Source organism: Cheilinus undulatus, linkage group 8, assembly GCF_018320785.1.
Source record: "Cheilinus undulatus linkage group 8, ASM1832078v1, whole genome shotgun sequence".
Lineage (NCBI taxonomy): Eukaryota > Metazoa > Chordata > Actinopteri > Labriformes > Labridae > Cheilinus > Cheilinus undulatus.
The window spans coordinates 31,760,129-32,045,968 of NC_054872.1; the positions used below are offsets into that span (position 1 = coordinate 31,760,129).

A 285,840-nucleotide genomic window follows, 5' to 3' on the forward strand; every position below is an offset into this window, starting at 1 on the left:
GAAATATTCTTGTTTGTGAAGTGAAGGTTCTTCGTCTTAAAGCAGGCAAAGCTGCTTTATTCCAGTGTTACGGTTCATGTTGGTGCATCATGCCAAGGGTTTCTAAAGCATCTGAACAGCTGCAACCATGATTCTTAGAAGATTGTCAGCTATTTTTACTGTTTTAAAACAGTAACAATGCCTCTGTATCATGTCCCACAACTACCTGTAGATGTGAGGCATTTAAAGCTTGTAAAGTGCCAACTTTACAAGCTTTAAATGGAGCACTGTAATCCCAGAAGACATCAGATTGACACACCAGAGAACTCTAGTCAGCAAGTGTTTGGCAAGTTTCTTGGAAAGCTACAATGACAAATCTTTCAGGAAATAGTGGTGATTCATTTTAGATGTTGGATATTGTGCACTGTAGGACCAAACAGTTGAAGGTTGTTAAAAAATGAGTTAAGTTAACTTAAAATCCAAAATAAATATTTCAGCTCTAGTTTTCTGAGTTGATAGAACACATTTGTAGTTTTTAGTAAACAGTACACAATCTTTCTAAGTTCATGCTCCAAACAGCATCAGAATCTGGAATTTATCCTTCACTGTAAAAAAAATACATATATGAAACTAGTCATCATAGTTGTATACAATCTAAAATGATAGTGTGCAGGCTGCCTTATAATTTCAAGTTGATTGAACTTGAAGTAATAAGTTGAGATAACTTTGTATATTCATTTAAAACATAAAAAAGCTTTCTGCTAATTTCCCTCCTGTCTAAACCTGTTATAGAACCAGAGCACTCCAAGTACATCAGCACCATATAGTCAGTTCATTTAGCTCTATCATAATTACACAGAATAGAACAGAATATCTTTATCATCACTGTGCTTCTCTAAAAACGAGCGAGAGAGAGAAAAGAACACACAGCACACTCAGCTGCATGGTCTCTTACAAAGTAAGACCTTAGATAAAATAAGCAGAGGTAGTAGAAAGTTTATCAAAAGTTCTTTTCATGAAGATAAAAATATTTCAGTTTTAGATGGGAGTCCTCTAAAAATCAGTGTTCATTGTTGTGGGGAGTTTGCGGTAGTATTTGTGGCCTTGTTCCTGTAGAGTTCAGCTCAGTGATGGCTCTGGGGTAAAATCTGTTACTAATCCTTTAGGGTCCTGAAAACTCCTCCAGGTGTTCAGTTTGTATCTATGTGTCCTTTTGACTAATATTCATATTTACATTTAAAACTTAAAGCGTTCATGCTCACAAAAGTAAGTCAACAGAAATTAAAAATGTAAGTCAAAAACAGGGATTTAAAATCAGTAATGGCCAGTATCAGCCCTGTGATACACACTGGAAATGGGCGATTAATGTGGGCATGTTCTGATGTTGGGAGATGTTTATCTGTTGAATTCATGATTCCTTACACTTTAAAGTCTGTTTAAAGGATTTAAATTTAATTTGTTTATCCTCAAACTTTAAATTGTGTGTTTTAAGGACTGAAGTTTTATGTCTGAACTACATTATATCGCTATCAATATTTGTATCAGCTAAAATTGTTTTATAAATATCAGCAATATCATGCATCCCTATCTACAACATCTGCATTGAATGCCTTTTTTAAAACTTAAACACTCTTAATACAATGAAAAAAAACAAAACTAGAATGGCCATCTGAGGCAGCAGACCCACGCCTAAGCAGTGCCACCGAGGAACTCACGCTCCCATTGATTACTATGGTGTTCAAAATTCGAAGTGCGAGAAAAAACGAACGGGTGCGCAGATCATCACCAAAATCTAACTGATTCTTCCCTGTCACTATCCCAATATTCCCTGAAAGTTTGGTGAAGATCTGACTTTCCGTTCTCGAGTTATCTTGTACACATACAAACAAACAAAGAAACGAACAAAGATACGGAACCCTTTACATAACCCCCCTGCCGATTTCATCAGCGTGGGTAAAAATGGATATAAATGAGAGTAATACAAGAACAATTCATGAAAAAAAATAACCTTTCATGGCCCAAATATCACAACAAACACTGAAACATTTACCAAATGGTAAAACCTGTGGACAGAATGAGTGTAACACTGCATGTAACACAGTAGTCATTTGATCAAGATTATCTTGTTTTCATGATCATGATCATGGGAAGACAACATTATTATTGAAATTGAAACTTGATAATTTGCCGTGCACTAGCATTCAGTAGACTAACAGCTGACTCAGAGATTTACTATTGGACAGAAGATGTGGTCAGTTAACCAAACTCAGTTTCAAATATCAGAGAAAATGTTGGCAGTTGAGTCTTAAAAACCAAAATAAGTGGTAACAAACACTGGTATCATTATCAGCCATCAGCTAAACTGTTATTCCAAACATCAGTATCTGCTTTCTTTTTTTTTTTTTTTTTTTTTTAACATTGGTAGTAAAAAGGATACGCCTTATAATACAGATGACACTAGCGTAAACATATGATTAGAATTCTTCAAAATGAAGTGACTTCAGACCTTGAGTTCTCTGGTTCACTACCAGGTTTGGAGAGAAAGTAGGTTAGCTAGGCTAGGAAAGCTATTTTCTGTTGTTGTTGTTTAACCTCCTAGAACCCTAGCTTTTATTTGGTGGGCATTTTTGATTTCCCCTAGTTATTTTGGATCAATAGGATCTGATAAGTATAAAAACCAACATTTTATTTTAGCATTTGGTTTAAAAAATGATGTCCTCATTTGAGGAGAGTGGGGTTTGGTCTACTGTAAAACACATTAAAGACTTCATTGTGTGACAAAGTTTGGGACATTCCACCAGTTAGGTACAAAAACATCTGTTTGGTAGAATGGTGCAAAACATTTCAGCTAATTTTACTTGAAAATTTTTGGTTTCATTCCAAAACCTTCTCAAGCCTTATTGATGGATGAAACAAAAACCAAGTCCCAGTGTCCTCATATGAGTACTTGCTGTTTGCGGTGTTGTAGCTTGTTACAATGTATGAAATTTGTCAAATTTGCACATCGTATCAAACTACAAACATTGCCAAGCATAAATAAACAAGTTTCAATTGGCCGTAGAATATCTAGCAGCCATCTTTAATATACAATGATAATTTTAGTGATTTTGTGACCACAAGATGGCAGACAAAATGTCTATGAATGAGGCTAACAGATCTAAGTTAGAAAAAAATAAGAGTAGTGGTGCAGGAAACCTAAAATGAAATGTCCTCCATGGGGATGCAGGTTTTTAGGGGGTTACAATGAATGAATTAAAACATAAAGTTTTCAACTTATCTTTTCTTGTTTAGTCAACTAAAGACAACCAGAGCAGGAACTTTTAAAGTTAAAATAACTTGATTTTTTTATAGTGTGCGACCACTCGGACAGGGGCTTTAACTTCTGTACATGGTGCACCTGGTCTACCAACTGAGCTAAATCAGAGCCCTAGTGGGCTGTTTTTATATTCTATTTTTTTATTTATTTTTTCAACTCTACATGTGTTGATTTTTTGTTTTACAATTATAGTACGGCTGACTCCAGCTCTGTCTCAAACATAAAAAGTGATTGATTCAGATAAAACACTGCAGGTTTAAGGTGGTCAGAGCAGCAATTCTTCCGATGACACACTGTAGCAGGCTGCACAACATAAACGATTGTTAAGCCTACTTTTCCATGCACTTTAATAAAAAAGAAGATGCCGTTTCAGATGCTTTTGAAACTAAATGCCCCATATAAAATGATTCCTACAAAAACCATGCAGTATCTCACAGCTGCAGAATGGAACCCTTAAGTCTGAGTTCTTTTTCAGACAGACATAATTCAAAGTTATCAGGCTTTGTTCTAGTTTGTTTCAAAAGCTTATCATACACAGGGTACATCTCTGGAGTGAAAATTAAACACAGTCATGATGTAACAGTTGTTTTCATAATCACTGCAATGCTGTACAGAGACAAACACTGATATGAAATGAAACTCACAAAGACGTACAGGGTGAATATAACGTGATGTCGTGCAGATATCATCATGTTTTCATGCAGAGTTTTGTTGAGCAAGCATGTGTTTTTTATAGCATCCTGTTTTTGTTTATGTGCTCATATTTGAGGTGAACCCCAGTGTAACTGCAGCCTTCAGTTCTGACTCTGTAGTTACAGTTAGGGGGTTAAGTGCCTTGCTCAACGGCACCTCGGCAGTAGCTGTTGAAGAAGAATTTACAAGCTGATGGACATTTAAACCTGCATACACCTCTGTGTAGTGACAGCTGAAATACTTCCTTTGGGTTCTTATAATAATTTGGTGCCTCTTAGGCTGCGTTCACACTGCAGGACTCAATGCTTAATCCTGATCTTTTCTCAGATCTGATTTTTTTGTTCACCTGTTCACACTGCAGTCAACTTCCAAAAGATCAGATATGTATCTGATTTAGAACCACATACGAAAGTGGCCTGAATCTGATTCGGAACACTCAGATTTAAAGTGACGCACTGTTCACACTGTCCGAAAAAAAAAAAAAAAAAACAGGGACGAGTCACGTGTGAACAAAAAAAATCAGATTCAGGTCACTTTTAACTGCAATATGAACTTAGCCTTTGACTCTTTTTCCATTTCTGTACGTTTTTTTTGTTCTCTAACCCTTAGCTTCTCTCTTTTGGTTCTACATAAATATATAAAAGGGTGTAGCTGCGCCTGTTCTGCATAAAGACTCCACTTCTTCCACATGGCCCTTCTACGGCTATCTTTGTAAAGAAAAAAAAAACAGAAAAATAAATGCTTTTTCAATGCTTCAATGGAACTGATGCTGTATAATCTTGAGTTATAAACTTCAGTAACAATTGTGATAAGATCACTGTTTTAAAAGTGTTGACATTTGTGTCACACTTTCCTCTGAACATGAATAAACCTTTAAACATTGGATTATTTTTACCTTGTTTGCCCTCTTTGGTTATCTGATCCTCTTATTCAATATATCTGCAGTTAAAATGATATTTTTAACAGTTACTTTTGTACAATAAGGACAGAACTGAAAAAATAGGCTTTTGTTTTGAATCATAAAGGTGTTTTTTTCTGGCCAGTCTGTGATGAAGGCATCATTGGAGGTGGGTGCACACTGCACTGCGGTGAACCACTGGGTGTTAACCAGCTCCCTCCTCAGTCACGGAGAGCCACCACAGCCTGAGGCCGACCATTGATCTGTCTGTATATGTGTATATGCATTTGTGCATGAATCTTTTTGTCATCATACACGTTTGCATAAACATTACATTACTTACATTAACAATCACATAGGCCTAGACTATAAGGATGCTGTTTAAAAGATTAATTTGCAAGCTGAAGAAACTTGACTTGAAGGGAAGATTTACACAAATTTGAACATATTTTAGCGATGCTGAAAAGAAGCCAGAGAAAAATGAGGTGAGTTTACATTTTAACACAAAAATTGTGGGGAAATATGGAAAAAGATAATACAATATAAGTATAAAACTATCATAAAGCCCATAAGAAACTGAATCCAAACAACTACAAGGAGCATAAGATAGATACCAAGACAATAGTGTTTGTGTATGTGAGTGCATGCAAGTGTGTGAGAGTCAGAAAGTCAGGTGTTAACGGTGTTGCGTGAGGAAATCAAACATCCACTGGTCAATAACAATAAAAAGCAAGAGCATGAGTCCACACTATCTTGTAGGATTGAGAGATTGTGTGCACGTGTGCATGCGTGATGCGTGATGCGTGTCTCTCCTGATGAATGAAGCCTCACTGCTTCAGTTGTAAACAAATGAGATTAAACTGAGACTTGCGGTTGTTCTGTGGACACTTTAATAATGCGCCTTTTACTTTGTTTGTGTACACAGGAGTGTATTTGTGTGTATTTACTTCTGCTGCTTTCTTTTGTTTGTGTGTGTAGTGTGCATTTGACTTTATATGTGTGTGTGTGTGTGTGTCAGTGTGGGTTGAGTGGATCTCTCTTTTCACCATCACCATTACTGCATGAAAGACCTGTCACTCTGTATTAGCTCTCTGCAGCTCTCCCTCACCCCGCTGTGTGTGTGTGAGACAGAGAGAGAGAGAGGTGAAGTGGGCAGTAAAGCCATTTTTGAAGCTATTGAAGGTCATTGTCCGCTCAGTTTTGTCCATCCTGCCTGCTTTGTGCCACTAGAAGCTCAGCTGCATGTTTATAGATACGTGATGACATCACCAGTCTATATGGTAAACATGCACCAGCAAAGTTGATTAAGTCTGACATGATTATCAAAATTATTACACAGCCTTTGCTACATATCTGTCTATAAAGAGGCATTAATATTGACCTGTGGATATCTGACTCTCTCTCTCTCTCTCTCTCTCTCTCTGCAGGGTTGCGCTCGTGCTGCATTTCCCAGAACTACCAGCGCGGCCATCATCATCATCATCATCACCACAGAGGAAACGTGTCCCATTGGCGCTCTATTGATGGGTCTCCAGCTAAAAAAAAAAACACATATACATCCGCATCAATATCACATACAGGCGTGCGCACACATACTGTATACATAACCTGGTCATGGCTAATAGGCTACTTACACACGCACAGCCTCTGCGCACGCGGCGCGGCACACGCTCCAATAAGCACATCCAGACCAATTCCCTCAATATGAGAGAGGAGAGAGAGAGGGGGGGTGAGGGGTTAAACCTTCCTCGTGATCGAGTAGCGCAACATACTGTCGTAGATTTCATGTCCATTCTGACATTATCTTCGTCATCATTCACATCAGCGTAGATTTTTTTTTTTTTTTTTTTGTGGGATGCGACAAGTTGCTTGCGTCGCGCGCTCCGTGTGGGAGAAATATAGATAGAGGAGCAGACAGGCGCGAGCGCTCGTCCAACCGGAGGGGAGGGGGGGAGGAGGAGAGTGGAGGGAGGGAGAGGGAGATGGAGATGGAGGTGGGGGGTGGGGGGGGGAGACGCATTCTCCCCGAGTACACACAAGCAGCAGCCACATCCTCTGTGGACAAATCCGTGTTCAGTGACGTGTTTTCTATTAGCCTGTTTTTTAATGCACGTTAAGCCTTCTTCCATAAGTGGCTGCTTTGGATTTTTTTAATCACTGAACATCCTGTCCCTCGCGTGCTTCTTATTGCCATCAACTCCCATCATCCCTTTTTCTATTTATTTATTTATTTATTTCTGCCTCGATCGACCCGTTATTCAGCCCATCCATCGTCCACCCCCCTATCTTCTCTTTTTTTCCCTCCATCTCCTCCTCTATGGGAGTGCGACGCGCTGCGAATCTGTGAGATAAAAAGCCTGCAGGTAAGACCTCCACGAGCTTTTCTTTTTGTGTCTAATGATCATAATTGCACTGTGTCATTGTTGTTTGTACTTTGCAGCTTAACGGATCAGCATTCATACTGTGTAATTTACACGCCACATTGATTTGTTTCACGTTGCCAGTAAGTTAGCCCACTATACTGACAGAGCAGACTGGAGAATTAACTGAACCAAAATAACACTTCTCAGTCCTGTGCCTCCTCTCTGTTTAAATGATTATTTTCCCACCTATTTCTGTGGGCCTATAATAAGCGTTTGCACCGTCTATTATGCAAATGAAAGCCTTTTAATGGCTCGTTTGAAGCTTCCGTTGCCCCCTTACTGCAGGTGTTTGGGACTAAAATGTGTCTTGTATGTGCTGAAATGGTCCCGCGATCAGGACTTATTAGTGTGCCTTCATGTGTGATGTGTGTCCCAGTCCACATAGTTTGTCTCTGTACCGGCCGCTTGATGCTATAGGCGTCCATTTTCCACCGTGTAGCCTCTGCAGGCAGCCTGATGTGTGTAGCTTCCTCTATTAATGAATACACCGCAGTCTGCATCACTATACTCGAGCTTTGCACGCGCTCAGTGCCCCTGATCTTTGAGCCTGTGCGTCTGCACAGCTTCTGCTCCCGCTGGACTCCTCAGTACCTCAAGCTCCATGTTGGACCTGAGCCACATCATCATCATGTCATCATGTGAGACTCATCTTCTATGCAGCCCACTGTCTCCTCTCACCTGTGATCTCACTGATCCAGAGGTAAAAGGGCACCAAACATCTGGCGCCTGAGCAATCATTCATTTTTCATCACTGTGGATCACAGCTTGCCTAAAGGTGTAATAAGATGTGCTGGAATGGAAATGCTGAAGGGGTGAGGACTGCAGTGTTCAGGAGTTAGCCTACCTGTGCACTGATAGTGAGTTGCAGTGGACTGCAGCCTAAAACAAGTACAACTCTAAATATTTCCTCTCTCATGTGATGCTTAATAACAAGATTCAATCACTTGTGGCAAGAGAGGCTTTTACCCTCAGAGTAGTACGAGTGTCCAGCAGCACCTGCTCCTTTATCGCTGGTGCAGAACTTAAGATCTCCCTTAATGTGTGCAGTGTCACAGAAACTTTTACAGCATAGCATTTATAGGTCAAGTCCTGATCTAAATATGTTGGTTCTGACTGAAAATAAAAAGTAGGTCCTGTTTTTTCATTATATTTAATGTAGATCATCACAGCTAACCTTAATTGCCCTATAAATTAACTCCTGTACCTATGCGTTTCTGACTTGTCATGCCTGTGTTAGTTTTAAGCTTACTCACTGTTGCACCTGAAAGGTTATGTAAGGTGATGTGCAGCAACACATCAAACATTTTTCCAAAAAAAAGTGACCAGAAAGCAGCATTTCTACCTTCATAGTGCAGCTCACTTCTCCATCAGTGATTAGTGAATCTTTCATGGAGGTGTGTCTGGCCCCTCCATCTGTTGACCACGCCCCCTTAGCCCCTCCGCCTCCCGCTTAGTAAACACCGTCTGTACTATGCATGTGATGTGTGCTCGGCCTTGATGATCGTCTCTGTAGATTTTGGAATACTTTCAAAAACCCCTCTAAGATCTGCTGTTTACGCTGTAAGGTGACTCACTGCAGTCAATACTGGTAGATGCGTAGCCCACACAGGCTGTAGTTGTTGTTTTAGTGCTGGCCAAATCATAATCATCTAATAAACACCAGCAGTCCACAAATATTGAAACTAAAGTCTCCACATTTTTGAGCATTTTGTCATGTTATGCTTTGATATTTCACTCTTATTTTGGCGGTCAGATCTGCTCTCCCTCTCCCTCTTGGTTTCTTGCAATTCTGCCAACATCACATCTGTCAAGTAGCTATTGTTCTGTGGATCAGTGGCTTTGCTTCTTTTCTTGATGGTTTTACGATGTAACTTTCTCCTTACAGACTCTGCACAGGAGAAAACAGCACTAACACAGATACATCTATTTAAATGTGATCTCGAGAGGTGTTATTATCAAAGTAATTTCATTTCTACATGAGCAACACCATCAGTAGGAAAAAAACATATGACAGTTGCTCTGTGGAGCAAATTTAACCTGTAATTGTACCTAAAAGAATGCAACAGCTCTAGCCTTTGCTGATTCAGTAACATTACTTATAATTCCAGCACACAGAGCTTTTATCCAGAGCTCTCTAATTGACTCCTGTCTCAGTGGCTGTGACCCACTCATCAATTAACCTCCAGCTTTGGTGTTTTAAGAGCTTCACTTGAGTTAGCGCAGCCTCTGAGAGCCCCCGTATGAGAGCCTGTGATTGAAGTGCATGGTGTCAGTGATACATTGGAGGTAATGTGTCTATGCAGAGGCGTAAACATACAGCACAGCACAGCGCTACAGCATCTGAGTGTGCAAACTGGACTGTGGGTACGTTACAGTTATGTGTGACCAGAGCCTCCTCAGTCATCACAACAGGCCGGAGGTGTGTGTGGGAGAAAGTCTCAGGAAAGTGTGCAGTATTCAAAACCAGTTTTTATCAGACACTCTCATCTGCAGCTTCAGAATTTAAAAAAATAGTGCTAAATAAGTGATGTGAATTAGAGTTGATAATGAAAGATCATGATAGGGATCAGAGGAAGTCATTTCATCTAACTAATTTTTCAACTAATAATAAAAGAGATGTATGGCAAACCTGCTGGCTCTTAAAAATAGATAAAAGAAATGATGACTTGCCTGATATGAGTTATTACAACTTTCACTTATAAGATACAAAGCCCTCAGTATTAGGTCTTCCTTGAAACATTTTCTGGAGTGATTTAGGTTGTTTTAACTAGTCATAAACTTTAGGATAGTTTCAGCCCGGCCAGCATCTGAGCACATTTGACCCCAAAGTCTGATTCATTTGATCCAAGGAACACAAATGTACCATAAACAAGAGAGATGTAACAGTATCAAAATCTTACAGTACGATAATACCGCAGTAGCAAGTCCACCACATGGTTTTGTTTCGGTGTCCAATAAAACCCCAGTCCAAACTAAAATAAAGGCTTGAAAAAAGTGACATCGGTTCAATTAAACAATTGCACTTTGATTATTACAATATGTGCAAAAAAGTCCAGCTGAAAATTGCTGTAGGTCTTTGGCAATATATTCGCTGATACACCTTGTGATCTGCTGAACACTCATGCTGTTGTGGGGCAGTGGGATTGTGACCACTTCCTTCAGAGTCTTTTGGCCTGGCCGGATTCTGCTCCTCGCATCTTCATGAATCGTTTCAGGGTGACGATTTGCCAAGTGGCTCTTTATGTCACATGTTTTCCCCATCAAGTGTTTCACCAGTGTCTGGCACTGCCTGTGTACTGTTTTTTTGTTTGTTGGTCACGTATTCTCCTTTTCTCATCTCTTGACACCAGGAGACCAAGATGCTTCCACACATCAGATTTTAAAGTCGCTCAAGCCTCCACAATCTCAAAAACTGTGTAACTCTTACCGCTTGTTGTATCCACCATTTTCACACTGATACACTATATTGCCAAAAGTATTCACTCACCCATCCAAATAACTGAAATCATGTGTTCCAATCACTTCCATGGCCACAGGTATAAAATCAAGCACCTAGGCATGCAGACTGTTTCTACAAACATTTGTGAAAGAATGGGTCGCTCTCAGGAGCTCAGTGAATCCCAGCGTGGTACTGTGATAGGATGCCACCTGTGCAACAAGTCCAGTTGTGAAATGTCTTCGCTCCTAAATATTCCAAAGTCAAATGTCAATGGTATTATAACTAGAGATGTTCCGGTTCCCATTTTCCTTCCCGAAACGATATCAATAACAATGTGTTGGGTATCGGCCGATACCGAGTACTGATCCGATACTAGCATGAACTTTCTGGTCTGACTGTGCAGACTAGCATATTATTTTTACTCTTAAATGTTAAAATAACAATAATACAGGGGGCTGCATCACAGGCTCTCTCTCTCTTTCTCTTATGCTCTACCCAGCAGCATGACGTGATTACAGAACAGCCTGCAACTGGCTGACAGACCCAAACAAATATGGCGGTTTAGCATTCGAGTTAGCATTGGGGCTAGCGGTAATAAATGATCGTAATTCGATTAAAGTGGATAAAAAGACGTTCAATGTCAGGTTTACTGATGTGGATTTAATCATTAAATTCCCCCAAAGTCACACAAGTTCCAGGCTTGCTGAAAATGCTGCCGCAAGGAATTCAAAGGCATCAATAGTGTCAATGGGACGACACATCGGATAGCTTCAGCAGGAATATCAAGTAAGAGGCAGCGATGTATGGTTCAAAAGTTTTTTAACTTTTGATACACTGTGTCACTTTTTGTACTGTATGACAGCGCCCGTCTGGAAGGCGTTTAACGATCACATTCAGAGAAAAACTGTCACACAGCCACTAATCTTTTTCTGCTGCAGTGTGTCCTCTGGTTCTTCTATGCTGCTCTGAAAACGGTAGCCCGTGCATGACGTGCTTTCCGGCAGCAAAGAAGAATGATTTCTGGTTTATAGCGCTGACATTTAGCGTGGCCGAATGAAACCAAAATAAAGCTAAACCAAACGGTATCGGATTGGTGCATAAACTCGCCAGTACCAATACCTGCATTTAAAGCAGTATCGGACGTATTTCCGAGCTTTGTTATGGGTTGTGCACACCTGCAATTTAGGCTTTAATTAATAAAGATAATAATTATAAGTACATTAATAATCAACCAATTACTCATCTAGATACTTGGGTGCCAACTAATGAAAATAAACTTTATTTCTCTAGGGTCACAGATGGCCTAGTAGTTTTAGGCATTGCCACATCAATGTAGCCAGCCCAGGGTTTAGTCTGGTCTATGCCTACTTTCTTGCATGTCTCTCATCCCTGTTTCTGATTCTATCCACTGTCCTCCTCTATAATAAAGGCATAAAAGCCAAAAAAGATATCTTTGAAAAAAGCTGAATTCTTTAGCCGAGTCAAACACATCCCTATCTAAGACACATTAGTTGCTTGTTAAGTTTGAGGGTTTTTTTAAGATGTATTTTTTTGGCCTGTTATGTCTTTATCATCGATAGGACAGTGAATAGGGTCAGATTTGGGAGTACAGCAGAGAGAAATAATAATAACATATAACATGCAGGAAAGGATCCATGGTCTAGATTTGAACCAAAGCTGCCACACTGAGGGCAACAGCCTCTGAACTCTAGGCACACTGGTATAACTGCTAGAGTACTGGTGCTGCAGTTTTACTGTATTTTGACCATTTTTCTTACATGGCAAGAATCTAACATAACTCATGCCATGTTACAGGTAATATTATTGAACAGTTATGGGGGGGATTGATATGAGATACATCACCCCTGTTAACAATACTACAACACAGAGGTTGTGAGATTATTTATTTAACACCCTAAGATCATATCATACTGCATAATGACACGTGATTACATGAGGGCCTTTCTTTCAGGGGTTTGCATGTTCTCCCCATGGGTTCTCTCCATGTACTCACATTTCCTCCCACAGACCAAAAACATGCTTAGTAGGCTCATTAGTGAGTGTAAATTAACCATGGGTGTGAGTATGCCTGGTTGTTTGTCTCTGCATCAGCCCTATGATTGACTGGCGACCAGCCCAGGGTGTGCCCTGCCTCTCACCCAAATGACAGCTGGGATCAGCTCCAGCCCATGTGACCCCAGACGGGATAAGCAGCATAGATAATGGATGGAGAATACTAAATGCCCCTTTAAAAGCCAAAGTGCAGGATTAGAATATTTATTTAAAGCATCGTACCTCTCACCACGCTTTATCCCATGTTTTCTTTTCAACGCTGAAGGGCATTTCCCACCATCTTCTTCCTCTACTTTTATCCTCCTGTCAACTTCCTCTTTGGCCCATTAACTTCTGTTCATGTTTCTGTCATTCATGTTATTAGTGGAGAATCCATGAAGAAGTGAAACAAATAGGCCAAGAACTCTGTTTAGAGCAGAGGTCCCCAAACTTTTCAGGCTGGGACCTCCTCCTAGTCTCTGGAGGTGCTCAAAATCTAATGTTGCTCACAGCGGCTCAAACTCCTTTCCTAAAACTGGCCTAAAACAAAACACAAGATCACAATAGCATAAAAACCATAGTATTATTTCATATATTTCATTTATTGTAAGGAAGTGCACTTTACCATGATCAACATTGCTGATCTGAGCAGCCTTTTTAACTTGTGCACCTGCTGGTTATAAGTCAACTTACTTTTAAAGGATTTTTTAAAATTTCTGTAATTTCAGCATAACTCTCATGATTATGCTTTTATTTAAACAGAAATCAGTGCATTTCCCTTTGACAGCCGTTGGTTTAGACTATGTTTTATTAAATTACAAGAGGAATCTGGACCTTTACGGTGGGGCATTTTGGGCTCATCTGTTGCAGACATCTACAATGGGGCGACCCCGACTGTGGTGCAGGAAGTGACGTACTAACCCTTGTCGAGTTTTTCCATAGTTTGTGGTGTTATTTTTTTACTTTATCCCCCCATAGAGGTCAGCAAACACTTCCTCATGTAAAAAACTAATTTGTGGTAACAGTGATTCCATAATTGTATCACGAGTCAGGATAACAATATCATGTTGTAGCAATATTTTGTCCCACGCATGATCATTAATGATGACAACAAATGGACAGCAAAATGACAATCTACATTAAGGGTTTCTACTCATGAAATCTGCAAATCTTAGAGATGTGTTTCAGGTTGTGCACACTTCTTTGTGCATGTGCTTTAAAGCATATGTTTAAGGGGCCATGAGCATCAGGTCATCCAGGCACTTTATTTTAGGAACCCTTTTAGACCAAGGTGTTTCTGTCACTTTCTCCTCCAGCTCTTCTGCTTAAACAGGCAGAGAAATGGTCACATGCAGTAAGAGGATCTTCATGGGCTCCTAACACGGTCTTAATGGGAAATCTGCTTCACATAGGCTTGCTTTTTAAAGATGACCTATTTTATGATTTTATCATCATTTTGACAGTTGTTGATGTTCGAGGCTGCGCTAACGTGCTCTAATGCCAAGGTTTTTTTAATGTGTTGATGTTTTTCTGTGCACCTGTGTGCGTGTCTGTGCTGGCATGCATGTCAGGGTGCAGAGACACACGTGTGTGTTTGTGCCAGCTGTGGGAACTCAGCTCTGAGCTCAGGTGTGCAGCCGCTCTTCATGATTAAGGAGAGCAATCATCTCAGCTACAAAGACTCTCTGCTCTGAATTTTCAGCCATGTTTTCTTAATGTTCACTGCTGCCATCGAGCACTCAGAATAGAATACGCTGCTTGTGTATTTTTAGAGCTGTCATCAGAAGTAGGCCCAGTGCACTTTTTTTTCTTCTGGTCAAGCATTAGCTCATTTCATTTTCACTTCATTTTTTCTCCAGGACATCCAACAGTTGCTGTTGACTTTTTTCTGTATCTTACTCTGAAAACATTCCCACATGCCCACACAGAAGCTCTGCTTTTCATATGTGTGGACAACTTATTAACAGACGTAATCATTTATTCAACAAGCGGTTTGGTCGTTGATTTATGCAATGAATAGCTAATGGAGCAGCTGCTACAAAATTATAATCTCCTGTGTGATTTATGGTTGCCGATTGGAGCCGCAACTCAATGGGTAAGCTTGTATTTTATACGAGGTGTTCTGTCATGCTGCGAATGAGTCACACAGGTAGATCTGATTACAGCTGAAGTTTTCTGACAAGTGAGGGCCTGGTCCCGTAATGGTCCCTCTAGCAGTTAGCTTCAGAAGCTAAGCACTGGCTTAGCTTTTGGGATGAAGTTTTTGTTTCTGTGGTACATTCTGCTGCAGTTCATCAGCCTCTGGCAGTCCCAAAGTCATATGTGTGTAGCAAGCATACAATAATGGTATCACAGAGAGGGTTAGTTAATCCAGGAAGCTTAAATAAATGAAAAATGTAAACATAAACCTACAGTATATTCCTTAATCCAATCATAACTTAATAACTAGAGCCACTAGTTATTGGGAATCACTAGCGGCCCCAGGATACGATATTATCACGATACTTGGGTCAGGATTCTATATCATTGCAATTTTAAACATTTTGCAATACAGTGAGTATTGCGATATAATATATTGCGATATTTTGCAATCTATACCATTTTTCAACTGTTTGCTGATTTAGCATTAGTCTTGCCCTCATGTTTGTCGTATTTCAGCAGTATTTTATTTTCCTGTAGCACTTCTTGCAAACCTCACGTCCATCTCATTCGTGCCCTGCTTGCATTCCTGATGTCCTTCCCCTGGTGCTGCCATGTTTGTTGTACTAACTTTCTCCTGCTGTATGACCATCACCTCTGCCAACTTCACTGGACAAACATATTTTTTCCATTAGCAATTAATTTGAAAAAATCAATACTTGGTGGACGAGATGATACAATATTTTGCCAAACAAAATATCGCAATACTATGCTGTATCTATTTTTTCTCCCACCCCTACTTCATGTAAAAGCAATGCCCTCAACAGTGTGGTTTAAGAGCTCTGCAAAGATGTAATTGCTCTCACTTAACACTGTCAGACTGACATTTTAAAAGATAATCAAAATCAATGCAGCAGAACAAAAGATATTGTTTTCTCTTTTCCACACATTATCTATCCTTGTCACACCAGGTGCTTACATTACCCACAAGGCAACTGGACTGCTGAATGTTTAGTCAGAGTTTCTAAAATATTATGTGGTCAGCAGCTAAGGCAGTTTCAAGCTGAAAGCCAAATGATGAGGGTTGTAAAAGTCTGGCTTCTAACTCTACTCCTACAGCTTTGTAAGTAAGAGACATCATATATCCTGATGTCTGCAATATATCAAGCTCCTGGAAAGGTTTCATCCTGTTCCTCTAACACGTGTGGCACACAAGGGGTCCCTTGTTCATATTAGGCGCTTTGATAGACACGGGGAAGCTTCTTTGATTCACATCATTAAAGGTGGCCAAAAGATAGCCATCCATTCTCGTATGTGATTTGTAACACAGGACTTTGTTTCCACTATAGTCGTTTTATTGACTATTGAAAAGTGATGGCTGTATTCTGCAGGCGCCCCCACAGTCAGGTTAGACAAAAGCTGGTGTGACAGCTGAAATTTTTGTCAAACCCCCACAGTCAATGCACAAATAGAAGCTTCAGACCTGTGGTTTTTAGCTTGTTAATGTCCTCCATTAAGAAGAGAAGTTTCCCCCAGTGGAAGGAGGGAGGGTATTATTTAAACCCATTTAGGGTATTGCTGGTAGAAATGAGTTTGTTTCTAAATGTAGAGGACAATGTCTCCTTACCTGACTTTAAGTCACTCTGTACACTCTCACAAAAACATTCATCAATCATCTTTTAAAACTTCAGTAATAGGGCTGGGCAATATGGATCAAAAATAATATTTCACTATCTATCCTGTGAGAAAATAAAAATCAGTCAGCTTTCAGTCAAATCCACATAAACCAGGTGCAGGTAAGCTGATACATAAGAAAATATCAGCAGGGAAAGAAAAAGTGTAGGCATTAAGGTAGGAATATGTGTAAGTACATTTATGCACCTGAAGATAAATATGAGCACACACTCTTGAATGTATATTTGGTACATGTAATCATGCATATAAAAGAATGTACGGTGGCCGTAAGGGCAAACGGTCTGCAAAAGTAGGGCCCTATGAAATCCATTTTATTTTTTTCCAAGTTCCGTTTTTTCTGTTTTAATTTTTTGGAATTACGTTCTTTAGCTTTTCCACTAATGTTAACATAAAAGACTGTCTTGTTAATGTAAATGAATCAAATTTTCACTAATTAATTAGAAATAACCTTAAATTTATTGAAAAAGGGCCACAATTGGCCCAGGAGCCGTTGTTTGGATAACCCTGATATAAAATAATTATAACCAGTGTAACAATCAGATATTTCCAACATTTCAAGATACATTCACATGTATAATCACATCCTAACTGATGTTTCTAATGTAAATGAAGAAATCCTTCTGTTCTCTCAAACACAGAGTGGTAGTAACTTAATAATAAGGTCACATTAAAGTGAGATGGTTAAAAGTAAACCTGTTACCTAAACTACTCTTTACTCTCTCAATATGTAACAGTCCATGCAGTTTGATTATGCATTGTGTTTTACTCCCGACTGTAACGGTTCTCTCCTCATCACTCCAACCTCGCTGTCAGTCCATCTGGCTCATATCAGAGCTCTACGTTCATGCAGACACGTACTGGCTCATTAAGCAACTAAAGGGAACTACAGTATCTACAGGATGAATTATTAAGCTAACTGTTACTCAAATTTAACCTCGTTTAGACTTCATAAAATCTTGAGTCCGTCCGACTTGATTTTGAGCCTATGAGGGTTGAGCGGTGCGCCTTGTGTGAGGTGAGACACACCGCTCAGGTGGTGTGGTGAGGTAAAATAACTCGAAGCACGGATGAGTTTTCTTGAAGGTGCCACATTATGTCCCACGGTACTGCCATGTATGGGGCTACGTGATGTTGCCAGTGTTTCGTGAAGCCGCTTTGACATGCTGTTATTGTTTAGGAGGGGACAGGGTGAGTGTTTGTGAGGGAGGGACAAGTTGCGCCCCGCTTTAGGGTGCACTCACACTAGGCCATCCGTACCGTGCCTGGGTCTGTTTCAGCCTAAAGTCCTAAAGTTTTGTTCAGCAGAAGTGCTTGATCAGGCTCCAGATTTTATGCTGTGAGCGACAATTTACCGCTATGAACTGCTTTCTCTCCCTCTCTCTCTCCCTCTCCCTCACTGGTCTCTGTATAGTTAAGGTAGCTACTGATCCCAGGTCAGGTAAAATAACCTGGTGTCAGATCAGATATCGTATAACTCTGTTGCTATTTTACAGTCTAAAACCAATATTTATATATACTGAGTCATCAACACGTCTAAGTTCATCAACGGTGGAGGCTTTGTGTTATGACATCGGCGCGTGACGGTGCTCTTTCTAAAAAAAAAACACAACATTTCAGTCAAATTCATCCAATTTCCGCGATTTCTGCATTAAATTGTAAATTCTGTTTTTATTGACCAATTCCGCGATTCCATTAATGCGGAAATCATAGGGCCCTACAAAAGCCAGATGCACTCTAAATGAAACAAAACGGCTTCAGTAACAGAAACGCTTCAACTTTAGAGATTCAATCAAAAGTCCAAACAAACTTTAAAAGGGAAAGGTGATGCAACTGACAAAATGTCTCCAAGAATGAAAAACAAATTCATGAACGACAAACGCGCTTCTAATACAGAAATGATTCCACACTCAAAACCAGAGGTGTCAAAAGTATTCACATTCATTACTCAGGTAGAAGTATAGATACTGGGGTTTAAAAAGACTTCTGTAGAAGTTGAAGTATCAACTCAAGCTTTTTACTCAAGTAAAAGTTTCAAAGTACTGGTTTCAGAACTTCTTAAAGTATAAAAGTAAAAGTAATGTAAAGGAGAAAAAATTCTATTAAGGACAAAAGCTTAGGCTGTGCCACAGGGGCCACTTCCATTCTACCATTCCACTGCATTCCATTCTACCATAGTGCACTACCCTACCTCCCCAAAAAAACATTTTTCTAAAGGCCATAATGACTATAATGCTATATTAAAATGCTAATGTTGAAAAATTTGGGATGCACCTGTTTCAGCCACATTTATGCCCATTGAAATGAATGCATTTTAGTACAATGCAAATACATTCAAGAACCATATATTTGTACTACCAACCTCACTGGTGCTTGGTTGGGACATTTCGCTCCAGTTCTCTTGAGTCTCTGCCACAGACATCTTACAAGGCTCCATACGTCTGCTATTTCCTTGCTGGAGTGTGACGTGATTTGTGTCATGTTCGAAGGTGCAATGGATCGCATACAAACCAATAGGGTGTCAGAACGGTATTATGTTTATACTTCTCATCCCAACACAATTAAATTCACTCTATCCAGATGGTGCTATTTATCTGGATAGTTTTGGGGGGGTTTATTTGGGTTTTTTGAACGATGCCAAGCGGGAATGAAAACAAGCTGAAATGAAACAGCAGTAACAAGGCTTTTTTTTTTAATGTAAGGAGTAGAAAGTACAGGTAATTGTGTGAAAATGTAAGGAGTAGAAGTAAAAAGTAGGCTGAAAAATAATTACTCCAGTAAAGAGAGAACGAGCCGAGGACGGACTTATGAATGTGTTTTTAAAGTTATTATGCGGTAATAATACTCATTACCAGTATGTAGTTACATCAGGGTGCGAACACCCCCCCCCCCCCCCATCACCACCACCGTAGTTATGATTCCCCTTCTGATGATTTTCATCTCCAGGGGGTATATGTTTTATCCCTGCCTCTGCTCAAACTGAATGCCTCCCACTCTGGTCCTCTGTTCTCAGCATTCACTATCTGATTGAATCTTTAATGAAACTTGATCAAAAGTAAAGATTAATGTTCTGATACTGTGGTCCAATTGTCACAAATGGCCTAAGTTCTCACACTGGCAAGTGAAACTTTGAGTCTAAGTAAATGGTAGTATTTTAAATGTTTATGTAATGTAATTTATAGATGATAATAATAATAATAATAATAATAATAATACATTTTCTGTAAAAAGTGCTTTTAAAGTGCTGTACATAAAGTTAGAATAATGAAAATAAACATTTGATAATAAGAATGTTTCAAAATCTAATTACTAAAACTAAAGAAATGCTGTGATTAATCATGATTAATCACAGCGTAGTGATGTGATTAACTTGATTTTTTTTTAATCAATTGGCAGCACTACTTTATTTATATAGCACTTTTAAAAACATGGGTTTACAAAGTGCTTTGACATGCAGAAAAACAGAGCAGCAGTAAAATAGCAAAAGTAGCAGTAATGGTAATAATAATAAAAGTGGAGATAAAAGGTAGAACGAAGAATAAAGGAATAAAAAGGAGTAAAAACGACATCACATCAAAGCAAGTTTATAAAAATGAGTTTTAAGAAGTGATTTAAAAGCAGTGACTGTTTCTGCAAGCCTTTTCTCCTCAGGTAGGTCGTTCCAAAGTTGAAGGGCTCTGATGAAAAAGCCCTGTCACCTTTAGTTACAAGTTTCGACTTTGCAATGACCAGGAGGCCCCCACCCAAGGATCTCAGGGTGTGGGCTGGCTCATAGGGGGTTAAGAGTTCTGTTAGATATATTGAAGCCAAGTCCTTCAGTGTAAAAGTAATGAGTAAAATCTTAAAATCACTTCTAAAACTAATAGAAAGCCAATGTAAAGATGCTAAAATTGGGGTGATGTGATGTCATCTGTTAAAACCAGTTAGAAGCCTAGCTGCTGCATTTTTGACAAGTTGGAGGCAGGACAGAGATTTTTTGGCAATACCGGGAAGAAGTGAGTTGCAGTAATCTAGGCTAGAGAAAATGAGGGCGTGGATGACTTTTTCCATGTCTGACTGGGAGAGGATAGGTTTTAATTGGGGGACACTGCACAAGTGAAAGAAGCATGACTGTGTGATTTAATTGATATGTGCTGCAAAGGTGAGGTTAGAATCAAACTGAACTCCTAGATTTCTGGCTGTTGATTTGATATTTGATGCAAAATAAACCAAGGCTATTATTGATTATGTTTGAATCATTTCAGATTTTCAGTCTTTCAATTGTAGAAAGTTCTTTGCTAATAGTTAATGTCAAACAGGCAGTCTTTTACAGCAGCTAGGCTTCTAGTAAGGGTGTCAGAAAATATCGATACACAAATATATCGCGATATTTCACGGCACAATACTGTATCAATATTTTAAAATTCAGTATTGATATTTTTTAAATTAATAATTAATTTGTTGGTGCAGTAGTTTGTGGTGTAATATCACCCCCTGACCCCTAGTCGGCGGCAGGCACTGCCAGCCAGCTATATGTGGACTTGTTTTGGCTTCCAAAAGATTAAAGACGGTGCACACTTATACAGGAGTCAAGTCATTTGTACGATATGCCACGCCAGAGTGAAATACTTGAATACACGATGAACCTGAGCGTGAGACATCATAGCGGTAACTTAGCCGCTAAAAGCTAACGTTAAAAATGTCTGCTGAAGCTCCCGCTGATTTTTACTCATGTAACCATAATTACCCTGTCAATACTTTGTTTTTTTTTGGTAAGGACCTGTGCCATCATAGTGTCGTTAAGAATGACAGCTTGCGTAGTACAATTAAAAAAACACTGGCTCATCACGTCATGCCCTCCTCACAACACAGTCCATCAGTCCCTAAAGCTGGACATGAGGAACAGTCTTCCTCTACAAGCACCTTGTCATTACAATAAGACATGCAAGCTGATGTACCATGGAATATAAAAAAATTTTAGTGCATTTACTCTACTGACTTATTTTTCCACTTTTCTTTAGAAAATTCTTAAAGTATTTTAATTCATGACAACAAATGGGAAAAATCCTCACCTTTAAATTGCACAAAAAGAGTTAAAACTTTAGATGATGCAGGACCATGTATTTTATAATAAATCAGAGGTGTGGACTCGAATCGCGCGACTTGGACTTGAGTCAGTCTCAAGTCACAATTTTGATGACTTTGGACCCGTCTTGACAATATCATCAAAGACTTGCAACTCGACTTGGCCTTTGACATCAGTGACTCGGGACTTGACTCTAATCCGATGACTTGAAAATACTTGAGATTTTCAGTGTGTTGAGTAAAATGTGCCCCCATTCAAAGTATTCAACTAACACAGTGATACTCAACCCACGGCTCTCAAGCCACATGTGGCTCTTTAGTGACCAGTTGCAGCTCTTTTAAGGCTTACTTAAAAAAATCCTCCCAAAATCCTCTATAAATATAAGTCTACCCAAAGAAGACAGACTTTAACTTCCAAATTCAAATAAAAACGTGTATATTTTTACAGATGTGTGCTGGACGGAGGAACGTACGTAAAAGAGCGCAGAGGAAGTCCGCTAGTGGCTGGTGATGATGACTTTTACGATGCTCATCATCATCAACGAGCCATCATCAACGATTTTAAAATACTGTGAAACTGAGTAAAACTTGTCCAAACGTGGGTGTTTAATTTGATCTTAAACATACTAATGATAAATACTGCCAAAAGGGCAGAAACAGAAAAATGAAAGCAACAAACTGGCAGGTCAGAACGATTTGTGAGGGGGAGCTGCAGGTGTGAGGCAGGGCCGGCTTTAGACATTTGGAGGCCCAGGGCAAAGACCAATATGGGGACCCTCCCCCTTTAGCTAAAAGCAATAATAATGAGAGGAGAAAAAATAGAAAGCATTACTTTAAGTGAACAGAGTCACATAACTACAGTAAATGTCCAAATGTTAAATACAAATACCCAAACAGACACCCATGATTCATCAGCTCTTTTTTTGTTTATTCACTAGGAGGCAGTCATTGTCTTTACATAATTTGAGGTCTTATAACTTACCACGTAACACATAACTTGAGGTTAAGAACTGGTTATAACACCTTAAACCTAATGCTGACCAGTCAAACATGTTCACTTACAAACACACACAAACTCTATATATTCACTCACTCACCTATACACAGACACACACTCACCACACAGACACACACACACACTCACATTAGATGAGTTCAAATGACTGTACATCTTCAGAAGTTCATTTGTTGTTGCACGGCTTATATAACTGATTATATCCTGAATGCTACGTCAGCACTCTTTTTCTGTGTGATTAAGTTCTGGCACACTGGTCTTATTTTATTTTAAAAAAATAAAACAATTCAAAATGCAATCATTGTATTTGTCAAATTTAATAGTTTGTTACATTGTTAAAATGGTATTTTATTTGGTAAACAGTGCTTATGACCTGTAAGGACTCGAAAATTTCAAGCCTATGACTTCGGACTTGACTTGACTTGTCTCATCTTTACTTGAGACTTGACTTGGACTTGCATGTCTTTACTTGAGACTTGACTCCAGTCTTGGGATTAAAGACTTGAGACTTGCAAAACAATGACTTTCTCCCACCTCTGTAATAAACCATATAATTTTTAATTTACATACTATACATATAATTTAAATATTTTTTTTATAATAGCTTAATTCTGTTAAAATCCATATTGACTTAACATTACATAGTTATTTATTTCTATAAATAAACATGTATACATACACCCACATATATACAAATTTACATATAAATTACAAAAATATTGCAATATATCACCTCCCTCATCGTATCGCAATATATCGATATTGGCACCCCTGTATCAGCCTCAATTTTTCTGCCCAAGCATGCCTTAAAGTTCCCCACTGTAGTGTATTTATACCACTTGTCTCATTTAAAAAAGGTTTACTAAACAGCAAACACATAAAAATTGGCCTTCTGTTTATGGTAATAAAAGGGAAATAAAAGATTTCTCTAGAAAAATAATGTGATTCAACTGAGTCTGACAAAAATCAAATATTTCCTCTGAATTAACATTAATAGACCAAAAGAAGTGTATGCACTCTGTAATATCTACTTTCTTCTTCTTTAGCTCATATATGGGTGTAAGTGTTTGTGCAGGGCTGTGAAGCTGATATCAGTCTGCAGGTCAGGATGTAGAGGGAAACTTTAAGAGACCAGTAAACATCACCGTCTCACGCCTTTGCTCTCTACTTGCAGGAAACACCAATGTTTACACATGTTTTTGTATGAGAGGCTAACAGGAGAGTTTTGGTCTGAATTAATTGCTTTTCACCGAACAGCTGTGAAGTGATTAGGAAATAACATCTCTTTCTGTGTCACTGCTCTGTTTTAACAACAGGACACTAGCACACACTCACTCTTGATCATATCGTCTCTTTTCATCTTTGCTCATGGCACTTTTGGGTTGAAATACTAATGTCTATTCTTTTCTTTTCAAACATTTCAACTTTTGGCGCTATCCAATGTAAAAATAACAGACATTGTATAGTTAAAGCTAGTGTTGAGAAAGTACTTAAAAGGTTGCCAACCTTATAATGAAACCAGTATCATGACTACGTATCATGTTCCTACACACTTGTAAATCCAGTCTAAGGCTTTTTAAGATCTGAGATGAGAAAAATAAATACCTCTCTTGCGTGGCAAACTTTTAAAAATGTAAGGCAGCAACAAAACACCTGACAAGGCCTGAATTTTCTGATTTAACATTCTGTTTATGAAATGTCAATGTATAGGACAACACATTTTTGGAGCTCATAAACGCCAAACTTTGATGATTTCTGGCACATTTAATGCTTCTATTATATCAATGTGTTATATGAGGATTTTTTTGTAAGACATTTTTGCACGTGTGCTAAACTGATTCTTAACAGTTTAAATATTAAGCACAATAATGGTCTTCAAAAAGGAAGACCTGTTGAAATAATCACAACAAGTATAAAAAACAAGAGGGTGTGTGTTCAGTTACAAATACAGTATTATTATAAATAAAAAAAGAACACTTTTTCCTTTATAAAGCTTATATTCCACTTAGCTTTAATTAGTGATTTTTAACGTCCTTTTTAAACTGAATAACTTTATATAAGACACAGATCACATAAAAGAGGTCTGTTTACTGTTTTAACACCTAAAAAAAGACTATCTAAAGCTAACCAAACATAAAGCCAAACATGAATAAATATTAACTACAGGTTTCACCAAAAGGGGATGAGCTTGTTAATGTTGGGCAGAAATACATTAAAAGTTTAAAAACCTTAGAAACTTTGTAGCTAACTCTTCCTCTCTCTCTTTTTCTACATCAGTAATTGGTTTTAGAACTTTTCAGATGATCTGTCTTGTTTTTGCCATTCAATTATTAATATGCTGTGTTTAATAATTGGTCAAGAATGCACGTGGTGATGCTTTTCATGATACATCAGAGTTTTTAAATAACACAATAAAATGCTGATTTGTCAATGTGAGATCACTATTTTGTCTAGAACGTAAGCCATGGCACTAAGTATGAATTTTTGAAGGATATCATGGCTCTTTATTCCACATAGAGAGGGGAAGAGATGCAGACATGAGAGAGCAAGTATGAACATAAAGATAAAGACGTGTCAATCCTTACTGTACAGCCGTCATGTTGCTCCAACCCTTTTTCCGCTGGCAGTCTTAAATAATGATGACTCCTTTCTGGGTGGTTAAACACTTTTGTTTTCTCTTCTTAAATTATTTCACTTACATCTCTCTAAGACTTAAATCTCCTCTATGAGCCTGCTCACACAGAGGGGCATGGCTGACACACAGGTTATGTACAGGCAGCAGTGCTAAATGCCATCATTTGTAACATTGACAAGCACTTTGCAAGGGCCAGATCTTACATCAGGATTATTTAGCCATGCATTTACTGCATAACACAACTTACAATTTGAAATGTGTCACTCAACATTAAGTGGTTAGGCTGCAGCAGCTGATTTGAGAGGAGCGTTATTGTGAATGTGTAATGATTCCAGATTTCTCGAGTGTAGATTAATACCCAAAACATCACCTGTGTTAAACCTGTTAAAAGTAACAGGCGAGGTTCATATTTAACATTAGACATCTTCCTTTCTCATACATTAACGAGAGGGATGCTCAACCTTCTTCCTCTTCCTTTTCTTCTCTGTCTGATCAGCTGCAGATATGCACAGGTGACTCGTGTGACCTCAATGCCTATCGGAACTTAGGGGAGATTGTTCACTTGTCCATTAGTCATGGATAGCTACAGATCTAAAAACTGTTAACATATACAGTATTTCCCCTGGCGTGCCACTGGATTACAGGATGAAGAGCTCTGCAGTTAGCGTGTTGGCGTAGAAGCAGTGCAGTATGCTTTTAAGGGACATCAGGAGGTGATTCACAAATTATCAGAGGTCCACAGGTAAGTCCTGTACAAATAGTGTTTCAGTAAATGTGCCTTCTAAAATTTAAGACCCCTCTCTGTTAAAAATAAGACTTGTTACGGCCTTACATTTCAACTGTCCAATCAAAGTTTTTTAAAGACTTCAGGGATGATGTTGCATGTCATATTGTGAGTTGGGTGTATCGTTGCATCCCTAAATGCCAGTAATTAGTTTGGAAACATAGAAATTACCCAATGAAACACAACTTCTAGTCTCAATGAAAATAAAGTACAGACAGAGATGGAGCATTCACAGGGCTAGTGTGGCTCAGTTGGTAGAGTTGATCATCTCGCAATCAGAATGTTGTGGGCACTCTATTTTCCACTGATGAGGACTGACACAACCCAGGTCGTGCTCTGGATGTCCTTGCATATTACCAGGGGCATAGGAAATTAATCTATTGAAAAAATAACAAAGTCCACATCTTCAGGGTGGAGTAAGGGGTTGATGTGGCAAGTAAGCATGGCCTAGGACAGTGGTTCCCAAAGTGGGGGTCACAAGACCATGACGGGGGGGGGGGGGGTGTCACGGGATGCTTTCCATAAAACAAAAAGAAATTTTATATGACCTAAAATCATTCATTTTATCTATTATTTTAAAAAAGATTGTTAAAATAAGTTCAAATTAAAATCAAAATGTAGTTCTTAAGTGATATGTTTGCTTAAATACAAGTGAAAGTTAGAAAGACTACCTAAAATGCAACTCTTGTACATGATGTTTTATGCATTATTGTGCGCTTTATCCACCTCAAAGGATGATGGGGGTCCTACATCTCTGACACTGTTTTTTGGGGGGGGTCACAGGCCAAATAGTTTGGGAACCCCTGGCCTAGGGTGTACTGTCCAGTCAGGTAGTAGGGTTGACCCAGACTTTGGTCACGTGGATCAGTGGGTAGAATCTGTCATACCACAGGCAGAAGGTCATGGGTCCAATCCCCTGCTTCACCTCTTACACCTAATCTCAGTTTGCTCCCACTGCTTTTTCAGTGGCATTTAAATGGGTATGGATGCGTTTGAATGGGATTAGCTAACAACGATGGTCAATTTGCTATACGGTGTGTGTGTGGGTAGGTGTGACCTGTGGTGTGAAAGTACTTTGCCCATACAAGCTGAAGTTCTTTAACCATTTCATGGATCTCATGCCTCTGTACACCTTTATAGAAAAGTCCTTTTTCCCCAATATTTTACATTGTGTAGCAGTGAGTGAATTCATATTCCACTTTAGGTGTGTTTCTGTATAGCAAAGTTTATTTTTAAGCTTGTTTTAGAGTTACTACATTAAAAAGGACAGCTTAAATAAAGTACTGTATGGATTTAGATAGTGAGAAAAACAAAAGACCCTCTCTAGCGAGTCAAATGACAATATTCCTCCTCTCTGACCTCTTAATACATTTTTTACAGAGCCTCGTTTAGTTAAACTGTCTTTTTTTCTTGCCCTCTTGTTCCTTCACGCTCTCTTGCGCTCATTCCTATCGTTCCCCTCTTTCTTAATTATTGGTGGAAAATAGAAATTACAGATAATTAAGTGACAATTATGATCTTCTACTCAGGGGACTTTTTACTGGGGGAATAACTTGGTAGGTTATTGTTAAGGTCATTCATTAAATAGTAAAGTCAAAGACCACACACATCCACACACACGCCCGCACTTTCTCACACACACAGGCCATGCACAGACGATGGATGCTGCATTTTCAGGCCTTAGAGATAGCATAATTCCTTCAGGACACACATTTTCCTCTGGGAAAGGCAGTATGTTGATAGGGTTGGAAGGTCACACTACACACAAACACAAACATGATCACACTGACTAGTTCTCCTGCACGTATGAACCCACAATGTGTAAATAAGCCCCGCTGCTGTGGTGTCGTTGACAGTTTACATAATAAGGAGCCTGAACGCAGAGATTCAAGGCTGACTGTCTAACTGAGAGGAGCAGAGGGAAACATTACTGGGATTCAATAAGATCGGACTCGACCCATCCTCAGATGCACTTGAGAGGAAATCACACGTATAAAACCACACACACAAACTCATCTCTCCTTCCATGCCTTGTTCGGTTTCTGAGGAGGCTCTGTTTTGGGTCTTACAATGCAAACAGGATGTAACCTATTTTGATCACGGTGCCATATTGCATCATCAAATATTAACAGCCTTGACTGCACTGCATTATGTCTGCTTAATAATGTTTGTTGAATAACGTGGGCTGCCTTATCGTGCCGTTGTATTTCTCCTTAGTTCATCAAGAAAATGCTCTGAGAAAGGCTCTACTTGTCCTTCTCTCTGCTATTTTATTGTGTGTGTCTGGGAGCATCTGTGTCGCTCGTCCACACACAAATCTATTGATAGACCATTACCGCACTGGTCTGTCTGTCTGTCTGTCTGTCTGTCTCTGTCTGTCTGTCTAGGTGTCACAGTCAACATTCATGCTAGTGATTTGAAATATTCCCCTCATTTCTTCCATCTTTGTTCTCTCTCTTCTCTGCTTTTCTCTCTCTGCCTCTTTCTCCCTCTATCTCTTCTCTGCCCCCCCCCCCCCACCCCCCACCCCCCTCGCTCTATGCTGATCCAGACTTTGGAATTCAATGTTGCTATGGTAACAATGTCGGGTTGGTCCTCTCTGCCTCCCCCTCTTGCTCCTCTTATTCAGGCTAGATGCAGCACAACTTGCTCTAGAGTCATTCTGTCTTTAGTCTGCAAATACTGTCACTTCTGTGATTACTCTAATCTGTGTTTACACTGTTGCAATATGCTTCTACAGTACTTAAATCAAGCATCTGTAGAATAAAAGGCACAGATTATTCATTCAGTCAACCAACAGAAATGTGTTTGGAACTATTTCCCTGTTCTTTCATCCATTTAACTCATTTTAAACTACAAGAATAAGAATCTACAGTCATGCTAGCAGATCTGCAAGGCTGCAGTTAGGTATGCTGTTGTTAGCTATATGCTAAAGTCAGCAAGCTCAGATGATTTTTATTTGTCCCAAGGCAAACATGAATATTTGTAGCAAAATTCATATATATCAGTCCAATAGATCAACATGCCAAGGTAACGTTGAAGCTATGGGAAAAAAGTCATGAAATCACTCCAACAATCACTGTGATTAAGCCCATCAAGACCAAGGATGTCCTCACAACAATACACATCAGTATCTCAAGTACAGAGATCACACACTTAAAAGGAACCCTGCACGATCAGACAAGTTCGTCTTGTTTGATTGATATTTGTATGTCTCAAGTGTATATTAAACTAAAAAACTCACTAAATATACCACATATCTGTATTTTGAGTACATTTCAGCTCATAAACTCAGTAGGAGACCGCCATGTTTTGATCCGAGCTGATAGTGTGACGTCACATTTCCGCAGCGCTCCTCTCCGTTGCTAAGCAGTAACTGTGTTTCAGATGGTTTTTCTGCTTACAGCTGTTGCTGCCATGTGTTTGCTGCATGTTGGCTTTGACTCTTTGGCCATAGAGGGGCTGTATGTATAGGAGAAAGAAGGAAGAAGCGTATAACCCAAGAAACGTTCCCACAGGGAAAGACGGCATTGGGAATATTGTGCTGTGAGGATTCTTCAGTACACCTGGAACTGGGAATCTCGTAAAGGCGGAAAGAATCATGACAGAAGAAATTTTCATAGGGGGCTAATTATTTTGTCCTCATCTGTATGTATTTCATACAGAAGTTCAGTTCAGTCAAAACAACAGTTGAGACCAGCACAGGCTCCAAGATAACTGTGACAAATTTAGGCAAGATTCCCCCTTTATGACTATAGTTGGTAAACGACTGATTAAAGTGGTCTTCTGAAGTAATCCTAACTGATTTTCTTGTGGTGTTTTGTATGTTTAAGTGATCTCTCTCTCCTGGACCTCCTCAGAAGACGATCAAAGCAGCTCCAATTGTAAATTGTAAATTGTAAATGTGAAAGGTAGTGATGGGTCTTTAGGTGAGCAATGTGATCTGGATCATGTTTGAAAGACGTATTATATCATTATTACTATTACAGTTAGCATTCTTATATACCTGTGTTATGTAGTTGATTAGTAGGGATGATCTTTTCTCCATGCTACTGTACCACAGGTACACCATGCATTGCTAACATTTGGCAAGTCAAATGAAGCCAAACTGGTACCCAAGTTAGGACCTGTTTGGGAGCCGGCTCTTTTTGCTGCGGGGAGCCAAATGTCCTGGATCACTGATAAGAGAAATTCTCATCACTGATGAGCAGGATTGTTGCAGGATTGTTGCAGGATTGTTGCAGGATTGTTGCATGAAATGGAAAAACAGCCAATCAAAAAGCAAGCTGAAAAAAGGACGATGCACAACAAACATCACCATGGCAACGATAGTAAACCCAAAGCACAAAGTTAGATGGCCATCCAACTTGAGTGTTTACTATATACAACCTGTACTGTAAAACATACCACAGTCTAACTGACAAAGGAGGAAGCTGGACCGACATTGCTGGTACCACACAAGATTTGTAGTTATGAGTGTGGGGACTGAAGGGTTAGTGTGTGGCGTGCTGTGTCGGTCATCTGATTGCACACCACACACTTCAAGAACAAAATGGTCAACTCTGTCATCATATGTCGCTATGTGAGGGGTTTTTGAAAGAGTTAAGAGTTTAAAAATATTTAAATGTGTGCCACGCTTAAGGCAACTTACATCCAACCTAGAGTTTAAGTGTATATGCCTGACACAGATGTGCTGTCTTGTAATTTGAGTTTGACAGAACACTGTCATAGATTTATGAAAATTCTGTCTCATCTGGTCAGTGACTGTGCTGAGCTGATCCTCATGAGAGCTACAGCTCATCATTCTTATATGTTTTGAACTGTTGCGCCAATACTGCTGCTCCTGATAATCTCCAAAAAGTAATCCATTGTATTTGTCTGTGGTTTGCATTAAAAATCTTAAAATGAATTCACAGTGTATGTTAACTTCTGTTTAAAAGGGTGTGGGAGTGGGGGAGGAGTCCTTAGTTGGGTTGCTTTTGGAGCCACAAGCAAGTGCTCGAGGAACTTTAGTTCTAAAACTTTTGCATGTGTGGTTTTTCAGGCTTTTTCTCTCAGCCTGTGTATGTCTACGTCTTAAAATAAAATTAAGCATTCTTTGTTTTTTTGCTATTTTACAGCAGGAGAGCAGTGAGCATGGTGCCAGTTTCCTGCTAGCAGCGGGCCAACAGAGAGCAGGACAATTGTCCAAACACCAACCTCTTCCACAAAAGCCTTCAAGCAATAAAGACTGAGAGAGAGCATAAAGAGGCAAAAGACAGAAAACGAGCGCAAGAAGGAGAGGGGAGCAGGTGAACCCAGTCGATGGATGCTGTCCGGATTGAGGGGACAGCTAGTTCTTCACTGACGAGGAAAAGAAAGATTTCAAAATTGAGTCGAAGGATAGAAACTCGCCATCAGGTAAGTGTTGACTCTTTCTGAATGTCGTGTGAGAGCAGATATGCATCTTTGTATGTAAATGCACATCCATTCCCCTACAGAAATTATCAGCCATTATTTCTGAGCTTCTGATACAAAGTGTTCAGAACTGCCTGACCCAGACTTTCTTCTCCATCAGCTGTACATTGTTTACAGTGGCGTGCAGTCTGAGATGCAAGAACTGAGTTGAAGTTGAGAGATTATTACTTTCTGAGGGCTGGTAACTATGCAGATTCCTGTTAGTCAAAATCAAAAAAGCAAAGCTACGTAACTGGTGATTCAAATACCTTTAGCATGTGACATCACAGCATCTGTCCTACCCCAGCCCGGACAGCAATTTTTACTTACTAGATACCAGTGGAAGCAAGGAATCCTGCCTGGGCTTTATCAGCAGCCATAGACCTGGAGACTTTAACAACAAATAGACAAGTAAGATTCTTCTCTCTTCAGCCATTATCAGATGTCCTGTCCCATCTTGATTCTGATTGGCCATGGTGGGAGTCAGGGGTGCTGAAAAGGGGAGAATAAGGAGAAGGATTCTAGGGGCCCGTGATTGACAGGGGCCCAGAGAGGCCCCTAATACAATTTTTAAAACTGACAAAACAATATGACACTCAGTAACATGGCTGATAGTGAAAAAAATCCTGACCCTGAACTTTTTCCCAGATGGGGGAACGTATACATAGGAATGCCAATAGCGACAAAAGTACTGGATCTGACTGCAATATAGTAAAAGTCAATGATCGCTAAATGACGTAACCGCCTAATTTGCATAATCAGCAGTATGCATTTAATTGTAATGGTCGCTGCAGGAGAGAGGAAAAACGTCATGAGAGAGAGAAAAAAGTGAGTTAAAAGAACTTTAATATGTGTAGAACTACAAATGAACGTGCTTCTGTTGATTCTTGTTTTTATAACTTCACAATTCCAACCCTCCTCCTTTATCTGGGCTTGGGACAGTTAAAAATGACTCTAGAGATACTCTGGCAGAGTTACTTTAATTTTTATTTTTAGTTTATTATTCTATTTACTGTTCTATTTTTCTTAGAAAGTTAGTTTTCTTATGTTTGGTTTAGTTTAAAGCCTTATGGTCCACTTAAAAGCCTACACCAAATCCCTGTGAAACATTAACATTTTTGACCATACCACTTATAATATGTTTATATATATATTTATATATAAAGTCTTCATTAACAATTTTAAATTGACCAAAAAGAGAAAACAGAAAAAACAGTCACGGGACCTTCACAGCGCGGTTAATTTGCAGTCTGGACATGGAGGCGTGAGCATCTCCTGCTACAACTGCAGCTGAGGGGGACGCTGCGTGAGGATTGGGCTGCCTGTGAGTGCTGTTGGACAGGGAGGAGCCGCACGCCAGCACCCGCAGAGCAAAAACGATGTGTGCTTTCACGTCAGAGTCTCCAAAAGTCTCCAGTAACACCAGAAAAAGTCGCTAGATTTGTCGCTAGTCACTTTTTTGAAAAAGAGTCGCTAGAGGGGTCTGAAAACTCGCTAAATATAGCGACAAAGTCGCCAAGTTGGCAACACCGGTAGGGATTCATCAGCAGTAGATACACTGAACAGCAGAGCAGGAAATCAACCTAAGCTTTGTCTTCCACAAGACCCGCCTCCGCTGTCCTTCTGATTGGCTAGTAAGCCTAGTGTGACCCCCGCTCTACTTCTGATTCACTAGTAGGCCTAGTGTGGTTGATGGACAGTGTCAGTTATCTTTATTGACTCGGGACTAGACGTCAGGCTGTCCCGCATAAACAAGCTCACAAAAGTTTATTTAGTTGATTTTTTTTTTCACAGCATGCAAACGCCACCATGCTGGAAATCCAGCACGGTGCCGGAATACTATAACCCCTGCAGCAATAAACGTACAATCACACATATATTTTATTTACAATGTTTCGGTAACACTAAGTTTATTTGTTTTGAAAATTTTCCGCTGGCCAATGGGCCGGCTGTGGGGGGGCCCAGTAAGATTTCTTTTCATAGGGCCCAAAATCCCTGGCGGTGCCCCTGGTGGGAGTAGTGACATTGAGGAGTGAAGCTCTATTCCAAAAGTAAAAATGTATCCATTAGAGGTCCTGTCGCACACGGTCTTTCACAACTCCTTCATTCCTGCTTCTTGCATCTCACACCCAGCTATTCTGTTGCAGCTTTCCATCTCTTTGCCAAGATGACCTAACATCATATGTTTGTAGTTTCTAAACACTCACAATCACTATTTTTAAAATAATTCCTTGTTGTGTTTTGCTGCTCTGGCTTTTGGTGGCATTACTCAACACAGCCCCCACAAGTAGTGTTGGTATTGCAACATTTAGTCCATACCCGTTTGCTCAAAGAAAACGTGCACAGAGCACAGACGTGAAGTTCCGTCATGCTTACAATTTAGAGCATAAAAGAGCCTTTAAGTACAGAAAAGCCTCATGACAACACTGGCACTTCCTCCATCCACTGAGTGACATGGTGGTAGCCACACGTCTGCAAGTGGTCAATAGATAAGCTCTGGGATTGCATTCTGTGTCTTTTGCCTTATACATTGTCAGTTTTCCTTCAAAATGACAATGCCTGCCAAAACAGAAACCTGGAAATTTTCAACACCCAAGACCATGTCCCTTTCTGACTGTACTGTAGTCATTTATACAGAATCTGTTTTCAGTGTTTACCATCCTGATAACTAGAGAACAGATTCTGATACTAAGTCTATTTACTGATTGATACAAATAATCAGTCTGGGTCAAAACATGTACAATTCAGTATCAAACAGCTGTCATCCAGTGTCAACAATCCTGCATCTTCCTGAAAACTAGGGCCCTATGATTTCCGCGTTAACAGAATCACGGAATTGGCCAACAAAAACGGAATCTACTATTTACCATAACGCCGAAATCGCGTAAATTGACTGAAATGCTGTGATTTTTAGAAAAAGCAACATATATCTGAGGAATATGTTCCGGGGAATCACTAAAGCAGGGCACAACTTGTGCCTTACTTCACAAGCACTCACCCCGCCCCCTCCTAAACAATACAAAGCGTGTCAAAGCAGCCGCACAAAACACCGGCAAACATCACATAGCTCGTCACGCGGCAGTACCATGCAACATGATGTTGCACCTTCAAGAAAACTCATCTGTGCTACAAGTTAATTTAACCTCACCACACCAGAGAGTCATGGAGAGAGACAGGTCTGTCTGTGCACAAGGCACACAGCTGACATTTACATATAAACATCTGTTAGAATGTGATTATACACATGGATGTGTCTTAAAATGTTGGATATATCTGACTGTTTCACTGGTTATAATTATTTTATAGCAGGGTATCCAAATAACGGCTCCATGGCCACCTGTGGCCCTTTTTCAATAAATTTAAGGTTATTTCTATTTAATTAGTGAACATTTTATTCATTTACGTAAACAGGACACTCTTTCTCATGGTAAAATTAGTGGAAAGGTTAAAAAAAGGAATTCCAAAAAATTAAAATGGGAACAACGGAATCAGAAAAAAAATTAAAACAGAACCTGGGAAAAAATAAAACGGAATTCATAGGCCCTATAAAACTGAGGCCTTACTAACTTCACATTGTTGTTTTATGCATACAAATTTCCTGATTAAAAAAATAGTTGGATTTTTTTTTTATTCAGGTTAACATGTCGCAAACAAGTTTTCTTTAAAACATTAAGAAATGTAGATATATGAGGTACAGATTGCCCGTTGGTTAGGGGGCATCCCATGTACACGTGCTGCCATGGTTTAAGTCCAGCCTGAAGCTCCTTTGCCACATAACTCTCCCCCACTCTCTCACCCTGTTCTCTATCCATTCTCCTCCTCTCTATATTGCTGGAATAAAAAGCCAAAATATATATTAAAAAGAAAAGATACAGATGTAGAAACTAGGGGTTGATCCAAATGCATATCAATACCAGATCCACGACACTGGAGTCAATATCAAAGCCACTATCTGCACCAGAAACACTCTAAACTAATAAGGACTGTAACAAGCACAAGGTGATCTCATGTTACAGCCTCTATATGTGTGCGTTTGTTTCTGTATTCCTCTCCAGCCCTCCAGATTCTGAGGGGGAAATGGTGTCAGGGTCATGAATATGGAGTATATTGAGATTGCGAGGGTGTGATCTATTGTGTTTCACATCAATTCAGGCTTGTTAAGCGGAGTCAGCAGAGTCATCCAACTCTTCTCCAAGGACACATCACACAGCTACTTATGCACCTCCCACATCCGCCTCGTCCTCCCTGTCTGCCTCACCTCCTCTTGCCCCTTATCATCTCACCTGACTGTTTGCTGTCTTTTTCAATGAACTGCACGATATGGATGATCGTGGCCACGTTTCTGCCTGTTAATTCTATTCTTTCTTGTTTCAAACTACAAAGTAAAGCCCTGTCTCCTTTCCTTCCTCTTCCTACCTTCCTCCTATTCTTTTTCTTCCTCTAAAGGCATGGTGTGTGAGAAGGGGATCCAGATCCTCCTCACCACCGTGGGGGCATTCGCTGCCTTCGGCCTGATGACGGTGGCAATAGGGACGGACTATTGGCTGTACTCCCGTGCCCTCATCTGCAACAGCACAGCCAACGTCACCCAGGATGATCCCCATAACAAAGACAAGAAGGATCCTGGGGCGCTCACACACTCTGGACTGTGGAGGATATGCTGCTTGGAAGGTAAGGTGGAGGTCGTTGGAGGAGCTGTGGGTCTTTGAGTGGTAGATGGACTGATGGAGGTGCTGTTATATTCAGTGAAAAGGGTGTTTGACTAGATTCACTGTTTCTGGAATAGAAGGGAGTTCAAAATAAGCAAGATGAAGGAGATGTGAAGATGGATCATTTTGGGAAGTGCATCAATGTCCTGTCCAGCTTATAGGATGACAAAGATTGTCACAAAGATATGAAGCCAAAGCAAGTTGCCAATTAGCATATCATGAAGAAATATATCTGAAGGCACATCTCTAAAGCTTTGGGTATTTTTTTAACAAAAAATATATCTCTGACTCATTTGCTCAACCCGCAATAAAGCTGATTTGTAAAAACAGCAACAGCTACAGTGACAAGCTAACCCTTAGCAATAGGCTGAGGATTCCTGAGCCATACTCTGTGTTAACAATCCAGATAAATACAGCGATCGTAGACGGTCATCTTTGTAACAAGGCATGAAACAAAAGAGGAATTCAAGACGTTGGTTGTGTATTGAGGACTGATATACTGCCTGTTTTTTACAGTTTTAGAGTGACTGTGATACTTTCAGGAGAATGTTGCTGGGATTTTTCTTAACCATAACCTTAGGAGCGTCTGTTTTATTAATTTCCAAAAATACTCAGATATGTCTTTAAAAAAGAAACCCAAACATAAAGACATTCCTTAGAAAACTTTAATCATCAATATCCTAGTAATTATTGATACGATTGTGAAAATCATGGCAGATGCTGATGTTCAAAATAACAATTTTGCTGATACAGATGCTGATACAGATGTTTTTGATTAACTGTTGTCACTTGCATGATTTTTGTGATCGTTAAACATCCTTTTCTAGGCCAGGGACCAATATAATGACGTTACACCTAAAGATTTTTCCGCCAGTTTCAAAGATGCAGACAAAATTCCAAAGTCGGAGTAAAATCATGGGAGCCTTGCTAAAGTTGAAGCTCTCTCCCGTCGTCTCAGTTGTTAGGTGTAAGGTGGTCATAAGACTCGATTTTAGCAGTTTTAAGGCAGTATTTCTTCAGTCTTGGTGTTACGATAATATCAAACACGTCTGATATTATTCTAAGTCTTAAGTCTGGTCGTATGCAAATTATGTTTCTCAGTGACACGACTGTGGTCCACGACCAATGGGAGGGTGTCCAGTGTTGTGCGTAAGCAAATTAGTTCACTTCATTCTTAAAATATAAACGTGAGCGTAGATCATTCCAGAGCTGCTGAATGTCTGCTCGTAACTCAAGAAATTGAAAAACTTTTCTGCTCAGAGCTGCAGTCAGATTTCTGCACCTGTGTGTTTGTGTGTCTTGTCTGTCAATTCATTCCAGGCTGACATGACAAGTATGGTAAACTGCCACTGGGATTTTTTTAAAAGTAAAAGCCCAATCAGTTTGTTTCTGTGGTGAGACGACTCACGTTTTTATATGGTACTTTTATTCTGAAGTGTTTCCGGGGTAGTTCCTCGGTTGTTACAGTAGCATGCAAAGTTGCTTCAGTGTTTAACTTTCTTTTCCTTTCTACTCGATGGAAATGATTTAAAAATGTTGGATTATGAGAGATATTAATTTGAATGTGATCTTCATCTCTTTCTACATCTTGTTCTCTGCTCAAAAAATTGTTGACGTGAATTTCCACCAGATGCATGATGGGAACGCTACACTTTGAAGAAAGTCACCAGTACCACTGCAGAAACTTAGCTGAACAATGATAAAAATGCTACTTCTGACAATTCCTTCACAATAAATGTTTGTAGCTGTTGATATTTATTAAGGGCTTTTATTGTAAAAGCCCACAATTTGAAATAAGCTGTTGTCTATTGCAGCTTGACTCACCTGAGCATTATAGAAGTGAAACCTAAAACTATAGGAGCAGTAACACAATATTGAACATACAGAAATTTAAAAACAGGAAAAAAAATCAGGTTATGCTCATACATGAATTCTGTTTGCCATCACAGGTTTCTGCAAATAACTGCAGCCTTTCAGTGTTGATGTAAACTGTCCTTGCAGTAAAAAAGGTGCATTTTTGAGACAAAATTACAGCTTGCTCTTACCCAAGAGGAAAACTCAGTTGGTATTTGTTACATTTAATTCATGAAATAAAAGAAAAACATGATTTTACTTTTTTGGTCATTTGTGTGTGTTTTTTAAACGAGGACAAGAAAAATCATTTAAAATCATAAATCAGGGATTAGATTTTTAGGCCATATCGCCCAGGCATACAAGAGGCTTTGCATCATGTTAAATCTACTATTCCACCGGGTCAAGACATCCTGCTGCAGTCTCTTTGGCTTCATTCTTAATTGCACCCGTAAAGCAAGCAGGTGCACATGGGCAATGGGAGAATGTTAAAATGTCCCATTGTTTTCCAGCTAACTGCAGCAACACCCAAGATGCTGTGCTGGCTGCAGCACCGTTGTGGACAGCTGGAGGATGGGCACCACACAGCCAAAACTTTCCAGACGTCTGTCATCCTGTTTTTATATTCTGGCATAATCTCTCAAAATGCACACACTTTAGATTTGTCTATTTTGCATATTTGACATACATCAGCTACTGGCATCACTGGATGTCACATTATCTGCTAAAGGGTTGATGACCATTAACACGGCGTCCACTGGCCGATGCTGATATTAGACCGATGCATTGGAGCATCACTACTTCTTACTGTGACATCTACAGATGCATTCAACTGTAGTCTTCACGTAACATAGCATCTTTGACAACAGTATTTGAAGCAATGTGTTTTTGTGTTTCCATTCTGACATCCAACAGCGTAATACCACTTTCCTCCTTGTACAATGGATGTGTGAATCTCAGTTTTTCTCTACAACTGTTTCCACTGACCCTCTGCCACCACTGTGTGTTAGTGGTGGGCAGTAAACCGTATCAATACTGTCGCCGGTAAAATTTCTGCCACGGAATGGATTTTTGCAACACCGTCATCAACGGTTTAAATGCCTACGTTGTGCTGTGATGCACTCGCAAGACATATCCACTCCCACAGCTAGCAGAGCGAGTGATTTGTGATGGACGGCTCAGGCTGAGTCCAGTCATCAGCACATTTGGCTCTATACGTGTAGCCAGGTAACGTACCAAACGTCACCCACTCTTGCTGTTGTAACTAAGCACAGTTAGCAGGCAAAACGTGTGTTCTTTCCTCTCCAAGTTTGATGGCTGTACCGCAACATAGTGCGCCATCTCTGTCAGCCTGCCTTGGGCTCTAACACAAGCTGCGTGCTGCTTTGGACGGTCTTGATGTGTCTTGCAGCTCTTCATCTTACAACAGCGTAAACAACTGTTTAAATGTGTGTTTTAACTAAGGACTTTATTTTCTAAGTCCACAATGAGTCAAAGATCCAGGCTGAGACATTAAACAAGGTCAGAGAAGCTGTTTTGAACTAGCTGCATAAACTCGCCGTTACGGCAGCCAAAACTAAGCTAAATCAATGCTAAACACACTACTTCCGTCAAGCTCTTTAACATAAAAGTCTGTGGCTGCTACTTTTCTGAAAAGCCTTTATTGTCAATGCCTTCATCAGGGAATGTGCTCAAGTTATTAGTAGCTTAACACATCTCAGCAGGACAGATGAAACGAAAAACATGGAGCGCAGTTAGAAAGAAGTAAACAGAGAGACATTTAAAAAAAAAACATTTTTTGCTGTGCACCTATGCTTGGACATAAATTGAGTATGCAATCAAGGCTTGTTTGAAGGGGAGAAGGGGGTTTATAACACCTGGAATTTGGATTTAAAAGTGTTATCTCTTTCTAATTCTGTAATACCAAAATATAATAACATTACAATCAAAGACAAGAAAAATACCATGATATCATTTTTGGCCATATCTCCCAGGCCTACTGTTTGTACACAAGTGCTGTGACATAATCGAGATGTTTCCTACAAATTGGTCAAAAAAATCTCTAAGGAATTTCTTAGCTCTTAGAATATATGCAACAAAAGTCTTTTAATGTTCCTAAGTGGATAGGGCTTGCTCCTTAATGTGATGGGCTAACAGCTGGAGATGAAGGGGGTCATGTGAAAAACTGTATAAAACATTGTTTGAGGCTATAAGTGAAACATTAAAAGCTGAATGAAGTACTATTCAATCAGCTGTGAACACAGAGCTGAGAACAACAAACCAAGACAGAATTTGACTTCTTTATTTTATATTTTTAAAAAAGTCATAATTCAGCAATATTTAGTCGGGATATCTCCTAGATAAATGATTTATATTTTTGCATGTTTAACCTTTAAGATGAAATACCTTTCACGTGTTTTCAATATGATAACATGTCCAACACAAACCTTGCTGGCCTTTAATTGAAAAGTAAGAACCTTTGTTTCGATAGTCAGCACTGCTGTAATAACTGTGTGCATGTGTAGCTCCAGAAACCATGGCTCACATTTGTGTTTCCTTGACCGTGTTATCGTGACAACAACACTTTTGCATAATTACAGTACAGTAGCTTAATACTTAAGCATAACAGTCAATATAATCCATTAATCAGGGTTTGATTCAGGCTGTGGTAATTTAATTCGGAGGCTGTAACAAAAGGCTCACGCTCACCCTGACTCATTTCATCCCCTCACTCCAATTGGCAGGAAACCACAGAAACTGGCAGTGGCCATCTTTCGACCCTCGGTTTGTCACTGCAACACAAGCTGCTAATTCATTATACATTACACTGCCTGGCTGACACTTGCAGTAAAGGCTGGAATGGAGTTAACAGTGAAGCAGCTCCAGCCAAAGGGGTGGTGCGAGATAGCGATCTGTGCCATTGCTCACATACAGACTTCAGTCTCCAAGAAAACCTCTTGGCTCTCCTCATAAAGCATTCAGGCCCATCCTGTGCTTGGTCATTGTACAAAGCTAATTTGTCCTCATCTCCAAGCTTCCTGATAGTAAAGCAGCCAATTAGAGATAAGCTCCAGCCCTTGCAGCACTGCTGCAGTGCACCCCCACCCACTCCCTCCATTGCCTCACTCTTTCAGTCTCCCACTTGCTGCCCCTCCGTCTCACTTCCCCCAAACATTTAATCTTTCTCTGGCTTCCCTCCTTCTTCCCCTCCTCGTAGCTTCCTCTCTTTCAGGCTTTTCTCTCCCTCTGTGCTGCAGTAAAGCTGATGTCAGTGCCTTGGCATGGCTTAGAAGTCAAGTATCCTTGATGTCTTTGGAGTATTGGGCTAAGAAAGATGCTCAGTAGCTGTGCAGTGATGCAGTGAGGTGTAGCTGGGGTGGAAATGCAGGACATGCTAGCTCTGAAAGATTTATGCCCGTGGGTGGGTGGCATATTATGCAGGATGCATCCTGTCCTCCTCTCTAGGTCCTCTGCAGGTTTACTGAAGGTGGCGCTGCTTAGAATAACCTAAAAATGATTTGTAGGATTTGCTTTCATTTAAATGGCACCTTTTAGTTAATCACTGACAGCTCCATCAGCTGTTCATCAGTGCAGATTTAAGTGAAAAAATAGTTGATATACTTATAAAGTTTATGAAGTCAAAATTCTAAGTTCGTGTTTTTAATTTCACATTTGTTCTACCACAACTAAAAGTAGCAGAAGCTCAGTCTTACACATGACTTACAGTACTTTTCTCATTCTTCCTCACTTTAAGACTAAACTCAGTTTATCTGGTTTAGTCGCTTATCTACTGTATTTCTTAAATCTATTTATTTCCAATATTTCTCGCCATTTCTTGTTGGTAACTCTGCGAGCTTGCCACCTTCTTTCCTCGGTTTCCATTGCAGCCAGCAGCCAGAGAGCCTAAATGTTAAAGCCAAATCAATAGTGGAGAATTCCTAAACTTTCTTTATAACTCTTACACTGCACACAAAGTGAGATGATAAAACCAGGCTATTGAATTGAAGGCCCTGAGGCCACGACAGGCCCCCAAGGAAACCTTTAGTGGCCCTTTAAGTAGACTGCTTATTCTTAAAGATGGCCCACGCTTGTTTATTAAATTAGAATAATTAGGGATGCACTATAATTATCGGCTGATACTGGATATATTTGGTATATTTTTATTATTCTGATAAAATATTAACCAATAAAATCTGCCGATAATAAAGGCATTTGTTTTCTTTCTCACAAGACCACACATTCTGAAACAGTGGGTGGCGCTGTGGTATGTGACCCATGAGTCACTTACTGCAAGTCCAAGTTGAAACTCTTGTTGTTAAATTAATAAAAATAAGAATAAGTAAATTTGATAAATTATTTTTAACTAAATTTGATTGAGTCCATGATGTACAGTGCCTAACAAATGTATCAGACCACTACCCAAAGTAAGGTTTATGCCACAGCTGCCTTAAGTTAACAGCATTGGTAATTACCAAAATCATTTTTTATGTTTCTGCAATGGTTAATACACCAATATCTAGAAGCTCTTTAACCCAAATGATATTTTTAATGCTAAAATATCATTATTATTGTTATCCATGATTTTTCAAATTTACTGATTTACAAAAAACCTGAAAAAATAGTAAAGCACATTAATATTTCTTGATTAATATGTCAAATTATAGTTATTTACTTGCATTCCTGAACAGAAAAATTAGTCTTAGTGGTTGAATGTTGGACAATGGACGAATTTGCCAAAATGTTGAAGTATCCCTTTAAAGTTAAAAAAAACTATCAGTTGTTAAGTCAGAGTTGTTCTTTGTTTTTTATGTTAACATAAAATATGTTATTTGAATTAGTTACAAATCTCTTTACTCACTACATATCCTTTCTTAGCCCCAGATGTGCATGAATAAATAAAATAAACTTCTTTTTTAAATTAACAATTGAAAAAAAATTATCTGTTCTTATCGAGTGTCAGCCATCAGGAGTAGGAAATGATCGGTTATCTGTATCGGTTAAAAAAATTACTTATCCTGCATCACTAAAAACAACGCGCGTATTATCATTGGTCACATTCATTTCCCATTTGTTTGTTCCACCTCACACTGTTGCAGTTCTCCTTGTTTAAACATCCCTTCTCATTCCTGCCTAACATATGCACTACTCTCCACTTTGGTGTCTCAGCACTGAATTTCAGTACTTGTGGATGTGTTCTTTCAAACTCATAACCCATTAAGCCAGACAAAATGTCTCTTCTACTCAGAAAAGAGTTTGTGTTTTTATCTGTTTGTGCAGACCTGTGTGCTTACTCTGCAATGATTGTATATTGGAGTACGAGGAATACAACTTGAGAAGGCACTTTAAGAGAACTCATTCTAACACTGGCACCACTTGTCTCTGATTTTTGCCCAAAAACTTTGAGGCTAATCCCAAGTTGAGAGCAAAGACATGGCACCCTTTTTTGGGATATGTATGCTTGAATCCACTGAGAGGCTCGTTGCAGGGAGAAAATCAAAGCAGATTAATTGATTGAAGCTATGAAATTGTTACACATACTGTTTGTCATGAATACTTCTTAGGCCCTTTATAAGGATCCTTTTTCAGGAAGTGCCCCCCATTCCAAAATAATTGAATAGTCCTGGCATGAAACATGCCATCAAATATGTCCTCTTATGGGAACTTTATGAACTAGTCCACTAGATGATAAAGACAGAGGACCGTTTCTTACAGCTGGCGCAACACTGTGCTCACTGCCTTTAACGGTGATGTCATTAAAGTATCATTGTCCACCTAAGGTTTCTGTGCATCATAAACTTTCTCTCCCCACACTTTTATTCCCCCTTGGAAACATCTCCACGACCCGCTTATGTGTCCCAATCCACCACTTGAGAACAACTGGTCTAGTGTGTGCGCTCAGAGGATTATAAGATGAAAAATGTTTTGAAATGGTCCTTATGTCTGTGGTCTTGCACATTTTTTTAAATTGTTTAAGATCTGAGGATTGTCTGGTGTGTGGCCAGCCTCTGCTATCAGTGTGTGAATGGATGAATGTTGGGTAAGGTGTGAAAGTGTTCTGTGTAATATAGAACACTAGAAAAGTGCTTTATAAGTCAAAGTCTATCCTAAGTAGACAGAAAGTCCATCAGAAGCGGTAAAGCCTTTGTGGCATTGACCATTAGGAATGGATCGATTCTTCTCCTGGTAATTCCAATACAGTTATTAAAAAGAGACGTGCCTGTAGAGCACACATCTATTCCTCAAGGTAAACATGAGTGTTTTTTTCTGATAAAGCCTGAAATTAACCATTCCAGGTCTTTGCATACATTGTCTAAATCTGCTATATAGTTAGCAGTGCATCAATTGCAGACAAACCTACATTTTATTATGAAAGAAACTATTGGTTTAATTCATGTTACACCCAAATACAGCTATGAATGATCAAGGAAATGAAACACCACAGACACTAAAATGTGGAATGTGCGCTGTTTAGCTCGTGAAGAACTAGGCATAAATGAAGATGTGCTATTCTCTTAAGACCATGCACTAGGCTATATATCAGATAGTACTACGTCATCATGGTGAGAATGATCATGTGCTTTAAAAACTAAAGAAAGTCTTCCAAAAATGCAACATAAACTGACGTTTAGGCGCCTTGAATGCTTGAACGCAGCCTGAAAAAGTCTGAGGTTTGTTGCGCCTCTCTCTGATGATGATTAAACTGATCCCTGTGGCTCAACTGACACCCCCCTCCTCTGCACCTCCATCTGTTTCTTTACAGACAAACCTGTGAAGTTATAAGAGCTGTGAGAAAGAGACCAGCTCACCCCACATCTGTCCGTCTCTCCCTCCGTCTGTGTCTCTTCATTCCATCACTTCCATCCATCTCTCACAGTCCATCCATCAGCAACAGTGGTGTGCTGTCATCATCGTGCGTGCATCCCTCCGTTCGTCTGTCTGTCTCCATGCAGGACCCCGGCGGGTACTTATTTGTCTGCCTGTGTGTCTATATTATGTTTGTATTTACATGTGCGTGTGTTTACTATTTGTTGTTACTAACATGAATGTGGAGGGACTATTGATATGTGTCTTCTTCTTGTGAGTACACTGAATTTGCTATGATGCTAGGACTCAAAGCAGAGATTTTTAAAGAAAGAAATAGCTGTGCTGAAGTGTCAGTCAGATTTTCCCCTCAGGAGGATGTTTGATGCTCTGTTTTGTAACATTTTACAGTTCTTGACTTGTGTTGTGTCTGGTCACCCCTGTTTCTCTTTTCATATCTCAGGAGTAAAGAGAGGTGTGTGCTCTCAGATCAACCACTTCCCAGAGGATGCAGACTTTGACCATGACGGGGCAGAGTACGTCCTACGTAAGTCAATAACAGCACTACTTGGCATGGATGATGAATGAGAAAAAAAAAAATTCTCTTAAAAAGAGAGAGGAGGCTTGGAATTGTCAAAACAAAAGCGTTAATTCACCTCCCATTAGTTTTTAAATTTGGTGTTTTCATTGCTACTGCCTCAGAAGACTCAGCAAGAAACAAACATGTGATAATGTGTTGCAGAAAATACGGGGAGCTGGGGTGCCCTAGTTTGTGCTCAGTGCCCTGCAGTGATATCTTTCTGCTCTATGATAGGCTTCATGTGTGCCCGTGCATACATAAAGAAAAGCCTGCTTTCTGTTTATTATGGTGCAGAGGCATTTTGTTGGCATTTAGGTGGCATTTTCTCTCCAGTGGCCTACTTGTTCTAGATGAGAGGAGTGTTAATGTGTGCATTTGTTTGCATGTGTGCCTGAATGCATGTGTGTGTGTTTGTGCATGGTTGGTGTCCTGCTGAAAACACTGAAGGCTGCATGTGAAGAAGGTGATTGCATGCTGTGTCTTGAAAATGATGATCTCCTCACCTTCAGTTGTGTTTAATTTTAAAGTTAGTAGCTTTAACCCTTTTAATTTCTTTGTGTTATCAATTTGCATCCATATTGCACTGGTCAGACTTACGTTTAGTTGTATAAGTTGCCAATAATGTGTTTATTGCTGTTAGACTGTATTTGAGACATAGTACTAGTTTTCTAAGAGGAAACATTCATAACTTCATGAATTGTTGGCAGCTTTTGCACTTTTTAAAGGACAAATTCTTATTACATAGGAAAACACAAACTCACCTGCCCCTGATTTGAAACTAAAATGAGCCTTACTAAACATCTGCCATCTGCACAGTTAATTTTACACAGTATCAGTGGACAAATGCAATCTAACACAACCACAAACAATCACGATCCAAGCCAAAGTCACTACAAAAAGCCTCTTTAACACATGTTACAGGATCTTTAGTTGCTGAATAGTTGCAGTATTAGCATTTAGTCATACAATTTCCAATAGCAACCTAGACTTGCCCAAATGCACACCATTGGGAACCACTACTTTAAGGGGCAGCCACATCACCTTACATCACTACGTCAACAGACTCTTGCTAGCTAACTGTAACCGTCCACCTGTAGAGGGGCCAAGATGGTGGCAGAGGAGTAGACGCTTTCCTCCAGACTTTTCAAGACAAAACATCAGCGAAACAAAGATGGTAATGCCACAAAGCTCAGCAGCTAAACGCAAAAGTATAGCCACTCCCCCTATAACCCCTACAAAATCACCATCAACTAAAAAAGGTAAAATGGAACAAGAAACGGCGGACATCGTTGTAGCTGCGCTTAAGCTAGCTATCAAGGAGCAGGGCTCATCAATCGGAAAGTCCATTGGGGAGCTCAAATCTTAGATTGATTTTTTCTCTGCCGATATTCAAGACATAAAAGGGACAATAAAAGTCACGGTTGAAAGAGTTAGCAAAGCTGAAGAAAAGATCCAAGCCCTGGAAAGCAAAGTGCTGGAATTGGCGAGCTACAAAAGCCGATGGAACCTGCGTCTCCGCAGTCTCCCTGAGGAGGAGGGGAGGATGTGAGAAAAAAAGGTAATCGACATATGCAAAATCATAGCGCCCGACTACGAGAACAAGTTTGGGGAAGTGATAGACTCAGTCCACCGACTTGTTAAGAAACTACCTGCCAAAGCTTATTCTCGTGAAGTCATTCTACAGTTCTCAATGAGACACTTTCGAGATCTAATCTGGAAACTATCCAAGCACTCAGATTACCTGAAGCAAAGAAAACTGCGCTCTAGGGAGGATCTGACTCTGGAGGACCGTGAGAAAAGAAACCGGCCATGGCCACTGATCCAGGAGAAGAAAATCGCCTACTTTGACAACAAGGAGATACACTAATTACATTTATGAAGAAAAAGATAACCACTGACTGTTCTGATGTTTGCACTCAGTTTTAGAATGAAGTTCTGCATTCTGCACTTGACCAGCTTTCAGGCTATATTTACAGTTGTTCTGTTTGAACTATTTCTACTATTAAGTTATTTTCTGTTAATGCTCGAGGTTTAAGAGGCATTAAAAAAAGAAAAGCTCTTTTTTATGCAAAAAAACTTTGATGCAGACTTCTGTCTAATCCAGGAAACTCACGCAACGGATGAAGACTACAACTTTTGGAAATCACAGTGGGGAGAAGACATATAGGCTAGATGTCGCATGGTAACCAACACTCAGCAGGAACACTGACTCTAAAACATAAATTCAGTGGGAAGATAATACAAACTCAAGCAGACTCACATGGACATAATTATCTGATGGTTGTTTCTTATGAAAATCAGATTTTTCTAACAGGTAATGTTTACGGATTCAACAATGCTAAAGATAATAAGGAGCTATTTGAAGCCTTAAATCTACACATTGAAGTGCTTATAGCCAGGTTTTCTGATTTAAAGATTATCTAGGGAGGGGATTTTAATATTACTGTAAATGATGAAGTTGATAGATGGCCAAACAGACAAAGACAAAACTCTCATCATTGATTTCATGAATGAAAGAGGCTTAAAAGGCATATGGAGACATAAACATCCTGACCCTAAGGAATTTACCTGGTCAAGTAAGAATGGGACTTCACAGTCAAGAATAGATTTCTGGCTCAAATCTGAATCCCTTTCTGACTTAAACAGTAGTGTTGAAATTAACCTCTCACCATTAACAGATCACAAAGCCATTCTGTTAAATATAAATATTTCATCTAACAGGATAAAAAACAGATGTCCTGCTTACTGGAAGTTAAATAATTCCCTCTTAATTAATGAATCTCTGAATCTTATAACTAAAAACAAAATATCAGAATATTCAAAGAGAGCTGAAATTGAAAATGCTTATGGAAAATGTTGGGCACTTTTAAAATATGAGTTAAGAAAACTTTTTATGGAAACAGGTGCTAAGGTTAGAAAGGAGAAGAGAGGAAAAGACTTTGGTGATGGAATTATTTCACCTCTCCTCCATACCCCCTGATAATTTTTCAGAGAACCAAAGAGCACATTTACAAACGCTACAAGCAAAATTAGATCAGTTACACATGAACAAAGCCAAAGGTGCATTTCTACGGTCAAGGGCTAAATGGATTGAGGAGGGAGAGCAGAACTCCAGTTATTTTTTAGATTAGAGAAACAAAAGCAAAATAAAAATGGCATAACAAGGCTTTCTCTTAATGGCACAGTAGCTGATGATCCAAAGATGTTGCTAAAATATGTGAGGATTACTATAAAATGTTTTATAAATCTAATGTTTTGACAGCTGAACTTGAAGAGTTTTTCCACTCTATAGGTGAAGTGAAAGAAAATGGAGACGCAAACGAAGCGATCTGTGATTCTCAAATCACTTTCTCTGACATTACTGATGCTATTAAGAAACTGAAATTAAACAAATCCCCTGGAGTGGATGCACTGACTGCTGAATGCTACAAGAAATTTTCAACAGAGCTCACTCCATTTTTGCTGAAAGTTTTTCTGGAGAGTATACAAAAGGAGTCACTTCATCCCTCACTATCCCAGGGATTAATTACTCTCATCCTAAAACCTCAAAAAGATGCTCTTACTCTAGATAACTGCTGCCCTATTTCATTGCTAAACAACAATTATAAAATTATTGCTTTATGTTTAGCAGTTAAATTGAAGCTAGTTTTAGATAGCATCATTGATGAATCTCAGAATGGCTTTATGACTGGCAGATACATAATCGACAATATAAGACTTGTCCTAGATATTTTAGACTACTCAGACTTAACTGTAGATGACAGTTTCATACTCTCTTTGGACTTCCATAAGGCTTTTGACTCTGTTGAACATCGATTTATATTTAAGGCTCTTAAGGCTTTGGTTTTGAAGAACAGTTTCAAAAATCTATGCATACATTATATGCTTTTGGAAACAGCTCAATCAAATCACCCCATGGAACAACTAAAAGATTTGAAATGGAAAGGGGCATCCTTCAGGGTTGCCCTGTCTCCCCATACTTATTTTTACTCCCTCTGCAAATTTTAGTAAACTTCATTCAAAAAAGTAACCTAAAAGGCATTTCTATTGAAGGAAGGAAAATCTCATTAAGCCAACTTGCAGATGATACCACTTTATTTTTACAGGATAGAACACAGGTTGACATCGCAATTAAACTCAATCCTTTCTTAAGTTCAAAAACCAACAACAAATGTATAAGGGAAATTATTCTGAGAAATACTTTGTCTGGAACAACTTGTATTTTGATATTGACTGGGAAAAGACTTGGTTACTGCCCAGGAAATGTTTACACAGATGCTATCCAGTTAATGTAATTTTTTGTAAAGCACAGGCTAGACATTACCCCTTTCTGTTCGTTTTATCACAACACAGATGAAACTATTCTCCACCTTTTCTGGGGCTGCATTTATAGTCAGACCTTCTGGAATGATCTGAATCTCTTCTTGAATCAGAAATTAGATTTGCAACTTAAGTTTAAAGATGAATTTGTACTGTTTGGTTTACTAAATGAAGTAACATCTTCACAGAAGAAATATGTCATTAACCTGTTTATTATACTGGCAAAGTTCCATATTCATACCAGCACATTTTCAAAACAGAAACCCAATTTTAATGTTTTCATCTCCTATGTAAAGTCCTACCTAAAAACACTAGATTGTTGCACAAATGCCAAAGCTCTTAAAACCAAAGCTAGTGATGAACTGGATTTATAATTTATTTTACTTTCTTCAAATTTTAACTGTTCTGTCTATATTTGTCTGTTCTAATTGCATTGCATTTCGTTATCTGTTTGTAACAAACCACGAGCCCTGTTTCAAAACTGTAATGTATTTGATAAATTGGAAATAAAGATGTTGTTTAAAAAAAAAAAAAAAACGTCCACCTGTAGCTAACGTCAGCCCGAAGCACACAGCATGTCAAACGTAGCTCACCATAAGCTTTAGGCTTTTACTTACAGGGTTGACGCAGGTCATTCCTACAGTCCCCAACATCTCCGTCCACTTCCTGGTCCTGGCCTCGTTATCCTCTAAAGTGGCGTCATGGTTTGTAAACAGTTATCGCCGTCATTGCTGCAGAACTAGCGATTTTACGTCGTGAACTCCCCAGCAAAGGTAACGCCGTCCTTAATTAGCTCACCTAGCTTGTTGACTAGAACTCCGAAGCTTTTTCACTCGATTTTAAACATTTATCGACAAACTTTTCTGGTATATTTCTTCTTTTTTTAACACCGGAATGTTTCGAATTACGTTATATTTTCCCACACATTCAAACTGACGCGGACAAATGATTCCCAATCAGTCTGATCAACCAACAAACAGCACATGGCAGACACTTACGTCACTTTAACGTCATTACGTATAGGATTTTAAAAAATGGTTTTCCCCCAGGTAACTGCAGAGTGCTGAATTAACAGCCTATATTTTTTTCCTTTTTCTTTTTGACGAGAAATTGTGTTTTGTTTAATAATTACAGTAATTATGATAAATTTTAAGTAGGCTGATGATATGTTATTCACCTTTTAATTTTTGATTTAGGGTTTTTATGATTTTATTTATCTTTTGTTATGATCATCTGCTCTTTTTATGTCTGATTTCATAGGCTTTGAATTATTTTTAGAATTTTAATCTTTTATCATTGTTGTATTATATTTTACTAATTATTATCTTATTAATTCTTTACTTGATTGCTTTGTCTCTTCTGCCTTTTTTATTTTAATCATCCATCTGTTTAAATGTTAATTTTGGTGTACATTATTCTCTAAATCCTTTTAACATTTTACTTTTTTGTCTATCACTTTTGCACTTTCCTGTAAAGCACTTTGAACTGCAATTGATTTTGTTTGAAATGTGCTATATAAATAAAGTTTGATTGATTGATGTTGTCACAGAATTTCCATATTATTTCACCTAAGATAAAGCCTATAATCTCTTTAAATTAATGGTTTTCCTTTATTTTTTGTCCCTGTAGGGGTAGTCAGGGCTTCCAACATCTTCCCTATCCTTAGTGCCATCCTGCTTCTGATGGGAGGGGTCTGCATTGCTGCTAGTCGTTTCTATAAGAGCAAAAGGAACATCATCCTGGGTGCAGGAATTCTCTTTGTGGCTGCAGGTAATGTGAAACACTGTATGAATAAATGTGTATGTAAATATGTGTGTCTTCATTTGTGTGAGGTGGTCTGGAGAATATTACTTACCTGACAGTTTTTATGTTTTGTTTGAGAGTGTCTGCTTGTGTTAAGACTGTTCTCTCAGTTTAATGGAGGATTTGTATTCAGACCTCATCCTGGCAGTTGCCTTTTCTGCGAATGTCACAAGTCATCATGTCAAGCAGATCTGTGTATTAGTACTGCACGTTGGTGTGTCTGACTTTATTTATCTCTTTGTAAATACAGAATTTTTCTGTGTTTTTCCAGGTCTGAGTAACATAATTGGTGTGATTGTGTACATCTCTGCGGCGCTGGGGGACATCTCTCCAAAGAAGGATGAGGATAAGAAGTGGCAGTACTCCTACGGTTGGTCCTTTTATTTTGGAGGCCTGTCCTTCATCATGGCCGAGATGGTGGGGGTTCTGGCTGTCAACATTTACATCGAGAAGAACAAGGAGCTGCGCTGTCGCTCCCGCACTGACATCTTCAAGAGCACCACACACGCCATGCTCCGTCTCCCCAGCTACCGCTTCCGCCGCCGCTCCCGCTCCTCATCCCGCTCTACAGATCCCTCCCGCTCCCGAGACCCCTCACCTGTGGGCGGCGGGGGCAAGAACTTTGGCCTGCCCCCTTCTGCACTGCTCTCCCAGGGCCCCATCTCAGTGTCCACTTTACCCAACCCCCATTCCCGCTCACACACAGCCCTGGCAGGAGGCGACATCTCCCTCTACACATTGTCCCGAGACCCCAAACTTGGGGGTTTGCCTCCCATGTATGGTACGGTGGACAGGGCCACACTCTACCAGCTCCACAATTGCTTCCCAAAGGACGGAGGAGGAGGTGGGGTGATGATGAGTGGTACACTTCCTTCGCTTAAGTCCCACAATCCTTCCAATTCTTCTAACTCCAATGCGCAGATGCCAAACTCGGTGGGCTCGGGCCCGCCGCCTTTCACTTCATCAACAGTGGACAGAGAGCGAGGAATGGGGACTCTGGACAGGCTGAAAGGAGACAGGGAGAGTAACTCTAACACCCTCAATAGGAAGACAACGCCTGTGTAGAGTGAAAGAAAGGAGAAAAGGTGATTAGGAATCAAATCTAGAGAGGAGCTCTGTGTCTGTGAGGCTCAACAAGAAGTAGCAATGAAACGCTAAATCTCTCCCTCCATGTTCACTGTTAATTAATCGACTCAACCTCACTGCGAGCAAAAAGAAGAGTAATAACAGAGTGATAATAACAACAACAATGAACTTTCCAATAAAACTATTTTGATATTTTAATGTGCTAGAAATGATTTATTTTGTTAACGATCAAACGCAATTAACCTTGGGCTATTCTGAAAATGTTTCACATACTTTCTTTTGTGTAAGATAACTGCTAATTTAGCCAGATCATCATTAGTGTTAAATTGTTGTTGTGATTATTCTTAGTGTTATTACAGGCTAAACATATTCGCAGACACCATAGTTTGGAATCAGAATAAAGTATAAATGTTTATGATTTTTTTTTTCACTAAATTTTGACGACTTTAACTGTGAATTTCTTCCATGCAGAGCCACTGGGACTGTCAGTGAGCTGTGCGGGTGTCATGGTGTCAAAGCATGAGTGTGCACAATACGCTGGAGAATGAGGGCCTGTAATATTACTATTTTTTAACCTCATATGGTATGATTTCCATTTGTAACATGAAGTTGACTACTGTAAATTGTCTTCCAATATTGATACTGAAAGAAATGCAACAATAATGTGCGTGAGTGAGAAAAAAAACTTCATTGTTATTATGAGTCTGAGTTTTCTATGGGCCTCTGTTAGTCTTCTTTCCATTCTAATCAATGTTAACAGTAGTACTTGTAGCTCTAGTCGTGTTGAAGATGTTTGTTCTTGGGCATTAACAGAAACCTCTGACAGGAGGATGCAGAAAAAAGATGACATAGAATAATACAATTGTACAGATTCAGGTTTAAGTTACTGCCTGAGCAAAAAAAGAAGAGGAACTACATCTTTTTCTATAAAAAGTCCCAAAGTGAGACATGAAACTCATCATTTTAAATGGCAAAAAACACAATATGTATATGTGGGTTCTGAGGGTTTAAAAAAACACTGCAAAGAGAAACTTTTGAAAACATACATGTACATTGTAATTTACGCATACATACTATTTGTAAAGTCTACAGAGATGTTTTTTCGGGACCACTGTTCATACGGGGCAGGTTTGGATGCCCCCCATGGACTATTGCTGGGTGGTTTCATCTGCTGTGCCACCATAACACCCCCCCCGTCCTCCCACATCCTGCCCATATTTGGTCCCGCGATTCTCTCCTTTGTCACTCGACCAATAAAAGAGACAACATCGTAACCTCCCCAAAGATTCTTTTCACTGTGCTTCCCCTCCTCTGTGACCGCTGAGTCTGAACTCTGATCTGTTTATGTTGAGGAGAATGTAAACATGTGTAAACTACCCCCACCCCAAACCCCCCCTCTTACCCAATCTTCTGAGCTGTCCCGAGTGACTGCAGATCTGTGTGGACACAGCGACATGAAACAAAAGAAAAACAACCAGACGCTTCCAGATTATTCTCTATGTTTTTTTTTTTTTATTTCTTTGATTTCATTTGAGAAAAAGAAAAATGTGATTAAACTGCACACAGATAGCATTTATGTGGGCAATATGAATAGTATGTAGTTGAGAATAGATATATCTAGACAAATGATTATGGTTTATCTAAATGTGTGATAAACTTAAACACTGTATTGCACGAAGTTTATAAAAAAAACAATAACAGACCTATTCACAGACTTCTGTCTTTTGTTGCGTTTTATGCAGAAAAAGAAGAATAAGTATGAACTTTTACAGAAGACTGTTGCTGGAAGTCTTGTTAAGAGCTGAAACAACCAATATTTTCATCATAAGAATATTTCTAATGGCAATGTTAGATCATTGTGTCGATGTGAAAGGTGTCCTTTGTAGAGTTGAGAGAATTATCAAACTTTACCTCAATGTGTAGCAAGTTTCTCTGTCCTCAGTGGCTGCAGCAGACAGCTGTAAATACCTTTACAAGCTCCAAAAACCTCACTGCACACTGTCTGCTCACAACCCAACAAGATACAGTCAGTGTCAAGCTGGTGAACAAAGTTGAGTTTCTAGCAGCTAAATAGGCACATTAATTCCACAGGTGTTGCACAGGTCAAATTTATCAGTCTGTGTTTGTACAGTGCTAAATCATGACTAAAGTTATCGCAAGACACCTTACAAGGAGGGCAGGTCTAGAGTATTCTCTGCTGTGGCCTATCATAATACAAACCAGCGTTAATAACCCTGAGCACAGCACTAGTAGTGTCTAGACCTTTTACAATGGTGACAAAAACCTTCCTGCACAAGTGTGCAGTGGTTTGCACTGTTAGTTCACAACAAGAAGGTTCCTGGTTTAAAACCAGGTTGGACACGGCCTTTCGATGTGGAGTTTCTAGAACATCTTATTGTCTCTTTGAGGATAGGCATCTGACTGCAGACTTCTATGTTGGGGCCTTTTAGGCTCGTTTGTTGCAGGACTCTAAAATGAGGCTGACTTCGACCATGGGGCGGGAAGTTTTGTACTAACCCTCATTCTGTTTTTCCTTAGTTTGTGGTTTGTTAATTCTAATTTCATCCCACTTACCCTTACCTTTGGGGTTTACCTTAGTTTGTAATGTGTTAAATTAAAATGTATCCCCCTCAGTAAATTTTTAAATTTTTAATCCTAAAATTCTGCTGTTGTGAGAAATAGCCACTTACTTTAATGGAGACATATTTTACCCTTTGAAGACAAGTTTATATTAGTCTCTTAGGTCCCCAAAACATGCCTGTGATGTTTGTTGCTGAATAAACACTCCTGATTGGATTTTGTGTGTCTAAAAACCCCTCTGTTTCAGCCCTGCTCAGAACAAGCTGTCCCTGTGTCTGTGGCTTTAAATGTTACTGAGGTGTTTGACTCCACCCCTCTCAGGAAATGGATGTGGCTCAGCTGGCAGCTGAGAGGAGGGTCAGGAGAGGAGGGTGGAACTTTTTACAAGTTGTGAGGGCCAACCAAACCTGGGGGTGGTGCTAACTCCCCGCATGACATCATGAGGGTAAAATTTGAGAAAAGCTTGTTTTAGTACACGTTTTCTGAAAGGTGGGGGGGTGTGGGGGGTCTGTTTCTTGAGGGGATTGTAGACAGACCAGGGGCACATATTTTGGTTAGAAAAGCCTGGAAAAGTGATTTTTGCATAATATGTCCCCCGTAACATCTATCAGTGAGTGTAAAATAAACATCTTTCAGTATGTCAGTCTGGTTCCAGCTTGGGTAATGTACATAACTTCCTGCCCCACGGTTGAGGTCCCCCATTGTAGAGGGGGAGCCCCTGCATTTGCTTCACAGCTAACAGTACCACACAAACCATTCACAAAAATTAGAATAGATGGAATAAAACACAGAATAAATCAGAAAGAATGTAGATGAATATCACATTGAGCTGTTCAAAGAGTTTTTTAGTCTGTTAGTCCGACTTGTTGGAAGGACATGTCTGCAGCCAGATGGGAGCAGCAAGAACTCGTTGCAGAGTGGATGGTTAGGTTCAACCAGGATTGATGGTTTTTTATAAAATTATGTTTTAAGCCTATTGCTTTTATTCCAACAGGACAGCTGAAGAGAGAGGAAAAGGCATGCACCAAACAGGGCTGACCCTGGGAATTTATTTATTGATTTATTTAGCATTTATATGACATGGACACACAGTAACATTGATGCTGTGACATTTAATCATACACAGGTCCCAGATGCACTGCTGTAAGTGTTTATAGCAACGTGCTAATATTCAACACCTGTCTATGAATCAATCCCATGCATCAAGGGTGCTTCTCCACATGGGCACCTGTTCAACCAACTGGCCAGTCAGCACCCTTGACTGGAACTTTATATGAGTTCTGTTTTTGCTTGTTAGGTCATGGGTGAGTCTAAATTGACAGTAGATGTGAGTCTGAGTATGGCTGTTTTTTTGTCTTTATGTATACCCTGTGATTGGCTGGTGACTTTTCCAAGGTGTACCTGCCTCGCACCCTGTGGCAATGACATAGCTGTAGCCCCCTCACAACCCCAAACAGAATAAGCAGTGCAAATAATGCATGAATAGTTGTTGGTATAGACCAAAAAGGAAGTTTGAAAAGAGCGAATGTTGGACTTTACTTGATCAGGTGAAAAGAAATACATCTATATGGAATGATTATGTGTCTGTTTCTACAGTATGTCAGGACACAGCCCCTGTCTGTTTAATATCTTATTTGCCATGGCCAGTAGGGCACACTGTTATTGACATATTGCTGATGTGTCACTAGAATTACGTCATTCACTGTTGTGGACAGTGGAAGTAGCAGTGTTGACATTAGGTATTATGCATTCTAGGTAACAGAAAGAAACATAATAGAATCAACCTACTTAATGCAAATGTAGGTGAATCTGTTAAATGAGCTGAGTCACCTCAAGGGCACTCACAAGCAGACATACAAAGACCAGACTAAGCTCACCATTATAATACAGCCCCTATAAACCACCATTGGATGTGTTACCTTTTTTACTTTATGAGTTAATCATGGTCAATATAATTTGGCTTTTTGACCAAAGATTATACACCTGTGTCCAGATGGTTCAGTCACTGGTCAATCAAATTTCTTGGTTACCATTACACCATGAAAACAAAAGAACACTCCAAGCAACTCAAAGTAAAGGTTATTGAAATGTGTAAGTCAAGGGATGGATATAACATTTTTCCAAGGCACTGAACATGCCCCTGGAGTCCAGTTAAATCCATCACTAAGAAATGGACGTAACATGGCATATGTGTAAATCTGCCTAGATCAGGCCGTCCTAACAAACAGAGTGACTGTGCAACAAGGACACAGTCCAATAGAGAATTTGTGGCTGGACTTTAAAAGAGCTGTTCACACCCCATCCTCAGGCAACCTGACAGAGATTGAGCAGTTTTGCAAAGAAGAAAAAGATGCATCAAGATGTGCACACCTGAGACTGATAGAGACCTATCCACACAGATTCAGTGCTGTGATTGTAGCCAGAGGTGTATCTACTCTTAAACACATGTCCCAACTGCAAATCAGTCTGGTTACAGAGATTCCTTTAATGGTATCCTGATAGCCTCTGAGTGACAGAGTGTAATGCAGCTCAGTGACACAAGGTTTCCCCTCTTTGCCCTATTCTTATTTTCCTCTCTGTTGCTTGCACTGAGATGGACAAGTAACACGGAGGTGTAAAGAGGTTGCAAAGAGGATGACAAGGCACCAGGAGTGTCCTACCAGAAGATATTCATATTTTTCTTCAACTTTCCTCTCTCACCAAACTTGTTGGCTTGTTTTACAAAGTGGAGAGTGTGATGCATGGATATTATCCATATCCATATATGAAACGTTATGGTCTGACTTGTGCTAACATGGAGACAAAACAATGTAGCTCACAGCCATCAGAGTCTAGTCTGTAAAAGGCAGCACAGCTATAATTCTGTACTTTCAAAGTAAATGCATGGGATGTCATATTTTTACACGGGGGGAGCCAGTCAATATACAGCGCAGAGAATTGCATATTAAGCATGCGATGCGGCATGATCCAATGTGGTGTCTGACCCTTGCATGCAGTTAGGCCATGGGTTGCAGAATCTTTAGCTGCTGGATACTTGTAGTAATAATGTACAGTTATACAAATTCCCAAGGCACACCTAGACTTCCCTCAAGGCACACTTGCACACCATTTGAGAACCACTGATCTACTGAATACTTACTTGAAAGGGGTAAATGTCTCTTCAGTCACTTATTTTACATTATGTGTAAGCGACATTACTTAGAATAAATCTGTCTTCAGTTCGCCATTAAGGAGTTTTGTTTGTTTGTTTGTTTGTTTGTTTCATTTTTTGAAGCCAAATTTCATTCACAGATATGCTTTTTGCTTCTAACAAGATGTAGAGATTTGGCCTTCACTGTGCAGAATGTTGTACGTGCTGTGCAGCGTGACGTGGAAGCCTGAGACCACCAGTGCTTATTTACAGTGTATGGTGGAGTAGCAGACAACTTTTGAAAGCACTCATACATTTTATAAACAATTTCAAGTTATGCTGATAACTTAATCCATAAAAATACAATGATAATGATGTGTTTGAATGTAAAATCTCCTACTTGTAAACAGCATGGTTTTTCAAGGCTTATAATGGTTACATTGTGCACAGTTAACCAGAGGGATGTTTAAAAGTTTTGAGGAAAATTTGAATGTGAGATTCAGTCACATCAAAATGCAACTGAAGCCCAGAACTTGAGGAACTGCATATAGTCAGTAAAGTTGGCAAACATTATAAGAAAGCGCAAACATTGGTCATTGTATTTTCTTAAATCTCAAGGTCTCACAGCTCATCTTTATCCTGCTGTGATCTTAAATAGACTTCGACCTTCACTGTCAGACCTCAGGCACATAATATTTGCAAATATATGTGTAGTAACAGATGGGAGGAATCTGCCAAACAGGATAATGAGAAAAGTAACTTTAAAATTAATTCAGTAAACTTTTCTGTGACAAACAGCCTACCTGAACACATCTTTTTTCTTATGTTCTGATGGGGCCATCTGCAATGTCCTGCATGTTTTTGCATCAGAATGATACAATTGTATAACACTGCTGAGGCCTCACCGTGCAGGCTTCCTCGACCTCAGTGTGATTAGGGAGGAAAGTTGGAATATTTCCACTGTGGATTGAGCAGGAGGAGTCCCTCCAGAGGAGAGAGATGATACTTGTGATGCATTATGGCATAGGGAAGCAGTGTCATATCCCTGACAAGGGGCCGGAGATTCCTCACAGAGCTCCTGGACCCTGAGGATTAGCACTCGGAAATCTTTTACCCTGCTATTATCATTCCTCCTCTTACCATCTAAGAAGGGATTCAGTCACAAGAGACTCGTGTCCACTATTGTCCCCATTCTTTATCATTGCAGTATATAAAGCATAAAACATAAGCAGTAGTAGTGTGATAATTTCTTAATGGTAACAGTTTTTCTTGTATTTTGGAGATTTTTTTCCTCCATATTCCCCTCACAAACATGCTCTAAGTGGTTGTACACCACTTTGAAAACAGTCTCAGTCAAACTATCAACAGCTAAATATACAACCAGGATAGTGTATCATGCTGTGGATTCAGTTTCTGCCCAGTGAGAGTTAAAAGCATGTGTGAGTTTCAGTGTGTGTGGTCATGTGAGTGTATGTGACTGTCTGGATGCCTATTGCAGGGTGTTAGGGTTGTTATTAGGCTGTCTGATCTGATCAGGTTTTTGTCTGTCTGCATGTGTGTGATGTACATGCAGGGTGGGGCAAGTTGGAGGTGGGGTTGGAGGAGGTTTTGACCTTTCAACCCTGGAGACAGCAGGGAGAACAGCACAGGACAGGGTGCAGAGGTATGAGGATGGGCTGCAGGGGTACATAGTTGAAATTCAAGGGTAAGGTTTCTGAACCTTTGCAGTGAGACACATTACGATGAGCTCTGGTTTAATTATAGAGAGGAGGGTTTGAGGGGGGGTTGGCAGCGAGGTTAGGAGTCACACAGTGGACGGGTGAAAATGGGTGAATGTCAAGCTTGAGCGCAGGCTGAGTGTCCTGTCAGTGAATAAAGAAGGAGAGTACTTTATGTCAAATCCCTTTAATGAAAAGCAAACCTGTCATCACAGTTTGTACATTTATGTGTTTTACTGCAGACATACTGTAAATAAAAGGAGTGGAGACAACAAAACAGATAAAAAGTAAACATTCATTAAACTCATTCATTCACTTTATGTACAAAGTTGAGCTTTATAAAGAAAGTCCATACAATTCTCTGGTATAAAAATGGTATTTTAATCACTTCTCACAGTTGATTTAATTAAACATACACTCATCTGATTTACTGAAGTCACACACTGGCTATAACACACACATACAATAATAAACACACAGTCATAAATAAAGACGAGAAGCCCCTTATTTATCAGCTAGACTCCATTCATAACCATCACGTCCCACATGAGAAAAGTAACACAACCAGGACCTCCTTCATACTGATTGTTAGCATTAAAGAAAACTGAAGTAGTGTGCATAAGTCTTAGGCATGGGCCAAAAACTGAGGTGACAGTAAGGCATAGATTTGTAGAGTAAGCTGCCTGAGGGTGTCAAGGAGGATTGGCAAAAACCCCTGTCCTACTCGTGATGTCTTTGCATATTACCAAGGCATTGTTGAAGAAAATAACAAAGGCCGCAGCTTTAGGGCTAGGTAAAGGGTGGATGTGGTGAGTAAGCACAGTCTGGGTGGCACAGTCAGGGCAGGAAGTAGGGTTGCCACGAGCCTGTGATCATCTGTCCAGAGGGCTGGAAAACGAATCACCAAGGGTGGACAAAAGAAATGCCATCGAGCTTGACCTTGGCTGCCAAGCGACACGCGTGTCAACATGTGTCAAGCGTCCATCCCCTACCGCTGGATGTGGCATATCGGGCCTGTGATGAATCCTTAGAAACCTACATTCATTAAACATATGCACATGACTGTAAGTTTAGTTGACTAACCTGATTAAATTAAGGTTAAACAAAATAGTGTTTGTACTATGGAAGTCCATTTCCACCTAAAAGAAGTTGACAGTAATTTACAGTGACATTGAGCAACCCTAGGCAACACATTAAAATTCATTGGAGAAAAAATATTTTGGGTGTATTTTAGAGGACCCTCCATATCAGCATCATGCACTGATTTGGTTAAAATGTTGCATGCAGTATGTAAAATCTGTTTATTTCTTAAAAGATGTTCAAGATTTTATTTTCAGGGACTTTTTCACCTTCAGGGTCAGATGTTAAATTCTGTTCAGGCAATGATTGTTGTTACTTCTACAACATTTTGAAGTTTTATGATATGGGCAATTCTAAAAAAAAATAGCTCTTGGTTTGCAAAAATCATGATTGACAGTGTGCTGAAAATATTTTCATCTGCCAAAGGGAGGGGGCAGCAGGTGAAGTTTAAGAACCACTGTATTCAGAATATGAACTTCAGTCTGTCTTTTCATGTTTTGGCAGAAATGGGCTCCTATATTTACCAAGTGTAAAAATCTCTTTTCTGGAGGTAGCAGAAAAACTAGATGTATGTGTGGCCATTCAGGAGGCTATCAAGCATGATACATATCTTAGTAAATACAACACAATCTAAAAAAAATCAACATTATCTTTGTTGCTCCTTTCATCTAGCAACCAAAAACCCCAAACCTATTTTTCAAGGAAAGATAACATTTCAGAGGCTTTACAAGTGTGTCCTTACCTTCTCTTCAAACATGTGATTAAGACCTTGTATGACATATCTGACAAACTCAAATCCAAGAGCAAGTCAAGGCTCAGCCCTCAGGAAAGGGGCTCTTCCACCTGCTCTCAAACAAGACACTGAAAACACCGTACTTCAGCATTTAATGCTAGGTAGCACTATTCTTGTGTGGCAAGCATTTCTGCCAGGGACTGAAAGGAAGGGCGAGGAGGATGAAAAGGAAACCGCCTAGGATAAGGATTCCTCCAGCTGAGCCCACACAGGCCACAGACCAGGAGAGCTCATGGTGTAAAGGAACAGAGTGATCACTGGAGAGCAGGGCCAGCACGGACTGATGGAACACCAGGACTGAGAAGAGGACCAGCACACCTGCATGGAGAGAGAAATGAGAAGTGATGACCAAAATAAATTAATCATTCAGCTATTCAGTGTATTGACGTCTCACCTGACAGGATGAAGCAGAAAGAGGCTGGTTTGAGAAAGAAGGGCACTCCTTTGCTGAGGGACATAGCAATACAGATGGAGCCCATCACCATCATGGTCAGACTCAGAAGAGCCAAAATAGCAGCTGCTAGGGTCAGATCTGTGAAGAAAGGCAGAAAGAAAACAAATGAGATAAAAGCTCAGATTTAAAGTCTGGAAAATGTTTTGTTCAAGTGGCACAAGGAGCCATTTATAGTGAGAAATCTACAGAAATAAAAGTGGTCACCTAGTAGAATCAGACATCACAAAGTTTTACTGAGTAAAAGTTCAAACCGACACTGAATGGTGTCATTTCCCACGCTGGCCCGCTTTAAAACAGACGGTTTTGGCATTATACACTTGAACAGGTGCAACCCAGAAATCTGCTCAGCGTTTCTCAGCAGCTAGCGCCGGTACTGATTAATTTTGTCTCCACATCACACAGAAATTGTAATCATTTCATTCATTGAAATACAACAGACACAAGCTCCTCATTGGGGTTTGTTAATGTGGAGAGCATCAACATAAAAAGACTATTAACAGTTTCATTTTGGTCCAGCTACACTTTTGAATGCTTCTTCTCATTCTGAGAGTGTTAGTGTGTCACAGTCAGATGAATGACTAAACCTGCTGAGTTCAAACTCGCTTGATATGATTGATCCTCACAGTAAACACAATGTGGGTTTTCATAGTAGTGTTTGGTTCATTTAGTTCTAACGATGCGGATTGTAGTAATTACTACTGATTCAACACAGACAAACAACACTGCTGAATGAAAGTCATGCTTGCAGCTTTAAGGTCTGCAAATTCAAATGCTAACATGCTAATAATGACACATGCTAACATGCTGATTTTAAATCTTATGTGAGGATATTACAGTTTATCATAAACACAAGGTGGGTGAAACAGACTGACGTTTCTCTATAACCTATAAAAGCCAAAGAGCAGCTCAGAGAGGCTGCCGATCACTTCCATATAAATGTTTTAGGTAGGCAGTGAAGGTCTTCAGTGTTGGAGTTATTTGACAGTATTGATCCGTTCAGTGTTAGTCTGACTCTGTAAAGACTCAATTAAGCTCTGCCCACTGGGGTGGAGTTTTCCCGTCATGCCCTTGGGCATGGTGTTTGGATGTGTTCAGATGTTGTCTGTTGTACATTGTTCACTGTTGGGATTCCTTTGCTCTTATTTCTGGTAGATTATTATTGTTTTTTTATGTTAAACACTTCTGCACCATGAGTGAAGTGATCCACTAAGTTGATAAAGACCTGCTTGTAACAGGGAATGGTCTTTAGTAAAGGGTGTTGTGCTGACTTTCAGCTCAGGGCGTACATTAGCTCTGCTTCTGTCTCTTTGCCCCATCTTGTCCCATAGATACCTATCTCAGCCGCAGGTGTTCAATGTGATCGGGCAATCAATTCAATTAGCTTTATTAGCACAGAGGAATGTACAAATTCATAATAAAATAAAAGCAGAAAAAGTATAATTGATATCAAACACTCGGTTTAATTTTAAATTATGATTAAATATGTTGAAATTAAAACTGTTGCACTCCACCCAGCAGATATGGACGTTTCTGTTCATTGTTCTTGCTGGGAATTAAACTTGTCTCTGATGTCACTGTACAAAGAATAGGTGGTTAGAGGGTGCAGGTCTGTTTCCAACTTCTGTTGGCTGCAGCGGGTGCACAGTCTTTCCTCTTCAGTAGGCTAGCTTTGTCTGTGGCGCCCCCTCTCGATGGCGAGGTTGAGCTCATTGAGTCTGAACATGGTCAAAGGTTTCCTCAACTCAATCTTTAATGAGCATGAACAGTGCATTGCATTGTATCAACAACTAAAATTATAAATACATCATATTTTCACTCAATGTGAAAGCAAATAACAAAATATTGCGATAAAAGTCAATTAAAACCCATTTTTGCCTTTTTTTTTTTGCTCATTACATCCTCTGTAACCCATTGTTTCCACATTCCCCTATTTTTTTTACACATTTAACCCATCTTTGTCATTTTTACACATTCCATTTTTGATCATTTTTTTTACTGTTTCTGCCTTCTTTTGACCCAATCTTTGCTTCTTTGAATGCATTTTTTGCCACTTTCAACACATTTTGCCACTCTGTTACCACTTCACAATTTTAGGCCAATTTAGCCTATTTTCACCTTTTTGCCTCTTATTGCACTTATTCGGTTATTTTTGCCTTAAAGTTTTTTAAGTTCCTTCTTCTGTCTTCTCTGGCATCCTGATGTTTGCGTACATCATGACTAAGTTTTGAAGTCTGACTTTTCAAGTGGTTTAGTCAATGTACCCATCTACATTTTGCACATGACCAAAAAAGTAACTGTGATGTAAGAAATAAGGTTTATTTTTTGAAAAAGGTCATATTTTACTACAACATAGATCAATATTTTTTTTAATAGAAATGATTATTATTCAAGTCAAATACGAAATATGCTTATACAGTGTGGGATAGTGTAGCCAGTGGGTTTATGGTAAAGTAGGAGGCAGACTCTTGAAGCGGTGTTGAAGGTCCCATCAGTTGACATTTATTCACAAGAGCACCAAGGAAACATGGAAAAAATAACAAACATGCTGACAAAACTATAAACATACTAAACTGAGGCTGAATAAACTAATAACAGCATGAATCCTGGTTTCTTATCCACACCTCCTCACCCTGCTGCTCAGTGTGAACTGCCTTTATGGAGGCATGCCTCTCATATTCCCAGCACTTAGCCTTCACCATCCTCCCTACAGGGTAAGGCACACAAATCCTCATTTAACAGGAAAATAACACATAAATAAAACCACTTTGATAAATCATCAAGTTCCCCACGGTACTTGAACACATCACAACATGCCCTATTCTCCCTAAACAAAACATATATATAAGAAATAAACATTAATTCTGTCCACAGCCTTCCCCCAGACACGGTAGTGACCAAGAGGGCATCAGTGACATCATAGAAAGGTTAAGAGGCAAGGAAAGACGAGACAACCCCACCTGATTCCTGCGACAGGTATGTTTGTTTGTAGACAAAGGAAATGAACCTGTTTATAATAAGTGTAAAACTACAAAAAAGAAGCTTTTAATAAAAGGTATTGATTTCTCAACCATGTTTGTCTGTCATTCCTATATCACCCTGCATTTAGCAGAGATGGAATTATCTACTAAATATAACACTAATCACAATCAGACCTGGGATGGTATGGTGGTTTGTGCTATCTTTGGGACCTAATGGTTAACATAGCAGTCAACTAAACATACTTAAAATATAGTTATTAAAAAAGATGGAAACTTTAATGCCATTAAGTGACAAATAGCCTGGGAAAGTCCACTTTGTCAAACACAGATTAACTTACAGTGGAGCATGATTTTCCACACTTCCCCCCATTTGGCTGGGTCCCAGAAAGCTCTCCCCTTTATCCCACCTTAATGCCCAGAGCAGACAGAGCCTAACATCCCCCCAGAAATCGCTAATGCCCCCCCAAAAGGGTCCCAGACCGCAGGTTGAGGACCATGGCTTTGAAGGATGCTCCTCCTAACACAACCAGTGCCTTTGACTGATGTTTCCTTTGTGCATTTTTATACACAATGCACCAAAGGCCTCTCTAACCAGGCTGTGCTAAAAAATTTCTGACCAACTCCAACCTGCATGAAAGCAGCAGCTACCTGAACACTTAAGTAAGCACATTAATCAGCCAGATTGCTTATGATTTGCTTTGGGAGAAGGGTGGTAGTGGAAGTTAATGGGCTGAAGCATGCAAAAAAGCAGCAGTGGCTTGGCCCTCTGAGCACCAAAGTGAAGATCTTTATTGATAGTTGCTGCAGTGTGACTGTAAGTGTGTGACTGTGAGGGGCGAGTGTAATATCTCACTTTTGTTTGTTGTCTTCTTGAATATGACTGCGTTCTCCCCAGAGGTGAAGAATTTGAAGTAGGTGCAGTTGGATTCTGTAGGAAAAGGAAAAGCAGACATTAGGCCCATACTGAGACCATACCACTCCTATGGATGGCTGCTGGCCTCCTGCTATGTGCCTCCTATGCATCCATGCACCCTGTCCTTCCAGGCATCATTCCTATTTATATCCAAGTGTTGAGCATTAGCTGGAAGACCCCCTCCCCACACACACTGCCCAGCACTGCACATATGGTGCCGCCAGAGAGGGCGAGAGATGGTGAAAGACTGAAGGTGGAAGTAAGGTAGGAGAAGGGGCAGATGGAGGATAGAAACAGGGAAGGAGAGAAAATAAGTGGGGTGAGAGGATGGTGAAGGGGGATCTTTGCAGGAAATCAGGGGCAGATGGAGGGGTGGTAAGTGAAGGGGAAGAGAGACACAGATGGAGAAGGAGGTGAGGGGAGCAGGAGATGTCAAAAGGGGGGAGGATACACAGAGGGCTTGGTTAATACTGCATTAGACCCACAATCTCCCTCAGTCCCTGTCTGTCCCCTTCCTCCCTCTATATTTAGACAAAAACTGTGAAGTAGTCAGATTCCACTTGGCTTCACAGGCGCATAGTGATGACTCTCACCCACTGAATATTCTGTGGTCCAAGACAGCAACATGCACACACAACACAATCTCACATACAAATATGTTAGTGTCGAACATTTTTGGAGCTGACAAATCATTTATCAGCCTACTAATCCCTTTAACACATTATGCTATCACAGTGTTTTGCTCTCGCTTCCCCTGCCGAGGTTATAATCATTGAGCCGTCATCCAGCAGGCAGAGAAGATGGATAGCTGGTCTCGAGATGACAGGCCCGGCCGGCATCAGCGGCGGGCAGCGTTTTATGCTGGGACGGGAGCCAGGGGCGAGTAAACAGGGATGTGAAAACAGAGACCCGGAGATGGCAAAAACAGTTGTTTTTCTCCAAACATGACAAGCCCACGGCCATCTGCGACAGGCGGCGTGGGCCAACAGTGTGAGGGACAAGCGAGGAGGATTGTCAGAAGCATACTGGCTGCTCTCACACACTAACAAAAGCATCTCAGAGGCACAGATTTATATCTGCTATGACAGGAAGATGAATTAGTCCTTGACGCCTGGATGGGAAAAACAATGTGGTTGAATGGCGTTTTTATAAATGTGGGATGCATGTGAATCTCTGCTGGATAATATCGGCAGTGATTCCTTCAGGGAACTCCCTCTAAAGCAGGGGTGTCCAAACTTTTTCCACTGAAAATATATAAGGATGGTGGGGCCACTTTCATATGCCTCATCCTGAAGATTGTAAAGTCAATAAAACCAATATGGGTTAAGATATGCTTAATTATTGGGTATGCTTAAATGGCTAGTTAATGGCTGAAAGGGCATATAGCCAGTCATCTTAAGGATTTTAGGGAGGGCAGTCAGAATTCAGGGGGCCATGGTCGGTCCTGGCTTCTACTGGTTCTGCCCATTAAATACCATCGGTACTGCTATAAGCCTTCGTAATCCATCAGGTCATTACAAAGAATTCAGAATTTTAAACATTGATAGGATACTTTGTTTAATCAAACAATATTGACCAGTGTTTTCATACCACAAGAGTCCAATGTAGCTAAATGAGCCTTAATTATCTAATGAAGCTAAAGCAAGCTACTGGTGGCATGACTACTTCCAAAACGGGTCTAGCTTTAGCAAATGTAGCATTTAAAGCAAGCACAAGATACTTGTGCTCTACAGAAGGGATAAGTGCTCAGCAAAGAAGCCCCTAAACTCAGTTACATCCTTACTATTTGCCTCCACAAGTCAACCGTGCGGGCAGTTGGGCAGCAAGAAGCCAACACTTCGACAGAGCTGTCAAGTGGGAATGGGCCTACACCGGAGTTTCATTCAGTCAGTCCCACACCACCTTCAGAGGGCTGGAAGAGGCTCTCTAGCGTCCCAGAGCCAGCTTACTCCATGCTCACACTGCCTGTCATGCCAACTGGGAGACATTCTCTTTCTTACCTACCTTTCTCATGGCTCTCACAGCCAAAACAGCATTGCCAACTTCAACAGACCCAGGCTTAGCAAGAGGGTGAGGGAAGCAGAGTTTGGGTGAGGTGCCCTGACCAGAGCTAGCACTAACCCCCGCCAGGCTAGGCTAATACATAATCTAATGTAGCTACCATAGCTTTGTTTTCTTTCGCTTTAACTACATTATGTAAGTATGTTACGTATATAGTATACGTGGCCAACAAAGATTTGTAATCTTTAGATTTAGCTATGTAACCTATGTAGCTTTTGTAGCTTATGAATCTAAGGTAGATTTGCTAGCTTTAGATTTAGCTACAGTACATTAGCTATGTAGCTATGTTGTCCATGTAGTTAATGTAACTTTGTTTGCTTTAGCTTTAACTACTTAAGTTATGTAAATAAGTTACCTGCATAGTTTAAGTAGCTAACCTAGCTTTGTTTTCTTAAGCTTTAACTACGTTAGTTATGTAAGTAAGTTACCTACATAGTTTAAGTAGCTAACATAGCTTTGTTTGCTTAAGCTTTAGCTATGTTAGTCATGTAAATAAGTTATCTACATAACTTATGTAGCTAACATAGCTTTGTTTTCTTAAGCTTTAAATACATTAATCATGTAAATAAGTTACATTACTAGTTTTCTTAGCTAACACAGATTTGCTTTACATTTAGCAACATTTCCTATGATGCTTTTGTAGCTTATGAAGCTAATGTAGATTTGTTAGCTTTAGATTTAGCTACAGTACATTAGCTACGTTATCCATGTGGCTAACATGGCTCCAAGCGTGTTTTCATCCAGGAAGAGATTTTTCCATGTAAGCAAACTGTTTACTCAGCTTTGTCAAACATTTTATATGACCTTTTTCAAGGTCAGGTTTTTGACTTTTAACTTTTGGTGTTCTTACCTTTACTGTAACCCTTGCAAGATGTTTAATCTGATTTTATTATGAAAGCTTTAGCATGCATTTCCTTTCTGACAGATGCAGTGTCCCGCCATAGTAGTCTGCATGGGGAGCGTCTGAGATCTATAACAATCAGCATTTAGCAATAGCAATTTAATTCATAAAGCACATTTCATTACAGGAAAGCTCAATGTGCTTTACTTTGAGGCTAAAAAACACAGAGATTATAAACAGATACAGAAATCCAAACAATAATACCATCCACACCATATGGCAATCAAAAAGCTATTATTGAAAAGCAAATATCAAAATGTTGCCAAAATATTAGTGGGGTTGATCTTCTGATGGATTCATAGCTTTCCTATGTGCGTGTCTTGTGAAATAGATGGGGGTGGAGTTTCTTCCTTTGTTCTTAAAATAATGTAGACTGTACTGTTTAAAAAAATGGTATTGGGAGGTAAAGGGCAAAGATGCATCATGAATTTTGACAGCCTTGCTCAAAAATACATATACGTTATCAGAATAAGCCTATGGTCTGCCCACTGTTGCCTTTCTGTGCTGTGTCTACAACAAAAGATGATGAACTTAGTGGCAAACCATAAAAATAAAGTTTCATTACGCTGATGATGTAACGCCTTACAAAGATAATAATGTGTGGTGCTACATGTGCAGAACCTGCATGCTGCTATGTTGTCACAATAGTGAAAGTACTGAGAACAGCTTTCCTTTGGCCTGCATGTGCTCTTCTCCACAGCATCGTATTCTTTAATGATTCTATTTGCACATTATCTGTAGGATGACCTAGATACATATGTACGCAGGCAGCTCCTCTTACACAGCTATCCTCTCCCTATCCCTCTCCAAGATTACACCGGATGTTCATAAAAGCAGGCAAAAATGGCTTTAAACGTAGATCATAAATCATAAATACATTGCTCAAATATTTGAAGATTGTGAGTGGGATGTTTTTTGTTGTCTTGTAACATGAAGTGTTTATATAGCTTTCCTCAGTCCATTATGAGCTTGGATTAAAGACCTACAGATGTTTGCATATTCCCAGAGGGGATTCATCACGTTAGTTCTGCCTGCTCCCTCTGGTTTCACATCAGCAGTAAAGGCAAAGAAAAAACATGGCGATTAATGCAATACACGGCTTCCATGATGCCAACAACTTGCAGCCTTTTGATGACTCTTTTTAACCCTTTTCTATTAGTCCCCTATAAGGGTTTATGTGTGACGTTGAGCGTAGATGTCCAAGTTCAAGTCTCTCAGAGCAAAGCAAAGCTTTTTTTGGCCGCATTCACCCAAACACCCCATAGTGTCTCCATTAGAAGCCGCCCAGAGTTGTTTGGGTTCTCCTTTTCCTGAAGATTTTTTTAAACCAGACAAAGTCATTTCTTTGGTTTTAAAAAGCTGATGCTTCTCCTTTGTTTCTGCTTTTCTCCCACCTGCCTTCAAAGTGTGTGGGCGTGTCTATCTTTGCCACATGGTAGCAGGGCTATGAGGGTTTCAAATGGAAAAAAAAAATGCTTAAAACATATCTGAGCCTTTGGAAAGTAAAAGAAAAAAGTGGGCAAGGCCACCCATAAGGGCGATAAAGGGGAGAGTTTTCTGGGGCCAAGCCAAATTTGGGGCCAGTGGAGATCAGCAAAATCACAGTGCATTGTTATGTTAAGCTGTGAAAACCATGTTTTATTATTTACCTGAATAAAAACCACTCTTATCAATGTAACAAATATTTTTTGTAATTTATGCTTTGGTATATAGCAAAATGTAGACCCCTTTTGTTAAAAAATAATGGATCAGACGTGGCAAAAAATGGATTTAAAGTGGGAAAAAATGTTTGAAGTGGCCAAAAAAAGATTTAAATCGAAAAAAAAATGCAAACCAAATAGTGAAATTTAATCAAAATGGAAAAATAGACAAAGAAAGTAAAGGGGTTATATTGGCAAAATTTGCAGACGTGGCAAAATTTGGCTAAAAGGCAAAAGAATGTTGAAAAAGATTTGGAGAGGGTTAACAAATACATATTTTTAGGCGTAAGTATGAACCCCTTCTTTAGATATGAACATTTTTTGTTTAAACAGAATGAAATGGGTTAATGGGCAACATTTTTGATTTAAAGTTAAATAAAAAAAGGTGGTGAACATGGTAACACTTGGTTTAAAGTAGAAAGACTAGGTACAAATGGAATAAAAATTGGTTCAAATTGGAAATAACTGTGTTTAAAGTAGAGAAAATTGTGTTAAAAATAGGCAAAAATTGATTTAAAGAGGCAAAATGGGTTTATAGTGGCAAAATGGACAGAAGTTGCAAAATTGAGCAAAAGACAAAAGCCTATATATATGCCTCAGTATAAACACCTTCAAATGTAAACCATTTTTATTTAAGCGGAACAAAAATAGGTTAAAGGTGGCATAAAATGGATTTAAGTTTAAGAAAATGGGTTTAAAGTGGATAATGTGTATTATGTAGCAAAAATGGGATTAAAGTAGAAATAATAGGTTCAAAGCGGGAAAAAATGGGTTTAAAGTGGAGAAAAAAGTGTCAAAAGTGGGTTAATAGTGTCAAAAATGGGCAAAAGTAGCAAACCTGTGTTGAAAGTGGAAAAATTGGTTTAAAGTGGCAAAAATGGATGCAACAAATAGTGAAAGATGATCAAAATGGGCAAAAAGGATGCTAGCACAATGCTACTTTTCCAACATACATGCATTGATATTATCAGTAAATCACTACTGAGGGCTCCTTCTCTTGCTTTGTCAGGGACCCAGCCAAATCTATGGGCAGGCCTGACTGCAGGAAGTGCTGTCCTGTCAGTGTGAACACAATGCTTGAAACAACAAACTCAGAATCAAAAGTTTGAATTCACTTTCTTTTAGAAGTCATAACTTAGTAATTTGTTGAAATGAAATGAAATATTTCATAATTATGTTAAAAAGTTGCATAATCCACACAAACTAGTATGGGGGGGTCTCCAGAAGGGTTACGGGTTCTCTAACCACTGGCACTTTTTAATACTACATTTGAAACTGAAAAAACAATAGCATTGAAAAACAAAAACTTAAGCAACTACATTTAATTCATGAGAAAGTTTCACAGCAGAAGGATGAATCTACGGTGGCGTATTGCATTCACTTGAAAATAAAAAAAAATCCTCCTGTTTTTACAACATAACTATCTCGTAAAAACAGGAATTTATCTATTTTTGAAATTCCTGTTTTTACATCATACTATCTCGTAAAAACAGGAATTTTATTTTTGATTTTCCTGTTTCTACGAGATACTATCTCATAAAAACAGCATTCCCCCCGACGCTCTCCTGTATGACTGGTTGTGGCATTTATCAGCCAGTAATCAGAGGTGCGGGGTTAAGAAGTAGTCAGAATCTTTCAAATCCTGAAAGATGTTGTTCCAGTGCATATTGTTTCCTCAAAAAGCCCCACCAGTTCTCTATGCATTGGTTATAATTGCTTGAGCCATACAAATAGCATCTGCGTGAAAACTCATCCACATGATCATGTCTCAGGAATATCTGCATCTGCTCCCGTAACAGTTCTCTGTCCCTAAGTCTGATCGAATTCTGTTTTCACAGGATAATATCTCGTAAAAACAGGAAATTCAAAAATAAATTAAAAATCCTGTTTTACGAGATAGTTATGTCGTAAAAACAGAAGGATTTTTTTTTATTATTTTCAAGTGAATGCAATACGCCAACATACAAAGCCATATAAAACTAGGGGCACAAAAAAACTTTGTTTTTTTGTGATGTAGACAGCATGCAGGAGGTCACCTGCAGTTTTTGATAATTGAAAACAAGTAATCACCTATTACTGATTTCCTGTTTTTTGTTGGCATGTCATAAAATGTTAGCCTGACACGCCAGATGGATTGTTTCACATATGTGTCTGGAAAACCTTCAATACTAAGTGTTTGAGAAAGGGCAGAGGCTTTGAAAAAAACCTGGAGTGTGATTGGATGAGTGTTCTGTCACATCTTTAAGGGCCAATCAGAGCAACAAAACACGTGATGTTGCTGTGACCAAGGGGCGCGTGTAGACATGTCAGTACACGACATGTCTACAACTCACTGCTGCTCTTTGTTCTTCTTTTAACAAAGAAATGTTGTCAAGTTCTGATAAAACTGGCGCTTTAGCAGCATCCACACTCAACTCTTCTGCCATAATTGCACTGGCCTCTTCTCACTGCTTGCTTACATCACGACTTTGCTGTGCCCGAAGTACTGCCCCTCGTCGCTGACTGGTCCTGTCACTTTCTAACCAGGCCCAAATAGTTCAGATGGGAGCTTTGTGAGATGGATCTGCCAGTGAGAAACAAGGAAACGTGCATATCCATCTGCTTTGCAAGGTTAATAAAATGTATCACTATTGTTTGATTTTTGCTAGTATTGTGTCAAAGTTCAGAATTCTGGTATCGTGACAGCCGTTGTCTGCAGTGTGGAGGAAGCCTGAAGGCTGACTTGCACGGCCGGGCAATTTATACAACAGAGAGGCACGCAGGAGAAACAAAGCAGATGCAGACCCCTCCAGAAAGCTCACCTGCTCACCTCCCAGACAACACAGAGAGCACAGACAGATGAACACAGACACAGCAGTCATGAGTCTCACCTCCAGGTAGCTCAGCTGGGCCGCAGCTTGTCCTCTCCGGGTCTATGTCAGCCACCCACAGGGTGCGGATGCAGCCCTTCCACAGGCCATAATGGGCCATCTGGCAGGTCTGGTTGCCACTGAAATTCTTTGGTTGGGCCAGCTCCACCCAAAACTCTGTCCCCATGCCCAACACTGTCAAGGTCACACCAATGATAGCCACAAAGAAAGCCAGTTTGATCTTGCCTTCCTGGCTGTCGCTCATCTTTGGGGCCCTCCTCTGTCCTCTGCCACCTTTTATTCCTCCCAAACTGCCGGCTTGTCCCGCTCCGGCCACCCCGATGCGACCCTCCTCATCTTGCTGGACAAAGAAGTTGGACCACATGCTGATATCAAATGATCAGGACAAGAGAGGACCAGGAGGAAGGATGAGGAAATTTAGAGGGGCAAATAATGGGGAATTGAGCTTCCAGAGGCTGAATTGGAAGTTAAGAAATAGCTAAAACTGGAGTGTTAGCTGTCAAAATCAAATTTCCTGAGATGGATTGGCAAATGCAGCCAAAGTAAACACAGGATTAAGTAAAAAATGTGGGTCAAAGAATGAAATTAGGCAGAGATTTGAATAGAGACAGAATGAAGTGGGAGGTGGATGAGTTTTTTGAAGTTGTAGAATTGGAGAGTATGGAGGCGAAGACAAGGAGAGTCGATCTTTGTTTTCTGATCAGTCCTGTGCAAGGAAAAGAAAAAAAGATGAAACAAAGATGAAAGAGCAGCCGGCATATGCTTCACACCAGCAAAACCCTTTCATCACCAGTGTAATATTTAATTTCCAAAAGCTTTATTGGCATCTACTGTCATCCCTCTCTAAAAGCCACATGACTGCTCCCAGCCAACAATAGATAAGCCATATGTTGTTTCCTTGAAAGGCAGATTTTGCTTCCCACGAAGAAACAATTGGGCTAAATGAGGAGGCGGAGTCAGTGGACACAGGGGTCAAGGTGAGAGATAACACTGCAGCGCCAGACTGGACCACCCACCCTCTATTTCCCCCAAAGGAGTTTGCAGCAGAGCCTTTCCCCGAGCAGGTACACTATCGCTGGCTTTAACTCAGATCCCCTTTGATCTGAGGGGATGATGTGATGCCACAAATACCTCCCAGCATGCATTACGTCGACCACTTTGAATCTGCAGCCATGCCTGAGTCTTCAAAGCATGCATGTGTGTGTGTTCTCCAAACTGAGAGTGAGGGGCCATTGGTGCCCTGTGCAAAGCGAATAAAAGGTGATAATTCATGTCTGGACCCTCTGACAGACAGGGTATGGGGGGTATGAGGGTAGGGGGGGAGCAGTAATTAACCCCTCTGTGCGATCCAACAGGTCACGTAGTGAGTGCAGGAGGCTGGCCAGTGAGGAGAGCAGCGGCAGCAGTTGGTGGATCGCTTAATTCAGAGCTTTGTGCTGACAGCATCACAGGTTTTATATATAGGCAACGCACCACATGAACCCACTAAGCCCTGGACCTTTGTTTGCAGTATTCTGTAGCATACTAAGATAAAGAAGAGAATGCAGCACTTATATCTGGAGTTTGGAACTGAATTTATAATCAAAACAAGATGACTTCTTGAAAGCATTAACTCCCTCACGACACAATGGCAAAGGAGGTTAAATAGGCTGACAATAAATCAAAAAGTACCCATATACTTAATATGCTTCCTTCAGGCAATTATAAGCTTTTACTTATGGACCTGTCCACACTCACAGGTCGTTTATCTCTGTGTATATCAGAACGGAAATACACGCTGAAACTTTCTAAAATAAAATCAGATTAAACTTCCATTTAGGGTGAGGATTATGGTAAGGGTTGGGATATTAAAAGTTAAAAACCTGACCTGCAAAACCAGATCACAAAATATCAAATACAACTAAGTAAATAGTCTATTTACGGTAAATGAAACGAAAACATTCCAATGTAGCCAGCTAGCTTATATAGCTGCCAACGGAGCTAAAGCTAAGGTCACAAAGTAACTATGTAAACTGCGTATTGATTTTATCTGAGTAGCACAGTTAGCTTGAGCTACATTTACTAAAGCTCACGCTGCTGAAGCTAACTTAGCTTTACATAACAGAGCTACATAGCTAATGTTGCTAAATCTAAGCTCATAGAGCAGCTACGTAAGCGATGTAGGTATGTTAACTTTAGTCAAGTTTGCAAAAGCTCATGTTGCTAAAGATAACTTAGCTATTGATAACAGAGCTACGTAGCTGAAGCTAAGATCCCAGAGCAGCTATGTAAGCTACATAGGTATGTTAGCGTTAGCCAAGTTTGCAAACGCTCATGCTGGTAAAGTTAACTTGGCTACAGTGGCTTGTGTAGTAAAATTAATAATATAGCCAGTGTAGCTATATTAGCTACAGGACATACAGTACCTGGAAATGTCAGAAATGGCATAAGGAAGAACTGATCAGATTTTGGGAGTGATCTGGACCACCGTCTGGATCCAGGACTTTTTTCACGGATTCTTTACTATTGGGAGATAGGGCTAATGGTGGAGGTCTGCGCTGCCCGAGTGCTTTTCTAGTTTATGAAATGTTTCTTAGTCTGTAACTTTCACAATATAGCCTATTTATTTAAAGAATGTAACAGTGTCTTAATCACTGAAGGTGATTTCAGATGTATACCTTATATTGGATGCACACCTATAATGATTATAACTTGAGGCCCCTTGGACCACAAGGCCCTAGGCAACTGACTATTTTTGCCTAATGGTAAAACCAAGTGAGGTTAAGTGAAGTAAGTAAGGTAAGTGAATAAAATAAATGGTACAGATGCAAAACTGCTATCTCTGACTCAGACTCTTCCATTCACTTTAATGGATACACATATGAAGGGTCAAAATCAGAATTGAAAAAATAAGATTTCCATATGACTTGTGCTGTTAAGACTGTCATGAAAACTAGATATGGGTCAAAAAAGTCGGATTCAAGTCACTGTGGCCTGCCATATGAATGCAGTTACATATGAGATAATAGCAACCATTTAGTCACAGTTAGTCATCGATTACAAGGTTGACTGGATGAAACAAGCTACACTGTATGGATTAAAGTACCCTACCTGTTGATTGTTGAATTTAGGTGTTTCAATCAGAATGTTGTCACAGGTGTATAAAATCAAGCACCTAGCCATACAGCCTCCATTTACAAACGTTTGTGATATACAATGGGTCGTTCAGAAGAGCTCAGTTACTTCAAGTGTGGTACTGTGATGGATGCCACTTTTGCAATAAGACAGTTTATGAAATGTTATCTCTGCTTGATATTCCACAGTCAAGTGAAGTAATATTATTAGAAAGTGGAAGTGTTGAGGAAAAACAGATACAGCCTCAAAGCGGAAGACCACGAAAGATCACAACTGCTAAGGTTCATGGTGCTTAGGTTGCCAAAACTCTGTTAGTTCCATCGCTGAACAGTTCTGAACTTCTACTGACATTAATGTAAGCACAAAAACTGTGCGGCAGGACCTTCATGGAATGGGCTTCCATGGCCAAGCAGCTGTATTCAAGCCTCGCATCACCAGGTCCAATGCCGAGCATGCCACACTGGACTGTGGAGCAGTGGAAACGTGTTCTGTGGAGTAACAAATCACACTTCTCTGTTTGGCAATTGGGTGAACCTATTTTGGCAGATGCCAGGAGAATTTTTCCTGCCTGACTGCATTGTGCCAACTGTAAAGTTGTGGGGAGGAAGGATAATGGTATGGGGCTATTTTTCAAGGTTTGAGTTAGGCCCCTTATCTCTGCTGAAGGGCAACCTTAATGCTTCAGCATACCAAGACATCTTGGACAATGCTACACTTCCAACTTTGTGGCAACAGTTTGGGAAGAGCCCAGTGCACAAAGCAAGGACTATAGAGACATGGATTGATGAGTTAAGTGTGGAAAAAGTTGACTGACCTGCACAGAGCCCTGATCTCAACCCCATCGAACAGCTTTGGTATGAACTAGAATGGAGACTGTGAACCAGACTTTTTCATCAAACATCAGCTTCTGACCTCATAAATCCTCTACAGAATGAATGGGCACAAATTCCCACAGAAGCATTACAAAATCTTGGGTGGGCAGATGGTCAAGTGGTAAGGTGCTACGAATGTGCATGGGTGGCCGGGGTTCGAATCTGGCCTGAGGCCCTTTACTGCATGTCTCTCCCCACTCTCTTCCCTGTTTCCAAGTCTATCCCCTGTCCTTTCTCTTTCAAATAAAGGCATGAAAAGACCCAAAAATAAATCTTTACAAAAAAAAAAAGAAGCACTCCAAAATCTTGTGGAAATCCTTCCAGGAAAATGTTCTTGAAGCCAGCTCCATATTAAAGTATATGTATTTGAATGCAATGCCATTACAGTCCCTGTTGGTGTAATGGTAAGGCAGTACAGGCTTTACTCCCCCCAACACATGAAAGCATTGAAGTCTGGGGCGAATGCATGGGAAAGAGTTGAGGAGCCTTGTGAGCACTGTAGCCAAAACACACTAGCTTTTGCTGCATCTGCATCTGGCTTGCTAACCTTAGCTCACGGCAGGCTTTGCACGTGTACAGTGTGTACACAGTGGCATCATGTACGCAGGCAGCAAGTGTGTGCATGTAGGATGTTTGATCTTTATTTTACAGTTTTTAAACACCACACACATTTTTTTCCCCCAACTTTGATGAATAAATAGGTATTCAACTCTAAAAAGAGAACCCAAAAAACAAGAAAGTGTGCAGTGAAACTAAACTGCTTACCTCACCTCTTACAAGTGAGAGGCATTTTCATAGTGTGGTTCAATGTAAAGATGGCAATACTGATCTAGTGGTTCAAATAAGATTGGAAGCTCCAGGACAAATATAAAGTTTGCCTAAATCAATCATTAAACTTTAATCAAATTCCTTAAGATATTACAAGACTCTTATGCTCCCTAACCCTAACAGTTATCCTCTTTAAAAATCAGGAAACAACCATGAAAGAAAAGGCATTAAGCTACAATGCATTAAGTAGTCCTGCAAATTTGAAGATACTTGAGGATATCAAGACTTCAGCTGCTGACGGACAAGTTGGTTATAGAATTACAAAGCTTCATCATGTTGCATCCTTACTAATAAATACACACTAGGCCAAATGCAGACTTTATACAGCTGTATTCATCCTGTGTAACCAACATGATTGTTTATTAGTTGCAGTAAAACGCTGGAAGTTATGAGCATAAATGATCCTAAAGTTCAACACACAGTGCATTTTTATGCTATAAAACTATGTCAACACAGACAGCAACATGTGACATGAAGGCAGATAAAAAAGAAACAAACACACTTATACACTTGAGTGTGAAAAAAGAATAAATCTGACCTGTGTGGTGTGTGTTGTTCAGTTCAGGAGTAAAAGAAGCTTGAAACTTAATAGAGGGGGAGAGCGCTGATGGGAGAGTTAGAGAGAGAAGGGGGAGGGAGGCGTGTGAGAGTTATGGAAAGTGAGCATAACAAGGGAGGGGGGGGCTGCAGACTGGTCAGTTTCCAGTGTTGATGATTTAATGTGTGCCCTCAAGACTTTACCTGCGGCTTGTGCACAAACTTAACCTTTTTGTACTCACGTTTGAATTTCAATCAGTGTTCAGGAGGGCTGCAGGGTGGTCTTATTACATGACCTCAGGGCCTGCCAGCATGATTGAAAACATTCATCGGTAGCTGCTTTGCTCTGTGTGTGTGTCTATTTTGGACAGCCACCTGTTAATGACATTAAGGAGGAGCCTGTGTTTATAAGTGAGGGAGCAGGATAGCGTTTTACAGCAACACAAGATACTTTGAGGAAAGTAAGAGTCTGACACAGAGAATTATATAGAGTAGAGAAGGGATGATAGAGAGAGGGAATTTAAATAGTGACTAATGTTTGAGGCAGATGGACTGCCTCAAACATGAGAAGAAAAGAAAATAAGAAAGTGCAGCCCCTTATTTCATTCCTCACTGAACAGGGTCCAGAGAGATTTCAGCCCGGTCTTGTGGAAAGCTTTCCTCGTGGCCCGGCCCTCTGCTCGGCTCCTGTGCAGTTTGGGTTACATACGTGGCACAGTGAGAGAGAGAGAGAGAGAGAGAGAGAGAGAGAGGGCAGGGAGAGAGGGGAGAGAGAGGGGCACTGATGGGAGGGAGGCAAAGCGAAAGTGAGTCAGGGACAGTTGAGGAGAGAACGAGAGAAAAGGGACAAACCAGGCTGCAGGCCGGCAGGAAGTTAAACACCTACAATGTCAAAAACAGTACGGCTCTGTTACTTTTTTTAGGAGATATTGCTGAAAAGTCACAGTGCCAGTGTGCAGATGGACTAACTCAAAGAGAGGAAACATACTGAGCATATGACAGCAAGGATAAATGAATAAATGCAGAGGGGAGTCATCTATTTTAATGCACATATGCGTGTCTGTTCTCTAAAATGACGTTGCTTCTAATTACACAGCAGCCTCTCTCTGCTCTCTGTCATATAATGTCATCAATAATCTACAGTATGCTGATGTGAACAATCTTGTCTCCACATCACTCAAGTGGCTCTGTCAGCAGGGCAGAGTTATGCTCCAACTCACTAAAGTGCACACATGTAGGCAGCCATGCATGCACTGACCATAACCATAGTGCACATTTACAGCTGCAAGTGTCTCCTACAGTGGGTATGCTGGGGGGGTCACTACAGTGGAGGAAGGGTTCCTGGGTGGACTATAGCTTTTAGTGTCAAAAGATGGGAATAAAACAGAGAAATAAGGGAACTATTCCAAATTTCACTGAGGTATATCTATTGAAAGTCATTTATAAATGCAAGTAGTATTTTGGGTTCAAGAATCTAATAAAAATATCATTAAGACTTTGAAAAAAATGGCCCAAAGAACTTTTCTTATGGTGGATAATAGTCTTACTCATTGCACTACATTTCATAATGTGCCTAAATGTTTTAGTCCAATTTAAAAGACAATAAAGTCAATAACTTTAACAAGTTAAAAAGCATAGTACATGAATTTTGAAATGTGAAAGGGCTGCAAATGCAGCATGACTATATGCATTATATTTGAAAGCACATGATTTTTAAAAAACGATTGTAAAAACGTGCTTAATGTTTGAAATGGAAGAGTTTGAGGCCAGAATCAATGTTTCATTTAATCAGCAATAGAGTTGAGATGTATTTCCCACTCGTTTAGGGTATTTTAGCAACTTTAAATAAAGCAAATTACCCTTAATAAAAGACCATATTTAGGTTACTTTTGCAAGGGAGTTAGGGACAAGTGTAGCAAGAAGCAGAGTGTTTATTTCCTTGCTAAGTGTGTGTCTGTGGCTTTAGCATCTCAAAGCTGGTTTTGGCCACCACAACCATCCTCCCCTTACTGGTTTCAGCATTCCAGTCTCTTGCTCAGTTGGATGATCCAGCTGTTGGCCCCAGGGCCAAATGGAGTCCTCAACCAGGTCTATAAAAGTGCACCAAATGTCCTGATTTCTGTGGCGATTACTAGAATGGGAGGAACAATCTATCCAAAGAGACTGGTGTAGAGCGGTGGAAATCCTGATTTCCAAAGAGAAGGAGTCCTCTGATCTAAACCAGTTAAGAACCAATTAGGGCAGTGGTTTCCCACCTTTTTTTCCTTTCCTTTTCCTTTTTTCCTAAAATGAGTTTTGGAAATATTAGCATATATACTGAATATATAGTGTATGGATATGTTCATCATTTATCATATATGTGTGTTGTCTTTGAGCTATTTTCAGTTAAAATGGGGTTTCATAGTTTTGCAAACCATCACATTCTATTTTTTATTTGCATTTGTATTGCATGCACAGTGGAGCAGTGGCTGGCATTGTTGCCTCACAACAAAAAGGCCTGACCTTTCTGTTGGCGTTTGCATGTTCTCCCTGTGCATGTATGGGTTCACTCCAGGTACTCCATCTGCTCCCACTGACCACAGTAATGCTTGTTAGTCTAACTGCAACGACAAGTCCCTGGAAACCCTTACCAGGACAAGCATTATAGATGATGGATTGACATCTCGAATTTTATTAAGATGTTAGAATATTCAAGTGTCCTTGTCGGTGCACTTGTGAGCTAAAATGAACAATAACAGGACCCTGAATATTTTGTTATTTCTATTTAATTTCTCTCACCTGTGCTTTTCCTCATGAACTCATTCAGCCTGACCTCTCTACGTACCCATGTGTGGAGAATTATAGTGCCAAACTGTTTCAAAGGATGTTTACTTTTTTGTCATCCAATTTAGTCAGTGCCAAAGGTACACAAAGTCCTGCATCCATCCGAGCACTGCTGCAGTATTCTATCTTTCTGAATGAGGATCAATGGGGAGGCACTGCCCAGAATGACAATGACCATCACTGGAGCTTTACATCCACCACTAGAGGGAGGTAATGTATCTACAATGTTCACTGCAGCATGAGGCCTTCAGAGGGCTGCTGTAATAACATCTAATAGGTCTCATGTTAGGCAGCATATAGCAGAGGTAGGGTCAGTTTGATATGTTTCCTCTGCTGGACTCAGCCTCTGCAGCCCAGGAGAGCTGCTGTTTTATCCACACCCTCAGGGAACGTCAGGATGGAGAGTGCTGCATCAGTGTGGCCCTGCTGTGGGGTGTGTGTGTGTGTGTGAGTGTGCAGTGGGGTGCAGCGATGCAGATGGAGACGGGCAGCAGAGAGCTGACACAGGACATTATTTCATGTCAGAGATTTGTTGCTTTTTCTGTGACTGTTTTACAGTCCCTCCCTGTTGGATAAATCCCAGGTGGACACACAGTTTGTAGCCGTTATTGCTGCTGACCAGGCTTATGTGCTCTTGTGGACTGGCTGGAATATAAAAGAAAAGTATATTTTTTTAAACCACTGAATTATCAGGTGGATTTTGTTCAAGTGACCAACAATGTTGCTCCAACTCAAAAAAGAGTAAAGTGCTTGAAGAGCACCATACTGTATTTGGTGTGAAAAAAATAGAAATATTTCTCTTAAATATAGATTTATAAACTCTGTTCAGTAAAAAGATCACTCTACAAAATCCCATTTTCACTGCCAAACGTATATATGCAGGCCTCTGACTCTGCTCTCACATCACTCCAACCCAAAACAGTTTTTCCTAACTTCCTAAATTCAAGAACCACATGGAGCTCCTTACCGAGAGAGACAAGATGTTCCCCCATCAAGAGTCTCTACCCCTCTGATTCCCTCATGTTGTAACATCAGGGGACACCAGTCACTCATTCAACCCTCCACCCAGGTCTCGACTCCTCCAACTTCCTGTAGCTGCCCCATCGCCAGCTCAAACAGGTTGATCATCCATCTAAGAACATAATCAATGTCAGATACTCAAGTCTCAAATCCTCAGCTTTCATCGAGTCGAACCAGCTCACAACAGCCAAACATCATCTCTGCATCCATCGGCTCAGTTCCTCTGAAATTCATCCCTTCTTCCCACCCCTCTTACCCTCATCACTTCATCCCTTGACCCATGCCCTAATCCCTCTACTCTTACCCTCATCCCCTATCCACATCACTTCATCTCACGACCCTTACTCTCATCTTTTCATCCCTTTTGCTAGACCTTAACCCTAATCCCTCAACCCTCACCCTCATCACTTCAACCCTGGACCCTTACCCCATCCCTTCTTTCCTTAACTCTATTGTCATCCCTTTATCCTTCTATCCTTACCCTCATGCCTTCATTCCTCCATTGCTACACCCTTTTAATAATCTCAATATCAAAGTTTTTAAACCCATTTTTCTTTTGCGTGGTCTTTGTTATTGAAATCTTTTATCTGACAATGGCCCGTGCATGAAAATGTTGGAGTAAATGCTGGAATGGCAAAGTGGTAGAGTACGGAAACCCTGAGTCGAAAAACAAGTGTAATCACATTTCTAATCTTTACCCCTACCCCTTGTTTTTAAAGGGGTGTGGAAGAACTTGACTGGCCCACACAAACCCCCGATTTCTGTCCCATTGTGCACCTTTGGGACGAACTGGAACAGAGACTGGGAGCCAGGCTCTCTCAACAAACATGAGCGCCTGACCTCATAAATGTTCTACCAAATGAATTGGCACACATTCTCACAGAAACACTCCAAAAACTTTTGAAAAGCTTTCCAAGAAGAGTGGAGGCTGTTATAGCTGCAACTTCATATTAATGTGTATCTGAATACAATGTCATTACAGTCCCTGATGGTGAAATGGTCAAGCGGTTTAATACTTTTGTCCATATTGTGTATTTAGTGAATAGGATTTGGGATTTGATGTCACTCCTACATTAAAACTTAAAAATTCAGTTATTCCATCCATATTTTAGTTACATTTGTCTCAATTACACTTTGCCTTGTGATTTATAAGGAGCACTGAGAGGATTAATGGCATTAAAATCTGCTTTCTGTGACTGTGAAATGGCTCCATCGTTCGGACATTCAAATTAACTACAGCTGAGTAAATCATGTCATCAGCTGAATGAAAGTGACTAGACGTGGCTCCAGTCTACTGTTTCCATAATTAACTGAGAATGACATCACCCAGTGGATGAAAAAAAACTATGCTGCAGCAAGGTGGGCGTGCACAAGAGAGGAGGCAAAAAATAGAAAGGCTTCATGTAAATTTGCTTTTTAATCAACATTTTAAAACAAATTGGACAAATGAAAGACCGTTTTTGCTCTTATAAACTAGATGTGTTTTTTTTAGGTTTAAATCATTTAAGAAATCACATTTGTTTCCAAGAGAGAGAAAAAAGAAAAGTAATGACACAGTGACACTAAGAAAGCAGGTTTCAGAAAGTAAGGAGTAACATCTCATAAGTGTTATCACTGACAGTCTGTCTTCAGTGCCGTTCTGAGTCAGCAAAGTATCAAATGAAAGCAGCCCGTAAAGTGTAAACGTGTGGTCCTCAGAGAATCAAGACAAGGGAGATGGGAGAAATCCAGGTTTGGTTTAAGCAGTCAACACCCCAACTAGCTCCTCCATTAGCTACAGTTAATAAAATAAGAAGAGATGAACACTGAAATGTTAAATGCTTTAACTTGTTCGAAAGAAATGTATCAATTTGTTGCCTGCAGGCTTTAAATTTACAGAAACATGCTGTTGCTGTTACGTGTTCAGTTGTAATTCTTTTATGTGGATAAGACATCACTTGTTTGAGATTTTTTTATTTTTATTTTTTTTAGAAATCAGGCCTGGAGAATTTGTGTGGTTTTGGTTTCACTTTGCAGTACAACATGAGCAGTGGGTATTAGTCATGTGTTTATTTGGTCTTGGTCAAAGAGGTGAGACGTTGCACAGAAAAACAACCGTGTCCAACACATCTTACAGCCCAAATCTGCCAAGAAACAAGGAAAGAATCAAAACTGGTGATGCAAGTTTCAGTACAAGACAGCGACATCTATGAACATACAGGTTTCATTGATGATGAGGGGGAAAGCCGAATTTCTTTTCAGTGTTTTGACATAACAATTAAGGCTTTTTGGTAAAGAGGAGATCAATCTCTTATTAAATTCCAATCTGTTTGCCTCTCCACGGGTTCTTGTTTATGAGCTCTTGGGCGAACTGCTGAGACACAAACAGTCTCACCTGTTAAAAAGCTGTGCACAAATGATGGATGTTTAAAAAAAAAAAACAGTAAAGAAAACAAAAAAGAAAATCGGTTCTTTCCTGCAGTTCATGTTATTCTGCGGCTGAATACAAGGTGATATTACAGCTCGAATCAGTGAAGCTACACACAGTATGAGTAACATTTACAGTTAACATTCAGACAGTCCAATTAAACAACAGATGTTCTAACAATCGTCCTGAGGGGGGCGGTGGACTGATGGAAATGAAGAAACAAGAAGAAATGAGTCCAAACATGGAAAAATAAATCTAAAATGAGGTGTTTCCTCTTACTTTCCAAATGACGACGGCAAAACTGAAGTGGATGTTACAGCTACTGTGTATCTACATTGGATGGTCAAACAAAAATGCCCCCATCTTCCTCTCCATCTCCCCCACTCCTCCCCTATAGCGAATAAACAATCCTGTTTTCTCCATCACAACAGTCCAGTTAGTTCCATACTGAAGCTCCTCCCTAATGAACTTAAAACAGGCTACGTTCATTTAAATACAAACCTTAAAGTATGGCACCCCCCTCCCACCCATAAATGACATCCCTGTCTCACAAAGTATAAAAAATGTTCATCCCACCCTGGACCTATTATTACACGTTTCTCAAAAATTAGCCCCCTCATCCGCCAAGTGAAGACCTCACCATCCAAACCCAGCCCCCTCCATTATAGCCCACATAGAAACCTTCCCCCTTTTCAGTTCCAAACTGTGACAGCTGGATATTTATGACGACTTTAAAATGTTACATTTGACATCCATAAGTGATTACTCATTCATCGACCTAATCAATGAGGGGGCTGAATTGGAATGGCAGGTACACAACAACCCCCCCACCCCCCACCCCCCCTCCTGTCTTTTCTTCGTGCCTTCTCTACCAGAAGTCCCGGCGGTGATAAGCATCCGGATCGCAGTATTTGGTCACCACCACCCTGTTGGCAAACTTCCTTCCAGTCAGTCCCTGCATGGCCTTCTGGGAGTCGAAGACTGACATGAACTCCACAAAGATCTAAAGGAGAAGGAAATAAAGACAATGACATGACAATCATTTCACTTTTGAAAATATTTAACACAACACAACTCACATCTAGACAAGACTATACTTGCTGTTCAAGCTTGCTTTGAAGTAGGCTACAGCTGCATCATGAGCATAACTGCAAATATACTTGATTATGAATGGGGCATGTAACTGGAGGATACCACTAGAGGGTACACCACAGAACTCACACCACATACAACTACCTGATAAGTGTGATGTAAACTAATAACACATCGACACTGAGATGACAGAATAGTTCTGAGATAGCAGCTCCCATAAAAATCACCAATAATTGGCAGTAGCATCAGATCAGCTCAAATGAAAGGTGACCAGTGAACACATCATCTGTGAAGTCTGCCTGGGTTGAGGCTCAATTGGCTGGTGTGAAGGTAAGTAGGGATGGGTACCAAATTCGGTACTTTTATAGGTATAGACTGAATTCAACGGTACTCCCAAGTTCTGAATTCACAAAAAATCTAACTGTACCAAAACACATAGGTTTCACAGGTTTCAATGGCAACTTCCAACAGAATTTTTCTGCAGTCAGCTAAGTTAATGGATGTGTTTGTCACTGTGGTTTGTTACCAACACCTCCAGCCACATTATGTTACATCACCTTTATCTCAGCACTACCCTCACTGATCTGTGTATACTGAATCTTACATCTGCTGTTAACTATGCAGACATTTACGCATGATGGCTGTCATGCCATCACTGGTGTGATGCAACCACGTTTCAACCCTTGGACTCGTGAATCAATTCTAAAAGACCCTACCTTGCCGGTGCCAGGAACCTCCAGGCCGTCCACAGGTCGAGGTATCTCAATGCTCTTCACTTGGCCGTACTTGCTGCACTCGTCCCTGACGTCTTCCACGATCTCCTCGTATTCCTCATCATCCAGCAGCTCCTCTGGGGCCACCATGTTCATCAGACACAGAACCTCTGTAGGCAGGCCACCCATCTGAGTCACTGAGCTGTTCAGCCCCGGCACCTGCAGTGTCACTGGGGTCTGGTTTATACTTGTCTGGAGGGACAGACACATTGGTATGGAAAAGGTTTATAAAAAATGTCCTAGGGCTTTCAGCAGTAATCACAATGTGATTAAGGCATTACATTATTTACATTATGTTTTCTTTAAACACATTAATCATGTTTTATTTTCCCTTCTAGCACACTGTGGTGAAGCCAATGCATCTCCCTCCCCTCCCAGCCACAGTGATGTAAAATAAGTCCATCATTGCACTATAATGTCTCATATTACTTTAAAAAGCAGACAGCTCAATGGATAAATCAAAAGTCATCTGCACTCTGTGTTATCAAACGTCTCATTTATTACTTGCCTTTATTTTCTTTTCAATCCATAAGTAATTTTTACACGGTTAATTCTATGTCATAACCTATGATCTTCCTGAAGTTCCTTCTTTTCTTTCAAAATAAAAGTAGGTCTGTATCCAAACAGGAGTTCAATTACTCTTAGTATAAGATATCGTAAAAATACAGTCTTGTGCACTGTTTTGGGAATAAAACCAGAAATCATTCACATAAATTAAAACATTGTTTTAATATCTTCAGGCTCCAATCACCTCTGGGTATCTCTTAAAGCTAGAAAAGGTATTTTCTATACTTCATCTGCCCAAATCAGTTGGAACATTTTAAAATTATTGTTGTACAAGCTGCTCCAAACCATTTGCCTCTGAAGTTACTCGAATTTTTTGCAAATATGGTCTGTTTTTTAATATGAGACTTTATTTATAATCTCATGCTACTTACTTGAAAGTAAGAATCATTTGTGCTCATATTCGTGCTTGTCAGATTTCAAATCACAGCCATTTTAGAGTATGTTAAGAATACATTTAAAATTTTATGGCAAATTTAAGTTCACCGAGATGTTTGCCTTAGAGTGGTTTAGATAAATTACATTAGTGGATTTAATCAATTATGTGTCTTCAACTGTATCAGCAAATCCTAAAAAGCACCCAGCCTCCCACCATGCTGCTGTCATCTGTCCAGCTGTTGGACACTCACCAGAGTAGCGTTCTTAGATCCCACGCTGGCCCTCTGCACCAGCAGTTTCTTGTCTCCCAGCTGCATGCCGTTCAGCCCAGCTATGGCCTGCAACAATGTCAAGGTTTATAAGTACTTTCAACCAAAACACATTCACACACACACACACGCAATGGTGGTGTTTGAAAGCAAATGTAGGCTTCATTTAGTGGCTCTGTAAAATTATATTATAATCAGCACAAAAATGTACTATATTTTTCCTTATTACCTGGTCATTAAGGTTAACATCAACATATTCACAGAAGGCGTATCCTTTAGATAAGCCTGTAGCACTGTCCTTCACCAGGTTGAAGGCCTTCAGGGGGCCAAATGACGTCAGTAACTCCTTCACCTGGGACACAAAAGACAAAGCGGTCACTCTAAAACACCTGAGTTTACAAGACTAATGACCCTTAAATCAAGACTACAAATAGGTGTCATTTAATTAGTACTGCATATGACCAAACTAAATGACTGCAAGACTTAAATTATATCCAGGGTTTCTACAGGGAGCTCTCTGGTGCAGAAACACTGACCTGATCATCATTCAGGTAGTTGGGCAAGCCGCCGATGAAGAGTTTGTGAGCCGAGTCAGGCACCACTGTGGAGACCACACCTACAGGAAGTAGTAGACGACACAAGCAAACATAAACTGAGAAGCACGGAGAGCTAGCAGCTGTAGAGAATGAATTAGTGACTTATGAATTATGCCACAAGTACATAAGAGTTAAAAACCATTAATTGTCTGTGTACCAGGCACATAGACACTGGGGTTCTCACTCATCCCTGGCAGCGGCTGGTAATCGTGGGGACGACGGATCTTGAGACTCTGGCCTTGAAATATAATGCCGTCAAAGGCCATGGCCTGAGTCGTTTCATCCACTGAACGGAACTACATACATGGACAGACACAGGTTTACAATTTAAACAGCCATCAACATGGTGAAATAGGTCAACTCAGGGAAAACAGATGACAGGTTCATTTTTTATTTTTATCTCACCTCAAGGAAGGCAAAATTCTTATCCTGGTTGATCTGTACTGCAAGGACAGGATTTCCAGGGGCCTGAGTAAGACCACCCAAACGCATCTGGGCATTGAAGAAGTCCATCATGGACTCCTACATACAAGAGAGAACAGCTCATTTCATTAATTCATTACAGTAATAATCAAAATAAACTATAAAAATACTCACGGAAAACTTTGGACAAAAACAGGATTCTAAAGCTGTGCTACAGCTCACCTCTGTGATACCAAATGGGATGTTGCCCACATAGAGCCGACGGGCCTGCCGGGTCATCTGGCTGCCCACTACAGGTACAGGGGTGGGGGTAACAGCCAGGCCATCTGGAGTCATGGTCGGCAGGAGGGCTGTGGCTGGGATCTGGCCTGCAGCTGGAGAGGGTAGCCATGAACAGGAAACCGATATTAAATCTTGGTTTACTTTTAACTCAATATAACAGCATATAGCACGTTACGGTAAGATTGCACTAACAACTGAAGGCTCTTAAAAATGAACCAATTGAAGAAATCTCACCTTGCATGGCTTTGTACTGCATGGGGGTAATGTGTTCAAAACCAGGTGGAGGGACATCCCAGTACTTCTTGACCTTCTTCTTCTTCTCACGGTGTGGAGAGCGGCTGTTTGAGGAAAAACAGACAGGTGAAATAAAAGTATAACAGTCAATGAGTAAAAGATGATTCTGAATAGTATAGCAGTAAACTAACTATGAGATCCGATGATCAGTTTGAAAAACTCTTACACGTAATGGTAAAAGGATTAGAGGAAAGAGAAAGCCCGATCCAGGCAAGTATTTACAAATGAATCAACAGTATATAGAATCAGAGGAGGTCATTAAATTGCAGTTGTTGCAAAAATGCCCAAACTGGCTTTGTGTTAAATTGCTGTATTACCTTCCAGCATTGTCTTGAGGGTAGCTGGATGGTGAGCTGAAATGACATTGGAAGGGTTTCACATTTTTCTCAAATCAACCATGACATTCACCAACATTTCTACTTCACAACACTAAAGCCTAAATTTCTATCACCCTTGCCAAATACAAAAAGCAAACAGGAGCCATTTCAAAATATGTTTCTAAAATCCTTTTCAATTCAGGTGACAAACCGGTGCATTTGGAGAGTCTCACAGCTGACATGCCATACCATTCCTGAACAATTACGGATGCAATGAAACCAGAAAGGAAATCCTCAAAAACACAGCAGCTGCACAGTGCAGGGGTTGAATTTTACATCTTCTAATGAAGTGCTTCCAGTAGCATGTTTCAAATAGCTCAGAAAGACAAGGAGCAAGACTCAGGCAAGAGGTCAAATTCACAGTCACAAAATGTACAGGGTTGTCAAGTTTTAAGCAGCATTACAAGCACTCATAAAAGGGATGAGTTACTCAAATCATAAAAATGCATAATGCAAACCCAATTCATGGATGTCACAGCTCATAACCATATTTATTATAAAGACACATTAGCAACACTTCAAATTAGAGATGCCCTGATCACTTTCTTTTTGTTTTCTGACTGTATTTTGTGTTTTGTAATAGTATCTGATTTAGTGCTCCGTCAGACTGCTCAGTTCTGTAGTGTTTTGAGAAATCACAGGTGTCCGTGTAATCTGATAGAAGGACTACAGACTACTCTTACACAGCTAAAACACGCCTTTACTTACTTTGGTTAGAGAAATACAAAACTGCCTAAGGAGCATTGTATCCTACAGTAAGGGCAACTGAATTCATCATTGCAATAATTAATTAAAAAACCACGTGTTAATTTATCTGAATTAATTAACGCTGCAGATGGCGATACAACTAGTCCAACCTACTTGCCAGCATCTGAAAATATCAGACATTTATATCCTCATCCACTTCTCTCTGTGGCTAAATGAGCACATAATAATTCCTTCTTCCTCAGCTAATTCAACAGCTATACTTTCCATGTCCATTGCAGTCTCCTCTCTTTTAGTCTTTAAAGTAACAGCAGTTTTAAACGTTTACTTAATATTATATCAACGCCAACATAATACACTTGGTTTCAGTGTCCATGCTTTCCTGTAAACGGTCATTTACCGACCCCATGCATCATAATGACATTATATCACCTCATTTTCTTAGCTAACTAGCTTATCTTGCTAGATTCTACATGGATTTTGACTCTGGATTAATAGTTTTAACAAGGGGGGCTATTTTGAAAACTTGGGTGATCTTGCAGGGGTCTAAAGTCAATGGTGCTGCATTTCAGCTTAATTTGATTCTCAATACTGGTGTGCAAATACTTCCTGGTTGGAAATTCAATTAGCCAATGTTAACCTACACAACAACTCCTACACAGTGCTTAATTCAGCCACAGGCACCAGAGTATTAATCACAGGAGAACAGAGGCAAAGTAGCAGATCTACTGAACACTTATTTGTATTAATGAAAATGATTGGTTGTCAATTAGTCAGGGCATCTCTATTTCAAATCACGTGCAAAGTTTGTCCAAGAGTGAACACTGTTTCCTCACATGGAAACAACTTGCACCTAGATGAAAATGATTCCTCAGCCTAAAGAGATTTGATCAAGAAGTTCAGTCTAAACTCATCAGCATGAAGCAGGCACAAACACCCCACATGGCTGCAAGTGTCAAAGACATCGTGAGTAAACTTGTTATGAAATAACAAAGCATTTCATTTTCTCAGTTCTATTAATATCCATCGGTCTGAATTTCAATTAAAGTGTGGGTGTGGGATTGTCTATATAATTATTCATATGGTAGCCTGGCTTTTCTGTATTACATTATCTAAAGTATTAAAGACGCTGCAGCAACTGATGCATTATGTATACAAAAGTTTGTCCTGTAAGCTTGAGGTAAAATTACTACAATGCCACACGCAAGTGTGAAAGCGGGCCAAGGGAAAGAGCTAAAAATAACATCATCCAAAATAGACAATATGAGAGGCTGCAGAAACAACATTGCTAGTCACATTATGCTAAAGTGAGAACCATTCTAACTTCCTTGAATAACTGACCTGAACGATCCCATCCATATTAATCATTGTCTCTGAGACTACACACAACAGTCACAGCCTCCTGAGACATACAGACACATCTGTGAATTTGCACTGCAGCTAATATTTGAGTCTTGTTTAAATGGCGTGAGATCAACCTATAATATCGATAGGATAATAGGGGGAAAGGTTAACAGGGTAGTTGGATTTTTGATCATCTAAGGGATCAGTGTCATTTCCTATGTGAATTTGTTCGCTAATATATCATATTTACTAAATTATTTTAGCTGATACCCATATTTTAAGCACCCAGCACCCATATTTTTTTCAGACCCTAAGCTTTAGTCTTCAAAACATACAAAAAAGTGTAATGATGAACAAATTATCAAATTTCAGTCCTTCAACACACTTTAAAGTGTAAGGAATGGTGATGAACAAAAAAGACTTCAGCTGACATAGGTCTTTTGGTCCAGCCTAAAACTCCCCAACCTTTTTTTTGTACAGCAATATTTACAGCTGCTAAAGGCAGATTTTTCCAGCCAAAATATCAGCAGGCCATATCCATTAAACCAATAATTCACTTTTAAGCTTATATCTGCCAATACTAATAACATACAGATAATTCTGTGCATCACCAGTGTCTGTGTGTGTTTGAAACATGCAAACTCATTCAACACAGTTGGCCATGGTTAGATGCAAAGAAGAGTCAAGGGGGAAGGAAACCTCTTCTTGCAGATTAGGCAAAACACACACAACTGGAGGAATGCTAAACTCTCCATAGTCAGTGCATGCTAGTGTTCATCAATGACTGCATCTCAACTGCTATGAAATGTCCCTAAGTGTAAAAGAGCACTAGGACCCCCCACCTTCCAAAAAAAAGCATCTTTATATCTTTCTTTCAAACAAAACAATTCATGGTGGTGACATATGCTTAAGTGATAAACCTCCCTACTTGCTTTTCACCCAGTGCAGACTGTAAGGCCAATATGGGGTGGTATGATGAAATGTCACTTTCTACATAAGTGGTTGTGCATAGATACGAACCTGCGTCTATGTCTGCGCTCCTTACTGTCCCCACGGCGGTCCCTGCTGCGTCTATCCCTGTCTCTGCTCCTCCTTTTCCTCTCTCTGCTGCGGCTGCGGGAGGAGGACCGGCGATGGTGGCGGTTCTCTTTGTCCCTTTCAGCTGGGAGAATAAAATGATTGTTGGCTTAAAGTAGAGGATATAAATGAAAAGCACAGATAGTCAATGATGAAAGTTGAGCAATTAATTGATAGTGACAAGGAAAAAAAATCCTTACAGCTCACATCTCAAATACTCTGGCAAAGTAGGCAACCTGGAATTTATTCAGAGCAATGACACAGACTATGAATCTTTGTTCAAATAGTAACAATAAAACTGACCATTCAATGAATTAAGTGTTCCAGCTCAGTTTGGACTAGAAAACCAGGCAGGATTGTGATATATGGCCAGCTTGTATGCTCACACTGATAAGGACCTTATTTTGAAACTGTATATTTTGAGTTTAAAGTGTCAGGGGAGCTTATTGGAAGATAGAGGAGTGAGTATAATCAGCTGGATTTCCTCTCAGAAAACCATAGTCATTAATAAAGTCACTGGATATGTTGACTACACACAGCAGCTGTACAGAATGAATGCTAGCTGGGCCAGTCAACTGGTAACGTCGGGAGGACTACCATGATATAGACATCCCCTGTATAACAGAGTGCAAGTAGATTTCAACATTACGTTTCACTGTTCGGCCATTTATCAACATATGTATAGTGTATAGCCTAGTTCTTTTATTGTCTTTTAGTGACGTTATAATGACTTTGATTCGTGTAATACTACACAACTACACAGTATCTGAAATGAATCAGGAGTAAGTGGTAATCATGCAGCTTGCAATATTCCAGTTATTAGACGTATCCGTGGCTGTCTCAGATGATGGCGGCAAATGTATTAAAATGCACATAACAAGGTTTCGTTGTATGTGTAGAGTTAATTAATTTACCTTGTTTGTTTTCGGATAGCTGTCTTTCGAATTCGTCAAAGTCCGACATCTCCGGGAGTTGAGGGCTACTACACTTTCGGCGACTGCGTTGTTCAGTAGATGATGGCTAGCTTAAGCTAGCAACAAAGTGAACAACACTTTGCAAAAATAACAAGTCCCACGCCGATGTAGCTGAAGCAATTCCGTTTCACTTAACGGCCTTCTTAACAAAAAAACTTCCAATACTCGTTAAACAGCACAGACATCAGCTGTGTGGTGATTATTCACAACCCAACAGACAAAATCATTGAGAAAAAACGTGTTCGCGTGCGTTACCCTGCTAATGCTAGCTAGCTTGTAGCAAAGTCCAGAAGAATAGGCCCGCTACTCCAGACACTGGTGGGAAGGATCGTTAGCTGGCTAGCTAGCCCGAGAGGCGAATGAATGAGACCCCTTTCAAAGCAAAATGTTAATCCCAAAGAGTCAATGTTCCACCGTGCGCAAGTATTTGACTCTATGCGTTTGATATATACGCTCCCCAGTGCGTAAAGACAAACAAAACCAATAAAGATTTCGGTATGCCCGCTTTTTTTGCTTCGTCTCCCAGGTACCCCGTGACACCGGAAGTTGATGCATGACAGGTTTCCGGGGAGTGAAAAAGACATACGAAACAGATGTGCATTATGGTTACACGGAAAAAAAGAAAATTTGTGAACGTATTTGCAAAGTACTGTCCGTCCGTATTTGCAAGACACTAATTTCAGGTTTTGATTTTTTTTTTCACACAGAAATTTGGATCATCTTCACGATAATATAAACAAGGAACTGAAAATACTGACACTTGGTTTAGATTTAATAAACTATCTTTAAATGTCATTAAACCTTTTATATTGTGGAAGCCGAAATAATGCTAAAAATGTTAATATCAGGATAGACTATTGCAAGGGTTAAATAAAAAAAAGTCTCTGGGGGTTCACATCGACAAGTCCCTTCAAGCTAAGATCATTTCTACCATTTGCAGCTTCTTTAACCTTGGCCAGGTCTCTATTTGAGCCGCACTTAATCCAATGTGTGTCAAAAACATTTTCATACATTTTTCGCAGCAGGAATATTTTGCTCTACACATTTTTTTTTTTTTAAATCTTGCTTTCTTCAGTACAACAATGCACATTGCATCCGCAACAGATGTAAAAATACTCGCAGTTATATATTTTTCAAAATTGTTCAGTTTTTTTTCACTAATGTGATCAAAGATACGTAAATCATATTGATTTACGCATCATGTTATGCCATCCTAACATCTATGCCTGGCTAAAGAACATTTTATGTTCAACTTATCTAAAATTGTTTTGGTTAAAATATAGAATGATTTATATCTTATTTCTTGAAAAATACCCAAGATTAGGACCTTTGAAAGTAATTGCATGTTAAACTGCAAACACAACACTGAGGGGGGAAAATGCAATTGGATTATGATCCCAAATCGTTCAGCCCTAGAAACTACTCAGTACTTAAAGTAAACTTTAAATTGAATACTTTTACATGAGTAAAATTAATAGATCAGTACTTTTACTTTTGAAGATTTTAACCAGAGTAACTATAATTTTACTTGAGTACAACAGCTGTGCACTTTTCCACCCCTGCCTGGTTATGTTGATAAATTAAAAATATTACAAAAGAAAATTATACAAACCATATCATGGTGTAAGTTAAATGCCTATTTACAAGCTCCACATAGCTTCTGGGGAGTCCCATTTCACAAAGGAGTTTTTTATGAACTATCATGATGTATATATTGTATTGCATTTTTATTGATTTTGTGAATAAACTGATTGATTGACTGATGGATTGATGTGGCAAAGACAGGAATGTTACAAACAAATTTGGATCCAAGTGAATTTTACTTGTATTAACACAGAGATATAATTAAATTCTAATGGTTTATTGTTATTCAAAAAAATTAACATTTTGGTTTATCCAGTTAACAAAACCACAAACTTATATATGACCTTATAACTGAAAAAGACTTTCAGTGGCACAAGTATCAATTAATAGATTATGTCATACTGTTCACCTCTCTCACCTTTGAAGTGTTAAATGACGTTACATGTTGCAAAAGCTGTAACTGTTAACATTTTCTTCAAATAAGATCCACAGTGAGTGGTGTGATGGAGAGTTAAAAGACATCAGGATGAGATGTTTAATCAAAAACATTTCTTACACATGTACAAGACAAAAGATTAGAGGCACCACTTTGTTAACAGAGGGCGCTAAAACACAATGCAAAAGTTTCTCACAGGGTCTTTAATGAATAAATTTAAATTAAAAAATACATGTTTCAAAATAAAAACATTTTTGCAGCAATATCATTTGCTGCACATTTTTCCCCAACTGATTTCTGATATTGAATGAAAGGCAAAATCTAATTTCCTTAAAAATCATTTATGTACAAGTCTCCAGAGAAGCTCAGATATACTAAACATATCCTACTTAAAGTAGTCTTTCATTGTAGATTACTCCTTTGATAGAGCACTGCAACCAGCTGTGATTTTGCAAATTCTGTAAGCAGTTGAACTGCCATTTCAACCGTTTGAAAAAGTATCCGTCTCATTGTGCGAGTGTCTGATTTCTTTTAGGAAAAGGCTATTGAAATATCTCAGTATTCCATATTTTTTCAGTTTTAAGAAAGTAGATTCTATCACCTAAACAAAAACAAATGAATATTTTTTTCCCTAGCTCTTTCCTAGATTTATGTTCTGAACTGATACTTTGTCTTGTAGATTAGTGACCAGCATCAGATTTTTTAATTTTTTTTAATTCAAATCAAGAGTTAGACATAATTTCTTGTTGCTAGTATAGTAAATGTGTTATAGTGCATCTAAGTCAAACACATATTAACTTATTGGCTTTAAAATTTGAATCAAAAACTGGGGTCTTTTGGCCAGACATATGCTACTGTCAGAAAAAAAGGCACCACATAATACTGAACTAGTCTTTACTAATGATTATAGCAGTGTCCTTTTTGAAGTTTTCCCATTCTTTAAAAGCAGCAGAAATGGTATGTAAATCAGTGTAGTTCAGGGAGTCATTAATCTGAGACTGAACGGACTAAAAACTACTCACACAAGAGAGACGTAAAGGTGAGTAAAAATGGCCAGAATAAAAAAAAAGGACTGCAAAATAATTTTAAAAAACACAGAAAGTGGGATTGAAAACTAATTATTTTATCATTTTTTGATTGTGTCACACTTGCACATAGACAGGTGATAATTTAATTAATAAAACATTTAGACTGTGAGATTAAAGAAAGATCTAGACAATACATCCATAAAATACTGATTACCAGTTGGTCCAAATGTTAAGGATAGAAAAAATCTTTGTTTTTCTGTAATCGTCATGGTCAAAACATGAACGAGCCAAAATGGTTCTCTTCATTTAATAATCCTTAACATATAATCCCAATAGCAAAGACAGATTGTGATTCGAAAAGACATGCAATTTACTAAATAAGAATACTGTTCCCCCCTTTTCAGGTGAAGCAGAAAGATTTTTGCTATTCCTACACTTATGCAGAAAACACTGATAATCTTGTACAACATGATGACAGTAAAACGACAAGTTAAAATGTTTATTCTTCTGAAGACCAAAGGATGGCAGACACACTTTACATGGCCAGATCCAGGACACTGAGACAGCATAGTGACTCCTCATGTCTGTGGGCTAAACTGTGCCTCGTATGGAGCCTTGCCTTGAAGTTTCCAAGACATAACTCTTTCTCTCCCTTTAATGTCTGAACCTGTAGGATATGGGCAGAAGCATGTTATTCTTTTTCAAGGCCTGCACCCTGTTAAGTGTCTCCTCATCCAAAGCAGTGTAGCAGCGTCGTGCATAGTCCAGCAGCTTCTCCTTGGATGGGTCAAATTCCCCAACCTCTGCCACCTTCTCAGGGGCCACCAGTAGCAGCTCAGCTATGGGTGTGGTAGAAGCTACTGTGTTGCGGTCCACACCATGGATTTGGAAGGCTTTCGACATATTTTTCAAACGCTGGTATGTGAGCAGGATCTTCTTGTATCGAAACAGAACCCCAGCAGCGTCTTTAACTGATGAGAAAAGATACACACGAGTTACCCTAACAGTCTTAGTCGTACTGCATTCTAAAGCAATCTTACTGAATTGAGAAGTTTGAACAAAACTTCTCCAGATTAAGCTGGCCCTGACCTTTAACTTTGATCCACATTTGAAAGTTTCTTCAACTGTTTGGCAAACCCCCAAAATAATGTATCAATAAAGCACTTTTTCTTTGGGAGGACAGGCTGTAAAAGGGCAACGTATTACTATGCAATCTGTATCACAATGGTGTGCTGAAATCTTTTCATGGCCTTGTACAACAAAATGATTCCTGGATTAAAAAAAGAGTACCCTCAGCTAAATGAAATACAATAAGGGAAAGGCCATGAGGCATTTTAGCACTATTACATGATGATCAAGGGACTGAATAATGGTACTGCAGCATGTCAGCTCCAAGAAAGGCACAGGATAGGATGTCTAGATTGTCATCAGGGTTCCTACAAACTTGTTAAAATCAAATTATGACTTTTTAAGACCTTTTAAAGACTTGAATTGAGTGAACTCAGTACCACATACATATTTTCATATTTTTAGTGGGCAGCTTGGTAGGCCTGAGAACTGTAACATGGACAAACATATAAAAACATACAAGAAAAACCATAAAAAAACAATGATTAAAAGCATATAAAGTTGGCCAGAAAACTATGATTTGATTAAGACAAGTCTTAGGCAAAGTGCCATTTAAACTTTAAGACCTCTCACAAGTCAAAATAAGACCTTTTAAAAGACTTTTATGGCCTTAACATTAAAAAGTCTGATTTAATACTTTTCAAGAATTTTCAAGGATCTACAGGAGCCGGGGTTCATACTGGGGCTGAAAGATTCACCAGCGGTATCTGATGATCTTTGTTAGATTACAGGCATCCTTCTTCCTTTCAGTCCAGACTATTTGTGTAATATGATGGGTCAGGCCTAATTGGGGAGGTTAAAACATTAAAAGTTAATCCAAAAAGGTGTCTTGATAAACACAGATTCTCCTTAGTGCCTGAAAGATGGATACGGTGCTCTCAATTCAAGACTAAGCTGCTAAAATATGTTAAGATGTTAATATAAGCGGGTGGAAAAATTCTATGTATACAGTAGAAAATGTGAAGAATGTTTAATCTTTTGGGAGGGCAGATGATGCAGAACTCATTTCCTGTGCCTTTAATCTTTTTCCTTTGTGTCCATTATTTAGGTTTATCATTGATCTTTACAACTAGGGGCAGAATAACATTTACTCACACCAACTCCCCCCTGTCAGGTACTAAAAGTAACTACTGGCCACTTAATACTATGAGTTATCAGTATTTGTACTTTTATGCGATTAGAATTCTCTTTAGCCCTTCCTACCCCTCTGTACAACCAAGACTAATTGTGTATGTGGTGACAAAAAGTGGTGGGTGTGTGGGTAAGATTTATGTTTGTACTTGTTTGAATTATAAAATCAATTGAAGATGTTGCTAACAAAACCATTGTCCTTTGCTTACCTCTCTGCCTCTCTCTGAAGACCCGCCTCCTCTTTATTTGATGTATTTTGCTGTTCATTGTATCTGAAATGACATCTTCCCCTGAGATCATCTCCTCCTCATCCAGGAAGCCTTCCTGCTCCAAGTACTCATCAGATTCTCCCAGGAGTGAAAGGGAATCTAACAAGTACATATTAAAAAGCACAAGTCAGAAAACACAAATGGCAATTTTTTGCCATGTTTTTCCTTCACTTGTATAACGTCAAGTAAAACTGGAGAAAGAATCATGTGGTTTACGTTACCTTGACCTACGCTGCCATGTCCACTCATGCCATTTATGGATGACCTTGAAGCGCTGTTACTGTTTCCACTGCTGCCCCCAACCGTGGTATTGGGAGTGCTATGGCTGTGGTTTTGCATGAGAGACTGGGATTGTGTGGAATTGAATAAAGCATTAATGGAGGCTAGCTGACTGGTAAGTGGATTGGAGACGTGGTTTTTGGATGTCATCATAGTAGGAGGACCAGGCCTTCGCTGGACAAATGTACGTGAGGGGAAATGTTGTGAGTCTGACTTCTGTTGCTCTGTAAAGAGAAGGACAAAATAACTGAAACCTGCAATCTTAAACATAGTATAGGGAGGAAAAAGACAGAAGTTGACAGGCTGTAAATACTACAGTAGCATCTACCTGCATCTGCTTGTTGGAATTTAAGCTCTACTAAGGGTTGAACATTTTCTGATTTTAACATTGCTTTCTGTGTAACTTTATTTTAGCCATGAATGTAAAGGACATTAGGAGGAATCTGTGAGTTCCTAAATGTCTCTAATAGTGATGAAAAACTAACTTTGAAGGGAAAAATTTTTTAATCAAGAAGAGTCCCTGTCAGAAGATTGACAGAGTGAACAGAGGATTAGATATTCCCAAGAAAAGGATAAAGACAACAATATGAAAAGAAGAAGACATTTTTGCCATCCCTGGGTTACCAGTGGTTGGTATTTAGTTTTTATCACTCAATGGTTCATGATGGTCCTGTGAATATTATCAGGTGAGAACTTCTTTTAATTATTACATACCTTCAACATTGGACGAAAGAAAGCACCAAGTTAATACATGTTTAAAGCAATAAATTTCTTTATTTTCTTTTATATCTAAATGTATCTGTTATTCATTCAGCTTATTGGTTAGTAGGTAATGTCTTACTACACAGAACTTCTTTACAAGTACATGGCAGGTGATTGAGTTTCATCCCTATTTCTTCATGTTATCACATTGTTGTTATAAACAATGTCTAATACTGTATGTGAGATCTGAAAAATGTAATCATTTGTATGATTAAGGTAGCTTCATCAGCAGCTGACTAATAGTTTTAATACAACTATATGTGCTGCAGATGCTAAGTGGCTACTACATTATGAGATATGAACTACAAAAAGCTGCACCGTTTTATCTTATCATGGCTGTTCTTTTGTCTGTTTTGTTTTGTTCTGTTTTAGAGCTTTAATAAGTTTTAATCTTTCTTCTTACCTGCTGGGCGCTCATCCTCTCGTCTGGCTCTCCAGTTGAATCTTCTTGGTTCATAACCTACAGATTGTAAAATACAAAGAGGCATTAATTAGTTTTTTATTGTTAGAACCTTTCCTTGCAAAAGTGTTTTTTTGTTTTGTTTTGTTTTGTTTTTTTCAATTTAGCCAATACTCCTTGGGCAGGCTGTCAGTGCACACCTGTCCCCTCTCCCTACCATTACTGTACTGGCTCTGATTCTGCTCCTGTCCCTGGCTCTTTGTGGAAAAGATGAAGCGGTCCAGCTGGCAACGGAGGAAGTCCCTCTCCTCTTCCAAGTCCTCAATTCTTTTTTGCAGCCATGAGTTTTTCTCCAGGGAGATCTGAAGCTGGGTCCGCAGGTTAGTAATCACCATGTAGGAGTTGTTGACTGGAGCCGGGGCAGACGTCTGGGGGGACTCTGAGAGGGACAGATAGAATCCTTTCTATCCAAAGAGAATCACATCAAGTAAGAACTTATTGATTTGGTAAAAGGAAGTTGATATTCACCTTCAAAATTTTGAGCATCCTGGTTGAAAAATCCTTGCTGCTCAAAATTGCCTTCTTCATAGGGGATAGCAATTTCGTAGGTATCCTCGTTTTTTGGAGCTAAACAGAAACAACAGACTCATTAGTAGTGATGATGTTTGACCTAAGGTCTAAAAAATCTCATTGATTTGTTGTATTTTAAAAGCCTCACTCTGCAGGTGGAGTGAGCCTGCGTGGCTCTTAGATGTGGAAGCAGCATCAGTCCTGTTTCCGTCCTCCATCTCGCAAAGCAAAGAAGGAGTTAGTTTTTGATTAATTTAAGTTTTCTTTTTTTATAAAAAGCTGTACTGTGTAAATGCAGGAGCTTTTCATTCGATTTCCATGCACACATGGCTTCATTTGGTCAAAACAATGTCTATGATCATTGATCACAGCTGTTTGTAGGAGGTTCAATTCACCGCTTAAGATTTCATAATATAAGCTGTCGTAATAGATGCAGGCTCTAAAGCCGGAAGATGAATACTAACGTTGTTATATAGCTACTTATCCAAACATAACGTCAAACAGTTAAACTGTATGTGGTACTCAAATATGAGTTAGCAGTGGCCTGGTGATGTGGAGGCTGAATTACGTCAACGTTAACTCTACTATATGTTAGCCTAGCAGAGCGTTAGCAAGAATTTAGCAATGAATAAATAAAATTATAGTTCCCGTCAGTACTCAACACTTTAGACTTTAATTCCGTCATTTAGATATTATAATACTTCTTGCAATCTTTTTATGATGCAAAAATGGGTACATACCACTTTCCGTTTGTAATAACTTAATCGTGCACATGTAATAAGACGTTATTACTCCGTCATATCTCCATTCACGAGGTCGGCTGCTAGCTAACAAGCTAACAATAACAATTTCATCTGTTATTCTTTTAGCACAATCTGACGTCACTTCCGGGTACAGTGAAATAGCCGATTATCAAGTAAACTACCCCGAATGAAAATTACAGCGTATTTTCTAACGTTTTTTTTTAAGCTAAGAAGGGGTTTAAAAGCTCGGTTTAAGAAAAAATAAAAGAAAGAAAAATGTTTATGTAAAAAATAACTTTGTATGTACCTAAGTTACACAACTATGAGAATTTTGGTGACGAATAAGATTGATATTTTATAATTAGTCTTGAAATTATTTCTATGAAAAATATATTCCGAATTTTTAAATGCTGGCATTGTTTCACTGACTTTGTTGGCGGTAGAAATATTGCAGGACAGGTCGAGCAGGTTACGTAGAGGTGTCAGATTTCAGCGTCAACGTTGGCTTCACAGACCCGAGACTGAACAAAGCATGGATTTTATTTGTGGCATATTTGGATTTTAAATCTTCAACAAGCTGTCAGGTTAAAGGTGAGCATTTCTCTTATTTTTAAATAAATATCCAAAATTAATTTATTGACTGTTTTCATAAGAAACCACTGTAAACTAAAGGGACAGGTGTGGCACCTGTTTTAACTTTACATGTATGGCAGTGAAAAGACGGAAGACAAGTGAAGCCTTCTTTTTATTTATTAGTTTATTTGACAGGGGCTATGCAAAACAAAACTGTCAAGCCAGAGTTAGCTAATTTTCATCTGTGGTCCCTGGGCAGGAAGATGTAAAAGAATATATTTTGTTTTTAGCAAATGCCCTTTCACTAGATTCTGTGCTGGTTCAAAATACCTTACCTTTTAAATATGTAACCTTACCTATGAAATAGTAGAGCAAAACACTGGCCTCTAGAACTGATTTGTTGACAGATATTAATTATGAATTACTTTATGCTATTTATTGTTGTCTCTTAGGAGCCATAATATTTGATTAAGAAAACTAAAATGTCCTTTTTTTCAGTGCAATCATGGCACCCAAATATGAGGGCTTGTCCCACTGTAAGCTGGCCCTGGTGTTTGCTGTGCTGATGGATCTCCTGGGTGTGACTTCCCTGCTGCTGGGGGTCTTTGCCCCATTAGAAATTAAAGGCAGAGACTTTGGGGATTTGCTGGTGTACACAGGGGCCCTGTTGGTGCTTATGTCCCTGGCAGGCTGGGTCATATGGTACAGTGGCAACATTGAAGGTCTGACCTCTAAGAAGGAGTTGGGGGGAACCGTTGGTGGAGCTGTGGACCGCCTCGCTCGCTCCCTGAGCCGCCGGATACGGATCCCAAGGACTCACAGCAGTCCAACATAGGAGTGGAGCATAAGGAATTCTAGACAGACTTGACTAGACTGTTGTTACACCAAGACCTGTTCTTAACCAGGCAGTAGGCCAAAATGTCTGAAGCTCAGGACTGTGATGGCTGTTTGTTGCTCTCCTCTTAAATAAATGTGGAGTCAACAAGCCACTCATTCATATGAAATGATCATTGTCACTTTTTATGATTTTGTATGAAAACCTAAGAAATGTATATCTTCTCTGTGTAAGGAGTTTCATGTGGTCTACTCAGAATTGTACTTTATGCACCACAAAATAATCAAGTAAGTGAGTATTAAACAGATTAATCTGGGGTATTATTTCTACTTGAGTGATTGTTGATTCATTTTTTCCTCCTACCCAGAAACAAAGTCACAATGTTTCCACAGAACACATTTTATTTATGTGTGCAACCATGTGTAATTGCACTTATATACTGCATTGAAAGGATTTGCTTTCCTTATTTAAAAAATGATACAGAAATCAAATTAAAAGAAAAACCAGGAAATTAAAAGGCAAAGACAAAAATGATTGAGAAAATAAATAATTTCAAAGGATGAGCACTCAAAGATGGCATTTAAAAGATGGGATATTCCACATCTTTACAAAGACAGATATACATGTGCAGTATAAGTTTTACACCACATTTAATGTGGAGAAAAATAACATGCAAAACACCCACATTCAATCAGAATTAGTAATGCCCGATCTTGATGCAGCATCAGGAGATACTAAATGTCTGATTGTCTTTGCACTGAGGGAAGATCAATACCAGTTTCCAGATCACAGTTAACACTACAGTATGTACACAGCAGCCTCAAGAGCAGCCACATTATTAAGTTAAACTTTCTGATCAAAAGAAGTATGACATAAAGATCTGATGTCTGAGTATCTGATCTGAGTATAAGTCAGAAACTGAGTATACAGTTTCAGTGCAAATGAAACTAGCTGTTGAAAACCGGGCAGCTGAATTACTGACCAATTTGACAGAAATGATGAGACGAGATAAGGCACACGGTAAGAGATCATCATCCACAGTGATCAAACAAAAAATAGATAAACCTGATGTATGAGGTAAACACAGATAAAACAGTTTGTGCCACACATTTTCTTAAGAGGACACTTTCACTGCTGCCACATTCACATGATGGCTCATTTATTTCTGTTGAAGCATCATTTCAAAGCTCTGCTGGTGTTCTGTACTTGTCTGTTTCCATCATTGTCCAAAAAAGTGCTGGTGTATGAGATGTGAGTGCTGTCAGAGGGCAGGGCTAGGAACAGAGGGAGAGGGATTCTGCCAGATGATCATGTGGCTGCGCTCAGACCGCTGAGGTGAAGACTGGGACAACTCAGCTGATCCATCAGAAGCATCGTCTCCTGAAAAAGCGATCAGCTCAGTTAGGATTCAAGATCCTGATAGCACGTTTTAGCTGGTTATACCACATACTGATAGTAATAGTGATGCCTCATTATGACCTACAAAAGCAAATGAGGTCATGATTTAATGGTGCCATACAGAGTGTTTAATAGCACAGAGGGAAACAACCTTTTATTTCTATTTCATGGCAAAGAGTCTCCATGACTGACACATTCACTCAGGGTAGCACCAAAACCAGCACTAACAGAATAGTCGTCCATGGGAGCTTTATCAAACTAAGAACTGACAATGAATACAAAAACATTAAATATCAAAAATAATCAAACTAAAAAAGTATTAAAATTTCAGATTGTAGTATGTTCAAACTCTTGTTAGATATTTTTTCCTAGAACTTACAAGTCTGTGTGCATTGATAGTATAGTTGCAAGATGTGCAAAGGGTGCAAGAACACGGACAAGACATGATCAGAAGTATAAAATATGTAAGGATGTGGGCAGATTTACATGAGGTAGATAAGTTAATAGAAGATAGTTTATATTACTTAATGCAATGGTGCATGAGGTGAGGCATTTTAACACAGTGAGCTCTCAAATAGAATAATTTGTGCAATTGTGCATATGAGGTGGGGCTTTTTACCACAGTGAGCTCTCTTACAGTATTTGAGCAACAGTAAATAGAGTTATTAGTGCAAACATGCATGGAAGGGGAGGCATTCTACCACAGTGAGCTTTCTTACTCCATCTGAACACAGTAAATAGATTAATTAATGCAAATGTGCATATGAGGTGAGGCATTTTACCACAGAGTGCTTTCTTACTCCATCTGAAAACAGTAAATTTGTTTGTGTCCATCTCCATGTCTATATGTTCCTGTAAAGCATCCTCAGGTTTCTTGAAAGGCGCTATATAAATTCAAGATATTATTATTATTATGATTATTATAAATTGTTTAATTAGTGCAACTGTGCATATGAAGTGAGGCATTTTACCACAGTTAGCTCTCTTACAGTATTTGAGCTATAGTAAATAGAGTAATTAGTGCAATTGTGCATATGAGGTGAGACATTTTACCATAGTTTGCTCTCTTACAGTATATGAGCTATAGTAAATAGAGTAAATAAGCTATAGTAAATAGAGTTGTTAGTGCAAATGTACATATAAGGTGAGGCATTTTACCACAGTGAGCTTTCTTACAGTTTTTGAGCAAAAGTAAATAGAGTTATTAGTGCAAACATGCATGGAAGGGGAGGCATTTTACCACAGTGAGCTCTCTAACAGAATCTGAGCAACAGTAAAAAGACTAATTAATGCAAATGTGCATATTGAGGTGAGGCATTTTACCACAGAGAGCTCTCTTACTTCATCTGAACACAGTAAATAGAGTACTTAATGCAAATGTGCATATGAGGTGAGGCATTTTACCCGAGGGAGCTTTCTTACTCCATCTGAACACAATAAATTGACTAATTAGTGCAAATGTGCATTTGAGGTGAGGCATTTTACCACAGTTAGCTCTCTTACAGTATTTGAGCTATAGTAAATAGAGTAATTAGTGCAATTGTGCATATGAGGTGAGACATTTTACCATAGTTTGCTCTCTTACAGTATATGAGCTATAGTAAATAGAGTAAATAAGCTATAGTAAATAGAGTTGTTAGTGCAAATGTACATATAAGGTGAGGCATTTTACCACAGTGAGCTCTTGCAGTATTTAAGCTACTATATATTGACTAATTAGTGCAGTCATGCATTTGAGGCCAGGGATTTTACCACAGAGAGCTTTGTTACAGTATTTTAGTACAGCAAATAGAGTAATTAGTGCAAATGTGCATATAAGGTGAGACATTTTACCACAGTGAGCTCTCTTATAGTATTTGAGCTACAGAAAATAGAGTAAATAGTGCAAATGTGCATGTAATAGAAAGGCATTTTACCACAGTGAGATTTCTTACAGTATTTGAGCAACAGTAAAAAGAGTAATTAGTGCAAACATGCATGGAAAGGAGGCCCAGTGAGCTTTCTTACGGACATATAAATACTGTAATGCAGTGATAATCCATCAAATCAGACATTATTATACACTTTGTTGATATTTTCCTTTAACTCACCCATTCGGAAGTTGATGTAGCCCTCTCCTCCACTGAGGATAAGCTGAGAGGTAGTTACAGTGCTACTTTCATGAGATGTGATCAAACAACCTGCAGAGCAGAGATGGCATCATAGTCACTAAAACACAGCATTAGAACACACTATGAATTAACCCCCTGAACAAACAACTTTTTTGAAATTGTACAGTAAAGACAAGTTCATACCTGAGGCCGCAAAGATGAACCTGACAGCTTGTCTGTGTCCATGGTAACATAGCTGTGCTGTCGCCATCGAGCAATATGGGATAGAAATGTCCTCTGATGCTGCAGAAAGTCATTAATGTAGATTAGAAATGATGCAATGAGTTTATGACCATAAAAGATCATTGAACCTAAACTCTCAGCCAAAATAAACTTACTTATAGATAATGGGATTGAGAAAATGGCTCCACCCCCTGTGCCCACCCACAGACGACCAGAGATGACTGAGAGAGATGAGATCTGGAGAGGTGAGAGTGACAGGAAGGCTGGGCCTGCAGAGGGAGACAGAAACAAATGTTAGGAGGACAGTGAGGGTAAAATCCCAGTGGTGAGAGGGTTGTTATATGCTGTGAGGAGAAGGGAGAGAAATTAAGACAAGGTGGTGGAACAAAATAAAGAGGAGTGTGGAAATAGAAAAAAACATTTTTGCCTTTTACTTCAATGGTAATAAACTGTAGCTGACTTACAAAGGGAGCTGTAGAAGATTAAAAGAGTACTTGATACAGCCAGAATGTTCCTGGACATTGTGGATATAACAGGGGAGGAATTTGATGTTAATCTGAATCAAGGAATGAACACCCCAATCTCAAGGGGATTTCCTTCTGAAATTAATATCAAATTTCAATTAACTGCAGAAATTATGAGATTAATTATGATTAGAAATTTTAATCATTTGACAACCCTACTCCTGACCTCAAGTCAGGTTTTTTTAGTTTAAATCCCTGATGGTCTAACAATGAGTGATCCTCTTTTACATCTTTAGTCATCTGACAGCAACAGAGACCCAGACACATATTAAAAAATAGAGCTTAACAGAAACCTGTAGAGCAAATATATTTGGGAATATAAGAATATTCACAAATACAGAAGGAGAATATTTGATCACTGAATGAGAAAAAGTAAATAATACATAGTGGGCATTATGTGCTTAAACTATCTTTACAATGTTGATAAATGACCACACTACACTGAAAAATACTGTAATACAGTAGATTTCAGAGCTAATACAAAATAAGCATTGTATATAGTTAATTGTGAATGTTTTAAAGGAAAAAAATAAAATTCCTATTCTCAATACCTAATGTTTTAGTGACCAAAGAAGTTAAATCAACTTCCTGCAGTGGCCGTCCTGTAGACCAATCAAACAGTCTGAGGACTGAGTCGAGTCGGCAGGACGTCCAAACACCGCTCCCACCAGCAGACAGGAATCGAACCTGCTGCTCACTGCGCTCTGACACTGAGAATATTTGCTGAAAGAGCAGACGAACAACAAAGACAGTGACTTCCAGGTCATTGTGAAAATGAGACACACATAATGGTTAGTGGGTACGACATCTGTTTCTTACCTCAGTCTTCTTGGTGTCAGTGTCGACTATATGGATTTTGTTCCAGTATCCCACCCACAGGCGGTTTCCTTTTGCAAGGCAGCAGCGAATGGGCTGCAGAGGGTTAAACCCCAGAGCCATTGTGGAGTGTGACAGTAGATTCCAACCACCTATCAATCACAAATTTTGTTACTGACAACACTAAATGCATGTTAAACATTATAAACTGTGTAACATATATAAAACAATAAAATAAAATAAATATTACCTGAACCATGAGAGAAAAATGCTAAAGTCCCATCACCTAAACCAGCTATGACTTGACCCTGGGAATACCTGTCAGATGGGTCAAAAAGAGACTTATTTACAAAGACTTCTGGATCAAAACATGGAGATGAAGTCAAAAAGATGTAATTGGATAAAAATGGCCCAAATATGAGCCTAAAGATTCATAAACAACTCACGTAAGAGAATGAACACTCTCTGAGAGGGAAACAGACTGTAGACAGTGCCTCCTGCCAGCAGAGGCAGAGTGGACCAATATACTGAAAGAGAGACAGGAGGCTGTTAGAAAGCTGGTCAAAGTGCTTAACCAAGTATTTCACTCAGAGCGTGTTATTCATTGAAGTGAGCTGCTTATTCAGCAGAGGGTACCTTCCTTCCTGAGTCCCGATCCATACAGTTCCCCTAGAGTCACCTGAAACAACATGACCACAGAGACTGTGTCAAAGAGAAAAGGCCAAGTAAGCCATGTAGATTTTTAAACAGTATCTAGTATGAGTTTGGTTTGAGGGGATAAAGAACACATAAGAGAAGTTGACTGTGCTGCAGCCCTCTCTGCTGGCACTGACCTATGGGAGGCACAGCACAGATGCAGAGGACAGGAGCTGTGGGAGGGAGGCTGAACTGATCCACAACCGTGTTGGAGCGTGCCGGATCAATAATTGTAATATCACTGCAGGAGGCGGGGCCAGATACAACCCACACAGAGCACTGGCAGAGAAGGATGAATATGGAGTGTGGAGAGATGAGTGGCATGAAACAACTTGTCCCTAGGTCTGTGTTAGTTATGGCTGAATAGAACTGTACATGGTGATTGTTGAGCATGACAAGTGGTGCTATTTAAGAAAGACAATCATAGACTTACTGAAGCCTCTCCTGAGATCTCAGGAGTAACAGCAACTGCGCAGTTCAGCTGAAAGATAAAAAAGGTATAACTTCACCAGTGACCTGTTGAACCGCATATTTAGAAATTCTGCCATAAATCATGGTGTAAAGTTTGCTAAAAACCCCAAAATGAAACAAGTTAGTTTGTAACTTAAGTTGTGTCATTGTGTGTTTGAATCACAGAGATTAGTAGAAACTGGCGTCCAAACAAAGTAAAACACTGTAGCAAAATAAGGTGTTTTTATTTTGATTTTTAAGGTGTTGCCCCTTGTTTTAACTGTTTCTGAACAGCTTACATCTGATAATTTCTGTTAACTGTAGTTAACAAACAAATGCTACCTAAAATATACTTTCCTTATGTAAAGTGTGAATTAGCATCATTTAAGGTGGTAACAAAGCCCAAAACCTTTATCCACTGTAGTAGTTCTTGAATGGTGTTTTGGGACTCAAAAATGGATTGTGGATCTCAACCTAGAAAACAATCACAGCATAAAGTGTATGACCTACAGAAGCCCCAAGCAGACATACAGTATATCCATCTATTTTATTTTACACCATTTTGCTGTGATAACAAGTCATCTTTGGTCATTTTCATAAAATTTTGATTTATTATTGTTGTGCAATGTTAGCACTACTTTTCAGTGATTAAGCTCTCTTACAGAGGGAAAACTTTATGTCTGCTCTTGGAAAAGGGAACTAGGGCACATATTAAAGTCATATTACATTTCTGAGGGACGTCTCTAAGAATGCACAGCTAAAATCCTCTGCTCTTTGACATCCTACAAGTTTCCCACCTTTCAAAACCCTTTACACCAATGATAATGTAAGTGTAGGATTTAAATATCTCAAATGCTGAGAAACCTTCGCATAGATGTTGCAACCCAGAGCATAAGTCTAATGTGCAGGCTGCAACGTTCTTGTGATAAATAGGCTCTTCTTTGTCCTAGAGAGACTATTACCTTTGCTGTTGAGTCTCTGTGATCCAACAGTCTGAGCCGCACTAGAACAGGGACATCTTTAGGTTCAGGCACTGGTTCATGGGATTCCTACAGTAACGAGAGTTTATATATATTTTAATGTCTTTATAAGGGTAAACCTCTTGGATTGTACCATCTCGTTTTCAGGGGTCACAATATAAATCCCATTAACAGCATTATAAATTTTTGAGGGTTAGGAAAACACATGCAAAAAAGTCAACACACAGACAAAAACATAAAAAGGGAAAAAATATACCATCTACACTTTCAAAGTAAAGCATAGGTGGGTCCAACAAACAGTATCAATTAAAGCAAAAGTATCTATTTCAAAGTAAGAAAACATGTCATGCTTAAACATACAAAATAAAGAAATAGATCTAGTATGAACAGTCGACAGGAGCTTTAAACCTGAAAGCTTTTTTTTTTGCCAGTTGTTGTCTTAACAGATTTTTTCACAGGGATGTTGTTCAATGCCTGGTATTTTAAACTCTCTGTAGCATGTTTTATTTAACCTTATATTTATAGAGCTAGAAAGTGTAAGTCACATACACCCTGCCTTTATATATACAAACATCAGACCTGTATTAGAGTCAGAATTATTTACTGTTCTACATTCTTTCTCAGTTGGCCGATTATCATCCTAAGTATCAAGTGAAGGTGTGAATTAGAGGAAAGGAAAAGATAGAGAGTCCTTTATTAATCCTGAGGGAAATTCAAGACAACCACTGCGATACAGAAATCCTAATGTATTTGCACAAGTCAGATTTTATTGATTTTTCATTTATTTGTTTTCTACTTAATTAATCCCCAAAGTAAATTACAGTTTTTACAATGCTGGTGCACATACTACCCACACAGACTTCCTATGAAGAAATACCACCAGAGCGGTTCAGGCATCAATGTCTCCTTGCTCAAGGGCACGTTGTCATTCCCCACTCTCTCATCCATCTTTCTGTTTCCATCCACTGTTATATATCACTCTAATAAAGGCAAAAAGCCCAGAAAAAACTACAAAAAAGTTTATATAAAAAATTTTGAGTCATTTTCTTCTGTCCTAACTATTTGTAACCAAAAAGGACTAAGTGAACGTGCCCAGTGAGTAGACTACAGACAAAACAGTTAAAAATTAAAGAACAAATACATGGAACTGGAACTCCTTACTTCCTTGCTGTCCTAACCAACAACCCATCAAAACCGGCCCACTGTAAGAAAACAGATGTCCCTGGATCAAAATATTCTTCAGTGTGTTTCTCCTACCTGTGTGTTTGCCAGCGGTGTGCTCCAGCCATGGATCTGCCTTTTCCCCAGAGATCCCCAAACATGGGAGCGAATTTCTCTGTAGAGTTCTCTTTTCCTGACACGAGGGGAGAGAGCAGCAGAGGAGGCAGATCTACAGAGAGTGCTTCTGATGTTAATCAGCTTAATTGAATTATAGAGTGATGATTACTTCATATTGAAAAGAGTGCAAATTCACGTAAGAAGAGCTGATTCAAGAGTGACACAGGATAAAGAAAGAGGAGCTTACTCGGCTTGAGTTTGACTGACAGCTGGTTGCTGGGGGTGCCGCGGAGGAGAGCGGGTGAGTGATGGAGAAATGGGACGTGAGAATGCAGAAGTGGGAGGCGGGAGTAAGGGTGACTTGGTCAGGCCTAACAAGCGGTTGAACCTTTAATAATAATAAAAACAAATGTTTTACACTTACGTAGTATATCTATATTACAGCCATTTTACAATTATGAAAATTTAGCAAACTGGTTTTGTTTTATGTCATCTGCACTGAAAAATACAGCATGATCACAAAAATAGCACAACAATTCCTCCCTCGGATATACTTTCTTTAAAAATCTATACTCTCAAATGCTCAGTTCCTTTTCTGTTGAAGTTTTTGTCCACTATGTAGTTAAAAGCTCCAGTATGAGCACATCGAAATTCTTCGAAATGGACCCCTCAAATTGTAGTTTATCTAAAACAAACATATTAACATATTGTGTCTCACATTCTCTACTTAAGTTAGATTCAAGAAATCAATAACAAGATTGTTACAGTGCTACTAGTCAGCTTTTTTTCTTGCATACTCTTCTATTGCTTATCATTCTGCCTGCAATTTTTAAACTGTTATTGCAAAATACTTACTTCCTCCAAACACTTGTCCTTTTTTCCTCTGTTAACCTTTCCTCTTTTGTTGCTCTATAGAAATATACAAAAAAAAGTTAATAAGAAACACATTTTCCAAAATCTGAACCCAAATCTCTATCAAACCAAATGAAACTGTCGCTTGTGCCCCAATACAGAAGAAAAAGTTTACCTAAGTGTCTGACTGCGTCTAACCGCCTCCTGCAGCTCAAACAGACGCTGTTTATATTGATTCTTCTCCATCACCACACGAGCCATTTCAGAGCGAGAAAACTGGCGCATAGTTGTGGGTGAAGTTCCCTAAGAGAAAAAACATATAGACTTGAACTCATGTAAACCAGATGCAACATTTGCATGTATAAACCTCAAAGAATCAATATGATGTCAGAGCATTTTGGATGATCTCATTGTTTTTAAGACACTTGAACAACAGACTGTAATGTGATTCACTAAAAAATATGCATAGAAGATGGTGGATAAAAATGCTTAAAGTTTACATTTTGATTTGATTGATTCATGATTTCAAGAAATTTAAACAAGCTTAAGGTCAGAGGCAGTTGTTTCCAGTTAAAGCCAATGGGTTTAAGCTTTCAAATGTTTGTTTTCATCTCTGATTGCTGCCAAAGCTGCGAAATAGTAAACTTTTAAATTCTGTGCCGCTTCAGAAAACCCTGAGATTTATGGAGATTATTTTTTAACAATTTTAGGGTTCCAGAAGATATGATTTTGGTGGCTGTAGGTCTTAACGGGGTGCATGTTTCAGTTCCATATAGTCATTAATAACGCACAGCAGCTGAATATGGGGACGCTTTACCAATGAAGTACTAAAGTTGCAATAAATCTTTGTAAGACTGTAGATAAAAGTTTAAATTGAAGTTTGAAAAATTTGATCGAGTCCCGGTCTCTGCGCTGATTGATGGCATGTCTTCCCCCCACCACTCTCCTAATGTTTCCTGTCACTCTTTGGCTACCATATCATAATAAAGGCAAAAAGCCCCAAAAATAATCTAAAAATGAAATAGAACAAAAAAACAGAAAAAGGTCTCCTTACATCTGGATCCTCAGACTGCCAAGCTTCCAGCTCTTTCCGAAGTCTAATAAAACAGTGGATTAAAAAAAAACATGAACTTACAAATATGGGGCTTGAAGTAACAAAAACAAAATCACTTTTTTCTTACAAAACATCAATTTGCAAACAATAAAACTGGAAAAATGTGCAGAACAATCTTCTCCACCTCTTAGTTTCCTCCTCCTTCTCCTTTATCCGTCCCTCTAGACGTGAGGCTGTTTCCTGCAGAGACGACAATTCCAGCTGAAGAGCTGAACGGTCATCAGTCAGCTCCACCACTCGAGATATCAGAGCCTTACGGGCAGCATCAACTAGCTCACTGAAGAAAAGAACAAAGTTGAGAAATTAAAGATTATCACAGATTTTTTTTGGATGATTTACTATTGATGTAGTAAGAAAGCAGACTATAAGTATGTTAAGATGGACAAAGCAACAGCAGCCAGGAGTGAAGCAAAAATATTTAGCTCTCTTCATGCTGATGAGCTGGATTATAGTTCATAAACCCCTCCTCTTCTATGTAACAGTTAGGACACAGGGCTAATTATAAAGCTGCAATAGAAGCCAAGTAATTGTCAAACTTGGATTGATGACTTTTTTCAAGTTGATTTATGTCCAAGTGTTCATTTTCTGAGTGTTTTCCTTTTTATCTAAATGAGGTATTTGATGCAGAAACAAAGCCAATGTCTGGATCAGCTCTCTTGACAAATTATTTTTTTGCAATTCAGTTCAGTTCAATTTTATTTATGTTGCACATTTAATACAAATTTAAGCTCAATGTGCTAAATGTGCTAAATGTGTCATCCTCAGGATATCTGTAATCAGTATGGTAAAATGTATTTGGAAACTCCCCTTGATGATCAATCCATCACACAAACGTAGTCAAAACAGGGTCAGAGAAATCAAAAATAGGACTCACTGGGTGACTTTCAGTTCCTCATACTGAGAAAGAATCTCCTCAAACTGGTCTGTGCTGCCTAAACAGAAAACAAATATCAGAAAGCACTTAGACACACAAACAGGTCAAACTCAAGAAGAAATAGGTCTAACTAGTGCAGTTAATTAGTCTTTAATCTAATCCATGAAATTACCACATGGGATGACAAATGATTGAAAAAAGAAGTGAAACTTTGTTAGCATACAGTAGGAGTCCTCTTCTAATGTACTTGCACTTCATGTTTGCAGGATATTTATAGTCTTACTAATGCCACATTGTTTTAGGGAAGCAACCTTTTGTACTTTCCAACATCTGAGTCACTTACTTTGTGTTTCGGTGCTGCATGAAACACAAGAAAGGCATGTTTTTGAGAGATTTGCTTGTTTCTGTTGGGAAGTGCACAACTACAGCATTTTTTAGGATTTTTTGGGGATAAATATTTAACAATCAACCATTAACTCATCCTCTGGTTACTAAGAAAAGGGAGCACAGCAGCCATAATTGTTTCAATTAATGTGTTTACCTCGAACACTGGCCCCTTGGTCTACGCTCTCCACGTAATCCCGACTCAGCTCCGACAGCTCGGAGAAAACAGAGTCTGTGTTGCGAAGCTCCCACTCCATACTATCATCTTCCTCCCCCTCTTCCTCCTGCTCCTCGTCTTTTCCCTGCCTTTTCACTCCCTGCTCTTTGTCTGCTTCTGGCTCCTTCTCCTCCATCTCCTCTATCTCATCTTCCAAACTTTTCTCCAGCTCTTCTTTCGGAGCCTCTTTGGTGTTGGGTCTTGTTACAGGAGTGCTGATGGTGAAGTAAATAAAAAAGAAGAAGAAAAATTGGATTTAAAAATAATGTTTTCTGTGTGCTACTGATCTCAGGGGGGCTTAGATTTAATGGTTGCACACTTGGCATAGAAATAAGTTCATGGTTCAGACAATGACCTTGCATCCATGTGAAACTGCCTGAGCTCAGGTGTGGAGCTGATGATGTCATTGATAAAATGATTGCCGGGTTTTCCAGCAATATCAATTGCATTTCCATCTTTGGTTTCAAGGCCTTCTAAAGAAGGGGGACCAGAATTTGAATGTGGTCTCTGTACCATCTGCAAAAAAAAGGCATAGAACAATAACTTCTCCAGAAAACTCATGTTTAAAACTAATCTGACATGCGGTAGATTAGTCAAGTAAGAATATATTTACCTTTTCATTAACATTGGATTCAAGGACTGGGTTGGAGGAAAATTCAACATTCTTGGGTCGCACGTGATTTCTAAATCAAACATAGTGATGAATAAAAGAAATCAGTATCAGTTTGCCCAGTTCAGTTTCGTTTCCTGCAGAAAATATAAACAGACTAGAAACGCACTCAGAGAGCGCAAACCTCCGCCATTAGCCCTACCTCCCAACAGTGAAGAATCCTTTGAAAACATTCCTGGATCCAGACAGTGATCCCGATCACTCCCAAAATCTAATTCGCCAAACACTTCCCCCCGGTGGGGTGGAGTCATGGTGAAGCAAAGCACTGGCTTCGCTACGTGTGGACTGTCATGGCGGAACCATTGCCTGCCTAGCCACTGACAGTCTCACCCATGGTCTCACCGGACGACTGAAAGTCATGGCAGAGGGTGAGCAGTCCTCTATTCCTCCCAGCATTGTGAGTATTCTCGCTACAATTCGCTGTCTTTCTCTCTGTTAAGCTCTGACTCGTCTCCTCAACCGGGCATGCGTCTTTCAAACTCTATAAACTCCAAAACCTTGAATAGAAAGACACCGAAAACATGCTGCTGGGATTGAAGTTACTCATGTCCGCCATCTCCTGGTGTGAAGTGGTAACAGCGCAGACCTCGGCCATTAGCCCTATCTCCTAATAGTAAAGAATCCTTTAAAAAATTCCTGGATCCAGACAGTGATCCGGATCAGTCCCAAAATCTAATCAGTTCTTCCTTATGCCATTCCTGAAATTTCCTGAAAATTTCATGAAAATCTATGACTTTTTGAGTTATGTTGCTAACAAACGAACAAACGAACAAACTAACAAACCCACCTGATCACATAACCTCCTTGGCGGAGGTAATAATAATCCTACACCTACCAAAAACGCTATAATTGTTAACGCCATATAAATGAATTTTTAACAATTTTTGTAGCATCCCCATCAAAGACAAAAAAGTTTTTTTTTTGTTTTGGTGAAGGGTAACCCAGCCCTATTAGATTAATATTCGTCTCTTTTTTACGAATGTTGCACAAAGAAACACACTTGATTTATATATAAAAAAGCAGATTCACATGTAGGCTGCCACCGTTGTGCAAAGCACTTTTTGTAATGTTCTTTTTATCTTCATCCTCCTTACTGTATTCACTAAAACTGCTCTTAGGTTAGAATTTTTAAATGGTTATGGGTGATTCACAAAGATAAAGGTGTGGGAAGAAGCACGAGGTAACGATTTGACATCATTACCCACAGTGCATTTCACAACAGCAGCCCACATATGAATTTATTTTTGCACATTTTAAGCTTGTGTGTTTCTTTGTACAACATACAGCGGTGTGCAGGAGATTGAGGCATGTAGGGCCCTAAGGATTCAACCCTTGCTGGCCCTTGGAGACCGCTGGCAATTGTTGGGCCCTTGGGACATTGATAGCACAACCAGGGGGTCATGGCAACCCTACTACCTGGTATGACAGTACCCTAGGCCATGCTTACTCTCCACATCCACCTTAAAAATTGTGAACTTTGTTATTGTACAGATTACTTTACCATGCCCCTCGTAATATGCAAAGACATGCAGAGCACAACCTGGGTTATGCCAATCCTTCTTCCTGCCCTCAGGTGGGATTACTTGCCTCTGTATGCCTTAATCAGCTTCAACTGTTTGCCCAAACATGCCTAAAAGTTCTGCACAGTGCTGTTTAAATATCAGACAATACTGTTAACCTGGTAAAAGCAACAGTCTCATTAGAATTATATTTGTGTAGAGTCAAGAGTAGCTCTTAATAAAGCTGTTGTCACAATTACCTACTGTATGTGATCACTGTGAGAATGAGACACTACCTATAGTCATAGCCAGAGAAATGACAGAAGCCTGCTCACTCACTCTATGCCACAAAAAAGATCATATCACAATGTTTTGACAGAAGTCTGCTTCAGGTGATAGTTTTTAAGTAATGAGAGGTAACATCCATGTACATAGATATTCAAACCAATACCCTGACATGTACTATGTTGGCAGTAAGAGGGAATGTTTTTTGTTTTGTTTTTTTTCTGGCTGCTATTTTTGAATTGCTATGCACCTAAGTGGTTTGCATACAGTCACTGCTATTTAACCATTAAAATAATGGTTAAACAACTGGGGTTTGGTACCCAAAAGTGGGTCATGCAGCTGTTTTCAGCGAAATGTGTGCCTGAAAAAACTGTTGTGACAGTCTATTGTGTACAGAAGCCCTAATCACCTTTATCTTAAAACAGGCATGTATCAGTGCATTTTATTTAACTCAGTTTTGACATGATATCACATGAAATGCATTCATGCATGAACTTTAAGGACTTCTGTAATGATGTGCTCTTAAAACATGTTTGTTTTGTCTTGACTCATAATTAAGTCACATGTTTTGTTCAATCTACAGTCCACATTGCCACATTTTTTCACATTGAAATTTTGTAAATTTGAGATTTCTCATTAACGACGTGGAGGTGGAGCTTCGGTCTATAATAGTTGAGAACCACTGATCCACACTATTGATAATATTATACTGTAGATAAAAGAGTTTTGAAAAACCTTAATGGGGAATCTCTTTCAGAATCTCTTCTCTTCTCCAAAATTTCCCGATATGTATGAGCCAACTAAAGGAGAAAACATAGGGAATGTATGTAAGGAAAATAACAATGGCAAAATTGAAACATATTATAGAGAAAATGTGTTCAAACAAGTTCTTTGATTCAAACTCAGTATCTGACCTTGTTGTGAGTGAGCTTCAGTGTGCTTAGTTCTCTGCCCAGATTAGCTTTCTGCTCCTCCAAGGCCACCACTGCAAGAAACAAATCATGTAGCTCTAAACTCACAATCAAGATGAAAAAAAGCTAGCAGAGAACAGTAAATTTGAAACACCCCTTTAATATGTTTAAAGTCATGATTATAATTTAAATCCTCACACTGATCAGCCTGCTCTCTCGCTTTCCTCTCTAGCTCTCTCTCTCGTCGTTCTCTCTCGATCTCTCTCCCCTTCAAGGCTCTCCTCTCTTGTTCAATTTGGTCATCTAGCTCCAGATACCTCTGAAGAAAACACACTGTTTTAATGAACCTGAATACATACACTACATAACACACTACATCAGCACCTTCAGAAGTCCCCACCTCCTGACTTTCTTTCCTAAGCGTTCTCTCTGCTTTGTATCTCTCCAGCAGCTCTTCCCGCTCAGCTTTCTCCTTCTCCGCCTCCTCCTCCTTTTCCCTCAACTGGGCCTTGCAGGTTGCCAGCCCCTCCAGGACCCACACAAATATGGGCACCAATGACTCAACCACACCTTCGCCATGGGTCTCTATAACAGTCTGTGATTGGGTAAAGCAACAGAGTAAAAGCAAGGTAGTAGAGTGTTACCATATCTACACATGACACAAAATAATCAAAAATAAGCAGCTTTACCTGTAGTTCTGAGTACAGTTTTCCTGCTTCCTCACTCACGATGTTGGGGTCCAGCTCCACCTCCCCAGTCCCACACAGCCCTCTCTCATGGCACTCCATCATCTGATATTCTCATTTGCTGCAGTAACTCTACACAGGGTTTACCTTGCTCAACACCAAGGGTAAATTATGTAGAAAAAAGTTCCTCTTTTGATTATACCTCCTCACCAACTAATATAACTAGTTCATCTACCTTTTGAACATTTCTGCTAACACCAGCACCACCCATCCTTCACAGCTTTCATTTAGTCTTGGTGAGGGCTGCATCCTTTACTACACTAAACCTGCAGTTTCTATAGTGTCTGTGAAGTTTATCTGATATCAGGGGGCGTATTAGTGTCCATCCTAGGAGAGAAAAGAGGAAAAATTAGATGGAATGATAATCAGTCTCTTCTACAGGCTTAACCGCAAAAGTAGAGTCAACTAATTTTGTGCAGTACTCAAGTTTAGACATGCATTTTTTTCTTTTTTTCCATCTACTTAACATAAGCTTATAACTGGCAGACATGGTCATGTGGTGTTCTGCTCCATAATCTGGGACTAACTTGGTTTGTTTAATAGGAAACCAACAACAAAGAAACTACTTTGTAAGGATGAAATTTAAATTTCAGTGGTTGGCTTTTAAATCAGAGTATCGACAAAATTGTACAATTCAGATTACATGGAGTCAGACCTCAAGGCTTGATGGCTTTTCTTTAAAGTTGTCATTTCAGGCACAAACAAGTTTGTTGTATGTTGTTCAATATTGCCAAACAACAGAACCAATCAGTTGATGACTTAGTTGCTCTGAAGAAAATCCATTGCGGCTATATATGATTTTAGAAATGAACGTTAAAATAGCTTTTCAGCAACATTCCCCCTATAATGGGAGCTTGTCCATCTTGTGTTATATCTTGTGTTGTCCATGTGTTATATATACCATTATGTGTGTTGTTTAGAGTTTCTTATTTAATTTCAATTTTATTTTTCTTCTGGATTTTTATGTTTCTTGGTATTTTATAATGACTTGACGATATGTTCCTGAGTTTTTATAATATGTCATGATTTTAGGGTTACATTATTGGCTGAAATTTTTTTTATGGGTTCCTCTGTTGTTGGGTTTTTTTCTTTCTTGTTGTGTTCTTATGCTTACGTTTTCTAAAGATGCTATACAAATGAAATTATTGTAATGATAAAAAAATGTATGTTTTGATAGTTTAACTTTTTGAACAAAACTTTAAAGAAGAATTTAATGTTTGATTTGTAACATTTTTTATCCTCAAACTGTCTTTTGTAACTTGATAAATCACACGCTGCTGTATTTAAAAATGCGTACTGATCACTAGTTAAGAACCTCTGCTAAGGAAAATAAAATGAATGTGATAAACTGTTTCAGGAGGACAGACTTCTGACACCTACCATAAAACTATAAGGAAGTAGAGAATCTTGACTCTGATGGTCTTGCTTGCTTTAGGAGGCATTTATATTGATTTCAGAGTATTTCAGTAGCTGCTAAAAACTCCCCACAGGAGCTTTGACTGACAATGACAACAATCTTGGTTGTAATTAAAATAATGATAACATAATTTTCACTGCGTCTAAGTAATGGGTGTAACTCCAGAGTTAGGCTCTCTATGCTTTTTTGTCAACATTATAGCCTAAAAATCATTTGACGTTTGACATACATATGAAAGACAAGATATCTTTAGGTATTTTTCAGGATAATATAGTGTGAAGCAAAAACAAACTGTACGAGTACCTGTGTCGTTTAGTGTGTGAGTATGCACAGTACCACAAATAGCTTACTAAAGTTCATACGGTCAGTGTAAACAACATGACAACTCAAAAACAAGTTGCACGCGACGACGAATAGACTATTGATTGTCCTCGGTTAGCTAAAAGCTCACAGCTTTAAATATGAACCCCTTGTATTGCCAAACTGTATAAATAAGTAACATGACTGACAGTGGACACCTTGTGATACCTTGGCAGCAAGTTTACAAAGTCCTAACTTCGCCAAATAACGAGCCAAGTCGTCGAGTTTTTGTTCTTCTGTCCTTACAAACTCACCTTAAAAGTCGGCTTCCTTGTTGCTTTCACATCATTTCAATAAAATAAATACATTCCAGACGTTTTCTTCAGGGAAAGGTTCAATTACAGATAAACGAGTTTGAAGAAGGGGGTGTTGTTTAAGTCTGACGTACGCAGAAATGTTGTCACGTAGGCCTATCTGAGTGCTGCTGCTTTGGGCTGTAGCCAATAGGCGGAGAGAAGAGGCGGGACCTGGGCAGTTTTGTTTTCAGACGGGAAAAAAAAGTTTCCTGAAACTTGAACGATGACACGTGACCAATAAGGTTGGTGCTGGTTGTCAGGTGACTTGAGGAATAGACCTCCAAGTTTGATACCTGTCGAAATACCGCACATACCTATGAGATAGTCTGTTCCTTCGTTGCTACATGAATGATATCAGAGATTAACGATATTTGCGTTATGAACAGGGTTTGTAGTAAAGGTGAAGCAGGTACAGTGTGAGGACGTGATCAGGGGACATAATGCGATTAATATAAGAGGCAATCTGAGACCAGTGAGCAAAATATAATTTTATGAATGCAGAAATTATAAACTTCTGTCTTTACAATACAAAACAAAGCCAGGCAAAACTGTTTATACAGTAAGGTTGGCAAACTTTTAATAACATTCAGTGTTATTTTAAACAAGCAATCGCCATTGTTGAAGTATATTTCCACAAGATCAAAAAAAAAATGATGGAAAAAAAAAAATCCCAAATGCAAGATATGAGATTGTAAAAAAAAATCAAAATTCTGAGACAAAAAGTCGAACTTATAAGATAGTGAGTCAAAATTGATGAGATAATAGTGAGATATAAAGTATAGTGTCTATAGTATAGTAAGATAATGTTGACTTTTTATCTTATAATTTTGACGTATATCTCATAATAACTAATTTTCTCATAACCTGTTCCTTCTGACCATTAAACATCGACTTTTATCTCACATTTATGACTTATATCGAATATTTTTATTCTATTATTATGACTATCATCATTTTGTCTTTTTTTATCATAATCATGCCAATTTTGACCTTCTATCCCATAATTATGACCAAAACCTCTTAATTTAGATTTTTTTTTATTCCATGCTTATGACTTACTTTTCATAATACTTATTTTTTTTTATCTCAAAATAACTTTCACATGTTTATGAAATACTTTGTCATAATTTGTTACTTTTATTCAGAAATTTGACTTTTAATGTCATAATCATGACTTACTTTGTTATTAATTTTGCATCTCATAATAATAACTTACTCTTTCATAATTTAGAATTTCTATCTCATAATTATAAGTTACCATCTCATAATTATGACTTTTTATCTTATGATTGCTGTTCTTTTTCATATTTTGATACTTTTAATCTCAATTTTGACTTTTTGTGTCATAATCATGACTTACTATCTCGTAATTTAACTTAAAGTTATGAGTAACTATCTCATATTTTTTACTTTTCACCTTATATTATGACTTACAATCTACTTATTTTGATTGAGTTTTTCTTTAAGTGGCAGAAATGGGCTTCCACACCTCGACGAGGGATTGAATGTATCAAACGACTACGAGAACAAAGAGGAGTTTGCACAAAAGTTCTACTTGGGAAATTACCTCTTTTTTTAGTAAGTGATATCTAAACTGTTATTTCTAGTTTTTGCTGGTATTATAGCGAAGTTTTCTGCCACGAACCATTGACGATCCAGTGAGTTACAATGGGAATTTGAGTCACAGGATGGAGAGCTCCTGGATGAAGTTAAATTCGTTTTGATTCCAGTAGATGGAGTTAAGAACACACCCGAAACTACGTGTGGCTTTCTTGTTTCATTCCACTTGTGTTGAAGATATTGCCTTAAAACCTTAAGCTACTTTATAGTGTTGGTCAACTTGCTTAATCGATTGGGGGCACCGCCACAGTTCTACCTGTTGATCTTTTGCTCCTAACGGTTGGCAGTTAGCGGCAACGGCTGCGGTTGGCACTCAGCACTTGTGATTTTAACTGATATTTTACATACACCTTTAACCCCGACTTAACAAATATTAACATCTTCTAAATAACCTGACCGACCCATGTTTTATCTGTACTTTACTTTGTTTTGTGCCTACTGTTTGTAGCGTGAGATATTTCATCAGCTCTTGATATCTTGAAACTGACCACGAATAAAGTTAGCTACTGTCTTTACTTAGCTGATGCTAGGTTTAGCATTTGGGTATCTTAGCTTTGTGTTTTGCTTTTTTCACCTATTGTTTCACTGAATTAACTACTTCTTTTGTGTTTACAGAAATTTGTTGGAGAGAGCCTACATGTTTTCTCTCTGAAACGAGCAAAAAGTGTAAAATTGGCCCCTTTTCAGTGAAGACATCCTGACAAACCCCAAGAACAACACATTTGTAAGCGCCTGTTCAAATTATATCTTTTATTTCACCTAAGGGGGTACATGTATCAGCATGGTTCATCATTGTACTATCAGTGAAGTATTTGCCTCCATCTAAAACACTGCAACCCAGTACAACACATCATTAATAGAAAATTTGTGTTACTGATAATGCTATAGAATGAAAAAGAGATATAGTAACCTGGTCTATATTAGTAATTGAATAGTTAAATCATACACAGTGTTATCAAGTTTACTTCAAAACTGCATAGCTAAGCTGTTTTTTAAATTTTCAATATCAAAGCGACAAGTGACCAAAACTGCTGATAAAATGATTTATATGAAGGGTACATAAACAAAAATATTGAGATGTAGAATTAGAAATTAGTTGTATATATTAGGTTATAATTCCTCTGCATACACAGAAAATTAAAGGAAGAGCACGACCTGTAATGTGACATTCGACTGAGACGCAGTGTAATTTTTGCAAAAAGTACAGAGAAAAGGAAAATGTTATTCCTGTCTGGTATGGCTGTCTTTTTTATACGGTTACTTTTTTAATCACCCTTCCATTCTCTACAAGAATCTCTTTTCCATCCTCCCTCGCCTCTCGTGTCATCTCTTTCTTCTTCTTTGTCAGGACATAAAAAGTCAGCACACTTCCCACCACCAGGAAACTGATGGACAGAATAACAACTCCTAGGCATAGTAAGTGCGAGGTTATCCCTTTTGACTGAATCAGTTGGTCCCACAGCCCCACAGCTACACAGCTGAAGCCAATCAGAGTCCCCCAAAAACCAAAAGCCAGCATGCAGGACCCACAGGACAGCTCGGCACCCCCAGTCACCACAGTGAGGCCTGCCAATGAGACAACTCCTCCTGGTAAGATAACTGTGTCAGATTTGGGGTCATATCTGACAGTAGAAGAGACGTCTGGTAGAGCTGATGGGTCGAGTGTCTCCATCTTGTTTGCCGTTGTTGGTTTTGTTTCTGTATCAGATGATGACAAGGTTTTTGCATGCAGTTTCTTCTTCTTTGCCAGTCCTACAATGTGACACATATTCGCAATTAAAAACCCGCTCGTATGGAGATTTAAGATTGTGAAATATGTGCTTTTGCTCCATCCCATAAAAGAATCTACATATCACTGAAACTGAGCTGCATTGACACACCTTTCCCAAAATGCATATTTAAATATTAAGTACCTTTGTTGACTTTTGGATCTCCGCTGCTGTTTAAATTAAAAGGCCTGCGGCAGTAGAGCAAACACTGCAATAACTATCCCGCAGGCTGGGTCATGTAAATATTGGATATGAAAAGGTAACTAAAATTTTAAACACTTAAGTAGCTCACAGGGGTTTTACTTGGCTTGATTAAGATGCAAAGCAGTAGATGAAATTTGAGGTAAGTTCTTACTTTTGAATTAAATGAACTGGGGCTAATATGATAGTATGGGAGTCCTTAGAGGACAATCATCTATACATTTTATTTGAGTCTGATTTCCTGTAATGAGTACGTTTCAGTCTTTTCTATAGATCTCTTTTTTACAGATGAGGACAAAATTATTAGCCACCCCCATGAAAATTTTAGTTTTGTAAAGTATTCCCAAGTGCTTTTTAACAGAGCAAGGACTTTTTGACACAGCTTTTCTAAACACCCAAGTTTTATTTTGGATGCTTACATTATTTTACTTTGCACACAGAAACAAAATGTTTTCACAAAAAAAAAAAAATGACCATAGTAAAAATAATTACCCCCCTGAAGCCAATAGTCAATTCTGTCACCCCTTTGCTGGATAACAGCCTGCAGATGATAATTTTAATTTTCAACAGGTCTCAGACACTACTCCAGAGGAATCCTAGCCCATTCTTCTTTGGCCAATCTCTCAAGCTCCTCCAGATTTGATGGCCTTCTGCCATGGATCTTGGTCTTCAGTTCACCCACAAGATTTCCAATAGGATTCAAGTCAGGGCTTTATGCAGGCCAGACAATAATGTTCACTTTGGTCTTCTGGAGGTAGTTCTTCACCAGGAGCCACATATGAAGACAGAGTGACGACCCAGACCCAGTTTTGTTGCTGACTGCTTGAGGTTTTTCAAAGTCTTCATATATCCTTCTTTCTTCGTGATTCCTTCCATATTTGCATGATTTCCAGTTCCAGATGCACTGAAGCATCATCACAGTATAATACTCTCATCTCCGTGTTTCACTGTGGGGTTGGTGTTCTTTCTGTTATGCTTGTCTCCCTTCTTTTTTAAACACAAGCAATGTCCATGGCCAAAGAGCTCCAGTTTGGTCTCATCTGACCAGAGGACACGCTTCCAGTATGCAGAATCTTCCTCCATGTTGTCCTTGGCAAACTTCAGTCTGGCTTGAAGGTGGCTCTTCTGCAGAAGTGGAGCTTTTCTTGTTCTGTATTGTGTGGTTCTCTTTGAATTTCTTTATGATACTTCTCACTCCAACTTTTGACACTTGGAAACACTGTTAACTTTGAATATCCTTCTCCTGCTTTGTGAGCATCAACAATTCTTTTTCTCAAGTCTAAACTGATTTCTTTTTGTCCTGATGACAGCTCAAACCCTTACTGAAGTTTTTAAAGCGTTTAAGTTGGAGTGTAAGCATCCAAAATTAAACTAGGGTGTTTGGGAAAGCTGTGTTAAAAAAAATCCTGTCTCTGCTAAACAGCACTTTAAACTTAGGAAATGGTGAAATTGTCATAGAAGGCTAATAATTTCATCCTCATCTGTACCTTCTTAAGGCAAGAACGATTGCTTTATTTGCAATAACAGGTTAATCTTCGTCTTATTTTTGAGATCTTAAGAAATTAAGTCATTATCATGTAAAAAAATGGGCATTTTTAACCCAAGATACCAAGATGAACAAGTTAGGATCTATAGAGAACAACCAAAATTCATTTGTCATCCTAGGAAAACTGAGAAAAATAAAATGTATGTAACCACAGAATGAAAACACATCTTATTACAATTAGTGATACTGTAGGGATGACTTGTATCATATATTATATAATATAAAGTTTTTACTGCTTACCTCAGAGCTGAATCAGAAGCAAAGTGGAAATGGTTTCAAATGAAGGCCCTCTAAATTCATAGAATTCACAGAAATTTGTTTCCCTCTAGCTAAGTTCGTAAATTTAGTGAAAGCCTAAAAGTCGTGCTGACTTTATCTGCACAGTTGGTGTTGAAATGGGAGCAGGGGGCTCTAACACTGGTACCTTTATCATAGACACGTCACAGAAGTGAGGCCTGACAAGACGGTGGGTACAATTGTAAGGATTGTTGTCATTGCTTGTTTGTTCCTCCCGCTCCTTGTGTTCAGAAGGAAGCTCTTGTCTGTCATTAAGCATCATTATAGCCCATTACCAGATATTTATCTTGGAGCTACTCCCTTCCTCTCTCCCTCTCGTTCAGTCTGAAGTTTTGACTTGTTTTCCACCCAAGTATTGTTTGGCTGAGAGTGAATATTTCTTTTTTAAAGCATTTTCCTGTTTGGCGTTCCCGTTTCTCAGGACACTGATAATGAGGTGCGGATGAATTCTTCCCAGATCTTAATTTCTAAAACTACAAGACTATTTTGTCACCGGTTTGGAGTTTAACTGGTGAGGATTAAGATATTACCACTGTTGTTGAAGAAATGTTGCAAAAAGGGTTGATCTTTCAAAACAAAACGTATTGGTAAGATGGAAAAGGGAGCAGGTTCCACATGTTCTCATTTGGCTTGGATGAATGGAGCTGGCCTGTCCTACTTTGTTTACACTGAGTGGGGCAGATTTGCAGTATATATGTCAGAGTTGATGTTGATCTCACTCCCAGATTGGTGCTTTAACACAGGTGAGATTTATTCAGCCACTAATCGGCTATCACGTTGTCCAGCCAACTGGCATGTTGCCAGTCGTTGGTCAGTGGCCTAATTGCAGCAATTTAGATAAGTTGAGATAAGTTTAGATAAGTTGACTTATACTGCATACAACCTCCCATTTGTTACTGCACTGCTTTTTATGACATTTTACTACTTGCAACAGAAGTACAGTTATACTTTAATGTTGGACAGCCATTTAAGAGTTGCCATTGTTTTAATGGCTCTAAAAAACAAAAAAAGATGTATTGATTTGTTTTACTCTCAGAGTGTCTCTGTCGTGCTTCGGTGCCTCAGACGGTGTTCAGACAACACATTATATGACCCCTCACCGTCTCCACAAGTAGAAAAACATTTTCCAAGGAACGACAAATCCTTTCTTACCCTAGCTTTGGCAATTAGTTAGGCCCAGGGAATAGGTCATATGTCAGGGATTCTTTCGTGGACAGGAGGGGCTAATTCTATTGGCGATGACTTTCCCAGGATGAAGATAAAGGTAATTGGCTAAGTGTTGGATTGGGTGGGACGGGGCGGGGCGTTAGTAATCCAATAGATGGACTCACTGAGCATAATTATGAAATGAAGAAAATTCTGGTGCACAAAACAGACATGGATGGTAATTTTACAGTGATAGTAGTGCATAGTAGTTAAAGTGCATAGTAGCGTGTATGTAAGAAATTACTCATGCAGTGAAATCACATCCTTCTTATTTGCATCCTTGCACACATGTTACACAGACTGTGTACACTTCCTCCTAGATGAGTCTGAAACAACACTTAAGACAATCAAGATAATACTTTCAGTCAAGCAGACACAAAGACATGCCTCAAGACTTAAATGTGTCAGCCAAAGTGTCATAAAGGTAATTTGATATGTCGATTACTGAAGGTTGAAGGTGCGTGACAATGTAGGTGGAGACAAAATACAGAGGAGGAACCACAGGATCAGCAGTGCATAAGAAGGAACGAGGTTGAAGAAAGGTTCAATCCAGGGAATGAAAGCCAAGTCAGGCCTGTGCGTGTTTGTATAAGTAGATATGTGAAACAGAAGGACTTAGATTGACGTGACAACACTCTTAAGACTAAAATCAAGCCAGGTACCCAAAAAAACTGGGAAGTGGAAAAAGTAAATAATGTAGTTGAGGTTGGACAGGAAGGAGGTCATGCTGAACAAGAAGGCAAAGTTGATGTGAGGGGCATTCTTCAGGTGGGATTGAAGGTGGGAGTAGGGGGTTAAACAGGCTGGACAGATGGTAGTCTGGAATTAGATGTCAGTGGTCAACTAAACCTATTGAAAGGCCACAACTGAAATAGCAGAGCCACTGGTGGAGAAGCTAGAGCTAGCTTCTAAACCCCAAATGGAGACATGTTAACAGAATTTTTACCAACAGTTCAATGGTTATCAAGGGTTTTATGATTCTTTAGAACACAAATACAAGGCCTATTTAATTTTATTAATGAGTTTGTGCCAACACAGCATAGTGAAAAGCAATACACCAAAGATGTTGCTTAGTAATGGGGTATAAATTCATTTTTTAAAAGATAAACCTCCACAAGTTACAGTTTAATTAATATTTGAAAAAAGGAAATAGCTTAGTATTGTCATAGTTCAAGTTTTTGCTCTCCTTCAATAGACCCAATAGAGGAAATTAGAATCTGGGGGTTCATTTTAGTCTAAAGCTCAGCCACCTTAAATCCCGCATTAACAGAATTATCTCGGTCATCCTTGGTAGGAGTGTGTTTTCTCCAGCCCTCCTTATCTGTCACTGTCTTACTGTCAAGGCTCAATTCTCCAGCCATTGCCTGCCCTCACAGCACTCAGGTAAGCTTTCATGGCATTTTTCATTATCCCGACAATGTGATTTACTTTACAGAATCAATTAATCCTCACAATTAAACTACCATATTTGGACCTTTTCTTTTTTATCATATACAGGTTCTTCTCTAGCACACCACAAAGAGAAGACGTCAAGCAGAAGAACAAAAACATTTTAAACACAGAAGAAGTGCAGGTGGCACAAGAGAAGAAAAAAACTCAGGTGGCAAATATTTGCCAGTGAGTTTGTCAGAACTGCTGTACTGCCAAAACACTTAAAACATCAACAATGGGAAATAGCACCAGTAGTGCACTATCAAAGGAGATCCTGGAGGATCTGAAGCTCAGCACCAAATTCACTGAGAATGAGATCAGCCAGTGGTACGAGAACTTTCAGAAGCAGTGCCCGACAGGCCGCATAACACCTGAAGAGTTTGAGCAGATTTACACACGTTTTTTCCCGGATAGCGATGCCAAGAGCTACGCAAGACATGTGTTTCGCTCTTTTGACACCAACGATGACGGCACGTTGGACTTCAAAGAATACATCATTGCACTTCACATGACATCTACCGGGAAGACAACCCGAAAACTGGAGTGGGCCTTCTCGCTGTTTGATGTTGACAAGAATGGATACATCAACAAGACAGAAGTGACGGAGATCTGCCAGGTGAGGATGATGCATGTGCCATGTTGAAGAACATAGTGATAAAAGGATGAGAAGTAAAGGTGTGACTAAGAGCAATTCATGGCATCCATTACACTTTGATTATTTATCCTGTTTTAAATGTTGTTTCCTCAGATAGAGGAACTTTGATTTCCTCTTAAACATTAATTTTCTCTAATTAATGCTCTTATTGAGAATTCATAAAACATGTTGACAAGTTGGGCTACAGACAAAGAGGCTAATTTATTTCATCACAAAGTTCATCTGTTTTTTTGCTACTAGAATCACATAAAAAATTAATTCCAACTATTCTGCATGTCATAGTCCTCAGAGGAGAGTTTGACTCTGAGTTATCAAAGCTTCATCAGAAACAAAATAGTAGGAATACTTGACTTTATCAGTATAATCCAATTGTGCTTCAGTAAATACTACTTTATTTTTGTTATTTCAAATTTCCTTTTATTTGAAGTGTTTTGGAAAAGTTGAATTGATTTCTCTATTATATTTGAGACAAGCTTTCATTTTTTGAGGAAGCCTATATTGTCAGTTTTCTCTGGTAATTTGACTCTCTGTGATAAGATTTGCTGTTATTTATTGTAAAGTGCCAGTTCCCCCTATGGTATGTAGGTCTTGCTGCTAATTGGCATCCCAATTAGCAAGTCTATATGGGCATTAACTTCCAGATAATCTCTGTGATAACAGGTTTAGCTCAGACTATACAGGCAGTCACACTCTTAAACAAGACGGTCCTTTTTTATGTTTTCAATCAAAAGAGACACAGCCAAGCCTTCCTGAGTATAATGCTTGTTTTTACAAATGATACAGCTGCCACCATGTTGTAAACTTGTGATTTTTATCTTGTTGTTTGGAGCAGTTTTATGAATTGAAAAGTTTTCTGATGAAAGCTCTAAAGTTTTTGTGTTTCATTATAGATGATATTGCAGTGTAAAAGGTTTAGACGGATCAGCTCAGCATTCAGCTGGCATTGTAATGGGATTGTAATCCAGGCCAACTGGTCTATGTTCATATGCAGCATGTTTATGGTCACGGGGCAAAGTAGCTCCATTTAAGAGCAAAAAGGTTAAAACCAACAAGGAAACCAGACTGAGAGAAGATGAAGGCAGGGACAGATGTTATACATCAACAGGGCATCATTCTTCGCTGAAGATAATCCAGTGATATCTGTTTGTTAGAGTTTTTGATGGGAAACAAGTGAGGAAAGAAGGCAGGCTGCTAATATCATAAACAAAATTCAGTATGCTGCACTGATATGATAGATTATTTAAGGGAGGATGTAACAATGTCTTTAGTTTTCAGATTTGGATGCAGATACTTTAACTTTTCAGACATTTTTCTTTATTTTAAAAGGAAATATTTGTAATCACCAAGTTCACAGTGTGAACTACATAAACCACAAGAGAGCAGGGAGAGGCTGAGACTGAGAGAGAACGCAGAGATGAAAGAGAAGCCATCTTGGCGTTTGGCCCGTGGCCTGAGTCTTGGCACTAATCCATGTTAATCTAGGTGTCTTAAATGTGGGAGATGAGTGCTTCCTCTCTAAGTGGGACGCACACTTAAAGGCCTGAACCCAAAGTGCACAGTCATTTACAATCTGCTTGATTCCAAGTGGCCCATTGAAGATTAACTCTCTCTGAAAAATGGCTCATAGGCCTGAATGTAAAACCTTGGCCTATTGAATTATTAATTCTTAGCACAACCTGACCTGTGCATCTTTAATTTAGATGGCTTAAATGTTAATAGTGATGACCAAGCACTCAAGAATTGCTCTTGTGACTGCACTGGTTGCCAGATCTGCTGTCATATAAGGATTGCAGGCTTAAGTTTGTGTGTAGAAGCTACTGCTATAGATTTTTCCATTTTTATGCCAGTTCATGATCGTAATATCTTACTAGACTTGATATATGAGGTGGATGGTATATTGGCAGGTATGAAATGTTTGCTGACATGTTGCCAGAAAGTACAAATGTACCATGATGCTTTACCTTTTAAAATGAATCATTACTTTTGTGGACTTTTAAGCTAAACCAACAGACCTACCTCAGCTGAAGCTCTTTTTCCTTTTTTCCTTAAACTTTAAAGTGAGCTCTCAGGATGGGAGTATATAGTCTGAAATAAAGCTACCTTCATTTCTAGCACTTGTGGTGATTGTCTCAGGTAAACCACCCTACAAAACTGTTGTTCAACTTAATTTTGATTTTAAATATAAGCTCCATATAAAGGGAGACATTTTTATTTTGTGATATACGGCGCTTGCTGTCTGTCAGCAGGTTGTTACCATGCTGTTTGTAGCCCTCAAAATGGCAGATGAGGCTTGATTTTGATAATAGTTTTAAAATTCTCTTTGTGTATAATGTAATTGTAATCCAAAGAAATTATTACAAATTATTATTACAAATAATTACAAAATGTTTTTATTTAACAAAGAAAACAAATCTCATTAATGTGAGAATCACATGTTGATTGTCTTGTTTTGTCTGTTTCTAAAAAAAAGGGAAATAAGAATAAAAGTTATATTCTAACACGGGTGAGACTTGGTGTTCTTGTTCTAATAAAAAGGTATGTGTTTATTCATACCAGTTAAAATAAGTTTAGACATATCAGTATTTTGTCGTGCACATTAGAGTGAATAAGCTGAGCTTACTCAGTTGTCCCACAGTCTGAACACGACTTTGTTTTTTCACATCTCTATATGCTGTGTTGTATGTTCCATATGTTTTTTTGTAATGAAAATGGTGTAGACTCATCATCAATCTTATACCCAATCCCCTCTCAGGCCATATTTAAGCTGATCCCCAAGGAGGAGCAGAGCAAGCTACCAGAGGATGAAAACACACCCGAGAAGAGAGCCAACAAGCTGTGGTCCTACTTTGAAAAGAGAGACAACGGTAAGGAAGAAAACCCACATGGCACATGTGTGTATATGTCGCGCCCTGCGGTGCACGGCAGGTCAACAGGTTCTTACCCTATGTACTTATGTTAAAGGAAGATCAAGTCAGTATAAGCTGTTCCCACCTTTCCTTAACAGCTGTTCTTACATCCTCTGCAAAGATTATGCTCGGCTGTTTTGGCTTAATAACAATACAAGTATTAAATCCACCTGGTGTCTGCATCACTTTGCCGTGCCAGCTTTATGTATGTAGCCACCATTAAACCTTAAGTGACTTCTCTGCATTGCATGCCACTAAAACTACACACCCACACAGGAGATAAGATGGGATTTCCTAGATAAGAGTCATTGTTCAGCCATATTTTCTGTTTCTTTGTTCCCTTCACAGAGCGACTGGCTGAAGGAGAGTTCATCAAAGGAGTGATTGAAAATGAGAATGCAATGAGACTCATCCACTACGAACCACTCAAATAATGGAGTCGATGTTGTTTTGTCCTTTCATGTTAGGCTCCTTCTTTTCTTTAACACACTGTTATCTCTTCTGTCTCTCAGTCCTCTATAATCCACTCAACCCTTCTGTGTAAATACTCATTTCTGCAGTGTCTTGGTGGCAACTAACATTTCAGCAAGTTTCCTTAATGTCATGTTACTGTTTAATTAATGTTTGTTGTTCATGAATTTATATCAAATAGATGCAAAGACAGGCTAATAATGGCATAGTATTTAAACGTGTCCAGCTGAAAACAGCAAGAGTAATGGTGGCTACTGTAAGACAGTATATTAAATATACGTATCAGGAGTTTGTATGATGATTAATGTCTTATTACTAACTACATTTGGTATGCTTAAATGAAATCAGGGCTCTGAAGAAATGAACAGTTTGTCTATTAGACATGTATTTGAGAGGATGCTAGTCCTTTTTTTACATAATTGGAAATTTCTTTAAAGGTTTGTAGTTCTCATGTGTTTATTCGATTGAAAATAAATTAAAGGATTTCTCATACATCTGTGCTCTGAAAATCTATTTATTCATCCTTTCCAAAATAACAAAAAAAGGCGTCTATGACCTAAAAACATACTAAAAAATACCACGCTGTCAATTGACAAAAATTGGTGCTGTTGGTTTTAATGTTTCAATTGTATTCATCCCGGACAGTAAATCCAGGATTATCCCAAACATATTACCTATGGATGGTACATGTGGCTTTATAAATTTGTGGTTAAGATATTGCAAATTAATGTTCAGCAGGGTGAATGCCAGGCTATAGTATAATTTTAAAAACAATTATTTCCCCAAAATGGTAATGTGTTATGGTGCTTTTTTATATGTGTGTGTGCAGTCTTTGGGCTTGCTATCCAGCCCCATCCCTTCACATGCCTACAGTCTTTCCTCACCCTTATTCCTCCTCCTTCCCGTCCAACTTGGGATTACTGGTTTACACATAATCTTCTGTTCAACATCAGAGAGCAGACTTTTCAAAATCTCTAATCTTTCTCTCTGTGTCTCTATCTTATGGGTTTGTCTTTGCATCTGCAGGGAGACGCTGTTTGATGAAGATCAGGCAGTACATGAAATCAATTGAAATGCTGCCATTGTCAAAAAATATTTGACAGAATGAGACTAGATTTTGATGAAGGGAACATGTTGCTTGTCCCACTGAGACAAATGAGAACATGTTTTTGTCCCCAAAAGGATTGGCCGTTAATGTGCGGAAACATCTGTCCTATCCATTCGATGAAACAATAAAAGATTGAATGTTAATACATAAATAAAGCAATTATACAAACTTTTATATTATTTTACATAAAGAGATTGCTATTTAAAACCATGAGGCACTGAGAAATACCCAGAAAACTTGCACTCTTGCCTGCAGTGTGACCTCTCATACACTGTAGTCTTTTGATTTTGATATGTATGGATGTCACTGTCCTTCCAGCATAAAAAATCTCCAAAATTCCTTTTAAGTCACATCATTTGAAGTGGAAAAAAGAAGAAAAGGGTTGTAATGCTTCCACTGATCCTTCTCCAAACATTTCAGTTTTTCTTGTTAATGCATAAAATTGATCCTCTAACAGGGTGAATCGACCCGATCCATGGCCTCCTCCATCTCATCCATCTCCCTCTCACAGTCCTCACACCCCTCAGGCCCACAGCCTCCCACTAAAACCAGCGTTGGTACATCCCCGTTTCCCACTCCAACCACACTGCCATTCGGGGCCCACGCTACGTCAATCATGCCCTCGGGACATTGCAATAGGCCGCTTACGGAGTAGAGCCCACCTCCTGGAACGACTTCATCATAAGCTGGAGCGTGAGTGGCGGCTCTAGCTTCCTCTAAACGCAGCCTTTGTCTGCGGCGCAGCTCGATGATGGTCTTCGTGTAGGAGTTGAGTGTGACCACAGCGGCACCCATACAGCAACTAAAGGACACCCAGGCGAGACTAGGTGCAAAGAGAAACATGTCACCATAACTCTGATACTACACAACACATGTATGATTGATACAGGTTGGAACAATGCCACCTACGCAAATGACCAGCCATAGTCCCAGGACTGAGGTCGCCAGTCTTTGGGTCCCACGATAACTGTCATCTGAAAAACTGTGGTGTACATCATGTGGGCCACCATCCCAAGAAGACCTACATGGATAATTTGAAAAAACATGACCCAGTTTAGGACAAGAGGATAATGATATTAACTACTGAGATGGTTATGTTTAGTCTAAGAACAGGCTGCTTCTTACCTGATAGTACTGTGCAGATAGCTGCAAAAGCATTGATTTTTAGCGAGTGCATCTCTTTATGTGAACACAGGACTTCCAGCCACATCAGCAAGAAGCCCATTCCGAGTAAGCCGATGTATGTAAACTCTGATACAACTGACAGCCAGAGAACACCTGCAACAGTTAGAACAAAACACTTAAAAAAAACACAAGACAAAAAAATTGAATGATAAATCATCAGTATTTGGCTTATACACGACTTACCTTGTGTCTCTCCAGGAGTTAGATCGATAAAACTTCGACATTTCTCCCCTGCAAACAAAATGATTAGTGGTTAATGAAAAAAAGAGAGAAACATTTAGTTTCCAAAAGAACCTTGAATCAAAATTGATTTTATTTGAAAGGGCATATGCAGCATAACAGTTTCAGTGGCAGTTGCATTTCAACAAGTGTCCATGTGAGGGTAGCTGCAAAAGTCACATACACGCCCCATATTAAAATGACGATTTTTACAACATAACTTAACTTGTTAACATATGGTTTTGGCTGATTTTTTTAAACTTTCTGTTTTGGTTTTAAGATGGATTTTGTTATGCTTTTGAAAGGCATGGCTGATACACTTGCAAGCAAGCATGATGTAACTGTTTGTTAACAGGCTTAAGACCTGTCTGAGCTCCAACTCTTTGTCTGGATCAGGGTCAATCTGAAGTTAGTTTGTGAAAGCATTTTCAATATGGTGGCTGCAATGGATTGGCTTAAACTCCTCTTTCAGCACTTTGAGCTCAACAGTGCCCATCCACTTTTTCAGCGGCACTTGTTTCAGGAGTGACACTCACTATTCATAGATGTTTTGTAAAATCTTTTAAAAGGCTTTTAATGTATAAACCATCTCTCTAGCTAACTGAACACGTATGACTACAAAACATTTGATTCAGCCTAAGAACAGCAAAAAAAAAAAACTGAAAAAAGGCAAAGCTACAAGACTGTGTAGATATTTCCTTACAAGGAGGAAGGAACTACGTATCCCACAAACCATTGTGATTCATTGTAAATGATAGCTTTATGTGCTTCGTTTCTACATTTATCATTTTTGCAGTTTACATTTGAAATACTGTTATAATGTGTTGTAGTTTGTGTATTTATTACTTCTTACTGTGGTGGCATATTGTCATCATAAACAGTGAACAGCCTTCATTCACAGGCACAGTAGACATATTCATGGTAATGGGGACCCCACCGATCAGAGATGTCGCTATGCCACTCAAAATTGTGGATATTGTTGTATTTTTTAGCTGAAATCACAAATAAACTATATTTTTCTTCAAACAAGGTCAATACCCTACAAGCCTTTATCTTGAACAGGAGCATATCAATGTTTCACTCACTGGCAGCTTGTGGTAAGTCTAACTTGGATACTTCTGATAATATTGCTAATAATCAAATCTTTAATGGAGAAAATGAATGAGAGTTTTACTTCCGGAACCACACTGTTGAGTCCTAGGGCTGATATACTCGGGTTTCATACAATATTTTCTACAGTCTATGCTCTGGTCCCTCGTTTCGCTCTGACCATACAGTGAATTCAAGTACAAAGTATACAAATACTGCTGAAACACAACTATACAAGTAATTGAATAGACCCAGGTGCAAGCATGGTTATGCTGTAGGGATGCAATATTATCAGCATATCGGCAGATAATAGCTGAAAAAGTTGCATTTTGGTAACAGATTTTACATTTTTTGCCTTTATTCCCAATTTATGTACCAGCTGTATGTTCTAGTAAGTGGTCAAGTAAAAAGCAGAAATCAATGGATAATACTTGGTTTTACTGTCGCTGTTAAAAATACATTTAATAGCCACCAGGTTGGCTCAGTGGGTAGAGTAGACACTCATATATAGAGGCTGTAGTCTTCAACACACGTCACAAGATTGATTCCAGCCTCAGTTCATATTTGGTGCATGTCTTTCCCCTACTCTCCCTCCCCATATTTCCTGTCTCTTTTTAGCTGTCCTATCTAAATAAAGGCAGAAAAGCCCCAAAAAACATCTTATAGGAATACATTTTAAATATAATGTGCAAGTAATCAAAAGAAATCACTTTGATTTTCAACAATGAATGACTTTGAAAAAATACATTTGTAATTTATAGCTTCATCAATTTTTTTGTCTTGTTTTAAGTCTGTTTTTGAAACAAGTCGACTGTAACAATAAGATGGAAGAAGTAAATTTGAGTATAGGAACTAGTTGGTGTTCTTAACAATAGAAAAAAGGTCTGTATAAATCGCTATCAGCTAAAGTGAGATGAACAATATCAGATAGTGGCAAAGAGCCAATATTGTGTATCCCTAATTTAATCTCACCGTCATTATGTCGCTCACAGCTCTCCCAGAAACCGGTGTGGAAGTATCTGAAAGCAAATTTGTCTTCTCCCGTCTCCCAGATGTAGTGGACTGCGTTGGCCAGCTGCCTCTGTCTGATCTTTGCCAGCTCGTCTCTCCTGGCAGGAGACAGGGTCCGGTTGAAGGGGTTCTGAGTGGGGCTCTCTGTGTGACAACAAGAACATAAGTGCATTGTTAAAGCTCTTACTCCCGATATAGAGAATATCTCACACCCTCCAGTGATTTAGCAAATTGACAACTAGAAAGAAGTACACAAATCTAAACCAAGTATGCAGAAACACAATGAAGAAATACACTGAAGTGCATACAGGGAACTGATGAAACATTATGGGCCTGTGTAAACACAAAAGCGACCTTTAGTGCTAATGTTGACTCATACCTTAAGAATTAGTTAATTTTAATGTTTAGACTCTTCGACTTGATATTTTTTATTCTTAGAAAGGTAGACAGTGCTAAATGAAATGGAAAACATTACACCATATGAATGAACAAAAGTATTCAGCTACCTAGCCATTAAACCAACAGGGACTGTAATGACATTTTATTCAATATGGAGTTGATCCCTGTTTTATAGCCATAACAGCCTCCACTCTTCTTGGAAGGCTTTCTGGTGAGATTCTGGTTTTCTTCCGCAGGAATTTGTGTCCATTCATTCTGTAGAGCATTTATGAGGTCAGGCATTGATGTTCAGCAAGAAGGTCTAGCTTGCAATCTCTGTTCCAGTTCATCCTAAAGGTGCTAGATTGGGTTGTGGTCAGGGCTCTGTGGGGGCTGGTCAAGTTCTTCCACACTGAACTAATCAAACCATGTCTTTATAGTCCTTGTTCGTCCACCTGGGCAGTCATGTTGGAATAGAAAAGCGCTTTCAATAAACAGCTGCCACAAAGTTGGAAGCATAACATTGTCCAGAAAGCCTTGGTATGCTGAAGCATTAAAATTGGCCATCACTGGGGATAAGGTGCCTCACCCACATCCTGAAAAACAGCCCCATACCATTATCCCTCCTCCACCAAACTTCACATTTCTCCCAGGCATCCACTAAACCCAGACTTGCCCTCTGCCAAACAGAGAAGCATGATTTTTCACTCATCAGAACACGTCTCCACTGCTCCACAGTCAAGTGTCGGTGTACTTTACACCACTTCATCCGACGCTTGGCATTGGACTTGGTGATGTGATGCTTGCATGCAGCTGCTTAGCCAGAGAAACCCATTCCATGAGGCTCTTGCTGCACAGTTTTTGGGCTTACATTAATGCCAGTGGAAGTTCAGAACTCTTCAACTATGGAATCAACATAGCGACTTTTACCATGCGCCTTTGCAGACAGTATCACACTTGTACTCACTGAGCTCTTTAGAATGACCCAGACTTCTTCTGTGTCTAACATGTAGGCTTGTTGTCAACCATCTCATCATCCCATATGTACATTTTATTTTAAACCATAAGAGGGAGTTAAATCAACCAAAGTAAAGCTGGATCTTTCTGTATCATCACTAGAAGTACACTTGTGATCAACGAGGTTTCCTTTATGCAGGAAGAGCTGTTAATCTCAGTGTGGATTAGATACATCTGTTGAGAAATTAAAAACCTGGCAGTGAGCTGTGTAACCCTCTCTTCAGAGGGTGAATAAACCTTTGGTAGCCACTCTCACACTCCACAGATTAGCACTGAGCCTAAATTAAGTTCACTGTAGGACTAAGGTATGGGCAAAAAGAGATTATAAAGACATGGAAATCAAGGACAATCAGTCTCTGACTGGAAGAATAGTGTGGCATATGATGCAGTGAGATTATTCTGAGGTTTTATGCAGTGACACAGTTCAAAGATAAAGGAATACACTACTCCTGTAATCAGTTTCAAAAGTCAAAGGCCAAACGTTGGGAGAAGTCAGAAATCTGCTTTTTAAATCTCTGAATCATTTTGGAAGACTTATGTAATTCCTGCTATACCCCCAATAGTATTCATTTGTCAGAGACAGCAAGCCAGTGCCGTGAATAACCTCAGTTTCCCTAAAGGCCAAAGAGGAATACTGATGATTCTACATGTTGGCCATACTTCTCATATTGTGAGTTAAAATGACATATCTGTAAAGCCTCACTGCTGCAGTGTGATGCACTCTTCAGCCTGCAGCAGTGACACTGGCTGTGTTGGCTGCAGCTCAATCATTATGAGTCATCTACATACTTCTGCTTTGTTTTTGCCACCAACGGGCTCATATTGTTCATCTAAGCAGCTGATGTAATAAGAATTGCTACTGAAATAGAGCAGTCTGAGATCCCAACTAACCACTTTAACATCAAGAACACAGTACAGCAGGTTACCCCCTGTTATACAAGGTTAAGATGTCTCTGAAATGAGCACAATAATGACTAGAATAGATCCTACCCAACATAATTGTCTACTTTTGTAGGCGGCTTCTCTGACATCGAATGACACTTGGGTCCCTATTTCAACTATGTAAAGCATGTTGTCTAAATGTATGGCCTGTATTGGTGTATTGGTGCGTGTCTGTCTACATTTTGTAAACTAGACAGCTTTATTATACATAGGCATAAAAAATACTGCCAATCACTAATGATATATCTGTTATATTTCTTAAAGGTAGTATTAACAATTGTTAATCTATATAAACCCCAGTCTATGTGAGTGTGCGTGTGCTTCTTCATGTACTTCTGTATTAGACTTCAACATATTAGCACCATGTAGTGATATTAAAACTGTGGAGAAGGTCTGCTGTTGCCCAATGACTAATTCTATGTATGGCAATTTTTCTAATGTCATTTAATAAGTATGTACCACAGACTTTAGATCAGTTGTTCGGTGGTCTAAGGGGCAGTCTTTTCACCAGCTTTGCTCCAGACTACTCCTCATTTTAAGAGAAACACACCACTGGGCATTAATGGGAGTGCAAGTTCCCCTGCTATTTCAGCAGCAGGAGCTCTTGACCCTAAATAAATGACAACTGCATCAGGTGGAAAATAGGAATAACACCTGTTCTGCATGCCAAATCGCTTTTTGCTGGATGTGCGCCTTGCCCACTAACAATCTGAGCCTGTAAGTGGCAGTAATTTGCTCTTGCCATTGTTTCTGGCATTTCTGAAAATGTTTTTATGTGAGGTATTTTGAATTTATGGAACCATACTGTTGACAACAATCTCTGACAGAAGAGAGTGATCTAGTGTCTGGTCACTAAGCACCCTCTGTTTATCCACTTTGGCCAAGCAGACTAAAAAGACCAAGTAAACTAGCATGAAGCAAACAGACACACTCTTACTCTCTTCAGCCAAAACATTTATTCAGGGCACCAGTTTAGCTCAGTTGGGAGAGCAGGTATCCATATGTAGGAGCTGTTCCCCTAAGCTAAGGAAGGATCCTGGAGCAGCAGCTTTTTTAATGAATGCCATGCAGTGACTGCTGTCAGATGACTGATCCTCCTTCAAATGACTTAGTCCTTCAACACAGAATTTTCAAGGAGGCATATGTGTATTCTCCACTCTCGTGAATTACCACAATCCAGTGTGCACCGTTTTCCTTTTCTTCTTAATCTTCTTCAAAAATAGAATAAAGAAATAGCGCACTGCTAGGAGGAAGCTGGGTCCTCAACCGCTCAATAGACTTAAATGCAAGTATTGTCCCGTTTGCACGCTAAATATTTTATCAGTATCATTTTATGGCTGTAAAATAAAGCTGGGCAGGTACAAGCAGCACCTTAGAATATTGCCCTGCCTCCAGGGGATCCTGGACTTTGAGAAACAACAAGAGGCTACAGTCCTCGACGCACTGGTTACAGGTTTAAAGCCTGATCCTGGTGCATGTTTGGTGCTTGTCTTCCCCCACTTTCTCTTACCATTTTTCCTGCCTCTCTGCAGCTGTCCTGTCTACTAAATTGAAAGCCCCCCCCACCCCCTCCAAAAAAATATTTATTCAACAATACATATAAAATATTATGAGGCGATTGCTCTGTAGTGAAGCATCTCTAGTTTATATGACTGTATACATGTTCTTTGTGCTGGAGAAAAAATATTTATTCCACAGTTTTTTCCCTAACGTGTATTTACTGATCATACTTTTATGGCTTTTCTACCAGGTCGTAAAACTTCATGTCCAGGTTAAGCTGTTTGAGCCCCTTTAAAACACTGCTCATTCTGATTTAAAGCAGGAATTTCACTTTAAATGCAGAAGTCTTAGGTTTGTTATGCTGCATTACAGTATACATATTGCAGTCATGGACGAAAGTATTGGCACCCCCTGGAATTTTCCAGAAAAAACACAATTTCTCCCAGAAATTGTTGCAATTACAAATGTTTTTGGTAAACACATTTATTTATTTCCTATATATATGCATTGGAACAACACAACTGCTCCAGGTCTCTCAGATTTGAAGGGTGCCTTCTTGCAACAGCAATTTTGAGATGTCTCCATAGGCGTTCAATGGGATTTAGATCCGGGCTCATTGCTGGCCACTTCTTAACTCTCCAGCGCTTTGTCTCCAACCATTTCTTGGTGCTTTTTGAGGTATGTTTTGGGTCATTATCATGCTGGAACACCCATGACCTCTGACACAGGTACTGTGTTCTTTTCTTTTTAGGCCTCATTCTATTTTCTGTAAACAGTAGAATGACGCTTTTCCAAAAAGTTCTACCTTAGTCTCATTCATCCACAAAATGTTCTCTCGGAAGGATAGAGGCTGACACTGGTACATTTTTGCAAACTCCAGTCTGGCTTTTTTATGTCTCTTTGTCAGCAGTGAGGTTCTCCTCGGTCTCCTCCATGCATAGACTTCATCTCATTCAGATGACGACGTGTGGTCTGAGCTGACTCTTTTGCACCCTGAGTCTGCAGGACAGCCTGAATTTGTGTGGAAGTTGACTGAGGATGTTTATCCACCATTCCAACTATCCTGCGTTGCATTCTTTTGTCAATTGTTTTCTTCTGTACTCGTCCAGGGTGATTAGCCACAGTTCCATGAGTTATAAACTTCTTGATTAGATTATATACAGTGGACAAAGGAATTTCAAGATCTCTGGAGATGGTCTTGTAACCTTGAGATTGTTCATATTTTTCCACAATTTAGCCTCTTAAGTCCTCAGACAATCATCGGCTCTTCTTTCTCTTCTCCATGCTTGGTGTGACACACAGGCACACACACAAATGTTGAGTCAACTTTTATACACTCTAACTGGCTTCAGGTGTGATTTCTAGATTGCCAGCACCTGTTACTGCCACAGGTGAGTTTAAATGAGCATCTGAGCTTGAAATAAAATGATTTACCTGCATTTAAGGGTGCCAATAATTTTGTCCGGCCCATTTTTTTTTTTAAATTTTGTGTAAAATTATGTCAATTTTGGCTTTTTCTTCTGCTTTTTTTGTGTTGTTCCAATGCACAAAAATGAAATAAACATGTGTTTACCAAAAACATTTGTAATTGCAACAATTTCTGGAACAGATGGTGTATTTTCTGGAAAAAAATAAATCCAGGGGTGCCAATACTTTCGTCCATGACTGTATTTGCAGATTTCCTTATTTGATGGAATTGAGCATCAACATGTCTCCTAAATCCCTTAATCACCAGTTTTACAAGACGCCTAAATTCTTAAAAGTGGTCTTTCCCCAAGTATATTCCTTCTATAGGTGGAAAGTCTGTGCACATAAATGAAATGAGTTTTTGCATGCAGACATTTTTACAAATATGTATGTGCATGTATTTGTGTCCATTCCCAACGACAGAAATAGAGCAATATAGGCTTAGAGGAAATATTCATAGGAAACAAATAAGCAACAGGAAGCCCCATAGAATGCCCAGAGCTTTCTTTTCTTTGCAAGATAAAAGTCTCTGACATATATCCTTACCTGTGGTGTAAGGCTCGCTGTTGTTCTGACCGCAGTTCTTCATTTTTACAGGTGACAGGCAGAGGGGCTTCACCACCTTGTGAGTGCCCTCACACCAATAGGAGGTGCAGAGAGCCAGGATGGAGAGGGCCAGAGCCAGAGTGGTTAAGGTCAGGGAGAGCAGGGAGCGGGAGCGTCGGGACATACCCTCCAGCATGGCCACGCAGGAGACAGGGGAGACACACAGACAGAGAGGGGGAGGAGAAGGTGAGGCAAAGAGAGGGGGGCAAACAACGTGTGGGAACAGGACGAACAGGACAGAGTGTATGAGAGTGGTCACAGATGGAGTCGGGAGGGCAGAACAGATGCTTTGGGGAGGTTTTAAGGGGTGATGAGCTGCCAGGTTTAAATAGAAAACAAAGATAAATGTGATGTAACAGTGTGGGATGAGGATGACTAAACACAGCTGATGAAGCAATACTATAATGCAGCCTGATTGAAACAGAGATAAAGAGAGTGATAGAAGGGAGGAGGGAGAGGGATAAGATGCTCTAAAGTTTATACACGTGGGAAAGAAAGGACAGATGGAACCAAAAAAGTGAACATAAAGAGGAGCTTTAAGAGGACTATGGTTTACTCTGGGAGAAAGCAGGGGGATCCAAGGAGAACACAGTGTGCTGGCCAGTCAGCTCCAGCATAATTTCCTGAATTTTGTAACCAAACATCATCTACAGGCCCTCTTCTCTGCACTTTTTAAAGAAGCTAAAGCAGTGAGTGCATGAAGTTATTTAAAAGGGAGTATCTGTACAGGTCCTACATCTAAGGTGGTAATAGAGGACATTCTTAAGCGTAATTTATTACCTGAAGAGAAAGTGAAAGTAAACCACTGAATAGGAAGCAAAAAAGCTAAACCCAGAGTGTCCATAAGGCGATGTCTAACTTTAATGAATGTTTAAGATGTCCATAAGGGTTTTAAAACTGCCTGAGGTTACATAATCCACCAGCTGTGTTACAAAGGGGTGTTATGGCAAAACAAGAAATGCATGCTATTCTGTGAGCTAGGCTAATAACTCCCAACTTCCTGATTAACACACTCAGGCCTGACCCTCCCACGCATCATGAGCTCCACCACTGGACCCTCTGCAGGAGACAAGATGGAGAGGGGAGCAAAAACAAGAGATTATTTCTATGATGAAATCACAGGCATAACCACAGACCACAAATGAATTCTTTTGCACATAATCCTTGATAATCTGCTTTGATCTGTTAGTGTTAGGTGTGTTTTATTGAGGAGTGTATTCTGAACGTCTCTGCTGTCTGCCTTCCTTTCCCTCTTTCACAGGTGTCACTCCATAGCACCCAAGATACAAAAGAGCTTTAGTTAAACCAAGTAAAACTATCACAGTCCCCTATCTGCATAAGAAAAATCCTTGATGGTTTTCTAACACAGTAGGAAACAACTTTGGAATGAATGGGTGGGGGTGGGGTTGCTGCTAGGTGCTGCAGTGATGAGTGCTGTTGCATCATAGCCAGAGGGTTCCTGGTTTAAATCCTGGTTGGGGGAGGGCCTTTCTGTGTGGCCTTTACATGTTTTTCCGTGTATATGTAGGCTCTTCCCAGGTATTCAGACCAAAGAGACTTTATTGTCTGTATGTGTTATTGCAAGTGTGCCTGGTTGTTTGTCTCTTTATGTCAGCCCTGTGATTGACTGGCAACCAATCCAGTGTCCTCTCCCTCAGTGACCACTGGGATTGGCTCCAGACTTCAACCCCATGAACTCAAATGGGACTTTAGCTTGTATAGCATCTTTCTAGTTGTTTGACTACTCAGAGTGCTTTTTACACTGCATGTCTCCAAATTTACTCACTGATGGTGAAGGCTTCTATGTAGAGTAGCCATCAGTATAAACTAGGGCTGTCAGCATTAATCCAAACCTGATTAAGGTCCATGATTAGTGCATTGTTTTTTTTTCATTCACATGCTTTATATTCCCTCTAAGCACACTTTGGTTCAGCCACTAAGCATTTCCCTGCAGTCATAGTGATGTAAATCAAGTCTACCACTGCTCCTTGATGTCTCATTTAATTTACAGCTCAGTAGTAAGGCTGAATGATTTAGGAAAATAATATAATGAAGAGTATTTTGTTCCCAACATTGCAATTTTAATATGCAGTTATCTTTTCTGTTCTTCATCTAATGTATTTTTCAACAAACCAACCAACACAGTATCAGATAGTTTAAACGAGGGCTGAATGATCTTGAAAAAAAATCGCATTTTGATATTTTTGACTCATATTGTAAACTTTCTATGAACTGTTGTGTTCAAAGGAGTGTTCATTTTAACCCCTTAATGCCTGAAAACACAAATAATAGCCAGAAAATTCTCATTTTTTGGAACTGAAATGTTCATTAATTTTTACTGAAATTTTAAAAAATCCAAATTTCCATAAAATTTAACAAATATATTTTTAGTATCTCATTTCATTCATTAGGTGTTGGTAACTGATAATCCACTTGAGGGCATTTTCATCATTTATCAGATTTTATTCAGAATTCTTTTTAGTATTTTATTGAGCATATTGATTATATAGAGGTATCATAAAAGTATGTATCAAATATGTGACAACAGGCATTAAGGGGTTAATGTAACTCTCATTCTGAGTAAGTAAGACATACAAAAATAAGAAAAACTTTTTTTTTTAAATTATTCTTCAAAGAATGACAAGTTATTTGCATGATGCATAACATCCTTGCTGTAAAAAAAAGTTTTTCAGCTCGTATTAAACGATCCTCATGTCACTCACTCAAGCACAGGGAGAGAGCTTTCCGTTTTTATGCTCCAAAAAGTTGGAATTCTCAGCTTCTGGTCATTATCATAGCAGGCTCTCTGTGTGTTTTTAAAGGAAAACTAAAAGCATCTCTTTAATTTGGCCTTTAGTCTGCAACAATTTTAAAACCTTTGTTTGTTTTTACATTAGGTATGATTTAACTTTCTTAGATTTTCATTCAAATCTCTGAATATTTTTTATTCTAATCCTTCTTAAACTTTTTGATTTGTTGTACTTTTTTCACATTTTACCTACTGTAATTACTTTTATTTCATTTTATTTAGTGAATTACTTTTATTACTTAGTCCTGGTTTTAATCTTCTATGATTTTATCCGTGTCTCAGAATTATTATGTGTCTGTTTCTTGTGAAGTGCTTAGGTCTGCATGCTCTACAAATGAAAAGTGCTATACAAATAAAGTCGAGTATTTTGACACACATTTCAGGTTAAAGAAATATTGTACCTTCTGCAATTTGTAAATTGCAGCGGATCATATTGCAGTTTAATCCAATTTTCGATTAATGGCCCAGCCCTACTCAGCTGACAAGTCAAAAGTCATCTTAACTTTGTGATGTCTTTCAAAATAAAGCAGGTCTGTCTCCAAACAGGAGGTCAGTTAAACCTCATTTAAAACCACACAGTAATCCAAAATGAAACAAAACCGTTTTAAAAGCAAAACAGTGGAATTTCAAACTGCAACCAAAATAAGGAATCCATGATTAACTCTAATAATACTGAGATTAATCATGAACAAAAAAAATAAATGCTTTGACAGCCTTGGTATTAACTAATACCATTCCTATGCATCAATACAAATTCACACACTCCTAATGCAGCAGAGAGGCTAGGTGTTTTACCTAGGACAAATCAACGTGACAACAAAAGCTGAGGATCAAACCAACAACCTTCCACTAGAGAGAGACCAACTGTCTGCTTAACCAGTCATCCCTCTGTATATGTAGATGGATAAATTGCACAGTTCATATCAAATTATTTTCAAAAATCCAAATGGCAAACATTTACTTTTTACTAAAGAGTATCTGTCACTTATAACACACTGAACAAACCAAAAAGAGTCACTGATTATCTTCAAAAGCCTACAGCATAAACACATTAATACAGACTAATGCATAGATCTAGTGTAAGGATGACCTGCCCCAATAAATCTGAAATGTTTGGATCATAAGGTCAAGATTATTTTTTTAAGACATGCATTAGCATATTTAACTGTTTTGAAAATTAAAAGCCTATCACAACTCAACATGCCTCATTTAACTTGCAGGAATTTGCAAAACCATTTGAAAACTGTTTTTGATTTTTGTACAATTTTTTGAAAATAAGAACTTGCTAATATTCGTTCATTTCAAAGCTGTGTCTATTTAAAGTTAGTTGAAGGTAAAAGCTTCATACATTATATTTGAATATCTTTTAAAATCCCTAAAGTACTGAATTTACTAACATAAAATACAAATAAGGGCTCACACTAAAAAATCCGGAAGAGGCAGCTGCTATTATCCTGTAAAATCTAAGTAAAACAATGAATCCATTGGGTAAGAATTGCTGTTTAATGACATAAGACTTTAGCTTTAGTTATTTTTAAATTGTCGGTAGCACTTACCTGCTCCAGTTCTTTCAGGTCAAAGTCCCCAGGTCAAATAAGAGGTAACTCCGGCAGCAGAACAACACTTTTCTCCTCCTGCGCTCCTCTAAACCGTCAATCCTCTGTTATCTCTGCCTTCATCAAGAGCCCTTAATCAAAAAGCTCCTTAAGAACTTGATTTTAGTTGCTCCATCTTGATTCTCTGTGTCACTCCCCTCTTCATCTCTCCCCTCTCTATCCGTCAGTGGTACACCTCCTCCTCCGGGATAAGCGTCAGTGACCCTCACCTCCACAGCCGTGCACCCTCATTTATCCCCTCAGCCAGTTTGATAGAAATACTCGACCGGCGGAGCGGCTGGGTGTCTGTCTCCTCACCACTCTCTACTCTGTTTTCTGTCTTTCTTGGGAATTTATGTCACAAACCCATCCTGAATCGTGTAATCCCCTCTAAGTCCATCTGTTCCTGCACTGCCTCCTCTTGTCCTGTGTCTGTCTTCTTAGAGGTGGTTCCTTTTTAACCCCCCCAAAATTAAACCCCCACTTTACCATCACCCTTTGCTCTTCCCCTCACTAATTTCACTTCTTAGTAATTAAACTATTACGCCTATAAGGCAGGGTAAATGTAAACCATATTAAAACCCCACTCCTCCTCCTCTTTTTCCAAGGAATTTGCTTTGCACCCATGCTGTGTAAAGCCAAATCCTGTGCCCACTAAGTTAATTGTTTATATTTGGGTGCCAAATGTGACACCTAGAAAGACAGTGTGAAGACCTTTGCATTGTCACAATAATTTATTTACACTATGTATATACATTAAAAAAGAAAAAAAAAAAAAGAAAAAAAAAACATCATGTGTATTATTGGAGAATATTCTTAAGACAGATGGGGCGGCCTTAAATGTAGATGGAGATGAAACAGAAGAAGAAAACAGTTCAACCCCAGGCCTGTGATTTACAGTAATGTAGAACAAGTTTGCCATCACTGCCAAAACACTGAAAGAGAAGCAGAGAGAGAGGAGATTAAAGGTAAAGTAATTCAATAAAGAACAGTGAGAGAAGTAAAGTGAGACTTCTGGACTTTGAGGTATTTGTTGTTACTGATGAAGACTTAAATCAGTGGCCAAAGACTTTGGCAAGTGTAGCATGTAGTTTCCCTCTTATTGCACCCTCTGGTGGTCAAAGCTCTACATGATGCATTTATTCCCTGTAAATTATGATAGCTATTATCAAGTTAAACATACAAAATCATTCCCAGTATTTGTCTTCAATCAATAATTTTAATTATTTATTTTATATCAAATTTACTTTTTATATTTTATTCACTTTTTTGTAGACAGCCTTTTGTAATTTCTGTCTCAAAACAATCAACAGAAGCAGTCGAGTTATGTTTTTGTCATCTCTTTTGTTATTCTGTCTTTACAATCAATTGTATGCATCATTTTCAAACTGAAAGGTTGATTTTTTTTTTTAAGATTTATTTCTGGGCATTTTTTGTGCCTTTATTAGATAGAGGAGGACAGTGGATAGAGTCGGAAACAAGGTCAAGAGTGGGGGAGAGACATGGGGTAAAGGGCCTCAGGCCAGATTCAAACCTGGGCCACCCGTGTACATGGGGAGCGCCTTAAACCACTAGGCCACCTGCTCCCCAGAACAAATACATTTCAATATAGAGTGCTTATACATATCTATAAAGATATATACTAAAATGCTATTGCCTCACAATGTTATAACTTTACTTAATTGTTGCTTCACTTCCCCCCCTTGTCCTTACATCATTACAGGTTTCCAAAAACCCTCAAACTCCTGTCGCCCCACCAGTATTTCATACTTGATATAGAAAATTGAATATTCCATAAACATCCTAAGACCCTGCATGGACACTGAGAACATTAAATTTTGGCTTTCCTACATTATAGTAATCATTTCTGCTGATAGGTTTTTTTTAAATAATTATCTGAAATGTCAATTGAAGTTTAAGTAAATTTGCTTGAAATATGGGGAGAATTTGCAATGAGATTTTGAGGAATTTTCATGGATGTTTTAGGGAATTTCTTTGGATATTTTGGGGGATTTGCTCAGAAATTTTTAAGTATTTTCAGGGAAATTTGGGGGAAAGGTTTATATATTTTTGAGATATTTACTCAAACTTATGGGATAAATTTAATTAGATTTTTTTAAGGAATTTGAGAAATTTGTTTGGAATTTGTCAATATTTTGTCAATTTCACAGAGATTTATGAAATGTATTTGTAATTTTGGGGAATTCAATTGACATTTTTTTTGAATGGGAGTGTCCTCTGAAATATAAAAAAAATCATGGAAATTTCAGGGAAATTGGTTGGATATTTAGGGGAATTTTCTGTCATTGCCATGTAAATTTAGGTTGTAAGTATTTACTTGTATTTTTGGGGGAAAATTTTGTTGCAATGTTTAGGCTTTATGATAAAGTCTTACTGAACATTTGGGGAACATTTGAAAAAAAATTGGTGGTACCTTTTCTGTGATACTTTGAAAAAAAAAAACACATTTTACAGATTTTCATAGAATTTTTAGGTTATGTCTTTGAAATTTAAGGGAATTTGTGTGGAAAGGAAAAAATGCAGAACTTTTTGTGGAATTTTTTTTCTAGAGGACAATCATCAAAATAAGAACAGTGACCCCACCAGATCTGTCAGTGACTGAGACCATTTCAAACTGACAAAGACCCCCAACAACTGACCAACACACTGCCAGAGCATCTGCTCTAAAACCTATCTAGTGCTGTATTTTTTGCAGGAACAGGACTTTCAGGAGATTTGCAGACATATTTTTTGGTATAAGTTAATTCCTGTTTAAAGAAAAAGCTGAGGTTTTAAACTTAATAGGTCCTACTGATGCCAAATAGTTGGGAGAAACTAAAAATGCATTCTAAGCAAAAACTCAGGTCTCAGGAGGTTAAAGGCTCACGACACATCCACAACATCCATGTGAGAGGACATTAGTGCTGCTAGGCTGTTATCCACTTACAGTTAATATTTGACTTTGAGGACCTCAAGTTCAACTATCTTTATGTGTTCAAGTTCAAAGCCCCTCCACCTTTAGTTCTTCTGTGCTTACCCCTCCCCCAGCCCATTTTGTGAGGGAAATAGGTGTAATATCAACATTTTGCTTTGATACCAATGTACCACTTAAAAGTAGTTGTTTAAAAATAAATGTTGTTGGCTTTAAAGAGGACATATTTTACCCTTTAAAGAAAAGTTTACATTGGTACTTAAAGGTCCCCAGAACATGTCTGTGAAGTTTGTTGCTGAATTAACACTCCAGTATAGGATTTTTGCATGTCTAAAAAACTTCTGTTTCAGCCCTGCTCAGAACGAGCTGTTTCTGTGTCTGTGGCTTTGAATGTTACCGAGCTGTCTGACTCCGCCCCTCTCAGGAAATGGGTGTGGCTCAATGCATGTGGCTCTCCTGGTCTTCCTCTCAGCTGCCAGCTGAAAGGATGATCAGGAGAGGAGGGAGGAACTTTCTTCCAAGTAGGAAGGGCCAACTGAACCTGGGGGCGATGCTTATTCCCCACATGACATCATGAGGGGAAATTCTGAGAATGGCTTGTTTCAGCACACATTTTCTGACAGGTGGTAAAAGAGGGGAAGGGGGTGGAATTTTCTGGTACTTGAGGAGATTGTGGACAGGCCAGGGGCACATATTTTTGTTAGAAAAGCCTGAAAAAGTGATTTTTGCACAATATGTCCCCTTTAAGTTGCTGCAAACTAACCTATCTCCAGCTTGTATCTTAGCTATAATTTGTGGGGAACAGAATTAACGTAATTTTTTTCCTCACCTTTAATACAATGCGGTAAATAAAAGAGGTATATTTTTTAGCGGTGTCTTTTCTAATGAACCATCTAAACACAGAAACCCACTGGTAACTATAAAGACTTTCACCTAAGCTTGAACCTGAGCTGGCAAACATTTTTATTCAAGCAGGTCTCTGTCCTTCATGGGAGTTTTATATTTTTGTTACAAAGACTAAGAAAAGAACATACCAGTTTATGACTGGAAAGCAAAATTTAAAAGTTCTTTTAAAGTCTCATTTTTGTTCACAAATAAGCCTCACACATTTGCCTCACTCACTACAAACAAAACCTACTTAAATTATTTTGTAGGTGACTGTTAAGGATAAGAAGAAACTTGTTTTATTAGTAAAAGTTTGTATGTAAGGTCTACTTACTAATGTTTTAATGCACTTTGTGTAGTGAGAGAATTTAATATTTAACAGGTACCCCCAAAATATTGTCAGCATATGTTAATTTTTATATTTTTGGAGGGCTATAAAACAAAGACAACAAACATGTTTACTATTAATGTGCTCTTTATCTCTGTTAGAAATCACAAATGATGAATCGAGCTCTCAGTACACATCACTATATAATCACACTGGACATTAAAATGTCTACTCACATCAAAGAGGACTCCAACATCTTGGTCTGGTGATGGGGCAAAAGATTGGTTTACATATATAAACTGAAAAATAAAACAAAACAAAGGTGAAAAAATTTATATGTATGGAATATATTTTAAACATGTTTTATGAGACTTTTTACAAGAAACAAAAAGCCTCAAACTCTCTTACCAGTTGTTCACTTGCATCAAGTTTGAGAAAGCGAGAGATAAACTGAGCCAGGGACTGGACCGTTCTTCCTCTGTCCACAGCCCACTTCTTTGTTTTCATTATAGGAGTGTCTCCCACTGCTTTCAGTAACACATCAACTGTAAATCAGAAAACACAGAAGGAGAAATTGGTTGCTGATGCCATGCAGACAAGTTTAAACATGAATTGGTCAGATACATTTCTGGAGAGATGTTTATTTGTTTATTTGTTTATTTATTTCAAGGATAGCCCCTTGAGATGCATCATCTCATTTTCAAGGGGGTCCTTGTGTGATGTGATACCAGAACAGCTATTCTACAGTGGAAAAACACAAAATACAATGACGTACTTCAGCTGCAGAATTGGAATGAGCTCTGAAGGATTATGTGCCTCTAAAATGTGCCGTTACAGAGCAGAAAGCAACTATTAAAGCTTTGAACATGTCATTATAGCTTGCAGTTCTCTTTGTGTAATGCTTCCTTGCGTTATATGCCAGTTTGTAATTAGACGTTAATAAATTCCGTCTACTGAATGAAGTTTTCAGGTTCACTGTTGTGGAAAATTCCTTAGGCTGGCAATACAATACCTTGACTAGATCATTTGTTCCAAATGTGGAGGACACAAGACTGTCATTAAATCTAATACATTTAAAACCCTTTTTCAAGACCCTCTTCATACGTTTTAAGACTTTACTGAAACTACAATTTCTAACCTGTCGCATTAGCGACATGGTTTCATACCTGTTTTGTGTTGATTATTGGATAAAATGTGTTATTTAGTTTGTTGACCTAGAGTAGCTCTACCACAGTCTCAAACTAGCTACCTTTTTACAAGTTTTGCACTTCAGTTGAAACCATAAAATAGAACGGCCTAGATCTACCTTTTGAGAAAAAAATAAACACTATTATATTCCCCATTCAGGATACTTAAAACATTCTTCAATTTGCATTTTGATGCAGCGATGGGTCAATGACCCCCTTATTGTTGCAGCTGATAAAATATAGCTACTTACAGTAGAGTTATTTTAATTTCAACAATCTGACAGAGTTTCAAAAGAACATCATGTGATTAAAGCTGATTATAAATCAAAAGCAGAAAAACGAATTACAACCTTTTTCAGTGAATATAAGAACTTATTAAAGCTATAAAATGTAAGACCTCAGTCTTACATTTAAGACTTTTTAATACTTTTTTGTATTAACAAAGGCCTAATGACATCCATGCACAAAATTAAAGGTTAGGGGTAAAAAAATGAGACTGAACCACTACAAACTTTACTGCAGCACTGCAGCTCATTAAAAAAAATGTGTCTTTAAGAAAAAGTTATCATTTGGGACTTATAATCTCTGGTTATTCCACATGAAGGAAAGTCAAAATTTACTGTTCAACCCTCTTGGGAACCAAAAGTACTCAGCACTCAGATCTTTGATGAAACATTGAATTAATTACTTTTTACTTATCCTTGAGTAGATCTATAGACCAGAACACCAGTAGCACTCAGGGAATGAAAAGTTCTTTATAATACCTGGACAAGTTTACTCAAAATTCTGATATTACCTATGTATGTGTCTGATTATTTATACAACTAGGAATAAACGTACATCAGTCTGGAACATCTTTAAGTCCTAAAAATGGCATGATCAAGCTTTAGCTGAGCTTTTAAACACTTTACAAACATAGTACCCACACATTTACAACGACTGAGATTACAGAGTTTTTGACTTAATGGCGTCATTTATTCACTGATATTCATTTTGTATAATATTGTGATTCTAATAGTGTGATAAGCTCAGTAGAAAACTCTTATTGAAAACTACAAGAGATGGCAGGTTGAGCTAACCACAGCTTGTTAGCTTACGCTTAATGAACCAATAATGTCCGTACAGTGTGTAGCTGATACAAGCACTGGCCTTTAAAAAATGATCCAGTTCCAATTTAGCACACTGCATTAAATACGGTAAAAGCATAGGGTTAAATGCCATTAATATGTTGCTTTACTAAATACGCGTATTAGCCTTAGCCACTCTTCAATCAAGCACTGCCTTCTTTTAAAGTCCACTGCTGATTGGCTAAACAAAGAACACCTGGATTCCTATTGGCCAAAATATCTATCCGTTTCCTAGCAGTGCAAACACCCGGAAATGCTTCTTCACTAGACGAGCAACATTCCTCCTAAACATCTTAAAAATATTGCCTGTTTGAGTACGTTGTTCTATATGTTTCACCGTCTTACTTTTTTTCTTTTCATCGTTAGTCGACGAGTCGTCTGAAGTTGGCTGTGACTCCTCTTTTTGTGTTTCTGTCGGAGACTCTGCATTGTCAGACATCTTCAGGTGACCACTTTGAGCTATTTTGGTCCCACCTACCAAACCAAGCATAGTGATTTGGCAAGAGTGCGCGCTTCTATTGGTTCAGATAAACGTCAATCTCCAAATCACGCAATTCTATTGGTGGATGCTCTTCTGGGGTGAAGTAAGGAAAGGCTGCTGAACTTGTGTCTTCTTGGCTACATGCTAGGTTTGTCATTATTTTTACTTTATAGTATGTTTGTGGATAAAGTATCGATTTCATTATGCATGCAGATATATGTTGGTCAGTTTGTTTCCATAACGAACGCATTATTATTTATAAAATGGGTAAAAGGTGACATTTCTGTCGGTTTACAATCACACAGGAGGCGGCACATAGAGAGTAATTATTTAACCGGACAGCTGAACTTTCCACAGTCCCGTTGAACCTGTCACCTCGTGTTCACTCCCTCAACCGGACCATTCAGGCACAGACAGTAAGTTCATTTTTTTCATAACTATGTTTGCTTAATTTCATTTATTTGAAGCCACGACGGCTCCTATAATGTCACATCGTTATCAAAACATTGCAACAGCATGAAGGAACTAGTTGTTGTATAAACACAAATCATCCCAAGGAGTTAAAGTCACGGTTTCAGTCCAACAAAGACTATTTTAAGAGTTTGTGTGCAACGCTATTCTTCAGGTTTGCTCGCCCTCTATACTGTACTGTCTGCATAATGAATGTAACTGACAGGTCTTCACTTTTTTTGCTTTGACCTTGCTCTTGCAGTGGCAAACCTTGGAAGGCTTTCTGCTAAAGATGCAGTCCTCTTACTGTGTGACATGCAAGAAAAGTTCAGACCTAACATCTTCCAGTTTACCAATATCGTCAGCAATGCGGCCAGATTGCTTCAGGTAAAAAAAAAAAAAAAAAAACCCTAACACATGATTATGACACATCTGTCACATTAATTGATGCTAGTAATACTACTATTCATCTATTAACCAAATCAAATCTGCTTGCTGTGTTCCTCCTCACAGGCCAGCCGAGTCCTTGGCATCCCTCCTATTGTTACAGAGCAGTACCCTAAAGGGTTGGGTCCCACAGTACCTGAGTTAGGAGCAGGTGACCTGAAAGCTCATGCTAAAACTTCTTTTACCATGATGATTGATGATGTCAAGAAGGAGTTGGAGGCCCTTGGGAACCCCAAACAGGCCATACTGTGTGGAATAGAAGCACACGCCTGCATTGCTGTAAGATTACAAGATTATTGTTTCTACAGTTAGGCGTAAAAATGTAGAGGAGCCCTCTCAACTCCAAGGAAGAATGATAAAGGCAATATTCTAATCTAATGTTTATCTTATATCTGAAAGGTTTGAGGAATTAAAATCATTTGCAAGCTTTCATCCACCTGTTGGCTTTCCTGTCTGGTATTCTTACATGTACAGTGTGTATTATTATAGGTCAACTGAATGGGTGGGTTTTTATTATTTGAATGCTACATGTAACTGCTATTGAGATTACATATAACCTAAAAAAATAAGGGTGAGCTTTATGACAAATGAAAATTATGCTGCTATGCTTTTCAAGGTTGGTCAACATTTTTATTTTGTCTGCCAGAAACCTCTGATTCTGTTTTTTTTTTCACAGTGCACAGCATTTGACCTGCTGGAAAGAGGAATGGAGGTTCACATTGTAGCTGATGCCGTCTCAGCCAGAAGGTATCCCTGCTATAAAGCAGTTAAAATCTTTTTTGGGTGTTTATATTTTTTTCTGTTTATCTGAAAACTGTTAAAATTTGTGTTTAAACTTCTGTGTCTCTCTCCACAGTCAGACAGACCGTCTGTTTGCTTTGTCCAGACTAAAGCAGAGCGGAGCTTTCCTCACCACCACAGAGGCCGTCCTGCTGCAACTGGTTCAAGACGCTAAACACCCAAACTTCAAGGAGGTGCTTACAACAGATATTCTCCAAAGCAGTAGTTCTCAGCTGGTCTTGTCTCAAGACCACAACCAAAATTCCTACCACTGAAATTTATTTTCAGTTTGGACTTTAGATGGAACAAAAAGTGGTTAAAAGAGGAGAGGGCATAACAAACATGTTTAAAGAGTGTGGCATTAAAGAAGCCCTACATTTTATAGTACTCTGTTTTTCATCATGACATAAAACATTTTTAGTTGTTTTCTAAAATGCAAAGAAATCAAAATATTATCATGGGAAAACCAAGTTAATAAATAGATAAGTTCAGATCTTGAGAAAACAACCAAAATTGACCTGTTTTGATGGCAAAAGAGAAAAAAAACTATTGTTTGTCAGCTTGGGGCTTGCATACATCATAGTGTTATTTATTCATGACCTAATGAAAACAATTTTTCAACCCTTTTTTGGGTCCTAACTCATCAGATGACAACCACTGCTCTAAAACACTGCTGTTTTTCTTTTTTGTTGTTAAAAATGAATCATAAATATGAGGAAGATAGTTTACTACAGAGAGAAGACAAATGTAGTGTATCCTTGCACTTTGTCCAGAAAAAGTATATCTAATGACCAGATAGGTTATTTAATTTTTCAAGCCTACCAATAATACACATATCAGTGTCACGGTGAACAGTGACTGGTACCCTTCTATTAGATAAGAGGCTGATCTCACACAACTGTACAACTCAAATTTTGGCCCAAATGAAAAGGTTCAGTCTTGCCTGTGCAAACGTGCAAAGGCATTTTACTCTGAGAGTTCTGACAGACCAAGGAGGTGACAAATAACCTTATAATTTGACCTTGGGTGTTGTTCTTTATTGGTTAGGTAGCCTCTAATGTCAGCTAAAAATCATCATATTATCATTAACTATGATCTCTGATATGACTTAAGGCCATAACGCCACCATGCTTTCCCATTAAGGAGTAGCTTTTTCTATATAAGTAATAAAATATTAATATGATAATAATAATAAATTTCTTTGTAGAGCACATTTAAAACAGGGGTTTACAAAGTACTTTGACATACATGTAGAACATACATCAGAGCAAAGCATTAACAACCCAATATATAAAATAACCCAAACAACCACAAAACTCTTTTAAGCAACAGAACCATACAAACATGCAGAACCAACATAAATGACTGAAACACTTTCAGAACTCAAGAAACATCATGGGAACCCAGGCAACATAGAATCCAGTAAGAGACCAGGAGAATTAAGAGATGTAAAAAGCTAAAAACAATTACAAATTTAAACAATAAGGAGAGATAAAATGGCAAGGAGTGGGTAGGAGCTTTGCAGAGGGATATAATAAGTAATATGGACAAGAAGGAGAAATAAAAACAACCAAAGTAAAGTGAAATTATAGAATGAGATGAAAGGGAGATATTGATCTTACACTGTTAATTTACACTTTAATTCTATCAAAACAAAACTGTTGACATTCCTTATACACAGAGTTGCTCTAGCTGTTTGCTGTCGGTGTGGTCCAAAATTGCAGCTTCCATGATGATTAGAGGATGATGTCATTAGTCCCGGTTAAACACCTCAGTTGTGCTTCTGTATAGTTCAGCATATCCTATTAGTCTGACACGAGGCACTTCATTGACTACTCCCCATGAACATTTCTAATCCACTTATTACTTTTATTAGTTCTCAACTGGCCTGCCCACAGAATTGACTGAAAAACCCAGAGAATGGGCCCTCCCCAGTTTTGATTTATTGATAATTTCAGTGCATGATTTTTGGATCAGCAGAATTGGCTGCTGGCTAACAGTTTTCTTCATTTTGGAGCTGTTTTTTAGATTTATTTTGGGAATTTTTGTGCCTTTATTTGATAGAGGAGGACCGTGGATAGAGTCAGAAACAAGGACAACAGCAGGGAAGAGACACGTGGTAAAGGGCCTCAGGCTGGATTCAAACCGGGGCCGTCTGCATACATAGGGCGCACCTAAACCACAAGGCAACCTGCGCCCCTAATTTTTGCCACTATTTAACTCCTTTTCACCATTTCTCCACCTCTTTTTGCTTATCTTAGCCAATTTTTTGCTGCTGTTATCCTTTTTTTGCCACTTTTAACCCTTTTTGCCCATTTTCAGCTACATTTGCCTCTTTTTGCAGTTAATAAATTAATTTCCCCTTAAAGTTTTTTCAGTTACTTCTACTTTATCCTCTGGCATCCTGACATTGGTGCACATCATGGCTTAGCTGAAGTCTGACATGACCTACCTAATGGTTTAGTTCGGTGTGCCCATCCATATTGTTAACATTACCCCACAAAAGTTAAGTTGTCTTATGGAGTGGGGTTTTCATCTTTAAAAAAGGCCTATATCATTCAAATAAAATATCAAATAAAAAAATAAAATTCCTATTTTTTTGTTTCTTTGATAATGCTGGCAATTATTCAGGTTAAATATAAAGTATCGATGTCACAGATTACAATGGACAGGGATTTTCCTGACCTCCATGGGCCCCCCATTTGTCTGAGCCCCAAAAAGCTCTACCCTTCATCCCCCCTTATAGATAGTCTGCCTCTTAACTACTCTGTTCTTGATTCTCTTCCTTTAATCCACCATGTGCTCCATCATATCAGATAACAACCCACAGGATGTCTCCACAAATCTATAAAATAGTTGTATTTTAAGAATTCCAAACTCTCCAGTGTTGATTTTTAGTATCTGCATGTTATGCACTATCATAAAGCATACTGTATATTTATTATTTTCTAACAGACTATTGGTATTTTATTGACAGATCCAGAAGCTCATGCTCCACCCATCTCCTGACACTGGTCTCCTCGCCTTCTTCAGCGCCATGTAGGCAGATCCACACCAGTCATTCTGTGTCGAAGATACTGTACAGAATATTTCCATGCAAAGGAAGTGCTTTAATAAAGTGCTGCTGCTAGTTTAAGTGTGTATCGCTGTTCTTTTGTGTTCATGTCTCTGAAAGAGGAAACTGACCGCTTCCCCAGCTGCAGAAACTCCTACTACCAGATGTGACAGGCAGAAGAGGTGGGATCAGTTCACAGAGGCGGGTGTAAAGAGTGATGTCACAGAGGGGAGGAGTGGGTGACGTTATTCTGTAGTCAGAAAGGGAGGGGAAGGAGAGGGAGGGAGAGAAAAAGGAAGCTCCTCGATAAGTTTTCTGTGTATATTTCTCCAAAGTTACACAAACTTTCACAAACCAAAGGTATGACTGGAAGCCCTGAGGGGATCAACATGAGGAAGAGAGAGATCTGAAGGGAGGAGCGGACACCAGTTTGTCTGAAGTTGTGCACAGCTGATGACAACATCAAATATTAACACTTTTTAAGGCCTTGGGCCTCGAGTGACTAGAGAGGTAAGTAAGACACTGTTCTTCTTTAGAAATGGAAACTGTAGGCAGACTTTGCACACTCATAACACAGCACTAACACAACACACTGGCAGATTCATGCAGCTAGCGTGTTTGTGAGTAGATTTTCCACAGCAGCACTGTATGTGTGTGTGTGAACTTACTGGTTGTTAACTGACGCTGGTTGTAAGTACAAGAACACAACTGTGTAACATTACAGGCAGAGAGGAATCCATTACTTTTTTCCTCTGTAATTCTTCAAAGTACATAAAAAGTGAAAGTACATGTTGATCCCATACTTCCTTTTCTGATATCTCAGATCCTGGACAGAGAAACAGGAAGACAATGTCCTCCGAACTGGACTCCAGTCTCACCAGTATCGACTGGCTGCCTCAGCTGGGATTCAGCAGCCTGCGCTCGGGGAGAGAGCGAGGAGGAGGAGGAGAGAGGGAGAAGAAGAAAGACCGTGGGAGAGATAGAGGAGACTTTCTACCCTCAGTGCCGGACCCCTCCCCTTCAAACTCCAAGGGGAAGCCCCCTCACAGCTATGCTACTCTCATCGCCATGGCAATAGCAGCTGCCCCTGAGAGGAAGTTAAGTTTGAATGACATCTACACCTGGATCAGTGACACCTTCCCCTACTACAGCCGAGCTGGCCGAGGATGGAAAGTAAGCTTTAATGTAGAACAGTAACATTACCAGAGTACTACAGTTCTTATAAATTTGGCACTAAAGTGAAACCTTGAATTTTTGTATCATTCAGACCAGTCACTTTTTTGACTTGTCTAAATTGTTTTCACAGAACTCTATTCGGCATAATCTGTCCCTTAATAAATGCTTCAGGAAGGTTCCTCGGCCCCAGAATGACCCCGGCAAGGTTAAATATGTTTTATATTAACATAATGAAAGCATAAATGTGCTTTTATTAAATTGTGTATGATATCAGGTAAAGAAAATGTCTGAAAGAGTCTAAAGCTAGAAACTATATTTACAGGGTTCCTATTGGACGATGGATGTACCTGCAGATGCAAACCAAGCAAGGGCGCCAAAGCGTCCTTATCCAGAGGAGGAAGAGGAAAAGCAGAATGTATGCTTTTTAATATCATTCATTCTTTGTGAGAAATCAAACTTCATGAATGTTAATAACTAGCATTTAAAGCTCCTGGTAGGATCTGTAGAGTCGTGTTGATTTTGGTGCCCCCTGTGGCCACAGCAGGAAGAACACTTTTACTGATCTTGTCCTGTACATATTAACACCATTTTGCTCACAAAAATGTAAACCCTCTTCATCTTTCCCCCCACTGAGGGGATGGCAGGCTTACAGAATAACTATCTAGAAACACTGCAGCCCCTTCATGAAGCTGTTGTCTTTGTTGTAGTTAGCGGTCAAAATGATACATCTGTCCTATTTTAGTGTTTTATTACCCTGATAATACTCCACTAGCTTTAAAAAAAAACTTCTTTTCAAACATAGATTAAAGGTTGATTATTTAGAAATAAAAAGGTATCAACTCAAATTTCAAAGGAGCTTGTTATCAGGATCAGATTTGACCTGAAACACACAAAACTTTAACACAGTCTTTCTACTTAACATCTTGGGTTAACACTTTTCCAACTTCTTTTGCATTATTTTTCTCAATCAAGATCAGATCTGTTTGTAAATATCAACTTTCAATACATTTTGGGGGAATTTGACCCTTTCAATGCCAGTTTAAGTGCAAAAAAAAGATTTTTGTTGTGCAAAAACAAAAAAGAAAGAAATGTTTCTTATTCTACATGCAAATTGAATTTCTTTGAAGGAGATAATCACAGACATGTATGTGTAAAAAAAAAAAGAGCAATAACTCAGATTTTTTAGATTTTTCTTTTTTTTTCTTGTTTTTTTTTAAAAGATTTTGCTAAATTGTTACCCTGAGGGTGTTTATGTCCACAAATGGACACCATGCATGAACAGCAGTAAAAAACACATAATTTTTCCCACCTTTTGGGCATTTAATATGAATCAAGATCTAATGCGACCATACATATCAAAATATTTAATACTTTTTGGTAATTTAACCATTTATAGGGCCTGTGCAAGTGAAAAACCCTGATATAATGTACAAAACACAAAAGATGAAATATTTTTTATATACATCATGCAAATCAGACTTTCCTTGAAGGGGATTATCACAGCTATGAATGTGTAAATAATCAGCACCAACTGTTATTTAAATGCATTTTTATTATTTAACTGTTAAGATTTTATTAAACTGTTATAAATAATAACACTACAAGAAACCAGGAAAAAAGAAGGCAGTTTCCCCTGATTCCAGATTTGATGGCAAACAGGAAAACTGCAAATTTGAAGCAATGACTTCAGAATGAAAGTCTAATATCATAAAATGCCCTTTTTTTTGTTTTGTTTTGTTTTTTGTTTTTTAAACTGGGATACAAGGGCTGGCCTGATGCTGGCCCGCACTCACATTCATCACTCATACATCATCATGCAGTAATGTGACGCACAGAACATGGTGTCAGAGTCAGGACAGTTAGAAATATGCAGACAGCATGACAGCAACTTTCCTAATTTTGTCTTATTTTGAGTCATTTTGGTAAAAACAGCTCTCATAACATTGTTTAAAACAACTGTCAAGAGGAACAGTCATATCAGTGTTATGTCCATATTTTGCACCTTTTGTTGTGCATTTGTATAAGCAATAATATCATGCCAAATCACAAGTGCTAGGGTAACAGCAGTGTAGCACGCTTTTACTTATTGTTTTACCATTAACTGATTGATTGGTTGATTTGTAGAAAAATTTGAATATATATTACTTCTAGTCTGAATGAAAATATTATTACTCTTTTAAAAGTTACATAAAATGTTAAAAATGAATCCTTAACTTGAACCATTCCGTTTTTACCATCCTGTGGGATTTTTTATATCTTTTCCAACATTTAAACAGTATTCCTGCACTGTTACAGGTTCCTCGGGTAGAGGGGACACAAGTAGAGAGAGAACCTTCTCCTCTTCAACCACAACCAGTCTCTATCACAGACCCCCAGCTCCTCAACACAGAGACTCCAGGAGCCATTCAGCAACAGTCCACCCATCCTGCCTCTCTCTCTCCTCCCCCATGCAAGGTACAAACACTCTCTCTCTCCTCCATTACCCTATTTTTTTTATTATGAAACTGCACTCATGAAATCTTTTATCTTTGCAGCAACCGTCACCCTACATGCCAAGCCCTGTGTCCAGTCTTCCTGTCCCTCATCCCTCTGCTACCCCTCCAGCTGGGCACCAACCTCCCGTCCCCATCAACTCCTTTCACCCCCCTCACCCCCCTGGCTCTACTTTCTCCCTCCCTGCTGCTTCTGCTACACCTCTGTCTACTCCAGCTGCTCCCTCTTTCTCTGATGCATCCCTCTCCTTTCCTGCTTGCTCTGGGCCCGTTTCTGTCTCCACCTTCTCCTCCACTCCCAGCTCTGTTTGCACCATGTCTGGACCCCCTCATTCCTCTGTATCCATCACCCCTGCATCCATCACCGTTCCTCCTGCCATCTCCCAGAGCTCCTCCACAGATCCTCTGCTGCGTTTCACCTTCGATGAGCTGAATTTACCAGACTTATATGCATCTTTCAAATCAATTTTCAAGACAATGCGGGACAGAGGAGGATCTCAGTGTGAGTGGGACTTTTTTCTGTGTCACTGAATAAGAAAATGCATGTATAAAGAGGTTTATTAATTATATTTTGGTCTTTTTTTCAGCGGAGATTACTCCCCTGACCAGTCTAAACAACGACACTACCCCTCTACACACTCCCACACTCCTACCACTGTCTCCTCACCCTACACCTCTTCCACCTGCACCACTTGCACCAGCTACACTGCTTCCACCACCTGCACACCCTCCTGAGACGGAGCGCATCCCACAATACAGTAAGCCTTTAATGACCCCGTCAACTCCAGACATGTCTAAAGTTAAATAAAACCACCAGAGGTGAGTTTTTTCTAAAATGTCCCTTCTCTCTTCCTGTAGCAGTGCCAGCAGACTGGTTCAGTAATCCAGATTCTCTGAAGGAAAGCTGCCGCATCGCCAGCAGCCTAGACTGGGCCAACATTGACCTTTCTGGACACCCAGGTCTGCGCTGTGTATAGGGACCTACTTTTACCTACTTCGGGTTAAATCTGTAGACCTTTTTAACCATGCCCATGACAATCAGATTTTTTTAAGTTCAACCAAATTAATGCTACGTTCCACAAATTGCTGTTTTCTGAGAAGGAGAGACCTTAAATGCTTTGTTAATAAGTGTATTAATAAGGATGTCACTCTTCTTTTTAAATAAAGATTTAGTTTCTTTATCATTTTTCTTATAAAACAACATGAATAGAATAGATGGAGTGCTGTTATCCCAGGCCACAGCAGATGCAATAGAAACAAAAATATAAATCTGAAGTAGCCTCCCATAAAAAGAAATCCTATAATAAAAAAAAAAACTCTAAAAATCATTTTTGGTTTATAATTTGAATCTCCACTTTAAAAAATGTTGAGTATTTCTTCTTAAACATAAAGATCTAATGCTTTCCTTTCATCATATATCATCATAATGAAACTGAATATTTTTGGCTTTTTAAGTTATGTTCTATAGAACAGTGTCATATCAACCAAATGGAAAAATAAACTGGACCGTTTTTCATCTTTTACATCTAAGAGGATTTAAAAAATATATTTATCTTATTAGATCAAGCAATAAGAGACATAAACAGATAAAAATAGAGAAAAGAATAGAAAAAAATAACATAGCTGAATTGAATTAAAAAAACATCTGCAAATCATCTTAAGTTTAGCCAGTTTGCACACACATACACACGAAAGACTAGTTTTGCAGGTCTTGAACCTGTGCAAATGGCAGTAAAAGAAAGTGTCCAATCCACAGAGCATGCATGTAATACCAATCTTCAGTTTATAATGCAATACTCCCAGAAACATGATAGTCTTCCCAGAAATGTAATTGCAGTTTCCTACTTCAAAAATAATAACTGCCTTTGCAGCGATTTATTACATTTGTGTGAACGAAAGAAATCTCCCACCTTAATAAACTGTAATTATATCTCACAAATGCGACATGAACATGAAAACTATTCATTGGTTGTTGGTTATTGAAAAACTTACAGTGGGTTCAATCAGCTTGAGCTCAAGTCACATACAAAAACATATTCATGAAACAGGAAGTCGTTTTTTCAGTCTTAAAACACTGGCAGAGCTATGAATCTTAGCAGAGTGGATAAAAATGTGTCAAAACAGAGCTCTGAGGAAGTTATAAATAACTTACAGAAACATTGCTCACCACGCTAGTTTCATTGTTTTAAAATAACTTAAAATCCATGTCTGCTTAGAAGTTGTTTTTAGGGAGTTTGTGCCCTGTCTGTTTAAGACACTGCAACTTACTTTAATAGGGGGAGCCAGCACAGCCTTGTACTGTGAGTTTTGTTCACATTTGCCAGCTCTCTATGAACTATAAAAAGACTTATATTTGGATCAGATGAACCCAATCTGAAGGCTTAATTCAAGAAAAACTCTTGGATTTTGCAGAATATTCCAAAACGAATATCAATCCTCTTATCATTCAAAAATGTTATGCTAAAATTTGTGGCTCTATGAATGTTAGAGAACTCTGAGAAAGACTTCCTGTTTCATGGCAAACAAAAAAATCACCATGTCGTGTTTTTTGATGTGATTTGAGCTTAAAATGACTTTAACCCATTGGGAGTTGTTAAAAGGCTCCAATAAACAATCATCACAACTTTAGTTTTCATGTTTGAATTAAATTTGTGGGATGTTGATACAGTTTTGAGAAACAAGGATTTTTACCTTCCTACAAACCTAATAAATTCACACATAAGTAATAGTTTTGTGTTTGCAGGAGGCAACTGCTATCACATTTGTGGGATTATTACATTAAAGCTGTAGCTTTGTATTACGTTTGCGGGTTATTATGTTTGTGGGAAGTTATTACGTTTGCAAGTGTTAAAACACACCAAAGGGAAAATTGACGCAACCTGCAAACAAACTGCAAGAAAACCGCTCTGCCAATCACAAGTGCTTGTATATAAAGGAAGGAATGATAAAACTGTTACAAAACAGCTCCTGTCATATGCAAATAAGCCTTGGTGCTTAAAGAAACTAATTCACAAGTTTCAACAAACTGCTGCAGCCATACACCTACAACTTAAAATTAGTGACAAAATTGAAACATGTTCAGAGGCACAAAACTTAAACAGCATTAGTCATAAATGCCTGCATTAATAAATAAATCAGGCAAAACATCTGCAGCCAGATGTGTCTGCCTCTGAGTCATTTTGCATCATATATAAAGTGTCTTTTGAGTGCAGCTTGTTTGGTTTTAGGTCTTTTTGCAATTTGTTTTGAGCAAATGCAGCAGAGGATTTAAAAGCCTTTTCCCCCAGTTCAGTTCTGACCTTTGGAACAGGCAGTGAGGAAAGGTCCTGAGACAGAAGATAATACATTTCTTAGGTCAGAAGTTATGAAGAAAGAAGACAGACTTGTAGATAAGAATACACTAGTGTAGGACCATTGAAAATGTGTATACAACAAACAGTTTCTCTGAGAAAGATCAGTTACATGCAGTATGTGACTTGTCCAGTCACATTTCAAGAGGAGGGACTACAAGAATTTAAATACATCCAATCCGATTGATCATTTTATATCCCAGCACACAGAACTACAATGAAGAATCAGCTACTTCAATTTTTAACATCTGCACTGGTATCAGGCCTGATTTTCACTACAAGTCTATCTCTACTTTTCACCACTGAAACTTCTCTCTCTCTCTCTCTCTCTCTCTCTCTCTCTCTCTCTCTCTCTCTGCAGACCTACTGGAGAGCATGCGCCAGGCGGAGCTCTGTGACTGGGCCCTGGACCCGACGCTCTTCACCTCCCTCTGCGACTCCCTGAACCGCTTCTTCACTCAGAAAGGCATGATCACCTCTGGGAGCAACTCCCCTCAAGCTGTGGGTGCTCCTAATTCCCTGCACAACCAACCCTTCACCTCCAATCCACCCCCTACCCTCGCCAGCCTCACTCACCCTTCACCTCTTCCCTACTGCCCCACTCTCCCCCCTGCCAGTGGAATACAGCCGCCCCGGAGGCCTCTGCAGGTACAGGGACTGCAAAGACCTCAGCCCACACAACCTGCAAACACAACTGGTGAGACAACACAGTATGCTTCAAAAAGTCTGTTTAGAGTTTCGCTTCAAGAGCAGCTCTTTAAGAAAAGGTTCAAACTTTCAAGTTTGGTTGATATTTAACGTTAAGCTGTCATAAAAAGTACTGAACAGTTTTGACTAATGGAGGGGCAGCATGAAATATGCACCCACATGTCCCGTTAGCTTTCTGTTTTGTCTCTTGTATTTATTTTGACTACAAAAATTAAGATATCATACACAATGTAATAAAATCCCCATACAGGCTGTTTGATTTGAAAAAATAACACAACTTTTAGGAACCATACAAATCTTCTGTGCTTTAATTTTTAAAATTTCAAAAGATATGTGTCTCTTAAACTCTCAGCAGAAGGTACCAGCAAATATTTGTGATGCACTGAAAAACCTAAAAAGTTGGCAACAGCGGGACTGTAACGCATCATTATGCTTTTGTCGATACACATTAGATGGTATCACTTAGGTGTCCAAGTGGGATTTCACATTGCCTTATGGTGTTGAAGAGGCACTTAGTGTAAACTAGAAAAGCACTCAGAGAGTGCAGACCTCCGCCATTAGCCCTATCTCCCAATAATAAAGAATCCTTTAAAAAATTCCTGGATCCAGACGGTGATCCGGATCATTCCCAAAATCTAATCAGTTCTTCCTTATGCCATTTGTGACATTTCCTGAAAATTTCATCAAAATCCGTCCGTAACTTTTTGAGTTATGTTGCTAACAAATAAACTAACTAACTAACTAACTAAATAACAAACCCTGCTGATCACATAACCTCCTTGGCAGAGGTAAAAGTACACACAATCGGATATTGTCTCACTATTTCGCCTCCGTGTGCTACACACAAATTGCAACAGAAGTGCATTAAGCGTAGTTCCTTGAGTGTCCACTTAAGGCTGGCTGCAAAAGGCTCTTGAAGTCCCATACACCATAGTATACCATAGTAATGCCCATTTTAACAGCAGGATAAACATATTTACAGCAGGGTTTAAAAAAAAGGTTTTAAAAAAAAATTGCTCTGAATAGCTTAGATTTTTACTGGCACACAGGGTTGAATTCTTTATGTAACTCATCTGCTTTAATTATTTTAATTATCTTTTTCTACTTCCAGACTTACTGTATTAATGCTGGTGACTGGTAGGGGGCACAGGTACCTTGGCGGTCTAAGGCGCTACCCATGTAGCAGGTGGCCTGGGTTTGAATCCGGCCCGTGACCCTCTACCCTCATGTCCTTCCCCACTCTCTCTTCTGTTTCTGACTCTATTCACTGTCCTCTATAGAATAAGGGCATGAAAAGCCCAAAAATAAATCTTTTTTTTTTTTTTTTTTTTTTAAAGGTCACTGTAATCCCCCGACATCTGAAAAGTCTTAAAAGAGTTACAGGGTTTTGATGATGTGCTACAAAGTCAACTATGTTTGGCCATCTTTTTGGCCTCAGTGTGTAGGACTTCTGGCACCAGTGACGCCCGTGACGTGCAAGCGTCTCGATCGCCATGCGTGGATTTTCAGTTTGATTGCATGTTAACAAGTCAGTGCTTTCAGACTGCCTGCATGTGCGCCGCATCTCACACGGCTGATACACCGGGCTCATGATGAAAGGAGAGCCATATTTACATCGTTGTAGCACATATGCAAATAGAATGTTTACAGTGTTTCTTGATAACCCCGAGGAAGGCCACAAGCTTAAATATGTTTGATAAAGTTGTTTTCTAGAGAGCAACTATTAGTGAAGCTTTATGTCTCTACAGTGGTTGCAAATGTCACAGGAAAGATAAACACCGTATGAATGCTTTTGTGGTTTGTGCTTTTCAAAGTAAAAGCCCGGTTTAGCATTTCTCTAGAGAAACTCCGTTCACTTGTACAGAATGCTTTTATTTTAAATAAATCCCGACAAACTTCCATTGTACACTGAATCAAGTCACTTTTAGGGGGGTTTACTGAGGTAAAACCTATGAAGAAGGACAGGGATTTGAGAGCAGGGAGATGTGGCTGACACGCAGCAAACTCGCGCCCTGTGTGAAAGCTGCACCGGCAGGAGCCGGAGCCGGAGCAGACATGCGCAGCACACGCAAGCAGCAAAACACACTCCCAGTCTGAAACAGGCTTTACTCTGTTATTTACTATTACTCCACCATTACTGTATATTTATCCATTGCTGTGCATTTATCTGTGTGTCTTTCAGCTGGTATGCAGCCTCAATCGATGAACTCTCGACCACGTCCTCCATTGAGAAATCTGCACAGCAACAGCGAGGAGATCCAGGATGACTTTGACTGGGATTCTTTGCTTGCTTGACCCTCAAAGACTGCGGGGAGAAACATTTTTAACTGAACATTTCAGAGAAATAACCATCTGCACACAACTCTGTGCAGCTGTTGAGGATCTTGAAGCTTCTTTGAAAGCTAGACTGGGATAAAGCTTGTCAATTATTACTGAATGCTGTATTTCAAGTTTATATTCATTGTTGTATTCATTGTCATTGAGTGTTTCTGCAGGTTATAAGCAGGGTGTTTTTATGTATTTGAGTTATAAACATGTTCAGCTGAGAAAATAAAGTTCAAATATATTCATGTTGTATTGAGCAGTAAAAAAAAGCAAACATGGGATAATGACATACTTCTACAAGCATGAAAGAAGCCAAACACATCCTGTGTTTTTGTTTTATTTCATAAATTCCTTTTGATTTTTTTCCATTTTGCTTTTCAAATGTGAATGTTCACAGTCATCACCACACAAAATTCAACCTGACCCGATAAAAGATATTTTTTTTCTTGATATAAAATAACAAATTCATCAAACTAAATTAAAAGAACAGCATGGAGCATGTCGCCAAGTCCCTGTTTTCTTTTTCTTTCATTCATTGAGTAATTGTCTTTTTTGAAGAAGCATCAGTATGTCTCCCTCCCTGAAGGCAAAGAGAGATGAAACACAGGACAGTGGTGCTCTGGGAAGCTTGTTCACAAAGGGTCCCATATGAAATGTGTGATTGGGCAGATAATAAAACTAACAGATTGGCAGAGAAATGAGTGGCCCTTATAATACCTTTTCACCTATTTGAAATCCCAACATTACATCGTATTAATACAAGTGACAGTTTTTAAAAACAAAATATTTGATGTCATTTCTTTCTGAGCCACTGAAATAAGATCGGACACAGGGAAAATGGAGACAAATAGCGATACATTTACACAGGAACAAGCATTTGCACTTTGCATTCTTTCACACTCACAAATGAGCATCTCAATCACACACACATTCAGCAACACATCCCATCATTTTTCCCATCTGACCACTGATGTCAGAGCTTTCTTTATTTTCTACAACAATCAGAAAGAAAAAATAAGCATTTGATTTAAATGGCATCAGCGTGTGATTCTATTGTTTATTCGTTCCCAAATAATTGGAAAAAAATAAATTACATTTAACATTAAATTAAATTAAAAGTGAAATAATTTGACCACATTGTGCCTGAAATGTTAATGCAGGTGTTTCAGTCTGTATCTCAGTCTGTAGTTCATGAAAAATCATCCTTCATGCACTGGTTGAAATTCAGAGATTCAGTGTTTGTCTTCATTCTAGAGGGAGAAAAGAGGAAGAGGCAGGATTGACAGTTTCTCTGTTCAGTTTGTTAGTGGCTATAATCCCCTCTCCCTCAATCCGTCTCTCAGTGCGGTAATGTTAGAACAGAGTGACACTGCTGAAAAGCCTTCTGCTCTCACAGACTTACCTTCATCTCATGACAGAACTGATGAGAAACACAACATGACGAACAGTACAGAACAGAAGAGAATTAAAACAAAATAAATAGATCTCTATTTCCCGCCCACAAAAAAACCCAAACTGAAATGAAAGGAACTCAATGTGGAAAATTATTCTGAAATGAAATAATGCTTTTGAAGGAAAAGATAAACATAATTTTTCGATTTTTTGTTTTTCTTTAAATATAGAGATGTACACATTTTTCTTTTGGACACAAAATGTGTTGGGGGTGATGAGGGGGCAGCAGGTACGACAAGAGGAGGTCGAAACAGGTGAGCAAAGTAGTGGTGACACTTCCTCAAAGGAGAAAAGGATTGGTGCTCGCTCCTGTCGTTCCTCCGCCTCCCACTGCTCCTCCTGCCCCCATCACTCCTCCTGTTCCAGCAGGCCCACCCAAAATCAGCTGCTGAGGTGCTGCACCTCCGGGCCCCAGCAGAGTCGTGCCCGGAGGGGCCATTGGTGACAGGCTGCTGTAGGGGAGGCCCATGGGGCTGGCCTGCATCATGCCCATCATTCCGGGCGCCCCCATCCCCACACCCATGGGCCCCATGCCCAGTCCTGGTTGCACCATGCTTAGCATGGGATTGGGAGGCACAGGACTGGAGCGCAGGCCGCTCAGACCCAGGGACGAGGGCTGAGGGGAGATGGACGTCATGGGTGGAGCAACGCCGAAAGGGTTGGAGGAGGCAGGCGTTGGAGAAACGCCCCGACTGGAAATGGTGCTGCCTGGAGTCACTGCCATGCCAGGAGCAGGAGATGAACCTGACGAAGGAAAAAGACGCAGCTTTAAAAAAAGAACGAAAAATTAATGTCTTTTTATTTCTGTTTTATTTTATAGAGGAACTTTCTGATTGTCCCTGACTCTCAGTTTGTGGCAAAAGGTGACTGGGTCTTTGCTCTCCGGGCTCCTGAGATATGAAATTCCCTAACAGAGGATCTCAGATTGGCCAAGTCTGTATCCACTTAAAAACTGGCTTATATTTATTTAGGCTCTCTTTATGGTAATTATCTTACAGTTACAAATTTATCAATAAAGACATCATATCCTTAAGCTTTACAAACCTGACCAACAGTTTTTCTTCGAGATTTTAAAATAAAACAATACACGTTAAAACTAAATGCCAATTAATTTAGTAGCACTTTACTAAAAGACCCAGAAAAAAACGGTTCTCATATTCAATTTACATTATACAATGAAGAAAAACGCAAGACAATCTGGTTCATCTTGATGGCCACTCTCACAGACTGTTCTTCTGAGACACAGAAACACACTTTAAAACTTTCAAAATAAAGTCGGATTAAACTTCTGTTTAGGGTTAGTGTAAGGGTTATGGCAAGTGTTATGATACCGAAAGTTAAAAGTAAAAAACCTGACCTACAAAACCTGATTACAAAACGTTTAATGAAGTCAAGAAAACAGTCTGCATACAGGAAAAAAGTTGCCCCATGAAAACATTCTAATGTTGAAAGCGTAGCTTACGTAGCTCAATTAGCTGCTTGGGCTATGTAGCTTAAATAGCTAAGATAGCTAAAGCTCAGATCACAGAGCAGTTACGTAAGCTACTTATCTCTATAGCTGAGTTAGTTTTAGCTACGTTTGCTAAAACTCACATTTCTAAAGCTAATTTACCTATAGATAAAGGAGGTACGTGGCTAGCATAGCAATAGGTAAGGTCACAAAGCAGCTATGCAAGCTATGTAGCCACATTATCCATGTAGCTAAGTAAGGTTTAACTTTGTTTGCTAGAGCTCAAGCTGCTAAAAATCACATTTCTAAAGCTATACAATACATTGTACTGTACTGTACTGCACTGTACGGGCAAATTTCGGCACTTCTGTCCTGGGATATACGCCGTCTCAGATGAACGGTCTGTGAGACTGGACGTCAGAGTACAGTCTGCAGCCAGACCCCTCTCAAAATATGTGCTAAATTTTCCAATATTACAAAATAAACTGTCAACAATTTCTATTGTTTCTAACATTTCCTATAACTCTAAACAGAAAGATCATAATTCATTGAATATATTTCACAGGTGACTCTGTGGCTTCCCTTCAGCCTGCGGGATTAGCTTTGCTTTATTTTCTTGTAAAAGCTTTGATAGGTTTATTATAAAGTCACATGAATATCCCACTACAGCAAAGTTATTTAGGATGACCTATCTGTAGTGTAGTGTTTGTCATTATTGGATTTACATTGTCCCAGAAAGGTTTCAGTTTAGTACAACTCTAGGACACAGTAAAGTTCACCTTCTGGTCATCAGTGAGCCTTAAATTGGTTTCTGTCTGCTTCTTATGAGGAAATGAGGAAGAACAAAACTCTGTTAATGCTTGTGAATTTCAAGATGAATATGATGGTTCCAGATGTTTGATTTGACCTGTTCAAACTTATTTTATATCTGCTGGGAGTTAAATGTTACAGGGAATGTAACCACACCTCATGATGACATCATATTCAGTTAGGTAACATGTCCCTACATGGCCTACAGCAGGGTTAGACAATGACAGAAAGTGCATTTACAGGTAGCATTTGTGACTAACCTGTGTTCTGTAAGAAGGGGTTGTGCGCTGAGGAGGAAGAGATAGAGGGAGGTGGCGGCTGTTTGGGTTTGGGTTTTGATGACACAAGGGAATCGAGATCCACCAGTGCTGCGTTGGGGCCAAGGAAAGACTCTGGAGTCTTACGAACAGGAAGTGAAGAACCAAGAGATGACAAGTCGAAGGGCACTGGTGAGCCTGTGCTGTCACAGCCGAGTGCTGGGGACCCCCGTCGCTCTGGGTCTCCTGAGGAGGGAGGAGATGAAATAAAGACACAGGATACAAAATAATTCAAGCCTTATGAAACAAACTTGGAAAACAGCACCACACAAACTAGAGGAGGATGAAATGTAAGACAAGACAGCTGTTGTGTGCATGAAACTGAAAACTTGAGTGTCATCGATTCTAAGTGTGCACCACTACCTCAGTGATTGTGCATCTATGTAGTTTTATGTGTGAATGTACCTGTGCCGTTAGTGTGTTTGGCGGTGCCACTCCAGATGTCGGAGGTGATATGGTCAGAGGCAGGGACAGTCCCGTCCCCTGCCCAGGGGTCTACTGGCCCCCCCGAGGAGGAAGTGCTGGGTGGCACCGGGGGGCCCCAGGGGTCGGCACTGGGGGGGGTCACGGCTACAAGGGAGGGGAAGGAGACGCAGGGGAGGGGAGGGTTAACACAACACCTTACAGGTACAATCCACAGTAAGGAGGGAGCAGGAAGCTGGGCTGGGTTTCAACACTGACGCTTCTCTCCTTGACCTCTCAACAGGTGACGATTGAAGCCCACCATGTTTAATATTTAATGTCTGTAACTCAGTGGAGGTAAAGGAGAGATAATAAGAAGCTACCCCACACATTAAATAAACACAAAGGGGCAAAAGAGGAGACAGCTCTGGTTGAGACACAGCCACAGTCAGTCCTGAGTAGAAACAAGAGGATAAAAACCCCTGATTTAGACACAGAGGGAGAATGGATTCAGCATGCTAGCTTTCCACATTACACACTGAAAGCGTGTGAGTGAAAGAGACATGACTGCAACGACATGACAGATAATGAAACAGGGCTGCTCTAAAGACAGGAAATGAAACAGTGAAGTGAAGAGGAGTAAAGGTCTCTGTCCTCTTTCATCCATAAAACAGGAGATGTTTCTCTTTCAGCCATGAGAACATTTCCACCCACCTGATTGGCCGCAGAGCTCACATCTAAGTGTTGTGACTGCTTACCTGAGCTTGCCCAGGGGTCCACGTTGTTAACTTTGTTGGACGTCTCCCCCCATGGGTCTGGAGGAGGAGCTATAGTTGGTGGGGCGCCCCCACCCCAGGGGTCTGAGCTTGTTGGAGATGTGGGTGAAGCGACCCCCCATGGGTCTGGGGCGGCAGCAGCGGTTCCCCATGGACCTGAGACCGCAGGGGGAGGAACTGTGGGCGGAGGCGAGGGGCCCGCAGAGCCCACAGTGGCAGCAGCAGGAGCACCCCAGGGGTCCACGGCACTCAACTCCATCAAAGCGCTCTGAACAAGAGAGAAGTCATGGATTCGTTTTTCAGCAGATAATCTCAGGAGGAAACTAAATGTTCTCACCCACATACACTGAGGTCAGGTAAATGTGCTGCGTTTATAGGAAATTCACAAAACGAGAAGTGGAAGAAGACTAAGATAAACCAGATACCAGACAAAGATTTACAAAGGTGCCACACAATGTTGAGTCTACAGTAGATATGAGCATTACTATTTGCTTTTAATTATTCATCCTTGATAATTAGAACTGAGTTTATATATGTTATACTCAATGCACAGAACTGATCACTTGCCCTTTACTCATATTCTTTCCAGAACAACACTCTAACAACGTTCCCATTTGCTGTACTTCTACACTGCATCCACAATCGTTAACAGCTTGCACCCAGTGTTGGATTATACATTTATTGTGATATTGAGGAGAGCCATGACATGAAGGCACACAGCAGGAGCTTTCCTATCTTGCTTCACACATTGTGCAGCACACCATCTTGCCCCTATTAGGCCAGAGATATATTTGCTGTTAACTGCGTGGACCTGGATGCATCATGCCTGCCACACATTCTCAGCATCGGTTTGATGCATCGGCTCGGTTCTCAAAAATAAATAGAGTGCAGACTTGTGATGCAGTATACACAACTGGCAGAGGCAGTGTGGAGGTGGACTTGTGACAGTCAACACAGCAGCAGAGACAATAACTGCTCAAAGTTTTATGACATAAGCCAAGTCTACTTTACACATCTTCATAATGGGTCATTGTCATTACCAACATGTTTGTCAGACCAGCTGAGACAGATAGTTCTGTTTTAGAAATCGCTGAGTAAGCCTCTTTAAATAATAAAAATAAGATGCAGTTCAAAAAGTGACCATGCAAAGTGGTGACTCAGGCAAGTGTGATCATGGCTGTTACACAGTGGATGATGATATTCTTTAAAAAATAATGAAATTGTTATTGGCGAGGACTCTTCTTGTCTTATGTAACAACAACATTGACAAGGCTAGATGGTCACTAACTAAAGCAATACCCCAGGAGTGTTACATTTGTACTCAGATGAAAATGATATTGAATCAAAGTGCAGATTGTGTGTCCTGACCATTATCATGAGTCTGAGCTGATCCAATGTTACTATTGATCATCGGTGTTAATATTACGTTGATTAGGACCTCTGTATTAACGTCATAGTAATCTCCTCAAGTGTCTCAACATTTGTACTTTACATCCCACATGTTGGGTAGCTGTGTATGACATGAGCTTTCTTGTGGTTTCCTCCAGTGGCACAGGCCATACACAACTAAGAATATTCAGATCACTGATGGCGCAGTCGGATACGCATATGAGAACTCAAGGTGAAACAGCCAGAATATCTTTGGCCTTACTCCCCTGTTATCACCTCTGGTGGATCAGGGGCAAGCATCTTCACTCGACCACTGCAGACAGGCCGCCACAAAGGAGTGAATATTATGCCGTGAGTTAGGAATCCATGGGGGTTGAAGAAGTATATAAAAACTGTAGAAGAAGGGAGTTCTACATACATAACCAATGTAGTCCAGCGTTTTGAGTGATCAGCACCCTGGGCTGAAAAAGGGGCAATAGGTCAACTGTTTTTGCCATCGTGCCTTACAGTGCTCACGGTTGAAAACTGTTCAACTTTTGGAACAACACTGCGCTCGTTAAGGTCCCTTTCCCATACTTGTCAATCAAAATCAAGATGGGGCAGGACTTCTGACAATAGCAGAAGAGAAATCGATCGAACTCATCTTTCTTCGTCTTTTATCAGGGATTATTTTCAGGTCTGCAGCTGCTGACTGTGTCAGGATGGGATTCCTTTACATTGTCAGTCTGTCTTCTGTGTGATATTTCCTTAAAGTACACAAAAATGAAGCACATTGGGCAATTTTTCAAATGTTACAGATTCTACTGGGGAAAGTGGGATTCATTTTTGTAATGTAGCAACAAGAAACACTGGTGAGAAGCACTCTGAAGTGGAGGATATCGGCATAGCAAGTGCTAAAAAAGCCTGCTATGTATATAGGCCTTAAATTATTTAATTTCAACTGTTGATGTAGTTCCATGGGATGCACTTAATTTTAGCTCGTGTGCGTGTGTGTGTATTACATTGGGAGAGCACATACCTCCTCAGGCTTTGCCTTCTCCCTCTTGCTTTCCTCGATGGCCATCTGCAGTCTTAGATCATCGCCTCTGCGCAGTCGCTCCTCCTGTTAATCACAACACATTGTGATGTCAACAACATGACACACAACCTCAGAGCACACACTACAGGTAAGAATTAAGTTGCATTTTACAAAGTCAACAAGAGAGGGACACGGAAAAGAAAACTTGACTTATTATTACCCTCACTGATCCAAAATAACGAATTTAAAACTTTAACATGTTTTGCCTTCCTCTCAGTTTTGTCTGGGAAAAATATGTCATTTTTGAGCAGTTGTACATAAAAATTAAGATCATTCTAAGCTGTTGTCTAAAGAGAGTCAAAATGAGTATAAGAACTGTTGTGACAAGTGGTTTCAGATATGAGTCCCACTGTAAAAATAAGTTCTAGGCTTAACTGCAGTTTCCCACCACAGTGGCTCTTTAGAGATACATGCAGAAGCAGCTGTGGTTACTGTTCTTGTTGACAAAGTCTCTTACTATGATCATTTCATGGAAATTGCTGGTTGGGTTTTTTCTGTTAGTGCTGCTCCACTCTTGAACACAACACTATTAAGGAAGTCTTAAGTCTAGAATAAAGAGGCTACTTTGTGGGGTACAGATCGTACGATTGTATGGAAGCCCTCAAGAAGGGTTCAAGTCTGACCTGTGGCTCCTTTCCCACATCATTTGAACTAAAACACCAAATCATCCTTTAAATGATTTTCCTGGGACATCCCTTCCAAAAGGCAGAGTTGTAAACATGTTGTATACAATAGGCATCCATGTTTATCACTCAGAATACAGTAAACAAAAACAAAAAAACACAAGAAACAGAAGTGTAACAGGTAAAAGAAAGAGAAAATGTGAAGTCCAGGACACAGCAGAGGACATGCAATCAGAGATGGGAAGAGGGAGGAAAGAATAATCATACTCACACTCAGTGTTCAATTTAGTCAGTTATACATATTTTACATTGCCATGCAAATTCAATAATTTCATAAGAGTTGGTCCATTTTTGGGTGCCAACTTTCATGCAGTTTTACCACACCTCGACAAAGATTTGAAAGCACCTTCTTTGCACTCTTTTTGGGTGCAAATGCTTCAGTGAGTGCCACAGCATTATCTAACAGGCTCTCAACAATCTGATTCAAATTTGTATCTTGGAGAAAATTACACATGACAAAAATGAGCATGAATTTATTTTCTTGACTGATTGATACTTGATGTGTTGGAGAAATTCCAATCAACAGAGAGAGAGAGATAGTTGGTTGCCCAGTTGCCCGAGCACACTCTCTGCCCCTGACCTTTTGTTGCGTCTCTTTGCTCAGAGTGATTGCATAGCGGAGCTCTGCGTCCTCCAGAGGGTCTGCGTTAGTCTGGGGGAGGTCAGGTGTTAAATGGTGAGAGAAAAGCTATGTGTATGAAGTGAACAATACCAGAAATATACCTCTGTGCACATACACAGCTGGTTTAAACTACAGACTGAGCTGCAGGAAGTTATGCTTTACTTTTCAGCTTTCTGTTACCTGTTCTGCCTCTTCTTTACTCATGGCCAAAGCCAACTGGAGCTGTAGATCTTCTTCTCCAGAGCTCTGTGGCCAGGCCTGTTCAGGGTCTGCCCCTCCAGAGTGAGAGCCCACTGACAGGCTGCCCCCCAGGCTGGGTGCTGATGGAGCTGAGGAGGCTGGAGGTGGAGGAACATATTCATATGTGTGAGAGCGACTTCAGTGAAACCACTGAAATTTGACAGTGATTAAATCCCTCCTCAATGTTTTGTACCTCTGACTTTGCTTAGATCCTGTTTTAGGTCTACTCACCACTGGAGGTCTGTGCCATCTTCTCTTTGGTTTTGAGGGCGTGGATTCTCTCCTCTCGTAGTCTCTCTTCATCTTTAAGCAGTGTCACCAGCTGTTTGGCTTTCTCTCGCACATTCACCCCCTGGAAAATACAAATGTAGGAACACAAGCTGAAAATGTATTATTTATTCATTAAATACATCACAAACAAAACATATTCTATCAATAATGCAACAGATTAACTTATACACCTAACTGCTCATAAAGCAAACCTTTAACATGCATTAGTCAGAGTTAATAAACCATAAAAACTTTTATGGATGGCTCTAAGGTTTGCACAAGAGGCCAGAAAGTGTTTGCAGAATGTCCTTTAATAAACTGTGAACTGCTTGTTTGACAAAGGCCACTTGCGTTCCTTAAATGTGGACCTTACTCATGAATCACTTCAACTGTATACACCTCTTTGTAGACATAGGTGTGTCTGTGTACCTGGTCTTTGCCGTCTCTGTCTATGTACTGAAAATCTTTGAGGGTCTGGACTGCGTATATGTTCTCTCGGCACTGTTGGGCAACACGCTCTGATCCTGTCTTGATCAGGTACTCCATGAGAGTCATAGCCTGGTGGAAATAAAAAACACAACCAATCAATAAGACAACCTCTGAATGAATGTGAAGATGGAAGTAAAAGCAAATGTTGGAGCTGTTTTAATACTTTTTTCAGGCTGACTGTTAGATTCCATATCCTCAACTACAAATGCAGCCACACGGCTCGTAACAGGGCAAATCACACCAATCAACAATATGAAAAATAAGAAAAACCATTAGTATACAAAATAGGAAATATGTATTGTTTAAACCAGTGCTACTCAACCCGCGGCTCTCGAGCCGAATGTGGCTCTTTAGTGACCAGTTGCGGCTCTTTTAAGGCTTACTTTGAAAAAATCCTCCTGAAATCTTTTATAAAGGTGAAAACTGTCAGCAGTAAAGACTCACTGCAATAAGTCCTATCAATAAATCTATTTCCACACAAAGAAAACACACTTTATCTGCCAAATTCAAATGAAAACTTGTATATTATTACCATTGGATGCGTGCTGGTCTCTTCAGTAAGTTAATTCATTAAAGGTGTGCTGTCTTGTGTTCAAAGTGAAGCTTCTAATGCCCTCGTTTTAACACATTTCTTCAGTCACTTCCTGCCTATGCTCTCCTATATTTGTATTTGATGATGATTTTTGCAATGTGCATCATCATCAACAAGCCAAACACACATGGACAGAACAATTTGTGAGGGGGAACTGCAGTTGTGAGGCAGGGCCAGTTTTAGCCATTTGGAGGCCCATGGAAAAGACCAATACAGGGACCCTCCACCTTAAGCTAAAAGCAATAATAATGGGAGGGAAAAAATTTGCAAGCATCCCTTTGAGTTAACAGAGTCACATGACTACAGTAAACGTCCAAATATTAAATATAAATACCCAAACAGACACCCAGTATTCATCAGCTCTTTGAAAAGCTTCTTATAGCTCTAAGTCAGCACCAGGTGGCAACCTCTGGTCCTGAAAAATGAAGCCAACGCGGAAGTGCAAAAAATTGCTATACCGTGAGTGTCCACTTGAGGCTGGCTGCAGGAATACCAGAAGCCCTGTCTGGACACATGTTAAACAGCTGGTTTTGACACTAGAATACACTGGTTTACAGCCTAGTTCAAAACACCAAACGTGTCTCATTAGCTAGTGTCTTATTGTGCTCCCACTATACAGGGGATGAATATTTTTGTACCACGATCGTTTGGATTATATTTAGGATGAAAGCTGATTGGCGTGTCTCATTTGATTGACAGATAGCTAGGCAGGCAGAAGCTCTGTTTCTGTAACCAGAATGCTAGCTGGCAGGCTGACAGGAAGTCACGCTTAGTGGGCGGGCTATTAGGTTGTTTCAAAGTTCGCTTGGGACCGCAATTTCAATATGGAAGCCTCCACGGATTAGCTTCAAGAGCTGTTTGTGTCTGCCTATTGTAAGCAGACGACTGACGTCACACGGGGTTTGTCCAATTCTTTCTACAGTCTATGATCAGCACATTCTGATATTTAAAAAAGACTTTAATCCAGTTGGAACTTACATTAATAAAAACATATGCTATACAGACATTTTATGTAGCCTATTGGATCCTATTTAACAACACAATAATCCACCAATTCACTGTTTCATTTCAACTATGGATAGATTGATCATCACATCCCCGGTTTTGGAATGTGGCTCTCGTGAAAGTATTTTTATAACAATGTGGCTCTTGGGTAGAATAACGTTGAGTAACATTTGGCTCTTTCAGCCTCCAGATTTAAGTTCATTTAACCCAAAAGTCTGGTTGATTTATCAGTGTGAACTCAAGAGCGTTGTTGCCCACTTCAAGATGCAGCCTCAGGGATGGTTCATGAAAACTTGAGTACAGTCTGCAGGAGATGTGAATGCAACCATGCCTGAGTACAGGGTGGTCATCAGTAAACACCATATCTGTGCAGCACAGGCCTGTTTCTTCCTCTGAGCTGCACTGTAGATGTGGAAGTGCACATATATAGGTAACAAGTTCAAACAGGTGCAGTTAATACAGGTAATGAGTATAGAACAGGAGGGCTTCTTAAAGAAAAACTAACAGGTCTGTGAGAGCCGGAATTCTTACTGGTTGGTAGGTGATCAAATACTTATTTCATGCAATAAAATGCAAATTAATTATTTAAAAATCATACAGTGTGACTTTCTGGATTTTTGTTTGAGATTCCGTCTTGCACAGTTGAAGTGTACCTATGATAAAAATTACAGACCTCTACATGCTTTGTACATGCTTTTGTGGGAAAACCTGCAAAATTGGCAGTGTATCAAATACTTGTTCTCCCCACTGTAGTTGCATAACTGAACACACAATAATCTAATATTTGTTCAGTAATTATTCACATCAGCACATGTATGCACAAACCTTGTACACATGTCTCCAGTTCTTGCCGTGATCATTGAGGCGTTTCCACACCATGCTCATGATTTCCGAGAAGGCCACAACATTGTAGGTCAGATCAGCGATCTCTGACATCAGAGAGCTGCTGGGGCCCCATGGGTCATTGGATGTTGCCTCTCTTACCTGGACAGTGACACACAAGAGATACGATTCAATTATCCTAAACCCCGACTGTCTGTGATAAGAATAATCAAATGGCTGATACTTTGTGACTATCAACATTGTTCTGAGTGGCTACGCAAACTCAATCATAGAAAAGGCCGGAGAAAGGCAAAATAATGAATGGATAATATGATTAAGTCATTTTAATGAGGGGAAATAGTGAGGGTGCTTCACAGTAATATTAGATTATTAGCATCTACGTGATGTCATAATGTCATCGGCCCTGCAGAGGGACATACGGAGGGTGTGGGTGTAGAGAGGAAGAAAAGCGGAATAAGCAGAGGGACACACAACCTTGATTTCAGCCTCTGAATAGTTGTGGACGATGTTCTTTACTTGTCGCCGTAGCGATGAGGTCGACATGGCAACGGTCTGGCCGTCGAGTTATGCTGCAATCTGAACAGCAGATGGGGAAGACGTGTTGTAGATTAAAGTCAGTGCAAACAAACAGCGGCAGGGTAAAGCACATTGTTATTTCAAACAAAGACAAATGATAATGACTTATTCATTAAAAACTTCAGGATGGTAACGAGTTAAAAAGACGACAGGAGATGATGTACAAGAGTCTGTGTGAGAGAGAAGGAGACCTTGAGAAGAACAATCAGAGTGTGAAAGATGGTGTCTCTACCAGAAATCAATCTTAAATCACATGATTACTGGAGCACACCTGTTACACAAAAATGATGCTCAATGAAGGTCTCTCCTTTGGTGAATCTTCTGCCCTTTCCTTTCTTCTCTGGCCTCTTAGCCACTCATTCACGGAGTGCTGTGTCTCAGTTTGTCTGTTTCTTCCCGTGGCAACATTGGGTCCAAACCCGCAGGCAGAGGGAAATGTAAACTATGGAGAAAGATTGAGATTAACATTTAGAAAAGCAAAACTACTGAAGATATAAAATCTAAATCAGAGCAGTGTTTCTCACAGAATGAGACTACACTTGGGTGGTAGAGAGGGTCATCCCACCTGCCTCATTTCATAGCTTTATTTTTTGTGTGTTTCTGTACTTTTCCATGTGTTTTTTTAGTAGTACTTTGTAGAAAGATGCCAAATTTTCATCACTTTTCTCTTGAAATGTTTCACTCAATATTCCATAATCACAGCAGGTGAGCTGTCTGTCTGAAGGCTTATTGTTGATAAAATAGTGTATTTCAACCATCATCCCAGAGAGCAAGAGGATACCAGCAGCAAGCAGCTGCAAAAAAAGTCTCAATGACAACATAAGAAGCTGAATTTCTAAGATACATTTGAGGAGTGACATACTCATGCATGGATGGTGATTACATAGAAAAAATGGTCAGCAGATATGCTTTAAAGGCTGTAAATACACCTTGTAGATCAACTGGAGTATCATCCATGTAGGAAACACTGCAACAGCATGCAAGAAGAAGATAAAACTTAATGCTTGTGCAAATTCTAAACTAGTCATTCTAAAATAAGGACAAAACAAAGCAGATATTCAGCAACAGAAATCACATGATTTGCTGGTGATCCACACATGGCTCTTGGTCATAGTTAGCATTTATTATTTATAAACTTATTTTTGCTTATCAAAGTCAGCGCTGTTTGACTTGGAGAATTAGAGGGGGTTAATTCCAGAGGAACAGAAACTAAAGAAATTTTTTCAGGTCTTAAGAATTGGCAGGAAGACTGAACAGACTGATCCTGCACCAACAAGAGGACTAAATTTGGAGAAAAGTAACTTGGGCTTGAAAATAAAAAGGAGTTTAAATGGGACAAACTTTGTAGGACATGCAGGGTCCGACATTAATGTTGCCCGAATGCCCGGGGCAACTTCAAAAAGCCGACGGGCGAGCAAAACTTGTAAGGACTTACCCGATCGGGCAAGCACGACTCTGAGCCTTTCTATTCATTAATTTTATTATTTTCCTCTCTTGTTTCTGTTACTACGGAGCCCCCGAGTAGCCAGATGCAGTGTGTCGCGGCCTCCATTGGTTGAGCGTGTCTGCTGACATGCAGACAGCTGTACAAACTTTAGCTAAAAACCTTAATGAAGGTAAACACTGTCATCAGAAAGATTCATGGTAGGTCACATCAATAAATATGTTACCCACATAAAGAAGACAGGCTTTAACTTCAAAATTTGAATGTTTATTATTTTAAATCCGTATTTTATTACCGTCGGATGCACTTGACGGAGGAGCGTGTGTAAGAGAAGAGAGCAGAGGAAGTCCGCCAGTGGTGCATCTCTTCAGTTTGCTCATTCATTGAGGTGTGCTGTCATGTTTAATCTGAAGCTTCCCATTTCCTCATTTTTACTTTTTCTCCAGCCACTTCCTGCTGATGCTCTCTCAAACCCATATCTTATGACAATTATGCCAATGCACGTCATCACTGAGAATAACACACACGGATCACACGTGGAGATAACGTCATATCTATGAAATCTGTCTAAACGTGGGTGTTTTATTTTATCTTAAATGCACTAATGGTCATAAATATTGTCAAAAGAGCAGAAATATAAAACCAAAGCTCCAAAATGAGGCAGGGTGAAACAATGTGTCTGGAGAGTTGCAGATGTGAGGCAGGTCTGGTTTTCGTCATTTGGAGGCCCAGGGTAAAGACCACTATGAGGCCTCTCCCCCTTTTACTAAAGGATTAATAATGAGTGGAAAAAAATTAGAAAGCATCTCTTTTATGTTAATAAAGTCACAAAACTACAGTAAATGCCCCAATGTGAGATATAAATACCCAAATAGCCAACCATAATTCATCATTTTCTTTGAAAAGCATCTCATAGCTCAAACTCAGCACATTCTAATATCTTAAAATTTTTTTAGGCCAGGTGGAACTTTCATAACGCTGGTGTTGGGCCAAAGACCGGTATCTCCAAAATTACCACTTTTCCGGGAATGAAAAGTTTTTAATCAAAAAAATTAAAAACAAATTAAAATCATGAAAAATTGAGATACAAGGTTTTAGCCTGTTGTCAGTGATAAAAAAAAATAAACACATGCACATTATCAGTGACATATTGGTTCTTCTGACTCTATATAGACATCTGTATCCCATTTAACCTCATAATTATCCACCAATTCACAGTTTTATTTCATTTCAACAACAGATTATCTGATCTATTATGTACCTTACATTCCCGGTTTGTATTGTGGCTCTCGCTAAAGTATTTTTTAGACAATGTGGCTCTTTGGTAAAATAAGGTTAAGTACCACTGGTCTAACTGTTACGGTTACAGGGTACAACTGTGAAATAGCACTTTAAAGGGGCACTATGTAGTTTTGGAGAAGACCTTTTTAATCAAACAAGAAAAATCTTAACTGGTTGATTTTCACGTGTCAGCAAAATTTCTTCAGTTTCATGATGAATAAATCACATAAAAACAGAAGAAAAGCACCATTTTATACTTGGTGCATATGTAGCAGACCCCACCACTTCTTTAGTGTTTCACTGACCTCATTTTCCTCTGAGAATAGTTGGTTTCATCATTTACGAAAAAAATATTTCTAAGTTTGTATTATTACCTTATTAGTATTTTAAATATGAAATTCCTGAGTTTGAAGTTCTTTGGAAAAAAAAACCTGGTGAAGCTTTCACATTGCACTGATCTGTACAAAGTTAAATATAATTTTTCAGTGGGCTAACACATAGCTTATAAATACAGTTTTCTTAAGAAAGAACTGTTGTGTATTGCTTTCCACAGTCGACAGGCAATGGATTTTAGTTCTATGTATGTTGTGAGCAAAATGTATGCACCTGACAGCCAGAAAAAGTACCTCCTGGACAGGGCAAGTAGGAATTTAGATGGGGCAAGTAGATTTGGGAAGCACTTGCCCTGAAGGGCAAGTAGGCAAAAACCTTGACATTGGACCCTGACATGGTTCAAGTACATGATGTTGCATTTCAAAACAGTGACATATTGATGACTGAGCAAGTCAATAATTACTTTAACATTTTGGACTCATTTGCATAGCCTCTTACTGTCCAAGACGGTCAAAGTTGTGCAACTCTTAGAGCTGAAAGTGCTGAATTAATGGCTCCCATAATTTAACAGTTGGTTCTCTTTAAGATAACAGTAAATCTGATCAAAGTTACTTTAATTTGCATTAATAAAAATTTTATAATCCACAAATTCAGTTAACTGAATATCAAGCAAACTGGACAAATGCTGGCCAACTTGAAGGAGAGCATAATGGTTAGAATAACTGGTCCAACTGTTTTGAAATTTTATAAAGCAAGAAGCTAATCTAATTAGAAAACTATTTTAAAAAATAAATAAATACAATTGTGAGTTGCAGCCATACGAACTACCATCTTGGAAAAACATGTTGCATAAGGGAGCTTGAAAGTAAAACCAAACCAAACTAAAACTTAAACATATTACAACCCACAGTCAGGGGTGGAAAATAACTCATTATCACATTTTCTCAAATTACAGTGACTGAGTAGCTTTTTGTGTACTTGTACTTTTTTGAGTACATTTCGAAACCAGTTTTTGCTTCAGTATATTTTGAGGATGTATTGTACTTCACATTTTAAAAAGCATCAAGTACTCAGTAAAAATGTCAAATTGAGGAGGTTCTAGCTTTCATCAGTGACATTAAACTGGTCAGGTGCACATAGTGAGAGAAGGATCCTGCATTACTTCCAAAAACAGCTGTCTCACTTCATTTTAAAAGTGTTTTTACCTAAACAATCAGGTTTGAGATCCAGATTGTCATGTTGTTTTTGCACGATAAGGAAACATTTTAAAACCCCTTAGTAGCTACTCAATACAAAGTAGCGTACTTTTAGTAACTTTAAATGAAATACTTGAACTTTTAATTGTGTAGATTTATAGACCAGTATTTTTACTACTACTGAAAAAATGTTCAAAAAAAGTTAAGTGTTTTATGACTTGAGTGCAAAAGTCTTGTACTCGTCTGATGTCACTGTGGATGAGACTAATGATAAACTAAAACAGCCTATTACAGAGCATACATGGGCCAAGCATGAATTAGCCATCAAAGTTTACATTGGTCAGCTATCGCCAGGTGGTGAAATGCACAATGAGCAAGTCATCTGCAAAAATGGACAGCTGACAGGGAAAAAACAAAGTCTTGTGAAACATATTACCTCTAACTGGTGGCTGAATTTGACATAAACATAACTGACTGATCCTGGCAGCTGCTGCTGGTGGTGTACTGGCATGCAGAGAATGATTTTGTGGCACAATATCGGACCCCTCAGTACCTACAAAGCATTGTTTGTATTTGATTGCTTGCACAGCAGGCTGCAATGTTGCTGACCAGATGCATCCTTTCACTGCCACAATCTGCATTTTCTCACCTAATACATCCTCTCTTAGCACATGTCACAAAGGGACAGAGGTAAGAAAAACACTAAAAACTTATCAATTCACCTGCAGAACTAGCTTTGTGATCCACAAATGCTTTAGGGGATATCTGTTAAACAAAGTCATCATCCAATTATTTTTAAGTCCCTTAATAACACTAACGCATTATCAGATCCATGCCTGTGAGGGACATACTCTTCATTTTGGGCGCCAAAAACATGTAACTTTGGACACGCCTTTAACTGCCATGTCTGAGAAAATGAAAGGAGGGACAAAAATCTCTTTTCTAAGAGAGATAAGTTTAATCTGACCCCCTACAAGCACTTTCCCTCAAGCCAGGCTAAGTAGGCAGCTTTCTCCATTCCCTAGCCTCCAGCAGACATGTCAGCAAACATGCATAGACTGAGTATTTACTCTGATATGCATGCACATCTGAGAGGATTTCAAATTCTCATAAAACCGTATGGGTTTTTTGTTCTATTTCTTACTTCACAAAATGAATACTGACTTTCCACCGACTGTTTTAAGAAATCTTAAACTGTCAACATGAAATCCAGCATTGCAATCGTGGCTTACTATGTTTATTATTTTTTCAGTTCCTAACTCTATGTATTTTTCAACAAACAAAAGCAATAAATTGTTCTATATTATTACCAACACAATATTAGATAGACTAGACTAGGCTGAAAATTTTGGAAAAAAATCCTTTTGTGATTAATTTGACTCATACTACAAATTCAGCATGAATACTTGTATGGAGGGAAAAATGAGAAAGTAGGATTTTTTTTTTTTTTTAAGCATTGTGGAAAAAAATTAATGATTGCATGATGTGTAGGGCGTAAGATCCCTGCAGCAAAAACATTTTAAACTGGTATTTTTTATACACATTTCAGGTTATAGAAATATTGCACCTTCTATAATTTAAAAATCGCCACAGACCATATTTGATTTAATCTCAATTTCGATGAATTCCCCAGCCCTAACATGAACTACACATTATATTGGTTATCTATGTAGTCACAGCTCTTGTTTCCGGTATTTAATCTACTTCAATTGCATGAATGAGAAAACTACACTTAAGACACAATTACTAAGTATCTTCCTTAAGCACTGCATGGAAAATAAACACTTGTAGCGTGTGGCATACTTTTTTAAATTAGTAGGTCAAACAAATATGAGACCATGTTGCATAACCCCACATTAGGCAACCATTACAAAGTCAGTTCAGACACTCCTGAATCTCTGTACCAAAGTTCATACAACTAATCACAAACTTACCTCTGATAGGAGACCTAGCATGCTTTCTTTTGGGTCAAATACCTCAACAACATCTGAGACTTTCAAAAAAGTATTTTTGATTCTGTTATCAGCTAACAAAGACAAAAGACACTTCCCCTTTATTGACATGGTTGATTTACTTAAATCAGCACCCCAAAAAGCCAGTTTAAAATGGTTGATAATGATCTGATTAAATGAAAGATTGAGGATAGGCACATTAAAGTAAGAAGAAGAGCTGGCCATACTTATTCCTCCTCTCTCTTGCATGCAGCTGAGGTTGACAGAGAAGTGATCCCACACCCTGCTACCCTGCATACAGATAACGTTAACAACCTGACCAGACAACCGCTGCTCTCGGCAATACCTTCAAGCTGGCCAGCTAGCGAAATGTTAGCAGCCAAAAAGTAACCTGGCGTTACGTTAGCTTACATTTTTACGTCTACATTGAAGAGACAGAAACGTCAAGGGTCTGGACAACAAGTTAATGTGTGCTCTGACATCGAAAAGCATTGTGAAGTGGGCACAACTGAGTCTAGGGTTGTCAAAAGTTTCGATACATCTCGATAACACGTGTTATAAAGATGCTGTCATTATGGTGATAATAGTCTATAAAGGTATCGAAACGTATCCTTCATAAGACAGGTGCGTTAAAGAGGATTAAATCTATCAAAAATTGCAACTAGCACTGATCATGTATTATTTCTTATGTTTAACAAGAAATCCCCCGATGCACGTAGCAAATGGCTTATATTCCTATTGATACGAGTATTGATATCGGTTAATTTTGACTAGCATCATACTTGATTTTATAATTCTGGTATCATGACAGTCCTGTTGAAGACTACGGAGTCTAGACAGCAGGTTAATGTGTAGTCTGACATGGTCCCACATTGCTAATAATAAAAGCCTTGTTAAAACGAGAATAGTGTCAGAAACTGTTTGTAAAACATAAGTTTACGAGCAAAGCTATTCAGCCAACCAACGCCACCTGTCATCTTCTAATTCTACCTTTCTTTTTGCATCAAACTCCCATTTCCACCTGAGCTAATGGAAACAGTTGGTTAGCACTTTGACACCAGGGTTTGAGTAAAGTCTAGGTAAGTACACAGGGTTACAGGAGGGTGTAGCTAGCTGCAAACTGCCAGTCAAACTTACTTAACGTCAACCGAAAGGCAACCCCCTCGTCTCAACATTGACTCCTAACAGACTAGAAAGGTATTTAAAGTTACCTACCAGTTTGAGTGACAAAATAAATCACTTGCTGCTCTGTAACTGCTCCTAGGAAAGATTAGCCAGCTAGCAAGGCAGCTGTTAGCTTGTTAGCTCCTGCTAGTTAGTTCGCAACTGGCAACATGTCTGAGAGACTGTACAATGTTTGGCAAGGACACACCCTTCTCCAGGACAAATATGAAAGCACACTCTTATTTTAAGAGGCAAAATGTCAAAAAACACAGACAGAAAACCAGAATATAAAAACAAATCAGGTGTGTACTGACCCTGTTGTAGCCTGAATGTACGAGGAGATGGCCGAATTTCCGCTTCCGTTCTCGACTACAGGAAAGACCGCACCCCCTGTAGCTTTGTTTTCCTGGGATGGTAGTAACAGGCTCATGAATAATTTATAGACTATTTAAAGACCAAAATTTAACTCCAAATGACACAGGTATCAAACGACGTTGATGAAAGTCTTCTGGAGAGAAATAAGGACGTGACTGTTGGTGGGTGTTTGGTTTCATTGCTCTGCTTTGGCGAATACACGCTGTCTCTATATGAGGAAGATGTAACATCCTCTTTCTGTGTATTATTTAATAACTCAGAGTTATGGACGTTTTGGGCACTTTTTTTCCAGGAGAAGTAAAATGTATAAATGTGATTTAACATAACCATCAATGTGAAGGTAGCAGTGGTGGGAACAGGGCTGCTCATAAGGGGGGAGAGCCCAGCCAAACTAGGGGCCCAACGGGGTCAGCAAAAGCAAGGTCTACTGTAAAGTTAAACTGTGATGATGATAATTACTTTTAACTTGAATAACAACCGCTCTTATCAACACAATAAAACAGGTATTTTATTTATGTATTTATTGGTGGTGCGATTATAGCCTTTTTCAGACAAGACGTTGTGGAAGGGCACGTCAACTTTAACATTTGAAAAGTTATGTCAGACTTCATAGCTTAGCCATGATCTACACAAACACCAGGGTGAACAGAACAGAAAGAACTGAAATAACTCAAAGGAGAAAAATAGTGAAATAATTGTAAAAATCAAAAAAAAGGAACAATGGGTTAAAATCTGCAAAAAATTGGCTTACATAAAGTGGTATGAAGTGGTCACAGAGAGACTAAAATGGGTGAGAAGAGGCAACAATGGGATATTAGCTGCAGAAATGGGTTAAAAAGCCAAAAATGGGTGGGAAAAAAAGTGAAAAATTGTAAGAAATGGGCTAAACGGGTCGACAGTGGCAAAAATAGGTTAAAAGAGGGAAAAAATGAGATAATAGCTGGGTAAAAAGTCAAAACTGGATTGAAAAATATGTGAAAAGCAGTTAAGAAGAGGCAAATTTGTTAAAAGAGGAAAACGGTATAACATCTACAGAAATGGGTAAGGTAATGCAAACATGGACAGAAAATTGTGAAAAGCAGTTGGTCAAAGAGGCAGAAATGAGTTAATAGCTCCACAACTGGGTTAAAAAAGGCAATGTTGGGAGGGGGGTGTCAAGTGGTAAAACGTGGCAAAAATAGGTTAAAAGAGGTAAAAAAAAAAATGAGACAGTAGCTGCAAAAATGGTCTGTCTGGTTTAGATAGGCAAAAATGGACAGAAACATCCTGATAAGTTTTGAAAAAGTGGCAAGAATGGGTGAAAAGTGGCAAAAATGGGTTATAACGAGGCAAAAATGAGTTAATAACTGCAAACAGGTTTACAATAGGCAAAAATGGTTTGAAAAATTGTGAAAAGTGATTTAAAAGTGGCAAAAAGGGTTGAAAGAGACCAAAGCAGGATAACAGCAGAAGTTAAGATCGACAAAAAGGGCTGAAAATGGTGAGAAGAGGTGAAAAGGATTTATAAAGAAACAAAATGACCTTTTCATTGGTAAAGTCAATGTGGATGGGCACATTGAACTAAATCATTTGGGAAGTAATATTAGACTTCAAAGCTAATAACACAGGCGTCAGGATGCCAGAAAATAAAACAGGAAAACACTTAGACAACCTTAATGGAAAATAATTACATAATTGTGAAAAGCGGCAAAAAATGGACAAAAAGCAAAAAATGGGTAAAAATGGCAAAACTAGTGATAAGTAACAAAAATGGGCAAAAAGCGGCAAAGGGGATATAACAGTCAACAAGAGGTGGCTAAAATGGGTCTAAACGGGCAAAAGAGTGGTGATAAAGGGCAAAAGCACAGTTAAAAGGAGTTAAAACTGGCAAAAATGGGCGGAAAATATAAAAAATGGGCTAACAGTGTTAACACAGTGGCAAAAGTTGATGTAAAGTGGCAAAAAAGTCCCAAAAAGGAGCAAAAAACAGCCAAAATGGGTTAGAGATGGCAAAAAAGCAGTAGCAAAAATGGGCAGAGTGTTGTAAAAGGGTTCAAAGGTAGTACAAATTAATAATTTCATCATCAGAACCCAATATAGTTTAACCCGCTTTTCAGGTCCACTATGAGGTATCTATTAGCCAGGGTACTAGCACCATTTCTCAACAAACGACACACATGCTGATATCATCAATAAATCACACCTGAAAAATCTTTAAAAACATTTTCTCTCCATGTTTCCAATCAGACAATAGAGACTAATCCTGTCAGATTTGAGTCATTTTTTTATCCTATAGCTGAAATCATACATCATGGGGAACCACAGTATAAAACAGGCTGCTGGTCGAATATCCACTGGGATTTTTGTATTTGTGGTTTTTCCTCAGCAATGCAATATCACACAGTATCCACACAGAGGCAGCATTCAACAACCTCCAGCGTAAAGGTAAACCAGGACAGCCCTCCCTCAGTGGAACCATAAATAAAACACGGTAAGTCCCGTAGATCAGAACAACAGAGTAACAGCTGGCATGCATGTGTGGTACAAGCTCCCCCTTTTATCCAACATCCCTTTATCCTTTTATCTTCACCCTCTCTCTCCAGGGAGGAGGGGAGTGGAAGAATCAGTGCAGTATGACTCAAGCAAACTATAGAAGTGTAATGCTCTGTTGCACAGCTTTGGAAACACTAATCTCATGAAGATAAACAAAGAAATGCAGGCGATTATAACAAGCATAAAGCTATTTTGACAGGTGCTGTTCCACTGTTATGTCACAGAGAAACTTTATACAGCTTTTCCCTTCTGCTCACTGCCACTGCGGTATCATAGGAGAACAGTTTGAGATGACCTATGTCATGAACATGAAGTAAAATACCAGAGGAAAACTTTAAAAACTGTAATGGGAACTTGGAAAAAAAATCACAGGCAAGCTGGAGGAATATTAAAATCACAAGTTCTTAAATCAATATTATCAGTTTTGATTTAAATAGACCTCCACTCTTTTGTATTACTGAGTAAATGTGGATGAATTTGATTGATAATGCACTTGTAAATGATATATTATTTGTTCCTGGCTACCATTACACTATGAAGCCAAAAGAACACTCCAAGCAATTCAGAGAAAAGGTAATTGAAAAGTATAAGTCGGGATGGATACAAAAAAAATGTCCAAGGCACTGAACATCCTCCAGAGTTTATTTAAAGTTTTCTGGTCTGATGATACCAAAGTGGTGCTTTTTGGACTTCAGACAAGATGCTATATTTGGCGGACACCAAAAACTGCACATCACCATAAACACACCATCCCCGCTTTGAAGCACACTGGTGGCAGCATCGTTACGTGGGGATGCTTCTTGGCACCCAGCCTTTGAAGACTCATAAAGGTAGAGAGGGTAAAATGAATGTGGAAAAAATATAGAAAAATCTTGGAGAACAACCTTAACCAGTCAGCGAGAGAACTACAGCTTGGGAGAGGATTTATTTTACCTGGAGCATAGAGTGAAAGCTACACTTGTGAATAGATGTCATATACAAATGAAATATTTCAGAGGAAAATCCTTGGATTGGTTGTTTCTGTAGCTTTCAAATGATTAAAGTGATGAAAAGCTTTATCCTCCATTGCACAACTTTGACAGCACAAAACAGAGAAGTGAACCACTGACATGTGTCTACATCTTCTGTTTTTCAAAAACGAAGCCAAAATATCCACATAGTGGGCACTGACATATTACATGGTGTTGTTGGTCAGAGCCAAGATATGTGCAGAGGAGATCTGGCCAGTTAAATGCAGAATTGAAACCACACACCTTCAGCTAATGAAGCATCATTAAACCTGCCAGTAACATGCCAAAGATCCCATGTTTAGTCTACAGCAGATCATATTCTTGTTTCAGTTTGAAGCAGACCAACATGGAAGAATCCGTGTTTGACAAAAACTTGATAAATAACATTTCAATAACTTTATAGTGAATGCTGTCAGCATTAATCTTTTTGTTGCATTCTACATAGGGTCCATAGTTAGTTCATTGTTTTTTCTTTAATCACATTAATCATTGTCCCTTACAGAACACTTTGGTTAAGCCACTGCAATGTCTCCTTGCAACCCCAAGATGTAAAAAAAATACTGCCTGACTGATTTCACTTTCTTAAAAAAAAAAAATACACAGACAGCTCAGTGGAAAAGTCGAAAGCCATCTGCATCTTGTTTTATCAAACATTTCCTTCCTCCTGTTCCCTTATTTTCCCTGTGGTTGACTTTATTTTATAATCTGGGATCTACCTATAGTTCCTTATTTTCTTTCAAAATAAAATCTGCTCTGTATCAAAACAGGAAATCAATTACCCTTAATTTAAGACACAAAATTTAAAAAAGAGCTTTGAATGTAAAGAATGTAATTACAAAATGTGACAGAGAGGAGAGATTATTCACTATTAATGACAGAAATTCTGATAATCTGATAAAAAAGGATCATTTGACAGCCCTTCTTTATAGTTTGATTGATGAACCAACTGTTAACATAGAGATGGAGTTTATGACATGTACTGCAGGGGGAACTCTAAAGATTTGGCTTCACTCCCAGGCAGGTGTTGCATTGTTCTGTGTATGAGTGAAATGACATGTTACTTCTTCATCGTAAATAATGACAAACACATAGGACCTTCTGTTACCAAACAAAATGCCAATCCTTGTGAGGTTTCCTTTTGTTTTGTTAAAATGAACTGCAAGTAACCTGACACATCAGATGGATGTGTGAAACACATCCATCTGGGAAAGCTTCAATAAGAAATGTAAGAGAAAAGGCAGAGGCTTTGAAAAAAACTTGAAGTGTGATTGGATGAATGTTCTGTCTGTCACATCTCTACAGGCCGATAAGAGCAACAAAACACGTGACGTAGCAGCTATCGAGCTGTGTGTGCGCAGCTACTGAGGAATAATGCGAAACATGGCGACTATAGACATGTTAGTACTCGACTTTTGTTGTTTTTGAAAAAAAAAACAGCTCACTGCTGTTCTTTGTTCTTTTTTTAACGAAGCAATGTTGTCAAGGTCTGATAAAACTGGCGCTTTAGCAGCATCCACGCTAATCTCTTCCTCCATAACTGCACCAGCTCTTGCTGCTACTTGTTTACGTCACAACTCTGCTGCACCTGATTGGTCCTGTCACTTTCTAACCGGGCCCAAACGGTTCCGATGGGAGCTTAACAAGATGGATTCGCCAGTGAAAAATAAGGAAACGGGCATATCCATCTGCTTTGCAAGGTTAAACTGCAAGAGGATAAAAAATGTGTAGAAATGTGTAGATTCAATTAACTCTTGATACACATGATACAGGGTTGATGATGCAGATTTATGATAATACCCAGTTGGTCCATATTGTTCCAAACATGCTGCCCTGACTTGTGGTGCACCTCAAGGATCCGTCCTGGGCTCTGTTTAATTCTCCCTTTATATGCTTCCCCTTGGGGTCATTTCTGATCATTTAGTGCTTTTTGATCTACTTGTTGAATCACTAACCTGCTCTTTTTTCTTGCAGAAACATTCCTGAGCTGAAATCTATGTCTCAAGCTGAGTCAGAAATGCTCGTCCATGCTTTTAGTTCCTCCTGGCTTGACTGTATTGTAATTCCATTTTTAGCTACTTGAATAAATCCTCTCTTAATCTTTTACAATTGGTTCAAAATGCTGCTTCAAGACTGCTGATTCGGTCCACAGGACAACTCACATCACTCCCATTTTACATTCCTTACATTGGCTATCAATCACCTAATTCATTTTAAAATCATCGTCTCTGGCTATAAAGCCTTGGGCTGACTATATCGTAGACTTGCTCCATCCCTACAACCACAGTAGATCCCTCAGGTCTTCAGAACAGGGTCTGTTTGTTTAGAAACTGCATGTGAACATGCTAGTGAATCTGTGGTGTGTCTCTTCAGGACTCTCTTCCACTTTAGTTACGCTCAGCTGCTTCTGCAGACACATTTTTTCAGATTCGCTTTTGAACATCTTAAAGACTGATTTTGTCATTTGCAATTTTTCTGTGTTGTTTCATACTATGGAAGATTTGTTGCTGATTTGTTGCCATTATATTTGTCGTTGTTGTGAAGCACTTTATGACCTTCTTCTGTGAAAGAAGCTATACAAACACAGTGCCTATAAAAAGTATTCACCCCCTTAAATGTTTTACCCTTTAATCTTTTTTTTTAATCAATCATGGCCATATAATTCAGCTTTTTTGAAACCCCAAAATAACCTCTTTAATCAGTGTGAAAACAGATCTTTACAAAGAAAGTCAGTAAATTCATATTTGGAATTTCCCCTCGTGGGACTAATAAAGGAATAGCTTATCTTATCTTAAATAAAAAATATGTAATTTAATAAAAGTGACTGCATAAACATATACCACCTTCAAGTCAGTATTTAGTAGATGTATCTTTGGCTGCAATCACAGCACTGGGTCTGTGTGATCTCAATCTCAATCAGGCTCAATTAGGCTTGCACATCTGGATACTGCAGTTTTTCTCCATTCTTCTTTGCAAAACTGCTCAAGCTCTGTCGGGTTGCACTGGACTTGTTCAGGTATGAACAGCCTTTTTCAAGTCTAGTCACAAAATTCTCTGTTGGACAAAGGTCTGAGCTTTTTCAGCCTCTCCAGAACATTCACCTTGTTGTCTCTAAACTACTTCAGTGTAGCTTTCACTGTATTCTTTGGGTCATTGTCTTGTTGGCAAATAAATCTTCTCCTAAGCCATAGTTCTCTTGCTGACTGAATAAGATTGTCCTCCAGGATTTTCTTATATTTAGTCACAGTCATTTTACCTTCCTTCTTTACGAGCCTTCAAGGGCTTGGCACTGAGAAGCATCCCAACATTATGATGCTGCCACCACAGTGCTTCACAGTGGTAGCAGGAACTGTGCTTCTTTTGTCTTCATGGTGTAATGGTAGCAAGGAGTACTGATTAAAGTGTAACTACACCTTCCAGACACAAGTGTCTTTATTCTACAATCATTTTAGTCACATATACTGCACTCAGGTGATCCTCATTCTCTAATTTAATTGCTAGACCACCAATTGGCTGGAACTCTGTTGAATTAGATCAGTCACTTTAAAGGGGGTGATTATTTACACAATCGCTTATTTTACATTACATTTTTTTTATTTAGTTGAAATTTAAGATGCAGGAGGTAAAACTTGGAGCCTGTTTTATCCCTGTAGTGAGCATTTCTTTTTTTAGCGATGGAGAGCGCTCAAACATATAGACATGTAACCATATAGCAAAGATGTGCATTATGTAACATACATATCTGTCAGCAATGATATCTGTGAGAGTGTTCATGTCTATGAGTCTGAGACCCCTGTGTAACACATGTCTGAGTGTGTATGTACACTATGCATCTTGCACCCTGTATTTGTGAATGAAAGTGACACTATCTTGGCAATCGACTCCGTGAAAGCGCTGAAAGTTGTGTTTTGGAGGTGCTGGGGTTGTTACAGCAGAGGCCAAGGACCCTGCGGTGTGAGCACAAACATGGAAGTCGATGTTGGTCCTCGGCCGACCGCATGATCCCAGCCGCGGTCGTAACCCGAGCAGCCGTTGTGATAGCAGCCAGTGTTTGTGTTACATAACCAACGGCCATGGAGTCGATGGCAATAATAGGCCTGTAGTATGTAGTACCAGGGGGAAATATATCTGAGCAGACAGAAAGAGGAGGAGGGTGTCGATCAGGAGGAAAGGCCTGACCTACAGTTGGCGCTAAGTGGGAAACAGAGCTGGCATGCAGACAGCAAAGTACAGAATGGAGGAATTTAACAAGGTGAGGTTTCAGCTGTTTAATACGTCAGTCTGTGATGTGAGGACATAATATGGACTTGAGAAGACATGAAGTCCAGGGATGAGGGAGAAAGGTTTGTGATGATGACAGTCCTGCACACTAAGTTGCACATGAAGAAGGGGATGTCAACATTTTTGTTCAATTTAAGTCTATGCAGGGGATTTATGTTTTTTTTCTTCATCAAAAATAAGAATTGAATTATTGTTTTGAAGTTTAGAATTGTTGATCATGACAACCCTTATGAGGAACTTAAACTGTCAGGATGTATTTTAAAGTGTTGTCCATCAGAGGTGGACAGAAAAAGCATCAGCAGAGAGACAAAGGACAATAACGAGACAATAAAAGGATCCCCAAGAGGCATGCTTAACTGTACCCTGTAATCCCAGTTGGAGAGAGAGGGATCATGGGTACAGCTTGTTGGCCTATTCCGATCATTCCAGCATACCTGCTGATTAAATGAGGAATCCTATACACTGGAGATGGTGGGGGGGGGGGCTTCACAGACACAGACTAATTGAGAGGGTGAGAAGGAGAGAGAAAGACACGGAAAGAAAGAGAGGGAGAAGAAGGGAAGGTGGTGGGAGGTATTTTTGAAAGAAAATGAGTGACAGCTGAGCCAGGTTGATGTGGTCAGGCTGACTGACAGATTGGAAACGGTGGGATATTAACACTGCTGTGTATAGTGAGAGGGAGGGGTGAGGGGGAGAGAGAGGTTTGAGGGGTTGACATGCCTTGTAGCTGGTTCACGCGTATTTGCCAGCATAGCAGAGAGAGACGAGGGCTGGGAGGGGTGGGGGGTGGTGGTGGTGGGGGGGTGCACGTTGGCACAAGAATAGGAAAAGAGAGGGAGAGAGTTCAGTGTGTGTCTCCTGGGGAGAAGCACACACGGTTAATATCCAGGTCTCCAGTAAACATCTATGAGCCTCTATAAATCAGCTGCTGTGCCACTGAATGGAACCTCTGGGCTGAAGGCAAAATTCACAACTTTGATTTCAGTTAAATTATCAGTTTGACCGAGGACACAGAGTTGAGCTCCAGTCAACAGAACAGAAAATGACAGTAAGTATTGCACTTTATTCACCCAAAGCTACAACCACCACATTTAAATGAGCTGTGTGAGTAAGTGATTTTCATGAAATAATCACTTACTACTGCAAAAAACTAACAAATATTAATGAATATGCATAAACACATTTCCTCTCTGTCCATGCATGTGCTTTAAATGTTTTATTTCCACGTATCTCTGCAGCTTTATAATAAGATGACATGCAGCTATGACATTAATGCATGGCTGGCATTTACTGAGAAATTTCTCAGATGCTGCAGATGTCAAGTAGACAAAGTAATCGAGAGGATTTTCAGCTTGTAACGTTGAGCACTTGTGCCGGACTTCAAATTTGATAATAATGTTAGCTCATGCAGAGCCCTCATTAGAAACTCAGATCACTTGACGCTCAAGTGAGACTTATAAATAGGATTAAATAAATAATCACCTCCGTTTATGGTGACAAGGAAAATATCAGGATGATCCTGATGAGTGACAGATTAATAATTCACATAGTGCAGCATCATAGTTAACACAGGACTTTGCAAAATCTTAATGAATTGTATTTAATTTCCTATAAGCGTGTGAGGAATGATAGGAAGCCAAAGAATGCCATAATGTGTTAACCTTAACATGTGTTAACAACTGTGTGAGAGAAAGTCAGCTGAGATTTGGATTCAGGAGCTCTATGCAGTGCTTTGTGTTGAAAAAGTGAAAATGAAGAGATGAACATGTATGGAGAGTTTGCCTTTTTTCAAGCTGACAAATCAATATATGCATATTTAGGTCAATGCAGGAGTATTTTCCATGTGATTTCTGGAAACACTTTATTTGAGGGAGTATGTATAAGACTGACATGAAACCTGTCATTGATACAAAGGAGGCTTTTAGATTGTTCATGAATTAAGTGTCATTTAGTCAGACCTAAGACAATGCTAGGTTAATAAAGTTTTCATGACGATGACTTCCAAAACAATGTCAGCTTTGCCTTAAAGGCAACAAAATTGACTGAATTCATCATAAAGCCTCCTTGATGTGAATGAAAGGTGTCATGTCAGCCGTATGTGCCTTCAAATAAAGTGTTATTTAAAGTGTTCTTTTAATGTTTTCTCATCAAAGTCCTGATTGGAAAAAGTCTTAAATGCTCTGTTTCTTAACTTTGAGATCGCTCAGTGTAAGAAAAATTTATCCTCTGAGGATAGAAACCCATCCTCCAATGTCTTTTTTCTTTAAACTTTTTATTTTATAAATTCTGAGTGAAATTGAACTTGTCCGTTGTGTATGTTAAAAAGCTACACACACAAAAGCTCAAAAGACAAAAATGACCTAAAGACACACAGCAATCAGTCCCATTTCTCTACTCTGAACCAGGACTTCAACTCTTTAAGTCTCCAACCAAAGTCCCATCAAACTGAGGTACTTGCAGTACCTGCAACTTTAAACCTAGCCGTTATTTGATCAGCTTTACAACAGCTGTCTGGGAAACATCTGTGCCAAACAGCACTCTTAAACAAGCTGAAACCTGCCGTGTTATTTTGAAAGACCCGTTTGTCTCAACTGAGACCCATTCATTATGCAATATGATGTTGTGGAATAACTCACATGTCACATGGTAGCATTTGACCTCTGATCATTGATATGCAGAAATTTCCATTGGTAAAATCAGGCTCATTATCCTAAGTGAAAAATAAGTGATTGATATCAGCGAATTAACTGCCTGAGATGCAGTTTAACATTTGTTGTGGAGGTAGTAGGTGTGATTTTAATTAAAATGAATGGGGTTGCCAACAAAGCCAACTTACGCAACATCTAGAAGGTCAAAAGTAAAAATATGTTATCCTCTCACGATCTCTTTATCTTTAGTGTAAAGCTGTGTGTGGTAACAGTTCACAGCCTCACTAATTGGCCAAGGCATGCAGCCGAGGATCTACTTCAAAGGAGTCTCTGTGGATGTGACGGTGCAACAGTGAATGACGATGGAAACTGAGTGACAGCGTCAAATGTTCTGATCGTCCTGATAAGACATCACATTGATGTCTGAAGTACATCCCATCTATATGACAGCTGAGAACATGCAGGATTTGCAGAAAGTACATGCGTTCCACACATATGTTCATTAACTTCTGATAGAGGATTGGATAGCATGTGGAAAATGACTCCTGTACCCTAGAGAATAGTATTAGTAACCTCTTTTTCAATTAATGAGATATATGAGATTAACAGTTGCACTGTGTTTTTTAAAGGAGAGGGTTCAGGTGACACGTCAGCATGTTTGGCCTCAGGCTTGAGCTTCATTCTGTGAAGATATCTATCACCAACATCAACACATGTAGCTCAGGCCGTGGATCTGCTTTCAATTGACGCCACAGAGCCAATCATCATCTGTAGGCTTCGTGCAGTGACACTGACTTTGGATTTGTGTATGTGCGTTTGTGTGTGTTTGTGCGTGACAGACTGAAGCAGCTCAGGAACTTGACGAGCGATGTTTCCTGTCGGCACAGTCCATGTCCAATCTGAAGGTTTCTGAACACTTCCAGGTGGTAAAGCTCCTGGGAGAGGGATCCTATGGAAAGGTCATGTTAGCGGTACACAAAAAAAGAGGTGAGTGCAACACTCAAGGTTGAAGATCACAAGTCTGTCGTCTCTTACACCGAACATTTAGTCAGTCTTAACAAGTGGATGGGATCCATTTCACTTTCTCTCTCTACCTAATTGAAATGTCCAAAAAAGCATTATCTTTCTAATTGGACTCAGAAGTTACCTTGTGAACACAACATTGGTTTTATCTGTGCACACATAACCTTGCAAAGAAGATGGATTTAACAGATTGTCATCAGGCAAATCCATCTTGAAAAGCTGTGGTCCACAACATTTGTGCCAAATCAAACCTGATTCTGTCCAGTCAGCGTCATTTGAGTGAAACATGGCGGTAGCAGGCAGGGTTAAGTTGTACTGTGGGTAGTTCATGGGTCATTCCTGGTGACCTAGTGACTTTATTGTGTGCAAACTTTTGGAGAAAAAAAATCCAGTTTTTCAGAGTGAACATTGGAATGACATGCTTAACCATCAGAAACTTGAACACCTAAAAAATAAACATTTAGGCAATTTTTAGAAAAGACTGTGAGAAAATTCGGCCCTGTTAGGGGACACATACATAGGTTTGGGTATTGCAAAATGTTAACATGCACATATCCACTATTACTTAGCTTTTCTTAGACCTTTTGTGTCCCTTTTCAAGCATACTAGTCTTGACTGAGTAGAATGTGTATTTTTGTTTATAAATGTAAGATTTTTGTGCAGATTTTTCCCAGAAAGATGAATAAAAACAGAGATTCCCCCCCCCCAAAAAAACATGTATATGCTGTTAATCCTTTTAAACTCTACAATATTAGATAAAAAAATGAGGAACAATTAACATACATGTTATATGATCTTAAAAAACATGTTACTAACAGGGTGGATTGGAGCTCAACAGGGTGGAAACCTACATCAGTTATGATATTATAGCTTTAGCCTATTTATATAAAACAGGGGGCCTTAACAAACACGCAAAATCACACACAAGAATGCAAAAATCCAACAAACTTAGACCAAGAGTTCCCGAGATGTAAGATAATGTCAGAAAAAGATGAAAATGCTGTAAAATGTAGCGCCATTGCATTTCTGCTGCACACGGTGAAGCCATTTCCTGAAAAATATGCACAACTGAACTTCAAAATTATGCAAATTGTATAAACATGATTTACTAATAATGAACAACAACTGTGTTAGGCCTATTAGTTGATCAACTGCTACTTGAGCCCAGCTGTGGTATGGCAGGACACATGTAAAGTCTATTAAAAGTCCTAAAACTGGTTGTAATCAATGGTCTGTTCCCTTTTTTTCAAATATTGTTAAATTGCAAGTACACAGATGATATTTAAATATGTAGATATCAGCATTTGTAAGTATTTTATTAAATTTTGTTCTAGATTTTCTGCACTGTTAGTTTCAGGCTCCATCATGTTAGGACTAAAATCTAACAAGGTGGAATTTTTGTTTACACCAAATTAGAAACTTCTGTGTCCAAGCAGAGTTATGTTTGCCAGCTTTGCACAGATTAACAGTATTTTAATATAGATATTGAACATTTTGTTATTTCAAAGAAGATATTTAAATTAGTCAGAATTAAGCCTAACAGTGTGGAAGTTTAAGAGTAGGACACAGAGACAAGACAAAAAGTTGTTTATCACCTCACTTTTCTCCCCACACATCCACCTATGCTGTGCTCAAATCCACCATTCGGGTCACTGGCACCCTGCCAGCGTTTAATTTAGACAGTGTGAAAATGTTTGATGGATTCATTCTCCTCTGCACACCTGTCTTATGAAATAGATGTAGTTGTTTTGAAGCTTTTGTCCTTTTTAAATGCTAACAATCATTAAAATGATACTGTATTGTTTTAAAATGTGGTAGAAAATACAACACTTCTTTCTATTCACAAGATGCTGGGTTGAGTCAGCGCTGTAGTATAGTGCCGAAAGATCAGTCTTTTCATAGTGTTCACTTAACCTCTTGAGCCTCTACTGCTGTAATGAAGTGCTTTACTGCATTCTCTTAGATAGAGTTGCGACAACTGGGGTGTAGCTGTGTAACAGAGTCAGCCCACAGGGGGAGTTATATTTGTTCACAGTGTCACTGATGGCCAACTCTCACATTCCATCAATGACAACAGCTTTTTGCCAACGTCTGATTAGAAGTTGTAGCATTTAGCACATGTTGTCCCGCTTCCTTTCCTCCCAGGAACCCCCATGGCTCTGAAGTTCTTCCCTCGTCGGTCCACCTCACTCACCTCTTTCCTGCGTGAATACAATCTCTCTCTTTCCTACTGCACTCATCCCTCTCTGACTCGGGCCCTGGGGATCTTCTTTTCCACTCCAGCCTACTATGTCTTTGCTCAGCAAGCTGGTCTATACGGCGACCTCTACAGTGTGATAGTGTCTGAGGTCAGTTTGGCTCATTTGTGGTATGAAAAGTGATGTCAGTGCTTCACATGGCATGAAGTCTTTAACATAATAGAAGTCATAAATGAAGCTTTAAGGAGGTTTCCTAAAGTTTGTGCAAATACAAGCATGCATTAATGTTTGAGTGGGTTGCGACTCATAGGTCCTGCCTTGATCATATCATTATTGATTAAATAAGGGCGTTTTTTTAATTCTACAAATTTTGCAAGTTGCAATCAAAGCAATCAAGCTGTTTTGCCACAGTATTTACAGAACGATTCCTCTCCTAGCAACACATGCATAGTGAATTATTTTGTGGTTATGTTTACTCAGAACACTTGGTGAAAGTTAAGGGATGATTGCAAAAGAAGGAACATTTAATGAGTACCAGAAACTCTCCCCAACCTTGATCAATATAAAAAGTATTGCCTGTAAACAAAATCCAGGCAGTGAAATAAGCAAGAGATACATAACGTAGAAGTTTGAACAAACAAACAAATTTCAGAGAAAATCTGTAAAACGTTTAAAGGGCTTCTACTTTATCTCTGCTTTGTGGCTTTCTGCTTGCGCCTACATGGAAAATGAACCTGCTGACCGTGTCCTTTTGAGCTTTCATTCCTGTCAGCAAAAACTCGAGACCTGATTGATAAAAGCTTCCAGCTAGCCCTCTTCTGTGTCACTGCCAGTAACATAAGAGAGTGGTGATAACAAGAAGTGGGAGGACATGAAGTAAAGCAGGGGTTTCCAAGAGCGTCACCGAAATGCGTAGTAGTGGAGATGTTGTGCCCACCATGTACCATTCCAATAAAACTACTTTCCATCTGTCATGTATGGAAGCCCTAAGTGGTCATTGATCCATAGGTTTATGTACTCCATTTCCCCCTTAGAACAAGTCATTTCTTTGTGTTTTCTCCAAATCTTGACGAATGGCGCTTTCACATTAGGCCCAGCTGTTTCGAACTGCGCAGCGGCGCGATTCCTCCCCCTCCCCCTTCCCCCATGTCATGTTATCTCAAAATAGAAACTGATTTTCCCATGTTTAACTAGAAGAACTTGCTGTAGAAGCTTGCTTTTTTGCAAGTAAAACAACATTTGACTTGCATGTGCAAATACATGCAATTTAAAACCATTAAGCACTCTAAACATGTATGTACCAATATTAAAAGACACATCAGAGCTGTGTTAGTCAACCCTGCTCAACTAAAGAGCAAGATAAAAATACCTTTGAAAGAGCACAATCCAAACCAGCTGACGTGCATCCAATAATCACTAATATATGTACATATATTAACCAGGGCATGCAGAAAAGATGGTTTCACCTTTCATTTTCATAATTTTTCTTTATCTATAATCAATGAAGAGCATTATTTGGGTTAAAAGGCTAGTTAAGACATACTTTTTATCCCCATTTGTCAACTCCATCAGATCTTCACCGACTTTTACACACTTGTCGCACACCAACTCCATTGATATTCCTCAACTTCCCCCGATCAGATGGTTGTCAACTCTGTCATCTTTTCATCAACCCCTTCAGATGATCCTCTGTTAATGCTACAATAAATGCATCATCCTCACTTTATTCTGCTCATTTGTGAAAACATCAGCTAATCTACATGCAAAAACATTTTTTTTAAAAAAAGATTAGTTTGATATGGTTAATATTACAGATAAAGTTAGAAAATCATGAAAGTCAGAGATAAGATACGTAGATGAGTGAAACAATAAAAAAAAGTGAAAATATAGGCTATAAATATTTTTATTACTTAATATCATTACTGAATACCAGTGTTAGATAACCGAAAACTTGACATTCATCTTGATTTAATACATAAAAGTTGAAAACATTTTCGTGACAGAGTTGACAAATATCAAGATTTGATGGGTTAAACTCATATTTTGGAAAAAAAAAAAAAAAGGTTGAATTAAAAAATAAAGGCTGACAATTAAATTTGCCATTTAAAGCCGACTGTATAAGTGTGGGGAAACATACTGATTAATGTGACTTGCAATAGTCAAAATTTCCCTTTTTTATAGGTTTTTGGGGGAAATTATTTTTCTAAGTAACACTTAAAGAGCCACAAGTCGCTGCAATAGAGTAGCATTAAAGCGAGACACCAGGATCTATTGAAAGTAGATACTGAAGAGTTGTTTAAATTGATTAATTTATCTTTTTATCTTGACATTAAAAGCTTGTTTTTTAATAAGAGGTTAAAAAAACATAGTATGGTTACTGTGATAGGCCATACCATGCTGCTGTTGTCTACACTTATGAAGTAAGTTAAGCCTTTTTCTGATATTTTATGCAGTGCAGAAAAGGCATACAAGACAAATAAGTCAAGATCTCCCGAAAACATCGGGAAAAAACAAGGCCCACAAAATATATGATTGCATACTTGTTACATTTTTGTTTTTGGCAGCCCCAGTTCAGACTGTCCTTCTGTCTTTCTGTTAGGTCGGGGTGGATGAAGAGTGCGTCCAGAGGGTGATGTCCCAGCTGAGCGGTGCCGTCACACATCTCCATTCACTGGGCTTCGTCCACCGTGACATCAAACCTGAGAACATCTTCCTGTGCGACAGCTCCTGCCGCTGGGTCAAACTGGGTGATTTTGGCCTCGCCCGGTCAATCGGCGCCACCGTTCGTGCTGTCTGGTACGAGTCGCCCTTCTGCACCCCAGAGGTGGAACCTGCCAAGGCGGCCGAGAAAGAGATGGAAAGGAGGGTGTCTGAGGGGACGGAAGAGGAGATGGAGGACATTTGGATCACAGTGGAGCCCTGTATCGACAGCTGGGCCCTCGGCGTACTCGTCTACTGCCTCTTAACCGGCTGCTTCCCCTGGGAGGAGAGCACTCATGACGACCGCGGCTTCTGCAAATACAAGAAGTGGTTTTACCGTGAGGCTGAAAGGGAGGACAAGATCAGTGATGTTGAGTGGACTGGTGAGCAGGACAGTTATACAATTCTGGAGAAAAACCAAGAGGGCAACCCTCTCCCTTCACAGTTTGAAGGCCTCAGCCCACTGGTTATGACTCTTTTGAAGGAGCTCCTGAATCCCCAGCCAAAACTCAGAGGAAACCCAGAGGAGATCTTGAGCTATCTTGGAGGGCCGTGGCTGATGGAGACGGAGAGGGAGGAGAGGAGGAAGGCAGAGGAGGCACAGAAGGAGGCCAGGAAAATAAGAGAGGGTGGAGGGGTGGCAGAGGAGCTGGTGAGGGAAGGCAGAGGGGAGAGATGAGCTTTATGACATTTTTTAATGAATTTAATATAAATATATCAACTGTATTGTTCTGTATTTTTGCTGTATTTTATAAATATTGTTACAAAAGCTTTCCTTTACTACCTATTGTTGTAAATAGTCCTGAGTGTGGGTGCTCAGTGTTAATTTATGTGTTTCTTAAATACATTTTAGAAGTTCTGAGTGCAAGCTGTATTATTGTACCTTTAAAACTGTATTTCAACTGTTGTCTAAACAAATGCAAGTCCTTGTTTTATGTTAACTTCAGTGTAGCCAAGTGTCTAGCCAAGTTGCTTCCATTTAAATAATACAGATCTTTGTATGTTATTGCTTATTCTTTGTGCACTGATACACATTCATCCACAGAAAAGGGCCTTCCCCAAAACTGTTGCCACAAAGTTGGAAGCAACTCATTGTCAAAAGGCTTGGTATGCTGAAACATTAAGATTGCCCTCCACTGGAGACAATGGGCTTAGCCTAAACCCTGATAATCAAACTCATACCATTATCTCTCCTCCACCAAACTTCACAATTGGCACAGTGCAGTCAGGCAGGTAACGTTCTCCCAGCATCCACCAAATACTTCTGTCGATAAACAATCAACCATGCCAGCTTCCAGGTAGTGACAACACTGCTTACCCTAGTCCATGTCCCCTAGTGGCCCCCACTAACACAACTATCCTGGTGCCAACATTTCACATAAAAATGAACCTCAAAGATGGAGAAAGAGAAGATAGAAAGACAGAGAAAAGATCGAAGAGAGAATTTATAAAGGGGAAGGGGAAGTAGAGTCAGGGTGAGGTGCCCTGACTGGAGCTCACACCTGCCCCTACCAGATAGGGTTACAGCTAAATCAAGGGGGCGTGATGGGTAGCCCCATTAGACCCACTACCTTATTTTTGTATGGGAGGAAAGGACAGAAAAGACAGAGGTAAAAGGAGATGAATGGTTTTCATCTAGCGTTATTCCTTCTCACCAAAATACACTGACTGGATTTAGCTCTGCAAGCTATCTATTTTGAGGTAACAGGTTTTCCACCGAATCTTGAGATGTTTAGGCAATACTGCATACTTAATATCAGCACTTCTGTGATTCAGCCATAGGCACATGGCTCCAAAACCTGTGCTGAAGATAAAAACAGCAGTGCTGATATTTAGTGCAATATCTCTCTCTCTCATGCAATATTGCCTAGATACCTCAAGTGAATAATTGCTGTTATACCACAGTTAACACTTAGACTTTAGTAGAAGAATCTTCATGTTTATGTATCATTTCAGTCATCCAGATTCTGAGGTATCAGATTAGTTAAGACAAAAACTGCTGCAATGTTAGTTGGCTATATTAAGTATACCAGAAATACCAGTTAAGCCAGAACAATATATGTTACAAAAGTCACACTGACGTTGTACACGAGTTTTTCCACATTCATAGAAACTATCAGTTTAGAGATAGCCAAGTGTAATGTATTCTTCATCTAGTTTCTTAATGCAACTAAACCACAGCCATGTAAAGACTGATGTAATTACATTTTCTAAATCCCTCCAATTACATCTGGTAATGTTAAACAAATTTGTTAAAACTGTTCTTTATCTTTACCTATCTAATGGTTGGGTCTGAGTTCAACCTTGATGGCCCTGTGACCTACATATGTGAGCCAAAACATCAGCAAGAAGATGAATGCATGTCTATCTTTATTTTTAATGCCTGTCACCGCTGACACCAGGCCAGAGTCCACTGTAATGATTTACAGCATGAAGGCTGAGAGAGCCTGTGTTTATATTGGCTTCAACTAGTTCCACATCGATATACAGGATCTGCAAAGAGGAGATGTCTATAGGATTATAAAAATGTACAAAAATAAAGGTCCCCTAAAGTTTAATTTACCTTAAAAATACAATCCTGAGCTTTAAAGGTGTTTGAAAAGTTGTTGGTGCTGAATTCAAAACCAAAACCAAACATGTATTTTTTATTATTATTTACCTCAATACAAACACTTTAAACTGTCTTTAAATCACTAAAGGCGGTAATAAACAATTTACAATTATGTTTAAAATCTATTATCATATTTAAAATACTTGATATGATTAAACATTTGTGAAAGCTGATCTGAAAATACCAAACATAGAAATAAACCATTCAAAGCTAACGTTATTAACCATTTATTATTACCTTTAAAGGTGGTATTTAAAAATCTACAATTATATAAAAAATTTAGAATCATACTCAAAATATTCAACATGATTAAAAAGCTTTGAAAGTTGGCCTTAGACCACAAAACCATTTAAAATTAATCTTAAAATGTTCAACTTTGTTTCAAACCATTTTAACAAACTTTAAAGGAGCAGTGTGTAAAATTTACCCCTGAAGCACAAAGCATAACTATTTTGGTTTAAATGAAACATAAGTAAATATGCCTATTGAAATTGGTATTCATCTAACATGAAATTGTTTAATTGTTTAATTTAGAGTAAGCCTGTATCAAAACTTTGGCAGGGTCACTTTCATGGAATCCGCCATCTTGGATTTTTGCATCTTGCATGTGTCTGCAGTACCATAGAATGGACAAAACAAAAAACAAAAATCCACTTTTTGTCATGCTTGTTATGAGAAGCGTCCATTGCAGTCTTGAATCTGTTTGACATTGCTAATATTACCTAAGTTTACACACTGATTTTTAGAACAAAAAATATTTTTTTTAACCTTTATACTATACTTAACTATTCTGAAAACACTAAACATGGTTGTAAACCATTTAAAGCTTATCATAAAAAACTAAACATGGTTATAAATTGTTTATAGCCAAAAAAAAAAAAAAAAAAAAAAAAAAAACACATTCATTACTATCATTAAAACTCTAAAGTTTGTGATTAAAATTCATAACTTTATTTGAGACACTGAACATAATTACAAATATAATGCTAACCATAAAACTCTTAACAGGGCTATATACTATTTATAACTTGACACATAACGCTATTTTGATTATAGTTATAACTATTGTTTAAACACAGAAACCTTTAACGGCTACCCCTATAACTCTAAGGTTGATGATACACCATTTATACCATCAAAGTTCTAAACTTGGTTGTAAACAATGTATAACTATTCATTAAACATTTAACTTGGTCACCATCATACACCATTCATAACTTCCACTGAAATGCTTAACTTAGTTATAAACTATTTATAACTACCACTAAGCTTTGCTACAAACATTAAAAACCAACTTTAAAACACTACATTTTGTTATAAACCATTTATAACCAACTTTTAAACACTAAACTTAATAATAAACTATTTATAACTAGAGGCCAAGTGCCAGGTGTCTCAACTGTATGATATGTTTGTTTGCAACTGCAATGAATAACATTTTATGGGCGTGGAGACAGGATTTGCAGGCAGACATAACATTGGAGGAATGGTCAGAGGCATGTTCTTTAGTTCAAACTCAAACAGTTAATACTCATTCCAGATTACTGCAATGTAAGTGGTTTACTAGACAATATATTACTCCAGCAAGACTACACCAATTTAACCCAAATATTCCTGAAATGTGCATTAAATGTATTGACCAGAAGGGGTCTCTGTTTCATTGCATGTGGGAGTGTCCATTAATATTCAGTTTTTTGAAAAGTGTTTTAAATGTACAGTATGTAGCAAAATTATTAGTAAAGAGGTCCCTTTTAACCCCAAACTATGCATTCTTAATATCTACCCAGATGATTTTGTAATTTCAAATAGCTTAAAGTCTCTGCTTAATGTGTGTTTCCTGGAGGCTAACAGATGTATTGCTTGGTTATGGAAACAACAAACAATCTGTGGTGTGTCTCAGTGGTTGAAAGGAATGACCCTTTTTTCTTGCTCTTGAAAATATCAGTTATTTACAAAGAACAAATTCGTCAAGTTTTGGAATGTATAGACAGTGTTTTATAGATTTCTTGACAGTAATGGGTTATGAGTGTCTATAGTGTTGCTGTATATTATGTTTTGTTTCATTGTGCTTTGTATTACTTCTCTTTTGTTTTTCTTCAGAATTGTGTCATTTGACATCTTGTATACTTTGTTTTTCTCTTTATAAAAAATCAATAAAGAAATGTTTAAAAATAAATAAATAAATATAAATTTAAAAAACATTTTATAACTGATTTTAAAGCCTCTGGACACCCATACATGTTTTAATCACTCTGGCTGACAGGGTAGTAGACATGGGCATAGCACATGGGGGAGCAAGGGGGAAAAGGGGTACTAATTACCTGGGCCCACAGTAGAGATGGGTCTTTGAGAAGCCTGCAATGAAAGGTGTTTCTTTTGAATTTTTTTTTTTTTTTTTTAAGTGTTATCATCGAATCCAAAGTGAATATATGAATCAGTGAACAGACTGAAATTCGTATCAAATAGAGTAAAATACAATACTGGGGGGCCCCTGCTCCTCACCTTAAAAATCTCCAAATTGTGTTGTCCAGCGCTGAGAAATAATGCACGTAAATTTAATTGAATTATTGCAAAATTATTATTCATAAATGGAGAAACTGTGATTAAAAAATACATAAAACATACATAAAAAATACATTAAAATGTGGGAATATTTGAAAATGGTGCAAAATTTGTTGCTTGGTTAGCCGGTTAAGGGGGGCCCCATGGAATATTCTTTCTGGGGGCCCAAAATTCCTAGCTACACGCCTGGTAGTAGATCTGCAAGTCAAACACCTACAAAATCTTGAGAAGTCCAATCATGATTGTGATTAACACCAGTGTGGTGATTAACACCAGTGTGGCTGTCAGTGTGTTGTTATAAACCATTTGTAATTATCCTTTAAAACACTAAACTTGACTATAAAGTATTTATAAGTAAATTTAAAATACTAAACTTACCTTTAAACCATTTGATTAACCTTAAACATTAACACAGTTACTAACAAATTAGTGATGTTTTAATCAGAGCTTTTATTTATCATCCAACAAACCGTGCTCATAAGCTTAAAAAATCCTACATGGATCAATTTGTTGGTGGGCAGCAAGTCCTCTCATCACATTATCTACTCACCTTCTTGTCCTTCAAAGAGTTGCTACTGACATTACCAGCTGCACACCTTTTACTAACCGAAACAACATCTTGTAAAAGTTCAGTATGAGGTACAGACCTGACCACTGAAATATGCCTTTTTTTTTTTTACAGAATCCCTTATCAATAAACTATTATTAAGAACATGTTATATCAGACTCTAGGGAAGCAAACCTATGGAAAGAAATGACATCTTTGACGTGGGGAAGCAACAGGTGCTGGAGAGCACAAGACGCTCATCTAAAATTGGACTGAACAATACAAGCTGATAGTGATAGCAGTGTGGTCTTCTTCCAAGTTAAAGCCATGCTAAGCACTGCACACACTACCTGCAGCAGGATATGACTTACATTGCCAAACAGCTTAAATGGCCTTTATTACAATATATTAAACTGTACTGGGACATGTGGTTGATGGGGATGCTGACAGTGAAACAAACCTCACGTGAAATCTGCTCACAGGGCACTTTGACCGCTGTACTGTTCGTGGAAGCCATAGTTGTCCTAAATCTGTCAGAGAGGACATAACAAGTTGAAAAATTACTTGCATTCTAGTTACAGTGGCCCTAAAATAGGACGCTGGTATTGCTACGAGTACTTTTGCCAAAAATGGACCATGCTTTAGCCAAGAACTGCAGGATTGACAAACCTGACAGCAAAAAAATTATACAAATGCATCATCAGAATAAACCACAATACATTAAGTTGAGTTTACTGTAACTTTAATAAGCACAAGAAATAACAAATGTATCACATAAAACTTAATCCTTAGTTTTTGCATTGCAGTGCATGTGCTGAGTATCTGTTTCAGTTTGGAGTGGATCCCTGCTGGTAGCTAAGCTGCTAATGTGCAGTGTATGTGTTTGTCAGAGAGGCCTGTGCTAACCCCTGCTAAAGGGCCACTCCAGATGGATTTATAAATAGACCCTAAACCCATCTATTTACACACCATGCACATCATCACCTCTCTCTGACTATCTGCAATCCACTGCCCTCTAAATGCAAAAGTCAGGCTGCCTTGGCGCCCGCAGGCCTTAAACAGCACAATCTGATGGAACATGGTGACCCATCTGATTACTCTTCCCTTTCTCCTGTCATGGCACTTGATTTGTCTCCAGCCCTTTCATCTTTACTGGTAAAATCTGCTTTTAGCAGCCTTTGATGATGTTTGCCCCGCCTTCTTGGACCTTCTCATGACACTGGTTACATGCACCAAAAACTACTTCTATCACTTCTGTGGTACAGTAGGTTCACATTTAAGCTCCTGCGAGAACTTTTTAAAAGTTATAAAACAGACCAAAATCAAAATTAGTGTCTCTTCATTACCTACAAAAGGAAAAAGATCATCAGCAAGATTAGCTATTTCTGATAGTAAGAAAGTTTCAGACAAAATGAGACGTGCAAAAACATCTTTACAAAAAGAAGCTTTCAGTGTTGCTCTTTCGCTTGATTTACTAAAGAAATATAGTCAAGGTCTGATTAAACTGATGCTTTTCTACAGCTACATCCAAGCTAATTGCTACCATGGCAGAACAGTTGGAAATTCATGCTGAAGCAGGTGGTCAGAAGAGTGATAACATTTTTTTTTGTCATGAAAAGCTTTCAGTATGGCAGTGGTTGTTGATAAGACTGCCGCTGTGGCTACATCTGAGCTAATCATTCCACTTGCAGTTATACTAGTGCAACTTAACCCCTGCCGTAGCTTCTGCCTTGTTCACCTCAAATAATGTAGATCCACGTCTGTCATCATCAGTCTCGCAAATTCAAGCTGAAGTTTTAAGTTTGATTCACCAACTGGCTTCACTGATAGTAAATCAGAATGACTATTAAGCTCATGTCAGACGCAAGTTTACTCCTACTAGGTCACTTGTTTTGTGACGTTATTTTGGCCCCTTATACTGTAAATGTGACCGTTTGTTCAGTTTTTTCTGTTATTAATGTAATTGTGGGACAGCCAATCTGTCGTGTCAGGTTATCAAACAGTGTGACATCTGGTTCTTTTGTTTTGAATGGTAGACTGTACCCAAGTCAGTTTAGTTGAGTGCTGCACTTTAGTTCTTTTTTTTTTTTTTTTTTTTGACTCTGCAACATTTCTATGAGTGTTCTTGTGACTTGCTACTCTTGCACTGAAATTTGCTGATTTGTCATATCTTAAATCAGACCCAAAAGACAATAAACCATGTCCTAGTGTCAAGGTCAGATTCCACAATTATTGTTGTCTGTTATGAACTACACCAGTACTTAAACTCAAATGATATTTTACTGAAAGGCTGCATGGTGGTGCAGGCCTTAGCACTGTTGCCCCAAGTAAGAAGGTATTTGGTTTGAAAACCAGTTAGACTGGGCCTCTCTGTGCTGAGTTTGCTGGTTCTTCCAGAGCATGAGTGGATTCTCTCCAGGTACTTCAGCTTCCTCCCACAGTCCAAATACATGTTCACTAGGTTAGAAGGGCACTTCATATTGCATTGCTTGCTCATAAGGGCTTTCAATAAGAATTATCAGGATTTGTCACTGATGCTCTCTTGTATCGCATGGTACAGGGCCTTAAAGTTTTGTCCGGAGGGGGTGCCACAATTGACACAAACTGAATGTTTCTCACAGGGGTTTAAAACACTTCATATCTCCTGTGGTGATGGCTGTTTTCCAGGAAACAGAGACACAAGGCTCATGTAACACTTGGGTAGGGGGGCTAATGGAGGACCACAGCCTGATAAATGGAAACAAATGGTGTGGACCATGGAGACAATAGAGTGCCAATACAAAGATGGTGCAAATCTGTCTGAGGTCCATGAGGACAGATAGCAGGGATGATGAAAACAGGAGAAACAAGGACAGCTAGATAAGTGGACTGCTGGTGCTTTATCAAATCTAAGTACAATGTCAGGAGAAGCAGCTCATTCAGCTTTAAATCATGTCAGTGCTTTAAAGTTCTGACAGCTCTTTCAACACTTTTGAAGATAGAGGACAGACACTCTTTACAGAAACCAGGAAAGATATCATCTAGATTTATACTGTCAACAAGATTCATATTTCAAACACTATGCGGACACTATACTTACTTTATGTTTAAATGCTTCAAGGAAAAGTTACAGATTGCATTGTGTCACATTCCCTGCATACAAAACATCTTCAAAATGTATTTTTTTATATCCTACATAATGAACTTGATTCTGTTTTTGGAGGAAAGTTCGTGTCCCTTAAAACAAATGTTTCTCCTTTAACACAGCCTGCATGGATAATTGATATGGAGACAACCAGATGGAAAATGAAATTAGATGTAAGTGATACTTTGGCGGATATATCTGATAAAAGATTCCACATGCTGTGGGATTGATAGCAGCAAAAACAGATATGGATACAGGAGACAGATTGATGGTCCGAGTGGAGCAAATAAAGAGTTCATATGGCAGAATGAGTGAAACATATCCATACAGTGAGGCAAGGGTCATCATGGCCTTATTTCCCCTACACCTACAACTTTCCCTGTCACCTAGCTGCTTGTTGAGCAAGAGTGGTGACTTTGATTTAGTAAGAGTTGCAAGTTAACACTTTTGCAGAAAGAGAAGGAGCACTAGATCTGGTTTGTAGCATGCCAAGAGTGCAGTTAACTGTTGATTTTAATGTGTCAGTGTAAGAGTTTGATTCCTTGTTTGTGTGCATCCGTATATTTTTGTGTTTGTGTGCATACTAGAATTTCTTTCTTTTTAGGGCAAACCTATCAAGCCACCAAATTTGGGACATTGTGCATTAAGAGAACATAATAAGGAAGTTCACATCTGGAAGCATTACTCCTGGTACACTGCGCTGAATAAATGATGTTTCATCTAAGCAATGACCTCCAGGTTAAATTTAAAAAAAAGAAAAGAAACAGCAATGAAGATATTAAAAAATCAAGCATATAGCATCAGTTCAGGCCACAGAGTCAAGCACTGCCATATATTTGAGATCAGCTAATCTCATGCAACAGGCAGCTGATTTGCTCGAAACATGCTATTGGCTAATTGCACTGGCTAGTTGCAACCTTCCTCCACCCCAGCTCCTCCTTTATTCTGCTTCTGACTTAATTAGGGTGCACTCACACTGGCCAAACATACCAGACTTTAGGCTGAAACGGGCCCAGGCACGTTGCGGATGGCCTAGTGTGAGTGCGCCCTTAGTGTCACTCTGTTGTCATTAATGCCTACTCAGCTCTGGAGTTTTTCACTGCTTCGCTTCTTTCTTCAGGCTTTCCTTGTAGGCACATGAAAGGCAGGAAGGTGTGCTGTTTCTGCTTGATGCTTTTCATGTAGCCTAATGGAAGGGCAGGGGAATAGGTAAGATAACGTGGGAGTTTAATTAAAACATTGTCAGGTTTCTTAATTAAAATAATTTAGAGAGCCATACTGAAAGTTTCTCTTGGCAGAAATGTTCATGTTCTTCTCCCGCCCAGCCTTGGCATGAATTTTATCCACTAACAAGCACCATTGTTCATAAACTACGACAATGCCTTCCTGCCAAGCTCAGGTTAATACTACACTACTGGAGCTGCTCATGTCTACCACCTCATTTTGTCTTTTTACATTGATTGGTGTTTAATAAATGTGACTGACAGAACGTTTGTCCAGCCATTCTCTGGGGATTTTTAAAGGGGACATGTTTTACCCTTTAAGACAAGTTTATATTAGTCTCAAAGCTCCCCAGAACATGCCTGTGAAGTTTGTTGCTAAAGAAAACACTCCAGTGTTGGATTTTTGCATGTCTAAAAACCCCTTTGTTTCAGCCCTTCTCAGAATGAGCCATTTCTGTGTCTGTGGCTTTAAATGTTAGTGAGCTGTCTGACTCCGCCCCTGATCACACTCCTTTCAGGAAATGGATGAGGCACTCCTGATGTTAAAGACACATTTATCCAAAGTTAAGGACCTGACTGAGATTTTAATCTCTCAATCTCCCAGACCAAAGTCAGCAGGGCAACCCACTGAGCTATCCAGCATCTCAGCTGGTAGCTGAGAGGAAGATCAGGAGAGGAGGGTGGAACTTTCTTCCAACTGGGGAGGGCCAATCAAACCTGGGGGCGGTGCTTACTCCCCACGTGACATCATGAGGGTAAAATCTGAGAACGGCTTGTTTCAGCACAGATTTTCTGAAAGGTGGAGAAAGAGAGGGTGGAAGAGAATGGGTTTTTCTGGTATTTGAGGGGATTGTGGACAGGCCAGGGGCACATATTTTTGTTAGAAAAGCCTGAAAAAGTGATTTTTGCAAAATATGTCCCCTTCAAAGTCCTGCCCTTCCCATGTGCTTTATATGGGAGGTTTCCTGGTGAAATACAAAACGTGAAATAAACATCCTATGCAATGGATATATGAAACACTCTGGTGTGTCAGGTTACTGTGCAAGTATTAAAGACAATAATTGTAAGTTTGTTCTTGGCCCCTTATCTTTAGAAAAGCCAAAATTTTATGCATCAAAAATGACTACATTTCTCATTTAAGCATATTTTCACCTAACCTTGCAGATTTGGCCAGATTCCATGTCTGCCATCAGGCAGATACTTCTTGCAGCGCTCAAGTCTGAAACAACTGTGCATGGTGTGAGAACAGACTGCAAATCAGTGCCATTTGTGGAGAATAAGGTGGTAGCTACAGGCAGGGTTTACTATGGTGGCAGTTTTTATCAGAACTGGACAGCTTTTATTTTATTTATTATAAGAGGACAAACAAACAAACAAACAGAAAGCTTTTCTAGGCAGAAAATAAGTTTTTTCTACTCTCCCACCGAGGCAAACCATAATGAGTTTGTATCACCAACTGGCTTAATTAATTGTTAGCAACCATAGCACCTACCGTGTCATATGTTTGGCTGTTCTGATTGGCTCTTAATGGATATGACAGATTTTTTGTTGAATCATGTCTGAAACATTTTCAAAGGCCTTCCCAAACACCATATAGGGGTTGTTGCCCAAATGGATGTGAGATATATCCTATGCAATGGATAGTTGAAACTGTCTGGCCTATTCAGTTAATTCTGACCAAATAAGACTACGAAAAGTTTAATAGGTTTTAAGGTCATTCACACAATATTTTATCTCCAGGTTATGAAAGGTTTAGTTATAGTTGTAGTTTTTATATAGGTACAGTTATAGGTTGTTTTTTTCATTTAATGGTAGAGAAAAGTGGTTAAAGGCGAGAGGTCCAGGAAAAGTTAATAGCAAAAATGGTCCTGGCCAGTGACTAAAGACAAAAAATGTGTGTGTGTGTGTTTGCTTGAATTGCTATCCTCATGGGGACCAAAGTTTCACACTGTCATGGTGAGGATGTTTCTTCATTATAAGAAAGTTTTGTTTATTTGCAGCCTCTCATAGGACATTTAGATATTATTTGGAGTTCAGGTTAAAAAGGAGAAGTTTGGTGTTACCGTGTGCTCCTGGGGTATGTTTTTTCTCTATCTCTCTCTCTCTCTTAGGAACCCCAGCAGTAAATCAAAAAGATAGTTGAAATGCAGTCAGCAAGAAAGAAGAAGAGTGAAGCAAGAGAGACAGGAGTGTGTTGAGGTGAAAAGGAGGTCAGCGTGAGAGTATGTATTGCAGAGCTGGTATGCCCATGCAATGGCATCCAACCAATAAACAAGTCGAGATATTATCATGTGTTTACTATCTGGTATGTTTGCTTTAACTATTCAGTCTTGCTTTATTGCTCTCTGGACACATGGCTCCCTTTCTCTATGAATTTCTCTCTTCTCTTTCTCAGTCTTTGTCCTTCTCAGCTCTTCTCTCCCCTCACGCCGCCACAGCCTGCCCAGAATGGCACGCTGATGTGTTCAAAGGATTGATTGTCCCTCTTGGCTCTTCCCCTCCTCTCTTTTGCTTACATTACCTCCATAAGTCAAGCTGTCAACAAGCTTGCCCAGTTGACCTTGTTAGGGACACCCCACAGCCGCTCACCCTGGAGCCCATGTAGCCCCGATATGTCAGTGGGATGATGAGTGTCTCCCACTTGAGCGGACTAGGCCTACCATGGGTGAGAGCCAGTGAGAGTTTTGTTGTCTCTGACTTCAGTGGTACGCATAGCAGCATTTATATTAGTCATGCCTAGAGAGGCCAATAAAGAGTCAGGTTTCCTTCACAGTCCAAACTAAGTTGTTCGAATGAAAAGCATCTTTACAACAAAGAGAGCCTTGAAGACAAAGGATAAGGAATTGCAGATTGATAGTTTCTTTTCAACCTTAGAAATCATCAAAAGGCAAGAAGCGCTTTTTAAGATGAAAGTTAAGACATTTTAAAGATACAGATTACCTTGTTGTGTCCAACATACATAAAAATGATACAGAGAGCTTTTGAGCCTTTGTAGTCCAATGGTTCAAGGTAACATGAGTTGCCATTTGCTGAAAAGTTATTATTTGGCTTGTAATTGTGCCATGTCTATTTCTAGTGATGAGACTGAAAATACAAAGAAGATCTGACTTAGCTGATGACAGATGATAAGTACTTTGGACTTACCATGGATCAAAACTTTTTAGGCCCACATGCTGATACCCATTTTCAAAAGGAGGTTAGCTAAGGAAATGTTTTCGAAGAAAGATATACTCCTAGTATCAGTTTTAGGTTTTATTTTTAGACTTTTTATGCCTTTATTTCGGGAAGGACAGAGAAAAGAGTTTGATACTGGGAAGAGAGAATGTGAAATAACATGCTGGGCAAACCTGGGCCCCCCATTTCAAGGACTACAGAGTCTGAACATGTGACGTGCACAGGGCCTGACTAGTAATCTTGCATGGTGGGCAATTTGTAGGTGGGCCAACTCACTTTGGGGCTGGTGTAATTAGGTTAGATTTTTTTTCTACTGCTAATCAGCGACCCACGAGGCAGGGGCAGCAGCCAACTGGTTGTTTTCTTTTTGCTTTACCTAATTGTTTTACCAAAAAGGTCTCTTCACAATGATTTGGGAGAATAATGTGGCCACCTATCAACACAAGAAAGACTATGGCTTTTATATTTATATCAAATTAAACTTCTGAATTACAAGTTACAATTCTGCAGGTCACTGACTCCTCTTAAAAGTGTCTTTATTCTAATTTAAGATTTTACTTTTAAAAATTGCACTAGAGGCAAAAATAATGTGGTCACCTCGACTCAGAAAGACCATGCAGTCAACTTGACTGCACAGATAATTCCGCCCTTAAAATGATAGATTTTCTTCAGAGGCAGCTGAATCTTTGTTAGTTTGTAACACTCATTGCCTCTCACAGAGTAAGCATGTTTGGGCCGAAAACTGAGGCTGGAGTTAGGCCCGGTCCACACCTTTGGGGTGGAATACGAGGTGGATGTGGCAAGTAAGCATGGCCTATAGGCACCGTCTGTGTAGGTACTAGAGTTGCCACAAGCCCGTGGTCATGATGTGGATCTCCCAAGGGCCAAAAAACCACCAGCAGTCTCCATGTGTACTACCAGGGGTGAAAAGTGATTTTGGCATCCAGTATGGTGTTATGAGGATAAAAGGAAGTAACATAAAAACCAGATGGTGTTGATAAACTAAAGTTATTTACTACAAAAATATAGTTGGGTTTAACAAGATGAGGCAAAATGAAAGGGCAGATGAGTACTGCTCAAGAAATAACCAAACAAAACAGAATCTAAACCAGTGTTTTAAAACTCTAACTAACCAAATCTAACAACAAAAGAATAGCACCCCTTAACCTAGTGTGACTAAACAACATAACCAAAACCTACGTGTGTGTGCCTAACTAAACTACCACCTGGCCCAGTGCATCAAAACGAGTGCCTCGACAAACAGGATTTCAACACATCTACAGACATTAAACAGAACTCTAACACAAAGAGGCACAGTGGTGAGCTCAACACCAAAATGAGGCTGTGCAGACTGAAGGGTGGCCAGGCTTTTAAAAGGTTTGAGCTGATCGTTGCTCTCCTCCGATTGGCTGATTGGTTAGGCTACAGCTGCACACTGATCTAACCTTGCAAAGCAGATGGATAAGCCCATTTCCTTGTTTTTCACTGGTGAATCCATCTTGCAAAGCTCCCATCTGAACTGTTTGGGCCCGGTTAGAAAGTGACAGGACCAATCAGCGACGAGGGGCAGTACTTTCAGGTGCAGCAGAGTCGTGACGTAAACAAGCAGCAGAAAGAGCTGGTACAGTTATGGAGGAAGAGATTAGCGTGGATGTTGCTAAAGTGCCAGTTTTATCAGAACTTGATGACATTTCTTTGTTAAAAGAAGAACAAAGAACAGCAGTGAGTTGTTTTCTTTTCAAAAATGACAAAAGTCGAGTACTTACATGTCTATAGTTGCCATGTTTCGCGTTATTCCTCTAGCTAGCAGCCACGTCATGTGCTTTGTTGCTCTGATTGGCCCGTAGAGATGTGACAGACAGGACATTCACCCAATTATACTCCGAGGATTTTTTAAAGCCTCTGCCTTTTCTCAAACATTTCCTATTGAAGCTTTCCCGGATGGATGTGTAAAACACATCCATCTGGGAAAGCAGGTTAACACTGATCAGCTTCACCTTTCAGCAGCAGCACAGGTGACAGGAATCAGCCTAGAGGATGCAACACACACTCAAATGCACACACAAACACATGCACATACACTCCACAGGAGAAATAAGTTAAACACTGGAGAGGGGATGTGGCCGTGGCCATAACAGTGGACAAACTTGTACCTCTTATATCTTTGCTATTATCATGTAAGTCTGCATGAAACATTTTGGAACTCAATATCTCACTGCTTTCTTAGCAGTAAAATCTGGGACCCGTCAGGAATCTCTGCCATATAGTTACAGGGCTGCAGTAAAATGACTTTTTTTTATTTCATTTTTGGGCTTTTAATGCCTCTAATGAAAGAGGAGAAAAGTGGACAGAATCGGAAACAGGGACGAGAGAGCTGGGGAGAGACATGCTGGAAAGCGCCACAGGCCGGACTCGAACTCAGGCCAACCGCGCACATGGTGCGCGCCTCAGATCACCAGGCCATCTGCGCCCCAAAAATGTTGAGTTTTTTATTGTGATTTGTGATTTTGTACTTGTAAAAGGTGCATTTTATTGCAACAGAACTTCCTTGTCAAATAAGGGCCAAACACATAAAAATACATGTCCTATCAATTTAACTTACCACAGGTGTAGAATCACCTCAGCAAAGAAGAGAAATAGGAGGAACCTGACCTAAAAGTGTTTTTGCAAGGGTCTGAATTCTTATTTCAATAAGATATTTCAGTTTTTTATTTTTCATAAATTGCAAAAGTTCCTAAAATTCTGTTTTCACTTTGTCATTATGGGGAGTGTAGATTAATGAGAATTAAAATATGTTCTTCTGCTGTAGCATCAGGCAACAATATAACAAAACTGATAAAAGTCAAAAGGTCTGAATACTTTCTGAATGCACTGTAGATGCAAAAGACCTTATCCAAGTGCACTGCTCCACCTGCTGGTGGTGTTTTAGTAGAACCAAAGTTAGGCTGTAAACCCAATAGTTTACTGACTTCAGTAAACTTTTGCTTTTTAAAGAACAATTCGGATCATCATCCATAAAGAATATGAATGTTGCTGATGCACATGACCTGTCAAAGACATAGAAACTTTTTATCTTTGTTTCTATAAAATCTGCCCACATGTGAGGACAAAAGATAATACTCCTTACCTTAAAGACATGAGATTACAGCTGAATGCTATTTTTCTTTCTTTTTCCCCCCAGATTAGAACAGCATGAAAAAAGTGAAAGGCAAGAAGCTATGATGGTAAGGAGGACAGGGGGAGGAGGAGGAGGAGCAGGGAGAAGGAGAGGGAAGGAGGAGAAAGAAGAGAAGACAAAAGATTCATAAAACTAAAGCACTTGTGGACGACAGCAAAATTTGTGAGTATCACTTCTTTTTTTTCCCTGATTTAACACACGCTGTAGGAGATACATCCGGGGTCATCTGCACATACAGAGTATCAGTCAGAGTATCTCAGATATTGGAGCACATTTCCGATTGATAAGATGGAGATAACTAATGTAGTGTTCAAGCTTGATTGGCGTTTTCACTATTGATTCTGTAGATCTGTGAGATATGCATACATGGTTCAGTAAGTCTAAGTTAAAAACATGTCAATCTCACAGATCATGAGAGGCATGCACAGAGCTAAAGCAGGAGTTTTCAATTCTGTAATTGGAGATACATGACTCAGTGTCAAGCTATTGGAGCAGAAAACTCGCCAATTGTGACAAAACCGACAGGGGCTAGCGAGGATTGTACAGTTGGAAGGCAATAATATGTACTATGAAAAGAAAGTTGGGAAAGAATGTGCGACTGTATTAGAGGAGGGGTGGAGGGGTGCTCAAATAGGGCACAAAAAACACATTCTTGAGAGAGAACTCATGTCTTGGACTGCAAAGTTACACTGACACATCACGAGAGGAATGATGCAGGGCGGGAGAGAAGGAGAGGAGAAAGAGGAAAAAAGGAAAAAGAGGAAGAAGGAAAAACACATTATTAAAGGGGAAAGTAATTAAGAGCATTTCCTTATAGTTGCTCTATGGCTGCTTTATTTAAGTGTTTACAAGCAGGGCAAATCACGCAAGAATATACCATAGGACAGAATATTCCAGGCTAAAATGACATCAGGCACTCTCCTATAAAGATGACAACTTGTCCAAAACATAGCCGACTGTGTGTGTTTTCAGCTGGAGTGAAACTTTGGGGAAAACATTACAGTGGCCTGGAACGCTGTGAGCATTTATATGAAACCTGATTAAAGGAAACATAAACAGCTCAAAAATGTTAAGTGAGGATATTGAACAGTTCCACTCTGTGAAATCACCCCGACTCTTTTCCTCTCTGGTTTCCTCCAGCTCGTAAAGTTTTTACCCCTCACAAGTTGAAGGAATGGGCAGCCTTCCAGTGGTCCTGCTCCTCTGCAGTTTCCACGGTAACGGTGCCAAACAGAACACACAAATCATCTTGTTTAATTATGGTTGAGTCGCTGTGTGTTTGTTTTTATGCTGCGAAACACTCCCCTCATGTGGTTTCTGTTCCACAGCACTCACAGCTGTAGCCCAAGCCCAGCAGGCCGGTAATGCTCACCTCTTCTTAAGTTTTCACTTTGACACCAGTTATTGATGCTCAACATCTGTCAGTCTGTGAGTCACTGTGCCGGATCACCACTAAGATCTGATTCTGTTTTCCTTCTTTGTTTCTAGAGGGTGCTGAGGCAACTGCAGCTACCCTTCCAGCCAGTGAGTGACAGAAAAACAGAGATGACCTCTGATCTACATCTCCCAAGGCTGCATGAAAGTCTGGCACAATGTTTTCTGACTCTCTCAGCTGTTCTTGATGAAGTTTCATTATGCTATGTGTTTTGTGTCTTTAGACTGCAGGGAGGAGATGTATCCGTGCACTAGGATGTACTCGGTTCACCGGCCCATCAAGAGATGTATTGGTGCTATTTGTATCTACAGGTGATTTTACATTCTGTGAAGTAGAGGCAGACTTAGGAAATCAGCCCTTTGAGTACAAATTCTGACAACACAACCTTAAAAAATACAAATACTCACTGGCGAGCAAGGCTGCCAATAAGGGGAGAACTTTCTGGGGCCCAGACAAATGGGGGGCCCATGGAGGTCAGGAAAATCACGGTTCATTATACAGTTAATCTGTTATAACCGTATTTATATTTAACCTGAATGAAAACCACTCTTATCAAGGCAACAAAAAAAGAATCTTTTAGGTTTATTTATGTTGTAGTACAGTATAGACTTTTTCAAAATGAAAACCCCTTTTCATCAGATTTACCTTTTTTTGGTAATGTTAACAATGTGGATGGGCACACTGAACTAAAACATTTGGAAAGTTATGTCAGACATCACCCAAGCATGATGAAGGAACTGAAATAACTTTAAAGGAGAATGAATTTATAAGTTGCAAAAAGAGGCAAAAGGCTGGAAATTGGCAAAAAAAAAAAAGGTTAAAGGTGGCAAAAATCAGTTCAGAAAAAGTGGTGTGAGGAAGTTACAGAGAGGCAAAATGGGTTCAATGATGAAAATGATGAAGGAGCAAAAATTGGATAACAGCAGCAAAAATGGGCTAAGAAAGGCAAAACTGGGGAGGTAAAAATGGTGAAAAGCAGTTAAAAAGTTAAAAAGGGGGAAATGGGTTTGAAAAAAACTGGCTAGAAAAGGCAGAACTGGGGGGAATGTTGAAAAGTGGTTAAATGGTGGCAAAATGGGTGGAAACACTAATGAAAAGAGGTCTAAAAGTGGCATGAATAAGTAAGTCTGCACTGGTCATACACACATGCATCGGTATGATCAATCAATCACAACTAGTGAAGGTCAATTTGCTAAAGTATTCTGTGGGCAGGCCTGTCTGCCTGCCCGACTATTCACTATCAATCAGATGAGTCTTAAATGGGGTAATGTACACCCTGCCACTTCAACTTAAATCTGTATCACTACAGCAGTTTCCCGATACTCATAATGCTCTTGTTTTACCCTGTTTTTGTTGCAGCCTCCCTCGTGTCTATGTGATCAACAATGAGATCTGTATGAGGACAGTTTGTCCACAGGATGAGTATCTGAAAGGTGAGACTTTCTGAAGTATTACAAGTATGATGCTTGATATGTTACCATGTGTTCAGTGTGCTTGATCATCCATGTTTCGTTACAGCTGAACTGTGCAGGGAGTTGTCCGGGTGGCCCAGGCGTGTTGAGAGGTCAACTCATAGGAAACGCTGTCGCAATCGCCGTAGCAACCCCAAAACCTGGGCAAACAAAGCCTAAATAGTGCCCAGGTTGGCGTGATGACCACCAGTAAGGATGGAGCCCTGTAGAGACGCCCAGCAGGAATGTTGTTATAAAAGCAGTCCATAACACCATAAATCAACCACTCAACAACTGGGGGTCTCCTTCTTTCTTTTTTACATTTACACACGTGTGCCTAGTCATATCTATGTTTATGTATTAGCCTTTTGTGTGTGAAATCTGAGGGTTTGCTCATTTCATCTGTGCTGTTGGACACAGATCATGTCTTCCATGGTTCACGATCCTTTGAGGTACTGTAGTAATAGGCCTATAGCAGCACTGAGTCAATTCATGTACAAAGAAGGACCCACTCAGTCCTGGATTATGAGGTACGCATCAACAATCCAGTATTATGTGCACTATTGTAACCAAATATAAATGTATACACACTGTTTGTGTTCATGAGTCTTTTGTTTATCTTAATCCTTTAATTCAGGAGGAAAAGACGACAGAGGCAAGCTAGAGCTATGGAGCTTTAACTTTATCTTTTCTTTGCATATTCATTTTCCATATACATTTCATACACATATACAGTTTGAATAACAAGTAACATTTGGGAGGGAAGCATACTGTGAACTGTAAACAAACACTGACAAATACTGTTTGGGCTTTACACTCACAATTTTGGAGTTCCAGGGCTCCATCTGCTTCACTGTTGGTTACCAAATCAATCAGTTAATTTTTATAGTGTACAAAAGTCTCCCAAAGTTTCAAAGCTGCTCTTTAAAATGTCACCAAGTCCATGGTGATGTCTTCAAATTATTTCTATTGACCTATGGTTTAAAATTCAAAGACTGTATTTACTATCAAAAACCAGACAATTTGAACCAGCAAATGTTGATCATTTTGCTCAATGTTACAGAATAGTAAATCTATCATTTTAATCTAAATTCCTTCATCATTTAATTGACTCATATAACATTTTTAAGTTCCAAACAATATCAAACATCACACAGACTGCCAAATGTCACACCATACGTGCATATATCAATGTAACATAATTCATCCCTGGTCAGAACATGATATCACAATAACACACAGCATCAAACACAGACTAGCTTGGTCTCATGTTGAATCTGTCTGCATCAGAATGCCATTTTTACCAGTACACCTTAACATGGAATTAAGTTCACAGTTAAAACTAGTTTGTCCAGTACATTACACTGCCATTAAGGTCAATGTCCTGATAACCACCATACTAAAAAAGGTGATGCCTCCTCTACTGAAGCTGGAAACCTACCTGATCATTTTTGTAATGCCAGTATCATTTGGTCTGCTCCTGATATTTAAGCTCAGGTTAATTTATGCTGCTATCACAAGAACACATGTGCTGCTGAGGATACATACATGGGATATGATGTTGAGAAAAAGAATTGATCAAGTTTTTTATTATTTTGCTTTTGAATGTGACTTTACACTGTGTTCCATGTTATTATGCATATACTGCTTGTATTTTTTCTTAAATAGTCCATGTAATTGGCAGTCAATTGGATTTCATTCCTCAGCAATAATACTGTAATTTGGATTTTTTTTTAACTAATGCAGTGTTCCAAATTATAATGCAAAACGGAGTTTCAAAATACTCAAAGGACTGAAAACACAAATCTATTGTAATTCTTTGCATTAAGAGGTAATGTTTCTTTAATCAAAAACAACTTCACGGATCAGTCCCAGGTTAACATAGGAGCCCTTCTTTGCTATCATCAAAACAAGTCTCCTTTGAACTGATAAGTCCATGCACAGTTTCTGCCAGTATTGCTGCCCAGAGCTGCTGTTTTGAGGGAAACTGCCATCCACAACCACAGAGCTTCCTTTTAAGGATGCTCCACAGGTTCACAACAGGGTTGAGGTCAGTGGATGATGGTGGCAACACAATGTTTTTTTTTCCCTTTATGCCCATAGCAGCGAAAGCCTCAGTGGTATTTTTTCAGCATGGGATGGTGTGTTATCTTGTATTAAAATGATTTAACTCCAGAAGGCAGGGTTTTTCTTCTAATACCATGGCAGGTCCATCTGGACCATCCAGTGTAGCACTGCATTCATCAGTGAACAAAATGGTTTGAAAATAAGCCTTCATATATTTCTGAGCCCACTCGTTTCTACTTGTGGGCATTGGTTAAGGGGTGGCTGAAATCAGCAAGCCTCTGGAGGATCCTGCATCGAAGGTTCTTGGGACTCCATAGATAAAAGCAGCTTCAAATATGTTTGCTACTCATCAGTGGGTTTTTCACAGCTGCTCTCTTAATACAATGAATTTGCCTTACAGAAACTTTCCCTAATACGCTTTAACTGAACGAACCCGTCTGCACTGTTAATCACACACTTTTCACAGTATGATGATCTCTCTTATTTTTTTGTGAAATATCCAGTGTTTTCATACCTTTTACAAGATGCTGTACTATTTCACACTTTTCATCTGCAGAAAGATCTTTATTTCCATATTTCATGAAACCTATGACTAGCTTAATAATGTGGAACATCCTCCTTTAGTAGTTTCCCTTTAATTAGGCTCACCTGGCAAACTAATGACCACACCTGTCTGAGGTTTATGTCAGTGATGGAAACTGACAGGAGAAGCAGCACAATTGAAAACTTTAATTGAAAAACTAAAATCAAATGTTTGTTTAATTGGAATTGTGTTTGCATAATCATTTGGAATGCAGTATAAAGTTAGAGTGCACCAAAGAATCTCTTTAAAGCTCCTGTGAGAAAATCGGGGTTGCACTGATTATGGCAACTCTTGTGGACAAAATAGGACTTCCAATCTCTGTGAGTTTTGTCCTACGTGTGTGCGAGTAGTGTTTTTAACATATGATCTGAGTCAAATGTTTCACTTATAGATCCTTTGCTGCGACAAATGATGAAAGAGACAATTTTTGCAGCTTTCTGATAATCAACTCATCTGTCATGTATCCATCAGCAGCAGTTTTATATATTAAAATAACATATACAACAGGTCAATGTTCTCTTTGTCAGTTTTGATTTCCTTCATAGGTCATAAAGAGGCATCTGCTGTGTTTCTGCTATTTTATAAACCTCCCAAAACTCCTCACAAGCTCTAAGTGAGCATGTTTTCAAGAGAGAATCCAATGCATTTTCTTCCTGTTTTTCCACTTGATTACATCTCAAGACCTTGTGATAACAGCATTTAACAAATGCAACTGCCTGCTCCTCTATCCCCCAGACAGAAGAGGATGGTGCAGAAACACAGACCTATTCATTGAGCACTGGTGAGGTCATGACCTGAATGACTCACAAGTCACAGCTTAAACAGCTGTGCTGAGTAAAGATGACATAACATGGTCTAAATCACCCCGCTTCCCTTTGAGAAAAAGATAAAAGTACTTGATGCTTCCCTTTCTTCTGTTTACACATTATCACATCCAACTTTTCTACTTTCCTGTCTATTTGTACTGATTTACTGTTAAAATATCGTGAACAAGCCCGGGACACATTCCCAGTGCATCATGTGTTCCAACAGCTGCAGCTCAGTCTGACATCTCACTCAAAAAACAACGCTGTAGCGCCAAAATAGCCCAGTAGAGAGCGCTATACACATCTCTATTGCAAATCAGCCACAGCTTAACAAGTTTCTTCAAGTAAAATCAACAAGTGGTAAACTTCACATTAATCTAAGATGACGATTTAAATAATCCCTGCCTTAAATGCAGACTTTATTTACCACGCAGACAGGCTAGAGTGCCAGTCAGTGCATATATTCAGTTCCACTGCAGGGAACTTAGAGAAAAATAAACTACAGTACAGATGACAACACTTACACAACAATTACCAACTACTGACTGTTATATACATCTAAAATAAATATTCTCTGTACATAAATTTCATTTATTATAATATTTAATCAGACCTCATCTGATGTTTGACTCTTTCTCCCTTGATCATGTTTGTTGAATGTACTCTACTATAGAAATTAGCAAAAAACATTAAAAGGAGGAGAAAAGGGTCAAAAGGCAGAATTAGAACAGAAAGAACAAAACCAGAAAGCTTAAAGGATTAACTGACAGTCATAGGAAAGAGCTCCCTATGAAGGATGAGGAAGAAGAGTTGTTGTAAATTGTTTTCATTAAGACTTGACTGTGAGGTCTGGGTGTATCTCTGGCTAGGAACAAAAGCCACAATCATCTGAACTAAATTTAAACTAACGAGTTCAGGATGTTACCCTGCTTAGCAGAGAGAGAGATACAGGACCCCATAACGGGGAAATCAAAGATGCAAAAATTGCTGCATAAATTTACAGAGAAACAAGAGGGCGAAAACAACATATATCTCTCCTCACTTTGGGGATACAGAGTCAAAGTCTCCCCACAGGTCAGAGCTGGCTGTGGTGGCGGGGTTGGATGGAGCTGCAGAGTTGGAGTTGCTGGAGTCCAGGTCTAGTAAACAACCTGGAGATAAAAGGATACAATTAATTACACACATAATGCATCTATAAACACTGAACATTTATATACATCTCTGATGTATACCTAATTTTTTAACCAACTGAGAACAGCAGAAATCTTAGTCTCTTTGTATTTCATTATACAATAACAGAACTTCAGTGATTCAAGCAGCATTGCTATCAAATGCCACTTCAGATGAGCAATAAATCCTTTCTCTCTGAAGTAATTCACCAGTGATGATGCCTAAACATAAAAAAATCTTAATAAACATGCTGTTTTATCATAGTTAACCTAATTTCATTGAGCCATGAAGGTGCCTTAAGTTGCATACTTTGATATCCATGTCTTAAACCTCTGCAAAAACTTAGATAGTTATTAAAAGGATAGTTCCAGTTGAAAAAATTGATTCTTTCTCTTATAAATTGGCAAGTATTCTGTTGCACTCACCGCTTTAACTGTAAAGACTACTGGAGCAAGTGCTTGAATGGAAACAGCTTTACTACAGACCCACACAGGGCCAAGAAAATAAACCTTTCTTCAACATAACAACTTAACTCTGCTTTACATAAAGCTTTCACATAAACCTTTCATTCTGTAAGACTACTGATGCGCAGTAGCCATTTTAGTCTCCATTTCCCACCATAAATCAAACAGCTGCACTGGTCTGAAACAATCTGCATAACCTTTATGTTTCTCTCTCACCACTTTAAAATGAATAAAGATGACTGAGTAAAGATTGTTTGAGAGATCAGGTGTCTCTACAGTAACAGTCTTGGGATATGATAAGTCATCTGATGGATAAATTGCTCAAAAGACAACTGTTTCAGAGGTTTACATGGAAACATTATCAATTCTAAATTTAACAAAATTGAAAATTGCGTTGCCACATTTTCTGTTGACTGTTGTGTGATTCTGATTTAAAATTTCAACTTGCTTTGATGGCTATATACTTTTGTAATGAGACCAAGTGTCATTGGATCAATGGTGTGATCTTCATTTTGACATTATAGGAAAAGAAAACACTGAAAGGCTTTTAGAAACAGTTGCAGAGCCCATTTTACACTGGGAAAAAATCCTGAAATTTTCCTTTATCCACCTGGGTGAGCTGCATGTTTGCCAAACTTTTCATCCCAGACTTTACCCTGATTTTTTCCTGCTAGCCTCCTAGTATTTTTCCCCTCCCACACATCCCTTGCCTGACAGGCAAACTGCAGGAAAACTTCCTGCTGTGAGAGACAAGCATGAACAAGCAAGTCAGCACAATTTCTCTGTAGTTTACCTTTAATGTTTCTAAAAAAGTGTACTGTTTGTGTGAATAAGTGTTGGCTTTCCAAAACGTTGCGTTACAATCACCTACCAGTGTCACTTCCACCTACAGGTGGTTGTGTGTTATGATTGGTCGATCTGGATGAGGGTGGAGGGGCCAGCTTGCCCCCTGGAGGAGGTGGGAGAAGCCCAAGACCCCCTGAGCTCTGTGGACGAGACCTGTCCTTCTTCTTTGATTGCTGGATATGTAGAAAATGGAAAAACAAAAACTGAATAAATCTTTATCTGAGTTCACAGATTTCTTGTCAGGGCTACAGAAACATTTCTACAGCATTATGTGTTTACAAACCAACAGCTCTGGGGACTCCCTTAGAATAACTGCCCACTGGGGATTTCCCCTGGGAACTACACATCTTCAAAGGCTCTTTTTCACTTTAACATCTACACCACCATCGGAAAAACTACAGAGACTTAGGCTGACCCCAGTTGGTATAGCAACACCGCATAAAACAACAAGATAGAGGATGTCGTGGTCAGAGCAGTGTAATTGTTGTGTGCCATGGGTTTCATGATAATAACAGAGTTGGAAAGGAGACGTGAGAATTCAGGCTTTGCTGCACATCTCTTTTGCTGTGTTTTGGTCCATTTTAAGGCAACTATGATGAACAAGTTAAAAAGTCACAGGTTAAAAAGTTACCTGTCAGCATTATGTCTGAACCAATCACTATCAAATTTAATTAAGGTTTCTCTCATGCTGAGGGAGGGAGAGTCCTTACTCTGAAGTAAGAGCAATAAAGTCATTTTAAGAATTATTTAAAAATATGCTTCTTTATAATCAATGAAGGGCCTGAGAATGAATAAATTGCTTTCCTGGGTACTTGGTGATAGTAGTGCCATTAGCCTCCGGAAATTTCAGTGAGCACTGCCTCTTGAAACAGGACCCGCTTGAGGAAGCTAGGCAGTATAGTGCCTCAGACAGGCATAGCTGCTCTGCCTAATATGGCTAGTTTTAGGTAAAAATGGGCCAAAAAATCAATGCTGGTTCAATTGCACACTATATTGAACAATTTTGAAGCTTTTCATTTTTCACCCAGAAATCCTCTGTGTTTGGCACAATCTTGCAATGCGAGCTTCAGCTACACTATATTTGCCAGAAGTATTCACTCACCCATCCAAATAATTGCAACCAGGTGTTCCAATTACATCCATGGCCACAGATGTATAAAATCAAGCATCTAGGCATGCAGACTGTTTCTACAAACATTTGTGAAACAACGGGTCGCTGTCAGGAGCTCAGTGAATTCCAGCATGGTACAGGATGCCACCTGTGCAACAAGTCCAGTCATGAAATTTCCTGGCTCCTAAATATTCCACAGTCAACTGTCAGTGGTATTATAACAAAGTGAAAGCGATTGGGAATGACAGCAACTCAGCCACGAAGTGGTAGGCCACGTAAAATGATGGAGCAGGGTCAGCAGATGCTGAGGCACATAGTGCGCAGAGGTTGCCAACTTTCTGCAGTCAATTGCTATAGACCTCCAAACTTCACGTGGCCTTCAGATTAGCTCAACAACAGTGCGTAGAGAGCTTCATGGAATGGGTTTCCATGGCCGAGCAGCTGCATCCAAGCCAAACATCACCAAGTGCAATGCAATGCAAAGCGTCGGATGCAGCGGTGTAAAGCACTCTGCGACTGGACTCTAGAGCAGTGGAGATGGGTTCTCTGGAGTGACAAATTACGCGTCTCCATCTGGCAATCTGATGGACGAGTCTGGGTTTTGGCGGTTGCCAGGAGAACGGTACTTGTCTGACTGCATTGTGCCAAGTGTAAAGTTTGGTGGAAGGGGGATTATGGTGTGGGGTTATTTTTTAGGAGATGGGCTTGGCCCCATAGTTTCAGTGAAAGGAACTCTGAATGCTTCAGCATACCAAGAGATTCTGGACAATTCCATGCTCCCAACTTTGTGGGAACAGTTTGGGGATGGCCCCTTCCTGTTCCAACAGGACTGTGCACCAGTGCACAAAGCAAGGTCCATAAAGACATGGATGAGAGAGTTTGATGTGGATGAACTTGACTGGCCTACACAGAGTCCTGACCTTAACCCGACATAACACCTTTGGGGTGAATTAGAGCAGAGACTGAGAGCCAGGCCTTCTCGTCCAACATCAGTGTGTGACCTCACAAATACGCTTCTCGAAGAATGGTCAAAAATTCCCATAAACACATTCCGAAACCTTGTGGAAAGCCTTCCCAGAAGAGTTGAAGGTGTTATGGCTGAAAAAGGGGGACCAACATCTTATTAAACCCTATGGATTAAGAATGAGATGTCACTGAAGTCCATATGCCAGTCAAAGCAGGTGAGCAAATACTTTTGACAATATAGTGTATATACTCTGATGCCTCCGTGTTTCTGAACAGCTGTTTAATTCTGCAGGCTTTGTCAGACGAATTAAGAAATGATTAAGCTAAAACAACACTATATGAGCAATTTTGACTCGAGTGACAATGACATGGTATTTTTTGATACAATGGGGGGATACTTTAATAAGTGGGACTACACAGAGGAACTTCTACAGATGGATACTCAGTGGAAAGATAGAGGGGAAGAGAAACTTTAATGGAGACTGGTTCGCTTACCTGGTAGTGTAGATGTTCCAACTGTGAGCCCATTCTTACAAGGGCTACTGTTGCCATGAGTGGGACTTCACAACAGTTTTTGGCCCATTTTTACCTAAAACTAGCTAAACTATGTGGTGCAGCTGTACCTGTCTGTGGCACTATATAGCCTAGCTTCCTCAAGTGCATCCTGTCTGAAGGGACAATGTTCACTTAAATCTCTGGAGGCTAATGGCACTACTATAGCCAAGTCCCTTATACAACCCAACCTTAAAATTACCAAAATATCCCTTTAAACTGGAAGTTATTTTGGTATTTTCCTATAATTCCAACCTTAAAGCATAAATGAATTAATGGGAATATACTGTTACCCCAATATTGAGAGTAATGGTCTGTCCCTCTTTGAAGCCCAGGTCTAGTTTTGGTGTGTTGTCTGGAGCCTGAGCCTGCTTTTTGAATTCATTTTCTTGCTTTACCCACCTGCAAGAGATGGAATAGGAAGATATGGGTGTAAAGGATTAAAAACAGGTGTTTAAACTAGAATGAAAATTTCAATTATGATTAACATCACACTGTTAAACAGCTGCATACTTGAAGTGGTCCTGAAGTGCAACATTGAAGTCAAAGGCATCGCCCCGATCTCCAAACCCAATGCCAATGAACGCACTGCGGCCTGTGAGAGAAACCAGCACACAGTTTAACACAAGATTTTACAAACAAAATGATGATATGCCTGATAAGTTTAACAGAAGACCAAGATGTCCACTAAAAAAAGTTTAAAGCAATGTTGTTACACTGTTAACTCTATCTGCTTTGCTTCTGTTTATGTTGTCTTTTTACATGAGCACATTCACAAAAATTCATGATTTAACCCAAAACATAAAAAAGTGTGTAACCCACCATTATCATCCTGAATGCGGAGAACAAAGTAACGGCTTGAGTCACTAACTGTTTCCACTGCGATGCCAGGGTACTCTTCCACTGGCGCTTGAGCAAACAGCTCTCCTGTTGGACAGAAAAAAGGGAATATGTTTGGCAAGTGTTTTATTCAATGGACAACAAAAACAACAACTTATGAACAACTTTATGTAAAAAAGATCGTAATGATGTGGAATGTACTGATGTGGGTAATTTCAACCATATATTCAACTTCTTGGATTCAAAAGTTATCAGAATTGAGTTATGATGTATAATTTACTTGAAATGCACGGAAAAAGACAGAAGGAGGGCATGCAAATGTTTGCTTCAAAATAAAACACTCGCTCGGACGTGGGCTGGGTCACCTTGGAATAGATGAGTAACAGAAAGGGGGGTGGCGATTAGGAGACTACACAGTGAAATGATTTACAACAGCAGGATTGCCAGTAAACAATGACACTGCTCCCTCACCAGAGATCTTGTCTTCCAATTTCACGTAGGCAACTTTACCCCGGGCTGTCACACGCATGCGTCCGGTCCAGTCAGGAGCATCTAGCTTCCAATCGGCCGCCCTAGGACACAAACAGACACAGGCAGACAGGGGAGACTGAGTGATGTAGGTGAAGTGATGACAGGGGCAAAATATTCAAGTTAAACAGAAGACAAGAAGGGAGACCTATGTTTAGTGTGCATGCTTATCTAAGTCTGTGTTATTGTTATGATTGGTCCAACAATGAGACATACTGTAGCTTTATGTGAAAGGAACGTGACTAAGGCATCAGTGGGGCATTTCACTGAGACCTAAGGCTGAGTTATTACATCATCAACCTTACTCACCATGAATATGGTCACTGGTTAACCAATCATGTGTCTCATGGGAGTCAGGCCTATGCTACTGTTTGGCTGGTGTGATATCCACTCAGATGCAGCAGTAGCAGGTTAAACAAGAGCACCAGCCAATGAAAATGGGGTAAACAATTCAATGTCAAACTTCTACACAAACACTGCAGCTCTCAAGAACTGTAGCTTAATGTATTTAAAAGATTTAACGACAACATTATCTTACAGTTTTGCCAGCCCTCTTATTAACGTCCAGCATCGACCCCGCTTTAGTGTCCTTGAGCAACACTTCTCACAGCTTTAAGGATGCTGCTCTGCTTCACTACCAACTAAAGAAAGGTCAGACAACCAAAATCATTTTATTTTAAGCAAAGAGAGTATGACTACCTTGCTAGCTGTCCTGTAAAACCACTTTCCAGCAGCGTAATAATTCTCCTCTGACGTGCCAGTGGACGAAGGAAAATACAAACACATCAACACTAACAAGACTAAGGCAAATCCAATTGGTTTAATGAGCTAACAAAGTGCAGGTGCAAACAGCCTCCGTTAGCTACGCATTTTCCATTATGACCTTGTAAATTCAGAGCAAAGACAACAAGCAGAAAACTACGGCCGACGTTGCTTTAGGCTGCGTGATAAAGGGATGAGCTAGGTACGTTTGGGTCACCGAGGCAACAGCACCTCACGACTGTAGCTCGCGGATGCTGGGTCGGGAAGCTAGCGGGCCCCTGCCTCTGTATCCTCACCTGATAGCCCGGTTGGATGCTCTCGGTGGGATACGGTAAACGTTGACATCAGGTTTGACACAGAGGATCGACTCGTACTCGGACTGACCCTCGGTCGCCATCTTGACTTATACTCTGTCGTGCACGCCGGTGGTGGTGGTGGTGACGACGGTGTGGTGTGTCCGTGCGGCAGTAACGGCTACGTGACCGTAATATACGGTGTATGTGCGCACCACCCGGCGACTCTGATGGTCAGTAGGCTCATTTGAAGAGCAATTAATCGACAGGCTAACTCCTAAAGGCCAGTCAAAGGTAATTTTTAAAGTCAAAGAGCCTTTGCTTGACCAAGTAAGAGCACAAGAGAGTTGGAGTTGGTGGCTTGGACACTGGGACTACATTTGCTTCTACAAGTGAGTGAGGTAGAGTAAAGATAAATAAGTGGAGCGAATAGTGTAGTATTCTCTAAGCAGGCCCCTGCAAAACCCAGTTATTGGCCCATTCACAGTTGTGATATATTGATGATATCCATGCATGTGTGTAGCACCAGTGGCACTGGTGCTAGCATCCTTGCAAACAACTGCTGCATTTTGGAGCTGAAAAGTGTGTTAAGCTTTTATTGGGTCCTGCTGTTCAATTTACTTATTTGTGCCACTTTTTAACCTTTTTCATAACTTCCCCCGATTTCTTCCATGTTTTTTCCACTTTTAGCACATTTTTTTGCCTCTTTCAACCAACTTGTGCCACTCTGAACCCATTTTTGCCCCTTTTTAGATGCTTTTCACAACTTCTCTGCCCATTTTTGGCCCCCTTTGCCTTTCTTAATCAATTTCTGCAGCTGTTAGCATGTTTTTCCTATTTCAGCCCATTTTGCCAATGTTTACCAATTTTTGCCATTCTGTAACTGCTTTTAACTTTTTTCCCCACCCAGTTTTACCTTTTTTACCCAGCTCTGCAGCTCTTATCCAGTTTTTTGCCTCTCTGTGACCACTTTATGCCACTTTTTTCAGTCAATTTTTGCCATTTTAAACCCATTTTGCCAATTTTTGTCTTTTTTCCTTTTGCAATTAGTTATTTTTCCCTTAAAGTTATCTCAGTTCCTTCTACTTTATAATGTGCCACCCTGACATTTATGTAGATCATGGCTTAGCTATGAAATCTGTCATTACTTTCCAAATGTTTAAGTCAGTTTGCCCATAAACTTTGTCTGCTGTAAGAAAAGGGGTTTACATTTTTAAAAAGGCTATATTTGTACTACAGCATAAAATAGAGTAATTTTTTGTTTCCCCGATAAGAGTGGTTATTATTCAAGTCAATATGAACTATTTTTATCAAAGATTAACTTTACAACGGACCATGATTTTTCTGACCTCAGTGGGCTCTCCTAATTTGGCTGGGCCCCAGAAAGCTCTTCCCTTTATCTCCCTTTGTGGGCAGCCTTGGCTGTAAGATATATCTGTGCCCTTACAGTTTCTGTTTTTCCCCCAAAAATGTCAAAGAGTATATTTCACTCATTGCACAAACCAATTTAATTTATTGAGTAAGTCCCTCCGAGTAATGATGAATAACAGAAGTTATTTGACTATATTACTACCAAATAAAAGAATAGTCAAAGCTCAGTCTCAAAAAGGGCAGCATTAGCTCGGCTAATTCCTTTGAAGCTGGCTTCAATGCAAGTGTATATCCTAAGAGAAAATGGAAACTAAAAGACAGTTTCATATGGAGGCAACATTGCTTTATTTCACATGGCATTTGTACAACAGAAACAGCAAGCAGCAGTGACATTAAGTGACAAGCCTTGCTAAAGCTACATAAAACCCTAAATTTTACATTTTATCAGTTTATTTCATTCTCAGTTTTGCTGTTGTAGTGTTGGACCACCACCAACTTTCTCAATAAAATTAATAATTGAATGGTAACAACACAGGAGGCCACAGTTTCACAGTCCAAGAAGCTTGAAGGCATCTCTCAAGTCTTCTGTTTCAAGAGGCTGAAAAGAAAACAAAAACAATTCAGAGTTTGGAGAAAATCATAAATGCTGTTGACCATGCAACTTTAGTCTTAGGTGAACACAAGATAAATTACCTGGAGGATGCGGTTGAGTTTTCTGGCAAGGCGAACAGAGTTTTGATGCAGCTCTTCCCATGCTTTGAAGCTGCTTTCCTTACGAGCCACAAAGGTCTGCCAGCAATAGAAGAAATCTAAAGAGATGAACATTGACATATTCAGTTTTATGAAAATAGAGACGACTGTTTTTGAGATGACTTGATCGTCTGTAAGTGTCTGCATCATGAATCATTTAAGCCTCTTTCTATGTCTAACACATATATACCCTACCACATTTATTCATCCACCTTTGTAACTCATGACTGTGAGCTGCACCCCAGCTTTTTTCAGCATTCTTAGTCCTTCTCTTTCACGGCTATCCTCCATGTCACAGAAATAAAGGCGAGAGACAAAGATCCTGAGGCGCAGGTTGGGTGTCCGGCTAAGGAACTGGGACAGCCTGTTGGAGCAGTTGGCACAGGGAGACCAGGAGCAGAACCAGGTGATGGAGTAGCTGGGCCTCTTCTCTCCAGCAACCCCACCGCCCCACAAACCAGGGCACAAGGCACCCAGGTGACGCAGAAACAGCAGCTTTTGAGAAAATAATATAGATAAATAATTATTAATTTCTGCCTCTTCCTTGGAAACACTCTTTCCACATCTCACCCTTAATTACTTACCTCGACATGGCAGCCACTGCGATTACGGAGATGTCCGAAATCAAAAGTTAAGGTGTTTGGCCCCACCCGCCTCTTGATGACAAAGCAGAGGTATGTCTCACACCGGCCCCTTGCCCAGCGTACATTCTTGTAATGGTAGATGAATTTCTTTCGTGGCAAAAGCACACTGAGATAAGGAAGAAGATATTATGAAATTTTAGTTTAGATGGAAATCTAATCTCTACCGTAAAACCTCTAACAAAAGCCCATCCCAATGTCAAGCCCAGTCCCTTTTACTGTCTAGGTGTTGCCACAAGTTTTCACAACTAAAGGCAGTCTTCAGTCAGAGACCCCTATAAATTTAGTGTTTATTTAATATCTGATGCTAATTTATGTTTAGACACTCTGATGTGTTCACCAGCAGGCAAAGGTAGACAATTGCCTGGGGCCTCATGCTCCAAGGGGCATCAAGATATACCCTTTATCAGAGCCCTAAATATGAGGTACTTGTTTAAAGTTACTTCAGGGATTAAGACTTTTGTTTTGCTTGTGAACAAGAGACCTTGAGTAAATAAAAAGTATCAAAATAGATTCTGATTATCCAAACAGTCTCTGGGTTGGACCAATAGCCCCAACAACATGGTCCAAACCCCTCAGAAAGCCTCTAAATATCTTTATGGTTCAATAGATCTCTGTAAACCAGTGGTTCTTAGCTGGTCTACCCTCAACAACCCACTACTACCCCTTTACTGATAAATTTTGACTCGCATTTCTAAACACTTTGAACCACTTAATTTTATTTAATGAAATATGTTGCAGTGAGAACCTTGGATGGCACAAAACACAGTTGAACAAAGAGACTTCAAATATGTTTAAAAACACATCTTTACAGAAGTCTTGGAAGGACATGCATGTATACATTTTACATACATTTATTTTAAGTAGTTTCCTGCGATAGCATGAAAGTTTGGGTTGGTTTCTTAAGATCTTAAGAAATTAATAAATTATCATGGGAAAACCAGCATGGTTATCGCACTTTTTGGACCGACTCACCAGTTGAGAACCTCTGCTATGGATAATTTGAAATGATGATTGGTGAATATATTATATGATATGACAAGTTAAATCTAGCCTAGAGACATGTTAAAGCAGGGTGTCCAAACTTTTTCCATTAAGGGTAATGAAAAGTAATGTAAAGTAATGATGAATGGTCCACTTTGATTTACCTCACCTTTAGTGTATTTAAGTCAGTAAAACCAGTCCAATGTGGGTTATGATACTGTTTGTGAGTATGTGTGCTTAAATGACTTATATGCCTATAGAAAGGACAAAAATAATAGCCAGTCATTGTTAAGGTTTATGGGATGGCTAGTCAGAATTTAGCCAGCCCCAGTTAGCTTGTCAGTCCAACTCTGGTTAGAAAGCAAGTGATGGTCAGTGCAGCAGAGAGGGAATACGCTAATGCTTCATTTCAGCATTCAGACACAATTTATGATTTTTAAGTTAATTTGCTGGCATATATATTTTAGTTTTGTACACAATTTAGTATTCTTTATGGTGCAAATTAACAATTTGATAGTCTGTAGTTTTGTAAACCTACGCCTATGGTAGCATCTATTATTATCACAGCCATTAAGAACAGTTTAATACTGGGAAAGTCTGTTAAAGAACTCATTTTACTTCTCCTTTGACATCTTATTAATATGACTCACATATGAATTCATGTTTTAATCAATTTGGGTGGCAAAGTTAAGACATGTAAAACCTGTGGTTTGAAAATGTGAGTGATGGACAGTCAGAAGACGACTAACATTCACTACTTTTTCTCGTTCTCAGTTTCACAAAAGTTTATGAAACTAGAACAATTATTATCGCTTATTAATACTCACACCACAACTGATAGTGTTTAAGGATAGTGTGGAAGGAAGTGAACTGAAAAATAATTCCTATTAAGTGTGTGGTTTTAGTATTTATAAATGCCAATTTAAAGAAAAAAATGCAGTTTTATCTGCTACAACGTCATCTGAAATCTAAGGAATCGACCATAAAGACTTAAACAACATATAAATAGAAGGCATTGATTTTGCTCACCTGTCGAGCTTTGTAATCATTTTGAAAGACGCGCTTCTGCTTTGTCACTCGGCAGGCGTGGGTATGAAATGAAGGTAAATGAGAAAGAGCGAAAGTTTGTGTGTGCTTGTGAGTGTGTGTGTTTGTGTGTATGTGTGTGTGTGAGTATTAGGGGGGTTATAAGGAAGGAACCGAGAATATATACCTCTAAACATAAACATCCTGCATACAACAAAGAGACCGCCTCTGGTTGGACAGAAAGAATTTTCAAACTGAAATCAGGGGGTGTCATACAAAAGAGATGGCCCTTCTTTTCGTTTTGCTGTGAAGCCAGCAAAGCGAGAAAAAGATTTTACATTTGCCAAGTTGTTGTTAATGGCACCATGTTTTATGTTCACATTAGTTTTTACCATGATTGAAGTAAAAAACTTTTTGTGCCATGCAATAAAAAAAACTTTATTGTGGAAGCAAGTACACAACAAAGCTTTCACTGAATAATCACAGTGACCGCACAAGAGAGGACGAGCGTTGACGTGATTTTCAACCTCTGGAGGTTTGCACGGACGTCAACAAACTCAGCCAACTGGCTGGAACTTTCCAAACACTTAAGACTTATCCAGTCACAGGCGACCTTCACTTTGGTTTTCCCAGGTCATAAAAATAAAAACTTCCAGATACCTCCTCACCTTGATCCACAATGAGATCCTCACTGACTCCTCTTGCTATTCAACCTTTCCACCAACTTAGTCCAACCTCCCCCCTCTCCAGGAACCCCAGATTTAGTGGAGCCGCAGGCATTTCCAGACCTCGAAGGCCCTGACACCTACTTGTTTCTCTGATCTGGGTTTTCCCAAACTGTGTCAGTCTGGGAGCAGAACTGTAATCGACCTCCCTCACCCTGCGTCTGCTTGAGCGTCCAGCCAGCTGACCGACCACAGTGTGTGTGGATAAATCTCACTCATAAGCCTTTGAACCATCAGACGCTGTCATCCATCCTTGTGGAATCAGGATGTGTATTATTCTGCTTTCGTCTTTGCTTTGCTCTGTCTGTTTTAGCTCCGGACCAAGCCTACTCACCCAGTGGCAACGCATGCAGGCATCCTGCTTTCCCATGACTCCCCTCACCCTCTCAAGCACTCTGTGGTTTGGGGAATTCACCGTTCCCAGGGTAGCTGTTTTTGGAGCTCATCTGTGTGTATGTGTGTGCTTGACATCTGCATGAGCATGTCATTAACACAGTCTATATGTTTTACATCATCTGGAACAAATTTATCTAATATGTCCTATGATTGTGTGGTGCCCCCATATTTAAAAATGATTCATATATGTGTGTGTGTTAGCATGCTTTGAGCGACCTCACATCATATTGCATTACTCTGACGGTGCACAAAGCCTAATGTCTCTGCACATTTGATCTTGTGCATGTGTCTTTTCTGGAGGCTGATCAAATGCCAAACTATATGTAACCACTTCCCACCCAGCTCCCTGGCTTTGACCACAGTTGACCAAGGTCATCTCACAGTCGCACATGAACGCTCACGTGCACTTTCACTCCTCTTGTGCACTGTTTGTGTGCGTTTGTGGAGTAGTACAGTATGGCCAGAAACGTCGGTGCATTTAACCCGTAGTCAGGGGCAGAAACCGGGTGTAGGAAATGCCAAGTCATACTTTCCGAAACCCACCCGCCCACACCCTGCACACGCACACACAAACACTCACACCGCCATACCGTGCAGACACACAAGACCACAGTCACAAACAGACTTTCTTTCCAGTGTGTGAACTCACATCTGTTTCCTGACAACAATAATAGCTACAGATCGGGCGGGTTGAGGCCCAGCTAACAGGTGTCTGCTCTTTGACTGTCATGAAGAAAAAACCTGATGATGACCAAGAAGAAGTGTCACAAGTCAAAATACAGCTTTCATAAGGTGAAAATGGGCTGACCACAATCTTACTTGTGCATGTTACAACACTGTTATGTTGCTGGGTGTTTTTTATTATAGTTAATTAAAGGACAGTGATTTTCCACTACTGCTCGTATGATTAAGAGTTTGCAGTAAAGTGTAGGCCTTTATTTGTCTTTAGATCAGGTGAGATATGACTCTTTCCCACACACATTTACATTGTACAAACATCCTGTGGTGTTTATCTGTGGCTGGCTAAAATGACACCGTCTGAGGTTTGAAGGAGGTAGATGCGCAATGCAAGTGTGAGGGCTGCTAACCATAGTTAGGTTAGCCTCAGACTGAGGCTGTGTGCTTAGTCACATAAACTGCCATTCACCTGCAAACCACACAAATTCTTGAGTCAGAATGCCAATGCATTTTTTAAGTCTCAAAATTTGCATTGCAAGCACAAATATTGAAGTAAAAGTACATCTTTGGCTCTGCTTATCAACTCAGTATTATGAGGCTGCAACTCTAATATATAAATGCATCTATACTTGTAATAAAAAGGTGTTCTTAGTTTTTGTGTCAAAAGACTCACATTACAATTATATGATTGAAGAGATGTAAATCCTGACATTTAAGGGTTTGTAAAATTTAAATAACACAAAGAAAATATATAAAATAAATGAATTGAGGTCAAACTGCAAGATTTTTTTTCCTGTTTATCTATTATTAAACAAATAATTTGAATACAAATGTGTTTTCTAAACAAAACAAACTATAATTTGCAAAGCTGCAAAAACTGCCACTTAATCTAAATAAAATAGTGGAATAACAGCAAAGCAAAAGCTAAGCTAGGTAGCAGTATTTCTGCACACTCATAAACCAACAGAGAGTATGTGCAGCAGAGCCCCAACAAACAAAAAAGCGCGAAGAGATAAAAGAGAAGACACTGCCGATAAACATAAACCACCATACTTCCTACACAGTACATCCTCCTACGCATCTGAATTTCTTCTTATGCACACCTCATCACACACGTTGTAATGTCAAGAATTGACAATAGAATCACAAATGCATTTATGTGTCACACTTTCAATACAAATGTTTTATTAAGTTAAAATGACAAAAGAAAAATGGGACTGTGAAGCCTGATGATGTCAAAATTTAAACAATAAAATAAGGAGATGGTCTTTTAATGAAAAAAATAAAAAAATGATATTCAAACACATAATCACATCACAATGTAGATAAATACTGTCATAAATAACATAAATATTCAATAAATTAATTCACACAAAAATCAAAGTGTATTGACACTCTCATTATTGATCCACAGTTTGCAGGATGTATTGTCATCCTTCCAACAACAATCCCTCTGCCACCTTTTACTCAATGAGTCTATTAACCAATCACAGGTCTTTGTAAAACACTTTGGTAAGTGGGTGTCCTAAAAAGCCTCTTTCTGGTGCCTCTAGCTTATTTTCATCATCATCTTCCTCATCAGGCCTCTCCCCAAGCTGTACATAGCCCAGCTTTCTGAAGAAGGCCTCAGCCACCTTTGACGGGTAGGGGACATGTGCATATACCCGCTGTGCACCAGTGTCCCTCTCTTTCAGTTCCAGACTCTGGACAAGCAGTCTGCCCAGACCCTCTCTGCGGTACCAGCAGGTTGTTACCAATCTGCAGATCCTCCTAATTTTCGCTCTGTTCTCGCTTTCCCGAAAGATGCAGCCGACGATTTCCCCCTCACAGTCAGCCACCCAGACCTGTCCTGCTACCTGCTCCCTCTCAGGGGTGACCTTCTCTGTTGACATGTCTTTGTCCTTGTCTTTGAGTCCAATTCTGCGCCTTGGCTGAAAAAGTAAAGGAATAAGATTACTCTGATGCAACATTTGATCACTGCCATTGAGTGAAAACCACAGACTTTCCAACAAACTAGTACACTCACCTTTTTAGTCACTGGGCTTTTTCCACTGATTCTAGAGTAGGGATTGTGTAGTGTCTCATCCTGTGTCCCTCTGTAGCTGCTACCCACATAGTCCCAGTAAGGGCGACTGCTGCCCAGAACCCCTGTGGACCGTGGCATGGTGATCTTGAGATAGATGATTAGAAGGAAGACAGGAATTGCAAGTGCCAGGATGAAAGAATGAACAAGGCAACGTAAGATTGAGGAGAAAACAGCCAGAATGAAGAGGCAGAGGGGACGAGTAAGGATGTGGAGGATGAGGCGGTTTTCTGTGCCCTCGCAGCCCTCCTGAAAACACATCAGTGCAGGCCAAAAAAAGAATGAATAAAGACAAAAAGTTGACTTGAAACACCATGAAAGTTGACCTAATTATTCAGCACAAACCTTGATGAGGGCTTTAACCACCTCTATGTCGTCCTCTTTCATCCTCCTCATCACCACCTGATCCAGCTCTAGCCTTACCATGTTTAGGCTTTATGCTGACATCCACAGTGTGAACAAGGAGCCTACAAAACACATTTAAAGTGCATGTAAAGAAGGATGACAGGAGATAACGGAGCACATCTCTGCGATCTTTGACACAAAATTATGCAGAGCAGTGACGCCGCTATAGACCGTCATGTTTAGGGTAAATGGGTCAGTGTATTTCCAACGATCATATTATGCAATGCAGTAAACCTCGCCAACAGTAAACCAGTAGTTGCAATGTAACATCACTCCCACGCTGGCTCCAAACAACAATGACAGATGGGAATTACTGAGGATTTGTGGCACGCATTTTACCATTTTTTTGCACTTACGTCTTGAACGTCTTTCTAGTTTCATGTGCACGTTTAGCACCAATCACCAAAGACACGGGGGGAAAGCGAAAGGACCTCGTTCAAATCCTTATATGGTTAACACAAAATACTGCGGTCCACCTTGACACATCTAGCCCCCCGGCGTAAGCTCAAAAGCCGCCACTTCCGCCATACCTTCTGCACCATTCCGCTCGGATAAAACATGAAATAAAAAAAATGCGAGGTAAACATACCTCTCAGTTTGATGATAATCCCATGTAGGCTCGGTACGTTTGATTGAATGGCAACAAATGTGTTTGTTGCGTAGATGTGGAATTCTAGATACCAACGTACTCCGTTTCAGGTCCCGTTGCTCGCACTCAACCCTCCAAATATCGCTACTTGCGTACGTGAAATCCGCAGTGCGTAAAACGTACGTGACTGGCAAATGCAACGTAACAACGTAAAGAGCGCTGTAAATGTGGAAGCTGTGCAGGTCTTTTACAGGGTTGGAAAGTAGAAACTAATTACAGTTGCTCAAATTTCTTTAATTGAGTTGTTTTTTTGTGTACATTTCTGAGCACATTTGGAAATCAGCACTACCCTGGTTTTAAGCAGAGTAATTTGTACTAGTACTTGTACTTGAGTTCAGTACATGTGTACCACTAGTACTTCTTCCACTTCTGTTGACTACATAGTAGCACATAGAGAAAGAATGATTCCACATCACATCTCAAAACAGCAAAAACTGGAGTGCTGACATAAGGGCTCATCATTTCAAGTTGATTTTTACTCCCAAAGCGTCATTTGAACTCCACTCTTGAGGGAAATGGTCTTCGGTTATTGAGTTATTGGACAGCGTTGACCCACGAGTGTTAGTTTAACTCTGTAGAAAGTAAATTGATCCAAGCTCTGTCCACTGTGATTTCAAATCTGGGGGGATGTGTGGGGGGAGTTTCCCATCATGCATTTGGGCAGAGAGTTTAGTTGCGTTTTAGATGTTGCCTGTTGTACAGTGAACCCTGTTGGTGTTCTTTTGCTCATGTTTCTGATAGACTGTTGTTTTTGATGCATTCACACCACGAGTGAAGTTGTCCACTGAGTTAAAGTCGTCTTTGAAGACTCAAAGCAAATTAGTATTAATTTCTTTACTATCAGGTTGACTCTTCACTTTAAAGTGTTAAGTTGAACTCTGAGTTTGACACTCGGCTTTGCTGTGTATTTGACTTATTATTGAGGTTTGACTTTACCTAAACAACCTGGTTGGAGATCTATTTTCTTGTTCTTCTTGCCAGTAAAGAAAGATCATATTTTACTGTACAACTCCCCAGTAGCTGTTCAGTACTCAAAGTAAACTTACAAATTAAATACCTTTTACTTTAACGAGACTTAATATATAGACTAATACTTTTACTTAAGTCAGTTTTAACCAGAGTAACTGCTTTTACTTGAGTAGAATAGAAGTGTACTTTCCCCCCATTTTTTAATTAAAAAAAAGAAGCAGAAAACTGAGTGAATAAATGTATTAAGTTATTTATTAATAATGACTATTATTTACTATTGTGAAGAAAGTAGTTCATGTACAAGTCATACTCACAAAAATGTATTTACTTAATAAACAAACTGCCAAAGACAGTATCAATTATACTAACATATTTAGGAATATTCCAAGGTCCATGTACAGCCTATTTGAATGTATAACATTTCTAGCATGTGGCACCATGGGATTACAACACATTTACCTCTCCTTTACTATGAGGAGGCATTGACTTGTCTAAAGTGCTAACGTACTAAGCCCACAGATATTGAGCCATTGTTTCTCTCGCACATACACACGCAGGCGCTTCTTCTCTCACACTCACACTGGTTTTAGCTGGAGAACTGCACCTCTTTAGAGTTCGCTATAGGTCCATTTATTCTTGTGTCTTCTGGTGGAGACTGTGCCTCTGTGTTGTCTGTAGAGTTCACTGGCTTTTCCTTGGCCTCCGCTGATACGCTCTCATATTTCACCTCACTACTTTGTGAGATCTCTCCATTCCCTCCTCTCTCCATCCTTCCTTCTCTCAAGCTACTGGTGCTGACCTCAATTATGACAATTTCCTCTCCACTTTCCAGCTGAAATAAACCGTCCACGGCTCCTCCGACCTCTGTAACCCTACCGCTTGCAGTATTGCAACCTGCCCCTTCTTCTCCCATCATTCCCCCTTCACCCTCTATCAGGGTAATCATCTGCATACCTTCCTCTGTTTCCTGCTCCATCTTGGTCTCACCCCCCAGTTCAAACACCACCTCCTGGCCATCAAGAGGCACCAAACTTTGGGTAGGTGTGCAGGAAAGCTGAAGGCTAGTTTCCTGCCCTTGGCTGAAGCTAGCGCTAGATGGGCCACTCTCCTGTGCCTCAGTGTGAAAATGCAGGACATAGGACTCACCTTGGCTGCCCTCTCCTGTCTGCGCCTCCACTTGCTTTTCTCCTCCCCATTCATGCAGAAGTGACATCATCCCTCCCTTATCTCCCCCCATTCCCCCCTCACCTTGCCCATTTGTCTTGAACTGTAGCACAAGTGATTTTCCCTCTCCACCCATTCCTCCATCCACTCCCTCTCCAGATGCGTCCCCTTGAAACTGTAACACATATGACTCGCCGCCCTCCTCCATATTCATCCCCTCCTTTGCTGGGGCTTCATTATCAAAACACAACACAAACTTCTTCCCTGTCATGGTCTCCCCTGCCTTTATTTGCCCCGCAGAGGACTGAGGTTTCCTTTCCAAAGTATCAAGAACTGGAGGAGAAACCGATGTTGTGGTTGCTGTTGTTGCTGGTGTAACCATAGTAACAGCTGATGGGGATCCTGAGGTATCCACTGTAGTGGTGGACGATGAAAGGACTGGGATAGTAGTGCAAGTGGTTGACAGGGGAGAGTGGGACGCTGTGGAAACAGATGGTGATAATTGTGACTCTGTTATAGTGTTAGCAGCACTTACAGTCTGTGAAACACTAGTCACATTACAGTTGGTTCCTGAAAGAGCACCACCTGCACCCTCACTGACCACAGCTGGTTCAGATTTCTGTAGAGCAGCTTTGGGTTTGCGTCCCCGTCTACCCCGAGCTGTCCTGGTGCTTTTCCCTAGTATGGGCTTAGTCAGCAGGGAGTTAGCTAGGAGACTTGGCATGGTAACAGGGGTATTTGCATTGCTATTATTGTTGGTGATAATGATCCTGGTCTGCTGTTGTTGCTGTGATATGGCCTGAAACTGGGGAATCTGAGTCTGTGTTTGGTTTAGGACAGGTTGGAGTGTTTGGATAGTCTGGAGCACAGGGAGGGTCTGAGGCTCTGGAGCTGGTGGAGGGTTGCTCGCCGTGGGGACAAGAATCAAATTGGACTGGCCTCCATTGTTGGGGGGACACTGTAGAAGGAGGAAATTTTGATGCTGCGATAGAGGTGGTAGAGGTGGAGGAGGGGGTGGAGGGGCTGGTGTGGGGGATGACAGAGGAATGAGCTGCAGGCCGCTGACTGTCTGAATCATAAAGTAGTTCTGGGAGGTGTTAGGGGGGATATTAAGTGCTGGCTGTGACACAATCAAGCTGCCGTGGTTTCCTGAGGCTTCCAGGGTAATGGGATTGAGCAAGGTCGTGGTTGTTGTTACTCCTCCAACACTAGCTTTCACAGTCACCCCATCTTTACCTCCACCACCAGAGCAGTGCAGGGGGACACTACTGCCATGGGTGCGGATGTGCCTCTGCAAGTAGGAGTGCATGACGAACTCCTTGGAGCAGTATGGACATTTAAAGTCCTTACTTGAGGAGTGCGTGCGAAGGTGGAGCTGAAGGTTAGAGGAGTGCGTGAAGCTTTTATTGCAGTGGGTGCACTGAAAGGGTCTCTCCCCAGAATGGGTGCGTTCATGCTGTTCAGAGAAAAATAAGAACAAAAGCGGTTAGACAGTAAAGGAAACTGATTATGAGGTAAGATAGATCAAATGTATAGAAACAGCAAAGAATCGAGAGTTCATAATGTATTGACCTGTTTGAGGTTTGATGTCTGTGAGAAAGACTTTGAGCAGATGGAGCAGGTATGAGGCCGCAGTCCAGAATGCATCTGACTGTGTCTCCGCAGGCAGCTGGTGTTTTTGAAGGACTTGCCACACTCTTTACACACATACGGCCTCTCGCCTGTGTGCTGCCGCAAGTGGTACTGGTAGTGTGAGCTCCATTTGAAAGTGAGAGGGCAGTGAGGGCACTGGAATGCGCGGACGCCTGTGTGAACCTGGGTACAGTCAGAGTGGAAAGAATTTTAATTCATACATTTCGGTATCACATTTCACATGATCCAGCACTCAATTGTATTTATGGCTCAAAAACCTATAATTATCTGCAGGGCAGTTTGTGGTTGTTATTTGATATTTAAATAAAGTTTTGTAAGTGTTCCTTGAAGTGAAATGAAATCCAGGCCAAGTCCAAGAGTGACAACCAGGAAATTGTGTAAACGATGCACCAAAAGTCACAGCTGTTACAACTGAAGTGTTGTGAGGCAACATTCACTTATTCAAAAGAGACTTTAAACTACAAAGTGCGTGAGTTGAATGGAGTGTTTATTGCACTTTGGATTTATCAGCTGTAGATTGCATTCATCTGCAGGGTGTGATCCAAACTGAACAGCTGCAGTCCCTGTGAACTAGAGAAATCATAAATTCTGTGGTGACATGAATCATAAAATTTAGATCCCAAATGAGGGAGATTTCTAATCTGGAAAATGAAGTTGTGTGTAAGAAGAAGAGTGAGTCTTACCCTTTGATGAATTGAAAGCAGTGATGACCTCTTGAAGCTCTTCCCACACTCAGTGCAGCGGTAGGGCCTTTCCCCTGTGTGATCCCTCATGTGGTACTTCAGCCCTGATGAACCTTTGAAGGCTTTTCCACATTCTGAACAGCGGTACGGCCTCTCTGTATTTAAGCATGTGGGAAAAAGACTTATAATACAATCAAAACAGAATAAAGACTGTCTTGCAAGCATTGTAATAATATCCACAGTAAGAACAACCACTGAACAATAACATAGCAACTCATACAGCTTGTATTAAACACATGAGCACATTGCTTGGCTCATTCTTTAGGTTGTATAATCAGATTTCCACGGTCTCTATGTAAAAGGCAGTGTTGTGTCTGTTCTTCTATGAAAATATCTACCTCCAGCAGCAGTACCCTTGCTGGCGCCTGCCTTTTTTTGGGCTTTGGTTGGTTTTGCAGGTTGCTCCTCATGCTCCTCACTGACCGTGATGATGTCCACATGGATTTCCCTCTGGCCCTCCTGCTGCTTGTCAGCCTGGCTTGGCGAGGAAGGAAGGGGGAGAGAAAGGGAGAGGGAAGGGGGGCACACAATCTCAGCTTCTGCCTCAGCCAGGAGTCTTTGCTCAGGGGTGTGGGAGTGTTGGTGGGTGAGGAGGGAGGAGAGAAGGGGGAAGGAGCGATCACAGGCAGAGCAGCTGAACTGGGAGCGGGACTGTGATGAGAGGGAGTGCATCTAGAAACACAGGAGGCAAAGATAATCAGCACACATGGATATTATATTTTCATATCAAAGATGGAAGAAAATGGTTGTAAAAGTCATTCACACCAGTGAAACATGTCTGTTGAGGCCTCCACTGGTCTTAAAAGTCTTATTGCAGTAGCCACATGACAGCCCTGCCCATGTGGTTCTGGCCTCTGGCTGAACAGTCTCTGAGCTCTGAGTCACCTCAGTGAAGCTCTGCAGCAGGTCAAACTGGGCCTGGGTGGTGCCGACATTCTGAGGAAAAACAGAAGGAAGTCATGCATATCAAAACAAAACATCTTCTTGGATAAAACTTGGGCAAATTGAAGGGTAGTTAGAACTTTTTAAGATCAAATAAACATTTAATTAATTAGACAGATGGGTTCTTGGATTGTCCTTGAAGATTACAGTCATTCACGCCCTTGCCTCCATACAAACAGCATCAATCAGAGGCACTGCTTTTTTACCCACATAACTGTTTTAGCTTTATGTTGCATTTGTTAGCTTGCGTCATCTTAGCTAGGGACGCACAGATACCGATACCAGTACTGGGTGTCCATGCCAATACCAAGCCCAAGTACTTTATTTTTAAAACACTTCACAGATACATAATCAGTATCATTTTAAAGCGGTGTTACTTAGGAGTGGGCGATATGGAAAAAAATCATATCACAATTTTTTTTATGGCCAGATGACGATCTCGATTTTATCACGATTTTTTTTCATTTAATTTCTAAGACAAATTTGCAAGTTAGAGACCAGAAAAAACAACCTTTTCTCTGATTTTTCTCTATTTCTTCTGCACCATCCTGTTGGCCAATGCATTATGTGTGTGTGTGTGTGTGGGGGGGTGTGTGTGTGTGTGTGTATATATATATATATATATACACGTATGTAGAGGTCTTATCCCACAATATATTAAAGTTTCAAACATTTGTTGTCCTGCATTCTGATCTATTCTGTCCTGTGGAACCAATTTCTAAATTTTCTGCACCACTTTAGAATTATTATGTGTGTCTTCATCTCTGTTTTAAAATCTACTTTACTGTTTATTAAGCACATTTTGACACTTTGATTTGCATTTTAAAGTATATGGTCTTTAAAAAGAATTCCTGCAGCTGAAGCTTTAAACAAGTAGCCTGGTCATACAGTATGCAATTTAACATCACATTTACTTCAGCCTTGATTAAAGACTGCCAAATAAAGAAAATATAAATATGACAAAAATTTGATGAATTTTTGAGACATGTGCTTATGCAGTTAAGTAGTGACTGTATGTTATTTTAACGCAATTTTGAATTTTATTTAAAAAAGGTTGTGTATACATGGATTTACTGCCCTGAATAAGGCTGTGATGAGCAGCAACATCAACGTGTGACACTGGCACCTGCCTGCTGCTTACAATGAAGGAGAGAAGAGGAGGAGAGGCAGGATTACGTGCTGCAGCAGTATGAATGTAGGCCAAAGAAATGCATGTAAATCAAGGGTTATACTGTTTAAAACATTTTCTAATAATGATCCATGTCTGGACCTCGCGGACATCACCGCCTCCCTCCGTAAAGAGCAAAGAGCAATGGGCAAAGAGCGAGAAGTAGTAGAGCCGATCCTACGATAAAACAGATTAAGCAGATCACCGGTACATTCTATTTCTTCACGATCTGAGATTGTCTTATCGTGCGCCCCAAAGTGTTACTTAACCTTATTCTACCAAAGAGCGACACTGTCTTAAAAATACTTTTGCAAGAGCCACCAAAACCAGGAATGTAAGGTCAAGCTATAGATCAATTGGTCCATGGGTGAAATTAAATGAAACAATGAATTGGTGGATTATTGTGTGGTTAAATGGGATGCAATAGGCTACATAAAAATATCTGTATAGAGTCAGAAGAAAAGATGGGTCACTAATAATGAGCATGATATATTTTTCTATTCATGCAAGTTCCACCTGACATAAAGAGTTTTTGAAATATTATAATGTGCTGAACTTGAGCTATGAGATGCTTTTCATGGAGCTGTTAAAATATGCTGGGCTTTCTGGGTATTTTTATCTCAGATTTGGACGCTTACTGTAGTTCTGTGGCACTGTTCACTTAAATCAGATGCTTATTTTTTTCACTCGTTATTAACTCTTTTAGCTAAAGGGGTAGGTGCCTCATGTTGGTCTTTGCCCTGGGCCTCCAAATGACTAAAACCAGCCCTGCCTCACACCTCCAGCTCTCAGTTGCAAGCGCTACAGTTTTATGTTTCTGCTCATTTGACAGTATTTATTATCAGTAGTACATTAAAGATGGAATAAAACACCCACGTCTGGACAAGTTTCAGTAGATATTATGTTATCGCAACTAAAAAAGTTTTGTCCCCTTGTGGGACTAATAAAGGAATATCTTATCTTATCTTTGTGTTTAAGGCTCATATAGCAATAATCATAAAATATGAGTGTGGGAGAGCATCAACAGGAAAACACTGAAGAAAACCGTTAAAAAGAGGCATAAAAAGCTTCACAGCACACCTCAATTTGTCAATTAAAGCCAGTCTTCGTGTGGAACATAGATTTATTGATGTGATTTGTAATAAATATTACTGATGACAGTGTTTACCTTTATATAATTTTTCGGGGGATTTTTTTTTTTCCCAAGTAAGCCTTAAAAGATCCACAACTGGTCACTTAAGAGCAACATGCAGCTCAAGAGCCTCGGGTGGAGTATCAGTGCTATAAAGCATGATGTTAGCCTCTCATTATATGAGTGTGAATTCAAAGTTGGAGCCATGTCTGCAGTTTGATGATATTTTATCCTAAATGATGCCAAAAGTAGAGGAGAATTCTAACTTTGCACTAACAAACTGTCAAGAGGAGGGATGAAGATCATCTGATGAAAATAAAACTAAGTTTTCAACAGAATTTGAGGAACATTTATGGCATTATTAAGTTCTCATATTTGAACTAGGTATTGGTGAGTACTAAATGTAAGTACTTGTACTCCTACTTGGTCTGAGAAATTGTTGTACCTGTGCATCCCTAGTCTTAGTGGATTTTTTTTTTTAAAAAAACACTCAGCCATCTGTTTTAGTTGACACTAACGCTAAATTATGTTAAATCTGAAACAAAGTTGAATCTTGTCTACTCTTTTTGAAATTTTTCTGAAATTTCAATTTCATGAAAATACTGTAGCTGCTACAAGCATAATTATATCTATTTAATTAATTGGACAAGTGTTTAAGAAATGATTAAGAGATACATGACAAAAACTCAAATCTAAGAACATAGCTGTGTTATTTTTAGTCAAAAGTTTCTCATAAAACTTCATCAAAAGCTGCATTTACCTAACAAGGCCAATTTAACTTCTTATTTCAAGATATTGATCATAAAAAAAAGGCCCGTCATCCCTACACCTTAAAATATCTGCCAATGTAGGTAGCAGAGCGTACTTTTTAAGTGTCTTGAAGTGAGATGACCGAGCTAATTCAGTTGCAATCTCATTCTTAATCTCAATCCCATTTGTTTTTTGCTTTTTACATCTTGAAATAAGATGTTTTTTAATTTGTTAAGTGAGTGTTGTCTATAATAAATATAGATACCTCTGACAAGAAATTTAACAAATACAATTGCTAAGATTTATCTGATCCCTCATTGTCACACTAAAACTTACTTCTAGTTTTGTTTTTAACTGAAAGCACCAGGTTAAATCCTCTCTTATTTTGTCACTTACTGCATTGTTTCCATCTGCCCCCTCTGTCAACCCAAGAAGCACCTCTGTTGTGTGTCCGTTTTCTGCCACTGTGGTTGTCTCCACCACCTCCTCAAAATCAGCCAGCAGGTGTCCAGCCCCCACCAGCCCATCCATCCCTGCCCCAGGCCCTGTGCTGGCCCTGTGCTCCCCTGGAGCCATGTGGATTGACTGGTGCTCTTCTAGCTCTGTCCGTGTGCCAAAGGTGTGGCTGCAGCTGCCACAGCTGTACAGCAGCACACTGGCCCCTGTGTCTGTGCTCAGGTGGACCTCAGTTCCGATGGCCCTTGATGCACACACGTTCTCCCCAGAGGAGGTGAGGGTGAGCTGGGGCAGGAGGCTCGGATTTTGACCAGATGAGGCAGTTGACAAGAACACTTCATCCATCCCCACCCCGACTCCATCAGTTCCTTCCTGACTGACAAATCCCACCATGTCGGTCAACATGGATGACGTCACTTCCTCTGTTCCTACCACCACTTCCACTATCTCATTTCCCTTCCTTGCATCCTCTCCCCTCTTTCCCTCCTTCCCTCCTGCATTGAGATTGGAGTGTGAGTTCTTGTGCAGGGCCAGGTTGGATGAATGTGTGAAGCTGCGGCCACACTCATTGCAGATGTAGGGCCTCTCTCCTGTGTGGATCCTCATGTGTTGCCTAAGGTTGGTGGACTGAGTGAAAGACTTGTTGCACACAGAGCAGGTGTAAGGCTTCAGACCAAGGTGAACATTTTTGTGTCGCCGCAGACTGCTTGAGTTCTTGAAGGCTTTGGGGCAGGTGTCACAGGGGTACGGACACTCTCCAGTGTGCTGCCGCAGGTGATACTGGTAATGAGAGCTCCATTTGAAGGTCAGAGGGCAATAGGGACACAAGAAGGTACGCACTCCTGTGTGGACACTCTGATGAACCTAGAGAGAGAGAAAAAGCACATAAAATCCAAGACAAATTTCCCCATAGGGACACAACATTGTGTTTGGTATCATATCATATATCTGCCTCTGATTTCTAAGTATTTCCTTCCTCCAGAAAAAATTCTTGGTTATTAAACAACTTTGTCTGATGTCCCACCTGAAGCAGAGAGGAGCGTTTGAAGGCTTTGCCACAATCCTGACATTTGTAAGGCTTCTCCCCTGAGTGAGACCTGCAGAAGAAAAATAACTATTCAGAAAGATTGCAAACAATTTATGTCATTCCAGGTGTTTTCCTGTTTTATTTATAAGTCAAAGCTGATAAAATATGACATTATTTAAGGCTAATACTGATAAAGATTTCTGGGATGCTGAAACAGCCAAAGAGCAGATCCTGCAGTCAATACACAGATGAAAATGGGCTTTTTTTCCCATGTGGACTGAAGCACTAATTTTATATTGACCCGACTTTGCAAAGGTATTGCTTTCGTAACTAAAAGTACCCTGCCTAAGTCTTAATCATTGAATGCATTTAGTGATTATCTATGTATTCTGTAATACAAGGAGATCATATCCCAATTAGTCCAAAAAATAGAAGCTGATTCAGAGTATATCTGATATATATCCAATCCACCAGTATTATCAGCCAATTAATGCATCATTCAAGTTTGAATAATATGGAATGTACCTGACTCGGAATATTTCCTGGGGAATGAAATTTGTAAAGACTGAAGTAGGATGTGAAGCAGATCGAGCAATGATGAAGAAAAATTGTTGTTTGCTCCAGAAATGTTCTTAAAAAGGATTCTGTTGCCAGGTTATTGATGAATATACACTTAAATTTATACAAATTAGTGTAATTTAACTAAAAAACAGATAACCTTGCCAAAGAACTTGTGATTTTATTACACATAAATAAGAAATACAAATGAGGCAGGCATCACCTGCTTCTGATGCTCTGCTACAGTTAATGCAGTTAGTGTTAAGAGTATTGTTTATTATGGAGTCCATGTAGGCTTGAACTGTAAAATCTTGCTCACACTGTTCTATAATGTTGAAACCCCAAATGTTTTAATGCCTGTTAAAGATGACCAAATGCATATATGCTGAATTATTAGGCCCATACTGTATGATAATAAAGGTCCAATATTATCCCATTTAAAAGTTCAGCTCTACTTCTAATGACATCATCATGTCCTCAGATACAGGCAAATGCTCCATTTTTGGTTCTCCTTGACCTGGGCTCTGTTTTTAAAACATTGGACCATGGCATCTCCAGCTACCTGTCAAATAGGAGTTTTTCTGTATCATTTGGTCCATATTTATCAAAATGTGATAACTTGTCTTGTGTTTTGACCCAACAATCTGTCTTGGGGCCTGTTTTATTTTCCCTTTACATGCTTCCCATTAGCAGTATCATAAGTAAATTCAAAGGGAGTGCCATACCACTAGTACGCTGATGACATTGAACTGTATAAGCCTACTAAAACTAACAGAATAATTATGTTGCTTTACTGTTTGACTGCCATTAAGGATTGAATGTGTGATAGCTTTCTTCAGTTAAATCTCAGAGTAAAATTTGATCATTCATTGCTTTTTGATCAACATGTCAATCACTGACCCATTCTTGACCCAGGTGTTCTGACCAGGGTCTTCTTGTTGTTCCTCTAGTTCATTGAAAAACTAAAGGTGATCACACTTTTGAATCTGTGACACCAACTCTTGCACTCATGCTTTAAAAAAGGAGCTTAACACATCTTTTCAGATTGGCTTTTGAACATCTAAAACATTGATTTGGAAATGTGAAAATTTTCAGTGATGTTTCTCATTTTTGATGCTTTGCTGTTGTTGCTGATTTGTTGTGATTTATTTCAACAGTTTTGATGCACTTTGTGATGATCTGTGAGAAGTGCTATACAAACAAATTTACATGCCTATAATCATAAACAGGGATGCACAATATTGTTGGCATGATATCGGTATTGGCACATATCTTAAAAATCTAAATAGTACTGGCAAATATGACATTTTTGCTGATATTTACAGCCAATATACAGTATTGAGGCCATTCATATAGACAGTATATATCGTATATCAACATTAAATATCAGCGAACAACTGTACCATCAGGTATCGCTGGTTGCCTAAGGCGCTCCACACTCAAGGGCGCCCGGCATGAATCCTGTACATTTCGAATAAAACCCCAAACATAAAACAACTACCAGATCGTCTACTTTTCTGCTCTCCTCTCAGCTCCACTTTACTCAGCCTCTCTTTGCACAGGAGGCACTCGGGGTTCTCAAAGATTAGAAAAAAAAAGTTTTGTATATTATTTGGTATATTATTTGGCTAATATGATTTTGGACATATTGCATATCTGATATCAGCAAAAATCCTGTATCATACCTCCCTACTTAGAAATGTGGTAAAAAAATATATTTTCATGTGTACCGTTGGTGGTAGAGCAGCGCAGAGGACCCCTTGAAGGCCTTTGGGCAGAGGTTGCAGCGGTATGGTCTCTCATTGTTGTGGCTCCTTTGATGGTGGGTCAGCCTGGAGGACCACCTGAAGCTCTTACCACAGTCCATACACTGGAAAGGATGGTCTGACTGCTCCGCCTGCTGAGTTTGCCCCGACACAGATGAAGTCACCATGTCCATAACTACCTCCTCTCCACCTTCTACTACTTCCTTTTCACCCTCAACCAGCTCCCCTCTTTCCCCATCATCCTCAGCATCCTCACCTGCTCCGAGGAGGGATGGGAAAGGTGAGAGTGGGGTGGTTGACTGAGGTGGTAAGAGTTCTGCTTGGACCACTAAAGCCACTGAGTTAGCCATTACAAGAGCAGAGGTCAAGGTATTCCTTAGAAGCAGCTGTGAATCAGTTTTTGCGCAGTATCATGGTTTTTCTTTCACATTTCCTTCGTTCATGTTTTTATAAAGTCCTTCCATGTAACCCCTGCTGTCTCCTCTGGATGGATCTGGCATGGAGTAAAATAGAAATAAATACAATGCAGTGAATACTTATGAACTCCTGGTGAGAATGTCCCCTTTAAATTTCCCTTCCTGCCTCCTCCTCTCTCCTGTCTGAAGCCTGTCTCCCCCCTCCCTCCCTGCTGTCTTTCCTCTGGCCGTCAGTCCGGTTCTGTCCGTCCCTGCAGTGCGGTGCTTACTAGCGACAGACAAACAAAGTCCCCAGCTAAGGCATATACTAAACTTCTTTGTAAGTGTACAATGTAACCGCTCAGCTGTCCATGCAGACAGAAAACACACACATACTCAGAATATCAGTTTTTACAGTATCAACAAAAGCAGCTTTTGGCCTTCATTTTAAAGCTAATCTGTCCTCGTCAATGCTGAATTGCGTCGTTAAACTGCTAAATAAGGATCTGCATATATACAGGCGGAAGCAGTACTTACCGCGAATCTTAACTCATCATAAAGCTATAATGTTGATATTAGGGAAAGGAATTGGGTACCGCAGTGCTAATCCACACAACCTTAACAATAAACACAGCGCAAACTAACAGCAGTTCTCCACCCGACGCCGCCTTCTAAGAACAGCGACGGCGATTGGCCGTTGGCTCCAATAGACGAGCTACTGCTATTGGTCAGGAGCTTGAACAGACAGATTGACGCTCTCACACCACATGTAAAGAAAATTTTAACTACAAATTTTACGACAAAGAAAATTACATTTTATATCTAGACCGCAGTATCTTAAATATTTTAAATAACCCATTTTAACAAGAGATATTTATCGTCTTTTTGGACTGGACTTTAACGCACTGACTCCTGGGTAATGTAGTGCACATGAGTGGCCGCCTTAGCGTCCATCCATTGCTGCTTAGTAAATCCCAAATCCAAAATAATGAAACTGATCAAGCTGTGCAAATTCAGTCAACAAAATAGTTGAATTTGCGTAATTATTTTGAGTTTCTGTGATTTATCCTTTATTTTCAGTAACTTAATTTTTTTTTTTATTAACTTGAGCTATTTTGTGGATTGCTTTTTATAGACTGGGCTGAGTTGTATTACAGGTCAAATTAAATGATATTCTGGACCTTTGCTTAAGGAAGTTTTGTTAAAATAGACCTTGGAGAATTGTACTTGATGATCCCTTAGCCAAATTAGCTCATTTTTCATAGTTGATAAAAGATAGATTTATTTTTTTAGCAACCAGTACTCAAGCGAAGTATTTTTTGTCATTGTTCTCAAATTATTTGATAATCATCCCTTAATCTGAGTATTTTCCCAGAATGCCTTTTGGCATTAGACACTTTTGCACCATGAGTGAAGTTACTGACTTAGTTAGAGAAATGTCGCCTGTGCAGTATATGCTATTGTGACGTATTTCAGTCAGGACTGTGGCAAAGTATTTGCTCCCTTTCTGATTCCAATTTTTTTTTGCGTGTTTATCAAACTTAAATGTTTCAGATCATCAAACTACTTTTGATATTCCACAAAGACAACCCAAGTAAATACAAAATGCAGTTTCTAAATGATGTTTTTATTATCAAGGGGAAAAAACTCCAAACCTATCTGGCCCTATGTGAAAAGGTAATTGCCCCCTGAACGTGTACTGGTTGTGCCACCCTCGGCAGCAATAACTGAAATCAAGCATTTGCAATAACTGCTGCTGAGTCTTTCGCATCGCTGTGGAGGAATTTTGGCCCACTCTTCTTAGCAAATTTGTTTTAAACCAGCCATATTGGAGGGTTTTCCAACATGCCCATTTAAGGTCACACCACAGCATCTCAATTGGATTTAAGTCCAGACTTTGACTTGGCCACTCCAAAACCTCTTTTTTTTTTCGGAGCCATTCAGAGGTGGACTTGCTGGTATGTTTCAGGTTTTTGTCCTGCTGCATAACCCAAGAGTGCTTGAGCTTGAGGGCACGAACTGATGGCGAGACATTCAATCACAGCAAGTGGTCCAGGTCCTGAAGCAGCAAAGCAGCCCCAGACCATCACACTGCCACCACTATGTTTGACTGTTGACATGATGTTCTTTTTATCAAACGCTGTTATTTTACGCCAGATGTAAAGGGCCACACACCTTCCAAAAAGTTCAACTTTTGTCTCGTCAGTCCACAGAATATTTCTCCAAAAGTCTTGGGGATTATCAAGATGTTTCTTGGCAAATGTGAGATGAGTCTTTGTGTTCTTTTTTGTCAGTAGTGGTTTCTCCTTTGAACTTTTTCATAGATGCCATTTTTGCCCAGTGTCTTTCTTATGGTTGAGTCATGAACACTGACCTTAACTGAGGCCAATGAGGCCTGCAGTTCTTTAGATGTCGTTCTGGGTTCTTTTGTGACCTCCTGGATAAGTCGTCGTTGCACTCCTGGAGTAATTTTGGTTGGCCGACTACTCCAGGAAAGGTTCACCACTGTTCCCAGTTTTCTCCATTTGTGGATTATGGCTCTGCTCATGGTTCTTGAATTTCTTTGGATCATGGCATGATGTATTTCTTTTTGAGATCTTTACGCCTGCTTCACTTTGACAGGTTGTGTTTAAGTGATTTCTTGATTCATCAAATGTTTGATGGTCGAAACATTTAAGTGTGATAAATATGCAATAAAATTGTAATCAGAAAGGGGGCAAAATACTTTTTCACAGCACCATACGTGGATTTTATCCAGCCTTTAAAAGATAAACTCAAACCCGTTGTGCACATTCTTTAGTATTTATTTCACCAAGGCACATTTTTCACATTTAGGCCAATCAGTGTGTTGAAGAGGCATCTTGATGTAACAAAAATAATTTAAACATGATGGCGTAATAGTAGTAATTAAGAATAAAAACTGTATAAAAAGTACAAAAGATAGGAGACTTGCTCCGCCAACACAAATAAATAGTTCCACCAAATTACTTAAATAAATAGTCAATACTGTTACAAATACTAGAATAGGAATGAACAAAAATCAATAGTGTCGTGACAAAATTGGTAAAGAAATCCATATTATATTGTAGAAAACAACATAATATAAAACACAAAAGCACTGTATACAACAATTTACATTCTTGTACACTTATGTACACCTGTACAGAACATAGTGTCACAATACATAGTATTTTAAGGCTTTGGGTGTTCAACTGAAAATTAAACAACCTTTTCTACCCAAAAGCACAGGTTCAAAATCAGCCATCTAACTCATCAAAGAGGCTAATCCCAACAAGTTTGTGCAAAGAATTTAATCAGGTCCATCAGTGCTCAGCAACAGGGCACATTCATTCATCTTTACCACGACATTAAGCATGCCTCCTTATGCAGAATGGGAAAAAAAAACAGGCAATAAAATCAAAACTCTACCTGTGTAAAAAAATGAAAGAAAAAATGTAATCACTTCTCTTTGGCTACTGTTTTGATAAATGCAAATAAAAAAATAAATTCTTGGACCATCAATACCAACATTAAGACGTGGCACATTTAAACAGAAGATATTGTTTTATATCTTCAAAAAATGTTTACTTTAAGGACACTGTAAGTGAGAGTGAAAACCTTGGCGTTCTCAAATGTTTGCTACATCTACTGAAAGAATAATTGTCTAGAGAAATACACAAATATAACATAGATTAATTCAGTTTACACAGAAAGAAATTATCAGAGCTATGGTTCAGGAAGTGCTACTGTGTTTTTTTCATGAGTGTCAGTGATACACAAAAAGAAAAATTACAGAGCTATGGGCAAATAAATTCACGTAAATACAGAAATAAAGGCAAGAGTGAAATATTACAACTTCAAATAAATAGAATTAAATAAATTACTAACAACAATAAATAAATAAATACATAAATAACATGGTCATCAACAAGGCCTTTAGAGGAGAGTTGGGAGGATCATCATGGGATCACTGGCATTTCCCATGAACAGGAATCTTGATGGTTTTACTGGCTGCAGTGTAGCATATCCTTATTGGCTCTGATCAAATGACACATTCTTCAACACACATGTCATTAGTTGATGTTTAAGCCAATTAAGGCATGCTATTGACTACAGTGCACACTGACATTGTCCTTATTCCCCTTTAGCTGAGGCGGGACTCCGTGTATCCTCACTGGCTCTGCCTCCAGGCAGTTGTAAGGAAAAGAATGAACAAGTCGGGATCATCATTGTACTGCAGAGACTTTGGGCTTGAGGGTGATGAATGCTCTGTACGCCCAGTCACAGAAGAGTCTGAAGTGTTGAAGAAGTTCATGGCTGGACTGCAGGACGTCAAACTGATAGGTGAGGTGAGGGGGGAGGGAGGGGGTTGGGTGGGGCACCCTGGGTGCTTCAACTCTCACCATCTGTAAGTGCAAAGACAGAAAGTCAATTGAGTTAGAAAAAACAACTGACAGGTGATTGAAGTTGTCACATTCAAATTCATAGAGCATCAAATACTAACACTTCTTAAGCCCTTTAAGGATTATTTTGATGCCTTTTTCAGTACTGGAAACACGTTGTCGATAAATAACAAATGTGAAGAATACTTGGCATATATCTATTTTATAAGACTGGCTTGTAAGAGAGGAACAACTGCTTTAAAAAATTGCAAGTCAACTCCTTTACAGTGTCTAAATCAGTGGTTTTCAACCTTTTTTTTTTTTGGCCAAGGCACACCTAAGATCAAGCCAAATCTCAAGACACATTGTATCTATATCCTTACGAAAAGTCTCTTCAAAACATGTTACAGTATCTTAGGTTGTTGTATAATTGTGGGATTAACGTGTGATGTCTGTGTAGGTTCTCATTCATCCAGGTCATGGTTGTCCAAATCTTTGTCAAAAGGGCAACTGGACTCGACTGAGTTTCTTGAAGATGTTACCCTCTCCTCCAAAAGGCTTCTTCAGAACTGAAGTCTTTAAGAACCTTAGTCAAGTCCAGTTGCCCTTTTGACAAAGATTTGGATATTAACGTATGGTCGAACAAATTCCCATGTTATTATACGACTTGCCTTGTGTCACATCAGTGTGCCTTGCAACACTATTTGCGAACCACTGATCTAAACCATTAATGTATTTGTGCAATTTAGACAGTGTGGAGGAATTTACTTGCAAATTTGATGATTGGTACAAGAAATTAGTCAATATTGGGGTTTATGGCTCTTATTATTTTACTTATATTTCATTGCTGCAGGTAATAATGAGTTTAAAATTCCAGTGTCATTACAACCCCACATACAATTAACACATCTCTTAGTAAAATTCAGTACTAACAATAACCCCAAATCAAAAGTAAAGATATCTTTTGTTACCTGACGATGAAGCATGGTGATGAGAGATTTCATTTCTCTAATCATCTCCACCAGCTTGGGCACAGCAGGATGGTGGTGCTTCTTTGAAACCCTGTTGAGCCACTCAAAGTGGTGCTCATACAGCTTCAGGTCGGCATGCAGCTGAGTGAGTGTGGGCTTCAGCTGGAAAATACACACACATACTTTAGAGACTTAGCACGGGTGTGGCAAGATGCAACTGTACGGATAGACACAGACCAGACAGACAGTGCACACATGCAGACACACACTCACATTTACACAGTTACGTTATCAGAGCATTCATTACCTCAAGATTGCTGAGGTCACTGGCTGATCTGTTGCTCATTTCTGGCAGAGACCTGAACCTGTGTGGCTCCACGTCTGAGTCAAATGCGTGCTCCCTCTGAAAGAGAAAACAAGACACACAGCAGCCCGTCAGTAATTTGCATCAGTGCAATTTTACTCATCCTAAAACAAGTCACGGCAACATGAGGAAAGTATTAGTGCAGCACCTCGATTGGATGACTGTTTTCTGTACTTAGAGACAGTAGCTCTCACTGAGGGGAGTGTGGTTGATCAGGTCAGTGTGAGTTCACCCACATTTAGCCACCCCAAATGTCAACATTGAGAGCAAATGACCTGAACCCACAGGATGTTTTCTACAGGGAGCATGGATAACAACATATGCAGTGACTAAGAAAGCTCAGAGTGCGACAGACAACACAAGGCTGTAGGGAAACTCCAGGGTCACAGCTATAAAAAGACAGAATGACGCAGTGCTGCTGCCCAGCTAGAGCTGTGTGTTGTAAACTACCTCCAGACAGCAGATGTAGTGCTCATTACAGCCACCAGAGGGGGACAAACAACCTAACTGCAAGTCTGCAGAGTTCTCCCTCACAAATGCAGCTGTGCTCATCAGTAGCACAATTTTACTTTAAAGAGGTATGCATGATTGAATAATGAATGGGAATAAACCAACATGACTGATGTGGCATGCGTCATTTCCAATCATTAAAGGAACACAACAACATTAGAACGATAAGTGTTGACAAATGTTTTGTGTAAACAGGTTGTGTATGCTTAATACTTCCTTAACCTGTTATTCACTGCACTATTCTTTATATGCACTTGTTTGTGTTGTTGTTTTCAACGATGAATGAACCATTTTGTCTTCCTACGTCTCTATCAGTCTACATAAGAGCTACCTTATGTTTGTGGTCTAATGTTTTGTCTCCATTGCTTTTGTCCCTTTCCTCCTCTCCTCTCCTCTTAAACCAGGTGCACAAGCGCATACAACATCACGTGCACATGTGCATACATGCACACACATACACCAGTGGCTTGTCATCTAGTCGGCCCTGTGATCTCTTCATCTCTTGTGGTTTTTGCTCCATCTTCCTCAGCCTTTAATTCTGCCTCTTATCCTTTCTTTTCTTGCTCTCTCCATCACAGATCATGACCTCACCCGACAACAGAACTCAGCATCCAGCCTTTTTTCTTCCTGAATGCAAATACTGAAATGTGATAAATCTTTCTGATTTTTATCACTTCACTTTGCTGTGGCGACCAAAGGTAAAACACTAAACACCACACCTACACAACCATGACTATTTACAGAGCCATCAATGCACACACACACAGCCACAAAAATGCATACACAGAAATGCATGCACACATGTGCACATTTGCACAGATGCTGCATGAACGATAACACACTGGCTCTTACTCACACATACAAAGTGGCTTCGGAAAACTTCTATAGATGTATGTGTGTAAACACACACACATTACTCTCTCTTTAAAGCACTAGTTTCATTGCCTTTTGCAGGGAATTTCCATGGATTCCCATTCTATTTATCTTTCCTTGCTTTGACCTTGCTTTAGCAGGATTTAACACAAAATGGAAAAAAAATTAAATAAAAATATACCGTCCATTTATTAATAACCTCAAATACTGTGGTTCTTTGATATTGCCGATTTATCTACAAGCTGCTACATAAAGACCTATAGCAAAGTCTTAAAGCAACACAGACACAAATTACAACACTATCTTCTGGCTGAGACTAGAGAGAGTATGTGGCTATTTTTTCAATTTTATATCCTGAACAAAAGAGTTTGGAGATTTGCATAATGCAAAAATAGAATCTGTATCAGTTGTATGCAACCAAAGATGCAGAGATAAGATCCTGCTTTCTTTTCACCTGTTGAAATACTGTGTTGAAACACAATCACCAGCTGGAGACAGGCTATGAATCCCTGTTTAAAAATTAAACAACTGCCTCACACATCTTCACTTGCCAAGCCGCAGTAGATAAACTTGTTTTTGTGTAAACAGGCATGAAATACCTGCTTGGCTGTTCACTACACTTAATTTTTCATGATATGTTTTGTACCTCTGTCACATCATTTGCAGGCCCTCACTTTGAGATGTTAAACCTGTCTAAGTTCACAGAACTTTACACCATCAACCTCCCTGCCACCTCCAACACAACCAGCCATCAGGTGACCTGGCAGACCAGGAGGTTGCTGAGTCAGACCTCCCCCTTCCCTTCCTTCAGTCTAGTTTGGATTAAAAGTGAGATCACTCAGTCAAATCTCCCCTTGAGGCCTATTGGTGCCCTGATCTAAGCATGCACATGGACTTGAGCCAGTCAGTCATCAATGAAAGCAGCTTATGTCAAAGTGAAGCATGAGCAAACACAACCAAGAAGACTTTCCACAGTCATTGTGATCTTACCTTAATGAAGGGTAACATTAACATCCAATTAAGGAAAGGTCAATCAATGACTAGCATCTTCCTGCCTCACATTCAATTAGCAAAAGCCTCATCAGCATCCCCTGCAATCAATAGCAGCGATTGGTGACGACATCTTTACTCACCAGCAGTTCTGAGGTGAGCTTCATTAGATTTTTGGTCTGATTAGACAGTTTATCCATGTCAGTGGGCCGCCGCTGAGGCACTGGAGAGGCCGACGTGAACACGGGCAGCTGGGCCAATAGCAGCGAGAAGAGGAGCGAGGAGGAGGAGTCGAGCAGCACTGCAAAGAGGGGGGAAGAACAAAAAACGGAAGCAATTAGTGGGGAAAAGGCGCTGTCATCTCGCCATAATGATAATGACCTCAGCCCACGGGGCTGTCAGCTACAGAGGGAAGATATTGCACCACAACATAAACAATAGCTCCAGACTCCAGTGTCAGAGTCATGTTTTCACAGGCTGGATGCAAATAATTAAGTCATTTTTTATAAAATGCTGGGGCTTTGACACTGAATATCACCTTCACGCCTTCACCGTAAGCAAAGCAATGAATGCTGCTGATTGTCACACCTGCAACTGGATAGGTAGGTGAGCTGCTGGTATAAATTATATAGAGGCAGCCAAGTCGACTCTCTTAACAGTAAGCTCATTCATTCTTCTCCTTTCAAGTTCAAATACAAGGTAGGCTAAGTATTAAAAGGGAACCGCAGCGGTGTTGAAATGATGAATGCTTGATAATTACAGGTGAACCACAAGAATCGCTGCCAAAATAACACTGCAGGAGCATCTGAACCCCCTGTCCTTGTGTTAACTTTGAACAAAAAAACAGCGTCAAAAGTTAGCCTGAGAAAGCGAACTAGTTGGTGTTTTTATATGCATTAATAAGTCAGTTAATTAAGCGGATCGATGATGTCACAGCGTGTAACACTCACAAACGTAGCGTTTCAAAATAAAAGTTGCAAAAGAAATAGCCTATCGCCACGAATTATTAGTGTAATAATACATTAGTAATGTTCAAACACTTACATTTCATTTTGTTTCGGGTCCAAGAGAAACACTCGTAGATAAATAAATAAATAGAAAAATTAATAAATAAATTGAATCCCGGATATTGTCACGTGCCCCGGTTTTCTTCTTCGCCCGTCTGTCAGAGTGAGGAGGAAAAGTTGTCAAGGACAGGAGAGGATGAATGAGACAGGGCACAGTGATGCCTGAGCCACTCACTCACTAAGTAAGAAGAGGAAAAAGTTTTCTGTCTGTAGTAAAAGTTTGAGATGATAGTCTTTATGGAGTGCTGAAGGCAGAGAGACACTCACTTTGTAAAGGGAGAGAGAGAGAGGCTACAGAAGTGCAGAGAGAGGGATGCGAGTGTGGTAAGTCCAAATTTTGCGCGCAGTGAAGTGTTTAGGCTTGTTTAAAACTTCCTTTATAAAGACGTCGGGCCTATGACACATCGGCAGTGACTCACTTCATTCATAAAAACACACACACACAGACACACGCTCCCTCTCTCTCCCCTCTCTCCCTCTCTCTCTTTCCTCCTCCCCTCCCTGCTGCCTGTCTCCCTTTGCGAAACTTTAAAAAAATGTTCCGTTGTTTTTTTTTTCTTTGCTCTATCACTTTCTCCCGTCCTGTCTGCTATCTCCAGCACTTCCTCCGTCGCATCCCGCGATACCTGCACCAATCAGTCCCATCTACCTCTTTTTTATCTTTCCATCTCGAAATCTCTTCCCCTCTCTCTCTCCTCTTTCTCTCTCTATCACTGCAGACGTTTTGAAAAGCCCTTTGTTTTCATGTGTATCAGCATATCTCATGTAACCATGTATCTTTTTAGAGCCTCTGGTTTGACCTGCCCTGGCTGGTGCTCACTGTCACAGAAAGCGTTTTTGCTTGTGTTTTTGATTTATAGTCAGACTCTTTCAGGCTATACAGGTCAGATTCCCTTATTATAACTAGCAAACACCTTTTCTCTCCCATATTTCTCTCCCTCCTTTTCTCAAGCCCCTCCTGAGACAGCAGCCTGTTATTTCCACTGCACCCCCCCACCCCCACCCCACCTCCTCTTTTTTCACTCCTTCTCTCCCTCTCCAGGGTGAAGGAAAGAGTGAGGAGTGAGGGACGGATAGGAGCAAGGGAGAGGTGTTGTCCAGACCAGAAGGGGCCTCTGAAAGTGTTGCATAGAAACAGTGAGTGGACACACTCGTATACACACACCACAGGACATGAACAGACACATAGGTGTAGGGGGTGATTGAAGGGGTCAACCCAACAGACACACATGTACAGCATGCACATGGATGCACACACATGAGGGTGTCATAGAAAAACATACCACTCCAATAAACCACCCAAAATGTCGCTCTCCAGCTCTAACTTGCACTCACGCACATGCAGAAACTTTGCAGTCAACTGTACACACATCCACATGATTTCTCACACTCTCTCTTTCACACACACATTTGTTGAGCGGAGCAGTCTGGAAACACTCTGTCAGGTGCAGTAAAGCGTGGCCTACTACTGCAAAGGGTAAGAATGAGTTTCCAGTGATCACATGAGGACAGTTGATGCATCACACTGTAAACATACTGTACATCAGAGGGAGGTCAATAGGTTCATGTGCAGCTTCTTATTTGTAGTTTTTTTTTTTATCAAAACACATAGGTGAAAATGTCAAATCTTGAAAGAGACCCAAAAAGAAAAGGACATTTGGCTGTGGTAAACTGTTTGTGTACTAATACAGGCAAAATGCCAAAAAATACAAAGACAGTCTGGCTGCAGACTTTTGACTGCTACTCTCATAGACAAGTCATCTGAGACGCCGTCTATGTTAGATTGGAAGTGCTGTAATTCGTCAGTATAACTTTTAAGATTTTTTTTCAGTTGTATTCACAAAGTCTGGCTGTGACTTTCATGACGTAACCACCCTGCAAAGTAACATTTTATAAATAAAGCAGAAAAAAATACCAGAGGTATAATCTGGGATAAAAGTACATTTAGATGAGTTTGAGAAGTAGTTACTCAAACAGTTGCTTGCTTTAGCTTCGTTAGCTTGATCTAATGCTAACATAGCTACGCCAGCTATGTAGTTAGTGTTAATATATAAGCCAGTGTAGCTACGTTAGCTTTAGCAACTTGAGGTTTAACAAACTTTTTGCAGATTTGCAGCTCATGTTTTTAACTTTCAACTTTTGGTATCATAACCATTACTTTAACCCTTACACTAACCCTAAATGGAAGATGAATGTAATTTTTTGTTTCAAACGTTTCAGCATTTATTTCCTTTCTGAAAGAGAAGTAGTCTCAGATGATGGGAATGGCTTTCTGAAATGTACAGTGCAGCCAGTCCCCTCTCAGCATAGTTGAAAACTTATTGGATACAAATGTCTTAAAGCTAGGGATGTAACAAAAACAATTCTGACCATATGGGCGTCCCCATATCCACAGTTAGTCATTTTTTTCAAATATAAAATTGTAGTTTATTTATGTATTTATTTCGTAGTAATATAGCAGTAGTAGTAGAAGTGGTGCTATAAATAAAGCACTTTTAAAAAAAGATTTTACAAACTATTACAACAACACCATAATAACCAAAACAACATGAGAACCCAACAGCAAAAGAACCAATGTGTAGATTAAACACATCAATTATGGCCATTGTCCATTGCCAGTTTTTTGTGCTGACAGTGCACATTTTCAATTCAAAACCAGCTCAGTTTAGTGTTTTCAGCATATCCTGAGTGCAAGTATGCCCTCAGCATCAGCTTCTTACTACCATTGCGTTTTCAGTTTAAAATATTTCAACTTTTCAAACACCACTGAGCTTTTTAATATCAGCTCTCTTTCACTAAACAATCAAAATCAAGATGGGGCTAGACTATTGATATCAGCTTTGTTAAAAACAATGGTGGACAAACCAACCTAACTACAACATATACATCAATCCCTAATCTGAAGCTGCCTTCAGTGCCAGGACAGGATTCCTAAACTATTTTCATGTTTTCATGGTATTACTTCCTTGAATAAAGGGAAATTTAAGCACACACAGCTATTCAAACTACATGGTCACTATCGAGGGAAGTTGAAGTTGAACTAACAACAAGCACCAGTGAGAAGCACTTTGGAATTGGAATAGGCTGTTTCACATATCAGTGGCATGGGATGTATTTCACATCCATCTGGGCAAAATTTCATACATGGTGTTTGGAAAGAGCAGAACCTTTAAAGGAAAAAAAACTTGGAGAGTGATTTGACAAACCTTCTGCTTTTCATATTGAGGACAATCAGAGCAAAAAAACATGACATAGTGGGCATGCACTTGCCCAGTCGGTAAACTCCCCAATGGGAGCTTGAGGAGCTTGACAGGCTGCCTAGTCATATCAATACATAATTCTTGACTATCAGTGGAGCCAGTTGGTAAATTGGACTCTTGTTGAAGCTGGTTGGGTGAAGAGCAAAAAAGAAAGGCTTTCAGTGTGGTTTCTGATAAAATTGCTGCTATAGCTACATCCATGCTTATCTCATCTCCACCATTGTTTACAGGCTTCTTTCTCGTCAAGGCACCAATTGGTATGGTCAGTCTCCACTAGGAGCAAGGGTTTCAGCTTGAAGCCTTGTGAGGTGGACCTGCCTAATTAATCCACTGGCTCTGCAAGGTTAACGTTGTGGGTGCTGCCATGGCAATAAATGCTGTTAATTGGCAAAGACCCTTATTTGGGAAATCTGTAGCTCTAATGTAAAAGAAACTTTGGCAAGGTTTGGCTAATATAAGGAGCGGCTGTGGTCTTCGGTAGAGTCGGTCTTCTCTCAACCAGAAGGCTGGGGGTTCAATCCCCAGTCCCTGCAGTCACATGTCAGTGTGTCCTGGGGCAAAACACTTAACCCACTACTTCTTTAGTCACAATTTGAAGAATTTTCTACTGCCTTTAAGTAATTCTTTATATGTCTATCAACTGGTCTTATCTCTTGAAATTGTTTTATCACATTGAGCCTTCTTCAGTTTTTGCAGCTATATAATGGCACCTGTTTGGAAAATCAGCACTATGTATGTTTGTCTAAATTAACCAACAACTAATATTTGTCCAATAGTAGTAGATGGTATATTTCAATGCCACACAAAGTCATAGAGAGGGAGAGACCAGGAGGAAGTAGGAAGAAAAAGTTTTTGAGTCTGGGTGTGAGATTAGGAGACCCTCATTCACAGACATACACTCATGGTGTGGTTAGAAAATAATTAGGGGTGGGCCTTGAATGCGCACACTCGCACACTCATACACGTATACACACATAGTTGCCAGTCCGGTGGTCGGCCTACACAGACAAACAAACACCCTCCAAATGATGAGGGCCCGGTGGCAGCGAGTGGGTGGCGGACTTGTTGTGGTTAAAAGGGGTCATACTCAGTCTTCTTGGGTCAGAAGCAGAGAAGAAAAGCTGAGCGAGGAGGAGCAAAGGAGAAGGAGAGGAAATAGATGAGTGTGGTTGGACGTAGGGAGATATTGACACACTCGCTCTTTTTAATTTCCCACATCAAAGGGCCGTTTGAAGACACAGCTGGGGAGAGAAGAAAAGAAAAAGTGAAGTTAGTCACTCTCCCTCATTGCCTCTCTGGGCTGAGTCTCATGATGGGGGTCTCCTGGGTGGTTCTGAAGCACACAGCCTTCTGTTAGGCCGTCCGCCAGCACTGATAACTCACACTATGACACCGGTGGGTGCCCTTTAAGTGTGTGGAGTATGTGTGAATGTGAAGAGATGTCAGTCGGCAAAGTAAAAAGGCTTATGTATCTTTGTTTAGACTTTTGTTTTTGTGTGTGAGAGAGTGATCACAGCGGCGGCACATGCTTGTTGGAAAAGGGGGAATCCAGGGTTTGTGTAAATGGGTGTGCATACAGTATATGTGTGTAATTATGGGTATGTGGTGGTATAAGTGCGGTGTCTGTATATCGTGCATGAGCACCAGTGTTTGTGTGTGCGTCTGCTTGTGTTTGTGTGTGGCCTTCATATGCTACCCATTACATCACCAATCTGTGTAAACCACCATAGGAGGAGAAACAGAGTGAGACACTCAGACTGCGACCTCAAAGACATCAGAGAGGAAGGGGAACCTGTGACAGGGCCTGCCAGGCCCTGCTGCCAGACAAACTTTACTCACACAAGCTTCACTCAAATCCTTCATGCTTTACACTAGGTTTCCTGTGCGCCATGGCATGTATTCACACATTATTACGCAGGCTTCAAAACATTTGAGAGCCTCACAGTCTTTGCTCACCTTTTGCTGGGTTCATAATCCACACAGTTGCGCAAGTCATTCGGTATTTGCCAGAGGCACTTTAAAAACTTTGATTTAACCAAATCCAGTCTTATCCTCTACAGAGTTCATTCATCTGACAAGGAAGAGCTTGAGCGACAATATCCTTTTTTATTAGACTGGGATGTTTGTTCAGTGTTTACTTTAGTGTGATTAGGGTTAGAGTCAGATTATGAGAACAAATACCAAATCAGCCTGTTGTGGTTATGAGGGGTTTCCCAAAAGTGTTTGCCCACCAGTCTTAATAACCATGTTCAGGTAAATGTTAAGGCAGTCTTGTGGATTTGAGGGTTATATTTCATGTTCTGCTTACCTCACATTGTCGTGTGCAAACAATGCAAATGCCAGTCATGACGCAACACTGCAGATAGTAAAAAGGATTCAAGGAATAGTAATAAATTCATCATTTTTACATCACACCTCATTTCCTTCAGGGAATTCCAGCAGGGCAAGTGTAAACAAATGTAGTGATTATGTTCAAAGGAAAAAAAACAGCAGAAGTCTTCCTTATTACTGTTAATATTTACTCCCCTTTAACTCCTCTCTACTCCGTCATTTCATCCCCTTTCATTCTCTTCAGCCTGCTGCCAAGTGCGTGATTCTGGCGGGGGTATCCTGTCAGGGGAATTGTCATGGTAACTTAAACCCAACTTGTCAACTGCTGCCATCAAACCCCCCTTCTCCTCTCCACTCATCCCCTTACTTAAACCTACGTCAGAGACCAAGTGAGAGTGTTAATAGTTCAGGGGGGTTTGAGGGAGAAATAGTGACACACAGAAGGGGGCTGTGGTCATTGGGCAATAAAGGGATGTCTCTTACTCTCACTTCTCTCTGACTGGTAATGATTGGGGTTGAAGATCTTTTGTCCTCTTTTAGATGGATATATGACATGAGACCCTCCCTCTCTGTCTTCCCTCTGTCTTCACTTGAGAAAACTCTACAAAGATGTGATTTGCAGATTATGCGTGCCAATTGCTTGCTTCCTTTTTCATGTGAGCTGCCCACTGGGAGCAGATATGGCTGTTGCGCATCTGTTGCTTAGCCTTTTTAATTGGACCATTAAAGGGAGACATTAACCAGCATCATTATTGCAGGTTTCCTTACTGGCTTAGCTCAGAGCAGCACAGAGGGCAGGATGCAGGGATGAAAGAGAGAGCATGAGGCAAAAGTCTCTCCCTGCAGAAACAGTTGGGGCAAAATGTTTAATTCAGCTCTCTATTAAACACATTTACAAGGCTCATTTTGTTTGAAAACCAAACTCCATGCTTTGTGACAAAATACAGTGTACGTGTGTGTGTGCATGTGTGTATGTGCATGCGTGTGAGTCAGTCAAAACCTTCTCCCTGGCTGACTCTGTGTTGCTCACCTGCTCACGTTTCCTCTTACTCTCATTGCTCCCGAGCAGTTCTGCGTCTGCCAGTGAGGAAATCTCTGAATGAACTAGTTGAAGCAATAGGTCACAGACAGAGTGTAAGAAGGAAAGTAAGAAGTAAGGGGGGGGGGGGGTACACCAGGAAGCAAGCAACCCACGCAAAAGGAACTTTTTACTGTGCAAACACTCTTTCCATCTCCCCTGCTTGCTCGCTTCATCTCAGACGGGTGTTAATACACTGGAGAGCCCAGGCCTGTCTCAGAGCTCCCGTTCTCTCCTTCGGCTCTCCCCCCTTTACTCCTCTCACCGCCATTCTCAGTCGCCTAAAACATTCTTTCCTCCCTTGTCATTGCTTGTCCTGTCTGCATCCCTCTCTCTCTACTTGTCTCTTCCTTCTTTCGGAGTGCTTCCCTCAACTCAGTCACCTCATCTTACTTCCACTTCACATCCCTCACTCCTTCTCTTCTCTATTTCTACGGGTGCAGTTGGATGTTCAGGAGGATCTATGACATGGGAACAGTGCAGGTTTTCAACAGTCAGAGCTCATGCAGTGAAGCATGTGCATGTAAGTGTTGGATCACCTGCCTGTAGCATGTCTGCATTGCTGAAAAGGGCTGGGCAATTGTGGAAAATAATCTAATTTAGATTTTTTTTCCAATATTGGAATTGCAATTTAAAGGTACAGAATGTAAAACTGGAAATATCAGTGACATCTAAAGCCTAGTTCAGATCAAAGATTTGCAACAAGACTGGTTGTAACATGCAGTTGACCAGTTCGTATGTTGCAAGGAGAGGAGACAATGCATCATTTCCATAGCAACTACTCTAGGATCACTTATTATAAAGGAAATTTTTCCTAAGTTTCTGCACAATAAATATGTCTTTACAAGAGGGACAATACTGCATGTCTACTGTTATCATGTGTTTTTGTCATCATGATAATGTATAAAATTTATATCACATACAGATGCACAAGAGTGATTCATTTCTAAAACCTCCTTGTCATCACCATCCTAGGAGGGCAGCGTAATTTTACGGCACATATAAACACAAAAATGCATTGCTAGCTCAGTCTTGTTATAATGAAGATATCTGCAGAGAAGAATTGCTTTTCCACAGACAAATTTAGCTCCTACAGCCTTTAATTTCTCATGAATCTTCTCATACAGCCCCACACATCCTGCTTACCTTCTGATTCCATCCACTGACCTTCCCCAACAAGTTGAGACATAAAAGCCCAAAAATACATCTTACAAAAAACTATTACATCTATCATTTTAAAGTTTTCACACAGAAACTTCAGCCTGTTTACAACATTCCTGTCTCCTCCATTAGCTGTGCAATTAAGCAGGACGTGCAGCCAATGGAGGAGACAGAAGTGTTTAGAGACGGAAGTCTGTGTGAAAACATCCAAAATTCATAGCATGATTTTATCCAACAAAATTGGTGTTTATAGCCTTTCAAAGAGAGATTCATATTTTTAACATTTGTCTGCCTGCAACGTCCTCCAATCGGCTGCCTGCAACTTAACAAGCTGAATCACTGGTGACAGCATCAGATGGCTTGATTCCTGCTTCAAGGGCTCAGTTAAGACTTGCTGCAGCTCATCTAACAAAATTTTAAAACTGTCTCATGGCACTGTGAATCTTTGGTCTGAACTGAGCTTAATAGTCCGATTCTAGATCGAAATGACACCTTTGGTGCCAATTAGTGGAATTTAAAACTATGCCTATCTGTTATTTTGTCCCTTGTGTGGTACTGTACAAACATAGAAGTTTCCAAAATCCAACATGGTTGAGTCCATGGAGTGGGCCTTCCTTATATATGAATGAAAGACTCAAGTTTTTAAAAGCAAAAGAATTTTATATATTCAAGTTATTAAACACTAATTTAGATGGTCCTACTTATGAAAACTACCAGGGCTTGACATTGAAACGCACCATCCAGCCAAATGTAGGTGGTTTTCAGCCATGGCTGGTAGTGCAGTGACTCCTATTGTGTCAAGCTGTTATTAGGTTCTGATGTTTAACTTACTTATTCATGCCACTATAAGACCCCTTTTCATCACGGTTTCCACCCATTTTTCCACTTTTTCCACTACTAACCCATTGTTGCAGCTTTTTGCATATTTTTGCCACTTCTAATGCATTTTTTGCCACTTTTTAACCACTTTTCACCACATTTTCCCTCCTGTTTTTGCCACTGCTACACAACTTGACTCTTTTCAACCATTTTGCCACTCTTGTACCTCTTTTTACCATCTTTCCTGCCTGTTTTTGCCTTGCCTTGCTCATTTTTGCCACTATTCCATTTTTTGCCACTTTTGAACCGCTTTTCACCATCTTTTCCACCCGTTTTTTTGCCTTGCTCATTTTTGCCACTATCCCATTTTTGCCACTTTTGAACTGCTTTTCACAATCTTTTCCACCCGTTTTTTGTCTTGCTCATTTTTGCCACTATCCCATTTTTGTCACCTTTGAACCGCTTTTCACCATCTTTTCCTCCCGTTTTTTGCCTTGCTCATTTTTGCCACCTACCCATTTTTTGCCACTGTTAACCCATTTTTGCCACTTTTAGCCTTTTTAGCCACTTTTAACCTTTTTTTTTTGCGTCTTTTTAACCGCTTTTCACCATTTTTTAATCAACATTTACCTTTCGTAGCCAACTTTTTAATGCTGTGGATTTTTGCCACTTGTAGCCCATTTTTGCCACTTTTCCACCTTTTTGTTTTTGCTTCTTTTGCAATTAATAAATGAAATTTCCCATAAAGTTATTTCAGTTCCTCTTACTTTATTCTCTATTTTTTTTAGGTCCTTATGTATTTTTCAGCAAACACAAGCAATAAATCATTCTATATTAAACCAACACACTATACGTTAGAAGTAGAGTTGAATGATTAAAAATATATATACATTTATTGGAATTATTTGACTCATTTTGCAAATTCAGTATTAATTCTCATCTTAAAGGGAGTGATCATTTTTATGTCATTCTCATTTTGATCAAGAAAAACTGATAAAATGATGAATGTTTGCCTGATGTGTAGAGCATAACATCTCTGCTGCAAAAAAAAAAGTATTAAATAGGTATTTTAACACACGTTGTAGATTAAAGAAATGTTGCACCATCTGCAATTTGAAAATTGCAGTAGGTATATTGCAATTTCATTTAAATTTTAAGTAACTGCTCAGCTTTACAAAGAGGAACCAGGGGAGAGTTAAAGTGTGGTTCCTATTTTGGGTGCATTCCTCAGCGTGTAGAAAAGTTATCCCGGATACACTACTCGTGCATTTTTTCATCCTTTTGTTAGTCTTGCACCGTTTCTGTGGTGAGCTACTACATCTGTGTTTATGTGTTTGTCTTTGACTGATGTATACTGTATCAGAGCTGACCACTACTTGCCGGCGCGCCGTGCGTCTGCGTCAGCTGAACACAGAGCCTGTTGTCGTGTTATTCTACGGAAGCTGAGAGCTGCTGACAAACTCTTGGGAAATGGGGAGGGCTTTTATGTGTGTGTGTGTGATTAAGAGGGCAGCAGGGCTTTGAGACACGACGGGAAAAAAAGGGCGAGGGGGAGCGGGAAGACAAAAGGATGAAGACTTGTGTGACGTCACAGTTAGCCCTACGGAGGGACTTTGTCAGCATGAAGTGACCTCAGTCTCATGGAGGGGGAGGCAGGACAGATGGACACACTCACAAACAAACTCATAGAGACACACATACACTTACGTCTGTTGTCCCAATCTTTAGACCGTTCACTCAAGCATTTAAAACAATTTATAGCCCACTGCCCCTTTTAACCTGACATTGCATGGCTGTTTCTGTCAACGCTGACGCACATCAGGCCTCTCAATCACTGGCCTTTGATTAAATTAACGCTTGTTACCCACTGACACTCGTAAATCAACCTCCTACAACAATGATAGCAGATAACACAACTTATAACAGAGCACATGGGCAGCTGTATTGATTCTACCGCCGTTTAACTGACCACTTCCTGTGCGTCAGCCATGCAGAGTGTGTCATTTTCATCATAAACTGAGCGCAAACACAGGAAAGGAAATTTCATATCCGTGTGCTGTAGCTGTTTATGTTTTGAAATACCATACAGGAGCAGAAAGCTCCAGACAAGAGATCTGGAGGCAGAGTGTTTTAAAAATGTTTGGAAATCAAAAAGGGCTTCTCTCCACATTCAGTAAGCTGCTCTTTGACCGCACAGGGAGGAGAGGCGGGCTTCAAGTTCACTGAAATGTCAACTTTGGTTTAAAGTGACTTTGAAAACACGGCACAGAAGACACAGTGTCTTCATCTTTGAGACTGCTGCTGTTTTATCACTGCTTTTTTAATGCATTCTGAAAAAAACATTGACCGTAACTGTTTATATAAGCCATGAACCATTTTTCCTTCATTCTTCTTGGACATGCTATCTTATCTTTGGAGTATTGAAAATAAGATATGGAAGTAATGTGTTTGCATGCATTCTTCTTAACCGGCATTATCATTATCTACAGCTGACAAGTCTGACTGCGAGGGCCATCTTTTCCTCCTACATCTGCATGACCTGTCACAACCCCGTCCCTCAATTAGACCTTTTTCATTGAAAGAATTTGCCCAGGCTTTGTTTAGTGTGCATTTGGCAGACCACCTTTTTATTGGAAGCTCTGACTAAGAGGAATGACATGAAAGTTATTCTAATCTCTCTATTCTTGTTCCCGATGTTTATGTGCACTCTGACCCCCTACTGTTGCCAATTAGCCACAAACTGCTCCGTCAGGAGATATTTAAATGCCTTGCATGTCTCCTTTTATCAAAAACAAGCCTGTGAGTCAAGGACTTAAAAATGAAAGCTATCTTGAATGTCTATTTTTGGCAAAAAGTTCACACACATAACCATTACACGCCATTCTCCCTGGCTCCTCACCCTCTTTCTGTTAACCCCACCGTGCATTCTCATCACAAGGTCACACCACTGGATGTATGAATGGTGTCAGTTAGCCTGTGTCTGCCTTGTATTACAGACGCCCTCATATCTGGCTGGACCCCCGGTAGTGCCAGGAAGCACGCCAGGAATGCAAGGAATGGCCCAGTGAACGGTAGAAAGGAAATTCCCTGCAGCACACTGGACTGAAAGCCCAGAATCAACGGGAGCACAGACAATCACCAGGGAGAAATGAAAGCGATGACGACAAAGAGTGGGGTAGGAGGGGGTGGAACAGGATGCCTGGACAGTCATGAGTGTAGTAACAGTGGCTATCCATAGGAACTGAGAGTGATGATAAGAATGGGATTGTGACAAACTTACAAGGAACTGGGAAAGGAATGGTACAGGATTGGATAACTGGAAAGAGACCGTGTCATGTTCTACTACCTCTGACATCACGCTCAGTGTGGGAAGCTCAAACACTTTAAACGTATTGCACACCTGTTTTCACATTGACAGGTGTAAATCTGACAAGTTCATACCAATTCAATGTCTCTAGCTTGTATCTCTGTCATCTCTGTAGCAGGCTCTTTTTGGCTCCCAAATATTTCTTTATTTTGTACCATTTTGCCCTTAATTGATCAGCCAAATTTAATAATGTTTTGAAATATGACCGGTACTTGCCCCAGTATTTTACTCCAATTATGAGAAATATTCAAATTAATAAAAATAAGATGTAGTTTGCGAGAAGCTCCATGTGATATCAGTTACAACTGCTATAAATGTCTTTGCTCATCATTGCATACATGCAAATCTTTAGGTAACCAATCTTACCCAAAAATAAACTTCTTTGGGGGGTCAATGATTGAAAAAGATAGTTTTCACAGTTTTTTAATTGATTTTAAAATCAATCATCATCAGTATGATTTGGCTTTTTGACAAAACAAAATTTCAAAAAAATCCTCTTTAATGTCAAAGTTAAAAACACAACTACAAAATATTGTTGATTAAACAAAAATATGTAATATAAAATAAGAGACTATAAATATTGGCTTAAATGTGACTGACCTTACTCAAAAGAGGTCCAGGCAGTTGGTGCAAGTAGTCTCACAATTAGTGATGTTGGGATCATGTGAGTGAAGGGAATGTGCATCAGATGGTTGTAGTATAAAGACAGCTGTGTATGGAAAGTCCAGTCACTGGTTAATCAGAATTCCTGGCTACCATTCCACCATGAAGACAAAAGAACACTCCAAGTAACTTTTAAAAGGTTATTGAAAAGTATATGTCAGAGGATGGATTCAAAACAATATTCAAGGCATAAAACATCCCTGGAGTTCAGTTAAAAACATCATCAAGAAAAGGAAGGAATGTGGAACATGTTTAAATCTGCCTAGATCAGGCCTTCCTCAAAAACTGAGTGACAGAGACTGGTAAGAGAGGCTACCAAGACACCTACAACTAATCTGAAGGAGTTACAAGCTTCAGCAGCTGAGATGGAAGAGACTGCATACAACTGTTGTCCAGGTACTTCACAAGGTAAAGCTTAATGAGAGAGTGGCAAAGAAAAAAGAAAGTTCAATCTGGACTAGAGTTCACCAAAACGCATGTGGGAGTCTCCATAGACTTCTTTGGTCTAATGAGATGAAAAATGGTGCATCTTGGCCATCAGACAAGACACTATGTTTGTTGGTCACCAAACACTGTACATCGCCACAAACACACCATCCCCACTGTGAAGCACAGTAGTGGCAGCATCATGCTGTGGGGATGCTTCTGGGCAGCTGGCCTTGGAAGGCTTGTAAAGGTAGAGGGTAAAATCAAAGTGGTAAAATGTGGAAACACCAATGGAAAGTTTTGGAGGGTAATCTTGTTTAGGACTACAACTTGGGACATTCATTTCCAATAAATGACATGAAGTCTACAGCAAAAGCTTCAAGGAAAATGGTTTTAAGACAGCAGGGTGAATATTCTGGAGGGGCTGAGTCAAAGCCCAGACTTCAATCCAATAGAGAATTTATGGCTGGATTTGAAAAGGGCTGCAGTCACTTATTTTACATGACGTTTTTTGACATTAAAGAGCTTTTTTTTTTGTAATTTTCTTTTTCATCAAAAGCGAAATTATATTGACTATGATTAATTTATCAAATCAATAAAAGGGTAAAACATCCAAGGGGTGTATGATTTTTATAGGCACTGGTAAGGTACCATCCATCAGGAGAAAGAGATTATCAGTTATTTGAGTCTGTTCAAAAATTCCTCATACATCACTAAATTAAACAATGTATTTTTGAAAGTTTTTCTTAAGTTCACATGAGCTAAAATCTAAAAATAAAGCACCACAGCATTAAAACAATATTTGAGCTTCCCATCCTTAGCCTTATGTCAAAGGAAAACAGTCATCTCGTGAATATGGTGTATATGACCAACTCAAGAGCTTGGGTTCAGACAAACAAAGTGATGCCATGGAAGAGAATGACTAAAAACAGAGATAATGCAAGTAAAGACGTAAAACCCACTATCACCGGTCCAAAGGGTGCCGGGTGAGAACGATAGATGACACATGTACAGGAAGAGAGCACAGATAGGAGCTTGTCAGAGGAAAGGCAAACCTCTTTAATCAGCAGGTGACAGTGAGTGGAAACAAGAGGTCAAACATACACACACCTCACAGGCAAACGTCTTGCCAGTGGATTCTTGTGTTTGACTGACAGCTCTCCTTTATGACTCACTGACTGGCTTTCTACTGTCTCCCACACTGTGCCATCTGCAGAGGCTTTCATGATTACTTTGAATGTAGCGTTGCCAAACCTTGATCCAGATTAGCTTTACTTCAATCGTGACCTACTAAGTCTGACTTTGCATCATCATTTCTAACAAGTCTACAGCAAATCTGTCTCACTGCTGGTGCTGATTTGGGGGCAGCACGTGGCTAATTGTTTTGAGCTCCCCAATTGCACCAGAAGGGATTGGATTACCTGCCACCAGCGTAGTTTCCCCCCTCTTGTTTCCCCTGGATTACATCAGAGGATAGACTCCTTCATCTGTGAGTAAGCACATACCTCAGAGTCACAGGGGAGGCCAGAAACATGCCTAATGTGTTAGAACAGAAAGGTAGATAATCGGATACGGAGGAGGACAGGAAGTCCTTCTTTTCCATTCATCTCCAACGGAAAGATAGGAGGTGGTTCATTGAGATCTAGTTTCGATTAATGCATGCTCATGTGTACTTGTTGCTCCATTTTTATCAGCTTTTTTTTCTATTCAGATCATAAATAACGACTGACTGAGCAGGAAGTGAAACATTATCTGTTTAAAACTCCCCTGTGTGCCTTATCTCATTCTAAAATCGTTCATTCCTGTAATGTAATGGTAGCAGCGCAGACATAAGCCAATTAAAACAACAAAACTGAGGCAAATAGAAATGTTCCGGCCACAATCTGGGCTCTTTCTACAAAAAAATGGACTGATCTTCAAAGTAGAAGCATTCTTGCATGACTCTGCAAGTCCTTCAAGCTCCAACTTTCCCAGGTCAGAAGAGCTCAAAAGTAGACAATAAGTGCGGTAATAAACGAGGCTTTGATTGTGCTTTATGGCACAATTAGAGGTCAGAATTTGATTCATTGTACGTGATTTGCTGCCTTAGATCAGAGCCTTGTATAATGACGCTCTAAAACAGCTGACACAAGGCAGATAGATGGGTGTGTGAGTTTTGAGATGAGGCACAAGCAGACAAGTAGAGGTAACTGTTTTTTTGGTAACTCCATTAAAACGAACCCCTGGGAGGTTTGGACGACTGACAGCTGAGGTGGAGTCCGGGGCAGCCAAGCAGGAGGGAGAGTGTTTTCATGTGTTTATGTGTGTGTTTTCCTTCACTACTGGGACTTATATATATGGCTGCAGGGCTGTCTCTCAGATCTGCAGCAGAGTGTGACTGGGGGGTTCACTCAGGGGTATAGGAACAAGGCCCGGGGACGACCTGTGGAACAACCCTGTTATCCTCCAGGGAGCAATGCTTTTGAGGTGCGCTCCACCACCACCCTTCACCTTCA

At 39.5% G+C, this 285,840-nt stretch overlaps 19 protein-coding genes across 26 annotated transcripts; 7 read left to right on the plus strand and 12 right to left on the minus strand.

Annotated features, from left to right (window-relative positions):
- The first annotated feature begins 7,041 nt into the window (after positions 1-7,041).
- Positions 7,042-54,421, plus strand: cacng8b (calcium channel, voltage-dependent, gamma subunit 8b). Its single transcript, XM_041793442.1, has 6 exons — positions 7,042-7,249; positions 31,250-31,529; positions 36,012-36,236; positions 45,390-45,473; positions 51,456-51,596; positions 51,901-54,421. Exons 3-6 carry the CDS (start codon positions 36,014-36,016, stop codon positions 52,692-52,694), a joined length of 1,242 nt encoding a protein of 413 aa, XP_041649376.1. The 5' UTR covers positions 7,042-7,249; positions 31,250-31,529; positions 36,012-36,013; the 3' UTR covers positions 52,695-54,421.
- Positions 54,422-60,334: 5,913 nt separating this feature from the next.
- Positions 60,335-79,291, minus strand: cacng6b (calcium channel, voltage-dependent, gamma subunit 6b). Its single transcript, XM_041793913.1, has 5 exons — positions 79,246-79,291; positions 73,894-74,599; positions 66,302-66,376; positions 62,411-62,548; positions 60,335-62,334 (listed from the first exon to the last, which is right to left on the minus strand). The coding sequence occupies exons 2-5, from the start codon at positions 74,255-74,257 to the stop codon at positions 62,114-62,116; spliced, it is 798 nt and encodes a 265-aa protein (XP_041649847.1). The 5' UTR covers positions 74,258-74,599; positions 79,246-79,291; the 3' UTR covers positions 60,335-62,113.
- A 5,193-nt stretch (positions 79,292-84,484) lies between these two features.
- Positions 84,485-95,196, minus strand: u2af2a (U2 small nuclear RNA auxiliary factor 2a). 2 transcript variants are annotated; one of them, XM_041793589.1, is made up of 12 exons: positions 94,583-95,196; positions 93,612-93,753; positions 90,483-90,518; positions 90,106-90,209; positions 89,812-89,963; positions 89,572-89,688; positions 89,324-89,462; positions 89,107-89,186; positions 88,800-88,922; positions 88,553-88,639; positions 87,303-87,551; positions 84,485-86,497 (listed from the first exon to the last, which is right to left on the minus strand). In XM_041793589.1, exons 1-12 carry the CDS (start codon positions 94,629-94,631, stop codon positions 86,363-86,365), a joined length of 1,413 nt encoding a protein of 470 aa, XP_041649523.1. In that variant the 5' UTR covers positions 94,632-95,196; the 3' UTR covers positions 84,485-86,362. The 2 variants fall into 2 exon arrangements, with proteins under 2 accessions (XP_041649523.1, XP_041649522.1); XM_041793588.1 differs by having other exon boundaries at positions 89,306-89,462.
- A 1,653-nt stretch (positions 95,197-96,849) lies between these two features.
- ccdc106a (coiled-coil domain containing 106a) lies at positions 96,850-103,082 on the minus strand. Its single transcript, XM_041792675.1, has 8 exons — positions 102,970-103,082; positions 102,378-102,447; positions 102,188-102,286; positions 101,877-102,098; positions 101,663-101,719; positions 100,440-100,721; positions 100,159-100,317; positions 96,850-98,661 (listed from the first exon to the last, which is right to left on the minus strand). Exons 2-8 carry the CDS (start codon positions 102,445-102,447, stop codon positions 98,345-98,347), a joined length of 1,206 nt encoding a protein of 401 aa, XP_041648609.1. The 5' UTR covers positions 102,970-103,082; the 3' UTR covers positions 96,850-98,344.
- Positions 103,083-103,483: 401 nt separating this feature from the next.
- Positions 103,484-104,661, plus strand: LOC121514336 (transmembrane protein 238-like). The gene is made up of 2 exons (XM_041794513.1): positions 103,484-103,563; positions 104,044-104,661. Exon 2 carries the CDS (start codon positions 104,051-104,053, stop codon positions 104,378-104,380), a length of 330 nt encoding a protein of 109 aa, XP_041650447.1. The 5' UTR covers positions 103,484-103,563; positions 104,044-104,050; the 3' UTR covers positions 104,381-104,661.
- Positions 104,662-104,769: 108 nt separating this feature from the next.
- si:dkey-17m8.1 (C-Jun-amino-terminal kinase-interacting protein 3) lies at positions 104,770-122,568 on the minus strand. Of its 2 annotated transcripts, none has more exons than XM_041794370.1 (28): positions 122,439-122,568; positions 120,351-120,734; positions 120,062-120,256; positions 119,860-119,980; positions 119,665-119,735; positions 119,486-119,550; positions 116,910-116,979; positions 116,652-116,812; positions 116,237-116,511; positions 115,696-115,753; positions 114,946-115,098; positions 114,762-114,804; positions 113,883-114,010; positions 113,711-113,764; positions 113,103-113,243; positions 112,835-112,931; positions 111,560-111,646; positions 110,581-110,628; positions 110,285-110,426; positions 110,088-110,130; positions 109,898-109,978; positions 109,702-109,769; positions 109,455-109,603; positions 109,187-109,358; positions 108,267-108,380; positions 108,073-108,171; positions 107,869-107,958; positions 104,770-105,760 (listed from the first exon to the last, which is right to left on the minus strand). In XM_041794370.1, the coding sequence occupies exons 2-28, from the start codon at positions 120,450-120,452 to the stop codon at positions 105,642-105,644; spliced, it is 2,946 nt and encodes a 981-aa protein (XP_041650304.1). In that variant the 5' UTR covers positions 120,453-120,734; positions 122,439-122,568; the 3' UTR covers positions 104,770-105,641. The 2 variants fall into 2 exon arrangements, with proteins under 2 accessions (XP_041650304.1, XP_041650303.1); XM_041794369.1 differs by having other exon boundaries at positions 112,835-112,967.
- Positions 122,569-125,637: 3,069 nt separating this feature from the next.
- Positions 125,638-135,020, plus strand: rcvrn2 (recoverin 2). The gene is made up of 5 exons (XM_041793817.1): positions 125,638-125,690; positions 130,414-130,502; positions 130,617-131,166; positions 133,958-134,069; positions 134,460-135,020. Exons 3-5 carry the CDS (start codon positions 130,786-130,788, stop codon positions 134,543-134,545), a joined length of 579 nt encoding a protein of 192 aa, XP_041649751.1. The 5' UTR covers positions 125,638-125,690; positions 130,414-130,502; positions 130,617-130,785; the 3' UTR covers positions 134,546-135,020.
- Positions 135,021-136,140: 1,120 nt separating this feature from the next.
- si:ch211-149k23.9 (germ cell-specific gene 1-like protein) lies at positions 136,141-145,240 on the minus strand. The gene is made up of 6 exons (XM_041794220.1): positions 145,045-145,240; positions 139,156-139,338; positions 137,059-137,106; positions 136,816-136,968; positions 136,600-136,711; positions 136,141-136,513 (listed from the first exon to the last, which is right to left on the minus strand). The coding sequence occupies exons 1-6, from the start codon at positions 145,238-145,240 to the stop codon at positions 136,141-136,143; spliced, it is 1,065 nt and encodes a 354-aa protein (XP_041650154.1).
- A 4,989-nt stretch (positions 145,241-150,229) lies between these two features.
- On the minus strand, positions 150,230-156,468 carry atg12 (ATG12 autophagy related 12 homolog (S. cerevisiae)). Its single transcript, XM_041792493.1, has 4 exons — positions 156,313-156,468; positions 154,062-154,198; positions 153,890-153,952; positions 150,230-150,443 (listed from the first exon to the last, which is right to left on the minus strand). Exons 1-4 carry the CDS (start codon positions 156,455-156,457, stop codon positions 150,384-150,386), a joined length of 405 nt encoding a protein of 134 aa, XP_041648427.1. The 5' UTR covers positions 156,458-156,468; the 3' UTR covers positions 150,230-150,383.
- On the plus strand, positions 156,455-161,261 carry isoc2 (isochorismatase domain containing 2). The gene is made up of 7 exons (XM_041792492.1): positions 156,455-156,596; positions 156,754-156,864; positions 157,161-157,285; positions 157,412-157,624; positions 158,022-158,092; positions 158,202-158,319; positions 161,103-161,261. Coding segments are annotated over exons 2-7 (594 nt in total). The 5' UTR covers positions 156,455-156,596; positions 156,754-156,863; the 3' UTR covers positions 161,169-161,261.
- Positions 161,262-161,458: 197 nt separating this feature from the next.
- Positions 161,459-171,408, plus strand: foxj2 (forkhead box J2). Its single transcript, XM_041792491.1, has 10 exons — positions 161,459-161,690; positions 162,004-162,353; positions 162,487-162,561; positions 162,679-162,771; positions 164,652-164,810; positions 164,891-165,350; positions 165,436-165,606; positions 165,707-165,808; positions 168,560-168,895; positions 171,089-171,408. Exons 2-10 carry the CDS (start codon positions 162,030-162,032, stop codon positions 171,199-171,201), a joined length of 1,833 nt encoding a protein of 610 aa, XP_041648425.1. The 5' UTR covers positions 161,459-161,690; positions 162,004-162,029; the 3' UTR covers positions 171,202-171,408.
- Positions 171,409-171,554: 146 nt separating this feature from the next.
- Positions 171,555-191,988, minus strand: epn1a (epsin 1a). 3 transcript variants are annotated; one of them, XM_041792488.1, is made up of 13 exons: positions 191,910-191,988; positions 184,497-184,667; positions 184,124-184,225; positions 183,632-183,790; positions 181,150-181,278; positions 180,682-180,802; positions 180,391-180,548; positions 180,169-180,240; positions 178,846-178,929; positions 176,421-176,706; positions 175,666-175,830; positions 175,204-175,446; positions 171,555-173,427 (listed from the first exon to the last, which is right to left on the minus strand). In XM_041792488.1, exons 3-13 carry the CDS (start codon positions 184,190-184,192, stop codon positions 172,964-172,966), a joined length of 1,950 nt encoding a protein of 649 aa, XP_041648422.1. In that variant the 5' UTR covers positions 184,193-184,225; positions 184,497-184,667; positions 191,910-191,988; the 3' UTR covers positions 171,555-172,963. The 3 variants fall into 3 exon arrangements, with proteins under 3 accessions (XP_041648422.1, XP_041648421.1, XP_041648423.1); XM_041792487.1 differs by lacking the exon at positions 191,910-191,988 and adding an exon at positions 191,647-191,772; XM_041792489.1 differs by lacking the exons at positions 180,169-180,240; positions 191,910-191,988 and adding an exon at positions 191,647-191,770.
- An 8,674-nt stretch (positions 191,989-200,662) lies between these two features.
- On the plus strand, positions 200,663-209,038 carry sbk3 (SH3 domain binding kinase family, member 3). The gene is made up of 4 exons (XM_041794328.1): positions 200,663-200,838; positions 203,278-203,425; positions 205,607-205,809; positions 208,259-209,038. The coding sequence occupies exons 1-4, from the start codon at positions 200,833-200,835 to the stop codon at positions 209,036-209,038; spliced, it is 1,137 nt and encodes a 378-aa protein (XP_041650262.1). The 5' UTR covers positions 200,663-200,832.
- Positions 209,039-224,805: 15,767 nt separating this feature from the next.
- mfap5 (microfibril associated protein 5) lies at positions 224,806-228,255 on the plus strand. The gene is made up of 7 exons (XM_041793530.1): positions 224,806-224,940; positions 225,919-225,995; positions 226,107-226,139; positions 226,267-226,302; positions 226,437-226,524; positions 227,573-227,646; positions 227,732-228,255. The coding sequence occupies exons 2-7, from the start codon at positions 225,953-225,955 to the stop codon at positions 227,842-227,844; spliced, it is 387 nt and encodes a 128-aa protein (XP_041649464.1). The 5' UTR covers positions 224,806-224,940; positions 225,919-225,952; the 3' UTR covers positions 227,845-228,255.
- An 85-nt stretch (positions 228,256-228,340) lies between these two features.
- On the minus strand, positions 228,341-238,812 carry LOC121513644 (adaptin ear-binding coat-associated protein 1-like). 2 transcript variants are annotated; one of them, XM_041793526.1, is made up of 7 exons: positions 238,656-238,812; positions 237,541-237,641; positions 237,052-237,156; positions 236,743-236,824; positions 236,523-236,631; positions 233,626-233,773; positions 228,341-232,271 (listed from the first exon to the last, which is right to left on the minus strand). In XM_041793526.1, exons 1-7 carry the CDS (start codon positions 238,754-238,756, stop codon positions 232,159-232,161), a joined length of 759 nt encoding a protein of 252 aa, XP_041649460.1. In that variant the 5' UTR covers positions 238,757-238,812; the 3' UTR covers positions 228,341-232,158. The 2 variants fall into 2 exon arrangements, with proteins under 2 accessions (XP_041649460.1, XP_041649461.1); XM_041793527.1 differs by lacking the exon at positions 238,656-238,812 and adding an exon at positions 238,297-238,415.
- A 1,681-nt stretch (positions 238,813-240,493) lies between these two features.
- On the minus strand, positions 240,494-244,510 carry aicda (activation-induced cytidine deaminase). 2 transcript variants are annotated; one of them, XM_041793528.1, is made up of 5 exons: positions 244,484-244,510; positions 241,358-241,523; positions 240,986-241,268; positions 240,717-240,832; positions 240,494-240,621 (listed from the first exon to the last, which is right to left on the minus strand). In XM_041793528.1, the coding sequence occupies exons 1-5, from the start codon at positions 244,504-244,506 to the stop codon at positions 240,571-240,573; spliced, it is 639 nt and encodes a 212-aa protein (XP_041649462.1). In that variant the 5' UTR covers positions 244,507-244,510; the 3' UTR covers positions 240,494-240,570. The 2 variants fall into 2 exon arrangements, with proteins under 2 accessions (XP_041649462.1, XP_041649463.1); XM_041793529.1 differs by lacking the exon at positions 244,484-244,510 and adding an exon at positions 243,428-243,546.
- A 1,867-nt stretch (positions 244,511-246,377) lies between these two features.
- nat14 (N-acetyltransferase 14 (GCN5-related, putative)) lies at positions 246,378-248,433 on the minus strand. Of its 2 annotated transcripts, none has more exons than XM_041793789.1 (4): positions 248,301-248,433; positions 247,652-247,773; positions 247,250-247,555; positions 246,378-247,154 (listed from the first exon to the last, which is right to left on the minus strand). In XM_041793789.1, exons 2-4 carry the CDS (start codon positions 247,730-247,732, stop codon positions 246,711-246,713), a joined length of 831 nt encoding a protein of 276 aa, XP_041649723.1. In that variant the 5' UTR covers positions 247,733-247,773; positions 248,301-248,433; the 3' UTR covers positions 246,378-246,710. The 2 variants fall into 2 exon arrangements, with proteins under 2 accessions (XP_041649723.1, XP_041649724.1); XM_041793790.1 differs by lacking the exon at positions 248,301-248,433 and adding an exon at positions 248,068-248,259.
- Positions 248,434-249,915: 1,482 nt separating this feature from the next.
- znf628 (zinc finger protein 628) lies at positions 249,916-261,746 on the minus strand. The gene is made up of 9 exons (XM_041794248.1): positions 261,621-261,746; positions 260,653-261,181; positions 258,362-258,434; positions 257,278-258,201; positions 253,655-253,825; positions 253,228-253,561; positions 252,830-252,984; positions 252,066-252,308; positions 249,916-251,949 (listed from the first exon to the last, which is right to left on the minus strand). The coding sequence occupies exons 2-9, from the start codon at positions 261,036-261,038 to the stop codon at positions 249,916-249,918; spliced, it is 4,320 nt and encodes a 1,439-aa protein (XP_041650182.1). The 5' UTR covers positions 261,039-261,181; positions 261,621-261,746.
- Positions 261,747-263,911: 2,165 nt separating this feature from the next.
- Positions 263,912-270,574, minus strand: il11a (interleukin 11a). Its single transcript, XM_041793587.1, has 5 exons — positions 270,218-270,574; positions 269,317-269,474; positions 266,744-266,839; positions 266,437-266,598; positions 263,912-265,489 (listed from the first exon to the last, which is right to left on the minus strand). Exons 1-5 carry the CDS (start codon positions 270,222-270,224, stop codon positions 265,310-265,312), a joined length of 603 nt encoding a protein of 200 aa, XP_041649521.1. The 5' UTR covers positions 270,225-270,574; the 3' UTR covers positions 263,912-265,309.
- Positions 270,575-285,840: the final 15,266 nt, after the last annotated feature.

Excerpts from the sequence above, each read along its gene's own strand:
- nat14 (XM_041793789.1), bottom strand. The coding sequence starts at position 247,732 with ATGGTAAGGCTAGAGCTGGATCAGGTGGTGATGAGGAGGATGAAAGAG. Across the intron at positions 247,556-247,651 it reads TGGTTAAAGCCCTCATCAAG|GAGGGCTGCGAGGGCACAGA; the intron begins GTTTGTGCTGAA and ends ATGTGTTTTCAG. Across the intron at positions 247,155-247,249 it reads AAAGCCCAGTGACTAAAAAG|CCAAGGCGCAGAATTGGACT; the intron begins GTGAGTGTACTA and ends TTACTTTTTCAG.
- ccdc106a (XM_041792675.1), bottom strand. The coding sequence starts at position 102,447 with ATGGAGGACGGAAACAGGACTGATGCTGCTTCCACATCTAAGAGCCAC. Across the intron at positions 101,720-101,876 it reads TCAGAGCCAGTACAGTAATG|GTTATGAACCAAGAAGATTC; the intron begins GTAGGGAGAGGG and ends TACAATCTGTAG. Across the intron at positions 98,662-100,158 it reads CTTCAGAGAGAGGCAGAGAG|TTAAAGACGCTGCTGGGGTT; the intron begins GTAAGCAAAGGA and ends TTTTCTCATCAG.
- u2af2a (XM_041793588.1), bottom strand. The coding sequence starts at position 94,631 with ATGTCGGACTTTGACGAATTCGAAAGACAGCTATCCGAAAACAAACAA. Across the intron at positions 90,519-93,611 it reads GAGCGCAGACATAGACGCAG|CTCACCATCCAGCTACCCTC; the intron begins GTTCGTATCTAT and ends ATGTCATTTCAG. Across the intron at positions 89,187-89,305 it reads TGGTACACAGACAATTAATG|GTGTGGTCTCCACAGTGGTG; the intron begins GTTTTTAACTCT and ends TACTTCCTGTAG.
- mfap5 (XM_041793530.1), top strand. The coding sequence starts at position 225,953 with ATGGGCAGCCTTCCAGTGGTCCTGCTCCTCTGCAGTTTCCACG. Across the intron at positions 226,140-226,266 it reads AGCCCAAGCCCAGCAGGCCG|AGGGTGCTGAGGCAACTGCA; the intron begins GTAATGCTCACC and ends CTTTGTTTCTAG. Across the intron at positions 226,525-227,572 it reads GGTGCTATTTGTATCTACAG|CCTCCCTCGTGTCTATGTGA; the intron begins GTGATTTTACAT and ends TTTTTGTTGCAG.
- il11a (XM_041793587.1), bottom strand. Across the intron at positions 266,840-269,316 it reads AGCTCACCTCAGAACTGCTG|AGGGAGCACGCATTTGACTC; the intron begins GTGAGTAAAGAT and ends TTTCTCTTTCAG. Across the intron at positions 266,599-266,743 it reads GTGACCTCAGCAATCTTGAG|CTGAAGCCCACACTCACTCA; the intron begins GTAATGAATGCT and ends TGTATTTTCCAG.
- aicda (XM_041793528.1), bottom strand. The coding sequence starts at position 244,506 with ATGCCTGCATGCGTTGCCACTGG. Across the intron at positions 241,269-241,357 it reads GCAGTGGCTGCCATGTCGAG|CTGCTGTTTCTGCGTCACCT; the intron begins GTAAGTAATTAA and ends TTTTCTCAAAAG. Across the intron at positions 240,622-240,716 it reads AACTCAACCGCATCCTCCAG|CCTCTTGAAACAGAAGACTT; the intron begins GTAATTTATCTT and ends TTTTCTTTTCAG.
- LOC121513644 (XM_041793526.1), bottom strand. The coding sequence starts at position 238,756 with ATGGCGACCGAGGGTCAGTCCGAGTACGAGTCGATCCTCTGTGTCAAA. Across the intron at positions 237,642-238,655 it reads GCATCCAACCGGGCTATCAG|GGCGGCCGATTGGAAGCTAG; the intron begins GTGAGGATACAG and ends TTTGTGTCCTAG. Across the intron at positions 236,632-236,742 it reads GCACTTCAGGACCACTTCAA|GTGGGTAAAGCAAGAAAATG; the intron begins GTATGCAGCTGT and ends CATCTCTTGCAG.
- znf628 (XM_041794248.1), bottom strand. The coding sequence starts at position 261,038 with ATGGCTAACTCAGTGGCTTTAGTGGTCCAAGCAGAACTCTTACCACCT. Across the intron at positions 253,826-257,277 it reads GGGCAGATGGAAACAATGCA|AATGTCGGCACCACCCAGGC; the intron begins GTAAGTGACAAA and ends GTTTTTCCTCAG. Across the intron at positions 252,309-252,829 it reads TGCTTTCAATTCATCAAAGG|GTTCACACAGGCGTCCGCGC; the intron begins GTAAGACTCACT and ends GACTGTACCCAG.
- foxj2 (XM_041792491.1), top strand. The coding sequence starts at position 162,030 with ATGTCCTCCGAACTGGACTCCAGTCTCACCAGTATCGACTGGCTGCCT. Across the intron at positions 162,772-164,651 it reads AGGAAGAGGAAAAGCAGAAT|GTTCCTCGGGTAGAGGGGAC; the intron begins GTATGCTTTTTA and ends GCACTGTTACAG. Across the intron at positions 168,896-171,088 it reads ACAACCTGCAAACACAACTG|CTGGTATGCAGCCTCAATCG; the intron begins GTGAGACAACAC and ends TGTGTCTTTCAG.
- si:ch211-149k23.9 (XM_041794220.1), bottom strand. The coding sequence starts at position 145,240 with ATGCTGGAGGGTATGTCCCGACGCTCCCGCTCCCTGCTCTCCCTGACC. Across the intron at positions 136,712-136,815 it reads TATCTGCACAGTACTATCAG|GTCTTCTTGGGATGGTGGCC; the intron begins GTAAGAAGCAGC and ends TTATCCATGTAG. Across the intron at positions 136,514-136,599 it reads GACTATGGCTGGTCATTTGC|TCTCGCCTGGGTGTCCTTTA; the intron begins GTAGGTGGCATT and ends CTTTGCACCTAG.
- isoc2 (XM_041792492.1), top strand. Across the intron at positions 157,286-157,411 it reads ATGCGGCCAGATTGCTTCAG|GCCAGCCGAGTCCTTGGCAT; the intron begins GTAAAAAAAAAA and ends TCCTCCTCACAG. Across the intron at positions 157,625-158,021 it reads AAGCACACGCCTGCATTGCT|TGCACAGCATTTGACCTGCT; the intron begins GTAAGATTACAA and ends TTTTTTTCACAG.
- sbk3 (XM_041794328.1), top strand. Across the intron at positions 203,426-205,606 it reads AGCGGTACACAAAAAAAGAG|GAACCCCCATGGCTCTGAAG; the intron begins GTGAGTGCAACA and ends CTTTCCTCCCAG. Across the intron at positions 205,810-208,258 it reads ACAGTGTGATAGTGTCTGAG|GTCGGGGTGGATGAAGAGTG; the intron begins GTCAGTTTGGCT and ends TCTTTCTGTTAG.
- LOC121514336 (XM_041794513.1), top strand. The coding sequence starts at position 104,051 with ATGGCACCCAAATATGAGGGCTTGTCCCACTGTAAGCTGGCCCTGGTG.
- epn1a (XM_041792488.1), bottom strand. The coding sequence starts at position 184,192 with ATGTCGACCTCATCGCTACGGCGACAAGTAAAGAACATCGTCCACAAC. Across the intron at positions 181,279-183,631 it reads ACTGGAGACATGTGTACAAG|GCTATGACTCTCATGGAGTA; the intron begins GTTTGTGCATAC and ends TATTTCCACCAG. Across the intron at positions 173,428-175,203 it reads CCCCTTCTTACAGAACACAG|GTTCATCTCCTGCTCCTGGC; the intron begins GTTAGTCACAAA and ends TTCCTTCGTCAG.
- cacng8b (XM_041793442.1), top strand. The coding sequence starts at position 36,014 with ATGGTGTGTGAGAAGGGGATCCAGATCCTCCTCACCACCGTGGGGGCA. Across the intron at positions 45,474-51,455 it reads CGGGGCAGAGTACGTCCTAC|GGGTAGTCAGGGCTTCCAAC; the intron begins GTAAGTCAATAA and ends TTGTCCCTGTAG. Across the intron at positions 51,597-51,900 it reads AATTCTCTTTGTGGCTGCAG|GTCTGAGTAACATAATTGGT; the intron begins GTAATGTGAAAC and ends GTGTTTTTCCAG.
- rcvrn2 (XM_041793817.1), top strand. The coding sequence starts at position 130,786 with ATGGGAAATAGCACCAGTAGTGCACTATCAAAGGAGATCCTGGAGGAT. Across the intron at positions 131,167-133,957 it reads AAGTGACGGAGATCTGCCAG|GCCATATTTAAGCTGATCCC; the intron begins GTGAGGATGATG and ends ATCCCCTCTCAG. Across the intron at positions 134,070-134,459 it reads CTTTGAAAAGAGAGACAACG|AGCGACTGGCTGAAGGAGAG; the intron begins GTAAGGAAGAAA and ends TTCCCTTCACAG.
- cacng6b (XM_041793913.1), bottom strand. The coding sequence starts at position 74,257 with ATGTGGTCCAACTTCTTTGTCCAGCAAGATGAGGAGGGTCGCATCGGG. Across the intron at positions 66,377-73,893 it reads CCCAGCTGAGCTACCTGGAG|AATCCAACTGCACCTACTTC; the intron begins GTGAGACTCATG and ends CTTTTCCTACAG. Across the intron at positions 62,549-66,301 it reads CAAGAAGACAACAAACAAAA|ATCTGACCCTAGCAGCTGCT; the intron begins GTGAGATATTAC and ends CTTTCTTCACAG.
- atg12 (XM_041792493.1), bottom strand. The coding sequence starts at position 156,457 with ATGCTTGGTTTGGTAGGTGGGACCAAAATAGCTCAAAGTGGTCACCTG. Across the intron at positions 154,199-156,312 it reads TAACGATGAAAAGAAAAAAA|TTGATGTGTTACTGAAAGCA; the intron begins GTAAGACGGTGA and ends TCTGATTTACAG. Across the intron at positions 153,953-154,061 it reads TTGATGCAAGTGAACAACTG|TTTATATATGTAAACCAATC; the intron begins GTAAGAGAGTTT and ends TTTATTTTTCAG.
- si:dkey-17m8.1 (XM_041794369.1), bottom strand. The coding sequence starts at position 120,452 with ATGATGGAGTGCCATGAGAGAGGGCTGTGTGGGACTGGGGAGGTGGAG. Across the intron at positions 114,011-114,761 it reads GGCAGTCTGAGGATCCAGAT|GGAACTTCACCCACAACTAT; the intron begins GTAAGGAGACCT and ends TTTTTCTCTTAG. Across the intron at positions 110,131-110,284 it reads CTGTGCTGTGCCTCCCATAG|GTGACTCTAGGGGAACTGTA; the intron begins GTCAGTGCCAGC and ends ATGTTGTTTCAG.